Here is a 288,358-nt window from a genome sequence, read left to right as displayed (position 1 = left end):
GCAGAGAGCATTCGATACGTTCAGACAAGCCGTACTGCTCGAATACATCGCAAAAGGTTGCATTCTTAATTATATGTGCGGCGCCAGTCGTACGAAGAATTTTACTTAGGTTCCGTACACAGACAGTCCGATATTTTAGTCTATTGTGATATGATAATCGATTCAATGCTAAGCTCACTGATAAGGGATCTCCTTCTTATACCCGAGTCCGAACGGCATTTCACATTAAGATGAGACCACTTTTGAGAAGCTTTGATATACCAAGAAAATTTACCACACCCAGAAAAAAGTGACCCCTTCTTTAAGTTAAAATGAACTCATTGTGAAGAAAGTTGAACTTCGTATAGCGCCAAAGACATTTTTATTTGTTTGAACGATGTGATTTTCGTAGAAATTAGGAATAATGCATTCCATATATTAGTTAACATTTTCCTATATTTATATACCACTATACTACAGAATAAAAAAATTTAACTAATTTGAATTCATATATGGAATGATTTTATTGAAATTTTTTCATTCATTTCGACAAATCTTACACATTTGTGGTAAAACTTTTACTTCATAATTAGAACTGCTTACCTTCGTTTTTAAATACAATTTTATTTATTTCTATAAGCAATTTTATCTTCAATAAAAGACATGTTTTATTAATATATTGAATATATTTATTAAGAATCAACAGCATCGAATCTCTTTGAAATATTAGTTTATTATTCCACTATTTCCAATTTCCGTGTGATATTATCAACTGTAAAACGCACTTTTTCTTCTTCTTGTACTTTTCACTTTTAATAAGTTGCTGCCTAACGATTTTGTCCTCCTTTTACAATTTCAATACCTACAAATATAAAAAATCATAAAACATTTTTGTTGCAAAAGGTTAGCGTCACTGAATATTACCTGATAATTGAAGATTCCAAAATGAAGACAAATGGAAGGGTTGTTATTCTGCTGGTGTTTTCTTTCTTTATACACTATCACGAACATTGATAGATTTATTTAAAAAAACGAAAATTTTTCTCACTAATTTAAAATAACAAATATTTTATATATTTTATTTGTTATTTATTATATTATTTTACCATATTATTTTTTAACAATCTCTCCGAAACAACGCGATTCCAACTAAAAAAACAACCGACGCGCAAATATATCGATTACACCCACGCGCAAACACATCGATTACGATGACAGGTATCGATTACAGGTAGACAATAGAAATTTAGGAAAATTTCCTATATTCTAACAAGTGTGTTTCCTTAAGTTTTGAAAGGATTGCATACTTCTTAGTACGAATGAACTAAAATATTTTTCTATGCCAAGTGTTGTTTGTATGTATGAAAAACTTTCTATTATAAAGGAAGTCGCAATTATCATTTTATAAGAAATTTTACTAATTTTGAGGAAACTTGGTTTTAGTTCGGTTTTTGTTTATTTTTACGAATGCTTTGTTATCGGTGAATAAAATTTTCTTTTTCAGTAGTAAATTCTTATACCCAGCGAAGAAAATAGTATGAGTAAAATTCCATGCCTTATTCTAGTTAATGAACTATTCCTAACTGCTTACAGTTTAGGATTTTTTTACTGAAACGAGTAAATTTTATTATTTTTCACAAAAATTTACCTTAATGGAAATAAAATGGATAAACTATATTGATGAAAATTTTTTCCTTTAGTTTCGAAGGCACTTTTTTCTGGGTGCAGTATTTATTAGGGGAATAAACCACCGTTTAAAAACTTTTTTCGATCGAAACTGGGATTGAACCCATGACACTTTGTATGCAAGGCGGGCGTTCTAACATGACATGCGTCACCTTTTCGCTTGCCCAGACACACCTATCTCTTGTTACAAGCTTATGTATACCAAATTCTGGACACAAAAATTGATGACAACAAAACACAAATGTTTAACCTTCATATACAAAAAAGATAAAGAAAACTTCAAGCCTATTTTTATACCCACCACCATAGAATGGTGACGGGGGTATAATAAGTTTGTCATTCCGTTTGTAACACATCGAAATATCGATTTCCGACTATATATATTCTTGATCAGGGAGAAATTCTAAGACGATATAACGATGTCCGTCTGTCTGTTGTAATCACGCTACAGTCTTCAATAATGAAGCAATCGAGCTGAAATTTTGCACAAACTCGTCTTTTGTCTGCAGGCAGGTCAAGTTCGAAGATGGGCTATATCGGTCCAGGTTTTGATATAGTCCCCATATAAACCGACCTACCGATTTGGGGTCTTGGGCTTATAGAAATCGTAGTTTTTATCCAATTTGCCTGAAATTTGAAATCTAGAGGTATTTATGACCATAAAGAGGTGTGCCAAAAATGGTGAGTATCGGTCCATGTTTTGGTATAGCCCCCATATAGACTGATCTCCCGATTTTACTTCTTGGGCTTATAGGAACCGCAGTTTTTATTCAATTTACCTGAAATTGGAAATCTAAAGGTATTGTAGGACCACAAATACGTGTGCCAAAAATTGTGAGTATCGAACCATGTTTTGGTGTGGTCCCCATATAAAACGACCTCTCGATTTGGGGTCTTGGGCTTATAGAAACCGTAGTTTTTATCCAATTTGTCTGAAATTGGAAATCTAGGGGTATTTTAGGACCATAAACAGGTGTGCTGAAAATGATGAGTATTGGTCCATATTTTGGTATAGCCCCCATATAGACCGTTTTCCCGATTTTACTTCTTGGGCTTCTAGAATCCGAAATTTTTATCCTATTTGCCTGAAATTTGAAACCTAGAGGTATTTTCGGGTCATAAAGAGGTGTGCCGAAAACGGTGAGTATCGGTCCATATTTTAGTATAGCCCCCATAAGAACGATCTCCCGATTTAACTCCTTGGGTTTCTAGAAACCGTAGTTTTTATCTGATTTGTCCGAAATTGTAAATATTCTGGTATTTTAGGCTCACAAAAACGTGTATCGGATTAAGTTTTTATCGGTCCATTTGGTAATGCCTCCATATAGACCGACTTCACTTCTTGAGGGTGTAGAAGGCGCACTGATCATGAAAATTGCTTGAAACTCTATGTAAAATTTCCAGATTTTACTTCTACAGATTTAAGATTTCAAATCAAGACGTTATTTTATAATTACAAGAGATGTTAATGATTTCTCTAAAACCCAAACAAAAATGGTTCTTATAAATCCAAAATCTGATATAGTCCTCATAGGTGAAATCTTTAAATTTATCTTCGGGAAGTGTCCTCAAGTCCTCAAGCCCTCCTGAAATTTCAAAGGAAACCCTAATATTTGGTTCATGGTTGTGGGTATTTAAGATTCGGCCCGGCCGAACTTAGTGCTGTATATACTTGTTATTACTATATATATTCTTTCGAAACTGAAACCACTTAGAGCCTTGAAGCATATATTTCTTCAGAGAGGTTAAACCGCCGATGAAAAACTTTTTTGGTGTTCGGTTGGAGTCTGGGTTTGAACCAAGAACCAGCATGATTTAGCAATGACATTCAATTTTAACAAAACTTCGGAAAAAACTACTTTAGCAAAAGTTGTTAAAAACAAACAAATTTTTTTTGAGAGTAAGAGAAGGGATTTTAAAGGGAAAATGTAAAATGAAAAAAAAGAGAAAATACTAAGTAAAAAATTTGTCGGAAGAACGTAGTTTTCGAGATACCGACCCTTGAAAATTGGCGTATAGGTCCAGGGCCTTCGGCCGGAGTTTGAGACTTGAAGGTCCAAAGTGGACTAACGCGAATCCAGGACTACTCCGGGTCCATGTTATTCTAAATATATTACTCTTAGGATGATTATATGCGATGGATACAAAATGCAATATACATGATAATGAAAACTTTAGGGGCCCGTAACTCCGAAAATAGGTCTTTTCGACATAAAGTAGTATCCCTGCCAGCATTTCAAAGTTCCATTTCATCCTCATCGCTCCCACAGACTCGTAAGTGATACTGCAACAATCGCCAACTGTGATGAGGGAAGCGTATGAAAAAGTATGAAATGTACATGAAAGCATTTTGCCATCACCATGGTTACAAGAGCCATTTTATATTTTGTGAAACACCAAGCGCAACTAGCTTCTTATAATTTATTTAAATAAAATCGATAATGAAGTGCTGAAAACATAGTTATTAAGCTTAAAATTGTAAAAAGTATATTGTTGAACAATTTTTATCTTTCCAAATAGAATAAAGTGATTGTTTTTCAGATATTTTACAGACACGCTGCCTCCATCGAGAATAAAAACACTGGCTGATAGACGCTGCAACATGTAACTTGCCACTTGTAAATCAACATCATCATTATATTAATAATGAAAAATTATGTTAAATGTTTTGTGATAGTGGTATAAATGTTATATTAATAAGAATTTATAAATGTTTAATCAAATTAATAAACATTTAAACAATCGTGTTTTACTTGACCACAATGATTCTTTTACAACTATCTTAAAATGCACTTTTTCTGATTGTTTGAAGGGGCTCTTATTGACGTCGTTCTAAATTTATGAAAAAAGGCAACTAATAATTGCACTCATGCGATACTTTTTTGTAGTAACTTGGCGTGGTACAACTTCTCAATAGTGACGGCGCTTTTCCGACGAGTTTTGGATGTCGTATACGATTGTTTTCGACGTGGTGGGGATTCTCAGAAATTCAAAAAAATATAACATTTAGTGGGATATAACATTTAGTGTTTAGAACCGAAGAGTATACACGTTGCCCAAAAATTGGACCAATCGGACCACTTTTACTAAAGTAGATTTAAGCCTTCTCTTCTACCACAGTTTTTGGATTTTTTTTTTTTGTATATAGACGGTTGATGAGGAATGTGGTAATTCCGAAACGTGCGTCTATCCAACCATCTTGCAGTCTATACGGCTTTACCCAAATAAATTTGACAAACATTCTTTTCGTCTGTTGGTTAAGCTACACCCAGAGAACAAATTCGTTGCCTCAACCGAATTATTTGCAAACCGAAAGCAGGTGGTTCCATCAACTATCAATGATAACTGTCAGCACAACTAACATTTGGCAATTGTAACTACATGGTAGTATGTTGGATCAACTTTGCATTGGTTGTCGCAATTTCATATTAATTGTTTTGTTTGTTGGTGCAATCGCCCTCGATTTTCTTTACTATTATCCTAACCAAATTCCAATATCAAATGAAAGGGCAGATTATATTGAGATTTTATTAATTTATTACAAGATTTACAATCATAATAAACTACAAAAATAAATACAAAAGGTGCTAACAACAAAGGATTTTGATCTACATATATGTGAGATCAATTTACATTACAATTTACAATTTTTTATAGGTAATGTTTGTATACCAATGACAGATGGTTATTAGGTTGCAATTATGTGGTCAAACTACAGAACCTAATTCAATATATACTTGCCAAAAATTTCTTCCTTGAATTAAGTACATACCCTGCCAGCATTTCAAAGTTCCATTTCATCCTCATCGTTACCACAGACTCGTAAATGTCACTTCAACCATCATGAAAAGGTACATCAAAAAGTACATGAAAGTATTTTGCCATCCCTACTACGATTTTATTTTTTCTGAAACGCCAAGCGCAACCAGCTTGTTATATTTTAATTAAATAAAAACGAAAATAAAGTTCTGAAAACATAGATTATACGCTTAAAATTGCGAAAGGTATATTGGTGAACAATTTTTGATTTTCCAAATCGAATAAAGTGATTGTTTTTCAGATATTTTACAGACATGCAGCTTCCATCAAATAAAAACACTAGTTGATAGACGCTGCAACATGTAACTCGCTACTTGTAACTCAACATCATCATTAATGCCAAAAATTATTTAAAATGTAATGTGATAGTGGTATAAATGTTATATTTTTAAGAATTTGTAAATGTTTACACAAATTAATAAATATCTAAACAAACGTGTTTTACTCGACCACAATGATTCTTTTACAACTATCTTAAAATGCACTTTTTCTGATTGTTTGGAGGGTCCCTTATTGGCGTCGTTCTAAATTGATCTATAAAGGCACCTAATAATTGCACTCATGCCAAACCTTTTTGTAGTAACTTTTGCGTGGTACAACTTCTCAATAGTGACGGCGCTTTTCCGACGAGTTTTTGATATCGTATACGATTGTTTTCGACGTGGTGGAGATTCTCAGAAGTGTCGTCAAATTCCAAAAATGTTGGCAGGGTACACTTGTAGTTTAGTCAATGCATGGTTTTAAGCTGAAATCAAAAAAAAACAACAACAATGATAGACGGTTACTTCCAGACAATGAAGCCGCTGAGTCGCGCCGCTGATTTCAGTCGCCGCCGGCCATAATAACTTCAAATTGATTTTATAATGGATAATTGTCCGCCTCCGAAGAGACTTATTTATATCGGCTTAGCCGTCAAGCCGCCGCCGCTGGATGCAAAAATTTAATGTCAGCCGCCGCCGACAAAAATGGGTCGGCTTCATTCTCTGGTTTCTACAGAAATAAATTCAATTTTGAATTTGTGCAACAAATCTATATGTGTTAAAGCTCCATTAAAACAGTAAATATGTGGCAACACGAACATATATTTTTGGGAATACAGGGAAAATAAGAATTGCGCAAAGAAAATAGAGAATAGTAATGGCAACATTGGCCTACAATGAATGAAAAAAAATAAACACTTTATCTGACAGTGACAGTAAGACAGTCAGTGATACATAAAAAAACTCACAAAAATAACAAAAAAAAATTGGATGTTAATTGAAGTAATATTTATTATTTAACCTACTTCTATATCAAATATTGATTCTAAATCAGTTGTTCTTGTTGTTGTTTTAATTAGAATTATTTCCGTAAGGTAAGCAGCGTTTCTTACAATATACTACTTTCTGTTGTTCCGTTCGTGAGTGTGTGTGTTGCGTGTATAACGTTGATGTACAACAAATAGTTGCAAATGTCCATAAAGTAATTTTTAAAATTCTACGAGAAACAAAGCTGGAAGAAAGATTGTTGTGTTTTTACTATTTTAAAAGGAACGAATGAAACATGAATTCTAAACGATAAAAAATCTCTAACAGCAAGTGGCTGCTGTGTGGTTTTAGCTGGTAGATAAAATGCTGCCCACTATAAAATATAGCCGCAAGTGTATCCAATTGTGCTAATAATAAATTGGCACTAATATTGACAATATTCTTTATAGAAATTATATGTGGTTACACTCATTCATTGGATTGTCATTGAATCACAGGGAACGCACATTCAACCTACAGCAATTTATCATTTTACATCGATTTTTTTTCTTCTCGTGCATAGAATGGGAATACACTCATACACATACCTACATACACAGTGTTGTGCATAAGCAGGAAAATATGTTACAAATGAGGGCTCCATAACTCAAACTCCTTTGTTTTGGATATCTTTTCTCGTTGCTCATTTCTTAAACATATTCTTTATTTCAGTTAGCAATAATTATTAATGCGAGATGTTTTCGAACGGTCTTCCTTGCAATTTACCATTTCCCAGTTGTTTGGGCATATCGAAAGACAGTGGGAATGATGAATTATTACCCTCGAATACTGGAAATAGAGAACCTGTCATATTAAATGTATACGATATGGTAAGTAGGTCCACTTTCTTCACCACAGCTTCCATCATCAAGGCAATATGCTAATTTGTGGTGATTTGGTATGACGGTAATTAATAATTTGCTTTTATTTTGTTTCGGCTGGTTTTACAGTATTGGATTAACGAATACACAACATCTATTGGTTTGGGAGTCTTTCATTCCGGAGTAGAAATTTTTGGCACAGAATTCGCATATGGAGGTCATCCATTCCCCTTTACTGGAGTATTCGAAATTACACCAAGGGACCACGATGAACTGGGCGATCAGTTTCAATTCAGACAGAGTATACAAATAGGATGTACAGATTTCACTTATCAGGAAGTCCGTCGTATTGTAGAGGTTAGCACTCCTATATATATTCCATGATAATCTATATATTACTAATATATTCCATTCATTTTAAGGAGTTGGGAAATCAATTTAGAGGTGATCGTTATCATTTAATGAACAATAATTGCAATCATTTCTCCAGTGCACTTACTCAGGTAGGTTTATATTATGTGTCTAAACTATTAGATAGTCTAGAAGTGTAAAAAGTGGTAAAATCGGAAGAAAGTTTTTATATGGACTTAAAAAGCGTCCAAAAATTTGTTTTGAATAGGTCCATACAAAATAGATTATAAATTTCAATTCAAACATTTATTTAATCAATTAAGTCCTCTTGGACCATACATTGATAGCTTTGAAAAAAACGTACAGCAAACTAAAGAATTTAGAATTTCTGGTGCACCCTAATAAAATGGGGTTTTTAATCCCTGATTGCATTAATTATGCGGGTATAATCGAGAGGCGCATTTACCTACGCTCTAAGAAAATCTGTCTGCAAAAAAATAGCAGTCGGGATCTGCTGTAATATTTTTGTAATTCCGGATTAACCTACGCTCTGATTTCATATTTTTGCAATTCCTGGTATAGCAAATTTTTAGTTTTTAAAATCGTGCCCAAAATATCAATATCCAAAAATAGCTTTTTGCATATTCCTTCTTTCTTTAACAGTAGTACTAAACGCCTTCAAGTCGAACACAATATTACAAACCTAATTATCAATTGTCGTATGATAAAAATTCAAACATTATTCTATTTATATTCTAGCTCAGCATATATTGTGTTTGCTGTTTTGCCTTAATTTGAAAAAAAAAAATAAAATTAAAACAAGTTTTAGGGGAATAGAGTTTAAAAAATTGCAGAAAAAGTTTGTTGGTTTAGGACTTTTTGCTGTCCTAGCAGATTTTTTCTGCTCTGTAATGTCATTGGAAGGTAAATCTTTAAAACGAGTCCATATTGCTTTTGAGTGTTTAGAAATATATATCGTTTTATATCGATATTGCTATGTAATTAAAAAATTATTAAAAATCTGACTATCGGTCCATAATTAGATTTCGCACTCATAAGAAATCTTCATGCTTATTCCTGGAGCGTCCTAAAAATTGTTATGTGTCCGAGCAACTTGAGACTTAAAGCAAGTTTTGGGCCCTCTAAAAATTACAGGAGAAATTAGCTATACTGTCCCGTAAACCCCAAATTTCCCTTGATCATTCTGTAGGATTTTTTATTCAATCCGCTTCTAATTCGGTACGTAATTAATCGGAATAATTGAGCCAAAAAAATTGATCATTTTCTGTATTGATTGAGCTCATTGAGTTGAAACAAACGTGTATTTATATATTAATATGCCTTGGTAATTACGAATAAATGGACCCATACACATGCAGTGCAAGCAAAATATTGTTTTTTAGGAAAACCCGACTTTTCAATTTAAACTTTTACCCCATATTTAAAAAAATTAATGTAGAGTTTCCATATACTTTTATCATATTCATTCCTTCGATATGCTGTCAGTAAATTGTTTTGAATATGGATATTGGACTTTCGATTTCGAAAATCCTACTCTCGCCTATGTTGTTTATCAAAAGTTTACATTTGGCGTAAGTACCTATATACTCTTCGGTAGATGCTCTCTTTTGTAAATTTTAAATAAACCCGATAAGTTATTTCAGTTAACAAATATGGGAAAAGATGAAGTTGCCCTACGTATCAAGTTATCAAAAAATAACGCCCTTTATATTATAAACAATATGGACAAAGACGATAGGAAAAATCGAAGGCGCCTCACAGATTACATATCCCATTTTTTCAACAAGAATAAATGTATTATAAGATATTAATATAAATGTATTAAACTATTCAAGCCACCATAATTTTCGATTTAGAATTTTGATTTAATTTTAATGTAGAACAATTTTTAAGATTTAACATTTTTTATATTTCTCAGATCCTTTGCGGCCAAGAAATCCCCAGTTGGGTAAATCGGTTAGCTCATTTCAGTTCATGTGTACCTTTTTTACAAAGATGCTTGCCAAAGTAAGTCGAACGTACAAAAACATTTTAAAAGTGTCCTTCTTTAATGCTAAGTTATTTTATTTTATAGGGAATGGCTAACTCCGAATGCCTTACAGCAGAGCATAACTGCTATTCAAGAGCGTGATGATTCTGAAAATAGCCCCCTTTGAGACAGGGCCTAACAAGGCCATTCTTCATAATCGAAACAATGCACCAATTTGTACTATATACATACATACAAATCACATACATATATATATTCATATATTTTTAATTTTTATCTTTTTTTGTCTTATTTAAAAATCGAAAAAAAACTAAAACAAGAAACTCATATAATTTTAGTAAAAGAAAAGAAACAAAACAAAAATAATTTGATGATTAAATAACGAAAATGATAAACGATGATAATAGATTATATTAACATAATACTAAGAACATTGAGAGTTAAAAATGATGTGTTTTATTTGATGGCCTAATATTTTAGGGTTTCTTGTAGTGTTAGATGTATCCATTATGAACTAGGAATGCATATTCCATTTTATCAACCAAAAATTCCATGATAATATGGAACATTCAATTACTTTGGGGTTTGCACCAGGGCGGGTCCTCCATTACATACCTAAAAAGCCAATAGTTACTCATCAAACTATTCCCTAATCTGTCAGTGTTACTTTTTTCATAATACTTAAGTCTAACGATTAACTACCTATAACACTATTATGAACACAACAGACAAACGGCACAGTGGAGTAAATTATGTACACTTACCTACCACAATTGTATTCGCCTGGACCATCTTTCATATTTAGATGTTTTTTTCACAACAGCCAAACAAACCACCTATTCAGAAACCCAAGGTTAGGTTAGGTTAAAGTGGCAGCCCGATTAAGTTTCAGGCTCACTTAGACTATTCAGTCCAATGTGATACCACATTAAAATATTCATAAGGTCGATATTCATAAGGCTACGGGGATTCATAATGAGATTATAGCGGACACATTGCTTCGACATAGATGTCACACAAATATCTTTTAATAATGCGATCTACAGACTATTGCAACTGCAACCCACTCTCGTTGCAGTCGGGTCTAAGGTCCGGAGCGAAGCGGACACAGGGGTTTCAACCTCGTTCAAGGACTGTAAACCCCCATTTGGAGTATGCCTATTTCCCCAAAAAGCTCGAAAATACCAAATCCAAAGGATTACAACAACAACTGCGTCAATAGATCATTGAAAAAGAAACACACACAATTATTTTAGCTTTTACTAATGCTTTTATGCAAAGAATTATATGTCATATTTTTGATACAATATTCGAATGTATTATTTTCCAACAGTTTTGTTTGTTGCGTTACGGTGCTTGGACAATACGTTCTCCAATAATTATATTTTTAGTAAACAGCTGCACCAGTGATGTCAATAAAAGCACTGTTTGAGCACCCGATAATTTTTGATAATTAAAACAATTTTTTCTGGAAGTCGTTCGTTTCCCAATAAACACAGAATGAGCGTTTTTCAAATGCAACACCTTTTCAGTTTGAGGGTAAATATCATTTTCAACATAAATTCAACTTGACTTGAAACAGCTCATCTTCAATACATCTTCAAATTGTTTGCGAATTACAACCAATTTGGCAAAATGTTGACGAAAACTTTGAAAATGTGTTGAAGATAATTGGAGAAAACTTTGACAAAACACTACCCTGAAATGCAACGAAAAAACCACATGGTTTTCAATACTACTTTGGACAACAAAGTTCGTGGAAGAAATAAAAAAATGTGGAAATTTTTTAATAATCAATTGAAATTGCTTATAATAATTGGTAAGTAAAACTAAAACACGAAATGAAAACTTTAAGAAAGTCACTAAAATCAAATCTCTTTGCAGACAACTAAAATATTTGGATGCTGATTCTTGGACACATTAAGAGACTGGCCGATGAAAAATGATAGTGGCTTATCGAGAAGAGAAAGTTTCCATAAATCAAAGTGCAACCAAAAAAACTTGGTATTTATTCTTTTCCATATCAACAACTACTGGATGATAATTCGCATCACATCGATAGTTTAATTTACATCGCATCATCGGTTTAATTTGTTATTTTGTGAATTGAAATTGCTGGAAATTTATTCCAATTATCTAGTCATCAAGTTCCTGAAAATTGCCAGTATTTTAACAACAACAATTTTGTAACACCAACGTTCTTGAGGAAAACACGAAGTACGTGGTCAGTTGGAAGAAATACAAATTGGTAAGTCAAAATAAAAAGTGAAATGAAAACATAATGGAAATCACAAAACTCGATTGTTTTGCAGAAAACTAAAATCATTGGATGGTATATTCTTGGAAGATGTTGGCCGATGAAAAACCGATGAAGGGAACAACAAAGAAAAGTTTTCAGAAAACTTACAAGGTGCAACCAATTAAAACAAAGTGCAACAATTCCTATATCAAGAACTGGATGAAAATGTGCTTTACATCAATTTACATCCCGTCATCAGTTTGATATTTTGTGATTTCCTCTTGCTGGAATCTATTCTAACACACAAGCCAGCAAGTTCCTCGATAGTAATTATTTCAAATTGCCAGGATATTAATTAATAGTTATTTGACACCAACATTATGGAGGAAATGGAATTATACATGTAAAAATGTTTAAGATATTTAAAGTTGTATTCATATTTTATTTATTAATACGTTTAATAAGATAATTACATTTTGATTGGTATTATATTATTATTTTTATATATTATTAATGTTATTTTTAAGATTATTATATTTGTTAACGAAAAAAATAATAAAATTTACAAAATCTCTAGAAATTTAGTATTGACTTTCAGTTAGAACTAGGATTGACTTTCATACAAATTGTGGTTTGAAAGTATTCGCAACAATGCTAATTTTTTATTTTTATCACATTGAAAACTGTTTGAGAAATTATTGAGTAGCGATGCATTTCAATTTGAGGATTACAATTGAGAAATTATTGCTATTGTGTTGAATTTTACTGTTGAGGGTAATGTCTGTTTTTTGTTGAGAACGCGATTTTCTCAACAATTTCTCAACTTGAATATTACCCTAATCCTTTGAAAAAATGTTTGAAAAATTATTGAATTTTAGTATTTTTCAAACGTTTGTGTTTATTGGGTTACTACAAAAAGCCATGGACAATAGAATACATATAGATGATCCACTATTCTCGTTAAAAAAAATGTGTCTGACATTTCGTTTTGATTTTTTCGTAAAGAGTCAGTCCCCAACATTAATTTTCGTGCATTTTCTTTTGTGTTGTTCATGAAGAGCAATGCTGCTCAAAATTAAATTTCGTATTTTTGCGGTTTTGGTCACAATTTTTTGTTCAATATGAACTTTTAATATATTAATTTATTTATAACTCCTCTGGTACATCATAAACGTTCTAATTTTGTGTAAAATTGGCAAACTTCAAAAAGGAAAACGAAGGAGAATGTAAGCGTGCTCTTTTTTTCTCGTTTATTCTTAATCTTCGGAACTGCCAAACATAGTTTGACATCCATGGCTCATCTATATGTATTATATTGTCTATTCAAAAAGCCAGCAAAAGAGAGAGACATTTGAGAAGCAGAATAGCTGCAAGTTTTTGCTGGAGAGTTTTTCCCCGTAAAAACTTGCAAGAGTTAGCACATAATTATGAACTGCTCAGCAAAAATGGATCACTATTTCAGCAGGATTTTAAGGGAGAGAGCAGTTTATGTCGTCGATGCCAATGCTGCCCACTGTGCATTAACTGGGCATAAACCAAATTTGACCCAAGTTGACATTTTAGCTGAAGAGAGACACAACATTATTTGTTGAGTACCTGGCCCTGGTGAAGATTGGCGATTTCAAATCGAAGTATTGGCTTCAATAAAATAAAACTCAAATAAAAAAACATCTGGAGTTTTTTCATTAATCCTCAAGCTGGACTAAAAAAAAACAATACTATACAAGTTCCATAATATTTTCAGGCTTCATTCACCAACAAACACAAATACTTTTTATGGCAAGCGACCCCGAGTCAACGGCGGTTCTAAGACGATCTGTATTTATAACTAGAGGCATAGGGAGGAAATCTCCGGTAAGTATATATTGAATTAGGTTTTGTAGTTTGACAACAGAATAACCATCTACCATTGGCGTACGAAAATACCCCAATAAAAATAAACAAGCATTATTTCATCCATCTGTATTTGATCTCACATATAGGTCAAAAACCTTTCTTGTTAGGGTACACCCAGAGAAATGGTTGGTTGCAATTCGATAATTACAATGAGGAAATGATGTCAGTAACTTATTTTTTGTTACAAGAACAATGTTTTGATTATTTTCCCCATTATATATCCAACACGGCCATAAAAAAGTTCACAGGATCCAAACGAAATTCCCATAACCATTCAATTGGTTACAATAACCAATGCCGATAAATTTGGCTTTATGCTGCATAAAATTGTTGAGCTAACCACCAGCATAATGAGACCTACATCATGGGAATCAACAAATGGCTGGTACAACCAAAAGTTGAGTATACTAATAGAATCTTAGTTCAATTATAGGACGGGCGTAAGGTAGTTGTTGCAACAAATAAATATTTATATCAACATCGACATGGTAAATTGTATGACACTACAAAATTTGCAAAACGGGGAACAGCATTTACTTGATAATAGTCCGCAATACATTGAATAAAGTTTATCCCATAGAAAAGAAGTTGCCTTCAGGTAAGTATCGCACCGAATTATAAAAAAGGAATATTACAAAAGAATACAGGACGAGTCTAAGTCGATTTGTATTTATATCTAGAGGCTTAAGGAAGAAATTTTTGGCAAGTATATATTGTATTAGGTTCTGCAGTTCGACCACATAATTGCAACCTAATAACCATCTGTCATTGATATACAAACATTACGTATAAAAAATTGTAAATTGTAATGTAAATTGATCTCACATATATGTAGATCAAAAGCCTTTGTTGTTAGCACCTTTTGTATTTATTTTCGTAGTTTATTATGATTGTAAATCTTGTAATAAATTAATAAAATCTCAATATAATCTGCCCTTTCATTTGATATTGGAATTTGGTTAGTATAATAGTAAAGAAAATCGAGGGCGGTTGCACCAACAAACAAAAAAATTAATATGAAATTGCGACAACCAATGCAAAGTTGATCCAACATATTACCATGTAGTTACAATTGCCAAATGTTAGTTGTGCTGACAGATATCATTGATAGTTGATGGAACCACCTGCTTTCGGTTGGCAAATAATTCGGTTGAGGCAACGAATTTGTTTTCTGGGTGTAATCATAAATAATATCGAGGTCGGTCGTACCAACAAACCAAACAAATAATATGAGATTACGACAACCAATGCAATGGTCCAACATACTACCATGCGATTACAATTGCCAAATGTTAGTTGCGCTGACAGATATCATGATAGTTGATGGCACCACTCACTTTCGGTTGGCAATTAATATGTTTTCTGGGTGTATATAAACTAAACTTTATTGTAAATTTTAGATATAAATTGTATAATTTGTAATTTACTTCAAGCTATCAATGCTCAAGATTAAATAAATATTTGATTAAATAAATATTTGAATTTGAATAGTCGTATATTAAATTTGTAAAAAAAGAAGACGTAAAATTGGGACTATTTTCTTCGTTTATTTTTATCTTCGCAATTATCAAACAGCGTTTGGCTGAAGCGATTTATGAAATATTTTAATGTATGGCTATTACTACGAATGAAGTAAAGGAACAACCCTAATTATTACAAATGATTGAATATCCGAACAGAGCTAATGTTGCAAAAACCGGTGGTTTTATCAATAATCGAATTATCGAACTATCGATATGCTTTCGGTTTGGTTGTTTACCATTACAACTACCCCCCAACACGTCTTACCCTTGACAATCGACGTTTGGTCAGACGTATTCGCGATGGAGTGAGGGGAACGATGGAACGCTTTCGATTTTGGGTAGAATTTTAAAAGTGACAATTGACTCGCACAAAAACAAATACTGTCCGCCTGAAAAATACAATCAAACAAAACAATTGCAAAAAAATACTTGTGAAATAAATGTTAATGTGTTTCCAATATGGCACATAGTGAGAATTTCCAACTAAATACTTTTCGAAGTTATGTTACAATCTTGGCAGATAGCAAAGCCACCGATGACAAGAAGCTCCGGGCGGCCCAGGAATTAAGTGAACATTTTGAGGTAGTTGTGCAAAGTTCTTCCTATCCGTCCTTTTTGGAGCATTCCCTAAAGGCGTTTATGCACTTTTTGCAAGATGGAGAACCACAATTCATACAGGAATATCAAGCACATCAGGTGAGTTGAAGAAGTGTATTCCAAGCAAACCGAATACTCGCCTCCCCCTCTTCCTTTCGCAAAACTAACCAAATTGGCTAATATGTTTTTGTTTTCTAGGTGCGAAAACTTATTTTGGAAATGATACATCGTCTTCCGATTAGTGAGAATCTAAGACAACATGTTAAATCTATTATATCGCTAATGCTTAATATCTTACAAATCGACAATGAGGAAAATGTTTTAGTGTGCTTGCGAATTATTATAGAATTGCACAAAAATTTTCGGCCATCATTTAATAATGAGGTAAGTAATGGTTTTATTTCTGTTTTCCAGAATATTGATTACAATTTTCTTTTAGGTTCAACAATTTTTAGCTTTGGTTAAGAAAATCTATACTGAATTACCAAATCACATGAACAAAATCTTTGAGCCTACACAACAGATTAAAATCAAAGACCTCAAGGAATTGAATATGGAGCAATTATTGTCGGAAACATATGTCATCAAATCTATACATATTGAAAATCCCACAGATCCAGTTACATTTCAAATGGTATGTGAAAATATTTAGTGTGCGCGGACGAATGTGGACAAATTGCCATTGCTATGTATACACTATGTCCTAATCAAATTTGTATATTGAAATTTTAAATTTTTTAAATATTTCTAAAATATTTATTATTACTCCTTTTTACAGTATAATTTGTTACCACGTGGCATGTTATCATTGAGGGTATTACAAGAATTACCCATTATTGTGGTGTTAATGTATCAGATCTATAAGAATGCTGTACATCAGGAGGTTTCCGAATTTATACCATTAATAATGACCACCATAAATTTGCAGCCCTCTACAATTCACAGGTATGAATGTATTTACCATGTTGGATAGTTAGACTGAGACTATAAACATTTATATCATTTTTAAAATTGATGTTCCGATATTCGGAATCGCAACAATTTATTTTTCATCTTCAATCCAGCTGCAATTTGAACTTCTGATCAAACATAATTATTTTAAACTTATGTTTTAACTTATGTTTTAAGCCTGGTACTATCATCAAGTTATCGCATGAAAAACTGTTATACACCATATAAAAATCTTTGGACGGGATAACTGCGAAATCTTCGTTTTGAGTTTTTTTTAGCAGATAGTGAAGCAACTCTGAAATGTTCTCACGGAAAAATATACAGGCATATTGATTTGAATTGATATCGAAAACAATTTAGCATTTCCGAATATCGGAACATAGGTTTTATATTGTTTTAAATTTGATTTATATTAGTTTGTTTATTATTGGATTAAAATAGTTCATTCCTTAACCTTTTATTTTAATTTTTCTTGCGTTGAATTCAAAGCAAATTCAATTCAATTTCAAAAGAATTGCACCACGGTGGCTGACAACATTTAAATTTGATGTCAATTCGAAATAAAGTTGTTTTAAATGTCTCCCCAATTAAAACTTCCATATATTTTCCGTTTTTCTAATTTATATATTTATGTTTATTATTACTATTATTATTATTATTTATTTATATTTCTTATTACTATTATTTATTTATTTATTTGAATTATTTTTATATTTCGTTATCTGTACTGTGTGGGACATTTAAACGAAGACCTCCTCTAAATTCTATAAAGATTTAAATGATTTTTACACAGAAAAAAATCCCGAAAATGTTTCCAATTAAAGTTTTAGTTGAGTTTTAAAAAAATTTTCAATTAAAATTTTAATTGATTCATCAAATTGTTTAACTGAAACAAAAATTAATAGTATCAATTAATTTTTTTAATTGGATCAATTCATTTTTAATTTACTTTGAATTAATTTTTTAATTGATACTATCATTTCTGTGAGTGAAGACATTTCAATTTAAAAAACAATTGGATCAATTAATTTCGTAATTGAATGAGAAAAAAATTTTTGCGTGTAAAATTGATGTTATATTGATTTAAATTTAGTTTGAATTAGTTTATTTGTTATGTTATATTTAAATTGTTAATTTTTTTTAATTTTTATTGAAGGAAAGAAGAATTTCACGTTCTTAGATATAATTAAATTTGTTGTGAATTTCTCTTAAATTAAATATGCCAAAAAGGATGGTTAAAACGTAGTCGAACCGGGAATTGAGCTCAACGTCTTGAACTTTTCTACCTTTCTAAATTTAGTTTAAAAATCGACATAAAGACAATATACCTAAGACGGACTAATTTCGCCGTATTTTAAAATTTAAAAAATTAAATTAAGATATTTTGTATTAATTTTTTTTTTCATTTTAGGAACTCTCAATTTTTTAATAAGGAAATTTTTATCGATTTTATGGGTGCACAAATAAAAACTCTCTCATTTCTTGCCTATATAGTGAGATTATTTCAAGAAAATATTATGAATCATTCAGCTTCGGTAACAAGTGGAATCTTAAGTCTAATGCATTTATGTCCAAAGGAAGCAGCACATTTAAGAAAAGAATTATTAATAGCAGCACGTCATATTTTTGCTACCGACTTAAGGCAAAGTAAGTATAATTATCAAGAGAAAAAACTAAGATAAAGCAATAAAATTTGGAGATGTGTTATTATTTTTCGATACACATCATTGTTATTAATTTTCTTAGATAATTAACCTTTTACTGACTATAACAGGTCAATTAAAGATTGAAAATAGTTTCCCGTAAATACTAACTTTGGAGAACTATTTATTCTTTGTCTTACTATAGATATATTTTTTCAATTCTCTTTATTGGTCCATTTAAGATCAAATATTGACGTAATGTCAATTTTTTATATAAACTAAATGAAATAATTGTGATGCAAAAAACAACAAAATTTGTCTTTGAAACCCTGTTGAAAAAGCGGGAATAAGCCAACGAATCGGCCAGAAAGTGATGAAATAAAATTGTTTAGTCATAAAAAATAGATTTCTTCAATCGACAAAAAATTTTATCTGTGAGAATTGTTTTGAGGTTTAAAAAATGAAAATAGAAAATTCGTATTTTTATGCTCAATTTACGGAGTTTCCCCATTGCCTTTACTGACTTTTAATATAGTGCATTGTTTTGCATTTTCTATTTCTACGAATCTTTGTACATAATCTATTAATATGGATTTTGTCCATTGACCTGCTACATTAAAATGGTTTTGCCACTTAAAGTTGATAATTTCATTTGAATATTTTTATTTTTAATGTACCCATTTATTTATTTTACAGAATTCATTCCATCTATTGAACGTTTATTTGATGAGGACTTACTAATAGGCAAAGGTGTTACGTTGGATTCAATACGACCCCTAGCCTATTCAACATTGGCTGACTTGGCACATCATGTACGCCAAAGTTTAAGTTTAGATGTCCTCGAAAAAGCTATTAAACTTTTTTCGAAAAATGTCCATGATGAATCTTTGGCCACCGGCATTCAGACAATGTCTTGTAAACTTTTATTAAATTTGGTCGATTGTGTTAGACATCACAGTGAAGTGGACCCGTTAAAAGCAAGAAATTTATTGACAACATTGCTGAAAGTTTTTGTATATAAATTTCAAACTATTGCCAAAATAACATTGCCTACGATTACCCAGAGATTGTAAGTAATATTCAATGATATAAACTCTTAAATGCCCCTAGAATTTTTAAATATTTAATTATAGATTAAAAAAACCTTATATGATCATTTTTTTTTTAATTTTATATCGTTTTGTGAAAGTGAAACCGAAAAGAATCCCTAAATTTTTTAAATGAAGAAGTGTGACACAGTGGTTAGAGATTTTGTATTTTGTCGATATATCATATATAAAATTGTGCTAAAAATGAAAGTAAAATTCAAAATTGAATATTTCAAAAGTTTTATATTTTTCTGAATTACTTAAAATACCATATCTCAAAATCCCTATCCCATTTTTTAAAGAAGAAACATAAGGAACAAGTATATACGGCCGTAAGTTCGGCCAGGCCGAATCTTATGTACCCTCCACCATGGATTGCATAGAAACTTGTACTAAAGACTGTCATCCACAATCGAATTACTTGGGTTGTGGTATCTTATAACTTCTTAACATCGTTTTCTATATTGTGAGTTAATCCATACGTGGTAGAGAGCCAGAATTGAAATATGGGGGTAGCTTATATGGAGGCTATTTACAATTATGAACTTGATATGGACCAATTTTTGTGCGATTGGGGATCGATTTATCTGAGGGCTATATATAACTATAGACCGATATGGACCTAGTTAGGCATGGTTGTTAACGGCCACATACTAGCATAATGTACCAAATTTCAACTGACTGGGATGAAAATTGCTCCTCCAAGAGATTCCAAAACCTAATCTCGGGATCGGTTTATATGGGGGCTATATATGATTATGGACTGATATGAACAACTTTTGGCATGGCTGTTAAATATCATATACTACCATCACGTACCAAATTTCAACCAGATCGGATGAATTTTGCTACTCCAAAAGGCACCGGAGGTCAAATCTGGTGATCGGTTTATATGGGGGCTATATATAATTATGGACTGATATGAACCAATTCCTGCATAGTTGTTGGATACCATATACTAACATAACGTACCAAATTTCAACCAAATCGGATGAATTTTGCTCTTACAAGGGGCTCCGGACGTCAAATCTGGGGATCGGTTTATATGGGAGCTACATATAATTATGGACCGATGTGGACCATTTTTTGCATGGTCATTAGAGACCATATACTAACACCATGTACCAAATTTCAGCCGGATCCGATGAAATTTGCTTCTCTTAGAGACTCCGCAAGCCAAATCGGGGGATCGGTTTATATGGGGGCTATATATAATTATTAACCGATGTGGACCAATTTTTGCATAGTAGTTAGAGACCATATACTTACACCATGTACCAAATTTCAGCCGGATCGGATGAAATTTCCTTCTCTTAGAGGCTCCGCAAGCCAAATCGGGAGATCGGTTTATATGGGGGCTATATATAATTATGGACAGATGTGGACCAGTTTTTGCATGGTTGTTAGAGATCATATGCTGACACCATGTACCAAATTTCAGCTGGATCGGATGTAATTTGCTTCTCTTAGAGTCCCCGCAAGCCAAATTTGGGGGTCCGTTTATATGGGGGCTATACGTTATGGGGACGAGGCCCTCCCGAAAAAAAGATAACCCCATCAAAATTGGTATTTCTCCAAAGATTCCATATCTCCATATGGCCATATCTCCTTAAATATGCGTCCTAGTGCGAAAAGGAGATTAATTCGTGACAAATCCTAAAAAAATTTAAATTTTTATATGAAAAACTTCTTTTGGCTTATCTCCTTTAATATGCGTCCTAAAGCGAAGAGGAGGTTAATTCGTAATCACCTCCGAAAAATTTTAAATTCCTTCTAAATCCTTAAAAAATCCAAATTTTTATATTAAAAAATAAGAAGGTTAATTCAGGATCACCCCAAAAATTGATAATTCCATCCAAATACTAAAAAAATATATGACAAAAATCGTTTGTTCATATCTCCTAAACTAAGCGTCCTAGAGCGAAAAGGAGGTTAATTCCTCATCACCCTCAAATAATTGAAAATTCCTTTAAAATCCTAAAAAAATCCACATTTTTATATATAAAAAAATATATTTCGGTCATATCTCCTAAACTTATCTCCTAGAGCAAAAGGGACGTTAACTCGTGATCACTCACAAAACTTTTGCTACTGAAAGTAAACCAAATACAAAAGTGTAGATCATTTTCCATTTTTTTGTTTTAGTTTTCAAAAAAACCAACGAAAGAATTTTGCAAATATATTGAGTCGTTTTTTATATAAAGAAAAATGTTATATTTGTAAAATTGCAACAACCACCTCTGGAATTGTATTTTTGTTTTTAGCATAATTTTATATAATTTTCGATGTATCAACAAAAATTCAAAATCCCTGACCAACTTGTGATTCCAAAAAATCCATAAAAATCTTTGGTCTAGGGCATTTAGGGGTTACAGTTTTTTCGTTGAAGCTTTTTTTAATTAACTTTTTTCAATGGTTTCAGAAAAGCCCAAACGAACTCTTCATCATCGCCAGCTCAAAACTCTTCATCAACTTTGGATAACAAGGAAACTGCTATTATTGTAATATTTTCAAAATTTCTTTGTCAAATTTGTTTTTAACTCCCTAATTTTCAGGACAATAATGCTGATTCTATAACAAAAAATCAATTAACTGGTAATCAAATGCTATGTTCTTTGAATATTGTGGAATATCGTAGTTTGGTCAAGACTTTAGTTGGTGGTGTAAAAACTATAACATGGGGTTTTGTAAGCTCCAAGGTAGGAAATTGAAAAAAGAAAATTTAAATTTCTATAAAAAATTATTTCTTATAGTCACCTTCTATTGATGTTACCAAACAAAAACAAGAGAAACTTTTCCAACCCTATGAAGTTAGTATTTATATAGACTTGGTCCATTGGGCCATGGAAGCTCTAGATATTTACTCCATTAATACATCTCCGGCTAATCAAATGAAAACCTCAAATATTATGGCAAGATCAAAGGAAGAAAAAGAAGTGTTGGAACATTTCAGTGGAATTGTAAGTGTATTATGCACTCTTCCAAAAATAAATTCATAATTTTTGATGTTTTTTCAGTTCCTTATGATGCATCCTCAAAATTTTCAAGAAGTTTTTGCCACAACTATCGATTTTATGGTTGAACGTATTCACAAAAATTCTTCTCTACAAATTGTAGCCAATTCATTTTTGGCCAATCCCCAAACATCACCTCTATTTGCCACTGTTCTGGTGGAATATCTATTGGGGAAAATGCATGAAATGGGTACCAATGTGGAAAGATCCAATCTATATTTAAGACTTTTCAAGTTGGTCTTTGGCAGTGTAAGCCTATTCCCCGTGGAAAATGAACAAATGCTTAAACCCCATTTACATAGCATTGTTAATCAATCAATGGAATTGGCTTTGACAGCAGAGGAACCTTATAACTACTTTTTGTTATTGCGTGCCTTGTTTCGTTCCATAGGAGGTGGTTCGCATGATTTGTTATATCAAGAATTCCTGCCTTTATTGCCAAATTTATTGGAAGGCCTAAATCGTTTACAAAGTGGTTTCCATAAGCAGCATATGAAGGATCTCTTTGTTGAGCTTTGTTTAACAGTGCCAGTGAGATTGTCTTCCTTATTACCTTATCTACCCATGCTAATGGATCCCTTGGTATCGGCTCTAAATGGATCAGCCACTTTGGTTAGCCAGGTATGTTGATTAGGTTATATTTTCCCCCATTTTTTTTAAATATTTTTTCTCTTCCCTAGGGCTTAAGAACTCTGGAATTATGTGTTGATAATTTACAACCGGATTTTTTATATGACCACATACAACCTGTTCGAGCCGCCTTAATGCAGGCCCTTTGGAAGACTTTACGTAACCAAGACAATGCCGCCATGGTTGCTTTTCGTGTTTTGGGAAAATTTGGTGGTGGCAATCGTAAAATGATGACCGAACCCCAATGTATTCAGTATACGAATAGTGAGATACAACCTACCTCAATTGTGGCCTACTTCCAGGAGCATGAAAAACCCATAGATTTTCCCATTGACAAAGCCATTGAAACTGCTCTGGCTGCTCTCAGCTCAAATGCCACTGATTCATTTTATCGCCGCCAAAGCTGGGAGGTTATACGCTGTTTTTTGGCTGCCTCCATTAATTTGGACGATGAAAAGCACACGCTGCAGAAGTTCTTTTTACATCCCAGTTTCCTGGACAACAATATTGTCAATGTACCCATTAATCAGAATCGTATTGAAGACTATCAGGCACGCAAAACATTGCAAAATGCCTTAACTGGAATGTTTGTGGCCTCGGCCACCAAAGATTTGAGGGAGTTTGTTATACCCATAATGTTGGCCATTGCTCGTCACTTTACCATGATTGCAATAGCCCAGCAGGCGGGACCTTTTCCTGTAAAACAATACTACTCGCTCAATGGTATAGATCCTTTGGTATTGGTCGATGCTTTGGCCATATGCATGGGCCATGAGGAAAAGGAATTGTGTAAACCAGGCCAATTGTGTATAAGACTTATATTGGATACTGCCACCAATTTATTGGGCAGCAAAGAGAGAGCTTGTCGTTTGCCTTTAATGCAATATTTGTCGGAAAAAATGACAGCTCTGTGTTATGAAAGGCCTTGGTATGCCAAAGTGGGAGGATGTAAGGCCATACAGCTTATCTATCAACAATTTTCTCCAAGATCTCTGTATCAGCATTTGTTTTCTTTCGTGAAGGCCTTTATGTTTGTCCTAATGGATTTGGAGGGTGAGGTTTCGAATGGAGCAATTTATATAGCAAAGACAAATCTACGATCGCTTTTGGACCTATGCATGACACCCAAGGAATATGAAACCAGTGAAGAAATAACAGCAATTAGAACAAAATCCACATATGATGTGGTCCATGAGCTATGTCGTCAAGTCACAAGTCCCAATGCTTTGGTACGCCAAGAATCTATGGCCTCATTGAAGTATATAGCACAATTGCAGAATCGTACAGTATCGGAAGTAATGGATCCGCACAAAGAAGTTTTGGCCGATATTATACCACCCAAGAAACATTTGCTAAGACATCAACCGGTCAATGCTCAAATCGGATTAATGGAAGGCAACACCTTCTGCACTACTTTGGAGCCCAGGCTATTTACTATCGATTTGAATAATAGCTATCACAAATTGTTTTTCCATGAACTTTTAACACTATCCGAGGCGGAAGATGCGACTTTGATGAAACTGGATTGCTATAAGAATGTTAGCAACTTGGTTCCCCTGCGAATAAGTGCTTTGAGAGCCTTGGCTGCATGTCACTATATAACAGATACTCAACATAAGGACAAAATCATCAATATCCTATTTAAACTAATGGATCACAAGAAACCGGAGCTGCAAGAGGCTGCCTTTAAGTGTATGAAACGATTTAATGCCGGCATACAAATTGACAAAAAAGAGATACACAACTGCATCAGGCCTTTGCTAATGATTTTGGGGGATTATCGAAATCTCACATTGACAGCCACTAAACGTTTATCATATTTCACCCAACTATTCCCCCATATGTTCAATGAAAAACTTAGCGAGCAAATATTGGAATTATGTCGTAATCTTTTGGAAATGTCCATACAAATTTGCAAACAAGGTCAACAGGGGGGTAATTTCTTTGCTGCCATACGTGGAGGAGAATATGAACAAAAGGTGGTTTGCCTCATAGAAATGTTCCACCAAATAACGGCAGCCACTCCCAAATACATAGAGAACCTATGTCAATTGGTCCTACAGACAGAGAAGAATCTTATGATTGAATCGTCGTCACCATATCGGGCCCCACTACTCAAATTCCTCTTGCGTTTCCCCACACAAACAGTGGAATATTTTCTTTCCGATATGTATATCGTAGATGCTCAGTGGAATCGTTTTTTCATATATTTACTGAAACATAAAGATGGAAAACCTTTCCATGCCGTTTTGAAAACACCCAAATGTATAAAGGCCCTTATACGTTTGATTGGTTGTGGCCAAATCGATAGCTCCATTATGTCCGATGAACAGAAACAAGAAGTCCAAGAGCAAGCTATCAAAATTGTCTATACAGTCATGGAATGTGATGATCAATGGATAGCCGTCCAAACGGACTTGATCAATTGCCTCAAACAATTGTGGCAATATAATTTGAACAACAGCTGTCAGGAGAATGTTATTAGCTATAAATGGCATTTGGTGGGAAAGATCCTATTGAAATATTTCTCCCATAATACCAATGAGATTGAGTTATTATTTCAACTTTCCCGGGCTTTGTGTTTACATTTTATACCGGATTTTTATTTTCTACGAGATTTTCTCCAAAATACAGTGGCCCAAAGTTACACGGTCTATTGGAAGCGACAAGCCTTTTTCTATTTTATAGAAAATTTCAATAATGTCTCCTTGTCCGAAGAGTTAAAGGCTAAAATTATAACCTCAATTTTGATTCCATGTTTTGTGGCGAGTTTTGATAAAGGCGAAGGCAATAAATTAATAGGAGCTCCACCCACACCCTTCCAAGAGGATGAAAGTAACATTGTTTCCGTATTCATTAACAGCAAAGTTTTCGATCCTGAGAAACCCTATGCCAAGGATGATGCAGTAAGGATTGCTTTGCTACAATTTGCCTGCCTTTTAGTAGAAAGAGCTTCCCAGCATATACACGATGGTGATGCTACCAATCGTACCCAAGGCAATAAGCTACGACGTTTAATGACTTTTGCTTGGCCTTGTTTATTGAGTAAAAATTCTGTAGATCCTACAGCCCGTTATCATGGACATTTGCTCTTGGCTCATATTATAGCCCGTTTGGCTATACATAAGAAAATTGTATTGCAAGTTTTCCATTCTCTGCTCAAAGGTCATGCTTTGGAAGCGCGTCCTGTGGTACGACAAGCATTGGATGTTTTAACCCCAGCGATGCCCTTACGCATGGAAGATGGTAATACTATGTTAACGCATTGGACAAAGAAAATAATTGTTGAAGAGGGTCATTCGATGCAGCAATTATTCCATATTTTACAACTGATTGTTCGTCATTATAAGGTAAGTAAGTTTCCTAGTTGGTGGGGCGGGGAACGACTTTATGGGTTCCGGGCGTATTAAGTTCTTTTCTCTTTGTCGCGATTTTATGGATGAACTGGAAATTGATAGAAATGCGTTTTTTAGTCAGAAGAAAAGTAAAGTTCGGAAATGAACTATATCGGCCAAAAGGAGGTTCCTTTGCCATTGAACTAAACATAGCATCGGGAACTTCGTAAGACAGAAGTTCACCACTTATGGTATCACAATGGACTAAAAATAGTCCAAGTCGGCCTAAAATAACGGGCTGCCATAATACCTAACGTTGGCCGAGTTGTATGAATGGGCACATGAGACACAAAGGGATGTGGATAAATGGAAGGGAGACGAAAATACTATAAGGTGACCCAGACGAGAAAAAGTCTGGAGAATAATTACCGGGAGATATAACGCTTCACTAATACCAGCGCCACTAGTAGAGAATAGTGACTTCTCCACAACAACATGAGACCTTGGAAAACTATCTATGTCACTGTCCTGCCTTTACGGGTCCCTTTACGGGACCTGAACCACCTTGGGTCGCCGGCAATCCTTACCTGACCTAACCTACATGTTCTTCAGACAACCAACCTGGTAACCAATTAATGTCTTCATGGTTCAGTTACTTGGCGCTGTTGCATTGGTAGCCCCATGGTGTTGTTTTTATTAGAATTTTCGAGGTCTTTAATAACTTCGACTGAGGTATATTGTGGCGTGGCGTTTACTAGGATGCCAAGAATAGGCTAGGTTAGGTTAGGTTATGTGGCAGCCCGATGTATCAGGCTCACTTAGACTATTCAGTCCATTGTGATACCACAGTGGTGAACTTCTATCTTATCACTGAATGCTGCCCGATTCCATGTTAAGCTCAATGACAAGGGACCTCCTTTTTATAGCCGAGTCCGAACGGCGTTCCACATAGCAGTGAAACCACTTAGAGAAGTTTTGAAACCCTCAGAAATGTCACCAGCATTACTGAGGTGGGATAATCCTCCGCTGAAAAACTTTTTGGTGTTCGGTCGAAGCAGGAATCGAACCCACGACCTTGTGTATGCAAGCGGGCATGCTAACCATTGCACCACGGTGGAAAAGAATAGGAAAAGGAGTCTCCTTGTTCAAAAAGAAGTGGTACACTCTGAATTTCAAGGCATTATTGTTATGAGCAAGCTTTGAGGAAAATGTTCGATTCGTTTATGAGTTTATGAAAATACAAAACTTGGCACTAGTTAATTAAAATTAGGTAAAAAGTGTCCCAACATGGTAAAAAGGTGCCACAAAAATTAAAAGAGTAGCCCCTAAAGATGACATCGGTTACACGTCACTGAAAACGAAATATGATAGATTAGAATTCGGTAGACGAAACGCGGTTCGACGATTCAATTCTATTTCGGCTCGGAAACGTACATTAGAAGCTCCCAGAGATGCACTTCCTTTTAACATTAAAAAAAATGTATGACACATAACACGGTATTACTTTTGTTGAAGTCGAACGAAACATTGAGAGATTGCTTTAAAGAGAAATTTGCGACGTTCTTGTCTATTTTTTTTTTCAAAAATGAGACGTCTTCGCCAAAATAAAAATCAAAATTTTAAGAGCCATTATTTAGACCTTCAAATTCTAACATTCAGTTCCATTGTCTAAAAAGTTTATATTTATATAAATTCTAATTTTATTTTTATCTCCCAAGGTTTACTTCCCAGTGCGGCATCAATTGGTTACCCATTTAGTTAACTATATGCAACGTTTAGGATTTCCTCCTAATGCATCGCTGGAACATAAAAAACTTTCTGTGGAATTGGCTGATGTTATAATTAAATGGGAATTACAGCGTATTAAAGAAGACGAGACAGAAAGTAAGATATCAAATTTGGATGATGAAATGGACGATAAAACAGCGGTGAAGAGAGCAGGCGATGATTTCTCCGAATCACATCGCAAAAAAGCAGCAACAGCAGATGGTGGAGCTCGATTAAGTATGGGAAATACTGTCAATAAACGTAATGTCATGCATTTAATTAATTTGTTATGTGTCTATTTTTTTAAACAGGTACATCAGAGGCTTCGATAAGCTCGAAAATTGATGAAAGCACACGCTCGATAGGGAAAGTTCATTGTGACACTGTATTGAATTTTCTTATACGTTTGGCCTGTCAAGTAAATGATAGTCCTCCCACGCTATTGAATTCGGGAGATAATTTATCGCGAAGGTAGGTTTTAAGGAAGAACAAATATTAGAAATATTTTAATTTTTTTTTAATATTATTTACTACCTCCACAGATGTATTATCCTTCTCAAAACTGCTATGCGCCCAGAAGTTTGGCCTCAGCCTTTTGAACTTAAACTAAATTGGATGGATAAAATATTTACCACCATTGAATCACCCCATACAAATATCAATAATATTTGTACAGCTTTGGATTTTCTCACCTTCTTGCATAATATTATGAAACCTGATCAACTATTGGCCATTATAAGGCCCATACAAAAAGGTCTTTCCGCCTGTATTATCCATCAAAATACGAAAATTGTCCGTTTGATGCATGGTTTGATAACTCGCCTCATGGCCATCTTTCCACCGGATTCTCAACATAAGAACGATGAATTGGATACATTGTATAGTGCCATCAGTAAAATGATTGTGGACAATTTAACATTCTATGAGAAAAGTCTCCAGCCCAATCCTTCTTCGCTCTTTGGCACGCTAATGATTTTGAAAGCTTGCTGTGTCAATAATCCCGAATATATTGATCGTTTAATGTTGCAATTTATTCGGGTTTTAAATCGTTTGACCAAAGAACACATTGCCATGCAAAATAATAATGCCCAAGTGATGAATACATCGGTGGAGAATAATCACTTGTCCTTGGAATTGTTAATTTTGTCCTTGGACATGATAAAAAATCGCATTGTCATTATGAGTGTGGAGGTGAGAAAACTTTTGATAGGCAGCATTATAGTAAGCTTGATTGAGAAAAGCATGGATGCGAAAATTATTAAATGTATTATCAAAATGCTCGATGATTGGGTTAGGGTGAAAGAGCAAAATACCATGGTCCAAATACCCTCGATAAGAGAGAAATCTGTTTTACTTGTCAAACTAATGCAATGTGTGGAGAAGAAATTCTCCGATGAAAGTGAATTGCATATACAATTCTTGGAAATGATCAATTACATATATCGCGATGAGTATTTGAAACAAACCGAATTGAGTGCCAAGCTAGAGGGAGCATTTCTTACGGGTTTACGTAGCCAAAATCCTACTATTCGAGCAAAATTCTTTGAAATCATCGATGCCTCAATGAGACGTCGTTTGCATGATCGTTTACTCTACATTATATGCTCTCAAGCGTGGGATGCCATTGGTACACATTATTGGATTAAACAGTGTATTGAACTGTTAGTGCTGACGGCCAATACCATGACCTCCATACAAAATGCTAATGATGCCCATAAAATCCCCAGTATAACTTCCATTATCAATATGGCCGATAATGAGGAGAAAAGTCAATTTGTCATTTATACCTCATCATCACAATCGGATTGCATGGATATCCAAAGTGTTGATGATAAGGATGAAGAATTTGATGTGGACATTAATTTGGATTTGGTTAATCAACAACCTGATCAGGCTGATAGTGAACGTCTGCTGCCAGTGCGCAAGGTAAAGATATGTCGTCTAATAAATCGTCATATTGAATTTTTGGAAATAAATCGTAAAATACGAACCGATCAACTCCTGGTGGCCACATCACAATTATGCCATATGGATACCAGCTTAGCCGAATCTGTATGGTTGGCTATATTCCCACGTATTTGGTCTATTTTTAGTACTGATCAGCAACAGACCATAATCAAGGAGGTTATACCATTTTTGACATCGGGCACAAATATCATACAGAAGGATAGTGCTCCCAGTGCCATAAATACATTTGTCGAGGGTCTAACACAATGTAATCCCAAGATATATATACCACCGAATGTTTGCACATATTTGGGAAAAGCCCATAACTTGTGGCATCGTATGACTTTAGTTCTCGAAGAAATGACCACTAAGGTTAATGCAAGCAATCAAAGTTCATTTATGGATTATTGTGATCAGCAACAAGAGTATAATGGCAATCAAACCACTGTCCACGACTCTCTATCGCTTATGTACTCGGCCATGCATGAAGAAGATTTATGGGCTGGCCTTTGGATGAAATATGCTCAATATTCTGAAACTAATTTGGCTATAGCATATGAGCAAATGGGTTTCTTTGAGGAAGCTCAAGGGGCCTATGATTTGGCCATGTCCAAATTCAAAGAAGATCTCTCGAATGGCCAATGCAATTCCCATATGAATAGTGAGATATTACTATGGGAAAATCATTGGATACGTTGTGCCAAAGAGCTCAACCAATGGGATATCCTGCTTGATTATGCTCAAACGAATCGTGAACAACATGAAATTCTTATAATGGAAAGTGCTTGGCGTGTCCCCGATTGGAATCTCATGAAGAAGGCCCTATTGAAAATTGAACAAGCCTATTCCAAGCAATATGGTTACAAAGTAAATCTATACAAAGGCTTTTTGGCCATATTACATCCCGAGGAGAGACAATTGGCCAATGTGGAGAAATATGTAGAAATAGCTTCGGGTCTTTGTATTCGAGAATGGCGTAGATTGCCTCACATTGTATCGCATATACATTTGCAATATTTACAAGCTGCTCAGCAAATTATTGAATTGCATGAGGCCAGTCAAATACATCAGGGTTTGTTGCAGTCTCGCAATACCTCGCTACACGATATGAAGGCCATAGTGAAGACATGGAGAAATCGTTTACCTGTAATAGCGGATGATTTGTCCCATTGGTCGGATATATTTACATGGCGTCAACATCATTATCAAATCATCACACAACACCTGGAACAGCAACCCGATCAAGGAAATACAATGCTGGGAGTTCATGCTTCCGCTCAAGCGATAATTTACTTTGGCAAGATAGCAAGAAAACACAATTTAACGGGAGTGTGTCAGGAGACTTTGTCTCGTATTTATACTATACCATCTGTACCCATTGTGGATTGTTTCCAGGTAAGCAAAATTAGAGAACATAGTTACTCTATCAATTCGTCTTTTTTACATACGACTTGCAGATTACGGATTGTAATGAAAATCTAAAAGCCAAGATTTGGAGCTTTTCTAATTTCTACTCTTCGAAAATTGAGAAAAACATAATGCTTTAAAAAATTGTGAGAAAAGTGCCTTCCGACTTTTTTGAAAAGTCGATTTCAGATGACTTTTGATATTGATAGTCGATTTGTACCGATTTTCCAAAAATACTAAAATGTTCGATTTAAAAGATTCCAAAAAGTCAACTTCGACATTTTTTGACAAAATGTCGTATTCAATTTTTGTATCCCTACTGAAAATATATTGAGTTGTTGCTATTAACGACTTTGCGAACACTGAACTTATACGGCTTTGTAAATGAGTCCAATCGAAGTGACAACCAGTGTTACCGTTGTGTCACTAAATGCCATATTGTGTACCACCTTTTTGTTATATTGTGCTCGTTTTAGCGGAAAATTGGAAAATTTCATTTGTGTGATCATTGAAAAGACGAGCTTTGATATCACGGTAACTTTTGACAGCCGATTTGTCCCGATTTTCCAAAAATACTTAAATACATTTTACGATTTAAATGTTTCCAAAAAGATAACTTCGATTTTTTTTGGCAAAATTTCGTTTCTCGAATTTTGAATTTCTGCTGAAGATAATGTGGAAGATTTGCGAAGACTTAAAAAATTAAATTATTCGGCTTTGTAAATGAGTACAATCGAAATGAGAACCAGTGTTACCGTTTTGCCACTTTAGTGACAAATTTACATTTTTTTTTTAAAAGGTGATACTTTTGTAACACTAAATGCCATTCTTTTTAAAGTTTTTACCACCTTTTTGTTATTATATCCCAATTTTAGACGCAAATGTACCACTTTTTTTAACGATCATAATTTTGTGCAGCTAAATGCTAAACTATTTCGCTAATTCCTAAATTTATATTATACCAGTGCTACCATTGTGCCACTTTAATAGTTAATTTGATGAGTTTTTCAAGCGGCAATGTTTTTTGTGCCCCTAAATGCCATACTTTTTGTTAAATTGTTCCCATTTTTGTGGAAAATTTACATTTTTAACAGTTGATACTTTTGTACCGCTAAATGCTAAATTTTTAACATTTTTGGGCCACATTTTTGTCATCTTGTTCTACTTTTCCTAATTTTAACTTTATTGTACCAGTGTTACCGTTGTGCCACTTTAGTAGCACATTTGACACTTTTTTCAAGCGTTGATACTTTTGTGTCACTAAATGCTATACTTTCGATATTTTGTGGGCCAACTTTTCGCAATGTTGTGGCACTTTTTAATGAATTCCTTTCTTAATGCAATAGTTGTCGTAAATTTTTATACCGGATCATTTTAAAATCGGTGCCTTAACATAAAATTGAATTAATGCGCCCATTGCTTTCTTTCTCAAATGATGGAATGGAAATAAAACGATTGTTGGGTTTATTTAGACCTAATTTTAGAAAGAAACGCGACATCCTAATTTTTTTTTGTTTACAAACAAGTGCGACACTTTTTGTGCCACCCTTTATTGCAAGTTATACTTTGTGTCACTTTTTAGAAATTTACATCAAACAAAATACAAAATCTTTTTAAGGAATGAGGAAATTGTGTCGAAAGTTATTTCTAAAACTTTATATTTTTCTCTTTTTAGAAAATACGACAGCAAGTTAAATGCTATATTCAAACAGCCTCCTCAACTGGCCGTAATGATTTAAATGAAGCCTTAGAAGTCATTGAATCTACCAATCTGAAATATTTCACTGCCGAAATGAATGCTGAATTTTATGCTCTCAAAGGTTTACTTTTGGCCAAAATTGGACGATCCGAGGAAGCTGCTAAGGCTTTTAGTGCTGCTGTTCAACTACACGATGGTCTTACAAAAGCCTGGGCAATGTGGGGTGATTTTATGGAACATCTGTTCATACGAGACAAACAGATTTCTTTGGGTGTTAGTGCATTGACTTGTTATTTACATGCATGCCGTCATCAAAGTGAAAGTAAAACACGAAAATATTTGGCAAAAGTTCTATGGTTTTTGTCCTATGATAATTCCAATAATACACTCATGAGTACTTTGGAAAAGTACGTTGTAGGAGTTCAGCCATCGTACTGGTTACCGTGGATACCACAACTGCTCTGTTGTCTGGTACAATATGATGGAAATGTGATTTTGAATCTTTTGAGTCATGTAAGTCAAAGGAAACGATTCTGTGTTCATGTATATTGATATATTTTAAATATTGTTTTTAGGTTGGTCGTTTATATCCACAAGCCGTATACTTTCCTATACGTACCCTCTATTTGACCTTAAAAATTGAGCAACGAGAAAAACATAAAACAGCGGAACAAGCCTCTGGTAGGCCCCATAATCATGTAAGTTAAGCGTTAAAAAAAATAAACATAAAAAACAGTAGACAAAAATTTCATCTTTATAATACATTTTTAAACATCCATAACATTTTTACATCCATAACATTTTTACAATATTTAAAATTTCTATACGAAATTTAGTCAAAATGTCATTTCTATTGGAAATATTGCCAAAATTTCATTTCAATAGGATATTTTGTAAAAATTTCATTTCTATAGGAAATTTTGGTAAAATTCCATTCCTATAGGAATTTTGTAAAAATTTCATTTCTATAGGAAATTTTTATCAAAATTTCATATCTATATGAAAATTTCGTCAAAATTTATTTTCCGTAAAAAAAATGTGTCAACATTTCATTTCCGTAGGAAATTCTTGTCAAAATTTCATTTTGGTAGGAAATTTTCGACAAAATTTCATTTTGGTAGGAAATTTTCGTCAAAATTTCATTTCTATAGGAAATTTTGTCAAAAATTTATTTCTATAAGAAAGTTTTGTCAAAATTTCATTTCTATAGAAAATTTTTGTCAAAAGTCATATCTATATGAATATTTCGTCAAAATTTTTTTTGCTTAAAAGAAATGTGTCAACATTTCATTTCCGTAGGAAATTCTTGTCAAAATGTCATTTTGGTAGGAAATTTTCGTCAAAATTTTGGTAAAACTACACTCCTATAGAAATTTTGTTAACATTTCATTCTATAAGAAATTTTTATCAAAATTTCATATCTATATAAAAATTTCGTCAAAATTTATTTTCCGTAAAAAAATTGCGTCAACATTTCATTTCCGTAGGAAATTTTCGTCAAAATTTAATTTCTATTTGTCAAAAATTTATTTATTTATTTTTTGTCAAAATTTCATATCTATAGAAAATTTTTACAAAATTTCATTTCTATAAAAAATTTTCGTCTAAATTTAATGCCTATAGGAAATTTGCACAACATTTTATTTCTATAGGAAATTTTTATAAAATTCCATTTCTATGGGAAATTTTTACAAAATTTCATTTCTATAAGAAATTTTTGCAAAATTGCATTTCTATTGGAAATTTTTGCAAAATTTCATTTCTATCGGAAATTTTTGCAAAATTTCATTTCTATCGGAAATTTTTGGAAAATTTTCATTTCTATGGGAAATTTTGCAAAACTTCATTTCTATGGGAAATTTTTGCAAAATTTCATTTCTATTGGAAAATTTGTCAAAAATTCATTTCTATTGGAAATTTTGTCAAAATTTCATTTCAATAGAAAATTTTCTCAAAATTTCATTTCTATAAAATTTTTGTCAAAATTCCATTTCTATAGGAAATTTTCCTCAAAATTTCATTTATATAGGAAATTTTCCTCTAAACTTCATTTCTATATATTTTATCAAGATTTTATTTCTACAGGAAATTTTCGTAAAAATTTCCTATTATAGAAATGAAATTCGTCAAAATTTTATTTCTATAATAGAAAGTTTTGAAAAATGATGATTTAAAAATATCCAAAATCTCTACAGCGTTACATTTTATTTTTCAAATATTTTTTCTTTTTTTTAGCAAAATTTGGAAAGCAATATGAATCAAGTATTTACCAATACTTCCGGCTCTGGTCCCAGTTCAGTTAATCCTATTAAGGCCACTCCGCCAATGTGGCGTTGCTCAAAAGTTATGCATGTGCAGCGTGAAATACATCCGACAATCTTGAGCTCCCTGGAGGGTATTGTTGATCAAATGGTATGGTTCAGAGAAAGTTGGACTGAAGAAGTGTTGAGGCAATTGCGACAAGGCTTAATTAAATGCTATGCTATCGCCTTTGAAACTAGAAGCACAGTAAATGAGGCCACCATTACACCTCACACCCTACATTTTGTGAAAAAATTGGGCTCCACATTTGGTATTGGAATAGAAAATATTCCAGGATCGGTCGCATCGTCTGCTTCCAATTCTGCAGCTTCAGAGTCTTTGGCTCGTCGAGCTCAAGTCACCTTCCAAGATCCCGCCTTCCAAATGATGAAAGAACAGTTCACCCGTGATTTCGATTTTACCAAACCTGATGCAATGAAATTGCATAATCTAATCACAAAATTGAAATCATGGATAAAAGCCCTAGAGAATAAAGTCAAAAAGCTTCCAACTTCATTCCTCATAGAAGACAAATGTCGTTTCCTCTCGAATTTCAGTCAAAAAACGGCCGAAGTAGAACTACCCGGTGAATTTCTAATACCTTCGTCATCTCATTATCACATACGAATATCCAGATTCATGCCCAGAGTTGAAATTGTCCAAAAGAATAATACAGCTGCTAGGCGGCTGCATATAAGAGGTACCAATGGTAAAATATATCCATATTTAGTAGTAATCGACACTGGACTGGGTGATGCCCGACGCGAAGAACGTGTTCTACAATTACTGCGAATGCTCAACTATTATTTGGAGAAACAAAAAGAAACCACCAGACGATTCTTGAATATAACTGTGCCACGTGTGGTTCCCATATCGCCACAAATGCGTTTGGCCGAAGACAATCCCGCCAGTATATCACTCTATGAAATATACAAAAGTACCTGCGCCAAAATGGATGTTGAGCACGATTTGCCCATTATGAAGTATTATGAACGTCTCTCAGAAGTTCAATCGCAAGGAGCTCAAATAACACATGCCATCTTAAGGGATATATTCCAAGAAATTCAAAATAAAATGGTACCCAAGACTTTGTTCAAGCAATGGGCTGTGAAGACATTTGTATCGGCCACAGACTTCTGGCAATTCCGTAAAATGGTAAGTAATAGAAGAATTTTATATTGCTACATATATCGAGAGCCAGAGTTGTGTAAAGGGGACCTCTCTCACAATAGTGAAACCTTTAGGGTTTCACACTAGTCTAAGTTTATCCTCACTAATTTAACAGAATATAACCTCTAATGTGAAAGTTGATCACATGCGTAGAAACACTATAGCCCAAGTTGCGTATAATTAATGTAGATCAAGTAATATAGCCTAAGTTGCGTATTAGTAATATTGCGTATATGTAACATGGTTCCAATGATCGCAGGAAATGTTTTCAAAAATAACGTTTCAACAAATATTTAAATATGGAAAATTGTTAAAATCTCATTTTTACTAGAAATTTGGAATTTTGCCATAAAATATTTTTTCAAAATGTTACTGCAATCGGAAATTTTGTCAACATTTTTTTTTTGTGGATGGGGATGGAATTTTTGAGTTGTGGACTTGGGGATTTGGTGGGGAATATCCATAAATTTGGGCTTAGTCGGCTTTTTTAACGTATCGAATTCGCTCGAATGACTTTTTTATGCCTCTACGACAACTTATGTCTAAAAGTAAAAATTATATAGTAAACAATATGAAATAACAGCTGATTTGTACCCATCAAATTCAGATCCAAAATATACGCACTCAAATGACGAAAATCTAATACGCACGACTTCGAATCGCCACACAAGCATGTATAGTGTGCTATATTTTATCACTTGCATAGAATTAATGCAGACCAATCTGCGTATAAGTAATATAGCTCGCCAGAGATTAATTAGTCATACGTACCAAGGACAATATAAAATTTTCTCAAAATTTCATTTCTATAGGAAATTTTCTCAAAATTGTATTTTTATAAAATGTCAAAATTTCATTTCTGTAGGAAATTTTGTCGAAATTTCATTTCTATAGGAAATTTTGTCAAAATTTCATTTCTATAGGATATTTTGTCAAAGTTTCAAAATTTTGTCAAAATTTCATTTTTATAAGAAATTTTGTCAAAATTTCGTTTCTATGGAAATTTTGTCAAAATTTCATTTTTGTAGAAAATGTGGTCAAAATGTAATTTCTGTAGGAAATTTTTTAGAAATTTCATTTATATAGGAAATGTTGTCAAAAGTTTATTTCAAACGGAAATTTTTGACAAAATAGCATTCCTTTAGGAAATTTTGTCAAAATTAAATTTCTATAGAAAATTTTCATTTTTATAGAATATTTTGTTAAAATTTTATTTCTATAGTAAATTTTGTAAAATTTTCATTTTTATAGCAAATTTTGTAAAAAATTCACTTATATGGGATATTTTGTAAAAATTTAATTCCTAACGGAAATTCTGTCAAAATTTAATTTCTATGGGAAATTATGTTAAAATTTCATTTCTATAGGAAATTTTATCAAAATGTTATTTCTATAGGAAATTTTCTCAAATTTTTATTTTTATAAATTGTCAAAATTTCATTTCCATAGAATATTTTGTCAAATTTCATTTCTACAGAAAATTTTGTCAAAATTTCATTTCTATAGGAAATTTTGTCAAAATTTCATTTCTGTAGGATATTTGGTCAAAGATTCAAAATTTTGTCAAAATTTAATTTTTATAGAAAATTTTGTCAAAATTTCATCTTTGTAGAAAATATGGTCAAAATGTAATTTCTGTAGGAAATTTTGTAGAAATTTCATTTGTATAGGAAATTTTGTCAAAATTTTATTTCAAACGGAAATTTTCGACAAAATATCATTCCTTTAGGAAATTTTGTCAAAATTTAATTTCTATAGAAAATTTTCATTTATATAGAATATTTTGTCAAAATTTCATTTCTATAGTAAATTTTGTAAAAATTTCACTTATATGGGATATTTTGTAAAAATTTACTTCCTAACGGAAATTTTGTCAAAATTTCATTTCTATAGGAAATTTTATCGAAATGTTAGTTCTTTAGGAAATTTTCTCAAATTGTTATTTTTATAAATTGTCAAAATTTTATTTCCATAGGATATTTTGTCAAATTTCATTTCTACAGAAAATTTTGTCAAAATTTCATTTCTATAGAAAATTTTGTAAAAATTTCGTTTCTATAGGAAATGTTGTCAAAATTTCATTTTTGTAAAAAATGTGGTCGAAATGTAATTTCTGTGGGAAGTTTTGTAGAAATTTCATTTGTATGATGTGGCTCTAGCAGCCAGCGGAAAATTCCCATCCACAATCAGAGATATTATTCAGAGGGCCCTCCGGATGACTGAGAAATGAGCGAAAGACAATGGTCTTGGGGTAAATCCCGCAAAGACAGAACTAGTCATGTACTGCATACATCGCAAAACTCCCACGGTTAGGCCCATTTCCTTAGGGGGTATTGAAATTCCTTTTGGTGAGTGTGCAAAATACCTTGGCGTTATTTTGGACAGGAAGCTGAACTTTAAGCTTAATATTGAAGAAAGGGCGAGAAAAGCAACGGTAGCTTTGTACTCGTGCAAAAAGGCAATAGGGAAAAAGTGGGGACTAAAACCAAAAATTGTGCATTGGCTATACACGGCAGTGGTTAGATCTATAATGATATATGGTGTTGTAGTCTGGTGGCCGGCACTTCACCAGCCAACAAGTTTAGACAAAGTTCAGCGTATGGCGTGTTTGTGTATCTCAGGCGCATTCAGCAACACAGAAACAAATTCCCTTAATGTCATGCTGCATCTATTGCCTTTAGACATTTTGGCCAAACAGTCAGCTGCAACAACGGCTGTGTGGTTGCGCGAGCTATCGCTGTGGTCGGAAAAAAGTTACGGTCACAGTTCGGTCCTAAAAATAATGCCAGATGTGCCTAACGTAGTGGATTACACTTTGGCGAGACCACTTTTCGACAAAAAGTTTGAGACTCTAATTCCCAACAGTGAGGCGTGGTGTACACGGACCCCGGGGAATAAAAGATATATAGATTTCTACACTGATGGCTCCAAATTGGATGGACAAGTGGGTTTCGGAGTATATTCTAAAGATCTGGAACTTCGAATAGCGAAAAGATTACTTGATCACTGAAGTGTTTTTCGGGCTGAAATATTAGCAATAAGAGAAGTGGTGAATTGGCTGAGAAGTAATGCTCCATGCAATATTGGCATTAATATATACTCAGACAGTCAACCTGCAATAAAATCCTTGGACTCTGTGTTCCTCAACTCGTAAACGGCCATCGACTGCCGCAAATCTCTCAATGAGATGGCTGAGTAGTACAATATTCACCTCGCCATAGGAACATACCGGGAAATTGCGAAGCAGATGAGCTAGCAAGGCTAGGAACTACCTTACATATTCCAGGGGAACTAGAATCTGTTGGTATGCCTCTGGCTACCTGCAAGCTCTTACTGCGTGAGAAGGCTGTCATGATGGCAAATTTTCGATGGGAGAATTGCAAGGGTTGTAACGACACCAAGCAAATATGGCCCCATTTCAACTTAAACCGCACACTAGATATGCTAATGTTCTCGAGACGTCAGATATCACTCCTGATATCTGCAATAACGGGTCGCTGCCTGATAGGCGATTTTGCAAAAACTATTGGTGCGAAGTATAATGACTATTGTATGAGCTGTCATGATACGGAGGAAAAGGAATCAATAAAACACCTCTTGTGTGAGTGTCCTGCATTTTGTGTAAGGCGTAAGCAAATTTTAGGGGCATATAGCTTCAGATTACTGGCGGATCTGGATCTTAAGAAGTCTGCTAATGTTTTTGGAACAATCTGGTTGGTCCAGCAAAGAAAAATAATCAAGAAGGTTCAGCGGTGAACACTAGAAGTGCCCATATGTAATAGGTACTTTTAGTTAATGTGGTATCACAATGGACTGAATAGTCTAAGTGAGCCTGAATCTTAATCGGGCTGCCACTTTAACCTAACCTAACCATTTGTATAGGAAATGTCAACATTTTATTTCAAACGGAAATTTTAGATAAATATCATTCCTTTGCAAGTTTTGTCAAAATTTAATTTCTATAATAAATTTTGACAATATTTCATTTTTTAGAAAATTTTGTCAAAATTTCATTTTTACAGAAAATTTTCATTTGTATGGAATTCTTTGTAAAAATTTAATTTCTATAGAAAATTTTGTCAAAATTTCATTTCTACAGGAAATTTTGTCAAAATTTGATTTCTTTAGGAAATGTTATCAAATTTTAATTTCTATAGGAAATTTTCGTCAAAATCGCATATCTTTAAGAAATTTTTGTTAAAATTTCATTTCTATAGGAAATTTTCATTTTTATAGAAAATTTTGTCAATATTTCATTTCTATGTAGAAAATTTAGAAAATTGGTAGAGCTTGGGCAATTTTTATAGAAAAGTTTTGTCAACATTTCATTTCTATAGGATATTTTGTCAAAATTTCATTCCTATAAGAAATTTTGTCAAAATTTCATTTCTATAGGATTTTTTTTCAAAATTTCATTTCAATAGGAAATTTTGGCAAAATTTTATTTCTATAAGAAATTTTATCAAAATTTTATTTCTATAGGAAATTTTATCAAAATTTTATTTCTATAGGAAATTTTGTCAAATAATAATTTCTAAAAAAAATCATTTCTATAGGAAATTTTATCAAAATTTAATTTCTATAGGAAATTTAGTCAAAATTTGATTTCTATAGGAAATTTTGTCAAAATTTCATTTTATAAGAAATTTTGTCAAACATTTCATTCCTATAAGAAATTTTGTCAAAATTTCATTTCTATAGGCAATTTTGTCAAAATTTCATTTCTATAGGAAATTTTATCAAAATTTCATTACTTTAGGATATTTTGTCAAAATTTCATTTCTATGGGAAATCTTGTCAAAATTGGGCAATTTTATCAAAATTTTATATCTTTAGGATATTTTGTCAAAATTTCATTTCTATAGGAAATTTTATCAAAATTTAATTTTTATAGGAAATTTTTAAATTTTTTCATTTCTATAATTTTCGTCAAAATTTCATTTCCATAGGAAATTTTCGTCAAAATTTCATTTATATAGGAAAAAAATTCATTTCTATAGGACATTTTTTAATGAAAAACTGTTCCATAAAAAAAATTTTAAACATTTGTTTTCGAATTCAGCAGATCAAAATACATAAGAAAAGTCGAATCTCATCTAGTGCACATTTTCAGTGTAAACTAGTGTTATTTATCTTGCTGGCGATATATATTAAAAATACAAATATTTTATTTAAAGTAAATGTTTGTAAAAAAAAAATCTCAATATATGCCATTTTTCAATTTTTTAATAGTTTCCCATTTTATTCTTAAAAATGTAAAAAAAAGAAAAGTAAATATTGAGTTATTTTTTGAGACAGATTTTTAAGTAATACAGAAAAATATGTTAGATATGAACTTTGCAAGGAGAAAGTCCATTACTTTGTAAAACATAATATCTCGCTGAAGATGATCACCGAAGGTGTATCGAAATATCCGAAATAGCAATATTTCAATAATAAAACATTGAAAAAAGCAACTACACCAGCATTTTTCATTTATCATGACCTCAAGCCGAAAAGAATCCCAATAATTATGTAATACAGAAAATTCAAAAATTCTGAAATTTTCAATTTTGAAATTGCAACAAAAACATTTTGGTCACAATTTTATAGATGGGCTCAACTTTTCGATATATCACCAAACGTTCAAAGTCCCTGAACCACTATGCCTTAATTCTCCTTGATCCTATTGACATCTATTAATTTTATGAAGTTCTTGGTGTATAAAACGATTATTTCTACGCTCAAAAACAAGTTTACTTGGATCCAAAGATGTTGACCTTCCCTTAACCCTTTCACTACCGGTGTCCACCTAGAAGGACATTCGAAAACGACACCAAACTCTTTTTTCCCCACTTAGTTTCGATATATTTCTTGATGTTATTTTAAAGTAAAGACTTTAATCTAAATAAGCTTTAAATATTTTCCATATTGGTGAGCACTAAAATGAATTTTTATAAACTTGAATTTTTATAAACTTGAATGAATTTTTATAAAATGCGAAATTTTGAGTCAATTTTTCTACTGTATGTCTCTAGTAAATGGACATTCATACAAAAACTATAGTTGATATTTTTTCGGGCTCTTTTTTGTATTTTTCCCACACTTCGAAAGATATTATAGACCATTTAGTCACAATTCAAGAATCAAGTTTTCAGAACAAACTCATATAGCTCTTGAAGTAATTGAGGTAGGTCTTCAAAATGAAATTTTTGTTCTACATGATGTTAGTGCAAGTAAAAACAGAAGAAAAATTGACGTTTTTAACATTAGTTTTATTTCGGTAGCGAAAGGGTTAAGGATTTTCTTATTGATTCCGAGCCAAAAATAAAAACACTTTTTTGGGACATATCTGGCTTTAAATTTAGGATCAATAAAATTAAAATTTGGATACAGATCCAATTTATCGAATTTCAATTCTCGTTTTCCGATATATTAATAAAGCTCTCCAAATTCAAATTATAAAGTTTTCTTTAAAGTACAAATGATTTCTTAATTAAAAAAAAACTTTAAACCGAAGATGTAAAATCAGTTAATTTAAGGAAAATTTGCCTTACTTCAAAAACCTACAACTTCAAGGGAGGCACGCAAATTTCAAAGATTTGTGTACTAAATTTAATGAAAAAGAGTTTTGAAGCAAAGATTATAAATTTTCGTTTAATAAAAAATTAATTATATTAAAGAAATTTGTCCTTATATAATGTAAATTGCGTGTCCTAATATTTAGGTTGCATAATCATTATTAGGGCAATATCTTTTTCAGTGTATAAACTAATTTCCTCATTCCTCATTTTTTGTCTTTATTTTAGATGACCCTGCAAATGGCTTTAGCCTTCCTGTGTGAATATGCCCTGCATTTGACCCGCCTAAATACTGATATGATATACATACATCAAGATTCTGGACTCATAAATATATCATACTTTAAATTCGATATCAATGATGAAAAAGAGGAATTGGATCATAGCAGACCTGTGCCATTCCGTTTAACGCCCAACATTGCAGAATTTCTCACCAACATAGGCATCTCAGGGCCACTCTCTGCGGCCATTATAGCAACGGCGCGATGTTTTGTACATCCCAATTATAAATTATCCTCGATATTGAGGACAATATTGCGTGATGAGATTATAGCATTCCATAAGAAACGAATGCGTGACAATAAACCCATGGATGGCATGGATGAGGCTACAGCTGATGCCAATGCCACTGAGAATATGATTCGTTTGGTGAATAAAGCTGTAAGCGCTATATTGAATCGATTGAATACAATATCATATTTTGATAATACGGAATCAAAGAAAATATCAATACTATTACAACAGGCCACCAATCATGATAATCTATGTCGCATGGACCCGGCCTGGCATCCATGGCTATAAAGCAAAAAAGTGGAGTTTTATTTTTATTTTATTAATTTTAAGACTTTTCATTGTATTGAAATAAAAATAAAAGAAAACGATTGAAAACAAAAAGAAATACTTGATGAAGAAACTGAAAATATTTTCATGATAACGCTTGACTGGTGGTGACATGGGTTTTTTTTCGTTTGCCGCTCGAAGGGCATCAACCATAGTAAAGTAGTATATCAGAGCAAAAGCCTACCTTCTCTTAGCATATATAATATACAATATTATAGCCAAGTATGAATGTAGGTATATTTGTGTGTCTTTAAAACTTACTACAAGCTCAAAACATTGGAAAGTTTAGTCGAATTTTAGATACACTTCACCATAGATTGTATATATATGACCATTGGTTGTTGTTGAAAATTAATTTTCATATTGGAATATTAGAATATCAATCTGCTGGGTTGCTATTAGCGAGATGTTACTAAGCTCACATTTGTATGAGCTTTTTCGGAAATGAATGTGCTGAGCAAGCCTTCAAAGTTTCTCAAATCTCACTCGATTCGCAGGTAATGAAATTATTTTTAAGAAGAAGACAAGGAAGGATAAAAGAATAGATTTTATCCATGTCATAGAGGAACTTTCTAGTATTAAGGACACTGCAAGACTTGGTAAGTTTTTGTCCAAACAACCTAAGTTTAGTGGAAATTTACAGAACAACGATGGAAACAACGATGCACTGAATCACCAGAGGAGACTATAGACTTTTTTTGAAAATACATTTTCCAGAATGTGAAATCAGCGACGCACCAGAGTATATCCAGGTATGCTTCAACAGTCTTTCGATCTCCTGAGCGAAACTTATGTTGAGTTAGAGAGGGGTCTAATTGCGATTTAAATACATACCAAAGGCCTGGCGAAAGGTTCAGGCGATTTTCATTCCAAAAGCTGGCAAGATAGTGCTCGGAACAGCGAAGGATTTTAGACCCATACGCTTATTATCCTTCTAGTTAAAGACTATGAAGAGGATATTAGATGACCATATAAAAATTAACGGAGCATGAAACTATTAATTTGTCAACATGCTAACTAAAAAAACATACGGTGACTATAAACCGGCGGCGTTTCTAGATATTGACGGTGCCTTTGATAATACAAGAATTGCTCGGGTAGTATTGGCATTAGAGGAGAAAGGCGGTGAAATATCACCCTCAGCTATGGTTATTCATAGCAATGCGAGGTTTTAATTAGGGTACGCGGAGACATCGTATTGGTATTGGCTTTTATTGTTTTACTATGTCTTTCAGACTGGACCAGTAGATCGGATGTAAACTCTGAAAAAAACAGACCTGGAACTTGCCAGGAGGATTTTGTTCACGGGCAAAGAAAATTTCTACCTTATAATTGGGAATTATAGGAACTATTTAAAAAATTTAATAATGCAAATGTGTCAAAGAAAACACATGGAGAGAGAAGAACATATAGATACAGAAGGGACAAATTTTAGTGTAAAAATTGATTTATAATCGAAAAACAGGGACCAAATCAGTTTGCTTGCGACAACTAGAAGTTATCGGATATCGCCTTTACGAATTTGAATTGCGAGAACCCAACAAATGGAATTGAAATAGGAAGTTCAATCAGAATTTCTCCAATTATGTTCCGTCAATAATTATCTTTCCGGCCATTGAAATTCTTTTGTAATTGTCTCCGGAAAATTGGACCTTCTATATGTTACAACAAGATTCGATATATAAAACAAGTAAGTAAAGTCTAAAGTCGGGCGGGGCCGAATATTTTATACCCTTCACCATTATGTAGACCAAAATTTGTGTTACTATCTCAACTCCTTCAAATTTGTTGGGAGTTATTATCAAGGTTTATATTCCCATATACAAATATTTATATCTGAAACGATTTGGAGAAAAATTTTTTGTACTTCTACAAAATCGCTAGAATTAAAAATTAAATCGGCTAACACCCTGGGATGAAACACAATGTTAGTAAAAAAAATATGGGAAATATAAAGCTATTTAGAGCAATTTTGATGCAATTGTACAACAGAGCATTTATGATTTATCGGGCGATACATATGTATTCGAGATATAGGACAATTTGAGTAATATTTATAATTTTTGCTACTCAGCAGTGGCGATTTTACAAGGATATTGGTTAAATCTCGCCAAGATATGTGGTCAATTGTGGGTTGTGATATATTATTTGGCCAATTCGGGCGATATTTCCACAAGTCGGAGCTTTATTTAAAATTCGATCATTCTGTGGAAAGTTTGGCATTACAGTGTGTAGAATATGACTACGATATGGGGAAATCATCACAGAATTTTTTTAAATAGCATATTAAATGTATTCTCTGTGGAAACTGTCAAGTCAATTGGAGGAAACTCCCATTGAAAATGGGTCGAAAATATGAAACATTCTACCATATTTCCCCTACTCTGGCGTACATATATATGGGAGCTGTTTACACACTTAACGATACTATTAAACGTACTCCATATATTTAAGGGCAAATCGGACGAAAGATATATATGGGAGATATATCAAAATCTGAACCGATTTGAACCAAATTTGGCACGCTTAACGATACCATTAAACGTACACCTTGTGCAAAATTTGAAGCAAATCAGGGCAAACCTCTGGCTTTTGAGGCCATATTAGTCGAAATCGGACGAAAGATATATATGGGAGCTATATCTAAATCTGAACCGATTTTGCATATCTCACGAAAGCCCCAAAATATTTGGCTGCCCGAAATTTTGATAAAATACGTTGATAAATACGTCAATTATGACCAGATCGGTGATAAATATATATGACAGCTATATCTAAATCTGAATCAAAACCAATAGCGAATGTCTTTGAGCCAATGTAAAACTCTGTGCCAAATTTGAGGACGATCGGACTTAAACTGCGAGCTGTACTTTGTACACAAAATTACATATACAGACAGACGGACGGACGGACAGACAGACGGACATCGCTAAATCGACTCAGAATTTAATTCTAAGACGATCGGTACACTAAACGTTGGGTCTCAGACTTTTCCTTCTTGGCGTTACATACAAATGCACAAACTTATTATACCCTGTACCACAGTGGTGGTGAAGGGTAAATATCGCCTTAATTTTAATATATTATATTTGATTATTGACGACTACTTTATCCATAACACTTAACCCACTCTTCAAGCGAGTTAATTCGATCCCAAAATTTTAATCTATTCACGACTTCAAAATCCACTTTCATCAGGCTTCGTTGGATTTAAAATGGTAAGTTAACACTTAGTAACCTTTGGTAATTAGGGAATTAGCTCGCTATTTCTTTTCTATACATACCATTATTCTTTTTAGTAAAAAAACTAGTCTACTACTTTTCTCATATATCTCTCCATACTTTAATTTATCTACACTGAAAGAAGACTTCTTTTCTGAGGAACGAAAGTTTAGACAAGCAAAGTTTTCTTTTTCCGGTAAAAAATTTACTTTAAAAGTAAATGAAAAACATTAGAGACAATTTTAAAATCGGATTTATTTGCTATTACAGAAAATACTTTATATGAAAGGGGAACTTCGTTTGTCTAAAGTTTCGTGATTCTTTAACGAATCACTAGCAAGCCTTCGAAAACGAAGAGTTTGCTGGCAGTAAGAGCACGACAGATGGACGTTTTTCGAAAAATTTTCGAACCATTCTCGATATCGTTTTCGATAGTTTTCTTCGAGAAAAACCCAGAATATTTCTATATCGAATACGATAAAGAACGTTGTGGTCAGGTTGGTATCTACATGATAACTACACGAATTCTCCCACATTCAAGAGGCTACCTATTTTACACTTTTAATTTATGATGTATACCAAATCTATCGTCTCGGACCAAGAACTGCCTCAAGACTGAGCATATCCGGTGGCCAAAGTCCGAGGAGATAGAACCAAAAAGCGGGATCGTTACATACTCTTACACTAGTAGAAGATCATAGGATACGAAGCTTTTAAATATCTAGGGACAAAGTTGAGTTTCTTGAAATTTGCAAGATACTTGGCAGTTATCTTGGGGTCTAAACTGAACTGGATGGAAAATACGCAGACCACTTATAAAGGGTGATTTGTTAAGAGCTTGATAACTTTTTTAAAAAAAAAACGCATAAAATTAGCAAAATCTCATCGGTTCTTTATTTGAAACGTTAGATTGGTCCATGACATTTACTTTTTGAAGATAATTTCATTTAAATGTTGACCGCGGCTGCGTCTTAGGTGGTCCATTCGGAAAGTCCAATTTTGGGCAACTTTTTCGAGCATTTCGGCCGGAATAGCCCGAATTTCTTCGGAAATGTTGTCTTCCAAAGCTGGAATAGTTGCTGGCTTATTTCTGTAGACTTTAGACTTGACGTAGCCCCACAAAAAATAGTCTAAAGGCGTCAAATCGCATGATCTTGGTGGCCAACTTACCGGTCCATTTCTTGAGATGAATTGTTCTCCGAAGTTTTCCCTCAAAATGGCCATAGAATCGCGAGCTGTGTGGCATGTAGCGCCATCTTGTTGAAACCACATGTCAACCAAGTTCAGTTCTTCCATTTTTGGCAACAAAAAGTTTGTTAGCATTGAACGATAGCGATCGCCATTCACCGTAACGTTGCGTCCAACAGCATCTTTGAAAAAATACGGTCCAATGATTCCACCAGCGTACAAACCACACCAAACAGTGCATTTTTCGGGATGCATGGGCAGTTCTTGAACGGCTTCTGGTTGCTCTTCACTCCAAATGCGGCAATTTTGCTTATTTACGTAGCCATTCAACCAGAAATGAGCCTCATCGCTGAACAAAATTTGTCGATAAAAAAGCGGATTTTCTGCCAACTTTTCTAGGGCCCATTCACTGAAAATTCGACGTTGTGGCAGATCGTAAGTCTATTCATGATGAAATGTCAAAGCATACTGAGCATCTTTCTCTTTGACACCATGTCTGAAATCCCACGTGATCTGTCAAATACTAATGCATGAAAATCCTAACCTCAAAAGAATCACCCTTTAGAAGGTCTATGCCTCATTGTACTCTTGTCAAAAATTAGTCAGGGAACGATGGCGACCTTCCCTCTTTAATTGGCTTTGTACTGCTGTTATAAGACCTGTGGCTACATATAGCTTCCACGTTTAGTGAAAAGTCATGAACCAAATATGTGGGTTCAACCCCAGTTTCGTCCGAACACCAAAAAGTTTTTCAAGGGTTGATTATCCCCTCTCAGTAATGCTAGTGAGATTTCTGAGTGTTCCAAGTTTTTCTAAGTGGATTCACCACAATGTGGTACGCCGTTCCGACTCCGCTATAAAAAGGAGGTCCTTTATCATTGAGCTAAACATAGAAGCGGGCAGCATTCAGTAAAATGAGAGTAGTTCGCTACTGTGGTCAATGGGCTGAATAGTCTGACTGAGCCTGAAATATCGAGTTTCCACTGTACCTAACCTATGTATGGCAGAGTGGGATATACATTTGGGAACTGTGATTATGTATACAGATGGATCAAAATTGTAGGAAAGAATTGGTAGCGGCATTTATTGCAGCGAACTAGGAATTCGAGAGTCATACACTTAGATGGCGATTTTAGTATCTGTCAGGCAGAAATTTCTGCAATCACAAAAGCTGTTGAGTCACTGTTGATGAGGCTGTTATTCAGAATCTTTACAGGATTCATGTCAAATATGATAAACTATGGTCAGGATGTAGGTTTTATTCGGAAGGTTGCGAGCTAACCAAGTTGGGACGATAAGAACTATAGGAATTGTGAATTTCTGATGGTGATGAACAGATAGGAGTTGAGGCCTTAGGTTATGGTAAAAGATGATGACATTTGGAGATGGTGTCTAGACCTGGAAGTTACAGAAGGCTCTTACAACTTCCTATGGACATTGGCTGCGGAACTGTAGCTTAAACAACATACTCGGCTTCATCAGGGCCTCTGCTTGGATGCTTCAAGCTACTTTAAAGAAGACACACAAATGGGAGTTATTGAATTCTACTCTAAAGGAGACCACTTCAGGAAGAAGTTGAGAAAAATAGCTCGAGGAATCACAATGGGCATATCGTGGTCTAACTTGACAGCAATTCGATTCAAGAATTGTTGTCATCCTACTCAACCTTACCGAACCTAAAGGTAATAGAACTTCTTGGAGAGTGCCCTTAGCCGCACATACCTTTGAATGTTGATGACTTGTTCGAGAACGCCTGCCCAGACCAACATTTCGATATGTTACAAACTGAATGACAAAGTTTACACACTACCCATGTTGCCTTAAAGCCCATAATGAATATCATAGTGCATATTACAAACATATAGACATACATACATACATAGGTACGTAAAAACAACAAAACAAAAGAAACTGGCATACAAAGCTAAAGTGTTGCTAAATTTTACTTCCCAAAAAAAGCTTTTTCTTTTTTCTACAATGATGAAACAAAACAAGTTTTGACCACCTTCACTTTAGCATAAAATACAACATAGTTTTCTTAAAGTATGGACAGACAAACAACAACAAAAGTATGTTTGAGACTGAGTGTTTGTGTGTGTATTGGTAGTGTATTTTCTGATTACTCATAAAAGCAAAGACGACAACTGTTGAAGAGTGTTTTGTTTTGTTTTTGGTTTTTAGAGTGCGCTATACTAAAAAGACTTAAGACCCAAAATAGTTTGGCCCCCGTTGTGTGTGCATGGCCTGCGTATTTGTATTGGTTACAACAATGTAGCTTATTCACCGCTGGCTTTTTGGTGATGGCTCTAACAACTCTTCTTCAATGACAATCTCTACCATCAAAAATAGCTATCTTCATCGTCAAAAGCAATAACAACAATAACGGGCACTTTGTTATTGGTATGTTTGGTGGTTTACTGGATAGCTTTGCAAGTCTGTTTAATGCTCGAGGTTAATATGGCTGAATGTCTGTCTGTCTGTCGTCTGTCCCCTACTATTAGCCTAAACTCAAAATAGTTGTTGGAGAACAGGGTAGCCTTCTCAGTTTGTATTTTTTTAGTTGGATAATTAAATGACACCTTTCAGATCCATAGATCTATCATCATCATTACCATGTTTTTCTTTCCTTTTGCGTTTTTAAAGACTTTCTCTTCACCTCTCACCTATTAGTCTTATGGTCACCATTTTATATCTAAGGTAGTCTTTTTTGTTAGTTTATTCTAAAATGTTTCAATGATTAGAACAAGTTTTGTTGTGGTGCTTTCTTTCTTCAATCCGTTTAAAAGTTAATATGGTTAGAGTTAGTCGTGGCTATTACTTGGTCCTTGTCATTTTATATCTCTATTATCTGAATGATGGTTTAAGTTTGAGACACAATCGTCATCGTAACAATGCCGTTAGTTTGTATTCTATACGTTGGTTACATTTACCCAGCACTGTCCGAAATCTATCACAGACCATGAGGAGAAGCCAGAATAATAAAGTGACTGTTCAAAAATCTATGGAATTTATCTATTACAAGTACGTTATAATAAACATTTACAATATAAGTAAAATAATATGAATATATAATCATTGGGGAATTTAATTTTTCTATATAAAAATAGATGTCACATCCATTAGTAAACTTTCTCCCAAATAATTGTTTCTCTTTAGTATATTATTTTAATTTGTTTGAAATTTGATATTAATTTAAATTAAATTATTTTAATATTAAGAAATTTCAAATTATGACAATGGTTTGAAACCCACAAATACGTCCATGTTCTTCATTTCGATTTAGCTCATTTAGAGTACATTCCGATTGTAAAGGTATTCATTCCGATTTAGCAAAAAATCTCTAAATATTTTCGAGTAAACAAAAGTAATCTAAACAAATTAGAATGTCAATATATTATAAAATACTTATCCAAAATTGCATTGCTTGTATTTATAAAATAGAATATGTTTCTTGCTATTTTTTACATTAAATATGTTTTCGCATAACATTACATATAAAAAATCGTTAATAATAAATAAATAAAATAAATGTGAATATTTAGAGTGTGATTTTCTCTAAAACAAAAACATTTGAGAGAAGTTAGTGTTGCCTTAGCTAACTCGAAAATGAGAGTCAAAACCACTCTAATTTAAGAACAGGAAATTTACACGGAAAATAATTAGAGTGGATTTTATTATTTTGTAGGATTCGGAATGAAACATGCACTCAAAAAAAGTGAACCCTCTATTTCATTAAAACCAATTTAACTTTATTTTAGTTCAAGGAATTATTATATTTAGAGAAAGTTCCTTTACTATAATACAAAATATTTTTGGGAACGTTAGTGAAATTAACTAAATAACGGGGAAAAATTATACACAAATGCTGCATAAAGATTCGTACTTCTCACAAAATAATTCATTATTTCTTTAAATTTGTAAATTTTACTACAAATGCGCCCATCTTGAACTTCGTATGACACTATAGACATTCTTGCAATTCTTTTTCCATTCGTTTTGTTTTGTTATTAGGGTTGTTTTCTTTTAGCACTGGATACCCTAAGCCGTGAAGAACTAAAAGAAAAAAGAGTACTCGTTTATCCAGGACATCTCCAAAAATATGCAACACTGTCATCAGATGTTTAAAAACAATCACAGAAAAGAGGTGAAATCTTGCATTTTTAATGTATGAAATGCTCAAATTAGTAATAAATATTTACTGCTGCGATTATTTATGACACTATACCACTTTGAATTACATGTTTTTCGATAAATTAGTCACAATAAAGTGCTATTGTGAATCGATGAAGCGTCACTTTATCAAAACACAATCTGGCAAGATCGGCGCGACTTGCACTGGTGAGATGTTCTGGATAGAACACCAGTGCAACGATGTTCTGGATAGCCCATACAAATGTTGTATCCAGTGCAAAAAGAATACAGCCCTATTGTTGGTTTTGTTCTTTAAGCATTGTTGTTGTTTTTTTATTTCAGCTTAAAACCATACATTGACTAAACTACAAGTGTAGCTTAACCAACAGAGGAAAAGAATGTTTGTCAAATTTATTTGGGCAAAGCCCTATAGACTGCAAGGTGGTTGGATGGACGCACGTGTCGGAATTACCACATTCCTCATCAGCATCCTCTACTTGCAGCAAAACTATCATTTGCAATTTTGAACTCCAATTTTTTCCTTCAAACTACAAAATTTCTTTAACATGTGAAAAAAATTAATTATGTCTAGGTTAGGTTAGGTCTTGGGGTAAATCCTGCAAAGACAGAAATAGTCATGTACTGCAAAGATCGCAAAACTCCAAGACAGGAACAAACTCCCTTAATGTCATACTGCATCTATTGCCTTTAGACATTTTGGCCAAACAGTCAGCTGCAACAACGGCTGTGCGGTTGCGCGAGCTATCGCGGTGGTCGGAAAAAAGTTACGGTCACAGTTCGGTCCTCAAAATAATGCCAGATGTGCCTAACGTAGTGGATTACACTTTGGCGAGTCCACTTTTCGACAAAAAGTTTGAGACTCTAATTCCCAACAGGGAGGCGTGGTGTGCACGGACCCCGGGGAATAAAAGATATATAGATTTCTACACTGATGGCTCCAAATTGGATGGCCAAGTGGGTTTCGGAGTATATTCTAAAGATCTGGAACTTCGAATAGCGAAAAGATTACCTGATCACTGTAGTGTTTTTCAGGCTGAAATATTAGCAATAAGAGAAGTGGTGAATTGACTGAGAAGTAATGCTCCAAGCAATATTGGCATTAATGTATACTCAGACAGTCAATCTGCAATAAAATCCTTGGACTCTGTGTTCCTCAACTCGAAAACGGCCATCGACTGCCGCAAATCTCTCAATGAGATGGCTGAGCAGCACAATATTCACCTAATATGGGTGCCTGGCCACAGGAACATACCGGGGAACTGCGAAGCAAATGAGCTAGCAAGGCTAGGAACTTCCTTACATTTTCCAGGGGAACTAGAATCTGTTGGTGTGCCTCTGGCTACCTGCAAGCTCTTACTGCGTGAGAAGGCTGTCATGATGGCAAATGTTCGATGGGAGAATTGTAAGGGTTGTAACGACACCAAGCAAATATGGCCCCATTTAAACTTAAACCGCACACTAGATATGCTAGTGTTCTCGAGACGCCAGATATCACTCCTGATATCTGCAATAACGGGTCGCTGCCTGATAGGCGAAACTATTGGTGCGAAGTATAATGAGCTGTCATGATGCGGAGGAAAAGGAATCGATAAAACAGCTCTTGTGTGAGTGTCCTGCATTTTGTGTAAGGCGTAATCAAATTTTAGGGGCATATAGCTTCAGATTACTGGCGGATCTGGAAAACGTTAACTTAAGCAGTCTGCTAATGTTTTTGGAACAATCTGGTTGGTTCAACAGAAGAAAAATAATCGAGAAGGTTCAGCGGTTAAAACTAGAATCAGATATCAGAGAAAACAGCTGGTATTTAAACGAACATATGGGTATTCTTCTTTAAATTTCAGACAAACGAATCGGTTCGTTTTGGTGTGAAAAACAGGGAGCCTGCCTCTTTAATCAAATTTTTATCTATAAATTTTACTTTATGTGACTGACTTCCTCTACGAATAAACAAAATTGTAGAAAATTACTTTTTAAACTTTATCTATGTCCTTTAATGGAAAGATAGTCAAATATTTGATTTTTTAATCCTTATCATTTTTTTAATTCCATATAATTTTTTTCATAATTTATACAATATTCAAGAAATGGTGAAATACAATTTCGTTCAATACCCGGCGAAGATTCACACCAATCTTTATCGTATATTTCAAATCATTGCGGGGGCAATGAAAAAACTGCTTATGTTTTTCATGGATGGACCGAAAGTTGTAGCACAGATTGGGTGACCCAACTTATTGAACGTAAGTACAAAAATATAAAATACTAAAATTTAACAATATACATATATATTTTTTGATTTCAACAAAGCCCGTTAAGTTAAAGTCGCTTGGAGTATTTGTCGGTTAAAATATTTTGTATATATTTTTCTACTTTTTTTCGAAGGTTTAACGTTTTATCGTGGCGGTTGCATTATTTGCATAGACTACAATGAATGGGCAGATAAACCTTATTTGGATCTTGTTCAGCGATTCGATATCATCACCGAAATACTTTACGATGAAATATTGGGACAGATCCGTAATGGTTTGAAACCAACAAATAATTATATGTTTGGTTTTAGTTATGGTGGACAATTGGCTTCGAAAATCGGAAGGCTTTTGAAATTCTACAATGGCTATACAATTAAACAAATGGATTGTAAGTATGCTTAAATCTCTTTGTACACAGATGAAATGAAAATTACATACATATTCGTCTCCGAAGGGACTAGTCTTGGTAGATTTAGAGAACATCAAAAGAAAGTACAATTGACTAAAATATTCAAAGAACATTTTCCAAATCAATCCGAGATATAAATATTAAATGTAATGTACATTGTTCCCTATATCGCTATGAATTATACCGTTTAAATCATATAAAATGTTTCTGTGGATCACTCTTTTGTTACTGCATAAAGAGCCACTCTGAGAGGCCCTCTCACTAAAATGTTTAAATAATAAAGTCCAGTATATCAAAATTTGCAAATCTGTAGCCAAATTTACAATAATTTTTAATAATATGATCCAGAAAGCTAAAATGTGTATAAACGTTTGTCTATTAAATGTTCCTAGAATCACTCTGTTTTATTTGAGCTGTTACACGCACACATACATATTTCCCATAAAAATCCATGAGCGAAAAGTAATAACTTCTCTGAAGGTAACGGAAATTTGAGACAGGACTGCCAAAAAACAAAATCGTCACTTATTTCAGAAAAAATCGCAATAATCGGCACTAGAATTTTTAAAATCGGCAATGTATAAAATAATAAAATAAAACATAATAGCCCCGTTCGAGAACTCGATAATTTCTGATAATTATCACAAATTTTTACTGGAAGTCGTTCGTTTACACCAAAGGCCAGCGAAAGACATCCGGAGAGAGACTATATTTGACAGTTATAAGATAAATTGCAAGTTTTTGCTAGAGATTTTTCCCTAGTAAAATCTTGCAAACCGTATCATACATTGTCAACTGGTTGTTGATAGCAAACATATCACCAGCAAAATGTAACATTTGGATAAAACAAAACAAAAGAATTTATATTTCATATAAAACAGAAAATTAATACGAACAACTATACATTTCAAAAGCATAACATTCAGTTTTGTATAAAAATAACATTAAAACAGCATTTTTGGTTAATAAATCAAAAATATTTGAAATTAAAAAAAAAACGGAAAATAAATATTTATGTAATGAGTAAATAACATAAAAACTAATTTTCTATAAAAAAATTAGGTTTTTCATAAACATAGTTTAATTATATATCATATTTATTTAAAATAAAAAGAATATCCTTAGTGAAATCTTTAACTAGATTTCATTTCACTGTCATTTGCCTTATAAGTAAGAGATTTCAAATCCACTTTTAATAAATTTCGAGTCTAATTTGTATGAGGTATTACGTATATCACTGAATCACAATGGACTGAATAGTCGTAAGTGAGCCTGAAACTTAATCGGGCTGCCACTTTAACCTTTAAGGCCTACTTCTTTTCTATGAAAGGATATTTTTCTAGGGTTACGTGTTCAAGTTGAATGTTTAGACATCAACGTCAGACTGAAAGATACCCTAATATCATAAGAAAAAGGAAGTTTTCGATTCATCTGCGTACTCATCACTTAATGTAATCGAATTATTCATAACCTTTTGTTTTATTCCATCGACTAGTGTGTGATATTGCTGGACCTGGCTTTGATTTGCTCTCATATGCACGTCACAATGAGGCTGCTGAAAATGTTGCCTGCTACTATTCGAGCTTGGACAAGAGTACACAATTTCGTAATTGTGATCAAAATATATTATTGGGCCATTGTGGCTATACCCAACCGGCAATATTAAGCCAACCTTATTTCAGTAGTCATGGATTAAGTGTTCGAATGTATATAAATGCTTTTGATTTCCCGTTTTACGCATCGAAAATTGCACCACCTTGGTGTATATCCGGAAATCCTGTACAAAATCTACCAGATGGCTTTACAGTGGGTTATAATGGCGATATTTCAAAGTAAGTTGCAATAATGCAGTCATGTTGTGTATTGATGTGATTTATCTAAGTGTCTCATTATTTTCAGTGATATTACCGGTGATATATTTGTACCGACTAGCCTAAATTATCCTTATAATTTGTCAAGACGGGAATTGAAAGTGTATGAAGAATTTTTGAGCAGCACTCAAGAAAATTAAGCTTTTTTAAAATAAAAAATTCATAAATTCGCAAAAATGGTTTTATTTATAATTGGTTTCGGTTTTAATTGGTTTTTGCTTTCCGATTTATGGTGTCTTATAATACGTTCGCACTAGACACGAAATTCTCGTCAACGAGGATTTTGGCCGAAATACTCCTAATCTTTGTAGATTTGCAATAGGCAAATATCAGCTGGCTCGTAGAGATTTCAACAAAATCGCTTTCAAAATCACCCATACTGCCTTGTACAACTTGGTTTTAGTACTAAAAATGCACTTTTTGCAAACGTGCCTCAATTTTCCTTGTAGATGAAAGTGTGTGTGCGTGTGCATATACCGGTTTGTATTGATATATTTACAATCAACTGTTAAATCCTCAAATCTAGGAAATCCGAACACTTGAGATTTGTAAAGAGATTTTGGTTCTAAATAGCGAGATTTCGTTTCTAATGCGAACGTAAAAGGTTGGCTGATAAGTCCCCGGTCTAACAAAGGAAAACACATTTTTTTGTCAAAATTCGTTTTTATTATTCAACATAGTTCCCTTCAAGAGCTATACAACGGTTATAACGACCTTCCAATTTTTTGATACCATTTTGGTAGTATTCCTTCGGGTTTTCCTCAAAATAGGCCTCAGTTTCAGCGATCACCTCTTCATTGCAGCCAAATTTTTTCCCTGCGAGCATCCTTTTGAGGTCTGAGAACAAGAAAAATCGCTGGGGGCCAGATCTGGAGAATACGGTGGGTGGGGAAGCAATTCGAAGCCCAATTCATGAATTTTTGCCATCGTTCTCAATGACTTGTGCACGGTGCGTTGTCTTGGTGGAACAATGCTTTTTTCTTCTTCATATGGGGCCGTTTTGCGGCGATTTCGACCTTCAAACGCTCCAATAACGCCATATAATAGTCACTGTTGATGGTTTTTCCCTTCTCAAGATAATCGATAAAAATTATTCCATGCGCATCCCAAAAAACAGAGGCCATTACTTTGCCAGCGGACTTTTGAGTCTTTCCACGGTTCGGAGACGGTTCACCGGTCGCTGTCCACTCAGCCGACTGCCGATTGGACTCAGGAGTGTAGTGATGGAGCCATGTTGCATCCATTGTCACATATCGACGGAAAAACTCGGGTGTATTACGAGTTAACAGCTGCATTTTGCACAGAGCTTCCGCATATCCAAATATTGATGAATGATATGACCAACACGTTCCTTTGATATCTTTAAGGCTTCTGCTATGTCGATAAACTTCATTTTACGGTCATTCAAAATCATTTTGTGGATTTTTTGATGTTTTCGTCGGTAACCACCTCTTTCGGGCGTCCACTGCGTTCACCGTCCTCCGTGCTCATTTCACCACGCTTGAATTTTGCATACCAATCAATTATTGTTGATTTCCCTTGGCCAGAGTCCGGAAACTCATTATCAAGCCAAGTTTTTGCTTCCACCGTATTTTTTCCCTTCAGAAAATAGTATTTTATCAAAACACGAAATTCCTTTTTTCCATTTTTTTTTACAATAACAAAAGGTGCTTCACAAAAGACGCTCTATCTCACAAACTAATTGACTTACAGACGTCAAATTTTGACACCAATCATTTGAAGGTTGGTACTATATAAAAATAATATGCATTTAATACTAGCGACGCCATCTATGTGTCAGATCGGGGACTTATCAGCCAACCTGTTAGTATTTTTGTTAGCTTGGCTTTATAAGACTAATAATTTGTTAGCTTGGCTTTATAAGACTAAATCCTCCTAGATCTCAATAGATTTGCAATAGGCAAATATCAGCTGGCTCGTAGAGGATTTCAACAAAATCACTTTCAAAATCCCCTACACTGTCTTGTACAACTGTGGTTTTAGTACTAAAAATGCACTTTTTGCAACCCTGCCCCAATTTTCCATGTAGATGAATGTGTGTGTGCGTGTGCATATACGGGTTTGTGTTTGTATTGATATATTTACAAACAGCTGTTAAATCCTCAAATCTACGAAATCTCGTTATTTTGCCAGTCCGAACACTTGAGATTTGTAAAGAGATTTTGGTTCTAAATAGCGAGATTTGTTGTCTAGTGCGAACGTAGTATAATGGTTGAGTAAACACAGTATGTCAACATAATCAAAGCGAATGTCGTTTGGCGAACCCTTGAATACGAACAATTTCGTATGGGAGCCATTATCAGAAAAATAAGTAAATATTATTCGACAAATTTAAGAAAATTGAGTAGACAGAATTATTTCACGTTTAAATAATTTCGTAGGTAGAAAGAAAAACTTGGAGTTCATGTTTTTTTTTTATATTTTATTTCTTATTTTTAATTTTTTAAAATAATAATTAATAAAATTTATTGTTTTGATATTATTAATTTTTGTTAATTGTTTCAATTACAGTGTATTCGTTTGGTTCAAATTCGTTAATTTCAAAAATGCCGATAATTTACAAGAAAAGAAAACACCTTTAATAACACATACATACTGCAGGTAGGCATCACCTTTTAGTGTATAGAGATTTATTTTAGCGGCTAATCTTGAACTAAATACTACCCATTAAGCTTAGTCTAAGATCACGTTTTCACACGAAAAACTGTTATACAAAACGTTAGCGTGGAAAAAATGCGAAATCTTTGTTTTGAGCATTTTCAGACACATATTATACAACCCTGGAAATTTCGCACGAAAAAATAGACAGGCATATTATTTCGCATAAATAAATTAACATCCCTGGGTTTGAGGCCCTATTTACTGAGATATATGAAGATATTCGTTTTTCACAGAAACGAACTTAGTACTAAGCATTAGCCGCTAAAATCGCCATTTTTTACGATTACTTTTCTTTAATAGTCCATTTATTATTCATTAGAATATAAACTTTATGAAAAGTTGCTTTGGGAAATTCCCCATCAAATTACAATAAAATTTGCATCAAATTTTAATTTTATACTTTTTTTTAGCGTCTAAATTCGAATTGACAATAAAAAACTCCGTAGCATTAAATCATATCATTTGGATTTTAATACCATACTGTAATAATTCAAAACAAGATCTTTTCTGCAACTTTCAAGTGATGAGGGCTTAAATCATGCTAAATTCAGAGGTACATAAGCCTGATAATTTGATGTTTCCATTTTAGGAAAATAATCGATTTATTGAAATGGAAACACTGTGTCGAGTACGATGTACGGTTTTTTTTTGTGCCCATCTCCCAAATCATCCAAGAGTGTATATAGAATTGCCAAAGAGTTAAATGAGACCATGCATATGAGTAAATTATTCAATGGATCTGTTTTAATGATTCATCCAAACAATATTTCCCCTATGCAGAGTAGAGAGATGGCGGAAATGAGAAATTTTAAAGTTAAAGCTTTACATGCCACTCACTGTCCAGCTTTGCTGCCATTTATTTGTGTGAACTTTGCGAAAGCAAAAACAAATACTGAGGCGAAGGTATTTGTACTACAACAAACCATTCATGCACATTCAGTACTAACATCTTTCTCTCAGCTTAAAGCTTTTTTCTGCTTTGGGGCAATGAGATCCGATAGCTAGAGTGAGAGATAAAGAGAAGAGAGAGTGTGCGCTCACTTAATAATACACCATCTCTATTCACATTACCCGAAAGTTGTAACAATATAACTTTGAAAATTCTCCATACAAAACTCTCACGTTATATCTTCAACAAAACATTTGTCAAAGCCAGAGAGCCAGCTAGCTAGTTAGCAAGCCACTAATCGAGTGTCTGCGTTTTGGATGGATGGATGGTAGATAGGAAAGATCTCACTTTTAAAGAAGGAGAAAATAAAACGTATCTAGTACAACAAAATATTGCATTGAAAACGCCAAAACCAAAACAACAACATCAGGCATAGCAAAGTAAAACAACAACAACAACGACAAACACACTATCGAAAGAGATGGTAGTGTGGTGATCAACACCATCAAGCAAACCAACCGAACAACAACAAAAAGCATGTGAAACCAACAAAAGCTAAATATGAAGTTTTACTGCAGTTGTGTTTTAGACCACGAAATGTGTTTACTTAAAAGTTTCGGCACAGTAAGAAAAGTGATATTTAACCAAGCAGTCGCGGAAAACCTGTTGGGTGTTGGAAAGTGTTATTTCTTGGATTTTTTTCGTTGGATTTGAAATTTGTGAAGTGAACCACACAAAAAAAATCAAACCCAACAACAAAATCGAAAAAGAGTAGTAGCAGTAAAGTGAGTGGGAATTTACTACGGGCGAAAACGCGTTGTGCACTGCTACATTACTCTGAGACCACAGCTCCCCCATGTTGTTTCACAATAATACATTGTAAAAAAGTATAGTTTTATTGTGTGTGTTGAAAAAAGTGCTTAGCTCTGTGAGGAGGACACAGTAATCTACATATTTTATGGATTATATTACAATCTTATGGCCACCATTATTGCCGCTATAGTAGAAAATCCAAAGACGGTGATCCTCAACGGTAAAATAATGTTAATTAATTAAAACTGTGAAAAAAACTTGAAACTATTTCCAAAGTGTATTAAAAGTTACAGGGGCTGCTAAGTGTATAGTGTAGTAACAAAAAAAAAAAAGAATCATGAATATGGAGATTATGATCATAGATCAAACAGAAACAGCAGCAGCAGCAAAAGTATTAAAACGTTAAACGTTGTTTTTTCTGCAAAGAACAACAATAAAAAATACAAGAGAATATACAAATTGATGGTGGAAAAATAAAGAAAAAGAAAAAATTGTGCCAAGACAACAATAAAGAAAGAAAATAACAGAAATAAAGAAAGAATTTTTGCTAATAAGAAGAGCAAAAAACATACAATCAATTAAAAGAAAACGCTCACACACATATATATGTATATGCAACAACAACAAAATCAAAGATCATAAGCAATAAAATACAATTAAACGCATTTCCCCCCACAAAACAAAAAAAAACATCATCTCAACAAAACGGATTTTTATTTATACTTCTCTCGCTCCCGTTGGACGAAATTCATTCCAAAATATATCAACTACGTGTTTCTTGGGACTGCAACACCAACAATAAAACTATTGTAAATGAAAGAGGTAAGTTTTCCCCTTCGCCTTCTCCCCCTTCCATTATCGTCGCACTTCATTTTCAAGTGAATAATTTTCTTTTATGTAGGTCGTGTCGTCGTGTATAGAAACGGAGTCAACAACGACGATGACGACGACGACTGCGACTACAGCATTTATTATTACATCTTTTCTCTGAGTAGGAGAAGAGTCAGTCACACATAAGCATGCATATGTGATCTGATAGTTGCCAGATTAAAAAATACATAGTGGAAATTTATAAAAGCGGAAATAAAATGATCTTGTAGATTGAACTTTTCGATTTAATTTCAATTATTTTATATTTATCGGGAAAGGCATATTTTTGCAGTTATGCAGAATGTTTCAATGTAATATGTTTCAATGTAAAATATAAAACATCTTAATAAGAAATCATATTTCTCAACATTCACTACGATTTCTGGTTTTCATAAAACGAAAACAAATTAAAATGATTTTAATTTTCTTTATATTTTAAATCGTTGGCCATAAATGTATTACCATTTTGCAGTACATATCTTCGTATGACGGAGTACATATCTTTGGATGACGATGAAACGATTGAGTGGTTTACGAACTTGTATACTGGAACATTATGTTGCTCCTTAAAAGAAAGGCAGTAAACAATGTTTCCAGAATACTAGCACATTTTGGTGCCGGATAGGTTCTAGTCCACAACATTTTTTCCTCATCCCATATAAGCAATTTGATAATAATTTGAATTGTATTTCTCAATTCTTATTATATATTACATATTATTACATTTTTAATAACAGCCTTCTGAGAGGTTTCATTGTAAATTGTTATACGTTCAAAATTGCTTTTTGTGATGAAGTAAATTTGTTCTAGTGTTGGACATTGTCATTCAAGGAAATTATCGCTCACTTCAGTTCTTTTCCGATCAGGGAGTTCACTGGCTGCCAGTCAGTGCTGCCGCTAGTGAAAAACTGGGTGAAGTAGATTTTGGAAAAAAGTGGAGTAGATTGAATAAAATTGAAGTAGCATACATTTTCGAAAACAAAACAATAGAATTCATTTTATTATACCCTCCACCATAGGATGGGGGTATATTAACTTTGTCACACATCGAAATATTGCTCTAAGACCCCATAAAGTATATATATTCTGGGTCGTGGTGAAATTCTGAGTCGATCTGAGCATGTCCGTCCGTCTGTTGAAATCACGCTAACTTCCGAACGAAAGAAGCTATCGACTTGAAACTTGGCACAAGTAGTTGTTATTGATGTAGGTCGGATGGTATTGCAAATGGGCCATATCGGTCCACTTTTACGTATAGCCCCCATATAAACAGACCCCCAAATTTGGCTTGCGGGGACTCTAAGAGAAGCAAATTTCATCCGATCCAGCTGAAATTTGGTACATGGTTTCAGCATATGATCTCTAACAACCATGCAAAAATTGGTCCACATCGGTCCATAATTATATATAGCCCCCATATAAACTGAACCCCAGATTTGGCTTGCGGAGCCAAATCGGGGGTACATGGTGTACGTATATGGTCTCTAACAACTATGCAAAAATTGGTCCACATCGGTTAATAATTCAATGATTTAAACCGCTATGCTCATCGTAATTAAAGGAATAGGAAAAACAATTAGGTAATATGAGGAAAAATTTAAAAATTTGAAGCAGAACAAAAAGTGAAGCAGATTTTTGGAAGAAGGAGTGACGAAGTAAATTTTGGGAAATGAAGCAAAATACTTCGATTGAAGTAGTAGCGGCAGCACTGCTGTCAGTAAAAAAAAAGCTAAACTGACGTGGTGAACGGAAAAGAATGATTGAGGCGAACTATTTCAACACGTTCATCTCATTGATCCGTTGAGAAGAAACACGCAGAGAAGGAACATGATCACCTCAAACATGTATCAAGAGCAAAATGTTATTTTTGAACGGTGAACAGGGAACATTTTTGTCGCAATCATGTTCTTTTCTCGGAAAAGCTATACGTGATTTTCGAGAACATAACATGGTTGCGACAAACATGTTACATGTTCCCCGTCCAAAAATAATATTTTGCTCTTAAAACATGTTTGAGGTGATCATATTCCTTCTCTGGGTGTAGTTCGTTCGCGAACTACCCAACTCTAATTTGTTCCCACAATACAAATTTTGGAACTACGTGTACGAAAACAATCAAGTTCAAATGAATGAGCATCGTAACGTTTCGGTAAAAAAAAAATTATACTAAATTGCACTAACAAAAACTCAATTTACTTTTCAGTATTTATAAATTGAAACTCTGAATTCTGGCTATAATTCAAAAAAGAAATAAAACTAGCCTATATTAAAAGAAACATTAAAGTTTTCTAATACGTTTGCCTCCTTAATATTATTTTCAATTATAAATCTAGCTTAAGAGCAAATTAAATAAATTTGAACAATTGGTTGAGGTTATTTCAGAGAATCCATATTCTACGTATTTGCGACAACATGATTTTCAAGGTAAAATAATTAGGACTTTTTTTATACAAAAGATTAACTAACCGTTGATATATTCTCCGGTTAAACTCTAATCGGAGGACAAGAATAAGTTCATTACACTGAAAACAAAATAAACTGCTTCCTGTGATAATTTCATTAAATTGCATTCCATTTTTTGAGATTACCATAATGTGTGGTAAAAATTAAAAAAAAATTACTGACTACGATTTACGAAATGTTTCCTTCTCATAAAAGCAACAATGAGCTAAAAATAAAGAAAAAAATCATTGACATATTATCCACGCTGTAGTTCATTCTATTTTTTAGAACGGCATAAACATTTCCTTACGCTTTAGATGGCATTGATCTTATTGGTCATTGAATTTTATTCCCACGTATATTTCATAAAATGTTTGAGACATACATAAAATAAAGAAAATTGCATTTGGCTTTGGGGAGAATTTCTTAAAAATCTGAAAAATAAACTAAAATAAAACATTTTTTTTTCAAAAAAGGTTAAGTTAGTTTTTGTATTAGTTTAACAACGAATTTTTTTATTTTATTTATTTAACTTTCTAGTAAGACGGCAAGGATTTCTCCTTATATGTGTTGCTATTGAAACATAGATTTAATTACATTGAAAAATGAAGTTATAAAAAAATATTTTAAATTAATGTAAGTGATATGTTAAAATGATTTTAGAAATTGCAATACATTGAGGTGTTTATAACAATATTTGAGATATTTCTTTAGACATGTTACGATTACCACGATTTGATTGGGCAAATTGAAGTTCTCGGCTATGGATGAGTTTATGTAAAAATATCATAGATTTAAACTTCAAAAGATTTTCAAAGATAATGTTAAAAATTTTATACGCAAATTCAGATATTCGTTCGCTGGTTTTTTTCAGGAATATGTACCTTGCGATGTTATTGAAGGCGTCTTTTTCTGTGAAATCTACAATAATAGTGATTTGATTGAATTTGAATCAGTAACTAACAATAGGCCTGTTTGCGTACTTTTCTAGTAAAAACTTGCAAGAGAGTAAAAATGGAAATGTACGCGAACGCCATCCTGTACCAATTTACAGCTTTCAAATCAATTAAAAAAATAAAAATATTTATATTTTTACTAAACTTCTAGTTGATATATGTATATATTGGTTTATGACTAAAAAACAGATTTTACTAGAGGAAAAATCTCCAGCAAAAACTTTTCTATTTCTCAAATGTGAAATTTTATCTCTCTGGCTCTCTGTTGCTGGCTTTGTAAAGTAAACGGCTTCCATTAAAAATTTGTGATAATTATGGAAAATTACTGTGTACTCGAACGGAGCTGATATTACTTTTAGCGATTCGTGTACTTCTATTTTTATAGAAATATATATTCACTAAACCAATATTAATATTTCACCAAAAATTACAAATTTATTATTCGAACATTTTTGTCACAAAAATATTGTTTTCTTGCCAAACATATAGTTGCTTTCCGAAATATAATACATAATTTCCGAGAAAATAGCACGGTTGCGAAAAAATGTTGCCAGTGAAAACTAACATTATGCTGTTGAAACATGTTTGAGATGATCATAATCCTTCCTTGGATGTAGTTAAACTAACCGATTTAAGAACTTCATATTAAGATCGCCTTTTACTTTAAGATCACCATAATTTGATGAAATCTGGCAGCAATTTATGCAATAACATATATTCACACTCTCATGGATTGGAATGGTTGAGGATATTTTCGTCGTATGCATAAAGAAAACATGACAAACATAACTACAGAAGGACGGACCAACAAATAAAAAGTAAGATATTTTACATGAATCGGATAGATATAGTATATGTTTGTTTGTATGGATGACAAGACAAACTGTGCATGCCAACATATTGACTAACAAAAAGTGTATCTACACACACGCACACAACACTCACAAACATGCCTGTAATAAACAACAAACTTACTACATACAGATATACGACCTTCACTTTAAGTTTCTTCTTTTAATTTGAATTTATATTTCACATTTCTGCGTATATTTAACATTAATAGTTTCAGTTTCTTTGTGTTTTGTTTTATTGGTTGTTGCTTTTTGTTGTTGTTGTTGTTATTGCAATTTGTGGTCTTCTCATAGAAGATATAGCAGCAGAAGAGAAGTTTCTTGACGAACGAACTGACTGACAAAAAGACAGACATACAGAGAGCTAGCCAGATAATAGCCTAAGCTACATCAGATACACACATCCATACGTACAACAATAAACAAAACAACAACAATGAAAACAATTCGAAATAATACTTGCGATAAAAAAAATATTACCACTTTTTCAAAGTTTCACAAACGAAAAAAAACTTACGAAATGTTTTCCAGAGTTGTCTTATTGTTGTTGCTGGTTTCGTTGTTGTATAGTATTGTATTAATGCAATCACATCTCCCATACTTACACACTTATGTTTGTTGGTACTTATGTATAAGCAGTGTCGGCAACAGTAAGAAGGGAGAGTAATAAAGCAAGCGATCGCAGGGTTGCCAAGAGGGTTTAAGTTTTAGTGTATGATAAAAATATGAAGTATTTTCTTTGTGAAAAATGGGATTTGGATTTGTAAACAATAAATTTTGTATTACAGAATTTTTAATGGCCGGTACTAAGTTCGTTCGTGGTTAATTTATTTAATAATTAATTTTTTACAAAGAAAACTAGTCTAATTGAACTTTATTATAAAGCAACAATATATCTAAGTTTAAAAAATACAATTATTTGTATGAAAGGAAAACAATGTATAACAATATTATAATATATTTATATTATTTGGATCATTCATACAAAACCATTGTAAAAATCATCTTACAGTAAAGTAGATAACTGTTATAGCAAAATACCATACCTTTATGGTTTCTTATCAGGAAAAAGGATTCGTATAAGAAAAAGGTGTATAAGAAAAAAAATGATGAAAGAACAATTTGACATTGTATTTAATTAATAAATGAAATAAAAGAATAGAAATCGGAAGAAAAGACATCGGACGCTATGAGTAAGCTCTAATGTCTAATGACTATAAAAACTTCAACATTGCTGCCTTTATATACTATCAGAGAGATCATTCGTTCAAAAAAATAATAATAATAACGATTTTTGCTAAACAGATAGCGAATTAATAAAATGAACAATCGAATTACTAATAAAACTAATTACTAATAAAAGGTTAACTTGATATTTTAAATTAATTTTAATTGTTGTTTATTTTATTATTAAGGCCGGTATGTACCTCTTGCGAAAAATTTATGCTAACAAAATTTTCGGTAGCGTTCAATTTCGTAAGCTGGTACGCACCTCTAATGAAAATCTTTGTTCAGAACAGGGTTGTCAAAAGCATATTTTGACAACCCTGACAAAATTTAATTTATTACAATAATTGCGTGAGTAAAATTTTTAAGAGGATTGTAAATAATCAACAATTTATTATAGGAATATTTGGAACAAATATTAACAATTTTTAAAAGCGATTAGCTGGTTTAAAATATGTGTGCATTATGCTTCTCTACTCTCTATACACAACCCGTTTTATGTTGTAGGCTTAAATAAATTTTCGCTACCGAAAGTTTCGCGAGAGGTGCAGCCTTTATGTGAAGGCAAAATGATTTTTATTAAATTTAAAAATTTTTAATAAAAATGCTATAAAATCAAATATTTATTTTCTTTTCAAAATCGAATTTTTCTATAAGGATTTTCTACTGTGTTTATGCTTTTATAAGAAACATTTTCCCATACGCATATACGAAAACAAGGTGTGGATTTTTCTGACATTCTTATAACTTCTTGTATTCATCTACATTCTCAATGAGAGCGAATCGTTACTTTCCTAAACGCAATGCATTTAATTTTTAAACTATGGATTTTCGTAACGTTTTTCGATTGATATTTTTTGTTTTTGCTTTCCACAAAAAAATAAATGAAATTTTTAAATGCAGGAATTTATGTATAATCTTTCGGCTTAAGGGTACAGTTCCAAATAATATTCTAATTTATGGACGATTGCCAAAATAATGTGGAATTATTCAAGTTTAATTGATTTTTTACCTAAAGATAACCAAAGACAAAATCCTCCAAGAAAGTGGTCAGCATATACGCATTTACCTAAATAAAAAACCCTTGCATTGGCGAAATCTATCTCCTTTGGGATGGAAAAATCACACAAATTTAAAGACAAGTAATCATTAAAACTTTGTATACAAAACAAAAGGAAATCTGCCTTGTTTCGAATACTTTTAACCGCGATATATTACTAACATTATCAAATTTAACAATCTTACGCGAGATTGATGACAATGCGTTAAATGGCGAATATGCGTGCACCTTGTTTGGAATGAGAAAGTAAAAGTTTGCAGTGTGCTTGAAATCGACTGATAATGTTATTTGTAATCGACTTTCAACACTTTACTGAAATGGAAAAATCACGAATCTGGAATAATCCCTAATTCTTTTATAATAAATGATTCGAAAAAGAATATTTGTAAAAGTCTCAGTAATACAAAAGTATTAAATAGGAGTTTAACCAGAATGGTATACATATATATTTTTTCAGTTTAAAAGATTTGATCTTTGGTGCAATACCTATCCAGCAAAAAAAGCATCGCCTAAAAAGTAATGAAAATGTTCGTCTTGGATCCGGAAGTGGTGCAAAATTGACGCAGAAGCGATGAATTTAACAAGGGCTTGTCATAGGACGGAAGTCCTCCATTTCAACAGCCGTTGCACTGAATTTGCATCACTTTTTTTGTGATATTTTGACAAATAAATAATTTTTAAAAATTTTTTATGAGTTTTAATGCATTCTGGGTAGTTAAAATAAAGAACATCATTGAAAGTGCATCTTCTGGAAGTGCTTTTAAAGTTGTGCCTTTGGAAGAACTTCAAATTTTTTTTGCTGGGTAGCTAATGTCTCGAAATCATCTACCAAAATCATTTAATTAGATAGCAAAACATTTATGTTGGTTGATCCTCCCGCATATAGCATCGTCTTTTTTGTTAAATATGAATTTACACCAATAGTTTCAATAATGAAAATTCAGTCTTTGGGGCAGGTCATGAAAATCACTATATTCTGAGAGGTTTTAACGGATGCGGAAAAAAGAACATATTGGCAATCCTATATTAGCTGGTGAGAGTAAAGAGAAGACAACAAAACACAAGCAACCCGTATAGATGTCGGTCACATCGTCGTCGTCGACGCCGGCAGCTATACGAGCAACGATCAATCTGACTAACCTACCAAACAACAATGATTTCGTTCGATGTTGAGCTTTTTGTGAAAGGCAGACTTTATACTACAGACCTTTTTAATAATCTCTGCGTCGTTACTAAAAAGTAGTAGATCTACTGACAATCATACACAATTCACTTCTTCATGGTAAACTTTCGAAAAGTTGTTGCCTTGCTCGCTCAATGTATGTTTGGCAGTTCTGTTGACTTGCTTTGTATGGGTATATGGGTAATCGGTGTGTGTTGGGTATTACCACATTGAGAAATACATATGGACATACCAGCAGTAAGTAACCATACAAAAAAAAAAACAACATGGAGAATGCGAACTAAACATTTCCATTTCGTTCGCTGAAGCAGCAAACAGAGCACAGGGCAGTCGCCGCGGTATATCAGAGAAATTTTTGTTGATAATTACTGGCTTGCTGGCAGTCGTCTGTATACTCAACCTGCATTTTGGGTTAAAACTGAAACACCTTTCGCCTTTGCGCTCGCATTTCTGGGAAGTTGTTTTTGCGCTTTTTTCTTGCATTGAAAAAAGTGAAGGGAGAAATGAAAAAAATGAAAGTAAAACTTGGGAACATTTTGGAATATTTAAATAAAACAAAAATTAGAATGTTTATTATCACTCGTGGACACTCATCGACGAATACAGATGCTTTAACATTTAAATGGAAATAGGGGTACAAATTTCTAGTTTAGAGATTTTTTTTCACTCTTACATTAAAGATGATGAGTTACTACATAAATAAAGGGGCTTACACATCTACACATACTTGAATCGATCTTGCAAGCCCACACACATACTCACACCAAGTGGAAGTAATGTAAAAAATACCAACAACAAAATAAACAAACAATCGAAAAAAGAGAGCTGCAAAACCTAACCAGACCTAACATTTCAACATTCAAACAAGCAACGAACCAGTCGCAGTCGTCAATTGTCGACGATCGTAAGATATAACCCAACCGACGAACCGTATAAGCGACTACTATCCATTCATTGTCTCATGGCCCACCTAAACATTTATTTTTTCTGGTGTGTGTGCGGTTGAGCAATACTTCACTTTTTTCGTTTGTATGTGGGCCACAGCCGGAAAACATTTCACTCTCTGCGCCGCTAAAGTAGTTAACATGACTTCATGGTCCGACACACAGTACACACACTTAACCACAAAATAGCTTATGCTTTCAAGGAAAGGTTTTCCATACTCAGCACTGTCTTACAAAATTTGATAATAGAAAATTCACGAATAATGTTGAGTTTTTTTTTGCTAACGACCGTAATTTCGGCTTTTTATGGATAATTAAGAAAATAAGTTTCACCTTTGTCTTATCAAGGTGAAACACTTGAGTTACAATGAAATATGATTATGTGAAATGTGGTTGGTAATATCACTAACATTGTCAATTTAATGAACCATGGACTATAAAAACAGTTTTCTTTTTAATATAACGAAAATATGTAGCAAATTTTGAGCAAAATATGTAATGGGACCATTATATTAATATTTGCAAATACGAAGTTGCATATCTAATAAATGTAAGAAAGATTAGAAAAATACCATGCTTTCATAGGGATTTTTTGTAGGTTTCATATATATTGACAATCACGACAAACGACAATCCCATTTTGGGGAAGTAGGGATATCGTACGCTATACATAAGCCAATCAGAGAACAATTTATAAAATTGTATTTTATTTAGAATTTATTTGAATAGTTTTTTAAAATGTTATTGTTGTTTTGATTTCAGCTTAAAACCATGCGTTGACTAAACTAACAGAGGAAAAGTATTATTTGGCAAAGCCCTGTAGACGACAAGATATTTTAAAACTATAAATCAAAATTTGTATTTTCTTTTCGAAATAAAACTTTTTGATATATTTTTCTACAAGAAGTTGTATACTGTCCAAATTTGGACACTCTGAATTTATCACTTAAGTGGGCACCTCCCAAATGTGGATAAAATTTAGGGGACCGTGAGTGTGCGCTTCTGAGAGGTTTCACTATATAAGTAACTTTTCTTATAAACAACAATTGTCTGTAAGAAAAAACGAATAATTTTTTGTTTTCTATACCCTCCACCATGGAATGGGGAGTATACTAACTTTGTCATTCCGTATGTAACACATCGCAATATTGGTCTCAGAACCAATAAATTATATTCTCAGCCGTGGGGAAATTCTGAGTCGATCTAACTTCCGAACACACTAACTTCCGAACAAAGCAAGCTATTGACTTGGTCTAAGTAGTTGTCATTGGTGTATGTTGGATGTTATTGAAAATTAGCGTTATCGCTAATTTTATAGATAGAACCCATATAAACCGATCCCCAGATTTGTCTTGCGGAGGCTCCTGGAAGAGCACATCCCTTCCAATCCAGTTGAAATTTGGTCGTGATGTGAGTATATACACTCTAACAACCGTGCCAAAATTGGTACATATCGGTCCGTAATTATGTACAGCCACATATAAAGGGTGATACGGTCAAAATTTGGTCAAGGGAAAACGCGTGTAAATCGGTGAAATCGTTTATTTAAAAAATCAAATTAAATTTCTTTTTCAAGTTCAATTAGTATAAAATTCAGGAAAAATATTCAGTTAGGCTTTCGCTTTTCCAAATCCGAATTGCCGGGCCTCACGCTTGACACCTGCCATCAGATTTTGTACAGCCACCTTGTCCACCTTCTTCGCCGCAGAAAGCCAGTTTGCCTTGAACTGCTGCTCGTCCTTAGCAGTTTTTTTGGTCTTCTTTAGGTTCCGCTTGACAATAGCCCAGTATTTCTCAATTGGGCGGAGCTCTGGCGTGTTGGGAGGGTACTTGTCCTTGGGAACCACCTGCACGTTGTTAGCGGCGTACCACTCCATGGCCTTTTTATCGTAATGGCAAGATGCCAAATCCGGCCAAAACAGTACGGAACAACCGTGTTTCTTCAGGAAAGGCAGCAGACGTTTATTCAAACACTCTTTCACGTAAATTTCTTGGTTGACAGTCCCGGAAGCTATGAAAATGCTGCTTTTCAAGCCACAGGTACAGATGGCTTACCAAACCAGATATTTCTTTGCGAACTTTGACAGTTTTATGTGCTTGAAAATATCTGCTACCTTTCCCCTTCCTTTTGTCGTATAAAACTACTGTCCCGGAAGCTGCTTGTAGTCGGCTTTGACATAGGTTTCGTCGTCCATTACCACGCAGTCAAACTTCATCCGCGTCGTCGTGTACAGCCTCCGGGATCGCGCTTTGGCCGTCGTATTTTGTTTATCATCGCGATTTGGAGTCCTTCTTGTAAGTCGATAGTCCGACTCGATGCACGGTTGTAGACGATACACCCAGCTTATTTGCGGCATCTCGGAGAGAGAGGTTAGTGTTTCGCTTGAAACTACCGGCAACTCTCTTTGTCGTCTCAGCGGCTTCCGGTTTTCGATTTCCCCCCGATCCAGACTTCCTGGCTGTCCACAAACGTTCCCCAAACACTTTAATTACATTTGTAACGGTTGATTTGGCAACTTTCAGCGATTTTGCCAGCTTTGCGTGCGAGTAGCTCGGATTTTCGCGATGAGCGAGCAAAATTTTGATCTTCTTGCTTGGACGGCATTTTGACAACTGAAGAGTGAATTCCAAAATCAAAATAGGAGCAACATTCTACACACACACCTTCGAAATGAGGGGTGTTCAGTTTTTTTAAATGCAAAATTGAAAGAAAATACGTCAAGTTTATATTGACCAAATTTTGACCGTATCACCCTTTAAAGTGATCCCCAGGTTTGATTTTCGAAGCTTCCTGGAGGTGCACCCTTCATCCGATCCGGTTGAAATTTGGTACGAGATGCCAATATACAGCCTGTAATCACCATGCAAAAAATCGATCAATAAATATATATGTATATAGTTCCTATATAATGCGATACCCAGATTTGGCTTGCGGAGCCCCTTGGATGAGTAAATTTCTTCTGATCCGGTTAGTGATAGTATACGCCCTCTAACAACCATACTAAAATTGGTCCATATACACCGATTCCCAAACTTGACTTGTGGAGCTTCATAGAGGAAAAATTTCATCCGAACTGTTTGAAATATGGCTCTCTACTTACTTGATTCAAATAGATCCATAATTATTTATAGACTCCTCTGTACAAACCGATCAAGAACCTAATTGGCTTAAATAGGCATTTAACCTGCCTTTTGTTTGTCTAACATAAACTCCAGTTTAGGCCATCTGCATTTTAAGTTTACTAAAAGAGTAGTGCGTATATTGACTAAAAGGAACAGGTATTCAAACGGCACTTCGAGAACTTTGGGGATCTTAGAAGTAGGAGTACCTAGTCCCCCCAGTCCAAGATGTGTAAGTGGTAGTAACTTTTGATTTGGACAAGAAAGTTTCCTTCTGTGCCTTATTACGATGTCCAAAGTCTTTAGGCAATCAAGATCAGTGGTTTTATAGAGAGTAACATGTTATAAAACGTCACGCCAAGAACTTTGGAGCCTGGTTCATCTCTTTTGCCTATGAATATGGCTGGCAACTTGGGACAGAAAGTTTAACATTCCTGTCGGCAATGAATTTGCTGAATGCGCAATAATCGAATATCTTCACATCGACCTTTTTGACATCTGAACAGGGCTGTGGAGTCGAGCCAATTTTGCTCGACTCCGACTCCAGCATTTTTCATCAGCTCGACTCCGACTCCGGAGTCGACTCCGGGTAATATAACTAAATCTCATTTTAATACCACAAATTTGTAGTTCTATTGTGGGGGTGCCGTAAGTGGATCGATATAAAGTATCGTATTTATTTATGTGTGCAAAAAAAGGTCTTAATTTCACTTTAGATGCCAATTGAACTCTATATTTCAAATTTAGGGCAATGTTTAATAAATAAAATAATGATATAAATACCCATCATAATATGAGAAGATACCAACAGTATATGTATTTGTGGACCAAAATTATTGATACTATCTCAAATCCTTTAAATTTGTTGCGAACTATATGCATGAATTTGAATCTGAATCTATTTAGGCAAAATTGTATATACTTCTACAAAATCTATGTACTTAAAATTTAAAACTAACGTTATGGGACGTAACACAATTTTAACAAAAAATAAAAATGCAAGGAAAGTCTAAAGTAGGGCGGGCCGATTATAATATACTCTGCACAACTTTGTATTTAGATCTACATTTTGATAAAATCTCAAATCAGACTTCTACAAAATCTCGGTCAATATTTGGGAAATATTTATAATTGTTTAGACAATTTCGCAAAAATGCATTTATGATTCATTCATTGAAAAGTTTGAAAATTTGAGTCATTTCTACAAGTTTTCGACTTAGCAGTGAGTATCAGTAAGCAAACAATTTTGGAAAAATGTTTGTCTAGTAAATAAAATTTTGACTAAATTTTCTATAGAGATAAAATTTTGGCAAAATTTTCTATAGAAATCCAATTTTGACCAAATATATAGAAATAAAATTTAGAATAAAATTTGGCTAAATTTTTTATAGAAATAAAAGTTTGAAAAAATCATTAATAAAAATACAATTAAAAAAAATTGGGTATTAATTTTACAAAATTTTCTATAGAAATAAAATTTTGCAAAATATTCTATAGAAATAAAATTTTGACTAAATTTTATATAGAAAAAAATATTTCTATAGTAATAAAATTTTGAATACATTTTTTATAGCAGTGAGTTTCAGTGAGCATCAGTAAGAAAAAAAAATTTTGAGAAAATTTGCTATAGAAATAAAATTTGACAATTTTTTCTTATAGAAATAAAATTTTGATAAAATGTTCAATAAAAATATGATTTAAGAACAAATTTTGTGTAGAAAATAAAATTCTGCAAAATATTCTACAGAAATTTCCTACAGAAACAAAATTTTGACAAAATTTTCTATTGAAATAACATTTTGACCAAATTTTCTAATAAAAAAATCGATTACTATAAAATATTGGCAAAATTTTCTATAGAAATAAAATTTTGACCAAATTTTCTAATAAAAAAATCTATTATTATAAAATTTTGGCAAAATTTTCTATAGAAATAAAATTTTGATTTAAATTTTTATAGAAATAAACTTATCAATAGAAATAAAATTTTGAAAAAAAACTTGTGTAACAAACTAAATTTTGCAAAATTTTCTATAGAAACAAAATTTTGACTCAATTTTCTATAGAAATAAAATTTTGACTAATTTCCCATAGCAAAAAATATTTCTATAGTAATAAAATTTTGAATGAATTTTTTATAGAAATAAAATGTTGACAAAATTTGCTATAGAAATAAAATTTTGACAAAACTTTTTATAGAAATAACATTTTGACAATTTTTCTATAAAAAACAACTTTGAAAAAATGTTCTGTCAATATTCCACATATGTATATGGCCTTAAGATAAAATTAAACAAAATAATTTCGATTGTTCGAAATATTTCAAATAAATTGATATGGGCATTAAAATGGATCGATCCAGCCCATCTGCTAGTCTAGCATTCTAGGAAACATAAAAAGATAGCCGTAATTGGAAGTTGATTTTCATTTACAATCATGCTGTACATTGATCGAATGAATAACGCAATGGAAACTAATTTGCGTAAAAACTTGCTTAGTTACAAAAATGTGAAATATTTTAAAAAATTTGGTTTAGCCGGAGTCGGAGTCGAGCAAAAGTTTTACGACTCCGACTCCAGCAAAATCTTCAGACTCCGACTCCAAGACTCCGACTCCGACTCCACAGCCCTGCATCTGAACCTGATAACAAAACAACTGACAACCCAAGGGGCTGCCCAATGCCAGGTAGAAGTTGAAAAGAAAGTGAAGTTTGGTACTTTCTTATTGAGGCAGAATGCTTCCTTCTGTATCATTTCCTGTCGGCAAAGAATTTTCTAAATGGATTTTGAAATGAAGAATTTTCAAATATCTTCACCTTGGTCTTCTTGACATCCAATGTCATGTAGAAGCTGAAAAGAAAGTGAAGTTTGTTACTTTCTTCTTGAGGCAGAAAGTTTCCTTCAGTATCTATTTTCTGTTTTCAACCAATTGCGAATGTTTACTAAAGAAGAACAGGTTATCAACACCACGCCATGAACTTTGGGAATATTGGATGCGCCTGGTTCATTTCGGGAAGGTAATTATTGAACTCCACCTCAAGTTCCTTGACATCTTGGACGGACGTAAGTATGTTTTTTTTATGTGAGGAAATTTTGAAAGAGTAGCACAAAAGCCTGGCGCACTTGTTCAGCTGTGGGACCATGTGTGTTGAACACTCTCAAAAACGGACACTTCTTCAAAGAGGACAATTTTCGCGAGACGTTTGAAAATAACCTCTTATAAGTGAACGCCTCCCAAATATGGGCACAATTTGGGTGACCATGGTCTCTACTTCTAAGAGTTTTCACTGTTCCAACATCAATATGTAGTATATATGTGTACATTTAGAGAAAGATCAGATAGGAAAAGGCTTAAATCAATTTTCTTTGGAGATAATGATATGACCATGAATTTTTTCTTAAGCTACAACAACTTTCGTTTTAAAGTATGTGACATGTCACTTCAGTGGCCGCTATAGATTTATATTTCCTTATTTACAATACTACTACAAATACAAAAAAGTAGGCTGTTGTAAACTAGTGTAGACATCAGCCAAACAAAAACATTTAAGGGGGGATTACTTAATACCCAACGCGCAATATTATTGTGTACATCTAACATGGGCAACACTGAATATATGCGCAAACATATCTGTGTGTGTGTTTGTGTATGCTCGTCTACTGTGCTGAATTTCATTTCATGATTTTCGTTTTCATTTTCGTTTCTTTTATTATTATTATTGCTGTTGTTGTTGTTGGTATTGTGTACTTGAGCGATCACTTGTGAGCGGCGCATGTGTGTGTACCATGGTTTATGGTTGGGGCTGGCTTTACGCATACGTAATCAAGCCTCAATACCACTCACTCGAAAAGCTTTTCGTGAAAGGAATACTGAGAGATATTGCACTAGATAGAAAGAAGTCGTATGTCTGTCTCTTTATAGTCATTTAAGTTAAACGGAAGAATCTGAGGTTTCAAAGCTTTCAACTCGAACATCGTCAACGACGGCAACAACAACATAAAGACGACTTACAAAAAAGAAAAAAAGCTATCCAATGAATTTCATGAAACGAAACAATGAGTGAGTGGTAACATTTTGCAAGAAAAATCCAAGAGCGAGAGAATCATGTCATGTTAGATGCGCGCAATGTCTTACTACTCTCATACATTGAGCGTGCGCGCACATATGTTGTCTGTGTGGATTTTTTTTTTTAAATTTTCCAATATGTGTTGGTTGGTTGGGACGTCGTCTATACTTGGACTGAAGAAGTTGATTAACCGTAAACTCAAGAACGCTTTCAATTTCATTATTATTACCCAGTGTTGCTTGACTGTCTGTTTGTTGAATCTTACGTTCGTCTGTCCGTTAGTTTTACACTCAAAATAATCGATCTATACGGCATTTGTTTTTTTTTTTCAATTTGATGACTTATGTTATAAAATACTTGAGGATTCTTTATCTTTAAGAACTAGGCAATAGCTGTTGAAGAGAATTTCTCGGTCCTTATGGTCTATGAAGTCATCGTGGTGCAATGGTTAGCGTGCCCGCCTTCCATAAAAAGGGTTATGAGTTCAATACCAGTTTCGACCAACACCAAAAGGTTTATCATTGGTGGATTATTGCCTCCCATTAACACTGGTCACATTACTGAATTTTTCTCTAATTGGTTTTAAATCAATGTGAAAGGTCGTTTGGAGGAGCTTGAAGTAAACATTAATGACTACTTCCCCGCACTTAGGGATTTCTTTGTCAGCGGGAAACTGCTACTTTCTGCTCCATAATCGACAGATAAAGTTCAGAGGAACACACCTCCCAAACCATGCCGCATCCAGAGGGGTACCATCTGAACCAGCCACCCGGTTCGCTTTTAGGCACGAACTATAATCACTTGAACACTTGAACGGAAATGAGGGTATAATGACGGCATTTAGGGTGGCACACACGGTAGTGGTTCAGAAAGCAATAGCTTCCTACCAGTGCAACGTTGTATTAGGTGGAAGACCAACACCTGTCAGCAACGACGAGAGACGGCTGTCTAGGGAGAGAAAGCCGATGGTAGTTACCTCTCCCTTCTGTACCCGGCAATTCAAGATATCTTACCAAATTGTGGACATTGGCTAACCTAATCTAGTTAGTCTCAAAACTAAGTTCGTCCCGAAGAAGTCCGCGTTTCATCAAAGCCTTAATCCGAATTAGAGTCCGTTTCGTAATGCTGAGTAATTTTTCATTAAATGTGTTCACCCTGACTTGCCTTGACGGTGGATCTCTATCTACGATAATAGTACCAAGGATGGCTTAAGAGAAAAACTGATGCTTTGTCCACATGGTATCTGCTAAGAAGTTTGACTAAAGCACATAATCTGATAGCAAGGACATAAAAAGTCTGGGCGCGGTTAGAGCACAATCTCGACATGAGCTGTATTTGTAAACCTATTGCCGAACGGAGGGAGTATTGAATAGGCTCTGTCACTTACCAAATTTGTATCTGTGAACGCTTTTGTATGAAGGCACTGGTAGAAGCATTTTATCCATGAAACATAGACAATGTCAACAACTGTCCACACCATGACTTGCCTTGACGGTGGATCTCTATCAACGATAATAGTACCAAGGATGGCTTAAGAGAAAAACTGATACTTTGTCCACATGGTATCTGCTAAGAAGTTTGACTAAAGCACATAATCTGATAGCAAGGACATAAAAAGTCTGGGCGCGGTTAGAGCACAATCTCGACATGAGCTGTATTTGTAAACCTATTGCCGAACGGAAGGAGTATTGAATAGGCTCTGTCACTTACCAAATTTGTATCTGTGAACGCTTTTGTATGAAGGCACTGGTAGAAGCATTTTATCCATGAAACATAGACAATGTCAACAACTGTCCACACCATAAGAAGATAATCAAGAGAAGACCAAATGCTCATTATCGGTACTACGCGCCAGTAATGGAATCTTTTCTATCCCCCTCCTTGTAGCTCTTCGACTTACGGTAAATTCAATGCACTTGCACTTCTCCAAACAGAGAATGACTCATCTTGCCGTTCTCAGGATGTGCAATGAAAAACCTCTCATAACTTTCTAAATCAAATACGGATTTGGACTAACGTGACGTGCCATGCAGACAATTTTGATTGTCATACCTCGCGCTTTGAAAGCATTGGCGTTTTGCATTTCAGATGTGGTAAATTTTTAAATCTAATCGCCTCTGTGACTACGTGTCATCTCTGGTATCTTTCATTCTCTTCGTCTGAGGTCAGCCACTTTTCTCTTCTCCAAACCAAAATGATATCATGTAATTTCTCCACTGGATTATCTTTGAATGGTGTCAGGTCTCGGATATTACCTATTTATTCTGAGGTTCCCCAGGGCTCTGTCCTGGGGCCTCTTCTATTTATTCTTTATGTTAACGATCTACATCAATACACTAGCTCCAGGATATGTAGAACGTTTATGTTTGCAGACGACAACTTTTTACTTTTCAATGGTAGCTTATCGTCACTTGAGGTTCTTGAGTCTGATATAAATCCATGCTTAGATCGATTTCTGCTTTGGGCGTACTTACCGTTACGAGTACGACGAATTTTGGCTCACTCGCTGTTGATGTCTCACATATTATATGGTATTGAAGTTGTCTCGGGGACACTTGGTCAATCTTTGTAAAATTTCAGTCATTTATGGTTTTTATACTTATACTTACTTACATTTCATTTTATTATTCTCTAATTCAGTACTTGTATTTCAATCTTTTTACCATGTTATGGGCTTATTTTGATGATTATATATTTTTTTATTTTTTCCTATTTTTGTTTATGGCTGGGGAGCCACTTTAATACTGCTGGGATAATATTATAAATGTATATAGAATAATTTGAGTACTTGACTTTATAAATATAATAATAGGTGTGTTCCTTTACTTTACTCGTAGTAAAAAGTAGTAAAAGAGAGAAATATTGAAAATCCTCTCAGATTTCTATATTTGTTAAATGTACAGGAACGAAAATATAGTAAAAATTGTAAAAATGTCAAATAAAAAACAAAAGAAGCATTGTGATTTGAATAAATATTTTCAAAACATGTAGGTAAATTAAATACTTTTATATCGAAATTTTTTTTGCCAAATGGCAGATTTTTTGCAGGAAACTTTGAAATCCTTATTACGATAGAAAGAAGCTATGGTTTTTACTTTGTTATAAAAAGTACTCCTTTTGCAAAATTTTTAATCAAAGTAAAACTCTGGCTTCTGGGCCATAAAGTAGAGTAATAGCGCATATTATCAGTATCTTATAAGGTGGGGTTTTTCATTCCGTTTGTAACACATACAAATAACGAATTCTAACTATATAACGTATATATAGTCTTGATCAGGGAGAAATTATAAGACGATGTCTCTCTGTCTGGCTATCTGTTGTAATCAGGCTACTTCCTTCAATAATGAACCTATAGTGCTGAAATTTTAACAGACACGTTTTTCTTCTACATGCAGGTCAATTTTGAAGATGGGACTACTTCGGCCTAAGTTTCGATTTTGCTTCCATATGAACCGACCTCCGTATTGGGGTCTTCATGACATAGACATTAAAACTTTTATCCGATTTGAATGAAATTCAAAACGTAGAGGTACTTTTGGTCCATTAAAGGGTGTGCCGAATTTGGTGTGAGTCGGTCAATGTTTTGGTACTTTTTTCGAAGCAAGTGGTATTAGTTCGGCATTGTTTTGAAATTCCAAATTGTGGAGTCTACACGTTAAATCTAAAGCACAAAGGTGCACAAAATTTTCCTCCAGAATACGTAGAATTTTATAAGGAATGTAGTCCTTCTAGACTCAAAATACAGACCCCACTTTGTTCAAATTTTGCAAAAAAATAAATTGTAAGGCCCTATCTCGCAAATATTAGATATATTCGCACACATACACAATCTTTTTATGGTAGTTTATAAGTTCTATCCAGCAAAGCAAAAATCATGAAAATCGGTGCATAATTGCGCGTTTGCCAAGTAACACTAAATTGCATACATCCGAGGTGTCCAACTTCCAACGTCTATAGACCAGCCCGTGAATCCACTAGGGACCTACAAACCTCTAAATATAGAGAAAAACATTTCAGCTTTGGCACAAAGAAAAAATTATGATGATATCTTAATCCATAAAAAAGTTACAGATTTATTTCCAAAAAAAGCGATTTGGAACTACTTTAGTTTTGAAAATTTGAAAACAAATAATTATTTTTGTCATGACATATCTACAACTTTTACTCGAAAGAATTTGTCGAGTAACTTGTAGTAAAAAAATTTTAAAAGAGACATGCATTTTGACATTGTTCTCTTAAAATTGTTTACTACTTTTACTATTTTTTGGGGTTGAGGAACGGTTTCTAGTAAAAACTAGTAAAAGTAGTAACTAGTAGTACGTAAAGGAACACAACTAATAATTACTCAGGATTTGTTATAAGTAATATAAATTAATTGGCCTTATAGGCTTTGTATTACGGAAAATTTTTGAAATAAGTAAAAAAATAAATAAAGACGGCTCGGTGCTCATAAATATGAAATATAACACTCAGTGTGCGTGAAAAAGTCTCCACCCTACCCATTCATATATAATGTCCCCGCTTGCTACAACCAGGCAGACACAATAGTGTTGTAAATTCCACACAGGACTACGAAACACACATATACAGTTGGATACCATACACTCGATGTCGCTACTACTCGCGAGATAGGAAAACTCGATTTATCTTTACTCGAATAGTTGTCTCGCTTAAGCAGTGTAATCATTTCCGTAGCTCTCCTTGTAGTTTTTGATTTTCGGTATTGTATTGACACTTCTCCAAATTGAGAACGCACGTCTCAAGCTCAGTGGTCTCAAACGCTCAAAGATTATGGAGCTATATGTCCAAACGAAACTGATCCTTTCATACCTCCCACCACCCAGTTTGGAGCTGCCGATGGCGCCCTTCTTTTCTACTATAAGTGAAAAACTATAAAATTGTTCGCAAATTGTTCCTTCATTTCCAAAGTCACCGTGATGCAATGTTTACTATGTTTTCCTAGGTTAGGGAAGGCTTAAGTTGTGGATCAATACTAGATTCATCGGAACGCCAGAAATATTTTCCTCGGTTGTTGATCTGGTTGTAAATTTCTGAGTATCAAAGCTTCGCTAAGTGGTTTCGTAGGATCTGAACTTGCCACTACACCCAACCTAACCGTTACCAAAGACAAAGGGGCCAGTTTTCCCATTCGACATGAGCCAAGAAAAAACTGTTATCATATCGTTGTTTTGTATTCATTTTTCTTTGAGTGTAAACGATATTTTGCAACAACACAAACAGGATCCATTGCCCAATGTTACGATGTTGGATGTTCTACCTGCTGTGTTAAAGATTCCCTATTTTTCGCCGTTGAATTGTGCGCATGTCTGACTGATTGGCCGATCGATCGACGGACCTATCGACATCGTCGTAATCCCCTCTCTCTCTCACTCCCTGGTCTTCATACACCTACAAAATTGAAAAAAGAAACACTTTTTCACATTGGTATATTTAGCTGTTTGCCTTTTGTCATAGCGCTACTGCCGTTTCTGCTGTTGCTGCTGATGATGTTGGTATTTTCGAATGATCTCTGTAGGGAACTACTATAGAGATAGGTATGTCTGTATGTAAATGCAAGAGTTGAGCTTACGAAAAACGAAAAAAGAGATGTAAGCCATTTTTAGAAAGTAGTTTTGATCAAGTCGTCGTCGTCGTAGTCTTATGTTTTTGTTGTTTTTATTGTAGCAATAATTTCAAAATCCAAGGCCTTTTACTAACATCTTTTTGGTGGCGTGTGTATGGCTGTGTGTGACGGACTACTCTCTGCCAGTGTATATGTATATATGTGAAACTTTTTGTTTTTGTTTCTTTCAGCTTTTGTTTTTTTTTGTACTTTGGCGACTTGAAAATTAATCTTGGTTTTCTTTCTTTCTGTTGTTGTGTGGTGGTTCGTTCGCTCGTTGAATTGGGGGAACGTTCATTGTTGTTTCAGGTACCGAGAATGTTGATGTTGCAATACAGCAAACATGGCGAATGTATTCTTAAAGAAATTGGAGCTGCATTTCGTGGAGAACACCCCGCCGATCTGACCATTGTATGCGAGAATCAAGTCAAATTACATGCCCACAAGCTGGTCTTGGCTGCGGCGAGCCCGTTAATTAGGTAACACCAAGAATTCCTGGAGTTTTACCCCAACCATCTCCTTTCTATAGAAACTTCCATTGCCATCTTGAGAAACTTTTTCATTTTCTTGTTTTTTTTTCTTCTTTCTCTTCCCTTTCTCCATGCCCCCGCCGTGTGTGCTATTGTAGAAACCTTCTGGAAGATACACAGCTCTATGACTGCATGACAACAGTCTATTTCCCGGATGTAAATGCAACGTACTTTAAGTTCTTGTTGGATTTCTTGTATTCCGGCCAGACCTGTATAACATCACGAGATGTCAACTATCTGCATGATCTATTGCTATTGTTGCAGATTAAATCGGACAATTGGAAGACGACCGATACCACTCCACCACCACCTCCACCACCAACCCATGAAAATAGCAATACTTCTATTGGTGGTAACGGAGGTGTGGGCGGAGGAGGAGGAGGTGGCGGCGGAATTGGTTTGGGCCATGGGAGTAACACAAACCCCTCAAACTCTCATAGTCGTAAATTCTCCGATGATTGTGAAAGTCCCGAATGCGAAAAGAAACTACGAAATGAAACAAATGGCAATGACATTAAGCAAAGTCCTCCTTCTTCCCAAGGTTCTGAGAAAAATATTTCCGAGGATAATGATGACGACGAGGATAATCTAAATATAGACAGTGATAGCACAGCCGATTTGAAAGCCAAGGATTCTCAACATGACATAGATCAACTATCCGATGCGAATAGCATAAGTGGCGGTGGAGGTCTTAATCCTGTCAATCTCTCCCTAGGTATTCGCACCAAGTCCGAACATAGTATGCGTAATATATTCCGAGGCAAAAGCAGCTACTCCCCAGACTATGATACGCTCAACATTATGGAAAGTGCCAAGCGCAAAACCTTGTTCTCCGATTCGGCCCGTGATTGTCTGAAACCGCTATCTGAACATGGTGATCTGAATAGTTCACCGGATAATTATGTTGTCACGCCACATCGAAAACGTCGTCCCGGTTTCCATTCCTCGCCCAGCCACAAGCCCTTCGTTTCATATCAACAAAATCTACTCGATGAATTTCGTTCAGCTAAATCAGCTCTCTCGCCCATGTCCGGTTACATGCCCGAAAAGAATATGCTGCTACCACTCGATGAGGGTGTCATAAACCCCGCCGATATACTGCCACAAAATCGCAATTTACTTGAGAAGAGTATATCGCGACACGACAGTAGCCCTGAAAAGACAGTACAATTACCACCGCAATTAGTGTATCAATGGCAATCCACCCACAATTCGAATATGTCTTCATTATCCCATCTACAGCCAGGTTTGACTTCCATGTCAGACATCAAACTCAGCCTCGATGCGTCCAGCCAACAGAATAATAGTCCAGCCTGTGGGGGCAGTGCTGGCGGCGGCGGCAGTGTAGGAGGCGTAGGTAATAATCAAAGTCCTGTCCGTGAGTACCGTTGCGAATACTGTGGCAAACAGTTTGGTATGTCCTGGAATCTGAAGACGCATTTACGTGTTCACACAGGTGAATAATTTGACTTTTTTAGATTAAAGGTCATTACTAAGTTCGAGTTTCACAGCGAAAATCATAATTTTTTTATTTAATGCAGTATTAGTGCAGTATTTTTTCACTTAATTTTGAGTTTCACCTTTGAAATAAGAACTTAGTATCGGCCCTTTATATGAGATTATGTTACATACTGAAAATCATTTTGGCATCACAAACTGAAATTTATCTGAACTTGGTAACGAATTCTATGGAAGCATTATTAGATGTACAATCATGGAGTAAGGGTCCCTTCACTGAAGATATTGGCGATAACATACAAAGTGTATTGTTATAGTCTTCCCAGCTACTTTACTGTAGATAAAAAAATTGGTGAAATAGTACCAAAGCAAACAAGAAAAAGTACTTTTTTCGGCAAACAGGTACACCGATCCATATATTTTTTGCGGGTAAGGTAGCAAAATGCTTTATGCGCCTGACAGTGCGTTTATCCATGTACCGTACTCCATCACAATCGACGATACAGGCTAAAAACCCATCGCTCTTCCCTCGGTGTATAATTACCACCTTGGAACCGCCTTGGCATTACGTGATTCACGGCTGTCTCCTTTTAGTCCGCGTTCGTGTCAACTTTTTTGCGTAGAACGTGTCCCACAAAACGTCTTACTGCCACCCAATTCCATATCTTAGTACCATCTTTTCCGGGGAGATATTCCCATTTTCATCTTCAAGCACTCTGCCGTTCTGCCATCCGTTTACATCCCAATAATGTATGCCGGTATCATCTGTAACCTCTCCTTTTTCGTAAATGCAGTTGCCTTACCTGCATTTCCCCATACGGAACAGACACAGATTCGACAGTAGCCACGACCAGATAGTATCTGAGTCATGAAATACATCACTTCCCCATGCTTAGGTTAGGTGGCAGCCCGATGTATCAGGCTCACTTAGACTATTCAGTCCATTGTGATACCACATTGGTGAACTTCTCTCTTATCACTGAGTCCTGCCCGATTCCATGTTATGCGCTTTACAGACTATCAGTTATTCCGGACGGAATGTCGGTGTTTGTAAAGAATCTTACAGTGTGTCGGATCGATACGACTTGTCGGCGATGACTAAATAATCGGCAAATGTGTTATCGATCCCATAAACATGCAGCAGTATCGATAATGACTTCGGACTTAACTTTTAATGTGCACAATATATGGGATATGTTCGACACGAGCACTGTCGTCCGGAATAACTGATAGACTGTAAAGCGCATTAAGCTCAATGACAAGGGACCTCCTTTTTATAGCCGAATCCGACCGCGTTCCACATTGCAGTGAAACCACTTAGAGAAGCTTTGAAACCCTCAGAAATGTCACCAGCATTACTGAGGTGGGATAATCCACTTTTTGGTGTTCGGTCGAAGCAGGAATCGAATCCACGACGGTGGGTTGTATAATTGTATATCGGTTATATGTCGTTTCTCCATTGTCCCCGTCATTTAAGGTGGAATTACATAACATGCGTGCGTACGTTATATGCTATTCTCAAAAAAGGTAAAATGTGGGAACTACTATTGTTCGAGTTACACGACAAAGGTAACGTATGCATATGACGCACGAAGTTGACGAACTTTTAACTTTTCAATGCGTCAGGTGCGTTGACAACGTTAAACAACACGTAAACAAATCAGAAAACGAAAAAAACAATGTGAAATATGAACGAGGAATTATTGAAGAAGTTAAAAAGCATAAAGGGTTATACTTTAAAAAGTGCGTGGAATATAAAAACTTAATAAAAAGCTCATAGGCAAGGAATGTAATCAGCAAATTTGCTGATGATCCGACGATGTAACTCAATTAAAGAATCGTATTCGTCAACGCATTCGAATACAACGTACGCACGCATGATCGCATTGTATGTAATTCCACCTTTATCCATGATTTCTTGTTGGATGTTCAGTATTAAGTTCCTCGCGCCTTGTTGTTTAGCCTCGAAAACCTTTTTCCTCATGTGTCTTGTGCGGTATGTTGAAGTGATTCTCAAAGCAGCCGTTTTCTGTACTGAAAGAATCTTGTTCGCTCTAGTTCGTCTCTGTAGGGATCGACGCCCAGATCTCACATCCATAGGGGAGTATGCTGTTACTCATCTCCATCAACCATGTGTTCCAGAAACAAATTTGAGGGATTTTCGCTATAAAATCTTCCAACATTATATTCAGGGTCACATAGTTAGTCTATTTACCACATTGTGATACCACAAGAAGCATTTCCCAAGTTGCTTCTGTTGTAGGCAATAATTAGACCATGTTCTCATGGGTTGTCACCTTCACTACTCGGTACGTATAAGATCCATGCTCTACGCAATCTGTAACTGATAGCTCTATCGTAAAGCTTGACATTTTTGAGGATATACGTACTCAGAATGTTTGGACATACGAGCGCTATTTGTGTTGTTTACAACCCTAGTAGTTTTGGACCAAGCCGAACCCTCTCCATAGGTTAGGTTAGGTAGTCGTATATTGGCAGCCCATAAACTCTAGTTTCATCATGACTAACTGTAACAATATACAACGCATCGTTTTTGTACACTACGTGTATTACTAACTCTTATTTGCGTGTACATAGATAGCATTAGTTGGCTCGTAGCGTATTGTATAAATGGGATGTCACGCCTGCCAAATTCGTTACTGAGTTGAAATAAAAGCCAATTTCTCATATTCCAAACGCACGCTGATTTTTCTTTATAAACACAGCTATTTTGGACATCCTAATCGAACGAAAACATTCGTTTCGGATATGAAAAACTGGCCGTAACATTTAATAATGATTTATAATTCGTTTCATTTAATTTTTTGTAACCACTTTTCTTCTTTTGCTTTATTTCCAACAGGTGAAAAACCCTTCGCTTGTCGCCTGTGCATAGCTATGTTTAAGCAAAAGGCCCATCTACTCAAACATTTGTGTTCAGTTCATAGAAATGTCATCACCACCAATGGCAGCGACAATGATACGCGATATTGTTGCTGTTTTTGTTCCATGTATTTCGAATCAGTACAAGAGTTGGTCCGGCACTTGTCGGGTCATCATAACAATTTATTGCTAGCAAAAAATTTACGCGATTAGTACTTCGTTTTTTTTATTCTTTCTAAATGATACATTCTAGAATAGTAGTTTTCGTCGCTTCTAAAATATACTATATTTATATATATATACATTCATACTATCAATTTACATAAAAGATTTACAAGAATAACCTTACATACTCATCTACATACATGCATAGAAGAAGAACAAAAAGGAATATGCCCACATTTTTAATACTACTTTGTGGGGATTTCGGTATGACATGTACGTGTGTGTAATTGTAAGGTTCTCCGCAGCATTCATATATAAATACATATGTACATATACTTCCATATATATATACTACATATATATACATATGTATATATATCTATGCATTTTTTGTTAATTTTAACATTTCCATCTCTATTTTTCTACTTTTTTGTATATTTTATTATTAAAAACAAAAAACAAAAACAAAACTTTACATCGTATACATGATTTTTTATTATTTTTATTTTATATATATGTAATATATGATGATTGAATTGTAATACAATTAAATTTTAATTTTTAAAAACAAAATACAAATGATCATTTTACATCTTTTTTGTTATGTCAAAAAAAAAATGTGTTTTATTTCTTCTTGGCCAAGAATTTGCCATTTTCCAATGGCTAAAACGGCTAAAGAATTAGGCCGACCCCCATTTGTATGGGGACCGATTGACGAAAATGTCCTGTAGACATGGAATTTTGAAAAAACTTCCTATAGAAATTAAATTTTTGCGAACAATTTCCCATAGAAATGCAATTTTTACTAAAAATTCCTATATAAATGAGATTTTGAAAAAAAATCCTATAGAAATAGAATATTGACTAAATTTCCTATAGAAACAATAATTAAAAAAGTCCATAGAAATCCATAATTAAATTTTAACGATAATATCCCATAGAAATTAAATTTTGATGAACATTTCCTATACACTGAAATCCATAATTAAATTTTAACGATAATATCCCATAGAAATTAAATTTTGATGAACATTTCCTATACACTGAAAAACCCACCAGGAAGAAAAACTTTAGTTAATTTTAGAAAATTTTTAATATTTATAGAAAATTTTAAGTAAACAGTATTACAAACGCTGACATCACGCCAATATCACAAAAATAAGTAAATCACCCTTATTCCTGAAGTCGCCCTCGCTCTCGCCGTCGCTTTTAAGTCGTCTCGTCATTCAATTGGTATTCCTGTGAAGTGGCGACGACGACGATTACTTTTTGTACCAATTACAATACTCGGTAATAAAAGGCCGGTATCACTAGAAAACAATCAGCTGATGTGCAAAAAATGAATTTTAATTTTTTCGGTTTAAAAAATTTTTATTTCCGACGCACTTCTATGTCGGAAAATCAAGAAAAATATTTAATTTGACGCGGGAAAAATGTGGATATTTATTCAAGGACCGTAAAAGCTTCCAAAACTATAAAAATGGAGACGACGACGAGATCAATGGCACAAGGATCATCATGAAATAAAACAATCAGCTGATATACAAAACTGAATTTTAATTATTTGCGTTTAAAATGGAAAATCACAATTGGAACGACGTTGACATTATATACACGCACAGAAAAAACATGTTTGGACATGGTTGCCGCATCCATTTAATGCTTATTTAGAGTATGTAATTGTCGCGAAAACCATGTATTTTGTCTTTGTAAAAATAATTTTCGAGCGGAGAAAAATATATGTTGGCAATAAGCATTTGAATGGTTATCAAATACCGCAAACATGTTCTATCATTTAAATGATAGAATTGGAGACATTATATGGTCAGGAAAATCATGTACCTGACCATTCAATTTTTTTACTTTTTTGCAGAGAAAAAAGTATTTTTATAGTTTACGTATAGACATGTATACAACCATTACATGGCCATAAAGACCATGTACATTGTTTTCGTGACCATTTAATTTTTTAATTTTTTTGCAGCGACAAGAATTTTATAAAAACATTGAGCAGGTACACACGATTTTCATTTTGCGCGTCAGTCGTGTGTTGATTGTTTCTTGGAATGGACGGAGAATACGGAATTATTGTGTTTTGTGTTAATTTATATATTCACAAATGGCACGTGGTTTTATGTGAATACAAAAAAAGAAAGTGTAGTTGAAAAAAATGTACCTGGTTTTTGTTCTGCATTTTGATATATGGTATAATTTATTTTTATTTGCAGTTACATGATGTCTGCGTTTGTACATTTGATGGGCACGAAGTAAATATGGAATGATTACTTATTGTTGAAATTGAACCAAACTAGAGTGTGTAAAAATATGTGATGTTTGCTTGCACGACATTATAAATAGAAATAAGCAATGAATTAGTTTATAAATAAATAAAAACAAATAAATAAAGTTGATTTTGTGTTTTCTTTTCTCAAGTGGCGTCCTTTTTTCGACGACGAAAATAGTTTTTTCATAAAAATCAAAACATTTTAGATTGTGACCATGTTCTTTTAACTAGAAGAAAAACATTTTTGACGAATAACATAACATTTTAGATCGTGACCATTGTCTTTTAATGGAAACAAAATTCTTTTTATCAATATAATAACATTTTAGATGAGGACAATTGTATTTTTCTTAGAACCATGTTCACTGAGCCAACATGGTTGCAGGTTAAAATGTTACATGGTCGCCGCAAAAATAGTTCCTATCATATTATTTTGCTCTTCGAATATGATTGTGACAATCATGTTTCTTCTCTGCGTGTACCCAAGGATCATTCAAAGTTCGTGAAGGACACATTTGTTATCTAAGTTTGGTGCTAAATAAAATGCATTTGCCTTGAAGGGTTTCTATTAAAAATAAATGGAATTGAAAATCAACACGTTTACTTTAATTGTACAGTGTTCTTTTCTATGATGTGAAGGTGATGACCATAACTGCTATATATACTGATTTTTCCCATTTTTTGTAATTGTTGAAGATTAGTCACTTTACTTCTTACCAATTTCTATTTTTTAAATTATTTTTCAATTGTTCGATTAATAAAGTCTAAAAAAACTTCTTCAAAAATTAAACACTAAACTCGTCGCTCGTAAATTTAAAGGCGACAAAAAGCGACGATATTGGCGACAAAAAGCGACACCAGGAATACCGATTTTCTTCGATAGCAGAATATATCGACGAACGGAATACCAATTAGTGGCGACAGACGAAAGCGACAAAAGGCGACTTCAGGAATAAGGGTGAATATTTTTCGACAAATTCAAGAACATTTATTAGACATAATTAATTTTTTTAACTTGTTAAAGAAAATTTTATAGTTTGAAGGCAAAAATTGGAGTTCAAAATGGCAAGAATATCTCTAGTGCCATACGAAGTTCAAGATGGGCGCATTTCTAATAAAATTTACATATTTAAAGAAATAATGAACTATTTTGCTTCATTTGTCTATAATTTTTTCCTCTGTTTAGTTAATTTAACTAACGTACGCAAAAAAAAAAGTCATGGAAACTTTCTTAAAACGTAATAATTCCATGAACTAAAAGAGAGTTAAATTTGCTTTAATGAAATATAGTGTTCACTTTTTTTGAGTGTAATTAAATTTGGACGAAATTGTCCTATAGAAATGAAATTTTGACAAAACTTTGTATAAAAATTAAATTTTTACGAAAAAATTCCAAAACAATGCAATTTTTACAAAAACTTCCTACAGAAAGGAAATTTTTAAAAAATTTTCTATAGAAACAAAAATTATAAAAAGAAATCTTATAGTAATGATAGTTTGACGAAAATTTCCTACAGAAATGAAATTTTGAAAAAATTTCCGATAGAAATGTAATTTTATATAAAAGTATGGATCGATTTGGACCAAGGTTTTCAGGTTAAACCGAAAGAATTCTATTCGTAAAAAGAACGAAAGATGTCGTTAATTACTTTTTTTTACTTGTCAAAGAAAATTTCGCAGTTGGAGGGGAAAAAATTAGAGTTCAAAATTGCAAAAGTGTCTTAGCGAAGTTCAAGATGGGCGCATTTCTGGTAAAATTAACAAATTTTAAGAAATTCTGAACTATTTTGTGAGAGACACGAATTTAGTAAATCTTTATGCTTCATTTGTGTATACTTCTTTCACCATTTAGTTAATTTCAATAACGTACACAAAAAAAATATTAAAATCAAGGAAATTTCTATGAACTAAAATGGAGTTAAATTGGCTTTAGTGCCACAGAGGGTTCACTTTTTTTTTTGAGTGTATATCGACACAGAATACCCATACAGTGTTGTTAGCATTGGGGATTTTTCCCCAAATTTTAGATATTTTCTTGTAGATGGGAACGCAATTATTGAGTTGTGGACATGGGGATTTGGAGGGAAATTTACAGAAATTGGGTGATTTTGTCTGTTATGAAATTATTTCGTGAGGACTCGGGTTGCCTTCTCATCTGCGTACATCATTGATTTGGACAATCATGAAGGATTTGTGGGAAATTGGTTCCGTAGGGGTTTTTCTATAAGCTACTTTTCCTCTCACAAGCGGGAAAACTTTTCACGGAATTTTTTTTTGTGGAATCCTTCTTATTTCCAAAAAGAAGGATTTAAAACCGAAGTAAATCTTTTATTTTCAATTTTTGTCCAGGATTCCCCTTTCATGGATGCTTAAAAGCAGATGATTTTATATATGTTCGAAACGACAGTGTTGCAAGATTTTGAGAAAACGCATTTAAACTTTTATAATTGAAAGTATGTGTTAATATTTTTTCATTTACAACGAAGTATGCTTAAATTTTAAATAAAAAAAAATATTTTTGAACCAGATAAGACAAATTAAAACAATATTTTTGATTACAGAATTGCTATATACGATTGGACAACTAAACTTCCGCAAAGCGTCGCACGTAAGAGTCAGTTAATTATAATAAACTGTTTTATGAGTTGTCGCCGTCGGGAGAAAAAATGTATACTTCACAAAATTATTTGTTTTTATTTATTCATAAAAGCATAAAATACAAAATAATCCGCAATTTTGAATTTGTCGATTTTAGTGCGAATATCAATATTTTTTCTAACGGCGTGTTTTGCGTAAGTATTTCAGTTTTTCTTTAGATTGCGGAACATGAGTTTCTTCGTATTTCCTTAAAATGTTGCCACAAACTTAAAAATAAAAAAATTGTGCCACATATGTTATTATATGTTTACATTTTCCTCTGCAAATTATATGATTTATACTACGTTTGCACTAGACATGAAATCCTCGTAAACGAGGATTTTTGCCGAAATCCTCCTAGATCTCAGTAGATTTGCAATAGGCAAATATCAGCTGTCTCGTAGATGATTTCAACAAAATCTCTTTCAAAATCCCCTACACTGCCTTGTACAACTGTGGTTTTAGTACTAAAAATGCGCTTTTTGCAACCCTGCCCCAATTTTCCTTGTAGATGAATGTGGGTGTGCGTATACACATATGGGTTTGTGTTTGTATTGATATATTTATAAACAGCTGTTAAATCCTCAAATCTAAGAAATCTCGTTATTTTGCCAGTCCGAATACTTGAGATTTTTAAAGAGAGTTTGGTTCTAAATAGCGAGATTTCGTGTCTAGTGTGAACGTAGTATTACAGTCATTCATTTTTTCGACAAGCGATTTCGAAAAGTCTTATGTTATTTCACGAGAAACCAAGATCTACCAACATTTTTTGTGGGAAATCCAGAACATACCCAAATATGTCCTTGACCGCTTGTAATATAAAAAGCATTAACACACTTATTTTCAATTACAAAAGTTTCAATGCGTTTTCTCAAAATCTTGCAACACAGTCGTTTCGAACATTTTATGTATGTTCGAAATGACAGTGTTGCAATATTTTGCTTTTAAGCAACTACCATTTTTTTGCAACAAGTGATAGATTCCCCTATTGGACAATTTGTCGTATATTTTTAAATCTGTTTTTTTTTTTTTTTAATGGGCTTTCATGTTATTTTATCACCCAATATTTATCAAGCATATAGAAAACATAAGAAAAATTGGAAATAAAAGATTTACTTCGGTTTCAAATCCTTCTTTTTTGAAATAAGAAAGATTCCATTAAAAAAAATCGTGAAAAATGTTCCCGTCTGTGAGGGGAAAAGTAGTTCACAGAACAACCCCTACGGGAAAAATTCCCCGCAAGTCTTTCATGTGAAACCAAGAACATACCCGTATGACTACATAACCATGAATTAAATATTCTGGTTTCTTTCCATCTACAAGAATTTATTTTTCTCTTTTTGAATTATCTTCACAATGAGCACACATTGTAGGTAAAAAAAAACATAAACGAAAAGCTATATTCTATTGCATAATTCTTGCATATTTTTATTCGATATGAGAACAGTAAACATCATTACAATCTAAGCATTTTAGGGTGTTGATTTTTAAAGTTGATATGCCTGTTAAGGGGTCATATACTTTGGAATTACCCATATCCAAATATTGAAGAATGATATGACCAACACGTTCCTTTGATATATTTAAGGCCTCTGCTATCTCGATCAACTTCATTTTACGGTCATTCAAAATCATTTTGTGGATTTTTTTGATGTTTTCGTCGGTAAGCACTTCTTTCGGACGTCCACTGCGTTCACCGTCCTCCGTGCTCATTTCACCACGCTTGAATTTTGCATACCAATCAATTATTGTTGATTTCCCTGGGGCAGAGTCCGGAAACTCATTATCAAGCCAAGTTTTTGCTTCCACCTTATTTTTCCCTTCAGAAAACAGTATTTTATCAAAACACGAAATTCCCTTTTTTCCATTTTTTTCACAATAACAAAAGGTGCTTCACAAAAGACGCTCTATCTCACAAACTAATTGACTTACAGACGTCAAATTTTGACACGAATCATTTGAAGGTTGGTACTATATAAAAATAATATGCATTTAATACTAGCGACGCCATCTCTGTGTCAGACCGGGGACTTATCAGCCAACCTGTTAATTGATAGTAAGAATTAACATACTTCAATTATTCTTGCGAATCGTAACACATTTCCGCATATTTGACAGCATATGTTACATCGATGCATTTCCAGATTTTCTCCATTTTAAATTTCCCACTTGTTGAACAATGTGTCAATTAAGTCAAGATGACTGACAACAGGGTTGATAAAGTTAACACTTTTGTGCTTTTTTTGATACATTTCAACTGCCAAAAGCACCGTGGCACGAGCGCGAGCCATTTGGTACTTTTTCATCACAATTACTCTATATTCTTGATGTTTTTTGTAATTTTGACAAAATTTTCTATGGAAATAAAATTTTGACAAAATTTTCTACAGAAATAAAATTTGCAAAAAAATTTCTCTAGAAATAACATTTTGACAAAATTTTCTATGGAAATAAAATTTTGACAAAATTTTCTATAGAAATAAAATTTTGACAAAATTTTCTATAGAAATAAAATTTTGACAAAATTTTCTATAGAAATAAAATTTTGATAAAATTTCCTAAAGAAATAAAATGTTGACAACATTTTCAATAGAAATAAAATTTTGACAAATGTTTCTATAGAAATAAGATTTTTACAAAATTTTCTATAGAAATAAAATTTTGACAAAATTTTCTATACAAATAAAATTTTCTATAGAAATAAAATTTTCACAAAATTTTCTAAAGAAATAAAATTTTGACAACATTTTCTATAGAAATAAAATTTTGACAAATTTTTTTATAGAAATAAAATTTTGACAAAATTTTCTATAGAAATTTGACATTTTCTAAAGAAATAATATTTTGACAAAATTTTCTATAGAAATAAGATTTTATAAAAATTTTCGCAGAAATAAAATTTTTACAAAATTTTCTGCAAAAATAAAATTTTGAGAAAATTTTCTATATACAGTGCACTCGCGGTAACGTGAACACCGCTTAAAGTGAACACGCTTTCCATACACTAACTACTAATGCTGAAAAACATGAAATTTTACGTTAAAGGCAGATTCACAATGCCAAGTACAATTTACACATACGGAATTTTTTAGTGATCTACTTTGGCTTTCTTTTTCGTGAATTTTAGTTATTAATTTAAATTGCTTTATAATTCCTTACCCACTGATATTTTTCCAAACTCTTTCTTTTAAATTTTTTCATGAAATTAAAAATTAAGTTTTTAATATTACTCATAACAAAAATAAAAGACTATCACGCTAAAGTGTAAACCACCCGAATATGGCTATCTATGTTTTGTTCTGAAATTTTCTGAAGTTCGTTAACGTGAACTTTTTCGCTAAGGTGAACTCCCTTGGTTTTAATTAGTTCACGTTACCGCGAGTTCACTGTAAATAAAATTTTGCAAAATAATATTTCTTAGAAAATCAAAAAAAAAAAATGCCAAATCTGTCTAAATTAAAATATACGTAGACTTTTACCATAGTCTTTAAATTTGATATTATGTAATTTTAGAAACTTTTGGCTTCGGAAAGTATATTTCTAATAAATTTTTAGTACTTTTGCGTCAACGTAATTTATCATCCCTGACTGACAATCAAAGTTTCAATATGGCAACTGGTGAAACTGAAAAATATGACTTGAATTTTTGTTTATTTTAACTTTTCAAATTTTACCAATGTTACCATTTCTGGGTTTATTTAAACAGATATTAAAAATCCGTTAAAACTTTTCATTAAGCTTTAAAAAAATCAACACTGTGGGAAAAAGCTTTACTATCTCTCTTTTTGTGCTTTCAACGAGAGAACATTGTTGCTGTTGCCTTCGTAACCGACCATATGATTGCGGCTCGCTCAACTGTTTCTCCATTCATCAAGTAAACGTATTGTGAAACGGTTCGGTTCGGCTAATTCTGCTATCCCGTAGGTGTGTGTGTGTGTGTGTAAATGAGTGTTGTGTATTTCTTCACACATAAAATTGCTGTGAATCAAGATTGTACCAAGAATCTCTATTAACCACAATTTCATACTTGTCCGCACTTTGAAATATCGAAAATAAAAATGAAATTAAATTCACAAAATCAAGTGAAGAATTGAAAAAATGAAAAAATATAAAGAAATACCTTTAAGAGAAAGTGTAGAATTGTCGAAAATCGATGATGTCATCAAACATACAAAATAAAAACAAATCCAACAATGAAACATATGGAACCTTTTTTATTTTGCATTTTGGACTGTGAATGAACAACAACGCAGAATATATATTATATCCAAAATTAGATTCTTTCAATCATCAAGCAACAGAAAACATTAGAAACGGCCATGGCCATTTACACACATAGTCGGTATAAAGTTGGCCCCGCCGTCGATGTTTCAATTTACTGAATCATTTATGCCGTGTCTATAATGTAGACTGCCGCTGTTTTATCCCATGATATACTGCCTAATGTTTATTATATCGACATATTTGGATTTAGAATGACAAAACCTTCATTGGAATGTCTTAATTATTGTTATGGAATTTTATCGAGAAAATAATCCAGTTTCTTCATTGGCTTGAACTTGAGTTCCCTTGAGTGTTCGAACATGTTAGAAAACATGGGAACATTTTCAGGGAAAGTAGAAAGTGTGTGTTGTTATTGTTTGCCCAATGTGAGAAGAATAATTGGGTAGTGTGGTTGATTGGCTTTTTGAAACTCTGCCAATTTAGGATTTTATGTCCTAATTCAAACGATTTTTGTTTTTGGTGGGAGACCTGTTCCAACCAAGTTTTAGGTGTGTGCTCTAATTAGTATGTATATTGCGGTCGTGCCTTATTTTTATGAAAATTTTGTCTTTACTGTTTTGGCACTCCCAAATATAACATTTCTTCATAGACATCTATTAAACAATTTTGAATTTTGAGTCACCCACCAAAGCAAGTACCTAGTCATCATATTCTCTGCTGCTACTGCTTGTTCTTCTTGGAAGTTCATAAAGAAGAGAATTTGAATGTGAATCTTTTGAAAACAAACGAAACGTCTGATTTGTTTATATTTGTTGAGTAAATAAATTATCGAATGTGGCAAGGGGAAGAAACGTCACGGAGGCGGCCATCCACAGATTAGTAATAGTACCTCTGTTTACACATAAACAACAAGGCAAAAATCTTTGCCACCGCAATTGGAAAACTTTGCTTTCAAGTTTTGTTGGTGTACATATTGTGTTATCAATTGTATTCTTTTTTATTAAATAATTGCGGAAATGATAAAAGCAATCTTTTTATATGGGCTAGAAGGTATAATATATTGTCAACTTTTTTGCAAACATGTCATCTATTTGGATAGGGCACCTAATGCTAAAGTTTGTACTTGACGTTGCACACTGGTAGAGAAAATCCCCTTCATTAAAGATTATAGATTATACTACACGCAAGTGTAAAGGAATGTAGAGGTATATAATAGGGTAGCACCGCGTTTTAAATGCATAAATACGGTGTTGCTCTATTAAAACATGTCATCTATTTGGATAGGGCACCTAATGCTAAAGTTTGCAAACTGGGAGAGAAAGTCCCCTTCACTAAAGATTGTAGATTAGAGTATACTACATGCAAGTGTAAAGAAATTTAGAGGTATATAATAGGGTAGCACCGCTTTTTAAATGCATAAATTCGGTTTTGCTCCTTCAGGTGTACCACCCTGCGTAAAAAGTGATAATAAAAAGTGTCACTTGCAATAAAATGTCACTTTATTTAAAAATGACATCCATTTTTATATATAAAAAACCATATTACGTTTCGGACATAAAATGTTTTTAAATATAATATGCTTAGATGCAAACATATATTAATTTAGAAAGAGAGACCTAGAGAGTATGCTGCAAGTAAAATAATGGAAGTAACCAATTGGTGCCTTAAAAATATATCCACACAAAGAAAATTTCATAAATTTTTTTTTACCAGTGTATGCCCTAAGGTGAAATATAATATGTTTGAACAATACAAACAATATTTTGTTTGGACCAATCCTGAAAATACATATGCTTGAAGCAAAATGTGTTTGGGTTATATATTACAGAAGCGATTTTTTTGAGGGTGTATTACCAATTTTTTTTTGCATATCTTCAGGCGTCACAATTTGACAAAAATTATTTACGTATTCGTGTCATGTTGGCATTAGTAAAATATTTTAGTTAAATTTTTCTAATATAAACCTACATTTTCTTTCATGGTGGGTTCACTTTTTTCTGGGTGTCTAAGTTAAAATTTAAGTTCGAGTTTTACTCGAGAATATCAGAACATGTACGGTAAAATCTAAAAAGTATGACATTAGGTATGTTCGCGAACTTTTCCAGTAAAAAATATCCAGTAAAAACTAGCAAGAGAGTAAGAGTGTATTTTACACTCTTTGCTTAAAATTGCTGAAAAGTACACGGTATCCAGTAACTATTTGCTGCTAAAACATTGAAAACAAGAAACGAATCCTGTGTATCTAACTTCCAATCGTAGTTGCCGAACATGTACATTGTATTGGTACTTTGTTTGTTATCAATAACCAGCTGGCAACGTATGCTATGGTTTGCAAGATTTTACTGGGAAAAAAATCTCTAGCAAAAACTTGCAATTTCTCTATCTCATAACTGTCAAATGTAGTCTCTCTCCGGCTCTCTTATGCTGGCGTTTTGGTGTAAACGAACGACTTCCAGTAAAAATTTGTAATAATTATCAAAAATTATCGGGTTCTCGAACGGAGCTATTTAGTGGTACAAAAGTATCAACGCTTGCAAAAAGTGCAAAATTTGCCACAAAAGATACACAACGGTAATACTGGTACCACCACTCAATGTTTCTGCTTAGCTACGATGCTGGTAAATACGAATGTCAGGACATAGATGAAAAATTCAGTACTTTTTTCAGTACTTTACAACATTCCAAAGTAACCCACGAGCTAAAAAGTATTTTTACTGATACTACAATAAAATCAAAAACAATTTTGTTTAGTTTTTCATTTATACCTCGTTCACATTAGGCTCGAAATCTACTAAAAGTAGATTTGAAATTCCTTTTTTATAAGGTAAATGACAGTTGAAATCTAGTCAAAGTGGATTTTGAAAATGTAATGTGAATGAGTTTTTAGCTCTATTACAAAAAAGGATATGTTTGAAAATTGTTTGAATTTATGTCATTTTCTTCAATACACCATAGTTTCAAAACATTTGTCCCACAACCATATACTTTTAATGATGTTAATGGACAGGAGCTTTTGTGAAATATCTGTATACCGTTTTTGGAAGACGTTCTTATCGTAATTAATATATCTAATATGAGCTAATATCTATCAAAAACTGGTCAAGTGTGACCGTACCTTAAGACCCCAGCAAAACAATTTGGAAGTTCTTCTAAAGGCACAACTTTAAAAGCACTTCCAAAACTGTAGTCCCAAAGATGTTCTTTATTTTAACTGCACAGGAAGTTCATTTGAGTCAATTTTTTATAACTCGCTTTTTTCACATTTTTAATGAGAAATTTAAAATTGTTTTGTTTTAAATAGGTTAAAAATAGATTAAGACTTCATAAAATGATACAAATTGTTTAAATTTTGCCGAAGAAAATTTTAAATCCATTCCAGAAATCTTGCGAGTTTTTGAAAATATATTATATCCTATCTCCCCAAATCAGGCATATATATATATGGGAGCTATACCCAAATCTTAAGCAATTTGAACCAAATGTGGCACATTGCTAAAAAGTTAATTATACTATCAGTGCAAAATTCAAGTAAATCGGAATGGAGCTTTGACCTCTGGTGGTCCTATCAATCGGGGAAAATAATCTGAACCGATTTCTATGAAATTTAGCATACTTGACAATACCATCAATTGTACTCTTTGCGGAAGTATTGTACTTTTGGAAGAAAATAAAGGCAAGAATTTTGCCTCTGGGGCCAATTAAATCCATATCGGGCGAAAGATATATATGGAAACTATATCACGTAAATCGGCGTAAAACGTTGGCCTCTGTGGTCATATGAATGTAAATCGGGCGAAAGATAAACGTTCCAGACAAGCGTTAGAATGCATTTCGTAAAAAATTTGAAAATTAATTTAATTTTCAAAATACAACATATTTTATTAATTCACATCAAAAACACTGAATTAGCATTACACCTTAAGAAGTGATGCAAATTCAGTGCAATGGCTACTAAAATGGTGGACATCCGTCCTATGACAAGCCCATGTTAAATTCATCGCTTCTGCGCCAATTTTGCATCACTTCCGGATCCAAAAAGAACATTTCCACTACATTTTTTGGCGACGCTTTTTTTACTGGTTGGTACCTACCCAGCAAAAAAATTTGGAAGTTCTTCGAAAAGCACAACTTTAAAAGCATTTCCAGAAGATGCACTCCCAATGATGTTCTTTATTTTAACTACCCATGAAGTTCTTTTAATTCAATTTTTTATATCTTGGTTTTTTCATACTTTTAATGGGTAATTTTAACTTTTTATGTTTCAAATAGGTTAAAAACAGAGTAAGAATTCATAAAGTGGTAGAAATCATTTAAATTTTGTCGAAAAAAATTCTAAATCCAATCTGAAAAATTGTGAATTTTTGAAAATATTTGAGGTCAAACGTTTCCGACAGGCAAATTCAGTGCAACGGCTGTAGAAATGCAGGACTTCCGTCCTATGACAAGCCCATGTAAAATTCATCGCTTCTGCGTCAATTTTGCACCACTTCCGGATCCAAGAAGAACATTTTCATTACTTTTTGGCGACTCTTTTTTTGCTGGGTATTTGATTCCTTTTGGTGTATTCATCCATGTGCCGGGAAATACTTCGAGTTTTCTCAGTGCTCTCTTTTTTCAATTTAATTATGTGATGCCAACTGTTATTAGCTATCGTTTCATTTGAACGTTTTTTTTTTTTGTTATGTTTCATAATTAATGTTGTATTTATAATTATTCCAACGAGTTAAAGTATGTGCGATGAATATGTGTGGTGAATAAAAATATAACATTTCCTAACAATACGATAATATTTTGAACTTGCAAGTTATTACAAATGTATGAACCAGAAAACTCTAAAATAAGTTCGTCAAAGTCAATCGTCAACACCCGTGTTGTCATACATTTAATTTTCGGCAGTGGGTTTTGGGTGAGTTTTATCCGTTGTTAATATGAGCAATTGACGGACGTTACCATGGCTTCGCATGAGATGAATAATACGATATCCGAGTGAAAAGTATACAACATCTCCACCAAATTGTGCAAAGCCGATTGAAACATATAGATATTCGTATAATATAATGGGACCGTCAAGACCATTATGGGCATTGTACAAGGCATCAATCATGCTGAGTACCAGATTACGAAAGCTTTCAATGGCCACCGAGGTGCAATGGTTAGCATTCCCGCCTTTCATACTTACCGAATCAACCTCATAGAATTGACTTTGCCCAGCTTTTGCTATTTCTAACATATTTCTTAAGAAAGAACGCATTCATCTATATGGTATTTATATTTCTATACACCATTTTGATACAGATCAAATTAATTAACAAGTGAATGTTATTTAAATGGGCGATTATATTGATGTGATAATGCCATGTCATTTTTATGACCAGGTTCATTTAGGAGAAGAAATGGGGTTGTTGATTATTTCTAGTTTCTCCCGACATGAAAGATTGCAAAAAGATCTGTAGTTGTAGAGATTTTAATCAGAATAGAAAAAAATTAAAAATCGATTTTTAAAATTTTTGAAAAGTATACTTTTTCAAAAATCGACTTTTTTACAATTTGGAAAAATTAAAGTAGACTGCATTTTTTGTTTTTCAAATATAGTTTATAATCTTAGCTTCAAACATTTATTGTATTAAATTTAGGACTAAGAAAAATTTTCCTTAAAGTAAAGGAACCCATTTTTTAAAGAAATCAGATTTAAATAAACATATGTATTGAATGAATAGATTTAAGATAAAAGGCTGCAAATATAGGCTAAGACTTGTTTTGAGGATTCTGCATCTTTGGTTTATTTTTGGTTTTGGTTTTTGAATTAAAAAAATATTTAAACACCATATATGGCTTTTGTTTGTGTTGAATATCATAATTTTTATAAACAATTATATACGGTGCACTTGCACTAACGTGAACTAATTAAAACCAAGCGAGTTCACGTTAGCGAATTTTTGCGAATTTCAGAACAAAACATGACCATATTCGGGAGGTTTAAACGTTTTAGCAAGATAACATAGTCTTTTATTTTTGTTATTAGTAATATTAAAAACTTAATTTAATTTCATGAAAAATTAAAAAAAAGAGATCGGAAAAATATCAGTGGGTATGGAATTATAAAGCAATTTAAATTAATAATTAAAATTCACGAAAAAAAGTTAAACTAGATCACTAAAAAATTCCGTATATGTATTTGAAATTGTACTTGGCGTTGTGAATCTGCTTTTAACGTCAAATTTCATGGTTTTCAGCGTTACGGAGCAGTTAGTGTATGCGTGTTCACATTAAGCGGTGTTCACATTATGCAGTGTTAACGTTACCGCGAGTGCACTGTATTATGTGTTTTTAAAAGGTGAAATGAGCATATGTCTTCTCTGGGTGTAATGCAATTTCGACTTTTCTGTTAAAAGTCGATTTTAGCCAACATCAAAAGTCGATTAGTCGATTTGAGTTGATTTCAAAATTAACAAAGATCGATTTACGATTTTGGAATTAGGGATCTATAATGCAAATTAATAATCAATTTTTCGATTAATGACGATTTTCGATTTTTACAAATCGAAATTCAAATAATCGATAATCGAATTTCATAGAAATAGTGAAAATATTCGATTTTATGAAATCTATTGTCTTTTTACAATTGTTGTCAATAATATTTGATAAGAAATACCAAAAATAAATGCTGCAGTCAAACATGTTATTTTTTTCAATTTGTTTAATATATATTTAAAATGTTAAATATACAATTTTTAATACGTACGGTAATTCATTATTTTGCACATATCCAAATAATGAAAGACCTGTATAAATTCAAGGAAATTAAAAACACAAAGGATTCATTTCCACCAATTTAATATTTTATTTAATAAAATCAGAATTTTTATTCTTATTGGTAATGGAAATTCTATGAATAAATATTAAGAAATATGTGCGAATTTCCTTACATTATTTTTGATAGTCAAAAAATTTGTAGTTCAAAATCTAAAATAGATTTTTGATAGTGAAAATTAAGAATTACTTAAAAGTCTAAAATTGATTTTGCGATTATTTTTAGGTTAATAATCGATTACGACTTTTCTAGATTTTCATGCTAAAATTCGAAAATTCCCTATTTTGAATCCCTATGCTCTCGCCTGTCTCATGGGGTATAACATTTTATTTTATTGTATTTCCTTCTTCTATAAACACTAAAATGAAATATGTATTGTTCTATGCTAGGAAACACCTAGCAATGGAAATGCAATGGAATTTAGTTGAATCAAGATAGTTATTTTTGCCACAATTATTAAAGTACACGACGATCACAATAAATGTATGTACATACATTTATCTCAATTGACGTTAAATACAACCGTGTTGATCAAAAACTGCTCCATTGTAGTTTTTTTTTTTTTTAATTGCTAATAGAAATAAAAATGCTGTTTGTAACAATCAATGACGCATTGATTATCCCCTTTATGAGCGGGTATCTACTGAACACTCATAAGATGAAATTAATATTAGCTCGTAACCAATGAGGTAGAGTTGAATTGATTTAGAACTATTTTTTTTTATAGAAAATCATCAATAATACTTATTACCTATGGTTGTATGTGTGAATGTGTCTTTTTTAAAGAATTTATAGTGGATTTATAAACGTATTTTTTCTTTACTTAATATTCCATAAGCATTCCAAGTTTACCTATATGACACATTCACTTTTTTTCAAGACCTGACATCGGACATTTGCAAAAAAAAAAGAATTTATCATTGAAAGGAAAACAATTAAATGTAAATAAAAATTGAAAAATTTTAAATGTATAACCCCTATTATAAGTTTAATTGATATGTCGGTAATATTAAGTTTTCAAGAGCTCTTAATTAGAATTAAAATGTAGTGAAAATATAAACAAAAAAAAATCTTATCAAAATGTCCAACATAAGTTGTTTTGTTGTCGATTGTGTGGGCTATACCCCAAAAAAAAAATAAGTATGTCGGCAGAAGATACATTATTTTTATTTATACGCCACATCAAAACTGAATTAGAGGCATTATAAGATTTTACATTTGTTTGTAACGCTTCAAAAAAAAAAGATCTGCTTGAGTTCCGTATAGTTCTCTATTATTATTCTCTACTCATTCTAAGGCAAATATCAATTTTCCGAAACCGAATTAATACTCAGGCAAGAGGTTGATATACAGGCGAAGCAGAAACAGTGTTGCCAGATACCTTTGGTGAAAAATCATCCTTATACAATTTTGTTATTTATGGGGTTTGATCAATGAACTAACTACGAGGGTAGCCTTTTATATTTCGGGATTAGAGAACAAAAGCAAATATTAATCATCGAAAATAGCTTTATTGTTTTTCAAAATATTCCCAATTAAGATCTATATAACAGGTTGGCTGATAAGTCCCCGGTCTAACAAAGGAAAACACATTTTTTTGTCAAAATTCGTTTTTATTATTCAACATAGTTCCCTTCAAGAGCGATACAACGATTATAACGACCTTCCAATTTTTTGATACCATTTTGGTAGTACTCCTTTGGTTTTGCCTCAAAATTGGCCTCCGTTTCGGCGATCACCTCTTCATTGCAGCCAAATTTTTTCCCTGCGAGCATCCTTTTGACGTCTGAGAACAAGTCGCTGGGGGCCAGATCTGGAGAATACGGTGGGTGGGGAAGCAATTCGAAGCCCAATTCATGAATTAAGGCCTCTGCTATCTCGATCAACTTCATTTTACGGTCATTCAAAATCATTTTGTGGATTTTTTTGATGTTTTCGTCGGTAACCACCTCTTTCGGGCGTCCACTGCGTTCACCGTCCTCCGTGCTCATTTCACCACGCTTAAATTTTGCATACCAATCAATTATTGTTGATTTCCCTGGGGCGAGGTCCGGAAACTCATTATCAAGCCAAGTTTTTGCTTCCACCGTATTTTTTTCCCTTCAGAAAACAGTATTTTATGAAAACACGAAATTCCTTTTTTTCCTTTTTGGTACTATATAAAAATAATATGCATTTAATACTAGCGACGCCATCTATGTGTCAGACCGGGGACTTATCAGCCAATGTCATATACTAACAGCTCGTACCAAATTTCAACCGGATCGGATGAATTTGGTTCCTCCAAGAAGCTCCGGAGGTCAAATCTGATGATCGGTTTATATGGGGGCTATATATACGTATGGAGCGATATGTACCAATTTTTGCATGGTTGTTAGAGTCCATATACTAACACCAAATTCAATATCTCATTTAATTAGAAGATTGCTAATATTTGTTTCTTTAATTTAAGGAAAATTTGCCTTACTTCAAACACATGCGATTTTAACAGAGGGACGCGAATTTCTAAAATTCGTGTTCTAAATTTAAAGAAGGAATGCAAAGATTGTGAACTTTCTTTTAATTAAAATGTCTTTATTTTAAAGAAGGGAGCCACCGTGGTGCAATGGTTAGCATGCCCGCCTTGCATACACAAGGTCGTGGGTTCGATTCCTGCTACGACCGAACACCAACAAGTTTTTCAGCGGTGGATTATCCCACCTCAGTAATGCTGGTGACATTTCTGAGGGTTTCAAAGCTTCTCTAAGTGGTTTCACTGGAATGTGGAACGCCGTTCGGACTCGGCTATAAAAAGGAGGTCCCTTGTCATTGAGCTTAACATGGAATCGGGCAGCACTCAGTGATAAGAGAGAAGTTCACCACTGTGGTATCACAATGGACTGAATAGTCTAAGTGAGCTTGATAAATCGGGCTGCCACATAACCTAACCTAACCTAACCTTATTTTAAAGAAAATTGTCATTAATATTGTGTAAATTGCGTGACCTACACTCAACAAAAGTGAACCCTCTATTTCACTAAATTCAATTTAATTTTATTTGAATTCATGGAAAGTTTCCTTTACTCTAATAAGCTTTTGCGTACGTTAGTTAAGTGAACTAAAAAATTAAAAAAAATATATATACAAATTAAGCAGAAAGATTTACTAAATTCGTACTTCTCACAAAATAGTTCATTATTTCTTTAAATTGTAAATTTTACTACAAATGCGTCCATCATGAACTTCGTATGACACTAAAGAAATTCTTGCAATTTTTAACTCCAATTTTTTCCTTCAAACTACAAAATTTTCTTTAACAAGTGAAAAAAAAATAACTATGTCTAATAAATTCTTTAAGTTGTCGAAAAATATTTACTTATTTTTGTGTTATCGGCGTGATGTCAACGTTTGTAATATGTTTAGTTAAAATTTTCTAAAAATAATCTATCTTTTCTAAAATTAATCAAAATTTTTCTTCCTGGTGGGTTCACTGTTTTTTTTTTTTTCAATGTATAATGTAGGTTTCATATTCTTTCTTATTAGGAAAATATTTCGAGCAGTGTACGGATAAATCCACGATTCATCATCTGTCACGATGTCATAGACGTGTTTTGAAGCACCGCGATCGTATTTTTGCAGCATTTCTTTGGACCAAACGTCACGAGTTGCCCAATCCCGAAATATATAGAAGGCAACCCTCTATATCGGATACATCAAAAATAGAAATATTTTCTTTATACGAAAAAAAAACTTTAAACTTTTGACTACCGATGACCACTTAGGAAGACATTCGAAAACGACATCAAAATCTATTTTCCCACTTAGTTTTGATTTAATTTCTCGATGTCATTTTAAAGTAGAAGCTTTAATCTAAATAAGCTATAAATATTTTCAATATTGGTGAGCACTAAAATGCAACGAAAAATACGAAATTTTGAGATCATTTTTCCACTGTATGTCTCTAGTAAATCGTCATTCGTTTTTTTTTTTTCAATGTATAATGTAGGTTTCATATTCTTTCTTATTAGGAAAATATTTCGAGCAGTGTACGGATAAATCCACGATTCATCATCTGTCACGATGTCATAGACGTGTTTTGAAGCACCGCGATCGTATTTTTGCAGCATTTCTTTGGACCAAACGTCACGAGTTGCCCAATCCCGAAATATATAGAAGGTAACCCTCTATATCAGATACATCAAAAATAGAAATATTTTCTTAATACGAAAAAAAAAACTTTAAACTTTTGACTACCGATGTCCACTTAGGAAGACATTCGAAAACGACATCAAAATCTATTTTCCCACTTAGTTTTGATTTAATTTCTCGATGTCATTTTAAAGTAGAAGCTTTAATCTAAATAAGCTATAAATATTTTCAATATTGGTGAGCAATAAAATGCAACGAAAAATACGAAATTTTGAGATCATTTTTCCACTGTATGTCTCTAGTAAATCGTCATTCGTTTTTTTTTTTCAATGTATAATGTATGTCTCTAGTAAAACTATAGCTGATATTTTTCGGGTTCCTTTTTGTATTTTCGAAAAATACTATAGGCCAAATAGCGTTTATTTTCGTAAGGCCATTTGGTCACAATTCAAAAATCAAGTTTTCAGAACAAACTCATATATGTAGCTCTTGAAGTAACTGAGGAAGGTAGGAAATTACAATTTTTGTGCTACATGCTGTTAGTACAAGTAAAAACGGAAGAAACAATAACTTGTTTAACATTAGGTTTATTTTGGTAGTGAGAGGGTTAAACCAAAAATGCTTTAATCCAAAGATTCAATATCTCAGCTAACTCATAGATTATTTCTTTTAATTAAAAAAGTTTATATTTAGTTTAAGGAAAATGTGAACTCTCTTTTAATTAAAATTAATTTTAAAGAATTTTATTAAAATTGTATGCATCATGTGTATACACGTGTTAAATAGAAGGAAGCCATCTCCTATTGGGGAAATATTAACTAAAACATAAAAATTTCCATTATCTAAAATAAAGTTAAAGTGTTTTTTTTTTTTTTTTGTAGATTAATATATTTTCTAGTGTACTCGAAGAATTACCGGAGTTTTTATAGGAATGGATGACCTCTAACATTGAATATTGGTTACCAGTAGCCGACTGCGAGTAACACCATAACTTGGGGTCCAGGTTTGAATCCTGCAGCAGCCCTACTTTTTTAAAAGGAATTTTTGTTAACTTTGTTATCATGAAATATTTTGTATAATTTTTCGTTGTCAAGTATGTTATGCTTGTATTGAAATACTTTTCTGTGCAAAAATAATATAGGCGGTATACTGAGAACGAATTCTTTAAGGAATTTTGCACAGGCTTACACTAATAGAAAAAATTACTTTCCAAAATCGTGAACGGACGGTAACAAAATGAAACAGAAACGGTAACAAAATGAAACAGACACAACGAAACAGAATGTTTACGATTTCATGAACCACTTTCGTTTTACTTTAGCTATGAAAAGTCTTAAAATATTCGTTAGACGTTCTTATGACAATTCCGTCGATGGTGCAATGTGCAAAGGCGACTGTTAACCCTCTAATGCTCCAATTTTTTTGCCAGCTGATTAAATTGTCAATGTTAACGACATAAAATCAAGAGAACTAAGCAAGAAAAATTTATACCGTAAAATTCAGAATATGCTTCAAAGCCTCTTGAATAGTTTCAAATAAGTTTTCTTTTTATTTTGCCAATTTTTGTTGTCTTAAGGTGTGTTTTACTAAAAGCTTCCTTATTAAATAAAGCCCGCCTAAAGGCGGGCTTGGGCATTAGAGGGTTAATGCGTATGGAGCAGTTCTCAGTTCGACAACACATGTGTGTTGATTCACTTTCATGAACGAATCGTTTTGAAATGAGCACATCGTTCATGATTTTTTCGATGGGTGCAAATATTTATACCAGATAATAGGAATTTTTGCTGGGTATCAATTAAAATTCGGGTTTTCGAATTTTTATTAAATTACAATTAGTCAATTTTGTTTGCTATTACAATTCGATTGGCTTTTTTGATCAACATCAAAAGTCGTTTAATCGATTAAACACGATTGCCAAAAAATTCAAAAGTCGACTTCGACTTTCGTTGAAACATTAATCATCAGTAAACTTCAGAGTTATTATCAGCAACCCGCGCTATTTGAAAATCATCAGTTGCGGTTAGAATATTAATAAAAAAATTGCATAATATCTAGAACAAAAATACTATTCTATGTAAAGGGTGATTCTTTTGAGGTTAGGATTTTCATGCATTAGTATTTGACAGATCACGTGGGATTTCAGACATGGTGTCAAAGAGAAAGATGCTCAGTATGCTTTGACATTTCATCATGAATAGACTTACTAACGAGCCACAACGTCGAATTTTCAGTGAATGGGCCCTAGAAAAGTTGGCAGAAAATCCGCTTTTTTATCGACAAATTTTGTTCAGCGATGAGGCTCATTTCTGGTTGAATGGCTACGTAAATAAGCAAAATTGCCGCATTTGGAGTGAAGAGCAACCAGAAGCCGTTCAAGAACTGCCCATGCATCCCGAAAAATGCACTGTTTGGTGTGGTTTGTACGCTGGTGGAATCATTGGACCGTATTTTTTCAAAGATGCTGTTGGACGCAACGTTACGGTGAATGGCGATCGCTATCGTTCGATGCTAACAAACTTTTTGTTGCCAAAAATGGAAGAACTGAACTTGGTTGACATGTGGTTTCAACAAGATGGCGCTACATGCCACACAGCTCGCGATTCTATGGCCATTTTGAGGGAAAACTTCGGAGAACAATTCATCTCAAGAAATGGACCGGTAAGTTGGCCACCAAGATCATGCGATTTGACGCCTTTAGACTATTTTTTGTGGGGCTACGTCAAGTCTAAAGTCTACAGAAATAAGCCAGCAACTATTCCAGCTTTGGAAGACAACATTTCCGAAGAAATTCGGGCTATTCCGGCCGAAATGCTCGAAAAAGTTGCCCAAAATTGGACTTTCCGAATGGACCACCTAAGACGCAGCCGCGGTCAACATTTAAATGAAATTATCTTCAAAAAGTAAATGTCATGGACCAATCTAACGTTTCAAATAGAGAACCGATGAGATTTTGCAAATTTTATGCGTTTTTTTTTTTTAAAAAGTTATCAAGCTCTTAACAAATCACCCTTTATATGGACATATGACTTAATAGAAAACACTGAAAAAATAACCTATATTTTATTTTAGCATATAACATTTATATGCTATATACATTTATAACACTGAAAAAAAGCATGCCCGGTTCCAAAGATTTTGTCTTTACAGTAACAATTTTGGTATTGATTCCGAGTCAAAGAAGCGGAGAATTCAAATAAGGATACTTTTAAGATACAATTCTCTTTTAAATTTGGGTTTAGTGTATTTGACTCTAGGAAGCAAATTTTAATTTTTCGCTTTATCAGCTTTTTTTCTTCATATACTATCAAAGTCCTTTAAAAACAAGTTAACGACAACTTTTTTTTCCAAATTCAGACACGACTTCCAGTAAAAATTATGCTATGTTTCAAGTAAAAACGTCTTTAAAAATAAGTGTTGAAAAAAATGTCCTACTTTTTTTTTAACGATTTTTTGCTTTGTAGTCAAGATGCTAAAACCCAGCAAAAAAAGCGTCGCCAAAAAAGTAATGAAAATGTTCTTTTTGGATCCGGAAGTGGTGTAAAATTGACGCAGAAGCGATGAATTTAACATGGGCTTGTCATAGGACAGAAGTCCTCCATTTCAACAGCCGTTGCACTGAATTTGCGTCACTTCTTTAGGTGTGATCCGATTTCAATGTTTTGGATGTAAATTCAAAAATTCTGTGATATTTTGTCAAATAAATACTTTTTATAATTTGTTATAATTTTTAATGGATTCTAAGCCTCAAATATTTTCAAAAATGCACAAATTTTTCAGATTGGATTTAGCATTTTTTCGACAAAATTTAAATAATTTGCACCATTTTATGAATTCTTACTCTGTTTTTAACCTATTTAAAAAATTGAAATTATCCATTAAAAGTATGAGAAAACCAAGTTATTAAAAATTGAATTAAAAGAACTTCCTGGGTAATTAAAATAAAGAACATCATTGGGAGTGCATCTTCTGGAAGTGCTTTTAAAGTTGTGCCTTTGGAAGAGCTCCCAAATTTCTTTGCTGGGAAGCCAACAAATTTAATGACAATTTCATTATTTTAAACAAATTTTCTGAATTATTAAAGTCAATTTGACCTTAGCCCAAACAATTTTTCATTCATGTTATGATACCCATTTTCACTTAATTATAAGGACAACACGACTTCATTGAAAAGGTTATCGACTTTTGGAAAATGCGTCTTCTACGCTAAGCAAAATTTGCATTCCTATTTTAAGGGCATGAAATCTTTGAAATCTCACGACAATCTTTTTTTAGTGTAGACTTCAAACAAACAACTAAAAGCATTTTCATCTGAGTTTATTTAAATGTTTTGTGCATACAGCAAAAAAATCAAATTGCATTAATTCGTCTGCTGAGAAACACCTATCGTTGTTCGTAAGTTATATTCTAATTTTTCCATGAGTGAATGATATGTTAAATATATGTAAAATTCCGGAAATTAATTTCCGGTTTAGGAGCACTAGCTATTATAGCATAAACATAAATTGTGTAGATCTAAGGGGCCAATTAAAATCACTATGCTGTTGTGTATACAGGCCAACTACTTTTCAAATATAAACAATTATTACTTGATATTAACATTTAACCTCTAAGTGGTGCATATTTATTAACACATCACATTTTCTTAGAACCAATAATTATCTGCCAAAAAAAGAATTGTGAATCATATAACATAGAAATACAATTTTATTTTCTCACATCAGAATTAACATAAAAAACAACCCAACATGGATGAAATAAAGGGGTTTTTCAGGCAAGCCGGCAAAGAGTTCCTCAATGCGGCTGGCGATGCTGCCGTTGGTGCTGCCAAAGAAGTTTTGGGAACGGCTATCAATGAAATTTTCATAAAGAAAGAAGCCGAAACTAAAAGGATATTGCCCAGTATTAAAAATATGAGAGTGGTAAGTAAATTTAATAAGATTTCCTCAATCTCCCCCATTTATATATAGAAATAAACTTAATGCTATATTTTAAAATGAATCTCTATTAAAACCATAATATATCCCCACATCCATTTCATCAAAATTTTGAGGTTTCCCAACGAACCCAATTGGTATGTAACAAAAGAAAATAAACATGGTTAGAGAAATTTGTAAAAAAAATCGTTTATTGTCTGACTGTTATGTATGTGGTTTTATCTCGATTGTTTTTTTTTAAACTTAATGTTCGATGTTTCTCTCCCTCTTAAATGTTAATAAAGAGAATTACAAGCAAAACAAAAAAAAGTTTTCAGAAAGTCATATTTATATTAATATTTTTATTATGGTAGAAGAATCCATACCAATTACCCCAAAAAATATCACAAATATATTTTTTTTTGTTCAATTAACACCTTGATTGAAAGTTGGAATAAATATTCTATTAAAAGATTTATTGTTTAAATTATTTTTTAATTAATTAATGTCTTACATAAAGAAATTATACTAACACATATATTGTTTGGATAAAATAATTTTTTAATTGACTTCTGTGATTGATATATATTTGTAAAAAATATTGCGAACGCAAGTTAGATGGTTTACACTGAAAAAAAATATTGAACTAATATGTACCCAGCAAAAAAGAAATTGGAAGTTGTTCCACACACATTTCATTTTAAAAGCATCCCAGTATCATCCATTAATGTTTTCCACTTCCGATGAAGTTCTTTTGGACCAGTCTTAGAAAATACGCTATTTGGGCTTAAAAGTCGAAATTTAAAAATGTTGACAATTAAGAGTCGCAAAAAAGAATAGAAAATTTATAAAAAAAAGTAAAAAAAAATAAATAAATGTAAAATGAAAAATTTCTTTTTCATTTTACATTTATCTTTTCATTTTTAAGTCTTTGTTTAGTTTAGTTCAGATGGAAAAATATGTTTATACAAAAACATGCGATGAAAATAACAAAATATAAAGATACAATCTTTTGAAAAATGTGTGATAAAAAATTTGCCGCTGGTGATTTTTAAACTTGTGTTCTTTATTTTTCAGTCATACTAATAAAGAACATCTCTAGAAGTAGTTAGAATATTATACCTTGATGTCACAATCACAGTTGCCACAGTTGGTAGAATTCTACCAAAAAGGTAGATTTTTTACTGTTTGGTAGATTGGTAGTATTCTTTATGTTTTGGTAGATTTTGCAATTCAATTTTGTGTAGAAATAAAAATTTTAAAATTTTTACAAAATTTTCTATAGAAATAAAATTTTGACAAAATTTTCTGAATAAATAAAATTTTTTCCAAATTTTTTCTAGAGAAATAGAATTTGGACAAAATTTTCTAGAAATATAAAATTTTCTATAGAAATGAATTTTTTTGCACAATTTTCTAGAACAATACAATTTTGATAAAATTTCTAGAGCAATAAAATTTTGAAAAATAATTTTTTTTAATTTGGTAGATTTTTGGTAATATTTTGTCCAAATTTTGGTATATTATTTTTGGCAACAGTGGTCACAATACGATCGTAACACAAACATTTGTATTGACGTTTCGGTGCATCGTATTCAATGGCGTTTGTGGCTGAGTGTGCTAAGGCATTCTGTAAAGGCGCCAAAAGACCCAGGTTCAACCCCCACTGGGAGCGAAAAAGTTTTTCAAATTGTAAAAATTAGATAATAAGAAAATAAAGCAATGCCGTTCTATTAAAAGCCCCTGTAAAATTCATTGGAGATGATCCAAGTTTGCAGTACTTCCGGATCACTAACCTTCCCTTAAGGATTTTGGTATTGATTTGGACCCAAAGATGCGGTATCTTTGAAATGACATTTTAGGGAACATTAAATCTATACAATTAAAATTAGGAAACAGATTTCATTTTTCGAATTTTCATTCCCTTTTTTGCGAATTAGTAATAAAGATATTCACGCATAAATAAAAGTCAGTTAAAATATTTATATCATAAAAGATACTTCAAAGTAAATCATATTTTCTTAAAAAAAAAAAAAAAACTTTAAACTAATAGCCTGTATTTGAATTTTTTTATCCATAGATTCAATATCTCAGTTAATTTAAAGAAAATTTATTTAAATCAAAAATGTGTTTCTTTACTTTAAGGAAAAATTTCCTTACTTCAAAAACATGTGACTTCAATTAAAATTAAAAAAACAAAAACAAAGTTTTAAAGCAAAGATTATGAATTTTATTTTAATTAAAACTTCTTTATTTTAAGGAAAATTGTCTTTAATATTATGCAAAATTTACTTAGGTTTCTCAATCTTTCATATTAGGTCAATATTTTTTTTCGTATACGAGAAGAGTTTTTCCGGCTTTGTTTGTTTATGGTGTTATAGAAAAATAAAAACGTTATCGAAAGCGTCCACATTTTAACATTTTCACTTCAGTAATTTTTATTGGACAAACTACTGAGTTCAATTATTAGACATACTACACCCAAAGAAAAAAGTGCCTTCGTTCGCAACGAAATTTTAAACAAATGAAATTCGCCTTTAATGCAAAGTATGTTCAAAATGCAATTAGAGTCTAAAATATTTTCTCTAAGGGTAAATAAAGCAGAATTGTTGACAAACGACGCAACGATTTTTTATCTGCAGAAGAAAAGTTTGTTTTTCTAAAATGTTGTTCTTCAGAAAAGTAAACTCTTCAAAGACACAATCTTCCCTACGCTTAGGTAAATGTTTTATGGTATCGGATAAATGTTCTTATATTTGCATCATTTATTCTCACACAATATTTAATATTAATATTTATTTCTTTGAAAACGCCTGGGATTTCCACCATCCACATTAACATTCTTGTGGTCTTCACTATTATATCGTCAAATATAATAAATATAAATAGTTATAAATAGTTATCATTTTATGCAACCATTTAGGAAATTCCATCTTTTTTAATTGCAATCGATGGAAAATTGTGATCACAAACAAGATTGAATAAGAGATGTTCTACGATTATTGATTTATCTGCACTGAAAAAAATATTTGCGTGATATTAAGATTACGCAACCAAAATTTTAGGATGAAACATATATAAAATATTAAGGACAAATTTCATTAAAATAATGAAATTTTAATTAAAATAAAGTTTATAATCTTTCAAAAAATTTTTTTATTAAATTTAGGACACACATTTTGGACATTTGCGTCCCTCCGTTAAAGTCGAATGTCTTTGAACTAAGGCAAATGTTCCTTAAAGTAAAAAAACACATTTTTGATTTAAAGAATTTGTCCTTAAATTCATTGAAATATTGAAATCTTTAGATTTAAAATAAAAGCGCTTCAAATTTAGACTAATGGTGTTTTCTTTTCTTGTAAAAAATGCGCACTTTTTTGCATTTTGCCAGGAAACTGTACTTTTTAGGTTCTTTTCTAAAAAACAGGCAATGCCACGCATAGAGGCAAATTGCGGGTATTTTCAGCACTGCCGACAAACGAGAGTGCTGCGACTGCCCTGTTTCCACCTTTGAATTCTCTGTACAGACAAAATGAAGAAAAAACACTTTTTTGAGAAAAGAAAACAGCATAAAACTTATTTTGAGGATTTAGCATCTTTAGTTTAAAGTGTTGTTTTTTTGAATTAAGGAAATATCTTTTACTTGGAAGTATCCGTTATAATTTGAATTTTTAAACTGGCATTTGGATGTTAGAGAATAGCTTTATTAATACACAGCGAAAAGAGAATTAAAATTAGGATACAGATCTTATGTATCTAATTTTCATTTTCTTTTCGAAATATATTAATAAAGCGCTTCACATACTCGTATAAACAAATGTCAGTTTAAAAATCCAAATTATTGCGGATATTTCAAAGTAAACAGTGTTTTCTTCATTTCAAAAAAAAAAAAAAAGTTAAACCAAAGACGCTAAATTCTCCAAATAATTCTTAGCCTATTATTGAAGCGTTTTTATCTTTAATCTAAAGATTCAATATTTCAGTTAACTTAAGGGCGATTTCTTTGAATCGAAAATGCGTTTCTTTACTTTAAGGAAAATTTGCTTTAGTTTAACGCTATATGGCTTTAACGAAGGGACACAAATTTCAAAAAAAAAAATTTGTAAATTTTAATTAAAATTTCATTACTTTAAAGAAATTTGTCCTTAATATTTTTTAAATTGTGCATCCTAAAATTTAGGTTGCGTAATCTTTAATATCACTTAGATATCTTTTTCAGTGTTTATAATTACTTTTTTAACTTGTTAAGGAAAATTTCCAATTTAGAGGGAAAATGGAGTTAAAAATTGCAAAGTTCATGATGGAAGCATTTTTGGTAAAAATTAAAAAATTTTGGAAAATTTGAGCGATTTTGTGGAAAATACAAATTTAGTAAATCTTTATGCTCCATTTGTGTATACACTTTTTTAGTTCACTTTAATAAGGTACACAAAAAAGTATAAATTATTAATTTATAAATTAATTATAAAAATTTTATGAATTATTGTAATTATAAGTGATGTAAACTTTCTCATATTGGTAAAATTTTAACTAAAACATTATAATTCTAAGAACTGAAATAAAGTTAAATTGACTTTAGTGCGTATGCGAGTTCACTGTTTTTTGAGTGTAAATTATATCAAACTTCTTAAGAGGTTGACTGATAAGTCCCCGGTCTAACAAAGAAAAACACATTTTTTGTCTAAATTCGTTTTTATTATTCAACATAGTTCCCTTCAAGAGCGGTACAACGATTTTAACGACCTTCCAATTTTTTGATACCCTTTTGGTAGTACTCCTTCGGTTTTGCCTCAAAATAGGCCCCAGTTTCGGCGATCACCTCTTCATTGCAGCCAAATTTTTTCCCTGCGAGCATCCTTTCGAGGTCTGAGAACAAGAAAAAGTCGCTGGGGGCCAGATCTGGAGAATACGGTGGTGGGTGGGGAAGCAATTCGAAGCCCAATTCATGAATTTTTGCCATCGTTCTCAATGACTTGTGGCACGGTGCGTTGTTTTGGTGGAACAACACTTTTTTCTTCTTCATATGGGGCCGTTTTGCCGCGATTTCGACCTTCAAACGCTCCAATAACGCAATATAATAGTCACTGTTGATGGTTTTTCCCTTCTCAAGATAATCGATAAAAATTATTCCATGCGCATCCCAAGAAACAGAGGCCATTACTTTGCCAGCGGACTTTTGAGTCTTTCCACGCTTCGGAAACGGTTCACCGGTCGCTGTCCACTCAGCCGACTGTCGATTGGACTTAGGAGTGTAGTGATGGAGCCATTTTTCATCCATTGTCACATATCGACGGAAAAACTCGGGTGTATTACGAGTTAACAGCTGAAAACAACGCTCAGAATCATCAACACGTTGTTGTTTTTGGTCAAATGTGAGCTCGCGCGGCACCCATTTTGCACAGAGCTTCCGCATATCCAAATATTGATGAATGGTATGACCAACACGTTCCTTTTGTGGATTTTTTTGATGTTTTCGTCGGTAACCACCTCTTTCGGGCGTCCACTGCGTTCACCGTCCTCCGTGCTCATTTCACCACGCTTGAATTTTGCATACCAATCAATTATTGTTGACTTCCCTGGGGCAGAGTCCGGAAACTCATTATCAAGCCAAGTTTTTGCTTCCACCGTATTTTTCCCCTTCAGAAAACAGTATTTTATCAAAACACGAAATTCCTTTTTTTCCATTTTTTTTCACAATAACAAAAGTTGTTTCACAAAAGACGCTCTATCTCACAAACTAATTGACTTACAGACGTCAAATTTTGACACGAATCATTTGAAGGTTGGTACTATATAAAAATAATATGCATTTAATACTAGCGACGCGGATGTGTCAGACCGGGGACTTATCAGCCTACCTGTTATAGTGTTGATGGGGATAAAATCCAACTTTTAAATACAGGGGTTCTGATCCGATTTTTCACCATTTCCGGATGCATGGGAATATATATGAAAATTTAAAATTTGAGAAGGGCACCAGTCTAGTGATAGATCAATTACTTAGTACCAAATATCGGTAGAGATTTTATGGCCTACAAATTTTTCTATGAGTGAAGAAATTGTTGTTGTGTTATATACTCATAAGTCTGCTAAAAAAAGCAGTCGGTATTTGCTGTTAATATCTGGTCTATCAGACTATAATTCGTAAGATAGTATTTTTTGTATATTCCTACATAGAATGAAAATTTACATTTTTGGATTTTAAATAGAAAAAAATTAAAAAAAAACTTATCTTCAATCAAAATTTTTGTTAATTGCAATTTTTTCCTAGTATTCATTTTAGTTCTATTTAAATTTGAATCGTTTTCCTTCAAATGTTTCGTTTATTATTGTTATGCTTGCAATAATAGTTATTGTATAGTTTTATTTGTTTACTTGTAAAAATATGTAATTAATTTATTCTATCACATATTTACTAAAATAATTTATTCAACTAATTATTCCATATAGCTTGGTGAAACTGCTGGACCTTCACATAGACCACGGCAAAACACACAGAATTTTGAAGTTATACGACAGCAATGTTTGGCTAGTGGATCACTATTTGAAGATCCTGAATTTCCTGCAAGTAATGAATCTCTCATGTTCTCAAGACGACCGGATCGTTATATTGAATGGCTTAGACCCCATGTAAGCAGAACAAACAATATTTTTATAAAATCTTAGCAATTAATAAAAAAAACACTTTTAAAAATATTTTTTTTTTAGGAAATATGCGATGATCCCCAATTCTTTGTGGAGGGTTATTCTCGTTTCGATGTTCAACAAGGTGAATTAGGCGATTGCTGGCTATTGGCAGCCGCTGCGAATCTCACACAAGATGCAAATCTCTTCTTCCGCGTCGTGCCACCAGATCAAAGTTTTGAGGAAAATTATGCTGGAGTTTTCCATTTCCATTTTTGGCAATATGGTAATTGGGTAGATGTTGTTATAGATGATCGTCTTCCCACATCGCGAGGTGAGCTAATGTATATGCATTCAGCTGAAAGAAATGAATTCTGGAGTGCCTTATTGGAGAAAGCCTATGCCAAGTGAGTTGGTATTTTGATTTTTGTTTTGCAAACAAAAATTTATATGTTTTTTATCATCCGACAGATTACATGGTTCTTATGAAGCCCTTAAAGGTGGTTCCACTTGTGAAGCCATGGAAGATTTTACCGGTGGTGTTACGGAATGGTATGATCTAAAAGAGGCTCCACATAACCTATTTAGTATACTTGCCAAAGCAGCCGAACGTAATTCCATGATGGGTTGTTCCCTAGAGGCAGATCCAAATGTATTAGAGGCCGAAACTCCAGAAGGTTTGATACGTGGTCATGCTTATTCCATTACCAAGGTATGCATGATTGATATCATAACGCCAAATCGTCAGGGCAAACTACCTATGGTGAGTTAGATTTACAAAATTTCAGTTTGTTTTTACTTGCAATTCTAATTATTGTTTTTCAATAATTTAGGTACGTTTGCGCAATCCTTGGGGTAATGAAGCCGAATGGAATGGTCCCTGGAGTGATAGCTCTCCCGAATGGCGTTATATACCAGATGAACAGAAACATGAAATCGGTTTAAATTTTGATCGTGATGGTGAATTTTGGATGTCGTTCCAGGACTTTCTGAAATATTTCGAACGTGTTGAAATTTGCAATTTATCCCCTGACTCATTGACCGAAAGCCAACAAAATGATGGTAAACGTAAATGGGAAATGTCCATGTTTGAAGGTGAATGGACGGTAGGTGTTACTGCCGGTGGTTGTCGTAACTTTTTGGATACTTTTTGGCATAATCCTCAATATGTTATAACTCTGGAGGATCCTGATGAGGAAGATGATGAGGGCAAGTGTACGGTTATTGTGGCCTTAATGCAAAAGAATCGTCGTTCAAAACGAAATCTTGGCATGGAATGTCTAACGATTGGTTTTGCCATTTATCACTTAAATGATCGAGAATTTAATGTCCGTCCACAAGGGTTAAGTTTCTTCAAGTATCGTTCTTCCGTTGCCAGATCACCACATTTTATTAATACGCGTGAGGTAAGTGTATAACGTATACAATTTTCCCACATTGATAACTTTCTCTCGGCTTCCGTTGCAATTAGCGAGGACATCTTCCCGAACTGGTGTAACAATATTCACAATGCACCAATTTTTGATTGAACTTCGCAGCCAATTCAAAACATATTCGGTAGTACTTTCACTTCCTACTCTACTCAGTTTTTATACCCTACACCATAGGATGGGGGATATATTAACTTTGTCATTCCCTTTGTAACACATCGAAATATTGCTCTAAGGGCCCATAAAGTATATATATTCTGGGTCGTGGCCAAATTCAGAGTCAATCTAAGCATGTCCGTCCGTCTGTTGAAATCGCGCTAATTTCCGAACGAAACAAGCTATCGACTAGAAACTTGGCACATGTAGTTGTTATTGATGTAGGTTAGGTTAGGTTAGGTTATGTGGCAGCCCGATGTATCAGGCTCACTTAGACTATTCAGTCCATTGTGATACCACAGTGGTGAACTTCTCTCTTATCACTGAGTGCTGCCCGATTCCATGTTAAGCTCAATGACAAGGGACCTCCTTTTTATAGCCGAGTCCGAACGGCGTTCCACATTGCAGTGAAACCAATTAGAGAAGCTTTGAAACCCTCAGAAATGTCACCAGCATTACTGAGGTGGGATAATCCACCGCTGAAAAACTTTTTGGTGTTCGGTCGTTGCAGGAATCGAACCCACGACCTTGTGTATGCAAGGCGGGCATGCTAACCATTGATGTAGGTCGGATAGTATTGGAAATGGGCCATATCGGACCACTTTTACGTATACCCCCCCATATAAACGGGCCCCAGATTTGGCTTGTGGAGCCTCTAACAGAAGCATATTTCATCCGATCCGGCTGAAATTTGGTACATGGTGTTAGTATATGGTCTCTAACAACCATGCAAAAATTGCTTCCCATCGGTCCATAATTATATATAGCCCCCTTATAAACCGATCCCCCGATTTGGCTTGCAGAGCCTCTAAGAGAAACAAATTTCATCCGATCCGGCTGAAATTTGGTACATGGTGTCAGTATATGGTCTCTAACAGCCATGCAAAAATTGGTCCACATCGGTCCATAATTATATATAGCCCCCATATAAACCGATCCCCCGATTTGGCTTGCGAGGCCTCTAAGAGAAGCAAATTTCATCCGATCCGGCTGAAATTTGGTACATGGTGTTAGTATATGGTCTCTAAGAACCATGCAAAAATTGGTCGACATCGGTCCATAATTATATATAGCCCCCATATAAACCGATCCCCCGATTTGGCTTGCGAGGTCTCTAAGAGAAGCAAATTTCATCCAATCCGGCTGAAATTTGGTACATGGTGTTAGTATATGGTCTCTAACAACCATGCAAAAATTGGTCCACATCGGTCCATAAATATATATAGCCCCCATATAAACCGATCCCCCGATTTGGCTTGCGAGGCCTCTAAGAGAAGCAAATTTCATCCGATCCGGCTGAAATTTGGTACGTGATGTTAGTATATGGGAATTACCACCATTGACCAAGAAAATGTATAGACGTATTTTGACAATTCACAATGATTTTGTTTATTTGCAGTGCGCAATTAGTGAATTATCCCCGAATTTATACTGATAATTGGTTGATAATTTTGTTCCAAGTAGAGGATGCTGATGAGGAATGTGGTAATTCCGAAACAGTTGTCCATCCAACCATCTTGCAGTCTATAGGGCTTTGCCCAAATAAATTTGACAAACATTATTTTCCTCTGTTGGTTAAGCTACACTTGTAGTTTAGTCAATGTAGGTTTTAAGCTGAAATCAAAACAACAATAATAATTGAAGAATAAACCAACAATAACAAACAAAACGAAATTTCATTTCTTTAGAAAATTTGGCCAAAATTTCATTTCTATAGAAAATTTTAGCAAAATTTTATTTCTATAGGATTTTTTTTTCTATAGGAAATTTTTGCTAAATTTTATTTCTATAAGAAATTTTTGCAAAAATTATTTTCTATAGGAAATTGTTGCGAAATTTCATTTCTGATCTCTGTCAAATTTTCATTTCTATAGAAAATTTTGGCAAAATTTCATTTGAATAGGAAAATTTTGCAAAATTTTATTTCAAAAGCAAATTTTTGCAAAGTTTCATTTGTTAGGAAATTTTGGCAAAATTTTATTTCGTTAGGACATTTTCGCAAAATTTTATTTCTATAGGAAATTTTCGCAAATTTTCATTTCTATAGGAAATTTTTCAATATGATATTTCTATAGGATTTTTTTTCATTTCTATAGAAAAATTTTGCAAACTTTCATTTCTTTATTTTTTCCAAAATTTAATTTCTATAGAAAATTTTTGTAAATTTCATTTCTATAGGAAATTTCTGCAAAATTTCATTTCTGTAGTAAATTTTTGCAAAATTTCATTTCTATAGTAAATGTTGCCAAAATTTCATTTTTGTCAAATTTCATCTCTATAGGAAATTTTTGTAAAATTCCATTTCTAGGAAAATTTTTCAAAATTTCATTTCTATAAGAAATTTTTCCGAAATAGCAGTTCTATAGGAAATTTCGGTAAAATTTCATTTCTACAGGAAATTTTGCCAAAATTTCCTTTCCATAAATCAGTTTTTTACTGATCTTTGGCACAATGTTATCTTCTATCTTATTTAAACCTACCCGGTTTTCCGAAATTTGGTTATAATAAAAAAAATACTCAGGGGAAATGCCATGCGCCCGCACCCCTCTACCATGGCGTGTAGATTATGTTTTTGGTTTCTTTCAAAAACCAAAGGGATTTTGACGTTCTTCCTTAATACATTACTTTTCAGGTACACAGAAAAAAATTTCACGAAAAATTTTCCAATTAAAATTTTAATTGAGTTTTAAAAAATATTCAATTAAAAATTTAATTGATTCAACAAATTTTTTAATTGAAACAAAAATCAATCACAAAAATTAATAGTATCAATTACTTTTTTAATTGGATCAATTAATTTTTTAATTGGATCAATTAATTTTTCTGTGATTGAAGACATTTCAATTAAAAAATTAATTGGATCAATTAATTTCGTGATTGAATCAGAAAAAAATTTTTTTGTATGTACATCCAGAAAATCAAAGGGAAATTAAAATATGAATATTTATTTGTATTCGTTATATACGAATACAAACAATTCTTCCAATATATTATTCTACAAAAATTGGCATAAATTCGCCAAACGGGAAGAGATAGAAGAGATTAGTCTTGTAACCGATGGTAAAAGCGGATATTCTAGGCCAATATGTGGCATAGAAAAAAGTGGGCGCTCTTGGAGAGAAATTTGACCAAATGGAAAAATATGGCCATCCAGATTTATATATTAAAGATAGACCTTTTAGTCCTCTATCCGATGGTAAAAACAGATATTGGTTTGGAAGTCCCCATACATGGCCTAGAAAAAGGTGAACGCACATTTTTGTAGATCATATATTGGTACTCCCAAACGGGATTGGTTTTAATACCAATTAGAAGTTATCGTTTAAATGTCTCTCTTCCAATTTGGCCAATTTCTGTGGAGGAGTATATCGCAAAAAAATTGTATTCGTACATAACTCATTTCATTTACATACAGATGACGCTAACACGAATATTCATATAAGGATTTATTTTCCCTTATTACATTTTTGCAAAAATTTCCAATAGAAATTAAATTTTTGAAAAATTTTATTTACAAATGCAATTTTAGCAAATATTTCCTCTAGAAATGAAATTCTCTAAAAACTTCATTTAAAAATTAAATTTTGGCAAAATTTCTTATAGAAATGAAATTTTGCAACATTTCCTTTTCCACATGTAGATGGAGCTGGAATGAATATTCAAGTTTGACAGTTAAAATTTTGTAAACAGTAACTCTTTGAATATCCGTTTCAGTTGATTTTGCTAACAATTTTAGTTAAGTGTAGTTCTTTTTACCTTTAGTATTAATAATAATTATTTTATTGTTTTTTCTTTTTAGGTAACAGCACGATTCCAATTACCTCCTGGACATTATTTAATTGTACCATCAACTTTCGATCCAAATGAAGAGGGTGAATTCATTATTCGTGTATTCTCAGAAAGCCAGAATAACATGGAGTATGTATCATGTGAAAGCAATGAAGTTTACGATTAATAAGCATGTTACAGTAATAATTGAGATTTTTTGTTTTGTATATTTTAACATTTTTATTTGTAATAATGTCCAATAGTTTGTTATTAGTATTTAATGATTGTTGAATGTTTTTTTTTCTTATTTGTGTAAAGCACCTAACCTCCCTTCAATTTGTATAAGTTTGTTAATAAATATTAAACCTTTTTAGAGAAAATGATGATCATGTCGGCTATGGATCTAATGATGATGATAATAATAGACCAGGCGGAGTAAGTACAAACGTGGATAATTATTTAAAGCCTTTTTGGTTTTTTATGGAGACTTATGGGGCTTGTAGTTACATTGGATAGATGTTCTTAGTTCTTTAGTAAATTTGGAATATTAAGTAGTTTTTGATATATTTGCACATAAATGAATGCAATGGTGGTAATATAGTATGAGTAATTTATGTATAGCACAATGGATTTGTGGAAAATTCAGACAGCGACCTAGTGTATATATGTAATAGATATGTAATAGATTTTCTTTAATTAATATAGCTATATCCCAGTATGCCAATGCCAACGCCAGTGGCACCAGCCGTGGATCCCCAAAAAGAAGCTTTGCAGCGTCTTTTCAAAAGTGTTGCTGGAGCAGATATGGAAGTCGATTGGATGGAATTGAAACGTATACTGGATCATTCATTAAGGGATGGTATGTATTGGTTTATAGCCACTCATCAATAATACGATTTTATAATAACCATGGAGTTAAATAGACAATTGGTTATATATTAACAAACAAAATATATATAACAAATAAATATCCATACATATTTATTTAACTGGGTTCTGCACAAAATTGTTCATTATATTCTTTTATCTCATATAACATATATTATATCTGTATATGTTCATACAACTATCTCTTCTAGTAGATGACAATTTTTCAATGTCTTTTTTCATTTGTATTTTAATAATTAGCACCACCACCACCCATCTTAGTTTGGCTTGTTCCTAAAAAAATTCAGTTTGCATGTGATTTTGGTTATTAATCGTTTTCGTTTTTTTTTTTGATAGTAGTAGAGCCTTAATGAATTAGATAATAAAAACCTGTTCCACATTTTGTTTTTTTTTTCTCTCGCCACTTTCATACATTTCAAATATACAAATGAAAAAAATAAATAAACACCATAAATAAACAAATAACAAAAACAAAATGAAATGATCATGCAGAATTGCCAATTTCGTCAAATTTTGATACCGCACAAAATGTAAAAGAAAACATGGCCCCACTACAGTCCAGGGAAAATGGTGAAGTCCCTAATAATGCCACCAACGATGGTGGTGATATTGTAAATATGATCATCTCCTTGTTGTGTGGCCTTTGTGGCAATAAAGACAATAGTGTACAAGAAATGTTTGGATTAGATGATCAGAATAATACCACCACCAGACTGGTTGACCCTAACCGCAATGATGACTTCAACAATCCGGGTGAGCAATTACTACGTTCTTAAAACAAAAACAACAAAATTTTAATTAGCAAAAGAATTTTTTCCATAGTTTAAGTCATGGTGTTGGTCGTCATGATTATTTTCATAAATATCTAGGAAAAATGTTCTTTAAAAAAAAAAACATAAAATAAACTCCCGGTGATGTGCTCAGAATATAGCCAGCTTTGACCGAATGCTGAATGATGGAAATCTTCATGCATAAGGTTTCATTCATTCGCATGTCTAGATAACCAAAACAAAAAATGCATATTTTCTTTTTTCCTTCTAAACCCCGGAAAGCTAAAGGTTATCTTAAAATTATCTTTTATTATTTCAGTAATGACTGCCTCGCCAGAAGGATTCTCCAAGGATATATGCCGTTCCATGGTGGCCATGTTAGATGTTGATAAATCCGGAAAATTAGGCTTTGAAGAATTCGAAGCTTTGCTAACGGACATTGCCAAATGGAAAGCTGTCTTCAAAATGTATGATGTCCATCAAACTGGACGTATAGATGGCTTCCAATTGCGTACAGCCCTTAATTCGGCTGGTTACCATTTGAATAATCGCATTTTAAATGCTTTGGTAAGTAGTAAATACAAATACCAGAAAAGTTAAACCTATTCTAAAAACCTATATTCACACTTCTATATGACAGGTACATCGTTACGGTTCCCGAGATGGTAAAATTGCATTTGATGACTTTTTAATGTGTGCCGTGAAAATTAAAACTTATATAGGTATGCTATCTATAGCTCTATAGATTTTTGAATCCGAAATTATTTTTTTTTTAATATTTTCTATTTCTTTCTTTTTTTAGATATCTTTAAGGACAAGGATACAGAAAATACTGAAACGGCTACATTCACATTGGATGAATGGATTGAAAGTACAATTTACTCTTAATTTACAAATGCTAGTTAAAAAACAAACAACAAGAACAATTAAAAAATTATAATGTATTTATTTCTCTCTTGAAATCTCTTAACCCATTTCTTCTATCGAATGTATTGTTTTTATTTAAAGGATTACACAAATGTATTTTGTATAACGACTGCAATTAATTGTATTTTCTATAATAAAAATAAATATCCAAAAAGGTATTGAAATAAAAAAAAGTTTTTCATCAAATAAAATAAATTTTTAGACTTGGACGAACATAAATTTCTATTTCTATATCGGTATTAACATTAAAAGGTTGGGAGCCACCGTGGTGCAATGGTTAACATGCCCGACTTGCATATACAAGGTCGTGGGTTCGATTCCTGCTTCGACCAAACATGAAAAAGTTTTTCAGCAGTGGATTATCCCACCTCAGTAATGTTGGTGACATTTCTGAGGGTTTGAAAGCTTCTCTAAGTGGTTTCACTGCAATGTGGAACGCCGTTCGGACTCGGCTATAAAAAGGAGGTCCCTTATCATTGAGCATAATATGGAATCGGGCGGCACTCAGTGATAAGAGAGAAGTTCACCAATGTGGTACCACAATGGACTGAATAGTCTAAGTGAGCCTGATACATCGGGCTGCCACCTAACCTAACCTAAACATTAAAAGGTTACAAAATATACTGATTTATCTACATGGAATAATAATAAAGCAATTTTTCACTAGTTCACTTTTGTATGAACTATTCCCCTATATTATATTATTTAAATATAACAGAAACTATCCTATACTTCATAACATGCCATATATATCGATGAATTCATTATCACTCCCTGAGTCAGTTCCACCCTTATATGAACAAATCTTCGAATTTTACAAATGCTTTTATATAGCCAACGTAAGGACCGATCCCATATTCTGACATTCCAACAGTTGGCTTTTGGAGTTACTTTGGACACATTCTTTTATATAGTCGCCATATATACCGATATGGAACAATATGCATTTTGGCATTCTGTTAGTCATAAAATATACTACACTCAAAGAAAAAGTGTTTGCTAAAAATGACATTCGGTGTTTGTTGTTATATTTTTGTACGTTGTGGTTTAGCGGGAAACAATACGTAACATTTTTAAGTTCTAAAATGTTACCCAAAGGTCCGAGCAATTTTTTGAGTTTTCTACTGTCAAAAAGTTGTAAACGTCATATATATATATATACCTGTATAAAACGTAAAAAGCGTAGTAAATGTCAAAAATGTTTAAAGGAACCTTATAGTCCGTTCACATAAGACTCGAAATCTACTAAACGTGGATTTAAAATTCCTTTTTTTATAAGGCAAATGATAACAGCGAATTTTGGAAGTGTAATGTGAATGAGGTTTTAGATTTGATTTCAAAAACTATTGTTAATAACCCAAGGAATGAAAACGTCATATTGAAGTATTTTAGAATTTCTTATAATAAAAATATTTTACCTCAAAAGCAATATGCATAATTTGCAGTCATATGAAAAACTTTTGAAAGCAACGCATTTTCAAAATGTTGTGACAAAATCGGATTCAGCTACAACGTGTGGGCATGCAAACTACGAACCAAGCTGAGAATCTGGAAGTATTTGAAGTCGACAAATAGGAACATACATTTTTTTACATAGCTTTTATATAAACCGATCTCTTTAGGGTTTCTTGAGTTTCTATACACCGCAATTTTTACTCCGATTTTCGAAATTGGAAATCTAGAGACATTTTAGGTCCAAAAAGAGATATGCAATATTTGGTTTATTTTGGGTGTTTTTAAAGAAATGTGAATTAAGGGTTTCGCTAGATTTTTTATGTTTCTTTTATAGTTTTTGGATTTTTATTTTTTTAGTACTTTAGCAATTTTTGATATATGGAATTTATAATTTATGCCATAATATTGTTTTAATTGCACGAAACTCTTGCTCATTCGAGTTATGGTGGTAAAAATATGTCGACTTTAGATTTCAAATAGTATGGAAGGCTAGGCATGGAAAATTATTATTTTTTCATGCTCAAGAAAAGATAATAAATGATAAAAATATTAATCAATTTTTTAATCAAACCAATCTGTCACATACATCAATTTATTTTACTCGTCATATTTATTTACCTCCATATACAAAAAAAGTTAAAGAAAACTTCAAGCCTACTTTTGCAATATAAATTCATTCGTTTAATTGTCAATAAATTGTTTTGCATATGGGCATTAAACAATTAAAAATTAATCAATTTAATATTTTTTTATTAATTAAATTATTTTTAATTGTTGTGGCAGAATATTATCATTTAAGAAATTTCAATCAAAAATTAATTTCTTGATTGAAACGAAAAATATTTTTCTGTATGCTGTTGATTCTGTAGATAAGGGGAAGAATTATAGATGCTAGATGAGAAAACTTTCTTCTGCTATTTCCAATCAAAAAACGTTTGCTATTACCGAAAACTTAACTACTGAATTAAGAGATTATATTTAAATAGGCAGCTACAAATTATGTATTTGCAAATTTCTAGAAAGAATTTGCCATTTGTGTTCGCCATTATTAGAAGTTTTTCTATGGGTGTACCACTTATCCCATGTAAACTACAGAATTGCTTCTATATTGTAATTGCCATTCACCAGTAAAATTGGTATGAAAGATTCCATGTAAGGGGATTTTATTATTTCAACATTTCTTTATATACATACAAAATACGAATAGAATAGAATTTAATTTTATGTGACTCATAATAAGTCGAGGGTAAGTTTTTAAATTTGATTTTTTTTACCTGTCCACATTTACAAATACGATATTTTTGTGCATAAATTTCACATAAATTTTGTAGAGCTCAATTTTTTCTACAAATTGAGAAAATTCGAGTTCTGAACTCTTTTAAAATGTTAAAAAAATTGACTTTTGCTATTATTGAAAAATTAACTTTTGCGATTATTGAAAAATCGACTTTTGCGATTATTCAAGAATCTACTTTTGACATCGCTGCTTTCGACTTTTTGATGAGTTGTCAGCATAATAAAATCTTCTCATATACCATCTCAATTCCAAGTCCAATTTACGATGTTATATTTAGTTATTATACTCAGAAAAAAATCAAATTGGTAAAATTTTGAGAAAGTAAATTTTTCTTTAAAAAATGCCACACAGTCTATTTTTGGACTTTTATAACACTATATATCGATGACCTCATTCCAGAGTACCCTAAGTCGACTTAGCATTTTTTGATGGAGTTCGCTCTTTTTTATTCGGATTGATGTGAATTGCATCCTGTCAAAAGTTAGAATTTATTGGACACTTCTACCAAAAGTTATGATTAATATTCTACGTATCCTGTGACTAAAGTTTTAAAAATTTCCAATCCAAAAAGGTCAACAACTTTGTTCGGTCTAAAGTGGTCTAAGTCATTTTTAGCCATGTTTTATTGTCACTATTTTGAATTCGTACATACTAAAAAAAAATACAATAAACATGATTTTAAGACCGAAAAAAGTGAATTTATATCTTACACTGTTTTTGAGAAATTCAAACAAAAAAACTTTGAACATGTTTCGTGTAAAATTTACTTTTTAGACTTAGCGTACTTTGGTATGGAGACATCGATATCATATCAAGCATTCATGATCATTAAAAAAAAAAAAAAACAAACATATATTTCACATCTCTAACAAACGTAACGCAAAGTTTTATTGAACAAATTTTTATTTACAAAACACGATTCAATAAGAAACTGCTATATGTAATATTGTCGTTGTATATATCATTATATCCTTATTATAGCTTCTCATATATTATGCTTTAAATATTTCAATAGTTTTATTTCAGGAATATGTTTTTCTCTTGTAATGTTACTACCGCCGTTCATGTATTCTCTAAGAACATCTGGAATTTTAATAGAATTTCTATCAACTTGATTCGACTCTAGAATAGCTATTAATAATCTTGGTATGGCAGCAGCAGTTCCATTAACTGTATGGGCATATTTCACTTCATTATTAGATGTACGATAACGGATATTGAGACGTTTAGCTTGATAGTCCGTACAATTACTGCAACTTGATATTTCACCCCACATTTTTCTGCCATTCATCCATGCTTCAATGTCATATTTTTGATAGGCTGGAGCACCTAGTTCCGATGGTGGCATATCCAATAATCGAATTTTTAAATTAAGTTTTTTAAACAGATCAAGTTCGAGATGTTTAAAAAATTCCAACATATCTTCTGATTGATTTTCTCCACAGATCGAAAACATTTCCACTTTGGTAAATTGATGGACTCTATAAATACCTTTCTCTTCATTCAGTCCTGAAGTTTCTGCCCTAAAACAACGACTTACAGCGGCTACCTTTATTGGTAGTTGACTCTCTTCTAATATTTCATTTTCGAAAAATCCAGCCAATGCCATTTCAGAGGTACCGGACAAGCATAAACCCGAATCCAATTTGTAAACTTGTGTCCTTTCACCATCCGTTTGCATGCCACAACCCTCTATAATACTTTTAGGTAGTATATCTGGCACAGAAATTAGCTTGAAATTATTTTCCTGTAATTGACGAACCGTATGCTCTTTAATGGCTTGTTCCAATTCTGCTAATTTTCCAAATAAGTAATAGCTTTTATGTCCCGTATAGTTTCCCAAGTGATCCATACGAAAAATATTCATATATTTCGAAACTTCGGAAAACTCAATAGATTCTTTGCTAGCGACTGAATCACTAGGAACAAATTGCTCCAACTCCTTTGGCTCATCTCCATAATTTTGAATTCTAGGATGTGTAGTATTTGGCAGCTTTAAGAGTTCATCATTTATTTTTGTCCAAATACTATCCGTTATGTTTTGGGAATTAAGTGCCTTCACCAACTCTCGTATGATGGGTACATTGTTGTTATGTTTCCTTAAAATGACATTCTTTTCTATTTCGTCCAATGATGAAGGTGTAATGTGGCGATTAATATCCTCAGCAATAGCTACTCCATGTGCCCTTCTGGGGCAAAAGGAATGAATGAATCTTTTCATTGATAACAACCAAATGTTATGTCGAATTACAAATTTTTGGTTATATCAAAACATATGTTTGCCCGGTTGTTGCTCTAAACCAGAGCTTCCCAACCAAATTTGTTTTGCGACCCCTCAAAAAATTTATGGTGTTTTCTTTTCTTGCCTTTTGCCCGGAAAATGGGGTTTTTTTAGATTCTTGTCCTGTTTGTTCCATTGAATTCTTTTCAGCCCGCTGAAACGTTGCTGGCAACATTTTAAAAATGCGCATTCTGTACAGACGAAATGAAGGCAAAGCACTTTTTCAGAAAAGAAAACACCATTAGATTTCGGTGTGCCGTAGCCAACCTAATGGTATTTTCTTTTCTGAAAAAAGTGCTTTGCCTTCATTTTGTCTGTACAGAATGCGCATTTTTAAAATGTTACCAGCAACCTAAAAAAATGCTATCATTTCAGCGTGCAGAAAAGAATTCAAAGAAGGAAACAGGGCAATCGCAGCACTCTCGTTTGTTGGCAGTGCTGAAAATGCCCGTAATTTGCCTCTATGCGTGGCGCTATTTTCACAACAGAATTCGAAGCCTTTTCGCACTTTTGCCTGTTTTTTTAGAAAAGAACCTAAAAAGTACATTTTCCGGGCAAAATGCACAAAAAGTGCGAATTTTTTACAAGAAAAGAAAACGCCAAAAAAAAAAAAATTATGTTTACCCAAACAAACAAACAAAAACTATTAACAAAAACATAATTGTTTTTAATAAAATTCATGTAAAAAAATATATAAAATTATATAACGTTAGCTAACGAACTTTGAAAACGCACTATGGGCATATCTGTCATCTTGCTTATATATTCCATATGCCAGTTACGAATTTAACTGTTGAAAATTTTTCAGTTAAAGTTAACAGTGACGTGGGTGGCCAGTATGGGATATACTGGGATATACCCACCCGTCCAGGCACATACAATTCGACATATATAGATTCCGGACGGTAATGTGTTATTGACTCGCAAACAAAATATCGGTCTTTGCATAGTTTTTCTTATGTTTTTGCCAACAAACGACGATAATATCGTTCTCGAAACAATACCTATGCATTTCTTACGAGTAACAACAATAGCAACATTACCTATTACCTATTTCTTATGAGTAGCATAAATTTCTCTGGAGTTACATACCAGTCTTTATTTTGAAAAAAAGGATCCATGTTTGTGCGCTCTAGCCGTCATTCCCCAACTTATTTCCAATTTCTGTTTTCATGCTGGGACAACGGCCGAACATCTTTTGCAAGCTACTACTCGGTGCAGCTATTGCGAAAATTCCTGTTTACGCCAGTATAATTAATCGACATATTATATTGTGTAATGCGCTTTACAGACTATCAGTTATTCCGGACAACAGTGCTCGTGTCGAACATATTCCATATATTGTGCTCATTTTAAGTTAAGTCCGAAGGCATAATTGATACTGCTGCATGTTTATGGGATCGATAACACGTTTACCGATTATTTAGTCATCGCCGGACGAGCACTGTCGTCCGGAATAACTGATAGTTTGTAATGCGCTTAACGCAGTTCATTTCTTAAGGACGTTACGTATCTCCGTGAAGCGTTATTGTCTATTGTGTACGTTTTGCTTCTATAAGAAATACATTGCAAAACTCCGTTATTGGAATTCAAACGAAATTTCCGCTAGAAGTGTAAACGAGGCTTCATGGGAATATATATGAACAGTTGATAACATCGTCCTAACGAAAATTTTATTAACAAAAGTCGGTACATGCGGTTTGCTGTGCGTTACTTAAGGCCTGTACACACCTCCATGAAGCGTTCTTATCGATTGTTTTCATTTTGCTCCCATTAATAATATATTGCAAAACTGTGTTATCGGCATGCAAACGAAATTTACGCTACAAGTACATACTGTGTCGATATGTACAGTTGATAACATCATTCTATGTCTCAATTCAATGTCTCAATGACCCTCTAGCAGAGAAAATACCATGATTAGGTTTTTTGCGAAATTGGTGGCTTAAATGCTGGTGGTTATACAACACGTCTTCTTATTACAAGTCTCTATGTCATTGCTATCAATGTACAGAGGATGCCATGAATAAACAGAAGAAAAGAAATACAGATGTGGGGTGTTGGAGCTCTTAGCTGGTGTTATGTGGAAGTATTTCTGTAAATGTTTTTAGTTACTTTCAGTCATTCGTTTGAATAGCAAGCATTTTGCAGTCTGTCAATTTGCCCCCCAAACGAAAATTTTCTCAAATTTTACAATACGAACATTGAAAGCAGCGGAGAACACAGTAGCAGCAAAATAGAGAAACGGAGGAATACAACGATATAAAAACAGACAGACACCAACAGCAGTGAGACTGGCCCCCTTTTAGAGACATTGAGCATTTTCATACATCATTACGCAATTTTACTAATATTGGCGATTTGATTCTTGATTATTTGGAAAGTTGTTATTGAAGTAACACCGAGTAACTCTTGAAAATGCCTTGCCCTTTTCTAAATCGGCTATCAGCCAATTTTGTACGAAGTTATTCGGACAATCTGATGCAGGTCTATAGTCGTTATTGTCCAGTCTTGCTTAATAATGGTCAGGCAATATTATCGAATGAGGACGCTGGTAGTGTGAATGGTGTTAGAACCTATGTGACTTCCAATGTCATATCCAAGAAGGAAGAGGAGCCGAAAAAGGAGGCTCTACAATTTGACGGCAATGTCAAAGAAGAACCTATGGTTGCAAAAGCTGTTTCTGCAGCAGCAACAGCTCGAAAATCCATCTCAGCTAACAAATCTTCGGAAAATAAATTTCCATATGATAATTTCTTCCAAGAGCAGATCATGAAGAAGAAACAAGATCACTCTTATCGCGTATTTAAGAAAGTTAATCGCTTGGCTGGTTCAGGCCTATTTCCGCATGCCCTCGAATACTCCACACGTGAAGAAAGACCCATTACCGTATGGTGTTCCAATGATTATTTGGGCATGTCTGCCCATCCACGTGTTAAGAAAGCAGTTGCTGATGCCCTGGAATGTCATGGTTCGGGAGCAGGTGGTACCCGTAATATATCGGGTAATTCCATGTATCATGAGCTTTTGGAAGCTCGTTTAGCCAAACTCCATGAAAAAGAAGCAGCCCTTTTATTTACCTCCTGTTTTGTGGCCAACGATTCTACTCTATTTACTTTGGCTAGACTCTTACCAGGATGCCATATATTTTCTGATGCTGGGAATCATGCCTCCATGATACAGGGCATACGAAATAGCGGAGTTCCCAAGCATATATTTAGGCATAATGATGTGGAACACCTGGAGAGTATGTTATGTAAACTAGACAAAAAGGTACCTAAAATTGTGGCTTTCGAAACGGTCCATTCCATGACTGGTGATATATGTCCCCTCGAAGAATTGTGCGATGTGGCACGAGCATATGGTGCCATAACTTTTGTCGATGAAGTTCATGCTGTGGGTCTGTATGGTGAACATGGAGCAGGTATAGGCGAACGTGATGGTGTCATGGATAAAATGGACATAATATCTGGGACATTGGGTAAAGCATTTGGCAATATTGGAGGTTACATAGCCGGGTCCCATACTCTAGTAGATATGATACGTTCCTATGCAGCTGGGTTTATATTCACCACCTCGCTGCCACCAACCGTTTGTAGCGGTGCCCTTCAATCGGTTGACATTTTGGCATCTGCAGAAGGTCAAGAGCTACGAGCTTTACATCGTAGCAACGTCAATTATTTACGTAATCTATTGCGGTCCGAAGGTAATTAGATTTTTGCATGTTACACCATCTACACATCTTTATTATCATCAATCATCTATCATGCAACATTATTTTAAGGCAATTGTTTGTGACCCAATTTCTTGTTCGTTTCGTTTTTTTTTAGGTTTTCCCGTTGAGCCCACACCCAGCCACATTATACCCATACGCATTGGTGATCCTTTGAAAAGTTCCAAAATTTCGGATATGCTTATGTTTGAATTTGGCCATTATATACAAGCCATCAATTATCCAACTGTAGCTCGTGGCGAAGAGAAGTTACGTTTGGCACCCACACCATTCCACAATGTCGATATGATGAATCAACTGGTGAATGACATGAAAAAAGTGTGGAAAATGCTTGATATTCCTTTAAAACCTGCCCAACCAACTAACACGCAAAGGGTAGCTGAAGCAACCTTTGAAGAGGCCAATAACAATATAAATGTACTCAATTGAAGAATATTCCAAAAAAAACAAAATATATATACACATAAAAATATCTCCTTAGATTGAATTATCATGTTCTTCTCGTACAAATCTTAAATGTTTGTAAAAATTTAATGGAAGGTTATAGCTAAATGGTAAAAGGAAATATATTACTACATATACATTCAAACAAAAATCCAAATCAAATATACAAAATAATGGTTTAAAGTTCATTCAATATGCATGGAAGTGGTCGTTTTTTTATTTATGTATGTACATATTAATTGCCCATTGCCAGTCATCAATCGTCATAACAAAATGTGGTCAGGCGGGAATTTTCAATCAGAGTCCATACAATTGACATGCAAAATATATTTGTGTACAGATAAAAGGTATCGCCTGCCCCATGCATGAAAAAAACGAAAAATCACCATGATATTCCAACATCCGATTTTCGTTTATGAGTTTGATCTCTTTTTTGCTTTCCAAGTCAAAACCCATATCAAGTTATACCTGAAGTGTTGCGGCTGCAGATAAACTCAAATTGTAATTGTATAGAAAATGTTCATGTATTGGAATACTTTCGATAATGCCGTTTTTTTGTTTAATTTTTTTCGTGTGCGCGTTTTGTGACGAAAATATTTATATGGGCGAGTGAGTTTTGTTTCAAGCAACACGTTGGCATTTCGTTTTGGAATTTGATTTTTTTGCAATGAAGAACCATAACTAAGTACATGCTAAGCTTAGCTTTGGTTTTTTACATAGTTTAAAGACCTTGGAAAATTATATAAAAGGCAATATCATACCAATCTCAAATCACTTAAACGAGTAAAATCGTCTTTAGGTTTTTATCACTTCATTATTGTTATTGTTCGTTCTATATTGTAATCGAAAATAACTGATAAAGCCAATTATGAAATTTTTCGATAAGACCCGAAAAAATTAATCCCATATACAGTGTGAGTCTTACAAATTATCATATTGAAAGTAAATCTGTTTCTGCAAATATTTCATTTAAATAGATAAATGTAGATTATTTAATAAACCATTTCAATGTCAGACATGTGATGGCCTAGCCGTCTGCTAATAATAGCAATCACTGTCTACGTTTCTAGCGGACCAATTACTGATATTTTAACAGATTTCTAGTGTACTTATTTTTAAGAAAAAATAAATTAAAATCTTTGTATTTAAGGTTTAGAATTGGTTATTACTAGGGTTCAGGAGCGAGGTACCTTTTTTACTGAAGGGGTAATGGGAATTTATTGGGCGGAATTAAACAAAAAAAAACAGCGGAAAGGATCCCGAGAATGAGGTGTTTCAATATCACTATTTATCAGTTCAAGCAACCGTTGCAAAGATTTCAAAGTGAATGATTTCAATAAATTTCTGTCATTGGCAATGGCTTATGTACTAATTAATATTATTACAAACTTCAGCCATATTTTTTTTAATTTTATTTGTTTTTTTATATATACATATTTTATGGTTTTATTTAATATTCATTTTCCCTTTTCATATTGTATTTTTAATTATATAATTAAATTGGTTTTAGTGACAAAACGCTATTATTGGCCTTACTGGCTAATTGTATTGTCTTATTAAATAAATAAATAATTTTTTAGCTGAGGGCATTAGTTGTTAACACGGAGATATTGGGAGGGCTTACAAAAATTAAAATACAAAAATTGTTCTTAGATGGGCAAAGATAAAAACCTTTTTGGAAGATGAGCCCGCGACCAAGGCACAATTTATTCATTAACGGTGGGTACTAAGTTCGAGATTAGCCGCTAAAATCGAAAATGAATCAGTAAAAGCAGAATATAATTATTTATTTTGGCACATTTTATTATTACTTCAAAGGGGAATGATCCACAGCACCAAGTAAAAGTAGCAATTAAAAACTTACTACTTTTGTCCGATAATGCGAACTTAATACGTTTAAAAATGTATAAATATAAATTCCACCGTTTTTGATACTTTTTAATAGATATTTTTTCTACCAATTTTGTTATTTACTTATCATTTTGATTTGCCTGTAATTCGCCTGATGTCGAATTAAGGGGCGGGGCTTAACACGCCCAGGACCTCCCTAGCTATGCTAATGGTTGCTTTATTTTTTATACAAATTTCGTATTTCCTACAAATTGAATTGAATTGAATTTAGTATTAGTTACAAATAAATAAGTATTTTTTATATTTTTCACCACCCTTGAAATAGGACACATCTACCTATTTATGTGGAAAAGGTTTTTGGCTCCGATTAACGTCAAGTTTTGCACAATGAGTGTGTAAATTTAATCCAAATAGGCTCAAATTTATTCATTTATTTCCATTTATTTAACCATTCAAATCCTTTAGCGGCAATTTATTTATAACCACATATATGCTTTCGAACATGACAACTACTTGCATTTATAGTACTCCTCAAGAGCTTTCAATTAATACAAAAAACGTAGAGCAGGTTTTGCACGGTGGGCATAGTTAAACTTTAATTCAGGTTGGGCAAACTAATTTTTAAAATATAGCAGCAAAACTACCATTTATGGTATGCTTTTAAAAATAAAAACCACTAGCATTTATAGCAATCTTCAATATATTGTGCAGGTATAGTGGAAAGTGCTGATTTTTGGTACATATTTTATCACCACAAATTGTAATCAACCCATTAGGTGCGCAGGCATAAACTACCTGATTTGTGTCTCGGCTGCAATTTATCTTCACGCACATAATCCTTTTTATTAATATGTAATAACCAAGTGGACCATCATAAGACCTACTAATAAAAAATAAATCTGCAATTTTATAATAGCATATTAGCTACCAGAAATACGGTAGCTTTCCGTAATACGGTAGCGTAATTGTATTGTATTCTGTTGCAAGCACGGTTTCCGCAGTTGATAGAATTTTACAAAAAAAAAAAAACTAGCAGACAATGTTTGCTATTTTTACTGTTTTAGCAGATTTTTCGACTGTTTCTACTAATTTTCTTTGGGTGTGTATAAGACTGGTCAACATTCCCGGCTTATTTACGTCGTGGGTTGTGGATTTAATCATTGTTTCGACCGAGCACTAAAAAGTTTTTCAGTTGGTTACATTTCTGAATTCTCCACATTCTCTAAGTGGTTTCACTGTAATGCGAAAAGAAAAACATTCGTTCTCGGATATAAAATGTCGTCAATTAGCAGCACTCATTGATGATAGAAGTTTACCACCTGTGATATTACAAGGTTCTAAATAGTCTATGTGAGCCTAAAATAATGGGCTACCACCATACTTTATAAACAAATGTTGATCTATATTTGACCTTAATATACAGTATGTATTTTGACAATAGGATAAAAATGATGTTTTGTTCCAAAATTAAATATAATGAAATTAAAAAAAAAAATTTATGTATTTTGCAAAGTATATATACGTACACAGTATTGCTGCAAAAAAAATAAAATATTTCAAATGCAATTATTTCTGGAATTTGAAATATTTCGCAATGTCATAAGACTTTCTTGACATACTGTATGTTGTTTTATATATTTTTCACTTTTTTCTTTACCAAACAATTACATTTGTTTTGTAAATACCATTAACTATTTCGATTTCAAATTTTCAAAAAAAAAAAACCAAAAGATTAAATGTCTTAACAACACAGTTTTTTCTATCTTCCGTTTTAATGGCCGTTCTCTATATTTCCATAGCAACGTGGAATCCTTGGCAAGGAATCATGTAAAAAACAAACGAATAATTCACTATAGACGACACAAGTTCAATAGCAAAGGACACAATTATTGTCAATAACTTCAAAAATAATTGTACATACATATATGTATGTAAATCTAAAACATACAATATGGGAATGTTTGATAATTTCCTCAATCTTATAAAAATAAACAAGGAGAAAATGACGGTCCTCGTTGTTGGTCTCAATAATAGTGGCAAATCCAGTATAATACAACAATTTAAGAAAAGAAATGATCCAAACTCGCATATTTCAATACCAACAGTGGGATTTACACATGAAGAATTTTACAGTAATATAATCTGAGTGTTTAACACTATGAAAATGTGAATATATTTTTCTATAAATTTAAGATCAAGGTGTACAATTTACTGCGATTGATATGTCGGGAGCATGCAAGTACAGAAATTTGTGGCAACATCAATTTAAAAACTGTCAAGGAATTATTTATGTCATCGATGCTAATGACAAAATGCGTATGGGTGAGTACTTAGTTTGGAAAATACTGTGAACATAATTGCTCATAACTTTAGAAATGTGTATAAGGAGTAGCTCGCACAAAGTGTTACTAATTCAGTATCCAGTCTGAGCTTGGCAAAAAAGATTCACACGAACAAACCAGCCAATATTTTTTGCATACTTTGAGCCTTGACTCTGCAGAGCATCTACTCTTTCAAAAATCTAGCAGAAATCACAAATTGGGAGCCACCGTGGTGCAATGGTTAGCATGCCCGCCTTGCATACACAAGGTCGTGGGATCGATTCCTGCTACGACCGAACACCAAAAAGTTTTTCAGCGGTGGATTATCCCACCTCAGTAATGCTGGTGACATTTCTGAGGGTTTCAAAGCTTCTCTAAGTGGTTTCACTGCAATGTGGAACGCCGTTCGGACTCGGCTATAAAAAGGAGGTCCCCTATCATTGAGCTTAACATGGAATCGGGCAGCACTCAGTGATAAGAGAGAAGTTCGCCAATGTGGTATCACAATGGACTGAATAGTCTAAGTGAGCCTGATACATCGGGCTGCCACATAACCTAACCTAACCTAACCTAGCAGAAATCACCCAATGGATATAAAAAATATTGCGTTTGATGTATGTATTATTGGTTATATATACTCATAGGCCAGTTAGTTAACCGGAGAGAAAATATTCACAATATCCTTTCTATTAACTGATAGTAAAATCCTAACGAAGTTCCATGGAAATGTGTCTAAGTATTTGTATACTTCTATGCTTTATTTATCCCATTCTAGTTGTTGTCAAAGAAGAATTGGATATTCTATTGCAACACCCCGACTTAATTGAACGTCAAATACCGATTCTCTTTTATGGAAACAAAAGCGACTGCGAGAATTCGTTATCCTCTGTTAATATTGCAGCAGGTTCGTATTGTAAAAAACTATATATTTAACTTAATTTTTTAAATACATATTCTATTTAAGCTTTGGAACTTACCAAGTGTGATAAAGCTTGGCACATTTGCTCAACTAGTGCAAAAACGGGTGATGGACTAGAGGAGGGAATCCAATGGCTAATACAACAAATCCGAAACACTACACACAAGAAATATAAACACAAGAAAAAATAAATAATAATTCGTAATTGAAAAGTTTACAAAAATTTTGAAACAACGTAAAAAAGTAATAAATATATAAAAAAAGTTTGTACTTGTGGGTGACTTAATTATGTTTAGAATCTCCCTTTATTGGACCAAATGAAATTTAATATTTGGCATATTATTGGTCCAAGTTTTGGCCAATTCGAGCTTGAAGACCAATTAAGAATATATCGTATGGAATCAACAAACTCCCCATTCTTGGGGACTTCTTAGAGGACTTTGGATTTAAACTATGAACCATAAAACATTTCCTTGCTATGGCGTTTTAGCGGAAATGCTGTCACTTCTCCGGAACAACACTAAATACGGAAAAATGAATATATCGTAATTTTTGTTGCCCACGCATAATACTGTGGAAAATATCAAACTTGAACACTCGGAAAAGCCGACACCTATCAAAGACGGGCTATCGTCGTGAGGCGTTTGCTGTATTATCATATTAAATTACCCTTTCATAAGAGGGGTAATTTAATAAGTCCAAATGTGGACAAAATGGAGATGATCGACCCTGTCCACTTCTAAGCGGTTTCACAGTACTTGGCAAATATATTTGTTTGTTTGAAAAAAAAAAATACATTTAAAAACCTACGTATACTCGTATACTCCTATGTTATGCGCTTTACAGACTATCAGTTATTCCGGACGACAGTGCTCGTGTCGAACATATCCCATATATTGTGCACACTATATGTTAAGTCCGAAGGAGTAATCGATACTGCTGCATGTTTATGGGATCGATAACACATTTACCGATTATTTAGTCATCGCCGACAAGTCGTATCGATCCGGCACACTGTAAGATTCTTTACAAACACCGACATTCCGTCCGGAATAACTGATAGTCTGTAAAGCGCATTAAGAAATATTTTTTGACATTTTCCTCTTTCCGTTTATGTTTAAAGAAGATACCGACTTACCGATTCTAATGTTGTTTTGAAAGTTCTTTCATAAAAAATTCTTTTTTTTTTTTTTTGATAAATAGGAGTTGTGACGTTGACAGGAAATTAACTTTACGCAACACAATACAAGAGGTTTAAATTAAAAAGTTATTGATACATACCCGACAGAAAAATGTCCACCTTGAACCAAATCGGTAATTGTCTAATTGCCAGTAGACTTTTCAAATTTCACCGCAGTAGTAATGACAAAGCAGTGCTCGATCACATCAGCGTCGAAGGTCGGAAAAAGAGTATTGGCATCATTGTAAATCGCAATACTAATTACTACTCAACGTATGGTACCAAGGTAGTTATATTAGCTCAACTATTTCATATGTTCACTCATGAATATTCAGTTGAAATAATCTTAATAAACACAAGAATTAACCATGGCGATAGGCGAAACAATTTTTGCCGCGACGACAAATACAATAAGCTTGTCGGCGAATATTTCCTCTTTTCATGTTCCCGAGCGTTTTAGTTGTCAATACAGCATGCTTGTTAAATATTAAACATTAATTGTTGTTGTTGGCAACCCTATGGCTGAGTGAGCGCATTTTTATTTATCGGCTGGTCGCTTTTTTTGTATACTAAATATTTGCTTGCGCATCTAACTTTTTCTAATTTGATTGTTGAAAACATATAATTTGGAACGCTGGTCATCCGGGTTAATTGGAGTTTTAGTGGATTCTTGCTGCTTTTTGCTGTTAAGCTGTTGATATATATTGCCTTTCCCGTCTGCCGTTGCTGTTGTTGTTTTGGCTAACTGCACTAGGGCAATTGCCGTGTATTTGCTACCGAACTGACTGCCGCCATATTATCTTTGCTGTTTTTTACTTGTTATTCTACTTGTAAGTTAACAACAATATGCCCGTGGCTAAAAAAGACCAGTGTGGCAAATGTCTTTCCAATTTAACCAAGACGTCTGGAGGGATTTTGTGCAAGGCATGCTTTGTTTGGTATCATGCTGCTTGTGTTAATGTTGCTGATGGTGATATTGCTGCACTGAGGGAACATAAATCTCTCTCATTTGTGTGCCCTGGTTGCCTGGAAAAACCTCCTGAAAGCGATTCCCAATCGGTGCGTTCTGAAATTTCGCTTGTAAATGCTAAGATGGATCTTATTATCCGCAAGACTGATGAGGAGCGTTTATCCACTAGGCAAATGATGACCGATTTGATGACTGAATTTAAACAAGAAATATCTTCCAGTTTTAAAGAGATCAAATCTGATGTTGAGAACTGTTTCAAACTTGTTGGAAATATTGAGACACAGACCAATAAGCGTATGTCTGCATTTGATGTTCATATTAATATTCTCCACAAAAGGCTTAATAGGCATGACATAATTGTCAGTGGTTTACCCAGTGGCATGGCTGACCTATTTGAAGTAGTCATTAGCCTTGGTGCTGTTTATGGTATTGCTGTAAATCGTCGTGAAATTGATGGAGTATATTATGTCAACAATGGAAAAGCTCTTATGGTCAAATTTACTTCTTTTGCGTTGCGAGATTCGATAGTTGAAGCTTATTACAAAACAATTAAGACAATGCCTCTCACTATCTCTAAAATTATACCTGGTTTGGCTGTGGATGGCTTGAATAGTAGAGTCTTTCTTAATGACCATTTTCCTCCTGCTGCAAATAAATTAAATGCGGTTTGCATGAAACTTCGGAGAGAGAAGAAAATCTCCAAATTTAGAATCAAGAATTCGGATATTCCTGTGGCTATTTTGAATCTTCCTGATGGCAAGGAGGTGAAGTATGATATCACTGGGTGTGAGAAGCTTCTTGCTGGAGATGATGTGTCATCTTGATTATGATGCATTGATAATTTTTTTTATCTTTTTTCTTTTTTATCTTTTTCTCAATTAAATACCTACTTACATTTATATTTAGATGCTAATGTGATCTCATGTGCCTAGCCGATTTATATATTGTATGAATTATATATGAAGTTTTTGTTACATTTTTACCTAGTTATAGTTTTTTACATATCACTAAATTCTTGGTTTCCAAATCTAATACACTTTTATGTCTATGTCTACTCTTGACAATCTAGGCCCGATTGTTAGTGACAATAGCTTTATAAAGAATAGGTTGATGGTGTTTTCTGGTCAATTTGTGGTGGCTCATTGGAACTGTAGGAGTTTGGCTCCTAAAATGGACGAATTAAGGCAACTATTGAAAGAGAATATTTTTGATGTTTTTGCAGTCTCTGAATCATGGTTATCCGAGTCAATATCTGACAATGCTGTGTCTATTCCAGGTTACAGGATTGTTCGCAATGACCGTGGATCCAGGGGGGGTGGGGTATGTATTTATATATCAAGGAAAATTAATTTTAAGGTAGTTTACAGGTATACTGATGCTACGTCATGTGAGACCTTGTTTATTGAAATTCTTTTTAATGACACACGTTGTCTAGTAGGAGTTGTTTACTTACCTTATGGTAATTTGGAGGCTTTTGAGAGCAACCACCGTGATATATTTTTGAATTATGCGAATGTGATTGTATGCGGGGATTTTAATTGCAACTTATTTGAGATTTCTAAGTCGGAACATTTAAGGTCAGTTGCTTTACGTTGTGGTTTATCTGTGCTACATAATTGTAGGCCTACACATTTTGATGTTAGGAGAAATTCTACATCTCTTCTTGACTACTATCTTGTGAGTTCATCCATGACAGTTGGTTGTTCCGACCAAGTTCAGTATCCTTCAATTTCTGACCATGCACTGGTATTTTTATCTTTTCATTTTAACATTGATCGGGTTGTGGAGTTTTTTGAATTTCCTGATTTTAATAGAGTTGATATGGATAGCTTAGCTACATATTTGGATAACTATGTATTTTCAATTTTTTTTGTTACAACTGACGTTAATGCCATGTGTGAAGAAATGTCTATATTGTTTAGAGATTTACTCACATATGTCCCTATGGTTAGGAGGAGAGTTGTATATAATACTGATTCGTGGATGAACTCACACGATGTTGTTTATGCTAGGTCTCTTAGAGACTTAGCATATTCTACATTCTGTGCCAGTCGGACCCCTCAGAATTGGGAGGTTTACCGAAGATTGCGAAATAGAGCTAAGGGCGTCATACGTAGCCAAAAGAGGAGACATTTCGAAAGGGTCTTCAAGGGGTTGGATACAGCAGGAATGTGGAAGTTGCTGAAGGCCAGTGGTTGTGTTGCAGGTGACGATGGTGAATTTGAGGTTGACGTTGATGACTTGAATCAGTTTTTTGTTGGGGGCAGTGATGTTGAGAATTATGATCGCAGTGTCATTGATGACTTTGCTGACCGCGATCATGAATTTTCATTTCGCTGCATCACTGAATCTGAACTTCTTGAGGCTTTGTGTAAGGTTAAATCTAAATCTACAGGTGTAGATAATATTTCAATTCGCTTCATTAATCTTATTTTTCCTTATATTTCTGGTATAATTTTGCACCTTTTTAATACGATTTTGACAACTTCAACCTTTCCTTCACCATGGAAGTTGGCTCGCGTTGTCCCGATTCCTAAAGTGCGTGTGGTTCGTGGGCCAGAGGATTATCGACCAATATCTATTTTACCAGCACTTTCTAAAGTAATGGAGCACATTCTTAAGTCACAGATATTGGAATGTGGTTCAGTGCAGATTTGTCGGGATCAGTATGCCTTCCGTAAGGGTTTTAGCACGTCTATGCTTCTTATTAGATTGACTGATGCGATCAGAGAGGAATTAAATGAAAATAGGCTATGCTCTCTTGTATCTATAGACCTTTCTAAAGCCTTTAATTCTATAGACTTTGTCACAATGGTTTCTAAGCTTCATGCGCAATTTAACTTTTCTAAATCTGCATGCAGACTTATTTTTTCTTATTTGTATGATCGCTTCCAATACGTTGCATTTAGGGGTCATGAGTCTTCTGTGCTTGGTTTAAACTCCGGAGTTCCACAGGGATCCGTGCTTGGGCCACTTTTATTTATCCTATATATTAACGACTTACATCAATGCGTTTTCTTGGATAGGTGCAAATCTTTTTGTTATGCTGATGATGTCTTTTTCCTTTTTAGTGGCAATCGCGGTGAAATTGGAATTTTGGAGCGGGAAATCAATGGGTGTCTCTCGGGGTTTAGCGGTTGGACTGTTAGTAACGGCCTTTCCGTTAACCCATCGAAGTCGAAGGTTATTTCGTTTGGATCATCTAATCACGATGACTATAATTTGAATGTATTTCTTGGCAATTATCGTATTGAGTTGGTTGAACGGTTGAGATGTTTGGGTTTGATTCTTGATTGTAGACTTACCTTTAGACCGCATATTGATTTGGTATGTTGTAGAGTTTGGAGTGCCTTGCGTAGGATTTACTCATCAAGAGTGATTCTACCTTTATTTGTCAGGAAATGTCTAGCTCACAGCCTTTTATTATCTCAAGTTATATACTGTTTAGAAGTTTATTCTGGCACTTGCCATGGCAATTTGTTGGTTTTGAATAGAATAGTTAATACTATTGCTCGTTTTGTCTTTAACGTTAATCGACGCGATCATATTTCTGATTATGTGAAGGAATTTTTGGGTTGCTCTTTTGAGAATTTTCTGAACATTCGTCTACTTCACATGTTTCATAAGATTATTAAAAGTGGTCAACCTTTAGCATTGTATGAGTGCTTTTCATTCAGTAGATCTACGAGAAATCCTCAATTACTTATTCCTCTTGTGAGGAATTCTGTTTACATGAGGTCTTTTGTTGTCAGGATTGCTAGGTGCTGGAATGTGTTGCCCTATTCTTTACGTATTTTCTCTCAATGTAATAATGTCTTTCGACTGAAACTTTATGAGTATTTTAATGCCTGATGTCTAAAAATCTTTCTTTTTTCGCTTGACTGACTATTTCATCGCTGTTCTTTAGTTTTTGTTGCTAACACGGGGATATTTACTAGTTATTTGTAATTTTTTTTGTACTACTTGAATTATTATTTCAGTGTATTAGATTTGGAAACTGGTTGTGATGTGTATTTATTTAGTTGTAAGGATTTTAGTTTTAAAGTTTTTTTTCTGTAGCCTATGGTTATTATCTATTACTGTGTAATACACTATATGGGCCACTAGGCCTTTGTATTATATTGAATGAATAAACAAACAAACAAATAATTGAATAAAAACATGCAATAGCTTGTTATTTGTAGTCTCCACGTGTCCAGGGAACAACAATTTCTAGTGGTGAGTTCAAAAACTTGATTAACGATGGCTACACGCCGCTAGCCGTCACGTAAACTAGTGTTCGCCTGCCGCCTATCGCTATGGTTATATTTGCACACTAAGCGTTTTTCATATGCAACTATGGATGTCATTCGGGATTTTTTAATTTGAATCTCTGGATTTTCGGGACGGTATTTCGGTAATAAGATAAGATCGTGTTTATCTGATGAAACTTTGGATGATCTTCATTATAGAATTGACGAAAGAGTACGAAAATAGAAATAGTATAAAGAAAATCCTTAAAGTCTTTTGTGGAGTACGATAGCAATATAAAAATAATTTTTCTTTTCTTCATAAAGTTGAATTGGACTAAGTATTGCCATGTACGATATCAATTTAAAATTACACAATAGCAACGGAGCTTTTCCGATAAGACTTAAGGTAGAATTACATACCATGCGTTCAATACGTACAATGCGTCCGATGATTGAAGTGTTGAAATTTCTCTTTGAAATCAAAAGCTCGAATAGTCTGTCGCAAACAGAAAAAAATCAACCCTTCCATCAACGCACGAATTGACGCATGGTGTGTAATTTAACCTTTAGATATCGTATACGACTGTTTTCCACAGGGTTAAGATTTCAAGAAATCACAGATTTTTGGCATGGAAGTTTAGAACAGTCCCCTTGCTAGCATTTCAAAGTTCCATTTCATCCTCATCGATACCACAGACTCGTAAGTGACACGGCAACAATCGCCAACTGTGATGGGGAAGCGCATGAAAAAGTATGTAATGTACATGAAAGTATTTTGCCATTGCTTCTTATAATTTATTTAAATAAAATCGATAATAAAGTGCTGAAAACATAGTTATTTCGCTTAAAATTGTAAAAGGTATATTGGTGAAGAATTTTAACTTTCCAAATGGAATAAAGTGATTGTTTTACAGATATTTTACAGACACGCTGCCTCTATCGAGAATGAAAATACTGGTTGATAGACGCTGCAACATGTTACTTGCCACTTGTAAACAAAATCATTATATTATTAATGAAAAAAAATTATGTTAAATGTGTTGTGATAGTGGTATAATAGTTATATTTATAAGAATTTATAACTGTTAAATCACATTAATAAACATCTAAACAATCGTGTTTTACTTTTTACCACAATGATTCATTATTTGAAGTGGCTCTTATTGGCGTCGTTCTAAATTTATTAAAAAAGACACCTAATAATTGCACTCAAGCGATACTTTTTTGTAGTAACTTGGCGTGGTACAACTTCTCAATAGTAACGGCGCTTTTCTGACGAGTTTTGGATGTCGTATACGATTGCTTTCGACTTGGTGGGTATTCTCAGAAGCGCCGTTAAATTCAAAAAATATTGGCAGGGGTCCCAGCCGTTAAAAATAATATTTTATTGTGCGTTACGAATGTAGTTCTGTATCATGTTTTTACGTTAAACACGTAACGTACATTGCTACCAATGACAAACTGTTGCTTCATATAACAGCTGTCTGAAATACGTTGCACTAACTTGCATCTTACTTGCATCTCATATTCATTTATTTCAAGCCGAAAGAATTACTGGTGATCTTTGTACACCTCTACGAATATACATATATTTTTTAATTTGTTGTAATATATTATTTCTTTCGGGTTTTCATAGTCTGTTACGTTTGTTGTTATTCATAAGTTTTAAATCTATCTCTGCGTAAACATGTTGGCTAACTTAAAATCCGTTGCTGCTCAAAATACAGCGAAGAAATTGTGGGCAATTGGTAAGGAAAAAAGTAAAGATTTGTAATATTTCCATCTTTAACTCAATAAACAAAGTCCTGAATAAGTTGTGGATAAATATGGACATAAATAATATCCATAAAATATTTGACAAAAATCTTTGCATAGCCTCACTCACACACCTAACTGTAAAAATGTTTGATAACTCGCTTAGCGATGGTCCAAAGTCCAATATCTGTCTAGTCAAAGTAGCAAGGGCCTAAATGGTATTGATAATAATGCATGTCATATAATTGTTGTTGTATTTTTTTAAAAATACTAATCAATTTACTAAAAATAACAACGATTTTAATCGTGATTAAAAGAAACGCCTTTGGACTGTTTTGTAACTTGAAAATTACGATGGAATTTTTTGTATGTGTACTTATATGGTATACCGGTATTTAGAGTGTTTATTAAATGTGAATGCTTTTTTAGGAGCTTTACGCACAATGTCCACACCATCGTCAACTGGCTCCCGTAAGAATATTGTGCTTGTCGATGGCGTTCGCAGCCCTTTCCTGTTATCTGGAACTAGCTACAACAAATTGATGCCACATGAACTGGCTCGCCATGCACTTTTGTAAGTTGTAAGCAAAAACAAAAATGGGTCTAAATGCAAATACCATTTTAGGAGCCTCTTACGCAAGACGAAACTAGAAAAAGAACTTGTCGACTACATTACTTACGGTTCCGTTATTCAAGAAGTAAAGACATCCAATATTGCTCGTGAAGCTGCTTTGGCAGCTGGATTTAGTGATAAGACACCAGCTCACACAGTTACAATGGCTTGCATCAGTTCAAACGTCGTAAGTTTTACACCTTCATAGTATATACTTAGATAGATAGATGGAGATAGAGTTATCACTGCATATATAAAACGATTTTATCTTGTTTTCTTGTACAGGCAATTACTACAGGCATGGGTTACATAGCCACAGGAACCTACGACACCATTGTTGCCGGTGGTGTAGAATTCATGTCAGACGTTCCCATTCGCTTCTCGCGTAAAATGCGTTCACTTATGATGAAGGCCAGCAAAGCCAAATCTTTAGGTCAACAGCTTTCAATTTTGTCCACTTTTAGACCAAATTTTTTGGCCCCCGAATTACCAGCTGTTGCAGAATTCTCATCTGGTGAGACTATGGGTCATTCAGCTGATCGTTTAGCTGCCGCATTTAATGTTTCCCGTCAAGAACAGGATGACTATGCCCTTAGATCACATACATTGGCTAAGGAAGCCGAAGAAAAGGGGTACTTTACCGATTTAGTTCCTTTCAAAGGTGAGTTAGATTTTTTGCTAAAAAGGAAAATATTTATTGAAATAATTTTTGGTGTTTTGCAGTATCTGGAGTCGATGGCTTAATCTCTAAGGATAATGGAATTCGTGTATCATCTAAGGAACAACTTGCTAAACTGAAACCCGCATTTGTCAAACCCCATGGTTCCATAACAGCCGCTAACGCCTCTTTTCTTGTAAGATAGTAAACTCCTTTGCATGATCATGTGTAGTAGTATAAAATGCCCATTGTATTAATTTTAGACCGACGGTGCCTCCGCTTGCCTCGTCATGACCGAAGAAAAAGCTAAACAATTGGGCCTTAAACCCAAAGCATATTTACGCGAATTCACATACGTATCCCAAGATCCCGTGGACCAACTTCTTTTGGGCCCTGCCTATGGTATTCCAAAATTGTTAAAGAGAGCCGGTCTTACCCTCAAGGACATTGATGCTTGGGAAGTGCATGAGGCCTTTGCCGGTCAAATTATTGCAAATCTTAAAGCTCTAGATTCAGACTGGTGGTGCAAGACCTATTTAGGTTTAAGCGAGAAATATGGTGCTCCCGATATGAGTAAATTCAATAACTGGGGTGGTTCTTTGTCCATTGGCCATCCATTCGCCGCTACAGGTGTACGACTATGCATGCACACAGCCAATCGTTTGGTACGAGAAGATGGTAAATTGGGAGTCGTTGCTGCATGTGCCGCTGGCGGTCAAGGAGTCGCCATGCTCATCGAAAGATATCCTGGAGCTACTCCAAACTAAGTTTTAGATGTATTTTTATTTAATATTAAGTCAATAGTTAATTTCAATCGAGTACATTGTATTTTTAATTCTAATCATTGATCAAAAATCGCCTTGTCATTGCAATATCATTGAAAACCAAGAACATGTTCATTTCATAGATTTTTTATTTGAAAACTTAACGATTTAAATACATGGTTTGATACCATATTTTTTTCAATTCAATTGATTTTTCTAATCTGTGGTGGCACATAATGCTCATCCAATACACGTGGCTTCTTCTTTTTACCGAACCAACGCTTGGGATAATAGACACGTTTCTTATATATGTCTAAATCCAATTTATCTTCTTCCTCGAAGAACCATAATAATTGCTGCTTGCTTTCAATTTCTTTTGTAATTTTTTCAACATTTTCCTTTCGCTCCAATTCGGAAATTTCCTTCTCAATTTGTTTCTTTTTTTCCTCACGCAACTTTTGCCAAGTAGGGAATATCTGTTTTTGCTTTTCTGCCAACAGTTTTGATTCTTCTGGTAATTTTTGGTTAAGCATGGCATCAATTTGCTCTTCTAAAGACTTACTGGATTTTTTCTCCATCCCAATTCTTTCTACTTTTTGGCTTATTTCGCTTTGATTGCAATTTGTGAGAAATTGTTTACAAATCTCCAATACATCTGTACTAATGTGTGATGGATAGGATGACAGGTATTTCTCAAGATCATCAAAACGCTTGGTAAGAACGTAGCCCAATAATTGGGCATTATCCTTTGTTTCTCCAGTTAGATTTTTAGGGGCTATTTTCAAAAGTGATTTGCCAATATCATCTTTTATATCATATTCTAATGGGTTACGCAAAAAATGAACACGAACTTTTTGCTAAAAAAGGAATCTCTTTAAATAATTAAATTTATGCTGCAATTAAGAAAACTTACTTCTTGTTTTTTGCCCCCGGTTGCTTGAACTTCCTCGACCTTTTCCGTTTCCTGTGTCAATAACTTCTTCAATTCCACCAACGAGGATTTTACACAAAAAGCTTGAATAAATGCGCTATCCAATTCATCTAGTAGTACCAGTTTTAAAACTAATGGCAATGCCAAGGCATATTCTTTATCGTTATGTAAATTTGCAGTCACAACAAAGCCAGTGAAGTTGTCCAGAAATACACCATACTTTGGACGATCGAGCAGGATCTGTACTAATTCTTGCAAACTAGTGTTATCTAACAAATGTTGTACTACACCAAAGTGGGTTGACTCTAAACAGGTATTTGCCAAACGGCTAGATCGTATATGTGTCAATAAATCTAAAATGCTAGAACTTCTATCCTCTTGTGGGTTTAGATTGTTGACGAACAAATCTAGGTTAAGAGCATTGATGTTTTTGGATATTGCCGACAGTTGTTGATTTCCATTAAAACCGGCTGGAGGAGCCAGGCGTGTACTAAGCACTTCTTTGATTTCATTAGAGAGGAATCGTTTCGCATTGTACAAAGGACAATACTGCAATTTCCTGCTAACAAACATCCTTTCGAAAATAACTATACAATCTTCTATGCACTGTCAAATTACCACCAACTACTCTGACATAATCATGTGTGAAGAATAGAAAAAACAATTTGACGTTGACTACAGGGTGTTTCTTTTATAAAAAAGAATTGTTTGCAGTAAAATCAATATATAGTAGCTTGTTTCCTTCCTATTTTTCAATCATATAAGCCAATATAAAGATCGAATTAAACATATGTGAGATATTCGGGTTTTCACAAAAACTCTAATACGGCGTTCTCACCAAACGCAAGTTTTCCTCCAAAACACGTCAATTTTATATTGTAAACGCCCCTTATCAGGAATATGCTAGCACTAGGCTTAATGTCAAATTGTTAAAATAATTTTCGTAGAAAAAACGAATAAACAAAGGCTTTGAAGAATAGGGACGTGCAAATAACTAAACAAAGTTTTCCCTTTGCGATCGCGTAATTTATTTGAACAAACGGGCGTATATTTGCATTTAGAGTAAATGGGAATTTCGACTTTCCATGGAGGAAAACGTGATGACGCTTATATTTGTTATCAAATTTTGTGAAAACATGGATGGAAATGTTTTAAAGCATTAATTGCATACAATTGCAAGTTTTAAAATTAACGACTTCAAAACTTAAAAAATTTTTGACGGCGTTAATTTTCAAAACCAGATGTCTTCCATTATTAGAAATTCGCTCTTTTCCAGTAATAATTATTAACAATAGGGCTGTTTTCTTTTAGCACTGGATACCCTAAGCCGTGAAGGACTAAAAGAAAACAGAGTACTCGTTTATCCAGGACATCTCTAAAAATATGCAACACTGTCATCAGTTGTTTAAAAACAATCACAGAAAAGAAGTGAAATCTTGCATTTTTAATGTATGAAATGCTTCAATTAGTAATAAATATTTACTGCTGCGATTATTTCTGACACTGTATCACTTTGAATTTCATATTTTTCGATAAAATAGTCACAATAAATTGCTATTGTGAATCGAAGAAGCGTCACTTTATCCAAATACAATCTGGCAACATCGGCGCTACTTGCACTGATGAGATGTTCTGGATAGAACACCAGTGCAACGATGTTCTGGATAGCCCATACAAATGTTGCATCCAGTGCAAAAAGAAAACAGCCCTAATATTACTGACGGGTGGTCTATCCTCCGTATTGATCGGGGAATGAGAAACTTGCAATAAGCATATATATTTTTTACTACATTAAAACAGTATTAAACAGTATTAAAACAGTTCAATATAAAGCAGATAAATTAACCCAATTGATCGTGCTTTCATGTACCTATAAATTTCGGCAATACATTATTGGAATGGGGTTGTTTTCATTTATAATTTTGATTATTTCAGGAAAAGTAATCGCGAAAATAAGTTGATTTTCAACTCGAAAACCGAACATAGTACACACCTTATTCTTGCAAATTTTTACAAAAAATCTCCAGCAAAAACTTGCAATTTCTCTATTTCTCAAATGTAAGATTTGATCTCTCTCTTGCACAATTTTATGGGGTTTTGAAGTATACAACCGCCTTACAGTAAAATGTAAGATAATTATCAAAAACTATCGATTCCCAATTAACACCAATTAAAAAGTTGCTTAAGAAAAGGTTGGGGGAAAATTCAAAAGTAAAAGAGATCTATTTGGTATTTTTATTTGTCTAACAACCCATTATTGTAGTGTTTTCTCATTGAGGGGCAATCGCATTAGTTGATGGAGTAGCAGGGACACGTATCTCCGTATGAAAATTTCCATAGTGTATTGTTTAAATTTTGCAGTACTTTGCATCACCCTGTTCTTCCCATTCCATTTGTATACCAACTCAACTATTGCTGTGTCACGGTATAAACTGTGCTGTATCATTTTTGCGAATTGTGCCGCTTGCTAAAAAGTTTCTTTTATTTATTAATTCCTGGATATTGAATTAAATTCCCAGTTATGTTCCGGAATCAGTACGATAGTGATGTCACCGTATGGAGTCCACAAGGACGTTTACATCAGGTGGAATATGCCATGGAAGCAGTTAAACTTGGTTCAGCCACTGTTGGATTAAAAAATAAAAATTATGCTGTTCTAGTGGCCCTAAGTCGTGCGGCATCAGAACTCTCTTCATCTCAAAGGAAAATAATTCCAATTGACGATCATTTGGGTATATCAATTTCTGGTATCACTGCGGATGCTCGCGTTTTGAGTCGTCTCTTGCGCACAGAATGTCTGAATTATAAATATTCCTACGATACAACTTATCCCGTTTCAAGATTAATTTCATTTTTGGGAAATAAAATGCAATCTACTACTCAACGATATGATCGGCGACCCTATGGCGTTGGGTTATTGGTAGCTGGATACGATGATATGGGACCCCACATCTATCAAGTGGTTCCTTCGGCAAATTTTTACAATTGTAAAGCCATGTCGATTGGTTCCAGGTCTCAAAGTGCACGTACATATCTAGAGCGTCACATTAACACTTTTGCAGAGTGCTCTAAAGATGAACTTATTTGTCACGGCATACAGGCTATTCGTGGAACTCTGCCCAATGATGAAGTTGGCAAAGATGATAAAAATTCTCTACTTAATATAACTGTAGCAATTGTGGGAAGGAATCAACCATTTAAAATTCTGGATGATGCTGAAACTCTTCGCTATTTGGCTATGGCTAAAGAAATCGGCACAGCTGTTGTCCAATCCCATTCGGACGATGAATCGCCATCGACAGGAAGCGACGAAGACAAACCTCGCTCCATACCTGATCCACAAGTACAGGTTGCAACTATGGATCACTAGAAATGTGTTTTATAAATATATCTTACATCTGAATTATATGATTTTCCACGTAACATTATAAAATAATAAAATAGTTCGAAACTATTCTATTGTATTTAAATTTCTACGAATGATTCAAATTTAGAATTGGTCATAGGTCATATCGCTAGGTCCATCGTGTTACCACCCTTTTTAAGGGTAAAAGTTCTATAAGTTTAGTTGGTATTTTGTTGTTGTTGTAGCCGGTTGCAGAAGCTGGGGTGATAATCTTTATGTTCATGATGATTCAATGCAATCGATGTATGTCCTAACCGGAAAAATAGGACTTTTTTCACGATTACTTTTCTTTGATAATTCGTTTTACCAAAAGGAAGCTTTTTTAATGTCACATTGGATCATCGCCCTCCAATTTATTTATTTTTGATTTTAGTGACTAAACTCGAACTTAGTACCTAACTTAATGCAAAAATTCAACTTAGGAATGCAAAATTATTTAACTTATGTATTCAATATACTTTTTGGTGTGGACAAATATTTATTGCTAGTAGGATAATCCTTGAAATATTCTGTTCCTTTTTCCATGTAATCCTCTTTAGTTGTTATGCAAGATGTTATATGAGGGGAATTTACCAAATCTTTCCCTCCCCACCAAGCATCAAGGGTAGCATTATTGCTTGTACGTACTGAAAACGTTGACTGAAATGGACGCATTTCTTGCAATTCTTTAAGCAAACGATCCTTGAGTCCTATTTATAATAAATGTTTAGCATAAATGAAACAAATAACATTTTAATAAATTACCTGGCAATCGTGAACAGCCACCGGTTATAAAAATATTGCTAGCCAAACATTGTTGATCATTTGAATCGAATGTATCGAACACAAATTTCAAAAGTTCCGAAAGACCCGTCTCGCTCATTCCAATCATACTTGGTTGGAATAACAGTTCCGGGGCTCTTATTGATTCAATTCCAACGTGAAGCTATGTTAGAGAAGAATGTGGTAGAAATAAAAACATTTTATTTGAAAGCTCAAAGAATAAATTTTAATTAAAATAGTGGATAACTTGATGCATAGAAAACTGCATAAACTAGAAAAAAGTGAGTTTGCAATTCTTGGTTTTGAAAACAAAATTTAAAAACCAACAATATTTTTTTTTTATTCCAGTTCCAGTTTTATTTTAGCTGAGGTGGTCTAATTTTAACAAAATAACTGACTTGGGGTTCAGCAGACCTCAATTCATAACTGATATCTTACGTAAACATTTCTGATCAAAAAGTTTTTGGCCATATTTTCCATAAAAAGCAACAACCGATCTTTTGACACTGAAAGATGGGCGAGCATAAAGAGAAAAGTTACTGAGAGCGGAGAGATCGAAGCTTCGTACTTAAAGGTGGGTATTAAGTTCGAGTTTAGCTGCTAAAATCGTCATTTTTTCACTAAACTAAATCAGTAAAAAAGGCATAAAATTACACATATTTGTTACAGATTTCATTATAACTTGATGGGGAATAGCCCAAAGTAAATTTTCACAAAGTTTGTATTCCTTAAAGTGCATTAATTAAGAAAAGTAATCGTGAAAAAATGCGATTTTAGCGGCTAAACTCGAACTTAATACTCACCTTTGGGAATATTTGGAATTGATATTTATTAATAATATTAGGAATAGATATTTTGCGGTGTATGTCAGACTACGACGTCAGCTACAGAGGGTTAAGGCCGGTATGCACCTCTAGCGGAAATTTTCGCTACCCATAGAAATGCATTGCTACAGAAAATTTCGTTAGGCTTTGTTATCGATTGTTTACATTTTGCTCCCGGAAGAAATGTATGGCAAAATGTATTGTATGTATTGACAGGCAACAGGAATATATATTGCTCTATACTGCATATATGATCAGTATACATTTCGTTGTCATTCCTTATGGCCGATATGCACTTCTAGGGGAAATTTCCTCTATCCATACTAAATGCATTCCTACATACTTGCAATGAATATTCCGTGAGGCGTTATTATCGATTGTTTACATTTTGCTACCATAGAAACACATTGTAAAACTGTGTTATTGGTACACAAACGAAATTTCCACTAGAGGAGCATACCGGCTTTAGTTTGAGAAAAGTTGAAAATTTGGCAGAACTGCATTATTGCTATGTAAACAATATTTTCACTATAGGGTATAACGGGCTCAACCTTAACTAACTTTCAATACTGACGTAACTCTTACATACCATTTTGATGAATACCTAGTACCCATCGGAAATGTACAGCTCTTATTGCTACCGAAATTTTCAAGATGATGTTATCGACATTTTATATTTATTTGTTCCAATAAGAAACCCATGGCAAAACCCCCTATTGGAAAGTAAACGATATTTTCTCTCTAAGTATAAACCGGACATAACCTTAACTAACTTTCAGTGTAGATATAATTCCGATATGCACCTCTAGCTACTTTTGCTAGCGATATGCAACGCACAGCTACTTTTGCTAGCGAAATTTTTTAGGTATCGATAACTTCATCTTCTATTTGCTCCAATACGAAACATATGGCAAAAAAGAACCATTGAAAACGAAAACTTATACGGGGCTTCTATAAGGTGGGTATTAAGTTTGAGTTTAGCCGCTAAAATCGTAATTTTTTCACGATAACTTTTCTTTAATAATCCATTTTATGGAATACAAACTTTGTGAAATTTTGCTTTTATAATTAAATCTGCAACAAATATATATGATTTTAAGCCTTTTTTTACTGATTTAGTTTTCACATTAGTGAACAAATTACGATTTTAGCGGCTAAAGGTAGGTACTATGTTCTGTTTTCGCGTTGAAATTTTCGCGGTTACTTTATTAAAACAGTTCAATATGAATCAGAAAAATTAACTCACTTGACGCGCAGTTTCTTTTTCCTAAAGATTTCGGCGAGACTTTACAGGAATATGTTTATTTTCATTTATAATTTTGATTATATAAGGAAAAATAATCGCGAAAATAAAGTGGTTTTCAACTCGAAACCCGAACATAAAGGGTGATTTGTTAAGAGCTTGATAACTTTTTTAAAAAAAAAACGCATAAAATTTGCAAAATCTCATCGGTTCTTTATTTGAAACGTTAGATTGGTCCATGACATTTACTTTTTGAAGATAATTTCATTTAAATGTTGACCGCGGCTGCGTCTTAGGTGGTCCATTCGGAAAGTCCAATTTTGGGCAACTTTTTCGAGCATTTCGGCCGGAATAGCCCGAATTTCTTCGGAAATGTTGTCTTCCAAAGCTGGAATAGTTGCTGGCTTATTTCTGTAGACTTTAGACTTGACGTAGCCCCACAAAAAATAGTCTAAAGGCGTCAAATCGCATGATCTTGGTGGCCAACTTACCGGTCCATTTCTTGAGATGAATTGTTCTCCGAAGTTTTCCCTCAAAATGGCCATAGAATCGCGAGCTGTGTGGCATGTAGCGCCATCTTGTTTAAACCACATGTCAACCAAGTTCAGTTCTTCCATTTTTGGCAACAAAAAGTTTGTTAGCATCGAACGATAGCGATCGCCATTCACCGTAACGTTGCGTCCAACAGCATCTTTGAAAAAATACGGTCCAATGATTCCACCAGCGTACAAACCACACCAAACAGTGCATTTTTCGGGATGCATGGGCAGTTCTTGAACGGCTTCTGGTTGCTCTTCACTCCAAATGCGGCAATTTTGCTTATTTACGTAGCCATTCAACCAGAAATGAGCCTCATCGCTGAACAAAATTTGTCGATAAAAAAGCGGATTTTCTGCCAACTTTTCTAGGGCCCATTCACTGAAAATTCGACGTTGTGGCAGATCGTTCGGCTTCAGTTCTTGCACGAGCTGTATTTTATACGGTTTTACACCAAGATCTTTGCGTAAAATCGCAATATTCTCTTCTGTACGCAGTGTACGCATTCGTGTGGTTGGTTTAATGTCCAATAAAGTAAACTGAGTGCGAAACTTGGTCACAATCGCATTAATTGTTTGCTCACTTGGTCGATTATGTAGACCATAAATCGGACGTAAAGCGCGAAACACATTTCGAACCGAACACTGATTTTGGTAATAAAATTCAATGATTTGCAAGCGTTGCTCGTTAGTAAGTCTATTCATGATGAAATGTCAAAGCATACTGAGCATCTTTCTCTTTGACACCATGTCTGAAATCCCACGTGATCTGTCAAATACTAATGCATGAAAATCCTAACCTCAAAAGAATCACCCTTTAGTACCCACCTTAAACTCGAACTTAATACCCACCTATAAACAAAATACAATTTCTCTAAAACAATGTATTAAACTGATTATGAATCACCCTGTAATGGGCATGCGATTTATTTCCCATTAAATGTTTTGTTAGTGGGACATACCGCTTAATTGTGTTCATTTTTGTTGGCAAAATATAAGCAATGTGCTACCCTGTTATACAAAATGTCATTCCAAAATGTGCATACTTCTGATTACATATACCACTGGCTAAAGGTATTGTGAATAATAATGAATATAAACGGAATAAGACCTGCTTTCGTTATTGCAAGTAGCATAATTAGAAGGAATTTAAGCCAAACCTCGGTTAGATTAAGTAGCAAAGCTTATGACTACGATGGCAAGACAAAAATCGATATATTCAATACGCAACAAGAATTAGGCATAATGATTACCGGATACAGTCAATTTGGATTTCGAATGAACAATGATATGGTTGTTATTGGGCCCGTAGCTGTTTTTCCCAGGTACGAAATCACACAAATTTTGATCCACACACATCATTTCTGGAATTTGTTTTTAGGTCGCTACTCTCATGGAATGTGAATTCAGTAGAGGATATAAACGAAGAAAGTTTGTCGCTGTTCACAGCTCTAGAACCCAAATTGGATGTGTTAATTTTAGGAATAGGAGATCAAACCCCTTCACCAAATATCTCAAAGGAAATTCTTAGTTTTATGAGAAAATATAAAATTAATGTTGAAGTTTTAAGAACAGAACAGGTGAGGCCAGTAGCGCATATAAATTCCTGGTGGGAGATAATCGTACATTTTTTATTGCAGGCTTGTGCTACCTTTAATTTTTTGAATGCCGAAAATAGGATGGTGGCTACCGCTCTAATACCTCCCTTACACATTGCGTACAATGAGAATGATATTTTGGGCACAAGTATTCGTAAATTTAAGGAGGGATTTTAGTTTAAACTTTATGCAAAATGTTGAGCGGTCTTAGATGTATTGTTATATTTTAATAGAAATAATTGCATACCTGATATAACTCAGCCGTGTTTTCAATCGACTCTGGATCCTTTTCCATGGAAGCTTGGTGGTATTTCATTATACCCTCATATTCCATTAATTTCTCATTTTCAGCATCGCTATCGCTCTCATTTTCATGACTTATCTTTTTATAAACATCCCAATCCTTATCATCTCTTCCAAATTCATCTGATCCCTTCTCATGTGATGCTAAGAGGGAAATTATTCGCATACGCTCCTGTGAAGCCAATGTATGACGTTTTACCATTTCCTGTCTTCTTTTGATACGATTCGATTTCTTTTCCATTATATCTGTATGCTTCTTCTTAATATCATGAAGCCACGTTTCCAGTGGGACATCAGCGGGAGGTTTATATTTCGAATTACGGCTAGATGTGGTAGGAGGTTGTGCTACGGGAGTATCTGCTCCTAACTTAGAACACGCTGTAAATAAGACTCCAGATGTAAAATAAACATTTGCACTTACCTCTTCACCCTTCTTCTCTCTTAGCCTCTTTTGATTAGCTTCCACCAAACGCCTTGCCATTTCCTTGCGTTTCTTCAATTTTTCTTCAGCAGCCATGGGATTTGGCGCTGCCGGAGCCGTATATGGTAATTGAATTTTCTTGACGTTAGCATTGTAATAATCCAAGTTATCCCATTTTCTTAACTCTTCTAAGTAATCTAATGCCACAAAACTATGATTGTGAAATATATCCTCCATACGGGTCCACGAAATGGCATTTAAATGAGCAGGGTATTTCATTTGTAATAAACGATACAAGTAAGAGACCATCTGAAAACCACCCAAATTTAATCGCCGAGCTTTGTCATGTTTTAGATGACCATTTAATATGGGAACAACATGAGTAGTATGATAGCCAAAATTTATTATTAGGCTATTATCTTCATTAGTTTGGCGATTATGTTGCCAACTTAAGACAGAATCAATGCCATAACATACAGACGGTACACCATAACATTCAAAGAGAAGTTCATTCATATCTGTAAAATATAGCATTGTATACTTAGGAATCATACATCTGCTTCTACTTACTTTGTCTGCAATAATTGGGAATTGCCAAAGCTTCAGTTATAAGTATGGGTTGCGGTTGCCAATTGCCATCCGGAGTTAATCTTCCCAATATATAGTCAAATATATTTTCTTGATATACCGGATGGGTGACAACATTTCTTTCGAACTGTGTCTTTAATAAGAGACGCATAGCATCCACATCTATTTCATCGCCAATTTGAAAAGCATTCTCTGGTATTGTGGGACATTTTTTATCCTTGCGCGGCTTTGCAATCAAGTTACGGAATTCAAACAGCGGTCCATCAGAATCGGAATAACCGACTCGGCATTTGTATGAGCCTGAAAAAATATTTGTAAACAATTTACTTATTTATATATTGGATATATACATATACCATTATCAATAATAAGCGTTCGTTGTTCGGCCATAATGTAAACAAAGTTGTTTGACAAGCAAAATCTATTTGCTAAATTATAATGTGAGCCGGGTAAACAACAGGGTGTTTCTAAAATGGGTGTCTGCTAGCATTGGTTGATAGTTTATTCTATTTCCATGTTGTCTATGGTATACTAAGTGTGCAAATATAACCATAGCGATAGGCGGTAGGCGAACACTTGCTTGGAAAGCTGAAAGTCCGCCGCGGAATGATGTGACGGCTAGGGCGTGTCGCCAAATTAAAATCTATTCTAATTCCTAGGCGGAAAATGAAATAGTGTTGCCATCGCTTATCAAGTTTCTTCAAATAACTCAACAAATAGCAAGATATTATATGTTTTTATTCAACGCCAATATTAAATATTGACAAATCATGCTGTATTGATAATCAAAAACATTCGAAAACAAGAAAAAGAGACAAATTTTGCCGACAAGCTTATTGTAGTTGTCGTCGCTGAAAAAATGTTTCGCCTACCGCCTATCGCTATGTTTATATTTACGCATTATACTGGAATTTCCATCTCTGACGGTTTGACAATTATTAAATAATTCTGTTTGACAAAGCAAGCAAGCATCCGAAAAAGACATATTAAATTATTAAATAATTAAAATATTATGGAGGAAGCACGCAGCGATAAAATCTATGGAGGATGCGAAGGCCCAGACGCTATGTATGTGAAATTAATTTCTTCAGATGGTCATGAATTCATAGTGAAAAGGGAACACGCTTTAACCTCTGGCACCATCAAGGCTATGCTCTCTGGACCTGGACAGTTTGCTGAAAATGAAGCTAATGAAGTGCATTTTCGTGAAATACCGTAAGTGACAAGTGCTTAAAAAGAATTTATAGCAATACGACTATTCCAATCCAATGACCATGTAATTATAGTATAACAAATTTTGCATATATGTGACATTATATATGTATGAATGGATATTTGCTAATGAATTTAGTATAGCTTGTTTGGGGGTCTTTCCAGTTCTAAGAGACCAAATCAATGACAGGGTTTTATGATAATAATCGATAGAAATTGTATATCATGAAATAGATTTTTCCACTTTTGTTCAAACACATCTTTGTATATTTAGAAATTATGATTCATTTTGTTCTGTTAGCCGAAAAAAGATTCCTACAATATTTATTCACCTTTAAATCATTCTTCTTTTTGGCCATTTCAGATCACACATTTTGCAAAAAGTATGCATTTACTTTACCTATAAAGTACGATACACAAATAGCTCCACAGAGATTCCAGAATTCCCGATTGCTCCTGAAATTGCTTTGGAACTATTGATGGCTGCAAACTTTTTAGATTGTTAGAAGAATATCTCGATGTTTTGTTTATCTTTTCTTTTTTTTTAATATAAAACTCATATGATTACGGAATAAACTGATTATTATTTTAATATAAATAGGCGCTATTTTGAGAATTATGTTCACCTAGTGTAAAGAAATTGAAGAATATTTTTTTGTCTCCTGCAAAAACTATTTATAACGACTTTAATAATAATGTGCAGAAAATGTGGTTGAAATATATGGTACTATTTTTAATTTTGAAATTAATATCAAATGGTCTATGTAGTTTATATTATTAAGGGTCCCATTCTGTTTAAGCGGATTGATGTTTTTTGAATTGTCAATAATTGGTTACCTTGAAGAGTGTATGAAAACGGAACGAATGTATACCCATATATATAAAAGATTTCGTACAATTGGAGAACTTGTACGAAATCTTTTATAGATATGTAGATTCATTCGTCCTATTTTAATACACTCTTGAAGGTAACCAATTATTGACAATACAAAAAACATCAAACCTATCTGTTGAAATAACAATAGAGTACATTTAATCAAACGATATTAATTGTACTTTGATAAGATGACGTCTCTTTGTAATTCTTGATAAGCTATAAGAAATGCCTATTTTATCAGTACAAGAATTGTTTCAATTATGACCAATATAAAGAAAGGGCTAATTGATAAATATAGTGACCAAAATTGGCCAGGTAATTAACTAACAAATGTTCAAAGAAAAATCATAGAAAAAAGAATTTGGGAAAAAACGTCCCAAGCGAGTTATCATAATTTTTTTTTCTTCCTTTTAAAGTTAAAAAGTATATAATACATACATACAAACATTAATCACTGGAAAAAAACCAAAAAAATCTACAGGATTTCACACAATTTTTCATGATAAATTTTTATAAACTATCAACGTACCATGAGGAAAATTGTTCTCATATCGATGAGCGGAGCCCCATTCTAATTGAATTTCAATGATAACGTATTCCTTAAGAGACGAGTCTGAACATTGTGCTACATAGTGTTAGGTAATATTTCTAGAGAAGCCAAAAATACTGGGCTAAAAATAAAATGAAAAATTCCAGGATTTCACACAAGTTTTCATGATAAATTTTTATAAAATATAAACGTACCATAAGGAAAATTGTTTTCATATCAATTAGCGGAGCTCCATTCTATTTGAATTCCAATGACAAAGTATTTCTTAAGAGCCGGGTCCGAACATTGTGCCATATAGTGTTAGGTAACATTTCTGTAGAAGATTTACAATGGCTTAAAGTAAATGATCAGAAAATTAATTGTGAAATAAAGTTGAATTTCATCTTGGCAACACATTTTTCTAACTTTTTAGTGGACATAGCCGGAAACTTTTTATAAATCAGCAAAAACAAAAACTGTTGAAAGAGTGGATATACACATGGTCCATATATCTTAGTTCGATTACAAGAAAAACTAAAATAAAAGTAAAGCGTTCTCATTAGGCTTCCTACGTATTGATGTTAACAAATAAAATAAAATGGAATATAATCACTGCTTAAAATAGATTATATTTCTTATTTCGAACTACATTTTCCCAAAGAAAACATTCATGTTGGTTTAAAAAATACATGATCCAGTTGTAAAACAATAATGTGGGAAGAGCTTAGCCACCCAGTAATTGTTACGCCAATGTTGGGGTAGTACTTTTAAGGCTGTGTGAGTTGGTATTCCTCTGCCAAATTGCAAGGACAATAATGTTGCGAATTCAATCGGGAATCACCGATGGGAATCCTGAAAAGGTTGCCAACAGAACAAGCCATCAACAATAACTTAAGTGTCTTTGGTCCATGGGGTTTGAGAACAAACGGGAAGTGGACAGTTGCAAGTCGCTTTAACGGAAGTGCATAACGAAAAAAGTGCAAATGGCTTTTAATGATACATATTTTTATTTAATTAACTCATTTTAAAACCAAGCCCAACCATAAAGCCTGGCAGGTACCTCCACCGGTAATTTCGTCTGAGTGCCGATAAGGTAGGTTTGTCTTTTGGTTCTTAAGGGCGGTGTGCGACTCTTGCTCAAATTCTTGTTACATGCCGATAATATAGTTTCGTCATGTATTGCTAATAGGAGTAAAATTTAAACAATAGAAAATAACTACTAATGAATTTTTCGAAATTTCGGCAATTTCGTTAATGTTGCAAACCGGTCTAGTAAAAATCTCCTTTTAATGGCATTTACATGTCAATAATACAGTTTTGCCACGTATTTCCTATGGGAGCAAAGTGTAAACAATCGATAACGATGCCTCACATAATTTTCAGTAGCAAAAATACCATTGTATTATATATCGAATGTTTACATATTTCTTGCTTAAAGGACGGTATGCACCTCAGAAATGCATTGATATATTTGCTAACGAAAATTCCGTGAATCGTTGTTATCTATCGTTTACATTTTTCTTCCATATGACCGGTATGCAGCTCTTGCGAAAATTGTTGTTGCATGCCAATAATACAGTTTTGCCATGTATTATGGGAGCAAAATGTAAACAATTGATAATAATGCCTCACGGAAATTTCGTTAGGAAATATAGGAAAGAGATGCATACCGACACCAAAAATATATGGCAAAACTGTGTTATTGACACACAAAAGAAATTTACGATAGAGGTGCATACCGAGGTTAACGGCAGAAAATTGAAACGATCGATAACATCGTAAAACATTTAGCATTTTTTATGGGTAGAAAAGGATACCGGTCCTTATGAGAGCTAAATGTAAAAATCGAAAACGACGCCAATCGGAATATTCGGAACCAAAAACAATTACATCCCTGCCAGCATTTCAAAGTTCCATTTCAACCTCATCGTTACCACAGACTCGTAAATGTCACTTCAACCATCATGAAAAGGTACATCAAAAAGTACATGCAAGTAATTTGCCATCCCTACTGTTAAAAAAGCCATTTTTTGTGAAACGCCAAGCGCAACCAGCTTGTTATATTTTAATTAAATAAAAACGAAAATAAAGTTCTGAAAACATAGATTATACGCTTAAAAATGTGAAAGGTATATTGGTGAACAATTTGGTGATTTTCCAAATGGAATAAAGTGATTGTTTTTCAGATATTTTACAGACACGCTGCCTCCATGGAATAAAAACACTGGTTGATAGACGCAGCAACACGTAACTCGCTACTTGTAACTCAACATCATCATTAATGCCAAAAATTATGTTAAATGTAATGTGATAGTGGTATAAATGTTATATTTTTAAGAATTTGTAAATGTTTAATCAAATTAATAAATATCTAAACAAACGTGTTTTACTCGACCACAATGATTCTTTTACAACTATCTTAAAATGCACTTTTTCTGATTGTTTGGAGGGTCCCTTATTGGCGTCGTTCTAAATTGATCTATAAAGGCACCTAATAATTGCACTCATGCGAAACATTTTTGTAGTAACTTGGCGTGGTACAACTTCTCAATAGTGACGGCGCTTTTCCGACGAGTTTTTGATGTCGTATATGATTGTTTTCGACGTAGTGGGGATTCTCAAAAGAGTCCCCAAATTCAAAAAATGTTGGCAGGGATATTGCTTATGGGTATCAAAAATGTCAATAGAGTTGAATACAAAATTAATTTGTAAATTCAAAAATTGGTATCTTTTTTGGATACATGTTTTTGCAACTCTACATATCAACAAAAACACAAACGCCGGTATGACGGCAATGCAATTTCTAACTGCATATAACAAAATACATCCCTGTTTAAAACCGGCATTTGTGTTTTTCTTAGATAAATTTCGTCTAAAAATGTTTGGAATAAAAGCTTATGCAGCTATTTTATTCCAGAATGCGTAAAATTGATTAAAATTTAATTTGTAAATAAACATACAAAAACATGACATGCATTAAACATTCACTCCTCTAATAAGCAACTCTGAAACACGTGATAATAGTGTGCAGCAAAACCGCAAAGAAATAATAGTAGTAATCTCAATTTGATTGGAGCCCCAACTGAAATTCAAGACAAATGGAGCAAGCAAAGAAAGCAAAGATGTCGGCTTTGGAGCAGCTAAAAAAATTCACTACCATTGTCGCGGATACTGGGGATTTTGAAAGTAAGTAAATTTAATATGTATATGAGATGTTTTTATTTATATTTTTGGCATACGTGGTGATATGTACAATTATTAATACCTTAAGTGCAGAGTATACTAAGTCAAGTTTTTGGCAGACATTTTAAATTTAAAGATCTTGTTCCAAAGTTCAGTCGCAAATTTAAATTTTGATTACAATTTTATAGAAACGAAATAGCCCATAATTGGCCCTAATCAAAAACAACATGAATTTCCGACTTGGCACTAGAGTTGCGCATTTGTAGTCACGCACACACGCACGAACATGTCGTGACTCACGAAAAATACCTTGACTCACAAAAAATATTATGACTCGCGAAGAATTTTATGAGCAATTTACTGAGGGAGGTGTCTGAAAACACGAGCATGGTTAAAATCGAGAGCGTTATTAAACTCTTAACATCCTAGGTGTCACTAAAATTGTAAATGAATTCAACTCGTAAGCGTTTTATGTTGGGAAGCGGGATTATTTTCGTGAGCGTATTTTTCCGAAAGTCGTTACTCGCGCACACTCACGAATATTTTATTTTCGCTCACGCACACACGCCGTTGTCATCGGCGGGAATCATGACTCACGCGTGAGTCACGACAATTTCGTGTCACGTGCACACCTCTACTTAACATACAAAGATTTCATATCCATATGTTTGTGTATGTTTGATTTGCAAAAGTGAAACTACTGAACGAATAACCTTAACAATGTCGCAGCATTCAACATTAGTTTTACCTTGAATGTTCTATCTCATTAGAACATGGACCACGCAATGACATTCTAGTATGAAATTGATTAACCTCCATAAAATTCGTATACATAGTATGTGATATCATAGAGTTCCTTTCTCTTTTCCAGGTATGAAACTTTACAAGCCCACCGATGCTACCACAAATCCTTCTCTCATCTTAAATGCTGCCAAAATGGAGCGTTACCAAGGAATTGTAGATAAAGCTGTGGAGTATGGCAATAAGACAGGCGGGTAAGTAGAAAAGCAAATTGGTATGGGTTTAATATTTTCTAGATATCTTATGGTTCAATTTTAAATATAACCAGGGGATAAATAGGGGATTATTATTTTTTTTAATAATTCTGGGTAACCTTTGCCCTAAAATTTTCGGCTATCTGGGTTTTTATAGTCAAAATTACTTTGTTATCAATTCCATCATGTTGCAGTATGAAATACTTTGAATGAAATCCCATAGTACTGTATCCCTGTATTGATGCTTTTAATTTGAATACTATCTTCTTTAGTTCTGCTGAGGAGAAAGTAGCTGAAGCCATGGATTACCTATGCGTTCTATTTGGCTGTGAAATTTTGAAAATAGTTCCTGGCCGCGTTTCAACCGAAGTTGACGCTCGCCTATCTTTTGACACAGACAAGAGTGTTAAAAAGGCCCTTAAGTTAATTGCTCTGTACGAAGACATGGGTATAAAGAAGGAACGTATTCTCATTAAGTTAGCCTCCACATGGGAAGGAATCCAAGCTGCAAAAATCTTGGAGTCTGAACATAAGGTCAAGTGTAATTTAACGCTATTGTTTTCATTCTGTCAAGCGGTAGCATGTGCAGAGGCAAATGTCACATTGATTTCACCATTTGTTGGTCGCATTTTAGACTGGTATGTCGCACATACGGATAAAAAGAAATACGAACCCCAAGAAGATCCTGGTGTTGTTTCCGTAACAAAAATCTACACATACTATAAAAAGTTTGGTTATCAAACAGTGGTTATGGGCGCCTCGTTTAGAAATACGGGGGAAATAAAAGCTCTAGCTGGCTGTGATTTGCTGACCATTGGACCGTCATTGTTGAAAGAATTGGAAAATGATTCTGATGATATTGTTTTGCAATTGAATGCTGAAAAGGCAGCTGAAGCGGATTTGGAAAAAATTACCATTGATGAGCCCACTTTTAGATGGATGCTGAATGAAGATGCCATGGCAACTGATAAGCTCTCGGAAGGCATTCGCAAATTTGCTATTGATGCTGTCGCATTGGAGAATCTTATACGTAAACGTATTGAATTGTAATTTCACTTCATACCATTTATTAGCATTTAAAGAAATTGGTACAGGAATTCCATTTTTTTTGCGAAATAAAAGTTTTTTACACCATTTTTAAGATTTCATAAAATCTGTTTTATTTTCTTAGAATAAGTAAACATATGGATGTATGGATTAGCTTCCAAAACTTTGTCTGGACACTTGTTGCTTATCGTACATGTGTTGGAGCAAATTTATTGATTTAGGTGATTGTTGTTTTTGAAATATATTTAATCAATCGATTTCATCTTGGCCAGATGGACAGTTGGTATCATTTTAACTTCACCATTTAGCTTACAGATACAAGTATCTTTGTCCGAGACCGATACCAGTTTTCCTACTGATTCACGTTCATCACCATAGATAACCTTAAATTCATCTCCAGCTTCTGGTAAGACTGGAGCCAAATTTTCACTAACAACCGAAACACTTCGATCTTCTTCTTGCAAAAATACAGAACAAACTCCATTGGATACAGTGCGAATAATGCCTGTTTGTCCAACCAAATCGGCATCGTCGTGTGTATGAATCTTAACCACAATGTCTGTTGTGCACCAATCTCCAATAGGCGATTCCAAACTTGCACCGGGAGTTTGTGGATTGTAAGGAGAATTTGGAGCGCCACCACCTGGAGTATTGGGGGAGTAGCTGGATGGTGATGGGGTATTCATATAACCCACTGGGTAAGGAGAAGGTGCCGGACTTGGGCTCGGATTAAATGGACTGTAACTGCGATCTGATCCATATAAAGTACCAGGAGTTTGGGGTGGAAATTGTGTATTGATTTGATAACCCGGTGTACTGGGATTGTAGCCTGGGCTGGGGCTTGGTTCTTCCAATGAATAATCAAAGTCATTGCTTCTTGCTGGAGTGTTTGTAACATTGGGATCCCATGCTCCATGTCTTGGTGTCATGCTGCCATCGTGGAGTGGTGTCATCGAACTGCTATAAGGAGTTCTACCTTCAGAATCCCAATTGGGTGTTTGATTGCCAAGCAAGGGTGTCTTCGAACCAGCGGCTGCATATATTGGTGTATGCGAACCATAACCTGGAGTGCGAGATGGGGTACGACCGTATGATGAAAGACTGCCGTCTTTGCCTGCAGGCCCAACAATGGCAATGTGATTACGATCTACAGATATAGTTTGACACGATGTATGCAATTCTACACGAGCTGTGCTTTCAGTGGCATCCTTGACAATACCCACAACACCTAAAAAAATAATTTGACTTTTAAGTATTGCCATAAATAAGAAATTTCTCAAACGTACCTTTGTATGGTCCTCCACTAATCTTTATAGTCTTTCCCAATATTTCCCGATCACGTGTAACACGGAAGCCGCCTCGTCCCCTTGCTCCACCGCGAGCCCCACGACCACCCGATGGATGCATGGGCGATTGAATACGTGGTGACATAAAACCCATGCCTCCCAATGGTCCAAAGTTATTTGACTGGGATTTACTACCACCAGCCAGTTGAAGGTGGCGTGTTTTGCAAACAAATATGCCACCATTTTCGGTATACATACGGCAATGAAGAAAAGCCAGACTTCGATAAAGATGTTTAATTTCTCCAGAACGTCCCTAAAAATAAATTTGAAAATATAGTTGTTATCTGAAGAGCAAGGGCATTTAAATTACAAGCGGACCTGGAAAACGTTAACTTAAGCAGTCTGTTAATGTTTTGGAACAATCTGGTTAGTTCAACAAAAGAAAATAATAGTGAAGGTTCAGTGGTTAAAACTAGAAGTGCCCATATGTAATAGGTACTTTTAGTTTTAGCAAAATGTGGTATCACAATGGACTGAACAGTCTAAGTGAGCCTGAAACTTAATCGGGCTGCCACTTTAACCTAACCTAACCTATCTGAACAGCAATTATAAACCAACGAAAACCTACCGCGTGTGGTCCTTCCATAACCTTAACAATATCTCGTCTTCTAATTTGATTTTGATCAGCATCCAAAGCTATGGTGTTGCGATTTTCCCGTCTTTTATGCAAAGCAGTGGGTTTACATTCTATAACTTTGCCGTGCATGCCCAAAACATGGAAGTTCTCTCTTTCCAGACGTACAATTACGCCAACATTTTGAGCGCTAAAAAGAAAAACAAAATTAATTATGGCTTAAGTTAATTTTTGTTATTTTGCGCTTACTCAAGTTGAACCAAATCTCCCCATTGAAATTGACCCAAACAATCTACGCCTGTGGCCACATCAGAACAAAGTTGTAAATCCTTCGGTAGGACTTCCAATTCATGGTTTGTCAAATCTGATACCAAAACTACCCTTGACGGTTCTACACGTATAATCAAACCAGTTTCACCTTCATAACGACCAGCCAAAACACGTGCATGGTCACCAGTTTTAAAATATTTACGCAATTCAAGTGCTTTAAATACCAAGGGGTCCTGAAAGTACATACGACATAAAATTAGAAATGTGAATTTTAGAAAATAAATGTATCTCACCTTTAAATCCTGATGTTTGGGCATAACAGTTATCATGCCACCATCTATGGCTATAATTTTTGCTTGCAAATTCTCCAAATCACCAACGCAAACCTCTACATTATCTCCCATTGAAAATGAATGTCCCATAGTGGGGTCATCTTTTGCTCCCATTGCAATTTCCAAATTAACATCTTCAAATAGAAAATATTTTAGAAATTGGAATACTTCTTTATTTTTCATTTTTACCTTCTGGAGTTTCCTCAAATCTTTCCAATTCTGCCAATGTAGGTTTAACACCTTCAGCCTGTATAGCAGACATAGTGAAATTCTTATACAAAAATCCCTTGCGAGAATAACGATTTCCCTCAAACAACAAGAAATCACCATCGGAATGGACTTCACCTCCAATGGCTCTGTAAAAAATAGTCTATTGAGTAAAAGTTTGTTGCAGCAAATTGTGCCCTTACCGAACTGCTTCTGGATCAAAGGGTTTGGCTGGTGGTCTACGTTTCTTTTTATCTTTATTATCCTGTAAATATTTTCCATACATTTATCTTGGGGCATTTTTTGTGTTTTTTTTTTACTACTCACGTTCGATGTAGTTCTCAATGCTCCCCTCATTCTTGTATAATCGATACGGGGCAAAAGTTTTAAATGAGCTTGGTTTTGGGCCAAGTCGACATAATCTACTTGAGCAATATCGTCTTTGTATAGGCCCCTCTTTAGGCGCACCCATTGTTTCACTTTTAAACCAGCCTGCTCCTTCACGACCTTCAATACATCTGTCATTTCTTTAATGGGGACCATTTCCTGTTTCCATTGGCCCATTCGAAGATTACCCACATTGTTGATAGCAGCTTTTACATGTGTTTGTTTGTATGATTCAATATAAACATAACCCTTAACACCTTCTGGTGTTACAACCGATTTGATTTGTAAAGGTTCATCAGTATTCAGGTATGTTAGAAATTTTCGCATTAACAGCAATGCTGTAGCTTTTTCCTCTCCAATACGACATTTAACCATCCACAAATTGGGATCCCTAATGTACAAGAGTTGGTTAGTAATATATACATTAATCATATACTAATCACACTCACTTAATTCCGGGCAACAGAGTTTGCTGAGTAATTTCATCAGACATTTCCTCGCCACCATCACCAAAATGCCTCTTTGCAATAGATTCATCAGCATATTTTTTGCGCAAATACTCCTCGATTTCATCTTCTCTTTGGGTACTGTAAAAAAATTGAATTCCTATTTAAAACTGCAGATGCAGGATAATTTTAATCATCATACTCCCAAAGATTGGTGCCACGTCGTCTGATTTCAATATCGCGGGCCGTTGGGCCCAATTCGTCAATCTCATTTCCCACGATGCCCAATTCATTGGCTCCCTCCTCCCACTCCTCATCTTCATCCACCTAAAAGGATAAGTATTATAGCATGAAAATAATTACTACATTTAACATTACTGTATCATACCTCATCGTCAACTTCGGCTTCGTCAATAATAAATCCACCAAAACGATCCTTCTTCTTTTTCTTCCTGTGTCTGTCCTCCTCGTCTTCTTCATATTCCTCAGAGTCTACATCATCTCCATCTACATCTTCCTCCTCTTCTTCATCGCGTCCTCTTGGCCTTTTATGACCTCTTGGCGAACCACCCTCGGATCCCGAGTCCGAAGCGGCGGAGCGTGATCCAGAACGTGACCTAGATCGGGAACGGGACCTCGAACGTGATCTCGACCTAGATCTGGACCTTGAACGTGATCTGGATACAGAACGGGACCCCGATCTAGAACGGGCGGGGGATCTCGATCTTGAGTGTGCACTTTTTTGAGATTTGTTGGATCCAACCTCCGAGCCGCTGTCGGACATATTACTTTCCGAATCCGACATATTTCACTACAATTTATACATAAATGCTTATGCTAAGCGCTCTTGCAAGCAAATATCTATAACACTAAGAGAGTTCTTACCAATTTATGTTGTAATTTCTACAAAAACTTCTCTAAACTGAAGCAATTGGCAAATTTAAGCATCCACGAATCAATGATACAAAATGAAAACTATGAAAAAATACACAAGGTGATTGATAACAATAAAAAAACTATTGATACATACCAGTGTTGTATTTTACGTCTATTGCTTGTGGGACCTTTGCATTGTTATTGCCCCAACAAACACAATCAATGTAGAAATACTTATATTCAAAACACTTTCAAAGATCTTTTCAAAGCATTATCCCAAAATGAATGTTGAGAAAATTACACTCTCCAAAAACAGATCTAGTACGATTCAATATTATTCAAATAATTTTCAATGTTGAAAATGATGGTATAAATACCCTGCCAGCATTTCAAAGTTCCATTTCACCTCATAGCTACCATAGACTCGTAAGTGACACTACAACAATCGTCAACTGTGATGGGGGAAGCGTATTAAAAAGTATGAAATGTACATGAAAGTATTTTGCCATCACTATTGTTACAAGAGCATTTAAATTTTGTGAAACACCAAGCGCAACTAGTTTATTATAATTTATTTAAATAAAAACGAAAATGAAGTGTTAAAAACATAGTTATCACTCTTAAAATTGTGAAAGGTATATCCCTGCCAACATTTTTTGAATTTGGGGACTCTTTTGAGAATCCCCACTACTTCGAAAACAATCATATACGACATCAAAAACTCGTCGGAAAAGCGCCGTCACTATTGAGAAGTTGTACCACGCCAAGTTACTACAAAAATGTTTCGCATGAGTGCAATTATTAGGTGCCTTTATAGATCAATTTAGAACGACGCCAATAAGGGACCCTCCAAACAATCAGAAAAAGTGCATTTTAAGATAGTTGTAAAAGAATCATTGTGGTCGAGTAAAACACGTTTGTTTAGATATTTATTAATTTGATTAAACATTTACAAATTCTTAAAAATATAACATTTATACCACTATCACATTACATTTAACATAATTTTTGGCATTAATGATGATGTTGAGTTACAAGTAGCGAGTTACGTGTTGCTGCGTCTATCAACCAGTGTTTTTATTCCATGGAGGCAGCGTGTCTGTAAAATATCTGAAAAACAATCACTTTATTCCATTTGGAAAATCACCAAATTGTTCACCAATATACCTTTCACATTTTTAAGCGTATAATCTATGTTTTCAGAACTTTATTTTCGTTTTTATTTAATTAAAATATAACAAGCTGGTTGCGCTTGGCGTTTCACAAAAAAAAAAATGGCTTTTTTAACAGTAGGGATGGCAAATTACTTGCATGTACTTTTTGATGTACCTTTTCATGATGGTTGAAGTGACATTTACGAGTCTGTGGTAACGATGAGGTTGAAATGGAACTTTGAAATGCTGGCAGGGTATGGGTGAACAATTTTCGACTTTCGAAATGGAATAGTGATAGTTTTGCAGATATTTTTCCAGACACGCTACCTCCATCGAGAATAAACAAACTGGCTGATAGACGCTGCAACATGTAACTTGCTACTTGTAACATCGTTCTTTTATTAATCCTACCACGTCGCTCAAAATTTATCTAAAAAGGCACCTACGAATTGCACTCATGTGATACTTTTTTGTAGTAACTTGACGTGGTACAACTTCTCAATAGTGACGGCGCTTTTGCGAAGAGTTTTGGATATCTTATATGACTGTTTTCGACGCGGTGGGGATTCTCAGAAGCGCCGTCAAATTCAAAAAATGTTGGCAGGGTATGAAGACTATTCAACATATAATTTATTAAAGCCTAAATTAAATTCAATACCAAACAAGAAAGAAAATTACTAAAACCAAACAAATTTTTTAGTAGACACAGCAGAAAAGTCTACTGAAAGCAGTCACTGTTTGCTGAAATAGCAAACATTGCCTGCTAGTTTTTAAGTCAAACTAGGGGCATCGGAATAAAATAAAAACAATATATTGAGAATATGTGTATATGCCCACATTTTTCGATAAAAGTCGAATAATCGATTTCAGTTATTATCAAGTCGATGATGGCTATTATCCCTGCCAGCATTTCAAAGTTCCATTTCATCCTCATCGCTACCACAGACTCGTAAGTGATACTACAACAATGTGATGGGGGAAGCGTATCAAAAAGAATGAAATACACATGAAAGTATTTTGCCATCACTATTGTTATAAGAGCCATTTTATATTTTGTGAAACACCAAGCGCAACTAGATTATTATATTTATTATTGTTATTATGTTTAAAATTGTTAAAGGTGTATTGGTGAACAATTTTCGACTTTCCAAATGGGATAAAGTGTTAGTTTTTCAGATATTTTTCCAGACACGCTGCCTCCAACAAGAATAAACACTGATAGACGCTGGAGCATCAGCCGAATATAGCAGACTTGTAACTTATAAACACTGCCAACATTTTTTTTAAATTTGACGGCGCTTCTGAGAATCCCCACCACGTCGAAAACAGTACGATATCCAAAACTCCTTGCAAAAGTGCCGTCACTATTAAAGAGTTGTACCACGCTAAGTTACTACAAAAAAGTGTCGGATGAGTGCAATTATTAGGTGCATTTTTAGATCAATTTAGACCGACGCCAATAAGAGCTCTTTCAAACTATCACAAAAAGTGCATTTTAAGATAGTTGTAAAAGAATCATTCTGGTAAAGTAAAACACGATTGTTTAGATGTTTATTAATTTGATTAAACAAACAAAGGTCCGATTTGAAACGATTTTGTAAAAGTCGTACAAAAAGTCGGTTTGCGTTCGAGTCGTTTGAGTACCTTTAACATAAACTGTGTTCATGGTTTGCTGAAATGAGTCAACATTACAGCCTGCTTCTGTATGTCGATCAACTGAAATGAAACAAACAGCTGTATTTATAACCAAAAATCAGCTGTTTCTATGTATTTCAGTCGATCAAAAGAGCTCGTGTCTGCCTTGAACTTTATAGAGCGCTAAAGAAATACAATTGTTGCCTTGTTGCCTTAAACAGCGGAAAAATCTATTTTTAATAAATTTTCTTCAATTTGACAAAAAGTATTAACTTATTTGTATGATGTTTTAATTAGTAAAATACTTTAAAATTTTCTGAAATAGACCTAAAATCAAAGAAATTTGTTAGTTACACAGTTGTAAAGTCTGCTGAAACTGCAAAAATTCTACTGAAATAGGGACAGCAGTCACCGTTTGCTGAAATAGCAAACAATATATGCTATTTTTATACCCTCCACCATAGGATGGGGGTATATTAACTTTGTCATTCCGTTTGTAACACATCGAAATATTGCTCTAAGACCCCATAAAGTATATATATTCTGGGTCGTGGTGAAATTCTGAGTCGATCTAAGCATGTCCGTCCGTCTGTCCGTCTGTCCGTCTGTCCGGCTGTCCGTCCGTCTGTGGAAATCACGCTAACTTCCGAACGAAACTAGCTATCGACTTGAAACTTGGCACAATTAGTTGTTATTGATGTAGGTCGGATGGTATTGAAAATGGGCCATATCGGCCCACGTTTACGTATAGCCCCCATATAAACCGATCCCCAAATTTGGCTTGCGGAGCCTTCCGGAACAGCAAAATTCATCCGATCCGGTTGAAATTTGGTACGTGGTCTAAGTATACGGTCTCTAACAACCATGCAAAAATTGGTCCATATCGGTCCATAATTATATATAGCCCCCATATAAACCGATTCCCAGATTTGACCTCCGGAGCCTCTTGGAGGGGCAAAATTCATCCGATCCGGTTGAAATTTGGTACCTGATGTTAGTATATGGTCTCTAACAACCATGCAAAAATTGGTCCATATCGGTCCATAAATATATATAGCTCCCATATAAACCGATCCCCAGATTTGACCTCCGGAGCCTCTTGGAGGAGCAAACTTCATCCTACCCGATTGAAATTTGGTACGTGGTGTTAGTATATGGTCTCTAATAACCATGCAAAAACTGGTCCATATCGGTCCATAATTATATATAGCTCCCATATAAACCGATCCCCAGATTTGACCTCCGGAGCCTCTTGGAGGGGCAAAATTCATCCGATCCGTTTGAAATTGGGTACCTGATGTTAGTATACGGTCTCTAACAAGCCTGCAAAAATTGGTCCATATCGGTCCATAATTATATATAGCTCCCATATAAACCGATCCCCAGATTTGAACTCTGGAGCCTCTTGGATGAGCAAAATTCATCCGATCCAATTGAAATTTAGTACGCGGTGTTAGTATATGGTCTCTAACAACCATGCAAAAATTGGTCCATATCGGTCCATAATTATATATAGCTCCCATATAAACCGATCCCCAGATTTGACCTCCGGAGCCTCTTGGAGGAGCAAAAGTCATCCGATGCGGTTGAAATTTGGTACATTTCGTTCGTATATGGCCTCTAACAGCCATGTAAAAATTGTCAAATTTTATTACTATAGAAAGTTTTGTCAAAATTTCATTTCTATAGAAAGTTTTGTAAAAAGTTTATTTCTGTAGAAAATTTTGTCAACATTTTATTTCTATAGACAATTTTGTCAACATTTTATTTCTATAGAACATTTTGTCAACATTTTATTTCTATAGAAAATTTTGTCAACATTTTATTTCTATAGAAAATTTTGTCAACATTTTATTGCTATAGAAAATTTTGTCAACATTTTACTTCCATAGAAAATTTTGTCAACATTTTATTTCTATAGAAAATTTTGTCAAGTTTTTATTTCTATAGAAAATTTTGTCAAAATTTTATTTCTATAGAAAATTTTGTCAAACTGAATTATATACGTATTTAATTTGCCTTTTTTTGTTTAATATATACCCCTTATGGACTAACTTACAATTTAGAAGACAGTGTTAAAAAGTTTTACGATACCTTGCCATCGGCAAGTGTTATCGCAACCCAAGTAATTCGATTGTGGATGACAGCCTTTAGTAGAAGTTCCTACGCAATCCATGGTGGAGGGTACATAAGATTCGGCCTGGCCGAACTTACGGCCGTATATACTTGTTTTGTTTAATATATACCCCTTATGGACTAACTTACAATTTAGAAGACAGTGTTAAAAAGTTTTACGATACCTTGCCATCGGCAAGTGTTATCGCAACCCAAGTAATTCGATTATGGATGACAGCCTTTAGTAGAAGTTCCTACGCAATCCATGGTGGAGGGTACATAAGATTCGGCCTGGCCGAACTTACGGCCGTATATACTTGTTCAAGTACGATTACACAAAAACATGTTTTAATTTGGACGAAACAAACAAAAAAGCGAAACTAGGGGTTATCGTAATACAATTAAAACGATATATTAAGAATATGTCTTATACCCGAAAATCGGAATATTTATCAAACAAAATGTTTGTTGATCGCATTTAGGAGTTTTTAAGTACATTTACAAACAACAGTTAAATAGGCTTTGGGTAAAATTTGAAAATCTAATTATTTTATAATTACTGTTTTGTAGACCCTAATGTAAAAATATAATATAAAACACAACAACAGTCAGCGTCAGCTGTTTTTAGCAGAACTTTTTTTCTATGAGTGTAGCATTTCTGGTTTTTTATATATACTTTTTTCTATGAGTCTAATTGCATAAATTCTATATGTAAGATGTTTATATATATTTTCTATGAAATTTTAAAAAAACAGAAGGCAAATGATTGCCGCAAAAAATCTTCGTTACAACATAAACCGTTTCACGAAGTGAGTTCAAAATGAAATTGCATAAATTGACATACAACTGGTTCTACGTCTAAGGACCATATGAAAAACTATATGATATTAAGACATATATATGATTGTATTTGTGACTGCTATTTTTAGTTCTTCAGCACGTAATTATGTAGTCTACCTTATTTTTTCACTTTTGTGTCCAAAGTATAAATTTTTTAGTTTGATATTCTTTCTTATTTAATAAGAACACACAACGTAATGGGATGATCAACAACAAAAAATGTATTACATTGAACGCCTCTTTTATTATTCGCATTTTTGGTGATCTTCAAGGCCCAGACATGAAATGTACTGCAATTTTTGACCATTTATAGCATTTTAGCGAATAATAGGGCCGCTCTGATTAATCATTGAATTATCAATTACACTAAACCAATATTTGTTATTAATGTGTTACATTTGGGAGTGTTATTTTAGCGTACACTCAAAAAAAAAAAAAAAAACAAACTAATTCAATTTTAGATCATGGAATTATTACGTTTTGAGAAAGTTAAATGAACTAAAAAGTGAAAAAATTATACACAAATAATGCATAAAGATTTACTAAATTATGACTTCAAATTACACAAGAAAAATAAAATAAATAAATAATTAAAAAATAAATTCGTGTCTCTCACAAAATAGATCAGAATTTCTTAAAATTTATTTTAAGAAATTTTTATCAATAATACGCCCTTCTTGAAATACGTATTGCACTACTACTACTACATTTTTGAAATTTTCAACTCCAATTTGTTCCTGCACACTACGAAATTTTATTTTATAAGTGAAAAAATAAATTATTATTTTTAAGACCTCGAGCTCGTTTTTGTAAATAATTTATAATTGGAAAAATTAAAATACAGGTCGACTACAATAAAAACAAGTTTGCAGAAAAGTCTGCTAAAACAGCAGAAAGTCTGCTGAAAAAGGGGACAGCAGTCACAGTTTGCTGAAATAGCAAATATTTCCTGCTATTCTTTAAGCTCGATTATACTAAAACATATTTTATTTTGGCTAAAACAAATAAAAATGTCAACTTAGGAGCTATCCTAACATAATTAAAACAGTATTTTATGAATATCTATAGTATTTGACCAAAAATTTGAATATTTATCGAATTGAGACATAACAGCAAATAAAATGTTTGCTGGTCGTATTTAGGAGTTTGTAAGTATATTACAGTGAAAAATATACCAAAAACTACTTTTGGTTCTTAAATATGCTTTGGGGGAAAAAATTATAACCTAAAAATTTTATAAATTGTTGTTCATTAGGCCCTAAAGTACAAAAATATAACAGCAGACATCGACTGCTGTTTTTAGCAGACTTTTTTCTATGAGTGTACCATAAAAAAAATATTTACTTATTTTTGTGACATCTGCGTTTGTAATGCAGTTTAGTTAACATTTAGCATAATTTTTCTTCTTAGTGTTGTTTTTTTTAGTATGGATAAAAGTTTCCAACAGCCACAAAGATAAAGCATGATATTGACTGTATTGCTGGTATAATTCTGACTCTTGTCTCCAAGTTGAAGCGTTTTTATCCCCAATCCCCAATTTAAATTACAATTTCTCACATTATTTCCCAATAAATCTTTGACTTCTTTTCATGGAAAAATTTTTTTATTGTTGAATAACTTCCGTGGCCAGAATCTCATATACCCACCTTTTTGGATATGAAAAAGGTTCTGCTGCAGAAACCCTTTAATTATTTAAAAATTAGACAAAAATATTGTAGTATTTTTCATGCTTGTTTTCGAGTTTCAAGATGACCACATTTTTAAACCGAAAACCAGGAGAACGGTCATCAAATATAAGTGGAAAAATGTCTTGGCGAAGCAGAGTAAAGTGTAAGTTTGTCCCTTTTGAGAATGTAGAAAAGAAAGTATTTGATTTTCGCGTTATATGCGTGTATCTAACATGTTATTATTCTAAGCCGGGTTTATTATTCAGAAAAGATTTTGATTTTGAAGGATGGTGAGAATGTAAAAAATTATTATATTTTCTCTACACTGAAAAAAATATTGGCTTGAAGCCATCTATTTCGTGCCCTTAAAGTACGAATGCGTTTTTTGTTTAGCATAGAAGACGAATTTCTCTGATATTAAGTTTTATTCTTTGTCCAAAAGACGATGAACTTTTTAATAAAGTGGTTTTATCCTTATAACTAAGTAATTCCAATTAAAAATTGATATCTTAAAATTAAAGAAAATTTTGTTTGACTAAGGTCTTTAGTAAGTGTGAAAAATTATTTAAAAATAGTGAAATCGTCGTGCATCTTGACCACAAAGCAAAAATTCGTTCGAAATGAGGACATGCTTTTCCAAACTTTATTTTAAAGAAGATGTTTACTTCAATAGTGCATAATTTCTACTTGAAGTCGGGTCTGAATTTGGAAATTGAAGTTTTCGTTAACACGTTTTTAAAGGGCTTTAGCAGCACATGAAGAAAAAGCTGAAAAAATGAGGAAACAAGTACGCAAATCCAAAATTTAAAAGAGAATTGTGTTTTAAATGTGTCCTTACTTCAATTCTCCGCTTATTTGGCTCGGAATCAATACCAAAATCATTAGTTCAAAGGCAAAATCTTTGGAACAGGGCATGATTTGTTCAGTGTAATTTGTCGAAAAATATTTACTTATTTCTGTGATATCGGCGTTTGTAATACTGTTTAATTAAAATTTTCTAAAAATAATCGAAAATTTCCAAAATGAACCAAAACTTCATAGAAAACTTCATAGTGGGTTTACTGTGTTTTCAGTGACGTTTCTGACACCCAAAATAGTGTCTGGAAACTATGAATTATAATTCTTTGTAGTTTGAATTATATGGAGAGAAGAAAATTTTACGTTTTCCACCAGAAAGTAAAGATTTTTTTTTAGAAAGCTATATAGCTTTAAAACTACACTCGAAAAAAGTGAAACCTTCAAGAAGGAAAATGTAGGTTAATTTTAGAAAAGACCGATATCAAAAAAAAAAAAAAAAACAGGAAAATATTTTTCGACAAATTCAAGGAAATTTATTAGATACACTGACAAAATATTGACTTAATATGAAACCTAAATTTTTGGCCATGTAATTTTAAGGACAAATTTTCTTTAAAAGTTGATTTCTTTAAATCTTTGAAATTTGCGTTACCCTCCGATAAAGTTGTAAGACTTTGAAGTAAGGCAAGTTTTTTTTAATAAACATTTAAAAACATTTTTAATTTAAAGAATAGTTTTCAAAATTAACAAATATATGTGTCCTAATTTTTTTCTCTCTCAAAAAAACTGAACGCTCCAGGGCACAATAGCCAATTTAATTTTATTTTAGTATATATAATATAATATAAATTATTATGTCATAGTTGCTCAATACGAGAAAGTTTCTTTCAGTGAAAAAAAATATACATAAATAAAGATGTACTTAACAGGTTGGCTGATAAGTCCCCGGTCTGACACATAGATGGCGTCGCTAGTATTAAATGCATATAATTTTTATATAGTACCAACCTTCAAATGATTCGTGTCAAAATTTGACGTCTGTAAGTCAATTAGTTTGTGAGCAACTTTTGTTATTGTGAAAAAAAAAAATGGAAAAAAAGAATTTCGTGTTTGATAAAATACTGTTTTCTGAAGGGAAAACATACGGTGGAAGCAAAAACTTGGCTTGATAATGAGTTTCCGGACTCTGCCCCAGGGAAATCAACAATAATTGATTGGTATGCAAAATTCAAGCGTGGTGAAATGAGCACGAAGGACAGTGAACGCCCGAAAGAGGTGGTTACCGACGAAAACATCAAAAAAATCCACAAAATGATTTTTAATGACCGTAAAATGAAGTTGATCGAGATAGCAGAGGCCTTAAAGATGTTAAAGGAACGTGTTGGTGATATCATTCATCAATATTTGGATATGCGGAAGCTCTGTGCAAAATGGGTGCCGCGCGAGCTCACATTTGACCAAAAACAACAACGTATTGATGATTCTGAGTGGTGTTTGCAGCTGTTAACTCGTAATACACCCGAGTTTTTCCGTCGATATGTGACAATGAATGAAACATGGCTCCATCACTACACTCCTGAGTCCAATCGACAGTCGGCTGAGTGGAAAGCGACCGGTGAACCGTCTCCGAAGCGTGGAAAGACTCAAAAGTCCGCTGGCAAAGTAATGGCCTCCGTTTTTTGGGATGCGCATGGAATAATTTTTATCGATTATCTTGAGAAGGGAAAAACCATCAACAGGGACTTTTATATGGCGTTATTGGAGCGTTTGAAGGTCGAAATCGCGGCAAAACGGCCCATATGAAGAAGAAAAAAGTGTTGTTCCACCAAGACAACGCACCGTGCCACAAGTCATTGAGAACGATGGCAGAAATTCGAATTGCTTCCCCACCCACCGTATTCTCCGGATCTGGCCCCCAGCGACTTTTTCTTGTTCTCAGACCTCAAAAGGATCCTCGCAGGGAAAAAATTGGCTGCAATGAAGAGATGATCGCCGAAACTGAGGCCTATTTTGAGACAAAATCGAAGGAGTACTACCAAAATGGTATCAAAAAAAAAAATTGGAAGGTCGTTATAATCGTTGTATCGCTCTTGAAGGGAACTATGTTGAATAATAAAAACGAATTTTGACAAAAAAATGTGTTTTTCTTTGTTAGATCGAGGACTTATCAGCCAACCTGTTAATTCATACATGCCAAAAAATAGTTTCGAAATTTCTTAAAATTTGTACATTGTAATCGGCTAAAGGCAGTTTTACAATTTCGAACTCCAATTTTTTCCAATTCTCAAACTATGAAATTTAGCTTTAATGTGACGAAAAATATTTACTTATTTTTAAGGGTTTTTTACCTATTTTATCCATTGAAATGTTCATTGAAAAGTAAACATCACATAAACTAAAAACTGATCTCATATGTTGTAATAACTACACACAAAAATATTTTTTTCTGATTCAATCACGAAATTAATTGATCCAATTAATTTTTTAATTGAAATGTCTTCAATCACAGAAATGATAGTATCAATTAATAAATTAATTGATAGTCAATTAAAAAATTAATTGATCCAATTAAAAAATTAATTGATACTATTAATTTTTTTGATTGATTTTTGTTACAATTAAATTATTTGTTGAATCAATTAAATTTTTAATTGAATATTTTATAAAACTCAATTAAAATTTTAAATGGAAAAATTTTCGTGAAATTTTTTTCTGTGTAAAACTATAAAGTCCCGAAAAAAATATATATAGTTGTAATAAGTAATATAAATAAAGATGAATTAATAAATTGAAATTGAAAAAATGTATTTATTTTTTGTGATATCGATGTTTGCATTGAGTTAAGAAAATTTAAAATTAACCTACATTCCTTCTTGGTGAGTTCACTTTTTTATCAGTCCGTGTCATTAAAGTAAGCAAAAAACTAATTAAAAAAAAAGAAAATTTTCTCACATTTGGCAAAATTGAATTAAAATAATTTGATTTTCATTAACTAAAATCAAAAGTTAAATCAACCAATTGAAATTTTTGTTGACTTTTTTTACTGAGGGGACATATTTGTCTTGTCAGTGTACTTGGAGCAAATTTTTATGACAAAAATACAGGTCAAAGTTTTGGTAAAAATCGTAAAAAAGTGTATAAATTGAGTCAAGGGAGACAAAATCTAAATTTGGCATTTAGTTTATGTCTCTGGTATTTTCAGCCAATTTCTATGGGATTTATATTCTCTTGTTAGTACCTGGAAATAAACGAAATATTTTTAAATACACATCAACCGTTATGGTTGGCTAATAACACAATATTCGACCACCGGAAAACATTTGTACATACACGTTCAATGTTCTACAACTATGTTGTCCCCTGCATTTTCCATGTCGAAAAAAAAAATATTTGTATTATTATTATTATCATTATGATAATGCAATTTACATATAATTTGGAATTTTAATGGGTGGGCGAGTGTTCTTGACCTTTTATGTTTCGCTGAACCAAATACAATATATTTTCAATATTTTTGGTTGGACATACATCCGTACAGGTATATCGAACTATATGTTGCTATGCCTGTGTCGACATTAAATTATATGCTATATGTACGTATATTATACACACACATGTAGAATTTTTAGAAATTTTAATTCCGAGGCTTCTTTAGATATTTTACTTAATTATTTAATCATTAAGATTTATGCCATAACTGAAAAAGTCTGCTTGTATTATCGCAATACATGCACAGTTTTATGCCACTTATACAGACACACGTGTACAAAAGATCTATTGTATACACTACTATCCTTCGTCTATTTGAATTTTTGACATTGCATGCGTTATTTTTATTTATATCTAAAATAAGTATGAGGTTCTGTAATATTTTTTTCTATTCAAATATTTTACTTATTATTATTTACTAGGGACGTAGATGCGCATAGAAAACTTAAAAAGACTTTTGGAATCGTATCAAGGTGAGTTGAACGGGGTGTGTGGTGACAATCTTTTTCTTTTATATGCACACTTTAAAAAAATATTGATCTAATATGAAAGATTACTGATTTCTTTAAAATAAGGACATTTTAATTAAACGAGAGGCCATAATCTTTGCTTTAAAAACTGTTTTCTTGAAATGTAGGTCACGAATCTTTGAAATTTGCATCCCTTCGTTAAAGTCTTATGTCTTTGAAGTGAGGCAAATTTTCCTTAAAGTAAAGAAAAACATTATTGATTTAAAGAAACAGTGAAAGATTACTGATTTCTTTAAAATAAAGAAATTTTAATTAAAAGAAAGCCCATAATCTTTGCTTTAAAAACTGTTTTCTTTAAATGTAGGTCATGAATCTTTGAATCTTTCATCATCCCTTCGTTAAATTCTTATGTCTTTGAAGTGAGGCAAATTTTCCTTAAAGTAAAGAAAAACATTATTGATTTAAAGAAACAGTCTTTAAATTGAGATATTGAATCTTAGGATTAAAGATAAAAGTTTAAAATATAGGCTAATATTTATATTGAGGATTTTGCATCATTGGTTTAAAGTGTTTTTTTGAAATTAAAATTTAAAGCATCCATCACACACCCAAAAAAAGTGAACCCGCCATAAAAGAATATGTAGGTTTTTTTTTAGTTCATTTAACTAACGTACGCAAAAAATTATTCGAGTAAAGGAAACTTTCTCCAAACATAAAAATTCCATGAACTAAAAGAGAGTTAAATTGGCTTTAGTGAAATAGAGAGTTCACTATTTTTGAGTGTTTATATGTAGATCGATTTAAATTCATATGACCACGGAGACCAACGATTCACTCCAAGTATTTTGAAATTGTGCATAGAGAGTACAATTATTATTTGGTAAAAAAAAAAAAAAATAACCGCTACTAAGATCAAAATTTCAAAATTTCACAATGGACTGAATAGTCTAAGTGAGCCTGAATCGTAATCGGGCTGCCACTTTAACCTAAGATCAAAATTTCCCATGCTTCTAATATATATATCTATCTACCTATAAAACATAATTGCACCTCTAACCGATAATCACCATTTTAAGCACACATCTTTATGGTCCTAAAATACCTCTAGATTTCTAATTTCAGACAAATTGGATAAAACGTCAGTTTCTACACTGAAAAATATCGTGAGGCCAAAGATTCCATGTCCTTAAAATACGAATGCAAATTTTGCTTAGCATAGAAGACGCATTTCTATAATGTAAAGTTTATTTCCTTGTCCAAAAGTCGATAAACTTTTCAATGATGTCGTATTGTCCTTATAATTAAGTGATTTGACTTAAAAATGTGTATCATAACATGAAAGAAAAATTTTTTGGGGAAAGGTCAACTTGACTTTAATAATTCAGAAAAATTCTTTAAAATGAATAAAATTGTCCTTAAATTTGTTGTCTTTTTGCATCTTCACTACAAAGTAAAAAATCGTTCTAAAATAGGACATGTTTTTCAACACTTCATTTTAAAGACGGTTTTTACTTAGATTATAGCATCATTTCTACTGGAAGTCGTGTCTAAATTTGGAAAATAAAGTTGTCGTTGACTTGTTTTTAAAGGACTTTGATAGCATATGAAGAAAAAAATGCTGAAAAAGTGAAAAATTAAAATTGGCTTCCTAGATTTAAGTACACAAAACCCAAATTTAAAAGAGAATTGCGTCTTAAAAGTATCCTTACTTGTATTCTCCGATTCTTTGGCTCGGAATCAATACCAACATTGTTAATGTAAAGACAAAATCTTTGGAACCGGGCTTGCTTTTTTTTCACTGTATTAGCGTAAGACCCCAAAAAGGGACGTCGGTTTATATGGGGACTATATCGAAAACTTGGACCGATATAGCCCATCATCGAACTTGACTTGCCTGCCTGCAAATAAAAACCGAACCTATGACAAATTTTAGGATGATAGCGCCATTGTTTAAATTGTATACGCTACTTATAATTTATTCGTTTTTATACCCTCCACCATAGGATGGGGTATATTAACTTTGTCATTCCATTTGTAACACATTGAAATATTGCTCTAAGACCCCATAAAGTATATATATTCTGCGTCGTGGTGAAATTCAGAGTCGATCTGAGCAAGTCCGTCCGTCCGTCCGTCTGTTGAAATCACGCTAACTTCCGAACGAAACAAGCTATCGACTTGAAACTTGGCACAAGTAGTTGTTATTGATGTAGGTCGGATGGTATTGCAAATGGGCGATATAGGTCCACGTTTACGTATAGCCCCCATATAAGCGGACCCCAAATTTGGCTTGCAGAGAGAGAGAAGCAAATTTCATCCGATCCGGCTGAAATTTGGTACATGGTGTTAGTATATGGTCTCTAACATCTATGCAAAAATTGGTCCACATCGGTCAATAATTATATATAGCCCCCATATAAACCGATCCCCCGTTTTGGCTTGCGGAGCCTCTAAGAGAAGCAAATTTCATCCGATCCAGCTGAAATTTGGCACATCGTGTTAATATATGGTCTCTAATGACCAAAAAATGGCCCACATCGGTGCATAATTATATATAGACCCCATATAAACCGATCACCAGATTTGACCTCCGGTTCTTTTTGGAGAAACAAAATTCATCCGATCTGGTTGAAATTTGGTACGTGGTGGTAGTATGTAATATTTAACAACCACTCAGCCTCTTGGAGGAGCAAATTTCATCCGAGTCAGTTGAAATTTGGTACATAGTGCTAGTATATGGCCGTTAACAACCATGCCTAACTAGGTCCACATCGGTCTATAGTTATATATAGCCCTCAGATAAATCGGGGATCGAATCACACAAAAATTGGTCTATATCAAGTTCATAAGTGTATATAGCCCCCATATAAGCGACCCCCATATTTAAATTCTGGCTCCCTACATATCGTGCAAAAGTCCATATCGATTCGTAATTATTTGTACTCTTACCTACACATACCTTTTTTGTCTAATATATACCACGTATGGACTAACTAACAATTTAGAAAACGATTTAAGATACCACAACCCAAGTAATTCGATTGTGGATGACAGTCTTTCGTAGAAGTTTCTACGATATCCATGGTGGAGGATACATAAGATTCGGCCTGGCCCAACTTACGGCCATATATACCTGTTTCTGTTTTTTTTTTCTTCATAAAAAAATCGTGGAGAAAATCGTCGATTAAGTATTGAAAAACGTCACCTATTTTTAAACGCTTTTTAGCTTTATAGCCAATATGTAAAAAGTCAACATATTTTAAGATGATATTTTAAACGATTTCACAAATTTTAAAGTTTTTTTTTCCAAAGTACGAGGGCAGTTCGGAAACTTCTTAGCCTAGCACAAAAAGCGCAGTATAAACAGAAAAAAGTTAAGTGTTTTGGAAACTTCCATCTCTGTTATGAACACATGTTAAATTTTGTTTCGATCTGGCAACTCCTTCATATAAAGTGTGATACGGTCAAAATTTGGTCAATATAAACTTGAGGTATTTCTTTCAATTTTGCATTTAAAAAACCTGAACACCCCTCATTTTGAAGGTGTGTGTGTGTAGAATGTTGCTCCTATTTTGGAATTCACTCTTCCGTTGTCAAAATGCCGTCCAAGCAAGAAGAGCAGCGTATCAAAATGTTGCTCGCGCATCGCGAAAATCCGAGCTACTCGCACGCAAAGCTGGCAAAATCGCTAAAAGTTGCCAAATCAACCGTTACAAATGTAATTAAAGTGTTTGGGGAACGTTTGCCGACAGCCAGGAAGTCTGGATCGGGGGGAAAATCGAAAACCGGAAGCCGCTGAGACGACAAAGAGAGTTGCCGGTAGTTTCAAGCGAAACCCTAACCTCTCTCTCCGAGATGCCGCAAATAAGCTGGGTGTATCGTCTACAACCGTGCATCGAGCCAAAAAACGAGCCGGACTATCGACTTACAAGAAGGTAGTGACTCCAAATCGCGATGATAAACAAAATACGACGGCCAAAGCGCGGAGGCTGTACACGACGATGCTGACGAAGTTTGACTGCGTAGTAATGGACGACGAAACCTACGTCAAAGCCGACTACAAGCAGCTTCCGGGGCAGGAGTTTTATACGGCAAAAGGAAGGGGAAAGGTAGCAGATATTTTCAAGCACATAAAACTGTCAAAGTTCGCAAAGAAATATCTGGTTTGGCAAGCCATCTGTACCTGTGGCTTGAAAAGCAGCATTTTCATAGCTTCCGGGACTGTCAACCAAGAAATCTACGTGAAAGAGTGTTTGAATAAACGTCTGCTGCCTTTCCTGAAGAAACACGGTTGTTCCGTACTGTTTTGGCCGGATTTGGCATCTTGCCATTACGGTAAAAAGGCCATGGAGTGGTACGCCGCCAACAAAGTGCAGGTGGTTCCCAATGACAAGAACCCTCCCAACAAGCCAGAGCTCCGCCCAATTGAGAAATACTGGGCTATTATCAAGCGGAACCTAAAGAAGACCAAAAAACCTTCTAAGGACGAGCAGCAGTTCAAGGCAAACTGGCTTTCTGCGGCGAAGAAGGTGGACAAGGTGGCTGTACAAAATCTGATGGCAGGTGTCAAGCGTGAGGCCCGGCAATTCGGATTTGGAAAAGCGAAAGCCTAACTGAATATTTTTCCTGAATTTTATACTAATTGAACTTGAAAAAGAAATTTAATTTGATTTTTTAAATAAACGATTTCACCGATTTACACGCGTTTTCCCTTGACCAACTTTTGACCGTATCACCCTTTAGAAACAGGTGTTCAAAAAAGACGCATCCGCAATTTTTTACAATGGAAAAATTAGAAATGCGTGCTGTCATTAAATATTTACATAAAAAAGGTTTATTGGGACAAGAAATTCATAATGATATGGTGAATGTGTTAGGTGAAAGTGCTCCTTCATATGCAACAGTAAAAAATTGGGTTGCTGAATTTAAACGTGGTCGTACAGCATTGAAGATGAACCACGTAGTGGACGTCCAAAAACAGCAACAACAACAGTAATTGTAGCCAAAGTGCATGATATGGTATGAAATAATCGACGAATAAAAGTGCATGAAAGTGCTAATATCATGGGCATCTCAAATGATCGAGTCCATTTAATTTTGCATGAAGAACTACAGATGAAAAAGCTTTCTGGGTGCCGCATTTGTTAACAGTCGATCAAAAACGCATAAGAATGAACATTTCTCAAGCTTGTTTGGATCGTTTTAAGCGAAATAAAAAGGATTTTAAGCGTCGTTTCATAACTGTTGATGAGACATGGATCCACCACTATACTCCAGAGACAAAAGAACAATCCAAACAATGGACTGAAGCTGGAGGAAGTGCCCCAAAACAAAAACAATTCAATCGGCTGGTAAGGTTATGGCAACGGTTTTTTGGGACTTCAAAGTAGAGGTGTGCACGTCAGTAATATTTTGCTCACGCACACTCACGACGGAAAAATCTTATTCACACACACTCACTCACGAAAATGTTTTAAATGTCGTGACTCACGAAAAATATCGTGGCTCACGAAAAATGTCGCGACTTACGAATAATTTTATGAGTGATTTACCTTTAGAACCTAACTGAAAAAATGAGTATGGTTAAAATCGAGTGCGTTATACAACTCTTATCATCTAGGATGTCACTAAAATTATAAATGAATTCAACTCGTAAGCATTTTATGTTCGTCAGCGGGATTATTTTCGTGAGCGTGTTTTTCCGAAATTCGTCACTCACGCACACTCACGAAAATATTTTTTTCGTGACTCACGCTCACGCACTACATTTGGTTGGTTAATCACGCACACTCACGCCGTTGCCGTCATCGTGACTCATGCGTGAGCCACGAAAATCTTCCTCAGTCACGACAATTTCGTGTCACGTGAACACATCTACTTCAAAGATGTTTTATTGATTGACTATCTGCAAAAGGGTAAAACAGTAAATTCAGAGTACTATTGCAACCTTTTCGATCAATTAAATGTACAAATTCGAGAAAAACGTCCTGGCTTACAACTCAAAAAAATAATTTTTCATCAAGACAACGCACCAGCGCACAAGAGTTTTTAACAATGGCTAATCAACGAATTAAAGTACGAGTTGCTTGACCAAACATCCTATTCTCCTGACTCAGCTCCCAGTGACTTTTACTTGTTCCAAATCCAAAAAAATCTTTGCTGGTAAGCGTTTTACCTCAAATGAAGATGCAATTACAGTTGTAAACCACTATTTTGAAGACCTTGAGGAAAACTATTTTAATCAAGGGATAGAATTGCTAGAAAAGCGTTGTATTGAAGTTTCAGGACATTATATTGAAAAATAAAAATATTTTTGAAAAACTAACTATTCTCTTTCATTGATAGGCTAAGAAGTTTCCGAACCGCCCTCGTAAAGTCATGTTGACCTTAGTAAAAAGAAAATTTCTTTCATGTTGGGATACCAAATTTTAAGTCGAAACACTTAACTATAAGGACAAAACGACTTCATTGAAGTTTTTTTGTCTTTTGAACAAGGAAAAAAACTTTATATGAGAGAAATGTGCATTCTAATTTTAAGGACATTAAATCTTTGGCCTCTGAAAATATTTTGTTTTTTAAGTGTATATACTGTAATTTTCTGTAACAGGTCAAAAACATATGTTAGCATCTATATTTTCGTTTATTTTTATAATTTTTTTATGATTATAAATAAATAAATAGTTTTCTCTAAGAAGGAGCGGGAGCGGAGCGTAGCGAAAAAAATGGACCGCTCCGAATTCCTGACTAAAACCAAATTCCAAATTTTAACCGGATCGGATGAGTCATAACACCTAACTCAAATTTCCATCATCCCTCACATATTTCTCACTTCCACGAGATTTATTTAGTTCTTAGCACCTTTTTCTGTAATACCAACAATGAAGATGAAATTATTTGATTTTATAAATAATTTAAGTTTTACCTTTTACCTGGACTGAGAATCGTTTTTTCTTTAAATCAAAAAAGTTTTTTCTTTGCTTTAAAGAAAAATTGCCTTACTTCAAAGACTTACGACTTTATCGAAGGGACTCAAATTTTAAATATCCGTGTCCTAAATTTAAAGAAAAACAATTTCTAAAATTTTGGTTAAATAATCTTTCATATTAGCTCAATATTTTTTCAGTGTTCCCCTTTCATATAAAGTATCTTCTTTAATGGCAAAACCGAATATATCACAAGTGATTAAGCGATTGTCTCTAATTTTTATACCCTCCACCATAGGATGGGGGGTATATTAACTTTGTCATTCCGTTTGTAACACATCGAAATATTGCTCTAAGACCCCATAAAGTATATATATTCTGGGTCGTGGTGAAATTCTGAGTCGATCTAAGCATGTCCGTCCGTCCGTCCGTCTGTTGAAATCACGCTAACTTCCGAACGAAACAAGCTATCGACTTCAAACTTGGCACAAGTGGTTGTTATTCATGTAGGTCGGATGGTATTGCAAATGGGCCATATCGGTCCACTTTTACGTATAGCCCCCATATAAACGGACCCCTAGATTTGGCTTGCGGAGCCTATAAGAGTAGCATATGTCATCCGATCTGGCTGAAATTTGGTACATGGTGTAAGTATATGGTCTCTAACAACCATGCAAAAACCATAATTATCTATAGCCTCCATATAAACCGATCCCCAGATTTGACCTCGGGAGCCTCTTAGAGGAGCAAAATTTATCCGATCCGGTTGAAATTTGGTACGTGGTGTTAGTATATGGTCTTTAACAACCATGCCTAAAATTGGTCCATATCGGTCCATAATTGTATATAGCCCCCATATAAACCGATCCCCAGATTTGACCTCCGGAGCTCTTAGAGGAGCAAAATTCATCCGATCCGGTTGAAATTTGGTACGTGGTGTTAGTATATGGTCTCTAACAACCATGCAAGAATTGGTCCATATCGGTCCATAATTATATATAGCCCCCATACAAACCGTTCCCCAGATTTGATCTCCGGAGCCTCTTGGAGGAGCAAAATTCATCCGAACCGGTTGAAATTTGCAACGTGGTGTTAGTATAAGGCCGCTGATAACCATACCAAAATTGTTCCATATCGGTCTATAGTTATATATATATATATATAGCTGATCCCCAATCACACAAAAATTGGTCCATATCGGTTCATAATCATGGTTGCCACTCGAGCCAAAAATAATCTACCAAAATTTTATTTTTATAGAAAATTTTGTCAAAATGTTATTTCTATAGAAAATGTTGTTAAAATTTTATTTCTATAGAAAATTTTGTCAAAATTTTATTTCTATAGAAAATTTTGTTAAAATTTTATTTCTATAGAAAATTTTTTCCAAATTTTACTTCTATAGAAAATGTTGTAAACATTTTATTTCTATAGAAACTTTAAACTTAATTATATACGTATTTAATCGGTCTTTTTTAGTTTAATATATACCAAGTATGGACTATGTGGTATATATTACGGTGTTAGGAAGTTTGAAGATACCTTGCCATCGGCAAGTGTAACCGCAACCCAAGTAATTCGATTGTGGATGACAGTCTTCAGTAGAAGTTTCTACGCAATCTATGGTTGAGGGTACATAAGCTTCGGTCTGGCCGAACTTGCGGCCATATATACTTGTTTTAGTTGCTTTTAAAGGAAAATATTTAGCGTTAATAGAAAAATATGCTTGTCTAAAATTATCCACTCTGCGAAAATATTCGGTTATTAAAGCCAAAATCATATACTGAAAAACGTTGACTGAAAAAGTTTGGTGCTAACGAATTCTTTATGCCATGCGACCAATCTTATCTTTGATGCCTGCAGAAAATCTATATCAGCAGACTTCACTACTAAAAAAATATTTAGTATAGGAATCTGCACTGAAAAAAAGCATACTCGGTTCCAAAGATTTTGTCTTTACTTTAAAAAATTTGGTATTGATTCCGAGCCAAAGAAGCGGAGAATACAAGTAAGGATACTTTTAAGACACAATTCTCTTTTAAATTTAGGTTTTGTGTACTTGCTTCTAGGAAGCAAATTTTAATTTTTCGCTTTCTCAGCTGTTTTTCTTCATATGCTATCAAAGTCCTTTAAAAACGAGTTAACGGCAACTTTATTTTCCAAATTAGGACTCGACTTCTTTAAAATAAAGTTTTGAAAAACATGTCCTATATTTGAACGATTTTTTGCTTTGTAGTCAAGATGCAAAAAGACAACAAATTTAAAGACAATTTCATTAAATTTAAAGAATTTTTCTGCATTATTAAAGTCAACTTGACCTTAGCCTATACATTTTTTCTTTCATGTTAAGATACCCATTTTTAAGTCAAATCACTTAATTATAAGGACAATACGACTTCATTGAAAAGTTTATCGACTTATGGACAAGGAAAATAACTTTTTTTTTAGAGAAATGCGTCTTCTATGCAAAGCAAAATTTGTATTCGTATTTTAAAGACATGAAATCTTTGACCTCATGACAATATTTTTTTCAGTGTGATTGCGTTATTTTGTCCAATAGACCAATAGATTGTTTCAATAATCGCAACACGTGATTTATACTAACAACAACAAACCTACAAAATCAGCTAACCGACATTTGATGTTGGTCCTAAATTAAGATTTTTGATTTTGGAAGAAATCGGTTCAGATTTAGATATAGTTCCCATATATATCTTTCGCCCGATATGCACTTATATGGGCGGAGAAGCCATAGTTTTAGCCTAATTTGCTTGAAATTTTGCACAAACATAACGCTTGATCGTATAGTCAAGTGTGCAAAATTTGATTGAAATCGGTTCAGATTGAGATATAGCTCTCATATATATCATTCGCCCGACATGGACTTTTATGGCCCCAGAAGCCAGAGTTTTTTCTTAGCCTATCAATGAAAGAGAATAATTAGTTTTTCAAAAATATTTTTATTTTTCAATATAATCTCCTGAAACTTCAATACACTTAGTCCAACGCTTTTCTAGCAATTCTATCCCTTGATAAAAATAGTTTTCCTCAAGGTCTTCAAATTAGTGGTTTACATCTGTAATTGCATCTTCATTTGAGGTAAAACGCTTTCCAGCAAGGAATTTTTTCATCAACAGTTATGAAACGACGTTTAAAATCCATTTTATTTCGCTTAAAATGATCCAAACAAGCTTGAGAAATGTTCATTCTTATGCGTTTTTGATCGACTGTTAACAAATGCGTCACCCATCTTGCAGAAAGCTTTTTCATCTGTAGTTCTTCATGCAAATTTAAATGGACTCGATCATTTGAGATGCCCATGATATTAGCAATTTCACGTACTTTTATTCGTCGATCATTTAATACCATATCATGCACTTTGGCTACAATTTCTGTTGTTGTTGCTGATTTTGGACGTCCACTACGTGGTTCATCTTCAATGCTTGTACAACCACGTTTAAATTCAGCAACCCAATTTTTCCTTTTGCATATGAAGGAGCACTTTCGCCTAAAACATTCACCATATCATTATGCATTTCTTGCCCCGATAAACCTTTTTTATGTAAATATTTAATGACAGCATGCATTTCCATTGTAAAAAAATTGCGGATGCGTCTTTTTTGAACACCAGTTTCTATATGAAGGAGTTGCCAGATTGAAACAAAATTTAATATGTGTTCATAACAGAGGTGGAAGTTTCCAAAACACTTAACTTTTTCCTGTTTATACCGCGCCTTTTGTGCTAGGCTAAGAAGTTTTTGAACTGCCCTCGTACCTGCACTTTTTATGAATTCGTGCTTAATGAGTTTTTTAATAAATTCGCAAATGCATATATCTGAAATTATGGGTTTCTTATTTTTCGCTCATAGTTGCGTGGATGGCTAACACTTACAGTGTGAATGCGGTAAAATCTTAGCCTCGTCGGACAAACACACAAAATTTGGCTATCGGAAAACCAATGGGTATACCACATTTGCTGCACTTACCCTACTGGAAATGCATATATGGATTTGTTCCTCAACTTCCTAGTTATTACTGGAAAAGTACGCGAATAGACCTAATGATGCTCTTACTCATGAGTACATACTGAATATGTTAGCCAAGGTGGTGGTTGAACATGGATATATTCTCACCACAATGTTCTAACGTTTAATAATAATAGGACTGTTTTTTTTTGTACTGGATACAAAATATCTGCAAATTTATTTCAGAATTTTAACATACGTATGAATTGAAAGGGTATCATTATTATTTGTGGATGATAGTGGTACACGCAAAAAAAATAATTCTTTCGCTGTAAAGAAGTTTATTTATTCTTTTCCAGGATGTAAAAACAATTTCATAAAGACTAACTCAAAAATAAAAAAAAAAACAAAAATCTTTTCTGGCTAATTGCATTCCCCTCACATATTTCTCACTTCCATGAGTTTTTTTAGTTCTTACACCCAGAAAAAATTGCTTTAAGTTAAAATGAACTCATTGTGAAGAAACTTCGTATAGCGCCAAATACATTTTTATTTGTTTGAACGATGTGGTTTTCGTAGAAATTAGGTAGAATGCATTCCATATATTAGTTAAAATGTTCCTATATTTATGTACCACTATACTACAGAATGAAAAAATGTAACTGAATTGAATTCACATATGGATTGATTTTATTGAACTTTTTTCATTCATTTGGACAAATCTTACATATTTGTGGTAAAGCTTTTACTTCAAAATTAGAACTGCTTACCTTCGTTTTTAAATACAATTTATTTATTTATATAAATAAATTGTATTTCACACAAAAATTTACCTTAATGGAAATAAAATGGCTAAACTAAATTGATGAACTTTTTTCCTTTAGTGTAGAAGGCACTTTTTTCTGGGTGTAGCACCTTTTTCTGTAATACAAGCAAAGAAATTGTTCGATTTTATAATTTTTTGTTTTTAATTTTACCTTTCGCCTGGACGGAGAATCGAACCGCGGGCCGTACAATTTGTAAGCCAACACACTATCCACAGGGCTACGTAACTGTTATTGTCATCAATAGACAATTATCGTTATAAGTTATATTTATATAGCATAGTTTGCTGCGCCCACGAGCCGATTAAACAAATTTAATTTAACAGAAACATATATTTATTTGGACATCGTAGATTATCCCACCTCAGTAATACAGGTGACATTTCTGAGGGTTTCAATACTTCTCTAAGTGGTTTCACCGCAATGTGGAACGCCGTTCGTACTCGGCTATAAAAAGGAGGTCTCCTGTCATTGAGCTTAACATGGAATCGGGCAGCACTCAGTGATAAGAGAGAAGTTCATCAATGTGATATCACAATGGACTGAATAGTCTAAGTGATATCACAATGGACTGAATAGCCTGATACATCGGGCTGCCACCTAACCTATCGTGGAGCAATGGTTGGTACATCCGCATTGCATACCAAGGGTCCTGGGTTCGATCCCTGCTTCGACCGAACACCAAAAAGTTTGTTTTTTTTACATATATTCCAGATATGTTCGGAAGATTCCGAAAAGATGTTCAAGATTACATACTACTATATTAAATTTTTACTATGAAACTGTAAAATGTGTCTCATTAAAGACTTAAGGTTGAGTTATATATCATCCGTTAATCCGTGCTTTGATATTTTTCAGTTTGAAGCACTCTTACAAAACTATTGCTTTCAAAGAGAAAATTCAACTCTTCAATCAACGGACGCATTAACGCATAGTATGTAACTCAACCTTTAAAGTCAGAAAAGAACAGTGCTTGATATAAACAAAATGGACTATGTTGGTTCAAAAATAATTTTTTTATTGAAAAAATAAAAATTTTGTAACAAACGATTTTTTTGGTGATAAAAGTTTAAAATTTTCGAAGGAATTCAAAAACTCTAACAAAAGAAAAACGTTTTCGGTACACGTTTTCCAAATGTTTTTTTCTTTGCGTGTAGATAATGAATATAAGAAAATCGAATCGAAAAGCATATTTACCTTATTTTCTTATATTCGTTTTTTCTAAAAGCAAATTATTGTTTATAGGGAAATGTTTTTTTAAGCATTCATATGGATATAGGAAAATTATTTCTTATAGGAATATATATTATAAATTTTTTTTGGAAAGAAAATTAAAAATTTCGTTTTATAGTTTCAAAAAAATTCGTTTATTAAAAAATATAAAAAAATTTAATAACTTCAATCGATAAAGTCATAATAAAATAAATAAAAAAATCAGATTTTATCATCATTAGATCCTAGTCTGTTTGAAACCCGTTTACTGCTTAACATGCTTGTAGTTTCCGATATCTCCGATTACACTTATTACCATATATGTATATACAAAAATGCATTCTAGTGTAGTCGTTGAAAAAGAACAATTAATAATGCCGTCGCATAATCAAATTTTCTTATAAACCTATAGGCTTATAAGAAAACTAAAACGTGATCTTAGTACTATGGTATTAAGATCACGTTTCCGCACGAAAAACTGTTAGACTCCATATAAAAAACGTTAACGCGGAAAAAATACGAAATCTTTGTTTTGAGCATTTTCAAACACATATTTATACAACATTGGATTTTTCGCTCGAAAAAATAGGCAGGTATATTATTTCGCATAAATAAGTTAACATCCCTGGGTTTGAGACCCTATTTACGGAGATAGATGAAGATATTCGTTTTTCGCAGAAACGAACTTAGTACTAAGCATTAGTTTACGAGCAGAGAATGAAGCCGACACATTTTTGTCGGTGGCGGCTGACACTAGATTTTTGCCTCGGCGGCGGCTTGACGTCTAAGCCGATATAAATTTGTCCATTCTGCGGCGGACAATTATCCATTCCAGACCCACTATGTATTTTAATGTATTTATATGGAAAATATGCTATATTGTTGATATTATTACATTATTACTGTCGTATTTTCCGTCCTGATTTTTTCACACATCGTTAGGTAATAAAATTTTAGGAGGGTACCTGAAGTTTTAAGTCTCTAGCTATATTATAAACGTATTTTAATTACAATTAGAATCGAAAAAGGTCTGGCCAGACTCATGTGTCTGTCCGAGGGTTAATAAGAGTAACATCTGTTCTGATTGTCGCTAAACTTTCTACCTATGCGATTGTTTTCTTATATGACATATGCTTATATCTGTATGTTCCAAAATAGCATAGTGCAAAAATTGCAAAAACACTTCTAATAAAAATGGATTAGGGAAATAGACCACTTCCCTTGGAAACTCGCATTATTATCCCTGGAAATACATCATACGTCCCTGGTAGTCATATATAAACATAATAACCTTTGTGAGAAATACTAAAAAAAAATTAAATTAAAAAGCCAACAACAATATGACTGACATACAAAAACTAGAAAAAAACATCAACAGGAATATACCACATATATTGTATGTATGTTTGTACATATATGTATGTTTGAATTTGTATTCTTTAAAAAGGAAAAAAAGATCAACAACAAAAATATGAACGAAGCGACGACACAAAGACAAAAAGCAACAACAAGAAAGAGTCGGAAAAACAACAACAATGGCCAACAAAAATCACCACAACGGTAGCAGGAGATGAAAATGATGAAGAAGAATTGATGATATTATGGGGGTTTCGTTGTTGCCTGGTGTTGTACATTTTCTTTTTCTAATATGCTAAAAGTATTTTGTATTTTTCCCGGGCAGTAGAGAGTTTACGTCTGTCTGGGAAATTTGCCAAAAGCAACAAATTCTGTAATTCGGATAGACACTCTCATCAAGCACTTTCTCCCTGTGTTTAGTCGCCGTCGATCGTTTCAAAAGCGCGATCTTTCCTTAGTTCTTAATTTTTTGGCTGGGCCAAAAAATTTAAAAAATAATAATTATATAAAATTCTTTCGGGTTCGAACAGCATATTAATAACGAAAATTTTTGTAAGTTAAAACGCCAAAAATTGTAACTGCTATTCAAAAAACAAAAAAGGAATACACCATTGTTATCCATTATAGTTATCCTCAAAAAATCAGTACAATGAAGATGTAATAAAAAAAATCAACAGTTAAACTAAACCAAAAAATTATATTACAACAACAAACTTAAAAAAGGACATTAAAAAGGTGTTAATTTAGTTAAAGGAAATAAAAAATAGTGTGTTTTGTTAAAAATCCATATCCTGCCCGGCCACCTTCATTTTTGATTTCTTGTTAAGTGCTTATTACACCTCATAGTTGTAAGAAAAAGTAGGAAGAGTCGACCGTTAACAATAAAACTACTACTACGACTTCCTTCATTACGTGCATGGACAAAAAGAGTTGGCACCGATAAAAAGGCGAAAATGAGAGAAGAGAGCAAAATCCGTGAGAACAAAAGAAAAACGTGTCAACAATGCAAATAATTGAAAAAGTATTGCTCGCAATTATAATGTAAATACAAATTAATGCGAAAATATGGGATGAGAAACCCGTTGGGAAAAGTCTTGGCATTAGTTTTTATGCAAAAACATTTTGAATATGGTTATATAAAAATATACCTCATTTTGTTCTTTGATCTGATTGGATCTGCACAGATAGTGAAACTACTCAAAAATTTTATGTCATGTGACAAAAATACTACAATTGTATGGGTGATGACACATACAATCTCATACAAGAAAATCTCATACATTGTGTATATACGTATGTATACCTGAGCATTCGAAAATAATCTCTACTACCTTCGCTTGGAAAATAAAAACAAAAAAATTAGAATGTTTTAAGGAACTACCAAAATCCACTACTTTAATAACAAATCGAAGGATGAAATGTACATAAGTATGGAGCAGACAATATATGTTCTCACACAAAGGAGATTCTATACTAATAATAACACTATTTTTAAAAGCAGTCTCTCGTCTCCCTCACTGAAATGAAAGAAAAAAAATTAAAAATAAACCATCATCTATTATTCAAGGTTTTCGAAATAATATGTGAATGCTCAGGCTGCATACAAACAGTCAGTCTCATATATTATCCCATCGCATCCCTTCCCTCGGCCCCATTAGACGGGGAATACATGTATGCCCATTTATTTGTTGTTTCTTAGATTTTGGGACCGTTAGAGAAACGTAGAAATATATTTCTCTACATATATGTATGTATGAATGTATTTTCATCTTAATGGTATTGGTTAATTAGAAATCTTCTATTGTAGGTGCCTTGAGAATAGGAAAGAATTTCTTAAGAACAAACTAAATTATAGGCAAATATACGTACGTCCAATGAACACACATATATATGTACATAGACGAACGTGTATTATATATACATTTATTATCTATCTACTCAAATACGCATTTCTTCCAACGCTTTCATAATAATTTTGTGTAATATTTTTTCTTGGCAGCCAAAAGTATTAGAAAAATCACCTTAAATATTGGATTGTCAAGGCATGTCAACATATTTATATGTATGATATATTAATATATGTATGTGGGCAAGAGCATCAGTGGCAACTGATTCTCATTAGTACAGAGAGATTGTTTGTGTTTGACGATTCCGTTATTCTGCCAAGATCGAAATAAGAACAGCAACAACGTTCATTTGGGAATTTGTTTTTTTTAATACAAATATCAGCAAAAACAAAATTTCGATTTACGTATCTATAGAAATATATTCATGGTTTTTCATATTTTTCTTATAGTATTGCATAATAAGCAAGTTATTTTTGGCAAGAATATGAACATAAATATGTACAATTAGGTTTATTCAAAACGTGGCAGCAATTTGTGAGTATGTGTGTGTGTTTTTGCACGACTGTTTGGGAGCGTGAGTAGTTGTCCCCATAACAACAACAAAAACGGGGCACACATAAATACATATTCGCACAAATATATGTAGGTTTTTTAGCGATAATCAACAGAGCATTAATGTCACCCTAACTAAATGGCGAACACTATTCTCACCTTATTTATCGGATGCCTTTAGAGAAGTGGGCATTGGAAATATAGGGTTTTTAATACATTATATAGCAACTAATATGAAATGATGTTTTCAAATACTTAATTATATACCGTTAGGTATATTTCAAAGTTGCCAGATTTTGCTTCGTTCATTTCATTCTGTTGACAAGATCCCAAAAAATTGAGAATATTTTATTATGCATATAAAAAAACTTGTACGAATAATTTCAATTAAATTCTTTAATAATAATAATAATTTTACTTTAATTTATAAAATGTAGGTTTGTATCAAGTCGACATCGACACTTTTTTCGATTTTCACATATTTTATGTGCCTTTTTTATCACGCGAAATAACGAAATGGTACTACGCGTCAAGAATATAGCAGACAAAGTTTGTTATCTTAGAAAACATGGACTTTTTTTTTATCGATTTTCACTTAACATATATGTTTTTTGTTTATCAGGCGAAATAACGAAATACTAAGCGCAGATACCACTACCATAAGGATTAAAATACTGCCGAATTTTCCGATTAATTGTGACTGGCTTTTTAGCACATTTTATGATGATTTAACCGAAATAAGTTTCTTTGCGTGTAGACTTTCCACATGTGAATGCTAGTTATAGCTCTATGTCGACTTTAAAAAATAATGTAACCCCATTTCCAGCTTGGTTATTTAAATGAAAATATAATTATTGTTTTAATTATTAAACAGAAAGGTCCAACAACAAATACATAGTCAACTTAATAAGTCATGTTATAGTTCAAAAGTTCTGACACAATTACAGATAAATATCTCTAAGCAAATCGACCTGTCAGACACATGTTTGTTTAGGTAGCCTCCAAATTATTAATAAAATGATACCATATGGTTGTGTATTTGACATTTGAATGTAATTGTAACCATCAGCTGTGATAAATTGATATATGTACCAAATATAGTAGTTTCATAATGGAAAATAGTGATATTAAAAATATTTCGAAATTTCTGAATATTGGCTGGATGCCAATTTGTTAAAGGCATTCGCAAACCTTAAGATTAAACAAATTTTATTGCATGATAACCTATATAATTTAGGACTAAGCGATTGCACTTTTATGCATATTAAAAAAAAACATATGAACAGTTTATTAGTAAAAAATAAAATAACCAAAAAATAGGTTTACAGAGTAATTTAAATTATTTTGCATATATGCATTCATGTTTTTTTTATTACCTAACTTATAACGCATATTTACAGATAAAAGTAGTGTCAGTTCAATAAAAAAAAAAACAACATTTTTATTTTCTAAACGCCAATGATTGTAAATGACGGTTGCATCGGAAGGATTAACAATTAATTTATGTTAAATTTTATGATAAAGTTCGCAGAATATTGTTTAAGAATTGGCATTATGCGCTGCTAATACATTGTTGCTGTCTAACTTTGCCATAATTTTGATTATATCATGTATCAACATATCCATGAGAAAAAGGGAAATTAAAACGTTTCCTCTGTTTCCTCAAAGGGATGCTGGATTGATAAAGATCTCAATAGCAAAATTCGTAAAATTTTCTCCCGGTTGTTTTTAATTATACCTATGTAGTTCAAAAGGTCAACGACGCCAAGGGCCTGTCACATGTACCACGTGCTACAATTACATCAATATGTTGGAAACAAAATTTAACAAAATATTTAGAAAAAATACAACCCGTTCATGTTTTAATACATGAGTATATAAATAGATACATGTAATTGAAAATGCGAGCGATCTTTGGAAATCGCTGACATAAAACCACACAACACAAAGAAAATTCCCGGGATGAAACAACGCCAGCAGCTACAAATAGCCCTTAAGACACCTGCCGTTGTAGCCAATCACTATTGTGTCAATCCAAATGGGTCAGAAGTACAAAAAAAAAAAAACCTCATGAGCAACACGACCGCGTATTCTGATCGCTCATGCCCATCACATTTGCTTGTAGCCCAGACAATTGAAATATGAAAAATAATTTTCAATGTTGAATGCCTGGGCAATTGGTTGAACAAACACAACTAAATAAAAACATTCAAATATAATTGCGGCATACAAGTATAGTACATCGAGCAAATCAATCCAGTGTATTCTCGGAACGGTAACGGTCAATATTTAAAATTGTCGTACAATTTAATGATCTTTTGAAAAGGTTGAAAAGTTTTCGCTATCCTTAATTATTGAATACTGAAATTAAATTTTGAAATGGTCAAGTCTAACGAATATAGCACATCAAAATTCTATGTGTAGCTTGGCCAGCAAACAAATAGTCACTTTCATCCAATATAGTCAGGAATATAGTACTCTACTTTACTTAATAATATCAAATGTAATAAATTGCGAACTAATTAACACACTATATATTATAGAGGCCTACTGCGGAAACTTTGTTAATATTTTTCGCTGATTTCTTATTGTGAACTGTGGCAGAGTTAAATAGTAAACGAAAAAAAATTAAGTACAATTGCGAAAACAAAAAAAAAAAAAAAAAAAAATAAATAAAATTCGAAAAATAATAAAAAAAAATAAAAGTGCTAAAGAGAATAAAAATATGGTTTTTCAAAATGCAAAATCCAATAGAACCTGAAGGGAATGATCCAAAACATATATTCACTTTCTTGCTATGAAATAAATAAAGATAATAGAGAAAATCCAAATTTTGAATATTCTACTATTAAACAAAATTTGTAAAAACAAACTTCGTTTCGGTGTACCGGCCTTTCATTAATAGTACTAGTTACAGCAAGACATATGGTGCCTTTTAAAAGCTAATCCTGCTGATAAAAGAATTCCTTTCGTTATTTTGTTGTGAAGCCTTAATTTTCACTGCGTTGTTTTTTTTTTTTAATTCATTCTAAAAAAATTTTGCTGATTTGAGGCTTTGGATTATGCATTTCATAGTTATAATGAGTTTTGTCAACAATTAAATAGAAGCATTGATAGTTTTTATTTTCATTCGACCAGCTTACTGGTTATTTTTTATTTATATAGCCTACATATTTGCTATGTGTACAGATTTTTCCTAAATTTGTTTTATCATTCATACTTTTAAAACAAATTTGCTGTTTTCCGAATTTTAATGAAAGTTACTCGCACATTGTGTACATTTTTTTTATTTTGGTAGCAATTAATGTAAAATAAGAATCATATATTTACCCCAATTAACGGGGTAACACCGTTTTATCGATACATTTTTGTTTAGTTGTTGAACAATTGTCACAACCTTTAATGATTGTCTCATGTATATGATTAGTAAAATCCTACGCTACGCAATTGCGTCGTAATTTAGAAGTGCCTGTAAGAAAAGAAGAAGCAGCATTCGATGGAAAAGCAATTCACTGTACATTGAAAAGTGGCATGTGTGGGGAGAAGTGAGAGACGATAAGACAGACAACATTTCTTTTTTTGCAAAATCACAAGCTTTTTTTGGAAACCCACAAGAATATAGCTGTAGTTCTAGTGAATAATTAAAAAAACATATATTTTTAGTGACTAAATAAATTCAACAATCAATCAAAACAGGTATTTAAAAAGGATAGCGAGTGTTAACATTAAATTTTTTCACCTTGTAATTTTCTTGCTTTCTTCTTTCTTTCGTTTCGTGCAAGTCGGAATTCGTGTTCGCGGTAGCAGCCAACAGCGCATTCTTTTTTTCAATATCTAGAAAAGTAATGAGTGATTGTTCCTTATTTAGAAGAATAAAAAATGTAGTTTACATTATTATTTTCGTTAACAAACAAATGCCACAAAGGAGTGCGCAATACATCGCATCTTGCGGTTTAATATAAATAATAGAAATAGTGCATATCTGCTTATTGGTGGTCAGTAGTAGTAGTAAGGGTAAACTTTGATAGCGGCGACGAAGAAGAGACGGCAAAAGAGAAACGTAGACGATTTGGCAAATACAACCGATAATTGCAAAATTATTTCTATGTTACACGTGTTCTTTTGAAATTCACCAAGTCATCCATTACTAGTACATGCATGTAATGTGGCCAAGACAGCCCCATAAATAGGTGGATTTAAATGTCAATGACAGCCCAAGTTTAGAATATTTTTCTATATTCTTATCTTTTATATCTAAGCTTACACTGCACGATACTAGGTATTTATCTATGTCGGTCGGTTAGGTATCAAAAGATAGCAGCTTTCTTGGCATTGGAGAAATATATGTAGATACATTTAACAAATATTAGTTTAGTACATAAAAACTAGACCAGTACTACTACCACTACTAATACTATGACGATCATTATTATCAATACCCTCCATACCAGGGTGAAATTCATTGCTTGCCCCACAATACTGTGGGGCCTACTACAAAAGATCACTGGGGTATGATAAAAGTCAGATGTTGGTTAGTAGGTCTGCGTTGACGTACGTAAAAACTTGAAATGATAGTGAACTTCCTTCCGAAGTCGTCGGTACTTTTGTTAAATTTCTTATCTTTGTCTTATAAAAATTTCACACTGTGAATCACACATGGCAATTGTATTTCCCCCCCTCGGGATAGCTTGGCATTTTATAGGCCATATTATTTAAGGGTTGTGCATTCGTTTTTTTTCTGTTTCTATTTCAATTTTAAGATCACCAAAATTGAATTTTTATTTAATGTACAATAAAGAAGGTGAGCAAAGACTACGTAGCACATTCTTCTTTGGATTGCTTTGTTCATTGTTTTTGTTGTTGCTGCTACTGCTACTGCTAATATTATCGCACATTAACCTTTTTTTATATATGTGCCAAGGGGACACCGGAGATTTGTGAAAGTTTTGCAGTTCAAAAACGAAAGTAGCACCGCTTTTCTTTGGTTTTGTGATTTTGGAAGATTTTTTTTTATGAAAATGTTAACCTAAAAGAAAAAAATGTTGTTAGGAAAGCGTCACTCTTAAATAGCCATTGAAACTGGGGGAAACTGTGATGATTTTCCTGTATTTGTCCCATTGAAAATAGAAGAGGCGAGTAGGAAATTTCTCCGAAAATCTACTTCTGGTTTAGGATTCGCAAAGCGCAAAACATTTTACTTTCATTCAGTTAAAGCTACAAAAAGTTAAAATTTGAATTTGATGGATGAATGGATCGACGGACGATTCTATAGTTTCTGGCAATGGACTGATTAGTCTAAGTGAGCCTGAATCTTAATCGGGCTGCCACTTTAACCTAACAGTTTCTGACAATAAAAAATATTGCGTTTTACGAATTCGTAAATCAAACTAGTGTGGTATGACTACGATTTGATTTATATCTATAATAAACATTATCTCTATGGGCAAGGGAAATCCTTATAGTTAGGCTTCTACAACTTAACCCTCCGATATTTGGCAAGATTCCTGTGGACGTTTTTGACTTTTATTATTATATTATTCTGTATGACTTTTAACATGATAGTTTATAACTTCCCTTCAAGAATTAGTACGGAAAGTGATGACCATCATGTTTGGATAAAGACAGATTTATACATGAATAAAAGTCCTCACCAACCTTGCCAAATATCGGAGGGTTAAATTGTAGTACCTAACTATATTGATTTCCCTTGCACATAGATACAATGTTTATTATAGACACAAATTATATCGTATTCATAACATCCATCGGAGGGTTACTGTGGTGTAATTATAGGTGATATTCCCTACTTTTTTCCATTTTACATCTTGTATTTGCTGTATGATAACAATAAATGGTGTAATTGTTTTTTTTTTTGAAACCGAAACAAACATTAAAAAAATGTATACAATTTTTATTTGTTTTTATTTACAGTTACGCTAAGTGCTATCTACAGCTAAGCCATGGAAGACGGTCATGCTAAAACCGTCGAACAGGTATTGCAAGCTTTTGGCACAGATCCTGAGCGTGGTCTTACCCTCGACCAAGTAAGAGAAAATCAAAAGAAATATGGCCCCAATGGTAAGTACTGATAGTGTTGGTTGATGTAGTTAAATAAACAAAAATATATTTAAAAAATTAAACATATTAGAAAGTGAAACAGGGGTTGTTACAGAAACACTGACTCACTTTATATAGCCGAATTCCAAACTGCGATAAATTTAAACCATAAAACGAAATAAAAAAACTATCGTTCATATTTAGCTCTACAGTATATACGTAGCTAGCTGCCTTTGTTGGATCTAATTGTTTGGAAAATTTATCTTAACCCTCTAATGCTCAAGTCCTCATTCAAACGGGAATCTTTTAGTGAAATACGTCTAAAGATAACAAAATTGTTCCAAATTAAAAAAAAAATGGTGATACTATAGAGGCTTTACAGCATTTTTCCCTAAGGGTTTTTCTGATTTCTGGGTGATAAACCTTAAATGTTTTTTTTTCAGCTGGCAAAAAAAAAACAAAAATGAGGTCAATAGATGACCCTTTACCCTTTTTACTAAATGCTTCCGAGATACAATTTGCTGAAATATGTCTATATCGCTCAGCTATTCCATTGTTTGTGAGCACTACAACACCATGTGGTGTTGTATTGGTCATTATACTACAACACCTTATTTGTATGATTAGAAATACATTTTAATTTATAGCAGCAATTTTAAACACTACCAATACTTAAGATCTAATGAAACTTTTGTGATTGACTAGTTCCATATAAACCCATTGGAAATGTAACGATATGGCGATAAGAAAGATTGTTATAATGCTAGAAATACCATAACTTTTGATTGTAATCTTGTGACAGAATAACATTTTATCAATCTTTTACAGTGAATTGTTGTGGAAACAGTGGATTGTACAAAAAAATGAAATTAACAAAATAGGGGCTATGATAAGGATGCATATAAACGAAAAGTTTCACTTCTTTTAAATTTACCACATAACATCATAGCCTGTAAATACCAATGGTACCAATATTTGATATTTCTGCAATGTAAGGTCATATTTCCTTTTCAAAGAAATAAATTAACCCATAACAAAACTAGGTTTTATAATTGGCTACAAAAAAAAAACGAATAATGTATATCTAATACTAATTTTCTTCAAAACTTATATTTCTCCACAGGATGGAGGTTTTAGGTTCTGTATCGTGCTTATCTGTTGTTAATGAAACTCGTAATGTATTTCAAGTTTTAGCCCAGTGATAAAGAACCTCCTTCATAAACACTCATAGAAAAAAGACAGCTATAAACAGCAGTTGGGATCTGCTATTATATTTTTGTACGCAGGGTCTTGCGAATAACAAATTGTAAAGGTTTTAAGTTTTAAATTGATACCTAATGTTTATTTAAGAACAAAAAATATTGTTTTTATATTCCTGTGCTCTAATATCCTTAATAGCTCCTAAATACGACAAACATTAATTAATTTTATAAATATTCATATGTTTGGGGTTGTAATCGAAACTATAAAATAGCAGACAATATTTGTTATTTCAGCGAAAAGTGATTGCTGTCCCTTTTTCAGCAGACGTTTTGTTGCTTTAGCAGTCATTTTCTGCTGTCGAATCGAGAAACATATGTAATTGTCTTCATTATTGTTGTTAGTAGTTGAAATGTGTCCTATTGGGTTAATTAAGCCACAGCTGTCGTCAGCCATGTTGCTCACAATATCCTCTGATGGTTCCTCTTGTTGCCTGCCATGATAAACACGTTGTGGATTGCAGCGTCGACATATCTGTCTTACTTATTTGTCCACTGGAGCAATTTTGATGTCCACAATACTTGAGTGCCATGACCGGGTTAGGGGAATCATGTTTGAGATAGGTAGAAGTTCACCATCTGTGGTATCACAATGAACAACTGAATGTCAGTCTTTTTAAAGAAACCTCACAATGATTGGTCTAATAACGCTTAAGTAACTCTAGAATAACAGTTTTGGATTCAGACCCCACTTTGATCCTACTTTTCGACAAAAAGTTTGAAACTCTAATTCGCAACAGTGAGGTGTGGTGTACACAGACCCCGGGAATAAAAGATATATAGATTTCTACTCTGATGGCTCCAAATTGGATGGAAGTGGGTTTCGGAGTATATTTTATAGATCTGGAACTTCAAATAGCGAAAAAATTACCTAATCACTGTAGTGTTTTTCAGGCTGAAATATTAGCAATAAAGAGAGGTGGCGAATTGGTTGAGATGTAATGTTCCAAAAAAATGTTGGCATTAATATATACACAGACAGTCTACCTGCAATAAATCTTTGGACTCTACGTTCCTTAACTCGGAAACGGCCATTGACTGCCGCAAATCTCTCAACGAGATGGCTGAGCAGTACAGTATTCACCTAATATGGGTACCTGGCCATAGGAACATACCGGGGTACTGCAAAGCAGATGAGTTAGCAAGGCTAAGAACTACCTTACATATTCCAGAGGAACTAGAATCTTTTGGTATGTCTTTGGCTACCTGCAAGCTCTTACTGCGTGAGAAGGCTGTCATGATGGCAAATGTACGATGGGAGAATTGCAAGGGTTGTAACGACACCAAGCAAATATGGCCCCATTTAAACTTGGACCGCACGCCAGATATGCTAGTGTTCTCAAGACGTCAGATATCACATCTGATATCTGCTATAACGGCTCGCTGCCTGATAGGCAAATTTGCAAAAACTATTGGTGCGAAGTATAATGACTATTGTATGAGCTGATAAGGAATCAATTAAACACCTCTTGTGTGAGTGTCCTGCATTTTGTGTAAGGCGTAAGCGAATTTTAGGGGCATATTGTTTTAGATTACTGGCTACCTGGAAAACGTTAACTTAAGCAGTCTGTTAATGTTTTTGGAACAATCTGGTTGGTTCAACGAAAGAAAATAATAGAGAAGGTTCAGTGGTTAAACTAGAAGTTCCCATATGCAATAGGTACTTTTAGTTAAATGTGGTATCACAATGGACTGAATAGTCTAAGTGAGCCTGAAACTTAATCGGGCTGCCACTTTAACCTAACCTAACCTACTGCCCTTCGTCAAAATACCCAGTATCTGTGTGGTTTTTCAGTACTCGACCCTTTCCAATTGGGTTTCTGTCTAAAGTAACTCTTAGGTACTTACCATGGTGAATCTGGTGACTAGACCGTGGTTGCATTTAAAGCCATGGGTTTATCCAAGATTCGCTGTGCAGATTCGTTTTTATATGTAGGCAAGTACATCAACTACGAAAATTATAAAATCACCAAAATATTTTTTTTATTTAGCGAAGCGATCTCCCGATTGAACTTCTTAATGATCCGGAAGATATGCGGATTTCATATGTTAGCCATCTGAAATATATGCAAATTGTAACCTATAATTAGACTTATTATACATCTTTATTAATTTATATATAGAAATATTCAATCAGAGAAATATCAAATATTAACAAATCCATTTATTAATTTTCTCCTTGCAGAATTACCTACCGAAGAAGGCAAATCCATCTGGCAGCTCGTTTTAGAACAATTCGATGATTTGCTCGTCAAGATCTTGCTTTTGGCCGCCATTATTTCATTTGTAAGTGTTTCACAAAAAAAATAAATAAATAAATAAAAATAAATAAATAAGAAAAGAAAATCTGTCCCATTCTATCCATACAACACATTTAGGCAATTGCTTATGAAAAGAATAAAGACAATTAAATGTTTAATTCCTTTGTCTGTTGCGCTGTAATGTGGATGGATGGAGATGGTGTGGTTTGTTTGCCCTTCATTAATTTTTAACATACATAATTTTTGTTTTGTGTCTTCTTATCTTTTTTCTCTCCAGGTATTAGCCTTGTTTGAAGAACATGAAGATACCTTCACTGCATTTGTAGAACCTTTAGTTATTTTATTGATTTTGATTGCTAATGCCGTTGTCGGTGTATGGCAAGAAAGAAATGCTGAATCCGCTATTGAGGCCCTGAAAGAATATGAACCTGAAATGGGCAAGATTGTCCGTCAAGACAAATCAGGTGTCCAAAAGGTTAGAGCGAAGGAAATCGTGCCTGGAGATATTGTAGAAGTGTCTGTGGGTGACAAGATCCCAGCAGATATTAGACTTACACATATCTACTCGACCACCTTGCGTATCGATCAATCCATCTTGACTGGTGAATCGGTTTCTGTTATCAAGCACACCGATGCCATTCCAGATCCCCGCGCTGTAAATCAAGACAAGAAAAACATCTTGTTCTCTGGTACCAATGTTGCCGCTGGTAAGGCTCGCGGTGTTGTTATTGGCACTGGTCTTAAGACTGCCATTGGTAAAATCCGTACCGAAATGTCCGAAACCGAAGAAATCAAGACCCCATTGCAACAGAAATTGGATGAATTCGGTGAACAATTGTCCAAGGTTATTTCGATTATTTGCGTTGCTGTCTGGGCTATCAACATTGGTCACTTCAACGATCCCGCCCATGGTGGTTCCTGGATTAAGGGTGCCATCTACTACTTCAAAATTGCCGTTGCTTTGGCTGTCGCCGCCATTCCTGAAGGTTTACCCGCTGTCATCACCACCTGTTTGGCTTTGGGTACCCGCCGTATGGCCAAGAAGAACGCCATTGTCCGCTCCTTGCCCTCTGTTGAAACTTTGGGTTGCACCTCTGTCATTTGCTCTGATAAGACCGGTACATTGACCACAAATCAAATGTCCGTTTCCCGCATGTTCATCTTCGACAAGGTTGAAGGCAGTGACAGCAGCTTCTTGGAATTCGAATTGACTGGCTCCACCTATGAACCCATTGGTGAAATCTTCTTGAACGGTCAACGCATTAAGGCTGGCGATTATGACGCTTTGCAAGAAATGGCCACCATTTGCATCATGTGTAACGACTCCGCTATTGATTACAACGAATTCAAACAATGCTTCGAAAAGGTTGGTGAAGCCACCGAAACTGCCTTGATTGTCCTCGCTGAGAAAATGAATCCCTTCAATGTCAGCAAGGCCGGTTTGGATCGTCGTTCCGCCGCTATCTGTGTCCGTCAAGAAATTGAAACTAAGTGGAAGAAGGAATTCACTTTGGAATTCTCTCGCGATCGTAAATCCATGTCCTCTTACTGTGTACCCTTGAAGGCTTCTCGTCTTGGAACTGGACCCAAATTGTTCGTTAAGGGCGCCCCTGAAGGTGTCTTGGAACGTTGCACACACGCCCGCGTTGGCACCAGCAAGGTCCCACTTACCAGCGGATTGAAGGCTAAGATCCTTGCCTTGACTGGCCAATACGGTACTGGTCGTGACACTTTGCGTTGCTTGGCTTTGGCTGTTGCCGATAGCCCAATGAGCCCCGAACAAATGGACTTGGGCGACTCTACCAAATTCTACCAATATGAAGTCAACCTTACCTTCGTTGGTGTTGTCGGTATGTTGGATCCCCCACGTAAGGAAGTTTTCGATGCTATTGTCCGTTGCCGTGCCGCTGGTATTCGTGTCATTGTCATCACTGGTGATAACAAGGCTACCGCTGAAGCTATCTGCCGTCGTATTGGTGTATTCGCTGAGGATGAAGATACTACTGGCAAGTCTTACTCTGGCCGTGAATTCGATGATTTGTCTCCTGCTGAACAAAAGGCTGCCGTCGCTCGCTCTCGCTTGTTCTCTCGCGTAGAACCCCAACACAAATCTAAGATTGTTGAATACTTGCAAAGCATGAATGAAATCTCTGCTATGACTGGTGATGGTGTCAATGATGCCCCCGCTTTGAAGAAGGCCGAAATTGGTATTGCTATGGGTTCCGGTACTGCTGTAGCCAAATCTGCCGCTGAGATGGTATTGGCTGATGATAACTTCTCTTCCATTGTATCTGCCGTTGAAGAAGGTCGCGCTATCTACAACAACATGAAACAATTCATCCGTTATTTGATTTCTTCCAATATTGGTGAAGTCGTTTCCATTTTCTTGACTGCTGCTCTTGGTCTTCCCGAAGCTTTGATCCCCGTACAATTGTTGTGGGTCAACTTGGTAAGTTCTAAGGGAGAAAATGCGGAGATGTAGGAACGATTTAATGATTACCACCTCATTTGTTCTAGGTTACTGATGGTCTACCCGCCACTGCCCTTGGTTTCAATCCTCCAGATTTGGATATCATGGAAAAACCACCACGTAAGGCTGATGAAGGTTTGATTTCTGGCTGGTTGTTCTTCCGGTAAAGACATTTTTTTTGGGTTCCTGGTTGGGAATTTACTAATGCTATATGCCTGTTTTTTTGTACAGTTACATGGCTATTGGTGGTTATGTCGGTGCCGCTACCGTTGGCTCTGCCGCCTGGTGGTTCTTGTATGCTGAAAGTGGTCCCCATCTTAGCTATTGGCAACTCACCCATCACTTGTCCTGCTTGGGTGGTGGTGATGAATTCAAGGGTGTTGACTGCAAGATCTTCTCCGATCCTCATGCCATGACCATGGCTTTGTCTGTATTGGTCACCATTGAAATGCTTAACGCCATGAACAGGTAATTGAAATTATTTCCTTTTTTGTGATAAACTTTCAGATGGGCCCCACATATATAAAATAAGAAGTGACTATTAAATGCGGGATATAGAACAAAAGACTCTTAAGGGAATTGATAAGAAAGAAGTTCATCATATTTTTTCGTAGATGGGGTCGAAATGTTCGAGTTGGGGACTTGGTATTTTGTGGGGAATTTCCATAAATTTGGGGATTTTTGTGGGAATTCTTTCGAAATCGGTTCACTATAATAATCAAATTTGTACCATGAGCCATATTTCTTCATGGTTTTTTTTTTTGTGAAAAAAGCAGTTTGTATTTACTTGTTTTTTTTTTTTTTTTTTTTTATCGTCAAGACCTTAATCTCAATATTAAAATAGAGTAGAAAACTATTAAAAATTTTGATGTGAAATATTTTATTAAACATTTTCTTATGTTCATTTTTGCCTTTACAGCTTGTCTGAAAATCAATCTTTGATTGTCATGCCCCCATGGTCCAACATGTGGTTGATTGGTTCAATGGCTTTGTCCTTCTCTTTGCACTTTGTCATTCTCTACGTAGATGTTCTTTCCGTAAGTATTAAATAAACCACAAAAAATATAATCTAATGTTATAATATAAAATCTAATATTTCTTTTTCTTTCCTCCCTCCTTTACGTGGGGTATTTGTTGGCGTGTTTTGTTTTTTTCTCTTTATAGTCTGTGTTCCAAGTGACACCATTGTCCGGCGATGAATGGATGACTGTGATGAAATTCTCTATTCCTGTAGTTTTATTAGATGAAACACTTAAATTCGCTGCTAGAAAGATCGCTGACGGTGAGAATCCCATTTATAAAGTGCATGGGATAGTTTTAATGTGGGCCGTATTTTTTGGCCTCTTGTTTGTTATGCAGTCTTAAATATTATAACTTAAGTTTAAAATTAATACACAATTTAACAAAGAAAAGCAAAAAATCCTTCTCTCTTGACATATAGCAAAAGAAAGAACGCCAATAATCATCGTTATGTGCATAAAAGAAAAAACGCCACTAACTTCTCTCTTTCACTCTCTCTCTAACTCTTTTAAGCTTTAAAGCCCTTTTCTATTTTTCAATTTACCAATAAAAAAAAAAAAACAAATTCAAAAATGCCTAAAACTAAAACAAAATGTTAATGCAAACAAAACCAACTCAAATCATTAAAAAAAACAACAACATCAACATATATATTTAATACTACTATACACTACAATTGTTTACCCAAATACTAACTAAGATTTACAATAACAACTAAGCTTAAAATAATCCTAGAAAAATAAAAAGCAGTCATTTAATTGATTGTTATTTATGTATTTGCTATATATATACGTTTTATGAATGAATCTCTTTTTCTCCCCATTAACTTATCGCTGTAAAACATAATTTTCCATTACCAATTTACATACATTTTCCACACATTTATATATATTTTTTTACTAGGGAATTAGTTTTTTTTTTAAAGAAAATTTTCACATGTCTTTCTTTCACTATTAGAGAGTTGTTGTTAAAAAAAATAAATAAAAAAGATAGACTAATCCTAAATCGGAATAAAAACAAAAGTAAAGCAACATAACTACAAATACATATATATAAAAAATTGTAGCAATAGTTTATAATAGGTTTATATATTGGGGTTTCCAAAGATATTTTCTTTTTTGTTTTTGTTTTTCCTATTTGTCTTTATCTTTGGTTATTTTGGGTACTTAACATATATATAGCAATTTTGGAAAACAATTAGTAAAGGGATTATAAAAAGAAAATTTAAAACAAATGAGTGGGTAAGCAGCAGAAGTGTGGTTAGTTAAAATACAGCTGATCCCCTATATTCTTAAATTGGGAATTGATATTGCTTTTCCTATTTGGCCATTTAACTTTTATCAAAAATGGGAGACTATTTGATCACCCTAAAAAACAACACCCTGTTTTTATTTTTCAAAAGTTATGGAATTTTGTTTTATTTTTTTAGTCAATATTTAAAACGACAGCTGTATTTCTACAAAATATTTCTAGATGGAAAAACAAACACAAGTTAGTTATATATATAGGTTTTAGAAGTATTATTGTGACTTATATATATGGAAAACATATTACAATAGTAAAAAAAAAAAACAAAACACCACCTCCATAACAAAACAAAACAATGGAAATTAAGTAAAACAAATAGTCTTCGTTTTTGATGATAATCATAATCATAATGATGATGATGATATAATGTTATAGACATTCATATATTTAGTTTAGCGGTAATAATATTTAAAACAATTATGTAAATTATTAAATGTCTCCATTTTTAAGGATCTGCATTAAATTTTTAATGATAGAAGAAGAAAAAAAAAACAACAAAACAAAAACAAATAAAACAAATTTTTAATTGTACATACCAACAATTTACTATTACTACTATTTGTGACATCTATAAACTATTTTTAAAACATTCAAAATCAAATGAGTTGTGAAACTTAATAAGCAAAATAATTAACATCCCATAAACAAAAAAACATCAAATATTGCTTTTATTATCATTTCTACATTTTTTCTATATTGCTTTTGCCTAGAAAACTCCATTGCGTATTACACATATAGAGAGTATTGAAATCCGAAATGTTTACTTCTCAACTAAACATCTGTTTTTTTGTTACAAAAAAATGTATAGTCTTTTTCATTATATAATCCACTGTAATGAAAAAGACTGTAAAATAAAATAAAAAAAAAAAAACAAACAAAAAATTCAAGATTTAGCATACGTTCAAATTAAAGTAATTATTTAATTAACATCCCATAAAAAACACAATTCTATAGGCATTTTTTCGAGATTTTAAAACTATTTTTTTACAAGGCAAATGACAGTTAAAATATAGTTAAAGTGGATTCTGGAAGTGTACATTGAAAATTCGATTTTAAATATATGTGGATTTGGGGTGTGGGGACAACATCAAAATATTTTGAAAATTATTAAGAGATGATTAGTCGATTTTGAAGTAGGCATCGTTATGAGGATCAACACTCGAAAGTGGACTCTTTGTCTTATTCAAAATTTGGAAATCTCGATCTAGTTTTGGAGACTTTCGAGTTTTGCAAAGGTCGAGACGTTCAACTTGTGCGATTACTGAAAAGCACTCCCATTTCAATTCAAATTTGACTTTTGGTCGATTTTGGTCACTATAAAAATTCGATTCCAAAAATTTTAATAGTCGATTAATGGAGTTTTTTGATAAAAAATCGATTCGAGTTTTCCGACTTTTGTATCCCTATTTCGAAGATCGTGAAAAACAGAATTTGATTATGAAAAAAGTGAAAATGAATTAGTAATGGTTTCATAATGAATTGAGGTAATTTATTCAAAAACGTTTCGGATCTTTGTGTCCGAAAATTTGCTATTAAAACGCATGTCAATAGTCAAAATAATTTCTAGAGAATTTATCGCAGAATGTTACTTTGAATAAAAACGTAACAATTTTCAATCCCATTGTATCAATTAATTTTTTAATTGGAAAAGTTTTCAGCTTCAATCAACTTTTTAATTGGAAATATTTTGGTGTGTAATTCAAACAATTATGTTTTTTTTCCAAATTCATTTTAGATTTTAGTAGAAAAATATTGGTGATATTTTTTCTAGATTAAATTAGACTTTAAACCTACTTTTTTCCACATAAATTCTCTCGATAAACTGTATGTAAATTATTTTGAATATGACCATTAAACTTTAATATTAGGGGGGGTTAAAGTACAACATAATATTATATTTTAGAAAATTTATCTTAAAATTAATTTTGGATTTCAATGATTCGAGTTATGTTTGGAAGCCTTGTTTTTTTACATATTACTTCTCTCTAAGGAAAAATATCAAAACGGATAAAAACCCAAAAGATTAAAAAAAGCACTCCAGAAGAAAGTAGTCCAGTAGCTAAAGTAATTTACAATCACGCACACTATACATACCTACATACATACATATAAAGTTCTTCTAAAAAAATGTGGATAATAAAAAGGATCTACACACCTTCTATAATCTTTGCCCAGCCCACCAACACCGCCCCTAATCGTTGTTTGAAATTGTTTCTGGCTCGATCCGCTCGCTCGCTCGCTAGCTCTTTTGCCCGTTGTAAACAACAAAACAAAACAAAAATGTATAATATAGGTTTGCTCCTTGTTCTACTACTAACAACAACTTTGGAGAAATTTCTTTATTTGAAATTATTTTCTAATTTTATCCTTAAATATACCTTTTTCCCAACCATTGCAGTTAACCCCGACTTCCATTAAAGCAACCAAAAATAAAAGGCCATCAAAAAACACCTCCCCCCTCCGATGTATTTCATAAAATTTAATTTATTTTTTTCCTAAGATGCTATAGCTGCTTAAGTAACAATAATAATTATAATAAAAGAAGAGAACACAGATACCGAAAACGAAAAAAGGCAACGGAAAATACGAAAACACCAATGTTTGATTTTTTATTTTATTTTTTCTAAAAAAAAGAGAAAATTATTGGAGATTTAAAAAAATACAAAAACAGACGCACAAATAATTTTACAGTCGTTAGTATACAGCCAAAGTATATGCTAATATTATTCCATGATCCCAGGCCCCCCTCACATAACCTTGTACACCGGAAGCGGAAACAAAATATTTAGCAATTATCTTTTTGTCATTTAGCAGCGGGAAAATGACAAAAAAATATGGAAAATTTTTCCTAATTGCTAATGGATCTCCCTACTCATGCTGTTTCCCATTCATTGTATCCCCTTGACGTCTAATGAAGCAGGAAATATCGTCGATCAATAATCTATCCCTTTCATAAACAACAGCTAAAGCACCAATGCCGCCACCATCATATAGTCCCACTCATAAATATGCGAAGAGAAACGAAATGACTCAGACCACCAAATACACTGCCTGCGCCCGGTTTATGATATGATATGATATCCCCAAAAGAAAAAAAACCTTCCAAAAAAGTTGTTTGTTTTTAGATTTTTATTACTTTTCAGCCAGTTATTCTCCTTGCAGCTTTACCCCTTAAAATAAAAACTTACGCAAAATGGTACTTTTAACGTTAGTTTTTCCCGCCGTTTGTTTTATGCCCATCATATATATTTTACAATAATTTAAATTTAAATTTTTTGTTTAATTTTTTTGTATCGCGCCTTTTTTTTAAATCCTCAAAAAACAACAATATAGTTCCTGATGTCGTTGATACATCCAAGTGGTAAGCAGTCCAGCCTCAAGCCAACCAGGTCATCTGTCGTCACCACCTTCACACCAACTACTATGTGTACTACAAAGAAAAAACAAGAACAAACTTCCTAATATTTTGCATATACATAGTATTATCAATGTACTATATGTGTATATTGTTTTAAATCTTTCTACGTTTCGTTACGTTATGTTACGTTGCGTTACGTTTCGTATGTATGTTATGTCTCGTACTTGTAACTTAGATAAATTGCCCGCCGCACCAGTTAAAACAAAATCCCCCAATTTAAGGAATAAAATGAATTTATTTAAACAACAACTACAAAAAAAAAACTATAAAAACAAAAAAAATATAAAAATATCCAAAAGTACCATTTATTTAATACCATTTTTGAACAAACAGAGAATGTTGAGTGTGTATATGTATAAAACAAAAAATTAAAAAAAAACGTCTGATGAATATACCTAATAGAACTACTGCAACAACAACAACAATTACAATATAAATTTACATATATATACAAACGATGAGAGATATATATGTTCGTAATAAAATAGTGAAATTAAATTTTATTTAATAAAGTATTCGCCGAAAAACACAAAATATATTAATAAATAAATAAAAAAAAATAATTAAAATAATCATTTGATTCTTTTCTTATTTACAATGCAAAAGGGTAATGGTTTATATAACACTCAAACGAAAATGACAGTAATAGAACAATGTTTGATGTTTCAGCAGCTTTTGTCTGCTAAAAAGTGAAAAGAGCCTCACAAAAGCGATATATTTACTACTGCTATTGATTCAGCAAATTGGAAGTGCTTATTAAATGATTTTATTTGAATGTTCATCTATCAAAGGGTAATTGTTTATATTACACTCCGAAGAAGAAGTGACTACCCAGCAAAAAAGCGTCGCCAAAAAAGTAATGAAAATGTTCTTTTTGGATCCGGAAATGGTGCAAAATTGAAGCAGAAGCGATGAATTTAACATGGGGTTGTCATAGGACGGAAGTTCTCCATTTCAACAGCCGTTGCACTGAATTTGCATCACTTCTTTGGGTGTGATCCGAATTCAATGTTTTGTATGTAAATTAAAAAATTCTGTTATATTTTGTCAAATAATTTTTATAATTTTTAATGGATTCTAACGCTTGTCGGAAACGTTTGATCTTCAAAAATTCACAATTTTTTTCAGTTTGGATTTAGCATTTTTGTCGATAAAATTTAAATGATTTGTACCATTTGATAAATTCTTACTATTTGAAACAAAAAAACTTAAAATTATCCATTAAAAGTATGAAAAACCAAGTTATAAAAAATTGAATTAAAAGAACTTCTTGGGTAGTTAAAATAAAGAACATCATTGGGAGTGCATCTTCTGGAAGTGCTTTTAAAGTTGTGTCTTTGGAAGAACTTCCAAATTTTTTTGCTGGGTAATGAAAGGACAAAAGATTAGGTTAGATTCACAATCTCCCCTTCAACCCTGTGGCGTGAACAATGAACCTCGAATGCGGGGCATTGACATAGGTGGAGCATTAACAATGTAACGGTTGAAAATTCTCCATAGATACATCTTCATCTAATCCTCTAGGTGCCAAAATTTCCTATAGAGATGAACTTTTATAATTATAATTAATTATATTTTATAATTAAAATTCAATAAAAATGATTTCAATAAAAATGACATTTTGACAAAATTTTCTATAGCAATGAAATATTGACAAATTTTCCTGTAGAAATGTAATTTTGACAAAATTTCCTAAAGAAATGAAATTTTGACAAAATTTCCTATAGAAATGAAATTGTGACACAATTTCCTCTGGAAATGAAATTTTAACAAGATGTCCTATAGAAACGAAATTTTGACAAAAATTCCTCTGGAAATGAAATTTTGCAAAAATTTCCCATAGAAATGAAATTTTGCAAAAATTCCTCTGGAAATGAAATTTTGCAAAATTTTTCTATAGAAATTAAATTTTGCAAAAATTTTCTGCAGAAATGAAATTTTGCAAAATTTTTCTATAGAAATGAAATTTTGCAAACATTTCCTATAGAAATAAAATTTTGCAAAAATTTCCTATAGAAATGAAATTTTGCAAAACAATCGTACAGGAATGAAGTTTTGACAAAATTTCCTATAGAAATGAAATTTTGATAAAATTTCCTATAAAGATGAAATTCTGACAAAACTTCCTATAGAAATGAAATTTTGACAAACTTGCTATAGAAATGAAATTTTGATAAAATTTTCTATAGAAATGAAATTTATAAAAAAAAACTATAGTAATGAAATTTTCATAAAATTTCCAATAGAAATGAAATTTTGACAGAATTTTCTATAGAAATTCAATTTTGAAAAAATTTCTATAGAAATTAAATTTTGAAAAAATTTCTATAGAAATATAATTTTGACAAAATTTTCTATAGAAATATAATTTTTCTATAGAAATTAAATTTTGAACAATTTTCTATAGAAAATTTTGACAAAATTTCCTATAGAAATTAAATTTTGACAAAATTTCATATAAAAAGGGAATTTTGACAAAATGTTCTATAGAAATGAAATTTTAACAAAATTTCTTATAGAAATGAAATTTTAACAAAATTTCTTATAGAAATGAAATTTTGAAACAATTTTCAAAAGAAATGAAATTTTGAAAAAAATTCCTATAGAAATGAAATTTTGAGACAATTTTTAAAAGAAATGAAATTTTGAAAAAATTCCTATAGAAATGAAATTTTGAAAAATCTCCTATAGACAAGAAATTTTGCAAAGATAAAAATGAAATTTTGCAAAATTTTTCTATAGAAATGAAATTTGCAAAAATTTCCTATAGAAATGAAATTTCTTACAGAAATGAAATATTGCAAGAATGTAATATTTGACAAATTTTTCTATAGAAATTCAATTTTGAAAAATTTTCTATAAAAATCTAATTTTGACAGAATTTCCTATAAAAAGGAAATTTTGGAAAAATTTTCTATAGCAATTAAATTTTGCAAAACAATACTACAGAAATGAAATTTTGACAAAATTTCATATAGAAATGAAATTCTGATAAAATTTCCTATGGAAATGAAATTTATAAAAAAAGTCTATAGAAATGAAATTTTGACAAAATTTTCTATAGAAATTAAATTTATAAAAAAAATCTATAGAAATGAAACTTTGATAAAATTTCCTATAAAAAGGAAATTTTGACAATTTTGATAAAAAGGAAATTTTGACAAAGTTTCCTATAGAAATGAAATTTTTACACAATTTTCTATAGAAATGAAATTTTGCCAAAATTTCCTGTAGAAATGAAATTTTGCAAAAATTTCCTATAGAAATTAAATTTTGCAAAAATTTCTTATAGAAATGAAATTTTGCAAAACAATCCTACAGAAATGAAATTTTGCAAAAAATTGCTTTTAAAGTTGTGCCTTTGGAAGAACTTCCAAATTTGTTTGCTGGGTAATGAAAGGACAAAAGATTAGGTTAGATTCACAATCTCCCCTTCAACCCTGTGGCGTGAACAATGAACCTCGAATGCGGGGCATTGACATAGGTGGAGCATTAACAATGTAACGGTTGAAAAATCTCCATAGATACATCTTCATCTAATCCTCTAGGTGCCAAAATTTCCTATAGAGATGAACTTTTATAATTATAATTAATTATATTTTATAATTAAAATTCAATAAAAATGATTTCAATAAAAATGACATTTTGACAAAATTTTCTATAGTTACGAAATATTGACAAAATTTCCTGTAGAAATGTAATTTTGACAAAATTTCCTAAAGAAATGAAATTTTGACAAAATTTCCTATAGAAATGAAATTGTGACACAATTTCCTTTGGAAATGACATTTTAACAAGATGTCCTATAGAAATGAAATTTTGACAAAAATTCCTCTGGAAATGAAATTTTGACAAAAATTCCTCTGGAAATGAAATTTTGCAAAAATTTCCCATAGAAATGAAATTTTGCAAAAATTCCTCTGGAAATGAAATTTTGCAAAATTTTTCTATAGAAATGAAATTTTGCAAAAATTTCCTGCAGAAATGAAATTTTGCAAAATTTTTCTATAGAAATGAAATTTTGCAAAAATTTCCTGCAGAAATGAAATTTTGCAAAATTTTGATAAAAAGGAAATTTTGACAAATTTTGACAAAATTTCCTATAGAAATGAAATTTTTACACAATTTTCTATAGAAATGAAATTTTTCCAAAATTTCCTGTAGAAATGAAATTTTGCAAAAATTTCCTATTGAAATTAAATTTTGCAAAAATTTCTTATAGAAATGAAATTTTGCAAAAATTTCCTGCAGAAATGAAATTTTGCAAAAAATTGCTTTTAAAGTTGTGTCTTTGGAAGAACTTCCAAATTTTTTTGCTGGGTAATGAAAGGACAAAAGATTAGGTTAGATTCACAATCTCCCCTTCAACCCTGTGGCGTGAACAATGAACCTCGAATGCGGGGCATTGACATAGGTGGAGCATTAACAATGTAACGGTTGAAAATTCTCCATAGATACATCTTCATCTAATCCTCTAGGTGCCAAAATTTCCTATAGAGATGAACTTTTATAATTATAATTAATTATATTTTATAATTAAAATTCAATAAAAATGACATTTTGACACAATTTTCTATAGCAATGAAATATTGACAAAATTTCCTGTAGAAATGTAATTTTGACAAAATTTCCTAAAGAAATGAAATTTTGACAAAATTTCCTATAGAAATGAAATTGTGACACAATTTCCTCTGGAAATGAAATTTTAACAAGATGTCCTATAGAAATGAAATTTTGACAAAAATTCCTCTGGAAATGAAATTTTGCAAAAATTTCCCATAGAAATGAAATTTCCTGCAGAAATGAAATTTTGCAAAATTTTTCTATAGAAATGAAATTTTGCAAACATTTCCTATAGAAATAAAATTTTGCAAAAATTTCCTATAGAAATGAAATTTTGCAAAACAATCGTACAGGAATGAAGTTTTGACAAAATTTCCTATAGAAATGAAATTTTGATAAAATTTCCTATAAAGATGAAATTCTGACAAAACTTCCTATAGAAATGAAATTTTGACAAACTTGCTATAGAAATGAAATTTTGATAAAATTTTCTATAGAAATGAAATTTATAAAAAAAAAAATATAGTAATGAAATTTTCATAAAATTTCCAATAGAAATGAAATTTTGACAGAATTTTCTATAGAAATTCAATTTTGAAAAAAATTCTATAGAAATTAAATTTTGAAAAAATTTCTATAGAAATATAATTTTGACAAAATTTTCTATAGAAATATAATTTTTCTATAGAAATTAAATTTCGAACAATTTTCTATAGAAAATTTTGACAAAATTTCCTATAGAAATTAAATTTTGACAAAATTTCATATAAAAAGGGAATTTTGACAAAATTTTCTATAGAAATGAAATTTTAACAAAATTTCTTATAGAAATGAAATTTTAACAAAATTTCTTATAGAAATGAAATTTTGAAACAATTTTCAAAAGAAATGATATTTTGAAAAATTCCTATAGAAATGAAATTTTGAGACAATTTTTAAAAGATATGAAATTTTGAAAAAATTCCTATAGAAATGAAATTTTGAAAAATCTCCTATAGACAAGAAATTTTGCAAAGATAAAAATGAAATTTTGCAAAATTTATCTATAGAAATGAAATTTGCAAAAATTTCCTATAGAAATGAAATTTCTTACAGAAATGAAATATTGCAAGAATGTAATATTTGACAAATTTTTCTATAGAAATTCAATTTTGAAAAATTTTCTATAAAAATCTAATTTTGACAGAATTTCCTATAAAAAGGAAATTTTGGAAAAATTTTCTATAGCAATTAAATTTTGCAAAACAATACTACAGAAATGAAATTTTGACAAAATTTCATATAGAAATGAAATTCTGATAAAATTTCCTATGGAAATGAAATTTATAAAAAAAGTCTATAGAAATGAAATTTTGACAAAATTTTCTATAGAAATTAAATTTATAAAAAAAATCTATAGAAATGAAACTTTGATAAAATTTCCAATAAAAAGGAAATTTTGACAATTTTGATAAAAAGGAAATTTTGACAAAGTTTCCTATAGAAATGAAATTTTTACACAATTTTCTATAGAAATGAAATTTTGCCAAAATTTCCTGTAGAAATGAAATTTTGCAAAAATTTCCTATAGAAATTAAATTTTGCAAAAATTTCTTATAGAAATGAAATTTTGCAAAACAATCCTACAGAAATGAAATTTTGCAAAAAATTGCTTTTAAAGTTGTGCCTTTGGAAGAACTTCCAAATTTTTTTGCTGGGTAATGAAAGGACAAAAGATTAGGTTAGATTCACAATCTCCCCTTCAACCCTGTGGCGTGAACAATGAACCTCGAATGCGGGGCATTGACATAGGTGGAGCATTAACAATGTAACGGTTGAAAATTCTCCATAGATACATCTTCATCTAATCCTCTAGGTGCCAAAATTTCCTATAGAGATGAACTTTTATAATTATAATTAATTATATTTTATAATTAAAATTCAATAAAAATGATTTCAATAAAAATGACATTTTGACAAAATTTTCTATAGTTACGAAATATTGACAAAATTTCCTGTAGAAATGTAATTTTGACAAAATTTCCTAAAGAAATGAAATTTTGACAAAATTTCCTGTAGAAATGAAATTGTGACACAATTTCCTTTGGAAATGACATTTTAACAAGATGTCCTATAGAAATGAAATTTTGACAAAAATTCCTCTGGAAATGAAATTTTGCAAAAATTTCCCATAGAAATGAAATTTTGCAAAAATTCCTCTGGAAATGAAATTTTGCAAAATTTTTCTATAGAAATGAAATTTTGCAAAAATTTCCTGCAGAAATGAAATTTTGCAAAATTTTTCTATAGAAATGAAATTTTGCAAAAATTTCCTGCAGAAATGAAATTTTGCAAAATTTTTCTATAGAAATGAAATTTTGCAAACATTTCCTATAGAAATAAAATTTTGCAAAAATTTCCTATAGAAATGAAATTTTGCAAAACAATCGTACAGGAATGAAGTTTTGACAAAATTTCCTATAGAAATGAAATTTTGACAAACTTGCTATAGAAATGAAATTCTGACAAAACTTCCTATAGAAATGAAATTTTGACAAACTTGCTATAGAATGGAAGTTTGATAAAATTTTCTATAGAAATGAAATTTATAAAAAAAAAACTATAGTAATGAAATTTTCATAAAATTTCCAATAGAAATGAAATTTTGACAGAATTTTCTATAGAAATTCAATTTTGAAAAAATTTCTATAGAAATTAAATTTTGAAAAAATTTCTATAGAAATATAATTTTGACAAAATTTTCTATAGAAATATAATTTTTCGATAGAAATTAAATTTTGACAAAATTTCATATAAAAAGGGAATTTTGACAAAATTTTCTATAGAAATGAAATTTTAACAAAATTTCTTATAGAAATGAAATTTTAACAAAATTTCTTATAGAAATGAAATTTTGAAACAATTTTCAAAAGAAATGAAATTTTGAAAAAAATTCCTATAGAAATGAAATTTTGAGACAATTTTTAAAAGAAATGAAATTTTGAAAAAAATTCCTATAGAAATGAAATTTTGAAAAATCTCCTATAGACAAGAAATTTTGCAAAGATAAAAATGAAATTTTGCAAAATTTATCTATAGAAATGAAATTTGCAAAAATTTCCTATAGAAATTAAATTTCTTACAGAAATGAAATATTGCAAGAATGTAATATTTGACAAATTTTTCTATAGAAATTCAATTTTGAAAAATTTTCTATAAAAATGTAATTTTGACAGAATTTCCTATAAAAAGGAAATTTTGGCAAAATTTTCTATAGCAATTAAATTGTGCAAAACAATACTACAGAAATGAAATTTTGACAAAATTTCCTATAGAAATGAAATTCTGATAAAATTTCCTATAGAAATGAAATTTATAAAAAAAGTCTATAGAAATGAAATTTTGACAAAATTTTCTATAGAAATTAAATTTATAAAAAAAATCTAAGAAATGAAACTTTGATAAAATTTCCTATAAAAAGGAAATTTTGACAATTTTGATAAAAAGGAAATTTTGACAAAGTTTCCTATAGAAATGAAATTTTTACACAATTTTCTATAGAAATGAAATTTTGCCAAAATTTCCTGTAGAAATGAAATTTTGCAAAAATTTCCTATAGAAATTAAATTTTGCAAAAATTTCTTATAGAAATGAAATTTTGCAAAACAATCCTACAGAAATGAAATTTTGCAAAACAATCCTACAGAAATGAAATTTTGACAAAATTTTCTATAGAAATGAAATTTTGATAAAATTTCCTATAAAAATGAAATTCTGACAAAATTTCCTATAGAAATTAAATTTTGACAAAATTGCTATAGAAATTAAATTTTAACAACATTTTATATAGAAATGAAATTTATAAAAAAATTGTAGAAATGAAATTTGGAAAATTTTTATTATAGAAATGAAATACTGACGAAATTTTCTATAGAAATGAAATTTTGAAAAATTTTCTGTAGAAATGTAATTTTGACAAAATTTCTTATAGAAAAGAAATTTTGACACAATTTTCTATAGAAATAAAATTATGACAAAATTGCTACAGAGACACTGAAAAAAATATTGTCGTGAGGTCAAAGATTTCATGTCTTTAAAATGCGAATGCAAATTTTGCTTAGCATAGAAGAAGCATTTCTCTAATATAAAGTTTTTTCCTTGTCCAAAAGTCGATAAACTTTTCAAAGAAGTCGTATTGTCCTTATAATTAAGTGATTTGACTTAAAAATGCGTATCATAACATGAAAGAAAAAATGTTTGGGCTAAGGTCAACTTGACTTCAATAATTCAGAAAAATTCTTTAAATTTAATTAAATTGTCTTTAAATTTGTTGTTTTTTTGCATCTTGACTACAAAGCAAAAATCGTTCAAAAATAGGACATGTTTTTCAACTCTTTATTTTAAAGGCGTTTTTTACTTGAAACATAGCATAATTTCTACTGGAAGTCGAGCCTTTGGAAAATAAAGTCAACTCGTTTTTAAAGGACTTTGATAACATAACATATGAAGAAAAAAATCTGAAAAAGCGTAAAATTAAAATTTGCTTCCCAGAAGTAAGTACACAAAACCTAAATTTAAAAGAGAATTAATTGTGTGTTAAAAGTATCCTTACTTGTATTCTCCGCTTCTTTCGCTCGGAATCAATACCAACATTTTTAAAGTAAAGACAAAATCTTTGGAACCGGGCATGCTTTTTTTCAGTGAATGAAATTTTGACAAAATTTTGACGAAAATTTCCTATAGGAATGAAATTTTGTCAGTTTCCTATAGAAATGAAATTTTGACAAATTTTCCTATAGAAGCGAAATTAAAAAAAAAATCCTATACAAGTAAAATTTTGGGGAAAATAGAAGTAAAATTTTTATAAAATTTCGTATATAAATGAAATTTAACAAAATTTTATTAAAATTTCCTAAGAAGTGTAATTTTGAAAAAAAAAATTGACAAAATTTCCTATAGAAATTAATTTTTGTTTCTTTTTTAAATTACAATATTTTTTCTTAATTCTTTAATTATATTTTAGGATTTTTCATTTTCTTTAGTTATTTGAATCTAATGTTACTTTTAACTAAATTTAATAAGAGGGTACACATTTTAACCAAAATAAGTCGTAAGTCTTGTTGTGCAGGGTAAATAAATAATAAAATAAATAAATAAAATACATTTTGACACAATTTCCTATAATATTTCCTCTAGAATTGATATTTGGCAAAAATTTCCTATAGAAATGAAATTTTGACAAAATATTTCCTATGTAAATGAAACTACTTTAGAGAAAATTTGCAAATGCTCATGTTGGCCGAAATGTGACGTGTGTTTGTTAGGAATCATCTTCAAATCACTCAGCGCTAATGACATTGAGAAACAATGAGAATAATTCCTAAGGAGAGCAAACATAAATTTGTAGTTTCCTTGGTCGTTAGTGTTTTCGGTCGCAAGCGTTTTACAGATAGATGGTGGGGCATTTTGTCTCTGAAACGTATAAAATTTTATATAAAAATAGATATGATCTAATATTGACAGACCACCAAATGGTAAGAAAAACTAAAAATCTTTTGTGTGGCAAAACTATTTGACTGTGTGACGGGCTACCAACCACATCACAAAAAATCGACCACATCATAGAACCATAGGGGCCATTCATTTACAGAACAGTTTGCTATTTTCTAATGTTGGAAAATACTAAAGGATATCTATTTTTCTATATTGTCATGGTCATACATACCAATTAAAATGATGTCAATTTAGCTTGTGATATATTTTCTTCCACTTTTGTTGTTGCTGTTAAGGTTAATGACAGAGCGATCAAAGTCTAGTCAGGGTCGTTATTGCTTGTTAGAGGCTATTTTTCTTGAGTTTTTTTTTTGAATTTTAAAAGGGAAGCACTGCAGTCATTTGGAAAAAAACATACATATATAAATTAATCTATTGCTTGTGAGATCAGGTCAAAAGATTTTGACCTTCCCCTAAGAATTTTGGTATTGTTTCCGAGCTACAATAATAAAGCTATTCAAGTACAAACAAATGCCAATTTTAAAATCGAAATTATAACCAAAAATAACGGATACTTCAAAGTAAAAAATGGTTTCTTGATTAAAAAAAAAATAGACCAAAGATGCTAAATCCTTAAAATAAGTGTTAGCCTATATTAGAAGCGTTTTTATCTTAAATCTAAAGATTCAATATTTCAGTTAATTTAAGCACGATTAATTTAAATGAAAAATGTGTCTTTTTACTTTAAGGAAAATTTGGCTTAGTTCAAAGACATGCGACTTTGCGACCGACGCAAATTTAAAGTGTTGTACCCCAAAATTTAATGGAAAAATTCATTATTTTAAAGAAATTTGTCCCAATTATTTTGTAAATTGCGAAAATAAAACTTAACAAAAATTCCTCACAATAAACCCAGAAAAAAGGGGCTCTAATGCCAACTGAACTTTATTTTAGTTCATGAAGATTAGTTGATTTTAGTTAATGCATAACATGAGTAAATGTCCCTTATTTGAATAATTTTTTGCTAACTATAATGACGTGAACTAAAAATAAGAAAAAAAGTTGTAAACAAATATAGGGCACAGTTTTACTAAAAAATAAAATAGTTCATAGTTTCCTAAAATGGCAGAAGTTTGCTTAAATTGAGTTCATAAGTCTCTCAAATGAGTAAATTTTACTAAAATTGTACCTGTCTCGAACTTCGTACAGCGCTAAAGACATTTTAACAATTTCAATCTAATTAAATTAAATCCAATTTTTTCTTCCAACATATGAAATTTTCTTAGACAACAGAAAAAAATTAATTATTTTTAAAAAATTTTCTTCAATTTGACAAAAAGTATTAACTTATTTGTAACATGTTGCAATTAGAAAACTATTTTAGTTAACATTTTCTAAAATAAACCTACATTTTCTTCCACGGTGGGGTCACTTTTTTTGGATGTAGTTACAATTTAAATTCAATGAGATGTGTCTCTACCACGGTTGCCACTCAAGCCAAAAGTAATATACCAACCGTGGTGCAATGGTTAGCATGCCCGCCTTGCATACACAAGGTCGTGGGTTCGATTCCTGCTTCGACCGAACACCAAAAAGTTTTTCAGCGGTGCATTATCCCACCTCAGTAATGCTGGTGACATTTCTGAGTGTTTCAAAGCTTCTCTAAGTGGTTTCACTGCAATGTGGAACGCCGTTCGGACTCGGATATAAAAAGGAGGTCCCTTGTCATTGAGCTTAACATGGAATCGGGCAGCACTCAGTGATAAGAGAGAAGTTCACCAATGTGGTATCACAATGGACTGAATAGTCTAAGTGAGCCTGATACATCAGGCTGCCACCTAACCTAACCTAACCTAACCTAACCTAATATACCAAAATTAGAAGTAAATTTTTCCGAAAATCTACCAAATTAAAAAAAAAGTTTTTTTTTTAAGTTTGTCAAAATTTTAATTGTAACTCAAAAAAAGTGAACTCTCTATTTCACTAAAGCCAATTTAACTTTATTTTAGTTCATGGAATTATTATGATTGGAGAAAGTTTCCTTTACTCTAATAAGTTTTTGCGTACGTTAGTTAAGTGAACTAAAAAACGGGAAAATTTATATACAAGTTAAGCATAAAGATTTAGTAAATTCGTATTTTTCACAAATTAGTTCATTATTTCTTTAAATTTGTAAATTTTACTACAAATACGTCATCATGAACTTCGTATGTCACTAAGGACATTCTTGCCATTTTGAACTCCAATTTTTTCCTTCAAACTGACACATTTTTTAACAAGTGAAAAAAATTATTATTGTCAAATAAATTTTCTTGAATTTGTTGAAAATTATTAACTTATTTTTGTGATATCGGCGTGATGCCATCGTTTGTGATACTGTTTAGTTAAAATTTTCTAAAAATAATCTAATTTTTCTAAAATTAAACAAAATTTTTCTTCCTGGTGGGTTCACTGTTTTTTCAGTGTAGGAGAAATTTTAATTCTATAGAAAATTCTGTCAAAATTTTATTTCTATAGAAATATCTGTCAAAATTTTACTTCTATAGAAAATTTTCAAAATTTTATTTCTATAGAAAATGTTGTTAAAATTTTATTGAAAATTTTGTCAAAATTTTATTTCTATAGAAAATTTTGTCAAAATTTTATTTCTATAGAAAATTTTTATCAAAATTTTACTTCTATACAAAATTTTCTCAAAATTTTATTTCTATAGAAAATTTTCTCAAAATATTATTTCTATAGAAAATTTTGTCAAAATTTTATTACTATGGAAAATTTTGTCAAAATTTTATTTCTATACAAAATTTTGTCAAAATTTTATTTCTATACAAAATTTTGTCAAAATTTTATTTTTGTAGAAAATTTTGTCAAAATTTTATTTCTATACAAAATTTTGTTAAAATTTTATTTTTGTAGAAAATTTTGTCAAAATTTTATTGCTATGGAAAATTTTGTTAAAATTTTATTTCTATACAAAATTTTGTCAAAATTTTATTTCTATATGGAATTTTGTTAAAATTGTATTTATATATAGAGATTTTTGTTAAAATTTTATTTACACTGAAAAAACAGTGAACCCACCAGGAAGAAAACTTTCGGTTAATTTTAGAAAATTTTGAATATTTGTAGAAAATTTTAACTAAATAGTATTACAAACGTTAGCATCACGCCGATGTCATAAAAATAAGTAAATATTTTTCGACAAATTCAAGAAAATTTATTAGACATAACTAAATTTTTTCACTTGTTAAAGAAAATTTTGTAGTTTGAAGGAAAAACTTGGAGTTCAAAATTGCAAAAATGTCTTTAGTGACATACGAAGTTCACGATGGACGCATTTTTGGTAAAATTTACAAATTTAAAGAAATTCTGAACTATTTTGTGGAAGACACGAATTTAGTTAATCTTTATGCTTCATTTGAGTATACTTTTTTCCTCGGTTTTAGATAATTTAACTAACGTACACAAAAAATTATTAGAGTAAAGGAAACTTTCTCCAAACATAAAAATTCCATGAACTAAAATAAAGTTAAAGTGGCTTTAGTGAAATAGAGAGTTCACTTTTTTTTGAGTGTATATAGAGAATTTTGTTCAAATTTTGTTTCTATACGAAATTTTTTCAACATTTTATTTCTATAGAGAATTTTATTTCTATATATAGCAAATTAAGGTACCTCTTAGTTGGAGGGGAAGATTTTGCAAAATCTACCAAAACATCAAGAATTCTACCAAACAGTAAAAAATCGACCATTTCGGTAGAATTCTACCAACAAATATAATAACAGAGCCACTTTGGCGCAATGGTTAGCATGCTTGTCTTGCATTCAGAGGCTCATGGATTCAATTTCAGGTTCGACCTGTGGTTTATCCCCTCTCAGTAATGGTGGTGTATTAAAGTTTCTCTGAGTGCGTTCGCCGTTATATGAAACGCCGTTCTTGACTCAGTTTTAAAAATGAGGTCTCTTGTCATGCTAAACATGGAATCGGTGATAAGAGAGAAATTCACCATCGTGGTATGTATCATAATGGTGTGAGACGGAAATATCGGCTGCAACTATACTTAACATAACCTAACCTAGCCAAGCGAAACAAAATTTAGAAGTTCTTTATAAGTCATTACTTTGTACATACAAAAATGCTCCTTTAGTGATGCACAAATTCCACGGAAGTCGATCAAAAATTGTAAATGACTTAGGTAGAACTTTCAATTATTATCTAATTATTAGTAATTACAATGGCTGAGTACTTACAATAGCTTAATAAATTTCGTTTTGTGATATAACAGGTTGGCTGATAAGTCCCCGGTCTAACAAAGAAAAACACAAAAAAAAAAAACAAAATTCGTTTTTATTATTCAACATAGTTCCCTTCAAGAGCGATACAACGATTATAACGACCTTTCAATTTTTTGATACCATTTTGGTAGTACTCCTTCGGTTTTGCCTCAAAATAGGTCTCAGTTTCGGCGATCACCTCTTCATTGCAGCCAAATTTTTTCCCTGCGAGCATCCTTTTGAGGTCTGAGAACAAGAAAAAGTCGCGGTGCGTTATCTTGGTGGAACACTTTTTTCTTCTTCATATGGGACCGGTTTGCCGCGATTTCGACCTTCAAACGCTCCAATAAAGCCATATAATAGTCACTGTTGATGGTTTTTCCCTTCTCAAGATAATCGATCATTACTTTGCCAGCGGACTTTTGAGTCTTTCCACGCTTCGGAGACGGTTCACCGGTCGCTGTCCACTCAGCCGACTGTCAATTGGACTCAGGAGTGTAGTGATGGAGCCATGTTTCATCCATTGTCACATATCGACGGAAAAACTCGGGTGTATTACTCGGGTGCAAACACCGCTGAGAATCATCAACACGTTGTTGTTTTTGGTCAAATGTGAGCTCGCGCGGCACCCATTTTGCACAGAGCTTCCGCATATCCAAATATTGATATCCTTTGATATCTTTAAGGCCTCTGCTATCTCGATCAACTTCATTTTACGGTCATTCAAATCATTTTGTGGATTTTTTTTTTGATGTTTTCGTCGATAACCACCTCTTTCGGGCGTCCTGCGTTCACCGTCCACCGTGCACATTTCACCACGCTAGAATTTTGCATACCAATCAATTATTGTTGATTTTCCTGGGTCAGAGTCCGAAAACTCATTATCAAGCCAAGTTTTTGCTTCCACCGTATTTTTCCCCTTCAGAAAACAGTATTTTATCAAAACACGAAATTCCTTTTTTTCCATTTTTTTCACAATAAAAAAAGTTGCTTCACAAAAGGCGCTCTATCTCACAAACTAATTGACTTACAGACGTCAAATTTTGACACGAATCATTTGGAGGTTGGTACTATATAAAAATAATATGCATTTAATACTAGCGACGCCATCTATGTGTCAGACCGGAGCCAACTTATGAGCCAACCTGTTATTAATGAATTTAAATGATCAACATTAAAAGTACTTCCAGTCTAAAACACTTTCATCAAAAATTCCAGCCGGCTGTTTCGGAGATGCCCTGAGTTTTAAGCGAATTTGTACAAAAAGGTCCACAAATGAAATTAGATCATCAAGTTTTTTTTTATTTTTTGTTTTTATTTGAAATAGTATATTTTTTATTAGTTTAATTTAGATGTAAGTATGTCGACATGCTTTTGTTTTTTGGTATGTACTCTGTACTAGGTATTATTAATAATATAAAACAATAAATAATAAATATTAAATATTTTTTTTTTGGTTTTGACTAAAACATCAACAAAGACACAATAACAAACAATGTATTTACAATAACTTGTGCATTAACACTTAAGGCGCCGTTATCCGCATTATCATTTAGAGCAGCTGCCTCTTCCTTCGCAGATATATTGAAGGGCAATCCTTCAAAGGAGACTAAACAATCAAAATTATCCGAATCATCAGCATTTTGAGCTACTGCCGTTTGAGATGCATCGAAATGAGCATCATCTCTTAGAACAACATTAGCCTTGTCCTTGGTAATTATGATGTTGGGATTATCTGACCTATTGAGAGACAAGAAAAGATTTTATAGTAAATAAAAGCAAATATCAAGTAAACAACTGAGTGTATCTGTCATTAAATGCAAATACTAAATTATCATATAAGAAATTCATGTCGAAAAATTACATTGAATGTTTCGTTGTCGATATATATGTTTTTAATTTTCAACAGCGAAAACTTTTTGAAGCAATTCCCTTTTAAATTTAAGTTTTTCGTACTTGATATTGGGACATAAATTTGAATTTATTAGTTTTTTCTGTTTATTTTTTCATTATTCTACACTCAAAAAAATGAACTCTCCATTTCACTAAACCAATTTAACTTTATTTTAGTTCATGGATTCTAGCAATTTTGAACTCCAATGTTTTCCTTCTAACTACAAAATTTTCTTTGACAAGTGAAAAAAATTAATTATGTCTAATAAATTTTCTAGAATTTGTTGAAAAATATTTACTCATTTTTGTGATATCGACGTGATGCCCGCGTTTGTAATACAGTTTAGTTAAAATTTTCTTAAAATATTCAAAATTTTCTAAAATTAACCAAAAGTTTTCTTCCTGGTGGGATCACTGTTTTTTCAGTGTACATAAAGTCCTTTAAAAATATGTCTGGGCACATATCCAGCGAAATATTTGTTTTGACGATGTTATCGATTGTTTACATTTACTCCCATAAGAAACATAGGAAAAACTGTCTTATTGCAACACTCATAGAAAAAAGTTTGCTAAAAACAGCAGTCGATGTCTGCTGTTATATTTTTGTACTTCAGGGCGTACTGAACAACAATTTATAAAATTTTTAGGTTATACAATTTTCCCCAAAGCCTATTTAAGAACCAGATGTAGGTTTTGGTATATTTTTGCACTGTAATATACTTACAAGCTCCTAAATACGATCAGCAAACATTTTGTTTGCTGTTATGCCTCATTTCGATAAATATTCAGATTTTTGGTCAAATACTATAGATATTCATAAAATATTGAGTTAATTATGTTAGGATAGCTCCTAAGTTGACATTTATATTTGTTTTAGCCAAAATAAAACATGTTTTAGTGTAATCGAGCTTCAAAAATAGCAGGAAATGTTTGCTATTTCAGCAAACAATGACTGCTGTCCCTTTTTCAGCAGACTTTCTGCTGTTTTAGCAGACTTTTCTGCTGTCCCTACTAACAAATTTCTTTGGGTGCATGCAACAGAAATTTTCGTAAGAACTGTATACCGGACTTAAGTAAAGTAAACAATCGACTTCAAGGAATTTTTTTTTACTTTTGGTCGAGGAAAACAACTTTGTACCAGAAAAATGCATCTTCTATGTTAAGAAAATTTTTACCATTGCAACAGGAATTTTTTCAACATCTGCATACTGGGCTTTTTGGGGTGAAAATATAAAGGATCAATAATAAAACACTTTATAAGCACTTTAGTTGGTGCAATTTTCACTACGACGACATTATCGACTGTTTGCATTTTTAAGTAATAAAGTGAGTACTAAGTTCAAGTTTGGCCGCTAAAGTGAAAACTATATCAGTAAAATAAGGCACAATATTATATATATTTGTTGCAAATTTTATTATAACTTAATGGGGAAGCCACCGTGGTGCAATGGTTAGCATGCCCGCCTTGCATACACAACGTCGTGGGTTCGATTCCTGCCACGACCGAACACCAAAGAGTTTTTCAGCGGTGGATTATCTCACCTCAGTAATGCTGGTGACATTTCTGAGGGTTTCTGGAATGTGGAACGCCGTTCGGACTCGGCTATAAAAAGGAGGTCCCTTGTCATTGAGCTTAACATGGAATCGGGCAGCACTCAGTGATAAGAGAGAAGTTCACCACTGTGGTATCACAATGGACTGAAAAGTCTAAGTGAGCCTTATACATCGGGCTGCCACATAACCTAACCTCACCTAACCTAATGGGGAATAGCCCAAAGCAAATTTGTACAAAGTTTGTATTCCTTAAAATGGATTATTAAAGAAAAGTAATCGTGAAAAAATTACGATTTTAGCGGCTAAACTCGAACTTACACGCAAAAAAATAATTCTTTCCTCCCAAACGAAATTTTAGACAAACAAAGTTCGTTTCTCATTTGCTTTCGCTAAAAACAATTTCATAAAGACAAACTCAAAAAAAATTGTTTTCTTGCTAATTGCATTTTCCCTCACATCTTTCTCACATCCACGAGGTTTTTTAGTTCTTAACACCTTTTCCTGTAATACCAACAATGTAGAAGAAATTATACGATTTTATAAATTTTTAAAGTTTTTTTACCTTTCGCCTGGACGGAGAATCGAACCGCGGACCATGCACTTTGTAAGCCAACACACTAACCACTGAGCTATGTACCTGTTATGGTCATCAATAGATAAATATCCATATAAGTTATATTTATATAGCATAGCTTGCGGCGCCCACGAACCGAATAAACAAAGTTTATTTAACAGAAACAAACATTTAGTTTGGCACCGTGGAGCAGTGGTTGCTACGTCCGACTTGCATGCCAAGGGTCGTGGGTTCGATCCCTGCTTCGACCAAAGTTTTTTTTTTTATATATTCCAGATATGTTCGGAAGATTCCGAAAAAATGTTCAACATTATATTGTAGTATATTAAATTTTGAACTGTAAAATGTGTCTTATTAAACACTTAAAGTCAGAAAAGAACAGTGTTTGATATAAACGAAATGGACTGTGTTGTTGTTTCAAAAATAACTTTTTTTATTGAAAAAATAAAAATTTTGTAACAAACGAATTTTTTTGGTGATAAAAGTTTAAAATTTTCGAAGCAATTCAAAAAACTCTAACAAAAGAAAAACGTTTTCGGTACACGTTTTCCAAACGTTTTTCTTTTTTCTTTGCGTGTAATATCCACCTAATTTCGTTAGCTAGTGACTATGTATTTCTTATGGGCAGCAAAAATTTCTGTTATAAGGATTTGCCGTTGAAAGCGCATAACGGAGTTTATGCCCGGTATGCAGTTTTTGCGAAAATTCCTTTTGCGTGACGATAAAGTTTTGCCATATATTTCTTATGAGAGCAAAATGTAAACAGTTGATAACAATGTTTCTCGAAATTTTCGGTAGCAAAATACGAATTTCGTATGGGTAGCGAAAATTTCGTTGGAGGTGCATACCGGCCTTAAGTGCAAAATATATACAATTGATAACACCGTCGAACAGGAATTTCGATAGCAAAATTACCTATGCATTTCTTATGGGTAGAGGTACCGGGATAGAAAAAACATTCATAGGGATAAAAAAATACCCCTTGATAAATTTTTATAATTTAATAAATCTCTGAATAGTGTCATTCATATACACAGAAAAAAAATTCCGTAGTTAAACTAACGCTAAATTTAACTTATTTTTATTGGAAAAAAATTATTTGTTATTAGTTAAATTTTATTACTTTTTGCGAAATTTTCCACAGTCCAATGAAATTTTTTAAGTATGTCTCAAATATTTTATGTACTAAACGTGAGTATAAAGTTCGATGACCGTGCATATACGTTCAATATGAACTAAAACAAATGACAATTTTCGTACGATTCCCAAAAATAGTAAGAATGAACTACTATATGGTTAAAATGGTCATAATTTGGCGCCAATTATTTTCTTCTTAACTTTTAGTAAATATTTTCTTCTATTAGAGGGTGTAATTTCGTGAACTGTAGTTAAAAAGTAGAACAGGGCATTAAATTTTCCTGGTTTTAACAACGCTTTGGGGAAATCTCAAAATGTGTAGCAAAATTTAGTTCAATTTTCGTACGAGTTAGTTTATTCTTCCTATAAAACAGTTTACTTTTTTTAGGTGTACTTACAAAAAGGTTATAACAGGTTTTGGAAAGATATTGCTAACGGTACACTCAAGATGCGTTTCGTTTTGAACCTTGCGATCGTTAAAGCTTATTAGATCATCACTTAAATCCACTATGTGCATATCCTTTTCCATAGATTTGTATTGGGCTCCGGTGTGAACGGAACATTTATATGTGCCATTCAGTTGAATATCAATGTTTGTAAGGGTTAGGCCTCGGTATTCGTGATTTGGATCATCGGGTATTCTTCTTAATTCAATTGAATCCCTTAAAAGCGGCTGCAAAAAAACATATACATATTAAGTATTTATATATATAAACTTAAAAAATATATTATATACATTTGTTAGGAAAATTATTACAAAAACTATTCAATGGAACAATTTGTTTAGTATTTCGTTGCAAAATTTTTGGGTATAAAAACTCTTTTCACAATCAATTGTCATACCTATTTTTAATTTAATTTAAAAATATTCGAGGAAAAGACAATTTAAAAAAGTCAAAGATAAATTTTCGCTCGGCAAGGGGGGAATGGTAAACATTGAAATATGGTTACACCCAAGATACGTTTAATGACAAACCATGTCGGATGTATCGGACAAAAATTGCGGTCTCAGGAGGCTCTGACCTGAGACTGAAAACTGTATTCGTCTACCGCCTATCGTTATAGTTGTGTTTACACACATAAACTCTTGTAGGCAGAAGTCCAATACAGGTATATATCCAGTGCATAGGAAAATCCCTAGTTTATATGCGGTATGTATATAATTGATTAGTTCTCTTACCAATATTGATGGTTCATGTCCTCGTATCCATTGATATATGAGTTTATTATTCATAAACCATTTAACCAGCAAATTAGGTTCATTATCGCTCAGCTCGTAATCACAATCCAAATTGATGGTATCGTTTGAATCATTTCTGCTAATTGTAACGAGATGTGGAACAATTATATCGTTTATGACAACGCCATGGATGACTAGAAAAGAAATTAGGAAAGGTTAATATAAGTTTTTGGGAAGTAAGTTAAACAAGTATATACGGCCGCAAGTTCGCCCGGGACGGATCTTTAATAGCCACTACTATGGATTTGATGGAACATATTCTCTCAAAAAGATCGGTTCAAATGGTATGGATCCCGAAGTTACATTTAGAGAACCATATTAGTTGAAGTCGTCTAAGCCTGGAAGAAAATTGGTTGAAATAACGGCTTTCAGATGGCTTGAGATCTAAATTCTATAGATGCCTTCAATCCCTTCAAGGAAGAGACTTGTGTATATGAGTGGTATATCAAACGCTGCCGATATAAATTAAATTTCACATATCTCTTTATGGAAGTAAAATGCCTCTAGATTTCTCTACTTCAGGTATATCGGATAAAATGTCTAGATGTCCTAGACGGATGGGGGCTTGACCAAAACATAGATTTCCAATTTCAAGCAAACTGAGATGTCTAGATGCCCAAGAAGTCAAATGGGAAGATGGGCCTATATGGGGGCCATACGTAGCCATGGAACAACGTAGATCAAATTCGACACAGGCATTTATGGATCAAAAATATCGCTAGATTTTCTGTTATAAGCAAATCGGATAAAAGAAGTCAAATTGGGACATCGGTCTATATGTTGGCTATATGAAATGCCTTAAGTTTTCTAGTTTCACACAAATCGGATAAAAATTGCAGTGTCTAGAAGCGCAAGAAATCAAATCGGGTGATGGGTCTAGATTGGGGCTTAGCCAAAACATAGATTTCCAACTTCAAGGACATCAGATAAAAATTGCGATGTCTAAATGCTCAAGAATTCAAATCGGAAGAAGGATCTATATGTGGGATATACCAAATCAAGAACCGATGTAGATCAGGCAGGTTTTTTGTACCGAAAACACCTCTACATTTCCAATTACAAGCAAATCGGATAAAAATTAAGTTCTCTAGAACCCCAAAACGTTTAATCGGAAGATGGGTTTATATCGGAGCTATACCCAACCATAGACCGACCCAAAATACCTTTCGATTTCCAGTTACAGGCAAATCGGATAAAAAATTGCTGCGTCTCTAAGTTCAAGAAGTCAAATCGTGAGATCGGTCTATATGGAGTATATACCAAAAAAATCCCAAGATTTCCAAATTCAAGCACGTCGGATAAAAATTGCGGTGTCGGGGGTTTATATGGGGGCTAAATCAAAACCTAGATCGATATAGCCCATCTTTGAATGTAATAGGCTTGCAAACCAAAAAGGAATCTGTGCGAATTTTCAGAACAATAGCTCCATTATTGAAGGCTGTAACGTGCTTATAATAGACAGACGGACATCGTTAGATTGTCTTACATTTTCTACCTGATCAAGAAAATATATTCTTTATATAGCCGGAAATCGATATTCCAATGTATTACAAACAAAATTATTATAAAAAAATAAAATAAACAAATAAACATTTTTTGCCAAAGTTTTAACGACAATGTTGCATTATTTGTGTAACAAATAATGAGAATCTTTAAAAGTGCATCTTTGAAAAAATGTACATTCCGATTTTTTGTCTTAGTTGATTGAAATAAATTTTAGGCAATCATAGAAAGACTTTGGCTTGTTAAAGATGTATGTTTGTTCGCCTTCAAACACACAGCATGTTTGAAGGTTTGAGCGAAAAAACTGTCAAACTTTTTTTTTTAGAAAAATCTCATTTTTGTTTTTACTTCATAATGGGTGGAAAGAAAATTAAAAACTGTATCTATTTAGTGATGAGATTTTTTGGATCTCCCTGTAATTTTTGAAATACAAAAGAAAATTGAAAAGAAAAACAAACACATTTTCGTTGGTAATCGATGATCTCATATTCATGTCACGCATAAACATATGCCCCAAATGATTTTTTTTATTTAGTTTTTGCTCTAGGTTGTTAATGTAAACATACGGCTCGACATTTTGGACCTACGATTTTTTAAAAGGTGGGTCCTGTGAGCATTTTAATTCTTATTCTTTATGCTACTAACTTTCAATCTGATGTATCATTTTTAAAAACCTGTGATATCACTTTTTATGCACCGAATATACACCCAAAAAAAGTGAACCCACCGTGGAAGAAAAAGAAATTTTTTTGTTAGAAAATTTTAACTAAAATAGTTTTCTAATTGCAACATGTAACAAATAAGTTAATACTTTTTGTCAAACTGAAGAAATTTTTTTACAAATAATTAATTTGTTTCTGTTGTTTAAGAAAATTTCATATGTTGAAAGAAAAAATTGAATTTAAAAATTGTTAAAATGTCTTTAGCGCTGTACGAAGTTCAAGACAGGTACAATTTTAGTAAAATTTACTCATTTGAGAGACTTATGAACTCAATTTAAGCAAACTTCTGCCATTTTAGGAAAATATGAACTATTTTGTTTTTTAGTAAAATTGTGCACTGTATTTGTATACAACTTTTTTTTATTTTTAGTTCACGTCATTAAAGATAGCAAAAAATTATTCAAAAAAGGAACAGTTACTCATATTGTGCAAAATTTAACTAAAATCAACTAATCTTCATGAACTAAAATAAAGTTCAGTTGGCATTAGAGCCCCTTTTTTCTGGGTGTATTAACGGTCCTTAGTAAACGAAATCTCACATATTCCTTATTAAAGCCCGGTACCGGAAATTTCGTTTGTATGTCATCAAGGAGTCATGAAGGAGAAATATAAACTATCGACAACTAAAGCCTTGTGTGTACCTCTTGTAAATATTCCTGGTATGTGTCGATAATACAGTTAGCGCGAGGGTTTTTAATGACAATAATTCAGGGTTTTCATTAGGGTTTTCTTTTTCCCGGACTTTTTTCATTCCCGGGAAAGCGGGATTTTTTTTTCGAATTTCCCGGGATCCCGGTCAAAGGGAAACCTGCTTTGATGTGGAATACATTTAGACACTTGAATAAATTAGAAATAGCCTAAAGCTACAGTTATAAGGCGCTCTCTGGACAACTAACAATATATATTATGTTGTTCTCTTACATCAGACATAAATCATACAAAAATACGAAATATTTTGTAATACAAAACATTTTGATAATGGTTAAGGCAGTCTCTTTCGGTATAGTTTTCGGAAGAACACTATTAATATAGTGGGATTTTTTGTAACACTATTCCCAAACGGGAAACACTACCATGTATTTAACGACATTCACATTACACTCCCAAAATCCACTTTAACTGGATTTCAATTATCGTATGACCAGATATGGTCCGTATAGCATTTTGTGAGTTTTCTACTGTCAAAAAGTTATAAACATCGAAAAAGTTATATACCTGTATAAAACGTAGTAAATGTCAAAAACACCTACGCGATCCTTAGATTTGATTTCAATTCAATGGAAACGTCATAGTGAAGTATTTTAGAATTGTTCTATTATAAAATTTTGAAATTTTTACTCAAATGCAATTTGCAGGCATAAACGTTTGAATGCAATGCATTTTCAAATTGCTGAAATTGTGAAAATTGTTGTAGCAATTGTTGTGGGCGGATTTAGGTACAACGTGTGGGCATGCAAAATACCAACCACGCAGATTTAAATTTATTAGCAACTCCGAATTTAATCCGGTTATGCGAAATCCAACTGACAGTAGTACGCATATTTTTACTATTTTTTATAAGGAAAATGCAGTCTCAAATCAAATAAAACATAATTCTTCTAAAAAACGTATACTGTACAAAAAATACTAAAAACTAAGTATTTTACCAAGGTTAACATTTTTTTTAATGAAAAGGCATTTTTTTATAATAAAAATACATTCGTGAATAAAAAATTAAAAAAAAAGTACAAAATAAACGGGTCCAAAACAGGGGTACATACTGTATAAATTCTTATATTGTCAAAAACTAAGTATTTTCAGAAGGTTTACGACGTTTTTGACGTATGGTAAAATACGTCGTAAATGTATGTCAAATACATTACAGATTATGGCAGGCCATAAGGGCTTTAAATCCCAATTTTAATAGATTTCAAGCCTGATGTGTATAAGGTATAAATTTGAAATTAAAGTAACTATCTTAAAAAGCGTTGGAATTTTCTTATTTCATAAAAAACATCCTTGCAATAATTTTGAAATTTTGAAATTATGCAATTGCCAACGTGGGTTACAAAGGTAAAATGTCCCGTTGTTTTTAAAGGTATACTCAGTCTACCAGTCTATCGGAATGTCGGTTTACAAAAATATGACAATCATAAATTAGGAAGTGCAAATTTTTTTTTAACAATTGGGAGCCCGTTGGATTCTGGATTAGAACCCACGACTATGTATGCTCCATAAGGCAACTACTACGACTTGGTACCTTATTCACATTAAACTTCCAAAAACCACTTTAACAAGATTTCAACTGTCATTTGCCATATAAAACCCTCTATTATACATAAAATATTGCAAAGAAAATTTCCCGGGAATTCCCGCACTTCATTCCCGAGAAAGCGGGAGCGAAAAAAGCAATTTCCCGGAAAAAACCCTAGTTCTTATGTATTTCCTATGACGTCAAAATATAAAAATCGATAACAACGCTAAGGACAGCAGACAATTCGTTAGAAGTTCTTAAACGCAAAGACAATAAACTCTAGGAAGATAGGAAATTGGCTACTGAGGAGATCGAACCAAACGCGTATACCACTAGTATTGACATAGCATTAAAATGCAAATAATAAGAAATTAAGTGCACGAAATAAATTTCCATAAAGGGAAAATGTAATTTTTTTGTTGTTGCCTAAAATTTAACATTAGGGCTGTTTTCTTTTAGCACTGGATACCCTTAAGGCCGGTATGCACCTCTAGCGAAAAATTTCATTCCCACACTGTTAGAAAAATATGTTTTTCATATGTTCCGATATAAACGAAATGTGTTTCGGGCACGATTTTAAACCACAATATATTTAAGTGCGAACATGTAATGTTCCTAAACTAACACTAAATGTTTGGGACATCTATGTTAATATGTTAGAATATATTATGTTTGGGGCATCAATGTTTCATAAAAATCATATGTGTGAATACAAACATATATAAATTTACAAATTTCGACTAAACATACATATGTTGTGATATTTTATTCAAGGCGACAGAGAGAGTATAGAGAGAAATAGAGATGGAAACCGGGAGAGTTGACGAAAGATATCAATATAACACAGCAAAAGAGTCAAAAGAGAACAATTTCTGTGAAACCGCTTGTATGTTGTTTCGGAAAACTGGTTTATGATAAGGCCAAAAATTTTATATGTTTAAGGCTAAATATTATTTAATTTGAATAAAGAGAATATACATTCTGAACCAAGAGAATAGACATTTGAAAAACAAACAGCTTATGTGTTCGCCTTGAGAGCAGCATTTTATGTATGTGTGGACATGTGTTTTGTTTATCATTTTGGCATTATGGGCACAATTTTTTTCTTGGTTCGTTAAAAGAAATCAGGGGTCTTCATAAAAATAACGAAAGGGCACTATACTCCTTTTAGAGTTGGGACAGTAAAATGAAATAAGGAGGAAATAGTGAAAAATTACACAGTAAAATGTAAAAAACAAACTTTAGTTCCTCTTTATTAAAAAGTAGTCCACGAGGAGTTGACGGACACCATCAAATATAAAAGCGGGCATTAAGTTCGGGTTTTACAGCTAAAACAATTTAAAAAGTTTATTTTCTTTAAAATGAATTATTAAAGAAAAATAAAAGGCATTTTAGAGCGATGGTGTTAAATGCTAGTAAAAAACTGTTCACTCCTAAATAAATTTATGTTTATATTATAAAATTATGTATGTATGTTTATACTCGACTCCACGTTCTTCTTTTGTGAGTTTTTGAATTCCTTCCAAATTTTAAAGTTTTGTACAAAAACAGTTTTTTATTACAAGATTGTTATTTTTGCAATAAAAAATAATATTTTATCCAAAAATCAGTCAATTTCGTATATATCAAGCACTGTTACTGACTATAAATCTTTAATAACACACATTTCGAAGTTTCATTTAAAAAAAATTAATATAGTATAAATATAAATGTGTAAATTAAAAAAAAAAAAAAAAAAAACAAAAAAAAATGTTCGGTCGGAGCAGGGATTGAACCCACGACCCTTTGCATGCAAGGCAGACATGCTAACCACTGCTCCACGTGGCAAACAAATGTATGTTTCTGTTAAATAATGTTATGTTTGCATGGGCTCGTGGGCGCTGCAAACTATGCTATATAAATGTAACTTAAAACGATAATTATCTACTGGTGACTATAACAGCTACGTAGCCCAGTGGATAGTGTGTTGGCTTACAAACTGTATGGTCCTCGGTTCGATTCTCCGTGCAGGCGAAAGGTAAAATTTAAAAAATTTATAAAAGTGAATAATTTCTTCAACATTATTTGTATTACAGAGAAAGGTTCCAATAACTAAAAAATTTCGTGGAAGTGAAAATTACGAGTATGTTAGGGAATGAGCACAATCGTGTTTGTGAAAAATTCTTCCAAGCATATAATATTTTTGGCTCAAAATGCTTCCAAACATATAATATGTTCACATAAAACAAACATATTAATGTTTCGGCAGTATGCAATAATATATGTGCTTCCTGCAAAATATGTTTGGAACATATGTTAAAGAAGCGATTTTTTTTGAGGGTGCATAAGAAATGCATTGCTATTTATGCTAACGAAATTTTCGGTAGCGTTCAATTTCGTAAGTTGGTACGCACCTCTAATGAAAATAACAGGGTTGTCAGAAGCATATTTTGGCAGCAAACATTTAATTTATTACAATCATTGTGTGCGTAAAAGTTTTAAAAGGTCTGTAAATAATAAACAATTTATTTGAGGAATATTTGGAACATATATTAACAATTTTTAAAAGCGATTAGCTGGTTTACAATTTGTGTACACATCCCTGTTTTTTGTTGTAGACTTAAATAAATTGTTGCTACCGAAAATTTCGCTAGAGGTGCATACCGGCCTTTAGCCGTGAAGGACTAAAAGAAAACAGAGTACTCGTTTATCCAGGACATTTCCAAAAATATGCAACACTGTCATCAGTTGTTTGAAAACAATCACAGAAAAGAAGTGAAATCTTGCAGTTTTAATGTATGAAATGCTCCAATTAGTGATAAATATTTACTGCTGCGATTATTTATGACATTGTATCAGTTTGAATTTCATTTCATTTCGATAAATTAGTCACAATAAATTGGTATTGTGAATCGAAGAAGCGTCACTTTATAAAAACAATCTGGCAACATCGGTGCGACTTGCACTGATGAGATGGATAGAACACCAGTGCAACGATGTTCTGGTTAGCCCATACAAATGTTGCATCCAGTGCTAAAAGAAAACAGTCCTATTGTTTCATTAGCCCCCCATTTTCATGAAGCTCCGTTAATGCTCAGTTAGCTAACGAACTTTTAAACCATACTATGGGCATATCTGTCATCTTGCCCATATATTCCACATGCCAGTTAGGAGCTTAACCGCTGAAAATTTTTCAGTTATAGTTAACCGGAGATAAGATATTTACCATTTCCTTCTGTTAACAGGCAGTTAAAGCCTAACGGAGCTGCATGAAAATGGCCGTAAGAAAATTAAGTTTTTCATTCAAAAAATAGAAAAGAAAAACAAATAAAAAAATTACAAATATGTATAGAACCAACATGGTAAATGCAACATTTGGTATGACGCAATCCAATTTCCTATCTTTCTTAAGTTTATTGTCTTTGCTTAAACGGACTTATGGGACAAAATGTAAACAATCGATAACATAGTTCACTCAAACATTGAATGCACAATTAATTTTAGAAAAATTAGGTTAATTTTAGAAAATTTTAACTAGACTGTATTACAAAAGCAGGTGTCACCCCGATTTCACACAAATAAGTAAATATTTTTCGACAAATGCAAGCAATTTTATTAGACATTACTTTATTTCACTTGTTGTCATTTTTATTTTCGGGAATCTGAGTTAATTTCTATGTAAGTGAAACTGAACATCGATCTTATCAAAAACAAGGTAGTGCATATTTTAAATCGAACGGTCTCATCTTTCCCGCCCCTTCCGATCATGACGGCCTCGTCCCAATAACGTAGCGACAGCGTACTAATAATTGCTACCAATAAGAAATGAATGGCTATTTTTTACCCCAAAAATTCCGTGAGGCATTATTATCGATTGTTTACAAAACTGTACTATTGCCAAATTTTCGATAGAGATGCATATGACACTACAGGGCGTTTCATAGAGAAAAAAATTGCAAGGACATATTTAAAAATTTTTTCTCTTAGGTGAGTATTAAGTTCGAGTTTAGCCGCTAAAATCGCTAAAGTGAAAACTAAATCAGTAAGAAAAATGCATGAAATTATACATATTTGTTGCAAATTTTATTATAACTTGATGGGGGAAAGCTCAAACCAAATTTTCACAAAGTTTGTATTCCTTAAAATGGATTATTAAAGAAAAGTAATCGCGAAAAAATGACGTTTTTAGCGGCTAAATTCGAACTTAATACCCACCTTTTGTCATTATTAATATGGTGAAATTAGTGGGCCCTAGTTATGTTTTGGTTTTTAGTAAAGTATAACCTAATATACTCTTCTTAAGCAAATGGAAAGATTTTATGATTATTTATGGCTATTTTTGCTTCTCCCGAAATTCCGGGACGCATTATTAGAGTCTGTTTACAAAACGGTATTATTGACACGTAAACGAAATTTTTGTTAGAGGTGCACATTAGATTACAGGGTGTTTCATAGTTAAAAAAGTATACAGGATACAATTCTCTTTTTTATATTGTAAAGTAAACTAAGCAAACGTCAAGATATTTTATGGTCGAATAAACGCATATTGCGTGACATTATATTAGTAGTGACATCTGAATATATCCTTTTATAATTTTCGTAGTTTTGCGGCAAGTTGTTCATCTCTTAAACTTCAAAATCACTTATGTCTTAAAACTCAATTAAGAATTGTGGGAATTCAGGATTCTTAAGTAATTTTTAATTTTTATTTATAGATTTTCAGATTTCTGAAAATTTATTGTTTTAGGACTTTTCTTGGCTTTGATTAAAAATTATGGAAATTCAGGATTCTCAAGGCAATTCGCTGACCTCTTATACTTCAAACTCACTTATGTCTTTGAACCCACTTTTTGCTTAGTTATGGGAATTCAATATTCTCAAGGCTAAGCCCGAAAATAATTTTCATTTTTATGTTTTTTTTTGTTTCATAAATGTATTTTCAAAATTCTAAAATTTTTTCTGTTTTTGGACTTTTTGGGGCCGGTTGTTTGGCCATTGGGGTGATCTCACTTTTATTATATCTATATGCGGAATTTCTTTTCAAATCTTTTTGTCTTCTTCATGTGCACATCTATATCTATAAAGAATATATATATACATTTATCATTTTTTGCATACTTTGTTATATTTAAACACATATTTTTTTGGTCTTTCAATTTAGGAAAACGTATGTTGAGATACACATTTAGTTTTATTTTAGAATTTTCTGTTTGAAAAGATTTTGTTTGTTTTTTTTTTTCACAATTACCTTGACTATATAAAACACATAAACTAATAGTTAATATTATAAGTAATTTCATTATTATAGATTACGAAAAGACGTTACACAAATTAAACGAAACCACACACGACACGGCGGAAAGATTTTTTTTTGTAAAAAAACTCTCTATTGTTTGTGATGAGGAAAGGCACTAAAGTTATTCTATTTGCCTTCGTATTTAATTGGCTCCAGCTACCCAAAACGAAACTGTATTGAAATTTTTGTTTTTTCTTTCAAAAAAATCATCGGCAATATGAGAGGCGATGACGATGACAAAAACGATAACGGATAAATTTGATTTTGTATAGAGCGAGAGAAATTTGCTTTGTCTATTGAGAAGGAGCTGGGTATTTTCATTAGCCGGACGAACCGAAGATATCCAAAAGTATTCAACAACTGAGCAAATACGTTGTACGATCAGTTTGAGTGTGATACAAAAATAACGATGCCGTTCCAATTGGTTGCCTCAAACAAACGATAATGGCATTTGTGGCTAAAGGCAGCAGGTCTGCATAATCTTAGTGGTAGTAGTGGTGGTGGGTAGTATAGTTGCCTTCAAATTGAGTCAAAACAAAAAATATATTCTGTTGTTTTGGTCGAAAGGAAGAAATAAAGATTTTAACCAGCTGAGCCAGTTCTCCGCTTTGCTAATTGAACTATTTGTTGGGTTGTGAGTGGTGGTTGCATTGCTGTTTGGCCCCTTGAATAGTGAGTCAGTCATTGCCTGTGCCGCATGAGGTACCCCCAAACAAAAGAAAGATACGGTATTTGGAAGACATGAGTAGAACACACCGATAGTGGCTATCATATAGCCAAGATGTAATATTGTCTTTTTTAACACATGTGTGCATACAATTAGGGGGGTGAATAGAAGAGATGTTGGTTTTATGCCGAACCGGTTTTAGTATCCTTTGGGGATGTCTTGGTGTGTAAATACAACAATACAGATGGTAGGATTAGGTTAGGTGTAGTGGCAGCCCGTTATTTTAGGCTCACTCAGACTAATCAGTCCAATAGGTAGTGCACTTCTCTTTTTTCAGTGAGTGCTGCCCGATTCTATGTTTAGCTCAATGACAAGGGACCTCCTTTTTATAACGGAGTCTGATCGTTGATTCGTTTTGTTTCGGTGAAACCACATAATCTCAGCATGAATGGCAGGTTTTAAGTGAATGTAGCTTCTCACATCATCACTACATCAGTTTCAAATTTGATGTTCATACCACCAAAACCCTATTTCCGTTCAATATGATGATACCGGATATCGAAAACGCGGTGGAGAGGATTACTAATGCTTTCAACATCGAACTAAAAGCTGCATGGTCTAGAGGAAAGCCAAAGGGGAAAACTCGACCGCCATAGTGGTCTACGGAGATAAGTAATATGAGGAAATCCTGCAGCTCTTTAATAAGGCAATGTCCATCGGAGATTGGGACGCTTACAAGATGAAGAATATAAGCGAGAACTGAAAAGTGCTCAGCATAACATATTATTATATGCATATTATTTTTATATAGTACCAATTATTCGTGTCAAAATTTGACGTCTGTAGGTCAATTAGTTTGTGAGATAGAGCGTATTTTGTGAAGCAACTTTTGTTATTGTGAACAAAATGAAAAAAAAAGGAATTTCGTGTTTTGATAAAATACTGTTTTCTGAAGGGGAAAAATACGGTGGAAGCAAAAACTTGGCTTGATAATGAGTTTCCGGACTCTGCCCTAGGGCAGATTGGTATGCAAAATTCAAGCGTGGTGAAATGAGCACGGAGGACGGTGAACGCAGGACGCCCGAAAGAGGTGGTTATCGACGAAAACATCAAAAAAAATCCACAAAATGATTTTGAATGACCGTAAACACTCCTGAGTCCAATCGACAGTCGGCTGAGTGGACAGCAACCGGTGAACCGTCTCCGAAGCGTGGAAAGACTCCAAAGTCCACTGTTTTTTGGGATGCGCATGGAATAATTTTTATCGATTATCTTGAGAAGGGAAAAACCATCAACAGGGACTATTATACATTAGCGTAGCTAGACAATTTTCCTAGGGGGGGCTATAGCCCCCCTAGCTAAAAATTTATATTTCATTTATTTGTATTTCAATTAATGTTTTATTTCATAAAAATGAATAAAAAAAAATAGACATCAAAATAACTCGAAAATTAATTTATAATAAAGCAAGTAAAAGTAGTTCCACACATTTCCCAGCAAAAAAAATTGGAAGTTCTTCCAAAGACACAACTTTAAAAGCACTTCCAGAAGATGTACTCCCAATGATGTTCTTTATTTTAACTACTCAGGAAGTTCTTTAAATTCAATTTTTTATAACTGCTTTTTATTGTTTCAAATACCTTAAAAACGAAGTAAGAATTCATAATATGGTACAAATAATTTGAATTTTGTCAAAAAAATTCTAAATCCAATCTGAAAAACTTGTGAATTTTTGAAAATATTTGAGGTCACACGTTTCCGACAAGCATTAGAATCCATTAAAAATTATAAAAATTATTTATTTGACAAAATATAACAGAATTTTTTAACTTACATTCAAAACATTGAATTCGGATCACACCTAAAGAAGTGATGCAAATTCAGTGCAACGGCTGTTGAAATGGAGGACTTCCGTCCTATGACAAGCCCATGTTAAATTCATCCCTTCTTCGCCAATTTTCACCACTTCCGGATCCAAAAAGATCATTTTCATTACTTTTTTGGCGACGCTTTTTTGGCTGGGCTTGTTTATTTTTTATAAAAATGGAAAATCGTAAATAGGTTTTCAAATTCTGGGGGGGGCTAAAATTTTTCTGGGGGGGTCTAAGCCCCCTCCCCAGAGGCCTTCCTACGCTTATGCTATTATATGGCGTTTTTGGAGCGTTTAAAGGTCGCAATCGCGGCAAAACGGCCCCATATGAAGAAGAAAAAGTGTTGTTCCACCAAGACAACGCACCGTTCCACAAGTCATTGAGAACGATGGCAAAAATTCATGAATTGGGTTCGAATTGCTTCCCCACCCACCGTATTCTCCATATCTGGCCCCCAGCGACTTTTTCTTGTTCTCAGACCTCAAAAGGATGCTCGCAGGGAAAAAATTTGGCTGCAATGAAGAGGTGATCGCCGAAACTGAGGCCTATTTTGAGGCAAAACAAAAAATGGTATCAACAAATTGGAAGGTCGTTATAATCGTTGTATCGCTCTTGAAGGGAACTATGTTGAATAAAAAAACGAATTGTGACAAAAAAATGTGTTTTTCTTTGTTAGACCGGGGACTTATCAGCCAACATGTTACAGAGAGCCCTATGGATGACTGAGAAATGGGCAAAGTAGAATGGTCTTGGGATAAATCCTGAAAAGACAGTACTAGTCATGTACTGCAAAGAACGCCAAATTCCCACGGTTAAGCCAATCTCTTTAGGGGGTATTGAAATTCTCTTTTCTGAGTGTGCAAGCTGAATTTTGAGCTTAATATTGAGGAAAGGGCGAGAAAAGCCACGGTAGCCTTGTACCGTGGCAATAGGGAAAAGGTGAGGACCAAAACCGAAAATTGGTGTTGTGGTTTGGTGACTACAAGTTTAGATAAAGTTTAGCGAATGCTGTGCTTGTGTATCACAGGTGCATTCAGTGAGACAGGAACATTTTCCCATAATATCGTGTTACATCTATTGCCCTTAAACATATTGGTCAAACGCAATCTGCAACAACGCTGTGGTCGGAAGAAAAGCACGGGCACATTGCGTTTTGAAAATAATGCCAAACGTAGTGTACTATACCGCTTTTCGACAAGAAATTCAAAACACTTATTCCCACACATAGAGAAGAAATAATGTCAGCCCAAACATGCTTCAAGAGCTCAATGTTACTTTTTTACATGTAAAATGTTTGTCCAATGCTATTTTGTTAATTATACCCATCACAAGGCTTTTTTACAATTGAGGTACACGAATTTTTGGAAGTTGGCAACTCACCCTGCGATCATTATATTTTACGGACTTCAAGAATTCCTAGCACTCATTTTAAGGAATTGCTTTGCTTAGACGACGACGTGCTTGTGCCGACCAATCCTAATTTCTTTTGGATAAACCAAGCATTTCTTCGTTCCTCAAATATTTTAGAAAGATTCAACTTGCATAATAGGAGCTAATTCTTCGTCATTATGTAAATTGTTATCTTCAGTCGAAGCCTGTCCACTGGACCCTGAAATAGAATTTAGTTGCATGGTGTCTTGATGCCATCACACTAGAAATTCATAATAAGTACCTATTACATATGTTTCCTATATGTAATAGGTATTTTTAGTTAATGTGGCATCACTATGGAGTAAAGGCCTAGTTATGCATCCAAAAATGTAACGTAGCAGTAACATAACGGCAACGTATGATTTTTTTGGCGATTATCCTATTTGAAAAACGTACCAAGAACAGATAGAAAAAAGGTCAATTTTTTTTACACTTAAAATTAAAATTTCATGAATAATAATAATTTCTCATAGTCAATTTTAACCGAAAACAACACAATATTTTTTATTGAAATTAATTTTCAGGTTATTCAAATTTTTCTCTCTCTTTCAATCGATGCGCTTGTTTTTTGATCAGCTGACACGACAACGACACGTAAATTTTTGTTTTTTCTGAATCTTACGACACGTTTACGATGTGCAAACGTTATGAAATCGTTTGTATGGGCTGTCGTATATCAAAAAAACAAACAGCTGATACTCAACGCTACGCTTACTTACCACCCAGGCCTTACCTTGGAGTAAAGCATCAGCCTCAGTTTTGGTGACTAAAAGAAAATTCAGAATTTCGTTAAGAACCAGTGTTGCCAGGTTAGGGGTTTCCCCCCAAATTTAGGGGTTTTTCACGTTTAGGGGGATTTTTAGGGGTAACATTTATTTGGGAGTAAAAAATTATTTCAGACCTTATAAAGTGGAGCAATTCTCAATCAAATTCGGAACAATTCTAGCATGAGTTATGAGAAAAAAGACGCGGAATCTTTTTTAAACTCTTCTGTTGAAAGGGCATTTTTAATATTTGACAAAATTAAAAACAATCGTATTTTAACTTAGCAGTTGAAAGCTTTTTAAGAGTAAGCCCGCTTTTTAAATTGATATACATATTGTATTATTACATCCATAAAAAAAAATAATTTCCACAGGGATGAAATTTTAAACAAACGAAAATCTCTTTTGTTTTAAAGTATTTTCTTAAATAGCAAATTTTATTTTTTATTTACTTCAAACGAAAAAAAAAATTTTAGCATCAAAATAAAACTTAGTTTTTCTAAAATTTCATTTCTCAGGAAAGAACTCTTCTTTCAGGATATATATTTGTGTTAAATTTAATTTTTAAAATGTATCACTACAGGATTTTTTTCACGTAATTTTGGGACCACTTTTTGTACTTTTGTACTCTGAAATTTTTTGGGGGTTTTTGAAAAAAGCTTAGACCAATTTTTTTCTTAAGATTTGGGGGGAAGAATCAAAAATCACCTGGCAACACTGTTAAGAACTGACAATAGGAAATTGTTGTGGGGGTAGATATGGACAACACGGTGGGTGCGAAAGCAAACCGAAGCCCAATGGATATCCCACCGTTTTTATGGACTTGTTGTCGATCAGCTATTGATAAGGAAGAAATGAAAATCACTAAAAAGTTCTTCTGTGGTTCTGAATTTAAAAATTCCATAAGACAATTGAAGCTAGCAGGAAGGAATACGGGAGCAAGATATGTATTATCCAACTATTTTTGACTTTATCTAAAAATTGTGATCAGTTTGTAACATCCCTGCAGAACTTTGATGGTCAAAAATGCACTTTTAACAAGGCCAAATAAGGATTAATAAGTTAGGAATTGAAATTTCTGGCAGAAACAAAGAAGCATTTTCAAGCAAGAAATTCATGAAGAAGGAACGGTTCAATGGAAAGGAAAGTCGGAAACAAATTAATTTTAAGTTAGATTCCGGCGACCATATGGTAAAAGATAATCAGGCCTGTTCTGGTAAACGCATTTGCAAAAATTTCGCGAATTGGCTTTTTTGGTCATCCGAATACGCAAATTTTTGCAAAATTGAAATCGCTCGTGTTATAACTTGCCAATTCAATATTATACAGCTTTTTTCATGCCAATATGACAAAATAGGTCCAATACTCTATATATCAAGATTGAATCTACCTCTTAAAGTAATGAAGCGTTTATCAACCCCGAAAACTACTCTGTGTGCAAAATAAACCCATCACCTGATTTGCATTGCCATAAATTTCATTTGAAATCTTTTGAATTTACGAACACACAAATCGAATGCGCACAATTTCAAATCGTTTCAATTACACGACAACATGCGCTACCCAGCAAAAAAATTTGGAAGTTCTTCCAAAGGCACAACTTTAAAAGCACTTCCAGAAGATGTACTCCCAATGGTGTTCTTTATTTTAACCACACAGGAAGTTCTTTTCATTCAATTTTTTATAACATTCTTTTTTCATACACCCAGAGAAGGAATATGATCACCTCAACCATGTTTCAAGAGCAAAATGTTATTTTTGAATGGTGACCATGTAACATGTTTTTCGCAACCATGTTATTTTCTCGGAGGTTATGTGTCTGATTTCGGCAAGCATATTATTTTTGGCGAGAAAAGAAGATTTTTGCCATAAACATGTTACATGGTCACCATCCAAAAATAACATTTTTCTCTTGAAACATGGTTGAGGTGATCATATTCCTTCTCTGCGTGTATTTTTAATGGGTAATTTTAACTTTTTTTGTTTCAAATTGGTTAAAAACAATTTAAGAATTCATAAAATGGTACAAATTATTTAAATTTTGTCGAAGAAAATGCTAAATCCAATCTAAAAAAATGTGCATTTTTTAAAATATTTGAGGTCAAACGTTTCTGACAAGCGTTAGAATCCATTAATAAATTATTTATTTGACAAAATATCACAGAATTTTTTAATTTACAACCAAAAATATTGAATTCGGATCACACCTAAAGAAGTGATGCAAATTCAGTGCACCGGTTGGTGAAATGGAGGACTTCCGTCCTATGACAAGTCCATGTTAAATTCATCGCTTCTGCGTCAATTTTGCACCACTTCCCGATCCAAAAAGAACATTTTCATTACTTTTTTGGCGACGCTTTTTTTGCTGGGTATGTACATTCAAAGTCCCTTAACAGCATCTTTAAATTCCAAATTCAAACTTTATGCTCAAATATAAACAATGCATATTTTAGTTTAGTTCTGTAGTGTAGATTAATATTGAAGAATTTTCGATATTTATTGAAGCCAAGTTATCATCAGTTCAATGGAATTTTGTTCTTTGTAAAAATACCCATTTTAAGCCGAGTCACCTAATTGTAAGGACAAACCGCTACCAATGTAAAGTTTATCAATTTTGTTTCAACTACAAAATTATTTGTATCAGAGAAATTTGTCCTATCTGCTATGCAAAAATTGCACTTTTCGTTTTTTTGCTTCACTTTTAAATATTGAGGACATTTCGAATTGACCTCCCAAACCTAATACTCGTATTAGTATACTATATTCCTATTTATCCGTTTCCCTTTGTAAATGCAATTAGTGATATCCGGTTTACCAGATCTACCTTTCGCAGACCTAATAAATGCGCTAGTAACGAAAACAATGTAATAAGAATTAAATGAATGTTGAATGTATGATATTGTTTGATGCTTAAAACATTTCATACATTTAATATGAGGTTGTTTGTTTTTTTTTCTACTCAAATGGATCGCCGTCTTCATGTTGTTATTGTTGATGATGTATTTCAATTCTGTGTCTTTTTTTTTGTTATTGTGATAGTTTGGTTGTTGTTTGCAATATGAATTACTTTACATTTGAGTGAAAAAGGCAGTCAGTCATGGTTTGTTTACGTTTAACTTTCCTTCTAGTGGGCTTTGTATGCCTGCCAGTTTGAAGGTTCGATCATATGCGTGTGTGTGTGTGCTACATGCTCATAAGTGTTTATCATTGAGGGCGAAACGGCTGAAATATTCAAACATACGAACACATGCCAAAAAGGCACAAAACCGTAGACCCGATATTTAACGTTTAACGGCCACTGACTTCCACCCCTTTAGGTTGATAGTTTTCTGGTGCGATTGTTGTTGGTAACTCTATATTTCTTCATATATTTGAAACGCCGTTGACTAAGGTAATTTACACAAGAAAAAACAATAGAGCGTGCCATCCATACCTCCGCGCGCACAGCTGCAAGGTGTTTTCCCTTTACCTACTTTGCAATGTTTTACTTTTACATGTTAATATGTCGAGGAGCAATAGAGTGTGGAGAACCAGTCATTGAACCACCACCACCAACAAAAACACAACGTTGTTGCTGTTGTTGTATTTACCAATTATATTCTGTTTAGTTTTTAATTTCCTTCCTTGAAATTGTTGGAGTCATATTTAAGAGTGGCATTTTGCTTGGGGGTGGCTGGTAGATGTTTAATATCCAGTTTGTTTGACAGACAACATCTGTATGTATGGCTATTTGTCTGTTATATTATGCGTATACGGTAGGTTCTTGTCCAAATGCCTATTATATAATATTCCGATCATATAATATCCCCAACTCCCAAAATGAGCATTGACCACCCGGTTATCACTGGAATAAGGAATGGTATTTTTATTGACTTCTGGTTCAATAATTTTGAATGGAACAGATAAAATGTTTCAATAACTATCCCAAATGCATTGTGTTTTAGTAGCTGACCATATAACCTGTACTCGTATTTGAAGTTCACAGTGATCGAGAGAGCGGTTGAACAATTAGGGATTTCTAGGATATGTTGAAAAAAGGATCCATGTTTCCATGGCTCATGATACAAATGTTGGCTTTTATATTTCGGGATTGGACAACTTCAAAAAAATTCAGCATTTTTTGAATTTGACGGCGCTTCTGAGAATCCCCACCACGTCGAAAACAATCGTATACGACATCTAAAACTCGTCCGAAAAGCGCCGTCACTATTGAGAAGTTTTACCACGCCAAGTTAATACAAAAAAGTATCGCATTAGTGCAATTATTAGGTGCCTTTTTAGATAAATTTAGAACGATGCCATTAAGAGCCCCTTCCAACTATCAGAAAAAGTGAATTTTAAGGTAGTTGTAAAAGAATCATTGTGGTCAAGTAAACATGATTGTTAATTTGATTAAACATTTATAAATATGACATTTATACGACTATCACAACACATGTAACATATTTTTTTGATTAATAAAAGAATGATGTTGAGTTACAAGTATATTGTTATAATATTTTGCGAAAAGTTTTGGATATCGTATATGACTGTTTTCGACATGGTGGGGATTCTCAGAAGCGCCGTCAAATTCCAAAAAAAGTTGTCGGGGAGTGTCACTTACGAGTCTGTGGTAGCGATGAGGATGAAATGGAACTTTGAAACGGTGGCAGGGCTAGTATTGTAATCTGCCAACTGATATCTATATAGTAAGCTTGCCTTTTTTGAGGTTATACGTACCCAGAGACAACCTTTGGCATTAGTGGGACTAGCATTCATTCAATTTTGTATGAACATTTGACCGCCAAAAATTTTATTTCCGTTGAATTCCACACAATTTGTCAATCGCTCAAATAAATGCTCTTGTCGATTGTCCAGAAATACGATCGTGGCGCTTCGAAACACGTCTATGACGTCGTGACAGGTGTTGAATCGTAAGTTTAAATGAGGTAATATTTGCTTGGTGTCGTTTGCAATTCTCCCATCGGAGATTTACCATCATAACAACCTTTTCACGGAGTATGAGCTTGCGTATACAGAGGCATACAGACTCAAGATAGTTTCTAGCCTTGCTAACTAATCCGCTTTGTAGTTCCCTGGTATGTTCCTGTAGCCAGGTACCCATGGTTAGGTGGCAGCCCGATGTATCAGGCTCACTTAGACTATTCAGTCTATTAAGATACCACATTGGTGAACTTCCCTCTTATCACTGAGTGCTGCCCGATTCCATGTTAAGCTCAATAACAAGGGACCACCTTTTTATAGCCGAGTCCGAACGGCCTTCCACATTGCAGCGAAACCACTTAGAGAAGCTTTGAAACTCTCGGAAATGTCAACAGCATTACTGAGGTGGGATAATCCACCGCCGAAAAACTTGTTATGTTCGGTCGAAGCAGGAATCGAACCCATGACATTGTGTAGGCAAGGCGGGCATGCTAACCATTGCACCACGGTGGCTCCCATATTGTACTGCCATCTCGTTGAGAGATTTGCGGCAGTCTATGGCCATTTTCGATTTAAGGAATACGAAGTCCAAGGATTTTATTGCAAGTATTTGCCAGAGTATATCTGGCATTTTGAGGCTCGAACTGTAACCGTACAGACGTTGTTTTAGCTGACTGTTTGGCCAATATGTCTAAAGGCAATAGGTACAATATGACATAAAGGGAATATGTTCCTCTCCTTAATGCGCCTCAAAACACGTAATTCGCTGAACTTTATCTAAATATGTAGACAGCTGAAGTGCGGCCCGCTTTTTCCCTATAGCCTTTTTGCACGAGTACAAGTCTACCTTGGCTTTCTCTCGCACATTCTCTCCCACCTTCAAAATAGTGAACTGCACCCGTTTCCTTGGATTCAGGGGATTAAATCATCTTGACTCCTTGTACACTGAAAAAAAGCATGTCCGGTTCCAAAGATTTTGCCTTTTCGTTAACAATTTTGGTATTGATTCCGAGCCAAAGAAGCGGAGAATACAAGTAAGGATACTTTTAAGACACAATTCTCTTTTAAATTTGGGTTTTGTGTACTTGCTTCTAGGAAGCAAATCTTCATATATAGCATATCCTTTGAAAACGAGTTAACGACAACTTTATTTTCCAAATTCAGACTCGACTTTCAGTAGAAATTATGCTATGTTTCAAGTAAAAAACGTCTTTAAAATAAACATGTCCTATTTTTTAATGATTTTTTGCTTTGTAGTCAAGATGCAAAAAGACAACAAATTTAAAGACAATTTCATTATTTTTAAAGATTTTTTTTTTGAATTATTAAAGTCAAGTTGACCTTACCCCAAAAAATTTTTAAGTCAAATCACTTAATTATAAGGACAATACGACTTCATTGAAAAATTTATCGACTTTTGGACAAGGAAAAAACTTTATGTTAGAGAAATGCGTCTTCTAATGCTAAGCTAAATTTGTATTCGTATTTTAAGAACATGAAATCTTTGGCCTCATGACAATATTTTTTTCAGTGTAGAAGGGTACAATGGTTACAGGGCTATACTATGCCGAATTATTAGGCAGATTGGATGACCTTTACCTAAACTAACAAAAATATTGGTCGTGAGGCCGAAGATTACTTGTCCCTAAAATGCGAATTTTGCATAGCATTGAAAACGGATTTAGCTGATATAATTTTGTTTTCCTTCCAGAATATGTTGAAGACAGTTATGCGGAAAATATTTCACTTGTTAGGAGATATCAGCAGGAGAACGACCCGAAACACTCATCAAAGTTGGTGAGTGAATGGTTTCGGGATCAGAATTCGAACGTTGTTGCAGACGTTCTCTGCAGATACAAAAAATAATTATGGCAAAATATTCAAAAAGTATGGTATAATATACAGGTAGAGATTTGCCGTAAGTTAGTGTCATCCATGCTTAAGAGAATTGAAGCTGTCCTTAAAAATCCCGCTGAATATACAGGATATTAGCGACCTAGTTTGATGCTTAGTGCAAAAACTAACTTTAATGTACAAATTCTTATATTATTTTCATATACACCTGTTTTACTGTCCACATAAAATTCGACGATTTTTTTTAATTTACTTTATTTTGAATTCTAAACTAATTTTCAAATACACGAAATATGTCTACTTTATAAATAATTCCAAAATATTAAAAAAAAAAACATAAAATAGAAAACCCGTGGCCTCGTTAAAAAAATACTTACACCTTTTTTTCTGTCCACCTGTGTATTTCGAATTATATCGGAGACTTTGGGCCTCTTCGGAAGGTTGCGAAAAAACCAAGTTGAAAATCTTGATGGCGATGAACAGGCAAGAATTGATTCATTTAATTGGCATTATAACTGGACATAACACATCTGGGAAACATTTGGTAACCCTGTCAGCATTTCGAAGTTCCATTACATCCTCATCGCTACCGCAGACTCGTAAGTGACACTGCAACAATCGCCAACTGTGATGGGGGAAGCGTATGTAAAAGTATGAAATGAACATGCAAGTATTTTGCCATCACTATTGATACGAGAGCCATTTTATATTTTGTGAAACACCAAGCGCAATCGATAATGAAGTGCTGAAATCATAGTTATTTCGCTTAAAATTGTAAAAGGTACATTGGTGAACAATTTTTGACTTTCCAAATGGAATAAAGTGACAGTTTTTCAGATATTTTTCCAGACACGCTGCCTCCATTGAGAATAAAAACACTGGCTGATAGACGCTGCAACATGTAATTTGCCACTTGTAAATCAACATCATTCTATTATTAATGAATAATTATGTTAAATGTGTTGTGATAGTGGTATAAATCTTATATTTATAAGAATTTATAAATGTTTAATAAAATTAATAAACATCTAAACAATCGTGTTTTACTTGTCCACAATGATTCTTTTACATTTATCTTAAAATTTAGAACGACGCTCTTATTGGTGTTGTTCTAAATTTATTAAATTAAATTTATTCACCTCAGGAAGAAGTTGAGAAAATTACCTCGAGGAAACACAATGGAACTCTAAGTGGACAGCAATTCGATTGAAGAATTATTTTCATCCTCTACAACCTAACCTAAGGAATAATATAGGTTAGGTTAGATATAGTGGCAGCTCGATATTTTAGGCTTACATAGACTATTAAGCTCATTGTGATACCATAGATAAAACCACCGCTGAAAACCTTTTTGGCGTTTGGTCGAAACTGGGACACATTTTCGTTGCACAATTGATCCATCCAGAAAATTAATTTGTCCAACAAGGCTGGTATTAAGTTCGCATTATTTTCGGTTTAAAGGTGGGTATTAAGTTCGAGTTTAGCCGCTAAAATTGCTCGAGTGAAAACTAAATCAGTAACAAAAAGGCGTAAAATTATACATATTTGTTGGAAATTTTATTATAACTTGATGGGGAAAAAATTGCTTTGGGCAATTTTTCACAAAGTTCGTATTCCTTAAAGTGGATTAATTAATTAATAAATAGTTTTTAACTGAATTTCTAAGACTTCAAATACTGCATTTAAATTTTCCTCGACAAATATATGAAACATATCACGTTTACTTTCGAATTTTAATAATTTAAACATAGAAAAAATAAAGTAGTTTTTAACTGAATTTTTAAGACTTAAAATATTGCATTTAACCCTAGCTTTGGCACTACATACAAATGTAAATATTTCATTTTTGACACTCTTGCCATTTCAACAATATTTATCAGATTTTTATGAAATTTGGACTCAGTGGCTAAGTTTTCGTGCTCTTTCATAATATTTTTTACAATGTAGCAATTTTTAAACACATTTTTTATTTTTTCTTCAAAATCTGCCACTATTTACAAATGTAAATATTGTGGTTTAAGATACTTTTAGTTGATTTGTTTTGAATTATTTCATATGAAAATAATACAAATAAAAGAAGAGGAAATAAAAACTTAGAATATTTATTTTGGGCACGTGTAGCATTTGGTTTGCACCCAACTGTGCTCCACACAGACTGGTTTTTACATTTCCCACATTTTTGCCTTGTAGGACGCTTCCTTTTTTTTCTCACCATGGTAGCACATATAGCAAGCAGTTTTTACTTTTGAATATCCTCTATAACCTTCACCAGGCATAAAAGAAATAGCCAACGATTGTATAGGTTCACCGATAATATGTCTACAATGCTCAATTTGTTTTTTTGTAATTGGTTTAGAGTCGTTAAAACAAGATTCATGCAAAATTTCATGTTTTCGCTCCATTGAGGATTTTTATCCAATTTAAATCCATTTTTACTAACCAAAAACTGCTACCTAATTCAGATAGTTCACCGTCGTGGCGTCTGTGGTCATATGTCTATAAATCGGACTAAAGATAAACATGGGAGCTATATCTAAATCTGAACCGATTTAAACCAAATTTGGCATGCATAGTAAGAATATTAAGTCTACACCCGTAATCGTAAATCACGTAACTCGGAGTAAAATTTAAGCTTCTGTGGCCATATCTGTATAAATCGGGCGAAAGATATATATGTGAGAGCTATATCTAAATCTGAACCCATTTCAACCAAATTTGGCATGCATAGAAATACTACTCCCTGTGCAAAATTTCACGTAGATCGGAGCAAAACATTGGCGTCTGTGGTAATATGGATGTATATCGAACTAAAGATATATATGGGAGCTATATCTAAGTCTGAACAGATTTCAATAATGTCTAACAGATAATGTTCAAAAACAACAATATTTTTTCTATAGCGAATATCAGAATGCAAAACAAACACAAAAAATCGGTTATAAAGTTAAAAATAACAAAGGAAACAAAATATTTACATATGTAAATAGTGGCAGATAATGTAGAAAAACATTGGTGCCTAAGCTAGGGTTAAATTTTCCTCGACATAACCATAGCGATAGGCGGTAGACGAAACATTTTCGCCACGACGACAAATACAATAAGCTTGTCGGAAAAAAGTTCCTCTTTTTTGTTTATAAGAGGTTTTGATGACCAATATAGCATGATTATTCAATATTAAATAAAGGAATTGAATAAAGTCATGTACTATCTTGTTTTTTGTTAGTTATTTGAATATAAAAGAATGTCCTCGTGGCCAGGCAACAGCAGTGCCTAGTGTAAATTAAAAAAAGCGATGGCAACACTATACCATTTTCCGTCAAGGAATTAGAATAGGTTTTAATTCTTTTTCCGTGAGGGTCTCGTCCCCTCACGGAAAAAGAATTAATCAGCCTCAATCTAGAAGTGTAACATAAGAAGGAAGAACAAAATCACTGTTCCTACGAAGATGTCTAAAAGCGAACAACAAGAACTGATTCTGAACCCATAAGAAATACACGTAAACAAGTATTCGCTTATCGCTATGGTTATATTTACACACTTAGCGGCTAAACTTTTGGGCCAAAGCCGATGTTCTGTAAAAAAAACAACAATCGGCCGAACATAGTCAGGTTCGGCCTAATTAAAGAATTTTGAATTATTTTAATTCAATATTGGCATATTGTCTTGAACAAACTAATTTCCGTCCTCGTTTGGTACGTATTCCAATTTCCTGGCTGTGATTGACACTGTGGCCATTGTCTCCTAAAGTATTAATACACCACTAGGCACTGTTGATGCATAGCCACACGGTAATTATTTTTATCTTCAATTAAAACTACATATGACGTAATTATATGTTTTCGTAGAAGTGAAATGTTAAAAATTAAACTGTACTGATATCAAAATCACGGCGAGGAAAGAAAATTGTGTGCCAACAATGGTTTTTAAGTCGCCACTTGGATTTTGATCCTGCTACAAACCATCATCATAATGTAAACAAAATTGAGGTTGGATATATCTTCTAAAATTATACTTTATTTAATTCATTTTAATTATTGCTAAACTATTTGATTTTCTTCTCTTTATCTGTTTTCAATAATATAATTTTTTGTTCTTAGCATAATAATCAATATTAGTTAAAAGTTAAACACGCATACACTACTAGAATGCGGAGTGTACGCATGGTATTTAAATTTATTATTTTTATTTATTTTTTACCGTTTAATTGTATGATGCATTATATTCTATAATTTATTATATTACGCGATAGATCCTAACATTTAGCATTGGCAAATTAATTTATAAAAAAACAAAATTATTATGGATGATAATGCTGTTGCCACTGTGGTTGGTGCGTGTTTGGCTGCACTTTTGCGTGATGGGAATGTGCATGGGTTGGTGGAGGTGCTATTGGAGGATATGTGCTGGACGCGGGATTGTGCATCAAATGTGGAGCTTCATTGTTTTGCGAGGGTGAGGCCAACATAAACGAAGACCACTGGGGATAATATGCGCCATAGAAATCCGACAGGGATTGGGCATGTGGATGGGGATGAGTTGGTGGCGGTAAAGGTGGTGGGGCATGACCGTGGCCGGAGGAAGATGCTGCCATATCTGTATGTGATGAATTGCTTGGATGATAGCGAGAACTTTGATGTTGCTGATGAGATCCATAAGAAGGGTAATCGCTGAATTGCGCTGGAGGTTGATGAAAGCCGCTACTGATATCAGCACTCCTTGAGGGATAAAGTTGTGAGCTGCGAGGATTTTGGTGTTGTGAATAAATATTGTAGGGTTGATGTGGTGTATAAGTTGTTGACGTTTGGGAATGCATTAAGGGAGATGCATTTGTCTGAGAGGTTGAGATTGGCTGTTGGTTATGGGTATTTTGTAACTGCTGCTGTTGTTGTTGCTGCTCGTTAAGCGTTTGAGTATGGGCAATATGTTGATTTTGTGTGTGTTTCTGCGTTTGCAATGACGGTTGCTGCCTTTGTTGGAAATTTGAAGAGGTCTCTTGATTATCACTACTTGTCTTCGTCATTATCATTGTTTTACTTTCAATATCCCCTGTGGTGTTCTTATTGTTCTTGTACACACTTGTATCCGTGTTGGATGCCGAGTTATACAAGTCCATTGGTTGTGAATTCGATGAAGATGATTCTTTTTGTGGGGTTTCAGCAACAGTTTGGAGTTTTAATGCTGTCTCCGATGCATTAGAATCTGAAAATAGAGAATTTTCCGCTTGTTTTAATCCGGCTAAAAATCTAAATACCAATAATTTTTACCTTTAGGTGATTGTGTACCCGAAGTTGTTGTTTCAATATCGGACTTTTCAGTCTTGGCATCTCTGGTTGATATTGTATCGGATTCTCCGGTTATATCGATGACATCACTTTTCTCTGTATTGGAGATATTTGGTTTATTTAGGGTTCGTATAGCAATAATTTTGCCACTATCCAATTGCATGTAAATGCCTTTGGCAGATTTTAAAACCATAACACGCTGTCCAGCTTTGATGATTATTTTTGATTTATTGCTAGAGTTTGTGGGTATAACAACATCTGAAAGAAAAAACTCAAAAGTTTAGAGGGATTTGTTTTTTCTTAAATTTTTGTTTTGGATATACCTAAAGGCAAAGACATTTCTTGGGCTGTCATACCCTGTTTTTGCCAGACTTCAGCTGGTATCCATCTGGTTGATCTCAAGCCGCTACTATGTTTTTGTGTGGTTGTTGTTCTACTGTTCATAGGGCGTACCTATTTGTGAAAAAAAAAACACACACAAAAATAATTCAAGATTACAACACTTTTCCGTAAATATGATTATCATATGCTAGCATTTTTATTTAGCTTACTGTTTGATAAGGCATCCTTCCAGATGTAGATAGGACTGCCGTTTTGGATGATGTCTTCTTTTGCATTTCATAACTTCGATGTGCCTGCCTTTTTTCAGCTTGTGATAGTTTATCATTCTTGCGGTCTACCAGCAGACTCTCATGAAAGAATGGCTCTTTTGTTAAATGTGATTTATATTCGGTTAGTATTATTTTCATAATGGTGTCTGTATACGAGTCCAATGGTTTGGGAAATTCTGTATTATTCGATGACTTGTTTTCGTCATCATCATCATAATCATAACAAAGATTTGTCACATCTTTAATGGATAAATGAGCGTCGGGATTACATTCGTCAACCACACGATCAGACATGCCTTGCTTTTTTATTTGACGATCATAGATTTTCTTTTCCAAACACTTATCCATGACCAATCGATATACGAAACAAGCACGTTGCTGTCCATATCTGTAAAATAATTGGTTTAAAAATATATGACAGTAGAAAATTACGCTTAAACTAAATATTCATTTATTTATTTTTTTTAAATTTATTATTAAAATATGGAAAAAATCGAATGTCAAATTTCAAAAAAAAAAAAAAAATAATAATAATGGTAAATAAATAAAAAAAAATTGAAAACTCCCCTCTTTTCAAAAAATTTAAAAAAGCGAAAAAGTATACTTTTTGAATCTCCTTACAATCCCTATACCCAACGAAATTTGTTTTTGATTCGTAAATAACTTTTGAGTAACACTTTAATATCCTGCAAATCGTACGTATGTCTATAGAAATAAAATTTTGACAAAATTTTCTATAGAAATAAAATTTTGACAATATTTTCTAAGAAATAAAATATTGACAAAATTACTTAAGTAAATAGAAATAAATAAATAAGATTCTGATAACATTTTCTATAGAAATAAAATTTTAAAAAATTTTCTAAGAAGTAAAAATTTTCACAAAATTTTCTATAGATGTTAAATTTTGAAACAGAAATTTATAAAAAAAAAATTTATATCTTGTGAGTAAGTTCTCCCTTGCAATTCAAGGGATATTTATACACCAAAAATTTTCGCTAATAGGAGAGATCAAAATATATAGTATTGCAAATACTAGAAAAACATTCTAAAATATTTCATACTAACCACAAAAATTTAATCAAAAACTTCAAAATAAAGATTTTTTAATTTGGTAAATTTTGCTTCAAATGTTGATAAATTATTTTTTGCGCGAGTGGCAACCTTGTTTGTTGACCTCTTTACAATGAATTACAAAAATTAATTAAATTTTGACAAAATTTTCTATAGAAATAAAATTTTGACAATATTTTCTATAGAAATAAAATATTGACAAAATTACTTAAGTAAATAGAAATAAATAAATAAGATTCTGATAACATTTTCTATAGAAATAAAATTTTAAAAAATTTTCTAAGAAGTAAAAATTTTCACAAAATTTTCTATAGATGTTAAATTTTGAAACAGAAATTTATAAAAAAAAAATTTATATCTTGTGAGTAAGTTCTCCCTTGCAATTCAAGGGATATTTATACACCAAAAATTTTCGCTAATAGGAGAGATCAAAATATATAGTATTGCAAATACTAGAAAAACATTCTAAAATATTTCATACTAACCACAAAAATTTAATCAAAAACTTCAAAATAAAGATTTTTTAATTTGGTAAATTTTGCTTCAAATGTTGATAAATTATTTTTTGCGCGAGTGGCAACCTTGTTTGTTGACCTCTTTACAATGAATTACAAAAATATATTAGAAAAGAACTACTTCTCTTTTATTCGTTTTGTTTTGTTATTGTTGGTTTTTGTTCTTTAATCATTGTTGTTGTTTTTTTTTTTTGATTTTAGCTTAAAACCATACATTGACTAAACTACAAGTGTAGCTTAACCAACAGAGGAAAAGAATGTTTGTCAAATTTATTTGGGCAAAGCCCTATAGACTGCAAGATGGTTGGATGGACGCACGTTTCGGAATTACCCATTCCTCATCAGCATCCTCTACTTGCAGCAAAACTATCAACCAATTATCAGAATAAATTCAGGCAGTTCATTAAACCCAACAATAAACCACACTTGAACCCTCCGAAAAAAGGCTTTACATTGATAGCCGGCTTATACCGAAATAAATTCGTACAAACATCTCTCTTTTCCTTTGCCACCATCAAATCATCGATTTGAATGAAGTTGGCTGGGTTTTATTTTGAGCGTGCTTCCTCTTCTTTCTTTCATTCGTTTTGTTTTGTTATTGTTGGTTTTTGTTATTTAATCATTGTTGTTGTTGTTTAGAGGATGCTGATGAGGAATGTGGTAATGTTTGTACGAATTTATTTCGGTATAAGCCGGCTATCAATGTAAAGCCTTTTTTCGGAGGGTTCAAGTGTGGTTTATTGTTGGGTTTAATGAACTGCCTGAATTTATTCTGATAATTGGTTGATAGTTTTGCTGCAAGTAGAGGATGCTGATGAGGAATGTGGTAATTCCGAAACGTGCGTCCATCCAACCATCTTGCAGTCTATAGGGCTTTGCCCAAATAAATTTGACAAACATTCTTTTCCTCTGTTGGTTAAGCTACACTTGTAGTTTAGTCAATGTATGGGTTTAAGCTGAAATCAAAACAACAACAACAACTACTTCTCTTTTTGCAGAAATATTCCTAAATAAAGGGTGATTCTTTTGAAGTAAGGATTTTCATGCATTAGTATTTGACAGATCACGTGGGATTTCAGACATGGTGTCAAAGAGAAAGATGCTCAGTATGCTTTGACATTTCATCATGAATAGCCGAACGATCTGCCACAACGTCGAATTTTCAGTGAATGGGCCCTAGAAAAGTTGGCAGAAAATCCGCTTTTTTATCGACAAATTTTGTTCAGCGATGAGGCTCATTTCTGGTTGAATGGCTACGTAAATAAGCAAAATTGCCGCATTTGGAGTGAAGAGCAACCAGAAGCCGTTCAAGAACTGCCCATGCATCCCGAAAAATGCACTGTTTGGTGTGGTTTGTACGCTGGTGGAATCATTGGACCGTATTTTTTCAAAGATGCTGTTGGACGCAACGTTACGGTGAATGGCGATCGCTATCGTTCGATGCTAACAAACTTTTTGTTGCCAAAAATGGAAGAACTGAACTTGGTTGACATGTGGTTTCAACAAGATGGCGCTACATGCCACACAGCTCGCGATTCTATGGCCATTTTGAGGGAAAACTTCGGAGAACAATTCATCTCAAGAAATGGACCGGTAAGTTGGCCACCAAGATCATGCGATTTGACGCCTTTAGACTATTTTTTGTGGGGCTACGTCAAGTCTAAAGTCTACAGAAATAAGCCAGCAACTATTCAAGCTTTGGAAGACAACATTTCCGAAGAAATTCGGGCTATTCCGGCCGAAATGCTCGAAAAAGTTGCCCAAAATTGGACTTTCCGAATGGACCACCTAAGACGCAGCCGCGGTCAACATTTAAATGAAATTATCTTCAAAAAGTAAATGTCATGGACCAATCTAACGTTTCAAATAAAGAACCGATGAGATTTTGCAAATTTTATGCGTTTTTTTTTTTTAAAAGTTATCAAGCTCTTAACAAATCACCCTTTACTATGCTCTAAGATATGTAAGCATCTATTAGATGCAGCCAATATAGAATCATATTCTTACCTGTAAATTCTGTAGATAGCTTGTGTATCGTGACATGGATTCCAACTGGCATCGAATATAATAACACGATTAGCTCCAACCAGATTTATACCCAAAGAACCAGCTTTAGTTGATATAAGGAACAATTTAACATTTGTATTCGAATTGAATTCATTGACCAACTTTTCTCTTTCTTGAGAAGTGGTTGAACCATCTAAGCCTATAAGAAAATATAAAACATTAACATATATATGAAATTTCTAAAGCACTATTAGCAACAAATATTCTTACGGAAGTAGTGTGTATTGTATAACCAACATGATTCTGTATCAGGCATTCGTGTCGCTTGCAGAAATTTCTCAATAACATTTAATGTCAAGAGACTTTGGCTAAAGAGTAGAACGCGATCACCAATGCGTATGCACTCGTTGAGAATACAGAAAAATATTTCCATTTTGGGAGAATTCGATATAAGACCAGATTCATATTTTTTCAGAAATTTCGTGGCCCAGTCATAGGTAATTTTTTCAGGACCTTTTTTCTGATCAATATCTGTACTCTCTGTGTTGGCAATTGAGCTACTCGCAAAGCTTCCCGCATCAGATTTGCTTTCGCAATCATTTTGCATGCTAGATGAAGTGTCTGTTGAACCCTCAATGCCTACGGCAGCCGTTGCAACACCGCCGCCTCTAGCGCTGGTTCGATCCAATGAAATATTTTTATTCATATCAATATCGGTCTCAATAGTTTTGATTTCATTCGTGTCCAAATCAACAATTTCCGATGATGAATTATGGCTATCTTCTAAGGCAGTGCTTTCATTAATACCAGGCGTTTGTTTTAGCATACAACCAACATAGTTTGGCTTTAGTGGGCTACCCATTGTATGCATCATGGTGGGATAGGAGAAATAATTGGATTGTAAATCGGGATTAAACGAACTACTACCGGCACTATTACTCATCGAAGAATTTTCGTATTGATTTAAATCGGAAAAGAGGGAAGGGCTAATGAAAGAGAGTATACAAAAAACATTAAAGATCACAAAGAAGGGAAGGTGGAATTTACTACTCACCTTTGGAAGTTATTTAATTTATTCGTTGGAGCTGCCTCACTATTTTGTGGTTTTGTTAGCTCATTTTGATCTAATGAAAATGGTCCCTTACCCACCAATGGATGACAGCTGCCGTCATTGGAACTTGGTAGACCATTTGCAATATTGTCCATTGGTGCTGAGATAGGACTCTGCAAGAGACTTTGTTGTTGTGGAGGTTGACCAACCCCAGGAGGAGGGAATCCATTCTTTTGTACAGATCCCAATGATGGTGTAGCTAGGGGCCGTGGTGGTGCCAAAGCATCAACTTCATCTACGCCTTCGATATCCATGTCCATACCGGTTTCAGCAGCCTTCATTGCATCGTATAACACATCAGGATGATTCCAAATTTTACAACATACAGCAAACGCTTTCAGGGGATTCGGTACATTCTTTGTGCGTACAATGTCATTCATGAAGGTATCGTATAACTGTTTCTGTAACTCCGACATACGTGTCAGTATGACATATTCCTGCTTCTCCGGTAACGATTGTTGCAAAACCGTGTGCGAACGTCTCTGAACAAAACCCACAAGCAAAGAATGTAAAACATGAGCCCGATAGCGCATTAGTTTTATATCATCTGGAGTGGAATCCACACAAAGTCCATTTTGTATGGGCCTTTCGAACATGTTGCAAAATTCTGTGCGTGTACCCAAGTAATTGGGTCGTACAAAGTCCACCATACACCAGTATTCCAATAGATTGTTTTGCAATGGATAACCCGTGAGGACTATGCGACGGCGTGTGCGAATTTGTTTTAACGCTTGCGATATTCCCGCTTGGGCATTTTTAATTCGGTGGCCCTCATCGCAGATGATTAAATCTGGACCCGGCTTCACCAGAGCCTCATACACTTCATCCATAAGGGGGCTGCGAGATTCATTAGTATCCATATTCATTTGTTGTTTCTTGCTGCGACGTTTTCCTGCCGAGCTAAGCTTTAGGGCGAGTAGGCGAAACAGTTCATAGCCTATTAGTAGCACACCACCTCTCTCCTTCCACTGGAGAATAACACGGGCTCGGGCTGTTAGCGTCTTTTGCTGGTCATTAAGTACAAAAACATCGAATTCCCTTGGCCTAATATACTCGGGATTATCGGAATGCTTAGGTATCCACATATCAAATTCGGCATTCCAATTTTGCAACGTGTTAATAGGCATGACACAAACGACATACTTTGAAGGTGTATACCTAAGGAATATATCACAGAAACAAACCACCTGTAGGGTTTTACCCAAGCCCATAGAGTGAGCTAGAATGCAACCAAAGCCTCCAGAGTCATTAAATCGTTTGGGTGATTCGATTATGTTATCGAATAGGAAACGTACACCGCCAATTTGATGGGGTTTTATTGTACGTGCTATCTGGGGTGCTATAAATATATCTTCTTCATCATCTGGATGGCCAACATTGATTACAACCCGACCCAAATGATCCGGAACATTAAATTCATCCTTGACATGCATTCCACTATTGTGAGGATCATCGTCATTGTCGTCTTCGTCCTCTTCGGCTTCATCGTCAGAGAGTACAATACAATCATCATCATCGGAACTATCATCAATGGTAACAACTTCAGCTGGTGTAGCTTCTTTCTCTTCAATGCTCTTTGAGTCGTTACTCTCTACTAGAGAATCAGCTGGACTTTTCTTTGATTCTTCATCCTCTTCCTCCTCCAGATCAATGTCCTCCTTTATGCTTGACTGAAGATGACTACTTTTAATACTGGGCGTCTTTTTATTATCGCCTATTAGAAGATCCGCCGGATCCTTTACTCTATGCTCATTGACAAAGCGATCAAAATGCGTTAATACTGCTTCTCTTTGTTGATATTCCCTCAGAAGTTTTTGTTGCTCAGCCATGCGAGCTAAACGTTCAGACTCCTCATGTTGAGCTTTTAGTGTGTTTGTGTCCAGTTGATTGGTATCCATAACTTCTCGAATATTTTTTCTCAAGCTGGATTTCTTTTTCTCCTTTTCCTTCTCCTCAGCCATTTGGTTGATGTGTTGCTTTTTGACCAACAAACTGTTTTCATTAGCCTGCACTGGGTTTCGTCGTTTTTGACTTTCAGCAGCCCCCGAATCCAGTGTATTTATGCTGCTACTTGAGGCGGAATTTGCAGAGGAAGGCAACTCATTTTTATCCTTAGTATCGTTGGCCACATTTGATGTTTCATTAGAATCTGCTTCCTGTTGGTTATGGGATTGAGATTCTAAAGAAGGTGCAGGTTTTTCTTCATTTTGTTGATTTATTTGCTGCAGATGTTGCTGTTCTAGATGTTGATGATTTATCTGTTCTATTTGCTGTCTTTCGAGTTGTGGGTTTTGGTATTCTAATTTTTGTCCCGTCTCTGGAAGCGTCATTTGATGATGTACATTTGGATGCTCAAGTGACATTGGTCCTGGCATTTCACCAATACCGGCAGCAAATGGATGACCCAGCATACCATACATACCGTATTGTAGCGAAGGATCCAATAATGGGGGTGGTGGTGGAGGTGCTGCACTTATACTTTCCATGTAGTTTAATATTCCTTGCTTCTCCATATTTTCTGATCTAATCGACCACAATCAATCACACATTAATTACTTCTTTCCGGGCAATAATTTTTCTAACGGGCACCACACAGCACATATGTATACCAAAAACAATGTATAGAAGGATGTTGCTCCAGTTGACAACGACCAACTATGATGATTACATACAGATCCTAAATGCCACATACATACTGGGAAACAATGCCGCTGTCTTTTTGGACAAATTTAGCCCTTAATGTTATAGTATAAATCTTCTTTAATTAATATGTAATTCACATTAGGAAAATAACTACTGCATACATCAGATACATATTCATGATACAGACTTTTTTCTGAAAAGTGTTCACACCTTTCGATTTTCAATGATATTAATGGATGGTTTCTTTCAGATTGTAATGGTGCCTAGCTCAGAGACCGGCTACATAAAATTAACAAATTTATTCACTAGGTTGCTTGAGACATAGCTAAACAAATTTATTTTAAAATTTTCTTGGTATATTTCTTGCGAATTCTCAATGTTATCGTCGAAAAAACACGGCATGACATTTCGGCAAACTGTCAAACTATAATGTCAGAGATGGCGAAAAAATAATGACGGTTTCAAATAGTATCCTAGAAATAACGGCGTGAGAGATGGCAAATTCCATAGACACAGTAGGAGACAATATGTTAAAAACTTAAAACATTTATTATTTACTAAAGGTCAGTATTAAGTTGGCATTATCGCGCTAAATTGGCCACTTTTTCACGGTTACTTTTCTTTAATAATTCTTTTCACCGAAAAAAAAAAACATTTTCAATTTTTTGGATTGGGTCATTCCCCATAAAGTTATAATAAAATTCGCAAACAAAAGTTGTAATTTTATTCTGTTTTTGCAGATTTAGTTTTGATTTTAGCGGCTAAACTCGAATTTAGTACCAACTTTAAAGTCGGTTTGCGTTTTTTAAATAATGGTTTGAAAGTTGTAATTCATACTATATACTCAGAAAAAAGACAAATATTTGTCCAATTAGAAATGTAATTCATTTCTAAAAAAATTCAAATAAGAGTTTAATTGAATCAACATGAACAAAATTCATCCACAAAAAAAAATATTGTATCATAGAGACCGGCTACATAAGATTAACAAATTTATGCATCGGGTTGCTTGAGACATAGCTAAACAAATTTATTTTAAAAATTTCTTGGTATATTTCGAATTCTCAATGTAATCGTCGAAAAAACACGGAATGACAGTTCGGAAAACTGTCAAACTATAATGTCAGAAATGGTGAAAAAATAATGACGGCTTCAAATTGTATCCTGGTGTAGAAAAAAGCAGGGTACAGGAAATGTTAAAATAAAGCCTTAAGCGTTTACTAAAGAGTGGTTAAATTGTAGGGGCCGATGTTGAATGTGAACCACACCTAAACGCCAAGTTTTTTTCCGAATTTTATTTGACATTTCTCTATTTTAGACTTACTCAATTTGAACCATGGAGATATACACAATCCAACAACGTGTTAAATGGTTCCAAGAAATGGGAACAGTGGATGATCAATTTTCGAAGAAAATCATCTTCAGTGATGAGGCACATTTTCACCTCAGTGGATTCGTCACTAAACAGAATTGCCGCATTTGGCGAATGAGAATCCAAGAGTGATTGTCGAAAAACCAATGCACCCACAAAGAGTGACTGTTTGGTGCGGTTTATGGGCTGGCGGCATCATCGGGCCGTATTTTTTCCAAAATGAGGCCGGTCAGGCAGTTACTGTGAATGGTGTTCGCTATCGTGTGATGATACCGAACTGTTTATGGCCCGAATTGGAAGATATGGATGTGGACGATATGTGGTTTCAGCAGGACGGTGCCACTTGCCACACAGCTAACGAAACAATCCCAATAAACACAGGATGAGCGTTTTTCAAATACAACAACTTTTCAGTTTGAAGGCCGGTATGCACCTCTAGCGAAAAATTTCATTCCCATAAGAAATGCATTGCTACTTATGCTAACGAAATTTTCGGTAGCTTTCAATTTCGTAAGCTGGTACGCACCTCTAATGAAAATAACAGGGTTGTCAAAAGCACATTTTGGCAGCAAACATTTAATTTATTACAATCATTGTGTGCGTAAAAGTTTTAAAAGGTCTGTAAATAATAAACAATTTATTTGAGGAATATTTGGAACATATATTAACAATTTTTAAAAGCGATTAGCTGTTTTAAAATTTGTGTACACAGCCCAGTTTTTTTTTGTTGTAGACTTAAATAAATTTTTGCTACCGAAAATTTCGCTAGAGGTGCATACCGGCCTTGAGGGTAAATATAACTTTCAACATAAATTCAACTTGACTTGAAATAGCTCATCCTCAATACATCCTCAAATTGTTTGCGAATTACTTCCAATTTGCCAAAATGTTGACGAAATCTTTGAAAAGGTGTTCCAGATAATATGAGAAAACTTTGACAAAACACTACCCTAAAATGCAACGAAAAAACCATGTGGTTTTCAATACTTATTTGTGCAACGAAGTTCATGGTCAATTGCAAGAAATAAAAAAAATGGAAAATTTTAGACAAATAACCAAATAGTTTATAAAAATAGGTAAGTGAAAATAATAAATGAAATAAAACTTTAAGGAGGTCACTAAATGTATATCTCTTTGCAGAAAACTAAAATTATGGATTCTAAATTTTTGAAAACATTAAAACGCTGACCGATGAAAAAATGGTGGACAATTAACTGGAACTGCTTCAAATAGTTTATAATAATTGGTACGTCAATATGAAACATTAAATCAACACTTTAGAGAAGTCACTAAATTTAAATCTCTTTGCAGAAAACTAAAATCTTTGGATGCTACATTCTTGCAAACATTAAGAAGCTGACCAATGAAAAATGAGTGGCTTATCGACAAGAAAAAGTTTCCAGTTTCCAAGTGCAACCAATTAAAATTGTTAAAAACAATAAATTGTTGAAATCAACAACTTCTGGATGAAAATGTGCATCACATCGTCAGTTTAATTCATATGCTATTATCAGTTTAAAATGGATATTTTGTGAATTCCTTCTGCTGGAAATCAATTCGAACACGCGGTCCAGTACGTTCCTAATTTCAAATTGCCCGCAGCTAATAAATTTTAATGCTGTTTTATGACACCAACAGGAAGGAAATCGAATTATCAATGCAAAAGTGTTTACTAATAATGTTTAAGATATTTAAAGTTTTGTTGTTTGTTTTTTTTTGTTCTTATTTGTTGATATGTTTAATAAGATTATTATTTATCAATTGGTATTGTAGTGTATTATGTAGTGTAGTGTATTATTATATATTTTATTTTGATGAAAATAAATAAATTATACAAAATTCATAGAATTTTGGCTTTGAATTTCAATTTGAAGTGGGGATATCATTCATACAAATTTAGGTTGAAAAGTATTTGCAACGATGTTAATTTTGAATTTGACTCGCATCGAAAATTGTTTGACAAATTATTGAGTAGCGATGCATTTCAATTTGAGGATAACACTTAAGATATTATTGCTAATGTGTTGAATTTCACTGTTGAGGGTAATGTCTGTTTTTTTGTTGAGAACGCGATTTTCTCAACAATTTCTCAACTTGAATATTACCCTAATCCTTTGAAAAAATGTTTGAAAAATTGTTGAAATTTAGCATTTTTCAAACGTTTGTGTTTATTGGGATGGCTCTTTTGCGCAACAAATTCAATGGCCGTGTTATCTCACGTAATGGCGATGTCAATTGGCCGCCAAGATCATGTGATTTGACACCGTTGGACTCTTTTCTTTGGGGTTATTTGAAAGAAAAGGTATACGTCGATAAGCCAGAAACAATTCAAGAGCTAAAGGATGAGATAATTCGGCACATTAACGGCCTCCATTATTCCTCAGCGTCATCGAAAATTTGGACCATAGGATGAAGGTGTGCCACCGAGGTTGCGGCGCCCATTTGGCCGATATTTTGTTTCATACATAATTGAGTAATACCAATATATCATAAGGGCTGTTTTCTTTTTGCACTGGATACCCTAAGCAGTCACGGACTAAAAGACATCTCCAAAAAATATCCAACACTGTGATCAGCTGTTTAAAAACAATCACAGAAAACAAGTGAAATCTTAAATTTTTAATATATGAAATGCTCAAATAGTTATAAATATGTACTGCTGCGATCATTCATGACACTGTATCACTTTGAATTTCATGATATTCGATAAATTAGTCACAATAAACTGCTATTGTGAATCTAAAAAGCGTCACTTTATAAAAATGCAATCTGGTAACACCGACTCGACTTGCACTGATGAGATGTTCTGGATAGAACACCAGTGCAACGATGTTCTGGATAGCCCATACAAATGCTGCATCCAGTGTTAAAAGAAAACAGCCCTATAATAAAATAAAATTACAATTATTTCCTAAATAGTTATTTACTAAAGGTTTTATGTTAGGTTTGACATTGACAAATTTGCCTTAGCTTTTTTAAAATAATAGTTTTGAAAGCAGATAAGTTAACTTATAAAGGGTGATTTGTTAAGAGCTTGATAACTTTTTTTTTTAAAAAAACGCATAAAATTTGCAAAATCTCATCGGTTCTTTATTTGAAACGTTAGATTGGTCCATGACATTTACTTTTTGAAGATAATTTCATTTAAATGTTGACCGCGGCTGTGTCTTAGGTGGTCCATTCGGAAAGTCCAATTTTGGGCAACTTTTTCGAGCATTTCGGCCGGAATAGCCCGAATTTCTTCGGAAATGTTGTCTTCCAAAGCTGGAATAGTTGCTGGCTTATTTCTGTAGACTTTAGACTTGACGTAGCCCCACAAAAAATAGTCTAAAGGCGTCAAATCGCATGATCTTGGTGGCCAACTTACCGGTCCATTTCTTGAGATGAATTGTTCTCCGAAGTTTTCCCTCAAAATGGCCATAGAATCGCGAGCTGTGTGGCATGTAGCGCCATCTTGTTGAAACCACATGTCAACCAAGTTCAGTTCTTCCATTTTTGGCAACAAAAAGTTTGTTAGCATCGAACGATAGCGATCGCCATTCACCGTAACGTTGCGTCCAACAGCATCTTTGAAAAAATACGGTCCAATGATTCCACCAGCGTACAAACCACACCAAACAGTGCATTTTTCGGGATGCATGGGCAGTTCTTGAACGGCTTCTGGTTGCTCTTCACTCCAAATGCGGCAATTTTGCTTATTTACGTAGCCATTCAACCAGAAATGAGCCTCATCGCTGAACAAAATTTGTCGATAAAAAAGCGGATTTTCTGCCAACTTTTCTAGGGCCCATTCACTGAAAATTCGACGTTGTGGCAGATCGTTCGGCTATTCATGATGAAATGTCAAAGCATACTGAGCATCTTTCTCTTTGACACCATGTCTGAAATCCCACGTGATCTGTCAAATACTAATGCATGAAAATCCTAACCTCAAAAGAATCACCCTTTACTTGTTGTATACGCAGAAAAAAGGCCAATATTTTTCCAATTAGAAATTTAATTAAATTCTAAAAATTTTTAATTGGCGTTGGTGATTGATAATAGCCTCGTTTTCTTTTAAAAGTGGATTTGAAATACCTTATTTATAAGGCAAATGACGGTCGAAATCTAGTTAAAGTGGATTTTGGAAGAGTTATGTTTGCGTTTTTAAAATATTGATTTTGAAAGTTGTAATTAATACTAATTATATACACAGAAAAAAGAAAAAGAAATATTTTTCCATAATGTGAATCAGCTATTGAAAAACAATCACAGAAAACAAGTGAAATCCTACGTTTATAATGATGAAATAGTATTAAATATTTACTGCTGGGATTATTTATGATACTTTAACACTTTTAATTTCATGTTATTTGACAAATTAATCACAATAAATTAATATTATCAATCGAGGAAACGAAACATTATCAATTAAGTGGTCATAAAATAGTACTTAATTAAAAAATTAATTGATTTCATTAGCAAATTTTAATTGATTCCATTAAAATTAGTTTTGATTGCAATTATTTTTTTTTAAATTTTATTTTTTTTTTTAATTTAAAAGCAATTATTTTCAATCACTTTCATAACTGGCGTAGTATTTTTAGTCTTAAGGTGGGTATTAAGTTGGAGTTTAGCCGCTAAAATCGTTATTTTTTCACGATTACTTTTCTTCAGTGCTGCCGCTACTACTTCAATCGAAGTATTTTGCTTCATTTTCACAAAATTTACTTCGTCACTCCTTCTTCCAAAAATCTGCTTCACTTTTTGTTCTGCTTCAAATTTTTAAATTTTTCCCCATATTACCTAAATGTTTTTCCTATTCCTTTAATTACGATGAACATAGCGGTTTTAATCATTGAATTATTAACCGATTTGGACCAATTTTTGCATAGTTGTTAGAGACCATATACTTACGCCATGTACCAAATTTCAGCCGGATCGGATGAAATTTGGTTCTCTTAGAGGCTCCGGAAGCTAAATCGGGGGATCAGTTTATAAGGGGGCTATATATAATTATGGACCGATGTGGACCAATTTTTTCATGGTTGTTAGAGATAATATGCTGAAACCATGTACCAAATTTCAGCTGGATCGGATGAAATTTGCTTCTCGTAGAGTCCCCGCCAAGCTAAATTTGGGGGTCCGTTTATATGGGGGCTATACGTAAAAGTGGACCGATATGTCCCATTTGCAATACCATCCGACCTACATCAATAACAACTACTTGTGCCAAGTTTCAAGTCGATAGCTTCTTTCGTTCGGAAGTAAGCGTGATTTCAACAGACGGACGGACATGCTCAGATCGACTCAGAATTTCACCACGACCCAGAATATATATACTTTATGGGGTCTTAGAGCAATATTTCGATGTGTTACAAACGGAATGACAAAGTTAATATACCCCCATCCTATGGTGGAGGGTATAATAAAATGAATTCTATTGTTTTGTTTTCAAAAATGTATGCTACTTCAATTTTATTCAATCTACTCCACTTTTTTCCAAAATCTACTTCACTCAATTTTTCACTAGCGGCAGCACTGCTTTTCTTTAATAACCCATTTTAAGGAATACAAACTTTGTGAAAAGTTGCTTTGGGCTTTTCCCCCATCAAGTTATAATAAAATTTGCAACAAATATGTATAATTTTATGCCTTTTTTACTGATTTAGTTTTCACTTTAGCGGCAAAACTCGAACTTAGTACTCACCTTTATTAAAAAAAAAAACACTACTTCAATGATTTTCAGAGAGAATAAAAACAAGAGAACGAAACTGTGGAGCGAAACTGAGTCAGTAGGTGGCAGCCATGAGGAAAATTTCTCTAATATCATGCAGTTTTTGTCGGCGCTTCTCTCAAATATCATACAGTTTGCATCGGCGTCGCCCAGTTCAGTTCTCTGCCGGCTTTACGAAACGTAAGGAAAATATGATTTAGAACCCTCTTTTTAATAACAAATGTTCTTTTATATAAATCTTTTCATTCTAATAATTTTTTGGCAGACAATTTGAAATTATAACTGCTGATGCCTTTATAAAAAATTTATCAAAACAGCGATTCGACCGCAACGTCGGTAATACTAAAGCTGCAGGCATTGTGCGACATCTATACGGTTGACATTTGTTGTTTTTGTAGAAGAGAAATTTTCGTCCTCTTGTGTTTTTATTCTCTCTGTGATTTTTTGTCATCCAAAACATTAGAGCCCCCTAATGTTAAATAGTAACCCTAATACGACCGTTACAATACTAATAGTGATTTGAATGCCCATTTTTTAATGTTCGGCTCTATGGTTTTGGTTGGTGTGGAATTTTGTAGTGATTTCAAGTTGAAAACTTTATATGTTAATGGTGAAAGCAAATACTGAAAACATCCACATTCGGTTAAAAGAAAAAGAGGAAAAATAATTATAATTCATTCTAAGATCTTTTATTTTCTACGTCATAAATAAGTGTTTTACAGAGCATTTAATATTATTCTAAAACCAAAAATGTATGAATGGGTGATCGCATTTCGTTATATAGATATTCGCAATTTGAGTTTTGTTGCATTTTCCAAGTTTCTCATCCAGTGTTTCCAGTACTATTGTTGTGCTTTTACAGTAGGCACTTCCTTCTCCAGCAATAACAGTAGCAGTGGCGATGTCTGGAGCAGCGACAGTATAATTTCACATGGCTATGAGAACAACAATAGTATGAAGAGCACGATGAATAGCAATCGTGCAGATAGCAAGATACATATGTGTCACACATTTTTAGGCTACAAAAATAGAAATTGAGAAAATAATAAATATTGGGTTAGGTTAGATATCGATGTCCCCATTCCAAAGTACGCTAAGTCTAAAAAGTGAATTTTGCAGGAAACAAGTTCAAAGTTTTTTGTTTGGAATTGCTCAAAAACCGTATAAGATAAATTCATTCTTTTGGTCTTAAAATCATGTTTATTGTAGATTTTTTTAGTATGTACGAATTCAAAATAGTGATAATATAACATGGCTAAAAATGACTTAGACCACTTTAGACCGAACAAAGCTTTTTGCCCTTGTTGGAATGGAAATTTTTAAAACTTTAGTCAAAGTTTTTTTGTATTTTTTCAAATGAATTCCGAAATACTGAAACAGCATCACAACTGAAAAAATAATGCAAAATCAAGCGGATGCTTACAAATTGCTTCCGCCCTATGACAGACCCATATAAAATTCATTGATTCAGATCCGATTTTACACCACTTTCTGATTCAAAAGCCATTGGTTGGTCAAAACTGCAGCTATTTTGGAACTTTTAAATGTATTACAACCAGATATATCCAACTAACAAATGCACTAAGTAGCATTACTTGTGACTCTCCCTCATTTCCTTCAACATTGTGACTAAAGTCCAGCATCCTTTGTAACTTCGAACTATTTTGCGCACTCTCATCAATTCCAATTAAAGAGATTGGGTTTTCTGTGGTCGTGTGGCTTTCCTCCCAATACAATCTACAGATAGGGTTTTAAAGCTCTTTACAACCAGCGATGTCAGAATTGTTTCAAAGCTAAAAAATGTTTAAAAAAAGCTAAATTTTGTTGTAAAAAAAGCTTTATTTCACTTAAAATGCATATTACGTATTTTAATTGTATTCATTTTAATTCTACTTCTGTGAGACTGTAACAATATCTAAGCCATATGAGTTCTGTTTGCGTACTCGATAAATTTTGGTCACTATCACAAATTTTTACTGGAAATCCATCGTTTACATTTCCCAGTAAAAACTTGCACTTATCAGCTGGTTAATCATCAACAAATCCAATGTGCGATATATTGCACAATGTCAGATAGGGTTTTAATGCTCTTTTAGAAGTGCATTAGAAAATATCAATATATTTCGTTTTAATTGGTTTAAAACCGCTGAATTAATGATAAATTCGTGAACGTGTACACTTCTTCTAATTTTATCCAAGAGAATAAAACCCATTCATACTGTCTTGCAAATTTATACTGAATAACTTTTATTGGAAAATTACCCAACCAAACCTATTGTTGTCCAATTTTCCTAAATGTAAATAACAGATTAGTTTTTATCGCGCGTTTAAAAATGTTTCGATCCTATCAATACGATTTTATTTATTGTATTTTTTTTGATGTTAAAAAAATAATACCACATTCAAAACTTAATTTCCTTAATTATTTCTTACATACACTGAAAAAAAGCATGTCCGGTTTCAAAGATTTTTTGAATTTGAATTAAAAGTCGATTTTGAATTAAAAGGAGAACGTGATGTGGATCTTTTTAGGAAAAGTTACAGTATAAAGTATATTGGACTCCTGTGATTTTGGGCCATTCAGCCCATTGTGATACCACAAGTGGTAAACTATGTCGCCATATTCTGATTGTAGATTACAGGATGGTTGATATGTAGTGCGATCAACTTCTCTCAGCCGATATCTGAGAAATAAACATGGTAACAACAGTAGATATTATCCGAAAAGTGGAGGGCAGATTTCATCCAAATCCACACCGAAGTGGTGGAAAATTAGCTCTTGAGTTCTACAACGAGAACAGATGCAACATATATTGAGAAATGAGTTTGGCCATTGAAATTCCAAAAAGTGCAAGAACTCACCGATGCACAGTGGTCGATCCCTTTGGCCAAAAATAAAAAATTAAACTTAGAAATTTGTCAAAAAGTGTGGCAAAACTGTTTCTTATGCAAACAAGGTTTTACAATGTGCATTTGTTTTTGTTTTATTCCATATGCACTCTTTAAGAACGGCTTCAAAAGAGAGAGCAAGTAAGCAGTTGGTTTTTGAAGTGTGAAAAAGTATAAAATTAAGTGCACTTTTAAATAAATAAAACAAT

General features: G+C 33.2%; 19 protein-coding genes and 5 long non-coding RNA genes across 34 annotated transcripts; 16 read left to right on the top strand and 8 right to left on the bottom strand.

Annotated features, from left to right (window-relative positions):
* Nucleotides 1-6,663: 6,663 nt before the first annotated feature.
* On the top strand, nucleotides 6,664-10,400 carry LOC142239447 (deubiquitinase DESI2). 3 transcript variants are annotated; one of them, XM_075311238.1, is made up of 6 exons: nucleotides 6,664-6,838; nucleotides 7,443-7,600; nucleotides 7,721-7,948; nucleotides 8,014-8,094; nucleotides 9,882-9,970; nucleotides 10,038-10,400. In XM_075311238.1, exons 2-6 carry the CDS (start codon nucleotides 7,466-7,468, stop codon nucleotides 10,117-10,119), a joined length of 615 nt encoding a protein of 204 aa, XP_075167353.1. In that variant the 5' UTR covers nucleotides 6,664-6,838; nucleotides 7,443-7,465; the 3' UTR covers nucleotides 10,120-10,400. The 3 variants fall into 3 exon arrangements, with proteins under 3 accessions (XP_075167353.1, XP_075167355.1, XP_075167354.1); XM_075311240.1 differs by lacking the exon at nucleotides 6,664-6,838 and adding an exon at nucleotides 6,922-6,945; XM_075311239.1 differs by lacking the exon at nucleotides 6,664-6,838 and adding an exon at nucleotides 6,965-7,085.
* Nucleotides 10,167-11,027, bottom strand: LOC142239450 (uncharacterized). Its single transcript, XR_012723033.1, has 2 exons — nucleotides 10,718-11,027; nucleotides 10,167-10,568 (listed from the first exon to the last, which is right to left on the bottom strand). It is a non-coding gene; the product is annotated as an uncharacterized LOC142239450 (long non-coding RNA).
* A 416-nt stretch (nucleotides 11,028-11,443) lies between these two features.
* On the top strand, nucleotides 11,444-12,776 carry LOC142239449 (uncharacterized). The gene is made up of 3 exons (XR_012723032.1): nucleotides 11,444-11,772; nucleotides 11,838-12,201; nucleotides 12,266-12,776. It is a non-coding gene; the product is annotated as an uncharacterized LOC142239449 (long non-coding RNA).
* Nucleotides 12,777-15,986: 3,210 nt separating this feature from the next.
* On the top strand, nucleotides 15,987-44,618 carry Nipped-A (Transcription-associated protein Nipped-A). Its single transcript, XM_075313812.1, has 18 exons — nucleotides 15,987-16,307; nucleotides 16,407-16,592; nucleotides 16,648-16,842; nucleotides 16,987-17,153; nucleotides 18,571-18,806; nucleotides 19,499-19,871; nucleotides 22,313-22,391; nucleotides 22,446-22,589; nucleotides 22,644-22,850; nucleotides 22,908-23,525; nucleotides 23,585-26,884; nucleotides 28,588-28,873; nucleotides 28,948-29,107; nucleotides 29,179-31,978; nucleotides 33,666-34,202; nucleotides 34,265-34,387; nucleotides 35,925-37,145; nucleotides 43,949-44,618. The coding sequence occupies exons 1-18, from the start codon at nucleotides 16,071-16,073 to the stop codon at nucleotides 44,519-44,521; spliced, it is 11,442 nt and encodes a 3,813-aa protein (XP_075169927.1). The 5' UTR covers nucleotides 15,987-16,070; the 3' UTR covers nucleotides 44,522-44,618.
* Nucleotides 44,619-55,534: 10,916 nt separating this feature from the next.
* On the top strand, nucleotides 55,535-57,805 carry LOC142239480 (uncharacterized). The gene is made up of 3 exons (XM_075311276.1): nucleotides 55,535-55,759; nucleotides 57,276-57,612; nucleotides 57,680-57,805. The coding sequence occupies exons 1-3, from the start codon at nucleotides 55,669-55,671 to the stop codon at nucleotides 57,789-57,791; spliced, it is 540 nt and encodes a 179-aa protein (XP_075167391.1). The 5' UTR covers nucleotides 55,535-55,668; the 3' UTR covers nucleotides 57,792-57,805.
* Nucleotides 57,806-61,516: 3,711 nt separating this feature from the next.
* On the top strand, nucleotides 61,517-89,992 carry ken (zinc finger and BTB domain-containing ken and barbie protein). Of its 2 annotated transcripts, XM_075309765.1 has the most exons (5): nucleotides 61,517-62,857; nucleotides 66,972-67,121; nucleotides 84,687-84,856; nucleotides 85,006-86,363; nucleotides 89,229-89,992. In XM_075309765.1, exons 3-5 carry the CDS (start codon nucleotides 84,696-84,698, stop codon nucleotides 89,459-89,461), a joined length of 1,752 nt encoding a protein of 583 aa, XP_075165880.1. In that variant the 5' UTR covers nucleotides 61,517-62,857; nucleotides 66,972-67,121; nucleotides 84,687-84,695; the 3' UTR covers nucleotides 89,462-89,992. The 2 variants fall into 2 exon arrangements, with proteins under 2 accessions (XP_075165880.1, XP_075165879.1); XM_075309764.1 differs by lacking the exon at nucleotides 66,972-67,121 and having other exon boundaries at nucleotides 61,518-62,857.
* Nucleotides 89,993-98,145: 8,153 nt separating this feature from the next.
* On the top strand, nucleotides 98,146-129,146 carry CalpA (calpain A). 4 transcript variants are annotated; one of them, XM_075309433.1, is made up of 14 exons: nucleotides 98,146-98,258; nucleotides 114,219-114,416; nucleotides 114,548-114,568; nucleotides 120,861-121,040; nucleotides 121,119-121,441; nucleotides 121,506-121,797; nucleotides 121,868-122,440; nucleotides 126,420-126,538; nucleotides 126,763-126,823; nucleotides 127,094-127,247; nucleotides 127,769-128,029; nucleotides 128,366-128,613; nucleotides 128,687-128,768; nucleotides 128,849-129,146. In XM_075309433.1, the coding sequence occupies exons 2-14, from the start codon at nucleotides 114,243-114,245 to the stop codon at nucleotides 128,932-128,934; spliced, it is 2,574 nt and encodes an 857-aa protein (XP_075165548.1). In that variant the 5' UTR covers nucleotides 98,146-98,258; nucleotides 114,219-114,242; the 3' UTR covers nucleotides 128,935-129,146. The 4 variants fall into 4 exon arrangements, with proteins under 4 accessions (XP_075165548.1, XP_075165550.1, XP_075165551.1 ...); XM_075309434.1 differs by having other exon boundaries at nucleotides 98,192-98,254; XM_075309435.1 differs by lacking the exon at nucleotides 114,548-114,568.
* Nucleotides 129,147-132,580: 3,434 nt separating this feature from the next.
* On the bottom strand, nucleotides 132,581-134,009 carry SerRS-m (Seryl-tRNA synthetase, mitochondrial). The gene has a single exon (XM_075311123.1). The coding sequence runs from the start codon at nucleotides 133,944-133,946 to the stop codon at nucleotides 132,711-132,713; it is 1,236 nt and encodes a 411-aa protein (XP_075167238.1). The 5' UTR covers nucleotides 133,947-134,009; the 3' UTR covers nucleotides 132,581-132,710.
* Nucleotides 134,010-136,113: 2,104 nt separating this feature from the next.
* Nucleotides 136,114-138,211, top strand: Alas (5-aminolevulinate synthase). Its single transcript, XM_075309443.1, has 2 exons — nucleotides 136,114-137,712; nucleotides 137,837-138,211. Exons 1-2 carry the CDS (start codon nucleotides 136,425-136,427, stop codon nucleotides 138,166-138,168), a joined length of 1,620 nt encoding a protein of 539 aa, XP_075165558.1. The 5' UTR covers nucleotides 136,114-136,424; the 3' UTR covers nucleotides 138,169-138,211.
* A 142-nt stretch (nucleotides 138,212-138,353) lies between these two features.
* On the top strand, nucleotides 138,354-143,560 carry Arl6 (ADP ribosylation factor-like 6). The gene is made up of 5 exons (XM_075309444.1): nucleotides 138,354-139,097; nucleotides 141,834-142,166; nucleotides 142,228-142,356; nucleotides 143,131-143,259; nucleotides 143,320-143,560. Exons 2-5 carry the CDS (start codon nucleotides 141,986-141,988, stop codon nucleotides 143,463-143,465), a joined length of 585 nt encoding a protein of 194 aa, XP_075165559.1. The 5' UTR covers nucleotides 138,354-139,097; nucleotides 141,834-141,985; the 3' UTR covers nucleotides 143,466-143,560.
* Nucleotides 143,561-151,196: 7,636 nt separating this feature from the next.
* Mtpbeta (mitochondrial trifunctional protein beta subunit) lies at nucleotides 151,197-153,648 on the top strand. Its single transcript, XM_075309440.1, has 6 exons — nucleotides 151,197-151,404; nucleotides 151,841-151,985; nucleotides 152,037-152,211; nucleotides 152,310-152,685; nucleotides 152,748-152,878; nucleotides 152,946-153,648. Exons 1-6 carry the CDS (start codon nucleotides 151,344-151,346, stop codon nucleotides 153,447-153,449), a joined length of 1,392 nt encoding a protein of 463 aa, XP_075165555.1. The 5' UTR covers nucleotides 151,197-151,343; the 3' UTR covers nucleotides 153,450-153,648.
* Nucleotides 153,578-155,027, bottom strand: LOC142237963 (uncharacterized). The gene is made up of 2 exons (XM_075309441.1): nucleotides 154,360-155,027; nucleotides 153,578-154,303 (listed from the first exon to the last, which is right to left on the bottom strand). Exons 1-2 carry the CDS (start codon nucleotides 154,948-154,950, stop codon nucleotides 153,650-153,652), a joined length of 1,245 nt encoding a protein of 414 aa, XP_075165556.1. The 5' UTR covers nucleotides 154,951-155,027; the 3' UTR covers nucleotides 153,578-153,649.
* Nucleotides 155,028-156,769: 1,742 nt separating this feature from the next.
* On the top strand, nucleotides 156,770-157,831 carry LOC142237964 (proteasome subunit alpha type-1-like). Its single transcript, XM_075309442.1, has one exon. The coding sequence runs from the start codon at nucleotides 156,899-156,901 to the stop codon at nucleotides 157,745-157,747; it is 849 nt and encodes a 282-aa protein (XP_075165557.1). The 5' UTR covers nucleotides 156,770-156,898; the 3' UTR covers nucleotides 157,748-157,831.
* Nucleotides 157,832-158,201: 370 nt separating this feature from the next.
* Nucleotides 158,202-164,541, bottom strand: Arp5 (Actin-related protein 5). Its single transcript, XM_075310527.1, has 6 exons — nucleotides 164,415-164,541; nucleotides 164,041-164,358; nucleotides 163,471-163,988; nucleotides 162,994-163,416; nucleotides 158,528-158,708; nucleotides 158,202-158,472 (listed from the first exon to the last, which is right to left on the bottom strand). Exons 1-6 carry the CDS (start codon nucleotides 164,446-164,448, stop codon nucleotides 158,225-158,227), a joined length of 1,722 nt encoding a protein of 573 aa, XP_075166642.1. The 5' UTR covers nucleotides 164,449-164,541; the 3' UTR covers nucleotides 158,202-158,224.
* On the top strand, nucleotides 162,170-163,002 carry LOC142238807 (NADH dehydrogenase [ubiquinone] 1 alpha subcomplex assembly factor 3). The gene is made up of 3 exons (XM_075310528.1): nucleotides 162,170-162,473; nucleotides 162,530-162,728; nucleotides 162,789-163,002. Exons 1-3 carry the CDS (start codon nucleotides 162,238-162,240, stop codon nucleotides 162,921-162,923), a joined length of 570 nt encoding a protein of 189 aa, XP_075166643.1. The 5' UTR covers nucleotides 162,170-162,237; the 3' UTR covers nucleotides 162,924-163,002.
* A 450-nt stretch (nucleotides 164,542-164,991) lies between the features above and the next one.
* On the top strand, nucleotides 164,992-166,026 carry EloC (transcription elongation factor elongin C). Its single transcript, XM_075312324.1, has 2 exons — nucleotides 164,992-165,273; nucleotides 165,635-166,026. Exons 1-2 carry the CDS (start codon nucleotides 165,071-165,073, stop codon nucleotides 165,774-165,776), a joined length of 345 nt encoding a protein of 114 aa, XP_075168439.1. The 5' UTR covers nucleotides 164,992-165,070; the 3' UTR covers nucleotides 165,777-166,026.
* A 2,526-nt stretch (nucleotides 166,027-168,552) lies between these two features.
* On the top strand, nucleotides 168,553-169,076 carry LOC142241781 (uncharacterized). Its single transcript, XR_012723806.1, has 2 exons — nucleotides 168,553-168,805; nucleotides 168,863-169,076. It is a non-coding gene; the product is annotated as an uncharacterized LOC142241781 (long non-coding RNA).
* Nucleotides 169,077-169,522: 446 nt separating this feature from the next.
* Nucleotides 169,523-172,007, top strand: Taldo (transaldolase). Its single transcript, XM_075313610.1, has 3 exons — nucleotides 169,523-169,862; nucleotides 170,731-170,854; nucleotides 171,127-172,007. The coding sequence occupies exons 1-3, from the start codon at nucleotides 169,775-169,777 to the stop codon at nucleotides 171,902-171,904; spliced, it is 990 nt and encodes a 329-aa protein (XP_075169725.1). The 5' UTR covers nucleotides 169,523-169,774; the 3' UTR covers nucleotides 171,905-172,007.
* Nucleotides 171,989-176,463, bottom strand: Spt5 (Transcription elongation factor subunit Spt5). Of its 2 annotated transcripts, none has more exons than XM_075313608.1 (12): nucleotides 176,349-176,463; nucleotides 175,852-176,274; nucleotides 175,666-175,790; nucleotides 175,467-175,604; nucleotides 174,958-175,408; nucleotides 174,834-174,895; nucleotides 174,613-174,779; nucleotides 174,385-174,557; nucleotides 174,071-174,324; nucleotides 173,816-174,011; nucleotides 173,188-173,500; nucleotides 171,989-173,129 (listed from the first exon to the last, which is right to left on the bottom strand). In XM_075313608.1, exons 2-12 carry the CDS (start codon nucleotides 176,266-176,268, stop codon nucleotides 172,147-172,149), a joined length of 3,279 nt encoding a protein of 1,092 aa, XP_075169723.1. In that variant the 5' UTR covers nucleotides 176,269-176,274; nucleotides 176,349-176,463; the 3' UTR covers nucleotides 171,989-172,146. The 2 variants fall into 2 exon arrangements, with proteins under 2 accessions (XP_075169723.1, XP_075169724.1); XM_075313609.1 differs by having other exon boundaries at nucleotides 175,852-176,294; nucleotides 176,349-176,438.
* Nucleotides 176,464-177,235: 772 nt separating this feature from the next.
* On the bottom strand, nucleotides 177,236-177,746 carry LOC142241469 (uncharacterized). Its single transcript, XR_012723647.1, has 2 exons — nucleotides 177,507-177,746; nucleotides 177,236-177,449 (listed from the first exon to the last, which is right to left on the bottom strand). It is a non-coding gene; the product is annotated as an uncharacterized LOC142241469 (long non-coding RNA).
* Nucleotides 177,747-203,181: 25,435 nt separating this feature from the next.
* On the top strand, nucleotides 203,182-223,551 carry SERCA (ATPase sarcoplasmic/endoplasmic reticulum Ca2+ transporting SERCA). 4 transcript variants are annotated; one of them, XM_075309125.1, is made up of 9 exons: nucleotides 203,182-203,339; nucleotides 211,118-211,264; nucleotides 214,688-214,788; nucleotides 215,041-217,212; nucleotides 217,281-217,396; nucleotides 217,465-217,701; nucleotides 218,153-218,270; nucleotides 218,398-218,515; nucleotides 222,895-223,551. In XM_075309125.1, exons 2-9 carry the CDS (start codon nucleotides 211,147-211,149, stop codon nucleotides 222,924-222,926), a joined length of 3,012 nt encoding a protein of 1,003 aa, XP_075165240.1. In that variant the 5' UTR covers nucleotides 203,182-203,339; nucleotides 211,118-211,146; the 3' UTR covers nucleotides 222,927-223,551. The 4 variants fall into 4 exon arrangements, with proteins under 4 accessions (XP_075165240.1, XP_075165243.1, XP_075165241.1 ...); XM_075309128.1 differs by lacking the exon at nucleotides 222,895-223,551 and adding an exon at nucleotides 221,960-222,153; XM_075309126.1 differs by lacking the exon at nucleotides 203,182-203,339 and adding an exon at nucleotides 207,398-207,512.
* Nucleotides 223,552-238,582: 15,031 nt separating this feature from the next.
* On the bottom strand, nucleotides 238,583-253,824 carry LOC142240246 (uncharacterized). Its single transcript, XM_075311938.1, has 4 exons — nucleotides 253,372-253,824; nucleotides 243,627-243,820; nucleotides 242,845-243,119; nucleotides 238,583-239,028 (listed from the first exon to the last, which is right to left on the bottom strand). Exons 1-4 carry the CDS (start codon nucleotides 253,421-253,423, stop codon nucleotides 238,752-238,754), a joined length of 798 nt encoding a protein of 265 aa, XP_075168053.1. The 5' UTR covers nucleotides 253,424-253,824; the 3' UTR covers nucleotides 238,583-238,751.
* Nucleotides 253,825-268,291: 14,467 nt separating this feature from the next.
* LOC142237876 (uncharacterized) lies at nucleotides 268,292-269,034 on the top strand. The gene is made up of 2 exons (XR_012722586.1): nucleotides 268,292-268,717; nucleotides 268,775-269,034. It is a non-coding gene; the product is annotated as an uncharacterized LOC142237876 (long non-coding RNA).
* Nucleotides 268,917-278,579, bottom strand: LOC142237875 (uncharacterized). The gene is made up of 7 exons (XM_075309331.1): nucleotides 275,473-278,579; nucleotides 274,689-275,404; nucleotides 274,419-274,617; nucleotides 270,763-271,210; nucleotides 270,535-270,664; nucleotides 270,194-270,469; nucleotides 268,917-270,128 (listed from the first exon to the last, which is right to left on the bottom strand). Exons 1-7 carry the CDS (start codon nucleotides 278,040-278,042, stop codon nucleotides 269,227-269,229), a joined length of 5,241 nt encoding a protein of 1,746 aa, XP_075165446.1. The 5' UTR covers nucleotides 278,043-278,579; the 3' UTR covers nucleotides 268,917-269,226.
* Nucleotides 278,580-288,358: the final 9,779 nt, after the last annotated feature.

The sequence above is a fragment of the Haematobia irritans genome, chromosome 5 (genome assembly GCF_050003625.1).
Source record: "Haematobia irritans isolate KBUSLIRL chromosome 5, ASM5000362v1, whole genome shotgun sequence".
Lineage (NCBI taxonomy): Eukaryota > Metazoa > Arthropoda > Insecta > Diptera > Muscidae > Haematobia > Haematobia irritans.
This window is presented reverse-complemented; position numbering and strand designations above follow the sequence as displayed.

Bases quoted from the DNA above. Each gene is read 5' to 3' on its own strand.
- LOC142239447 (XM_075311238.1), top strand. From the start codon at position 7,466: ATGTTTTCGAACGGTCTTCCTTGCAATTTACCATTTCCCAGTTGTTTG. The intron at 7,949-8,013 runs GTTAGCACTCCT...ATTCATTTTAAG, and splicing joins AAGTCCGTCGTATTGTAGAG to GAGTTGGGAAATCAATTTAG. The intron at 8,095-9,881 runs GTAGGTTTATAT...TATATTTCTCAG, and splicing joins TCTCCAGTGCACTTACTCAG to ATCCTTTGCGGCCAAGAAAT.
- Nipped-A (XM_075313812.1), top strand. From the start codon at position 16,071: ATGGCACATAGTGAGAATTTCCAACTAAATACTTTTCGAAGTTATGTT. The intron at 16,843-16,986 runs GTATGTGAAAAT...TCCTTTTTACAG, and splicing joins ATCCAGTTACATTTCAAATG to TATAATTTGTTACCACGTGG. The intron at 31,979-33,665 runs GTAAGCAAAATT...TTCTCTTTTTAG, and splicing joins CCATTGTGGATTGTTTCCAG to AAAATACGACAGCAAGTTAA.
- LOC142239480 (XM_075311276.1), top strand. From the start codon at position 55,669: ATGTTTGGTTTTAGTTATGGTGGACAATTGGCTTCGAAAATCGGAAGG. The intron at 55,760-57,275 runs GTAAGTATGCTT...TCCATCGACTAG, and splicing joins TACAATTAAACAAATGGATT to TGTGTGATATTGCTGGACCT. The intron at 57,613-57,679 runs GTAAGTTGCAAT...CATTATTTTCAG, and splicing joins TATAATGGCGATATTTCAAA to TGATATTACCGGTGATATAT.
- ken (XM_075309764.1), top strand. The intron at 84,857-85,005 runs GTAACACCAAGA...GTGCTATTGTAG, and splicing joins GCGGCGAGCCCGTTAATTAG to AAACCTTCTGGAAGATACAC. The intron at 86,364-89,228 runs GTGAATAATTTG...TATTTCCAACAG, and splicing joins GCATTTACGTGTTCACACAG to GTGAAAAACCCTTCGCTTGT.
- CalpA (XM_075309433.1), top strand. From the start codon at position 114,243: ATGGATGAAATAAAGGGGTTTTTCAGGCAAGCCGGCAAAGAGTTCCTC. The intron at 122,441-126,419 runs GTAAGTGTATAA...TTTTCTTTTTAG, and splicing joins ATTTTATTAATACGCGTGAG to GTAACAGCACGATTCCAATT. The intron at 128,030-128,365 runs GTGAGCAATTAC...TTATTATTTCAG, and splicing joins TGATGACTTCAACAATCCGG to TAATGACTGCCTCGCCAGAA.
- SerRS-m (XM_075311123.1), bottom strand. From the start codon at position 133,946: ATGAAAAGATTCATTCATTCCTTTTGCCCCAGAAGGGCACATGGAGTA.
- Alas (XM_075309443.1), top strand. From the start codon at position 136,425: ATGCCTTGCCCTTTTCTAAATCGGCTATCAGCCAATTTTGTACGAAGT. The intron at 137,713-137,836 runs GTAATTAGATTT...GTTTTTTTTTAG, and splicing joins TAATCTATTGCGGTCCGAAG to GTTTTCCCGTTGAGCCCACA.
- Arl6 (XM_075309444.1), top strand. From the start codon at position 141,986: ATGGGAATGTTTGATAATTTCCTCAATCTTATAAAAATAAACAAGGAG. The intron at 142,357-143,130 runs GTGAGTACTTAG...ATCCCATTCTAG, and splicing joins TAATGACAAAATGCGTATGG to TTGTTGTCAAAGAAGAATTG. The intron at 143,260-143,319 runs GTTCGTATTGTA...ATTCTATTTAAG, and splicing joins CTCTGTTAATATTGCAGCAG to CTTTGGAACTTACCAAGTGT.
- Mtpbeta (XM_075309440.1), top strand. From the start codon at position 151,344: ATGTTGGCTAACTTAAAATCCGTTGCTGCTCAAAATACAGCGAAGAAA. The intron at 152,212-152,309 runs GTAAGTTTTACA...TTTCTTGTACAG, and splicing joins CTTGCATCAGTTCAAACGTC to GCAATTACTACAGGCATGGG. The intron at 152,879-152,945 runs GTAAGATAGTAA...TATTAATTTTAG, and splicing joins CCGCTAACGCCTCTTTTCTT to ACCGACGGTGCCTCCGCTTG.
- LOC142237963 (XM_075309441.1), bottom strand. From the start codon at position 154,950: ATGTTTGTTAGCAGGAAATTGCAGTATTGTCCTTTGTACAATGCGAAA. The intron at 154,304-154,359 runs GTAAGTTTTCTT...TTCCTTTTTTAG, and splicing joins CCGGGGGCAAAAAACAAGAA to CAAAAAGTTCGTGTTCATTT.
- LOC142237964 (XM_075309442.1), top strand. From the start codon at position 156,899: ATGTTCCGGAATCAGTACGATAGTGATGTCACCGTATGGAGTCCACAA.
- LOC142238807 (XM_075310528.1), top strand. From the start codon at position 162,238: ATGAATATAAACGGAATAAGACCTGCTTTCGTTATTGCAAGTAGCATA. The intron at 162,474-162,529 runs GTACGAAATCAC...ATTTGTTTTTAG, and splicing joins CCCGTAGCTGTTTTTCCCAG to GTCGCTACTCTCATGGAATG. The intron at 162,729-162,788 runs GTGAGGCCAGTA...TTTTTATTGCAG, and splicing joins AAGTTTTAAGAACAGAACAG to GCTTGTGCTACCTTTAATTT.
- Arp5 (XM_075310527.1), bottom strand. From the start codon at position 164,448: ATGGCCGAACAACGAACGCTTATTATTGATAATG. The intron at 158,709-162,993 runs GTATGCAATTAT...TCTCTAACATAG, and splicing joins ACACGGCTGAGTTATATCAG to CTTCACGTTGGAATTGAATC. The intron at 158,473-158,527 runs GTAATTTATTAA...TATTATAAATAG, and splicing joins TGGCTGTTCACGATTGCCAG to GACTCAAGGATCGTTTGCTT.
- EloC (XM_075312324.1), top strand. From the start codon at position 165,071: ATGGAGGAAGCACGCAGCGATAAAATCTATGGAGGATGCGAAGGCCCA. The intron at 165,274-165,634 runs GTAAGTGACAAG...TGGCCATTTCAG, and splicing joins GTGCATTTTCGTGAAATACC to ATCACACATTTTGCAAAAAG.
- Taldo (XM_075313610.1), top strand. From the start codon at position 169,775: ATGGAGCAAGCAAAGAAAGCAAAGATGTCGGCTTTGGAGCAGCTAAAA. The intron at 169,863-170,730 runs GTAAGTAAATTT...TCTCTTTTCCAG, and splicing joins GGATACTGGGGATTTTGAAA to GTATGAAACTTTACAAGCCC. The intron at 170,855-171,126 runs GTAAGTAGAAAA...TATCTTCTTTAG, and splicing joins TATGGCAATAAGACAGGCGG to TTCTGCTGAGGAGAAAGTAG.
- Spt5 (XM_075313608.1), bottom strand. From the start codon at position 176,268: ATGTCGGATTCGGAAAGTAATATGTCCGACAGCGGCTCGGAGGTTGGA. The intron at 175,409-175,466 runs GTGAGTGTGATT...CTTGTACATTAG, and splicing joins ACTCTGTTGCCCGGAATTAA to GGATCCCAATTTGTGGATGG. The intron at 174,780-174,833 runs GTAAGGGCACAA...TATTTTTTACAG, and splicing joins TTTGATCCAGAAGCAGTTCG to AGCCATTGGAGGTGAAGTCC.
- SERCA (XM_075309125.1), top strand. From the start codon at position 211,147: ATGGAAGACGGTCATGCTAAAACCGTCGAACAGGTATTGCAAGCTTTT. The intron at 214,789-215,040 runs GTAAGTGTTTCA...TTTTCTCTCCAG, and splicing joins TGGCCGCCATTATTTCATTT to GTATTAGCCTTGTTTGAAGA. The intron at 218,271-218,397 runs GTAAGTATTAAA...TTCTCTTTATAG, and splicing joins TCTACGTAGATGTTCTTTCC to TCTGTGTTCCAAGTGACACC.
- LOC142240246 (XM_075311938.1), bottom strand. From the start codon at position 253,423: ATGAAATTACTTATAATATTAACTATTAGTTTATGTGTTTTATATAGT. The intron at 243,821-253,371 runs GTAATTGTGAAA...TTTCTTTTCTAG, and splicing joins ATGTGTTTTATATAGTCAAG to TCATCCATGGCGTTGTCATA. The intron at 239,029-242,844 runs GTAAGTACACCT...GTCTCTCAATAG, and splicing joins AAACCTGTTATAACCTTTTT to GTCAGATAATCCCAACATCA.
- LOC142237875 (XM_075309331.1), bottom strand. From the start codon at position 278,042: ATGGAGAAGCAAGGAATATTAAACTACATGGAAAGTATAAGTGCAGCA. The intron at 274,618-274,688 runs GTAAGAATATTT...ATTTTCTTATAG, and splicing joins ATACAATACACACTACTTCC to GCTTAGATGGTTCAACCACT. The intron at 270,665-270,762 runs GTAAGCTAAATA...TTTCACAAATAG, and splicing joins GAAGGATGCCTTATCAAACA to GTACGCCCTATGAACAGTAG.